This window comes from Amblyomma mixtum, chromosome 5, assembly GCF_055824585.1.
Source record: "Amblyomma mixtum isolate Tamu chromosome 5, ASM5582458v1, whole genome shotgun sequence".
Taxonomy (NCBI): domain Eukaryota; kingdom Metazoa; phylum Arthropoda; class Arachnida; order Ixodida; family Ixodidae; genus Amblyomma; species Amblyomma mixtum.
This window is the reverse complement of record NC_143016.1, coordinates 163,833,982-164,078,867: the sequence shown is the minus strand read 5'-3', so window position 1 is coordinate 164,078,867 and position 244,886 is coordinate 163,833,982. Positions and strand designations below refer to the sequence as shown.

At 49.2% G+C, this 244,886-nt stretch overlaps 15 protein-coding genes, 43 non-coding genes and 7 pseudogenes across 58 annotated transcripts; 63 read left to right on the top strand and 2 right to left on the bottom strand.

Annotated features, from left to right (window-relative positions):
* The first annotated feature begins 6,306 nt into the window (after nt 1-6,306).
* On the top strand, nt 6,307-7,998 carry LOC149344427 (uncharacterized; annotated as a pseudogene).
* Nucleotides 6,533-6,614, top strand: TRNAS-AGA (transfer RNA serine (anticodon AGA)). Its single transcript has one exon. It is a non-coding gene; the product is annotated as a tRNA-Ser (tRNA).
* TRNAS-AGA (transfer RNA serine (anticodon AGA)) lies at nt 6,691-6,772 on the top strand. Its single transcript has one exon. It is a non-coding gene; the product is annotated as a tRNA-Ser (tRNA).
* A 3,667-nt stretch (nt 7,999-11,665) lies between the features above and the next one.
* Nucleotides 11,666-11,747, top strand: TRNAS-UGA (transfer RNA serine (anticodon UGA)). The gene has a single exon. It is a non-coding gene; the product is annotated as a tRNA-Ser (tRNA).
* A 945-nt stretch (nt 11,748-12,692) lies between these two features.
* Nucleotides 12,693-12,774, top strand: TRNAS-UGA (transfer RNA serine (anticodon UGA)). Its single transcript has one exon. It is a non-coding gene; the product is annotated as a tRNA-Ser (tRNA).
* A 77-nt stretch (nt 12,775-12,851) lies between these two features.
* Nucleotides 12,852-12,933, top strand: TRNAS-UGA (transfer RNA serine (anticodon UGA)). The gene has a single exon. It is a non-coding gene; the product is annotated as a tRNA-Ser (tRNA).
* Nucleotides 12,934-13,010: 77 nt separating this feature from the next.
* TRNAS-UGA (transfer RNA serine (anticodon UGA)) lies at nt 13,011-13,092 on the top strand. The gene has a single exon. It is a non-coding gene; the product is annotated as a tRNA-Ser (tRNA).
* A 130-nt stretch (nt 13,093-13,222) lies between these two features.
* On the top strand, nt 13,223-14,410 carry LOC149344422 (uncharacterized). The gene has a single exon (XM_089547229.1). It carries the CDS (start codon nt 13,223-13,225, stop codon nt 14,408-14,410), a length of 1,188 nt encoding a protein of 395 aa, XP_089403355.1.
* Nucleotides 14,411-17,780: 3,370 nt separating this feature from the next.
* Nucleotides 17,781-19,190, top strand: LOC149344421 (uncharacterized). Its single transcript, XM_089542622.1, has one exon. It carries the CDS (start codon nt 18,048-18,050, stop codon nt 19,188-19,190), a length of 1,143 nt encoding a protein of 380 aa, XP_089398748.1. The 5' UTR covers nt 17,781-18,047.
* An 86-nt stretch (nt 19,191-19,276) lies between these two features.
* Nucleotides 19,277-19,358, top strand: TRNAS-UGA (transfer RNA serine (anticodon UGA)). Its single transcript has one exon. It is a non-coding gene; the product is annotated as a tRNA-Ser (tRNA).
* Nucleotides 19,359-19,435: 77 nt separating this feature from the next.
* On the top strand, nt 19,436-19,517 carry TRNAS-UGA (transfer RNA serine (anticodon UGA)). Its single transcript has one exon. It is a non-coding gene; the product is annotated as a tRNA-Ser (tRNA).
* A 144-nt stretch (nt 19,518-19,661) lies between these two features.
* LOC149344418 (uncharacterized) lies at nt 19,662-20,880 on the top strand. The gene has a single exon (XM_089542621.1). The coding sequence runs from the start codon at nt 19,662-19,664 to the stop codon at nt 20,853-20,855; it is 1,194 nt and encodes a 397-aa protein (XP_089398747.1). The 3' UTR covers nt 20,856-20,880.
* Nucleotides 20,881-24,529: 3,649 nt separating this feature from the next.
* On the top strand, nt 24,530-24,611 carry TRNAS-UGA (transfer RNA serine (anticodon UGA)). The gene has a single exon. It is a non-coding gene; the product is annotated as a tRNA-Ser (tRNA).
* Nucleotides 24,612-24,838: 227 nt separating this feature from the next.
* Nucleotides 24,839-25,993, top strand: LOC149344416 (uncharacterized). Its single transcript, XM_089547228.1, has one exon. It carries the CDS (start codon nt 24,839-24,841, stop codon nt 25,991-25,993), a length of 1,155 nt encoding a protein of 384 aa, XP_089403354.1.
* Nucleotides 25,994-29,549: 3,556 nt separating this feature from the next.
* On the top strand, nt 29,550-29,631 carry TRNAS-UGA (transfer RNA serine (anticodon UGA)). The gene has a single exon. It is a non-coding gene; the product is annotated as a tRNA-Ser (tRNA).
* Nucleotides 29,632-29,708: 77 nt separating this feature from the next.
* On the top strand, nt 29,709-29,790 carry TRNAS-UGA (transfer RNA serine (anticodon UGA)). The gene has a single exon. It is a non-coding gene; the product is annotated as a tRNA-Ser (tRNA).
* A 4,968-nt stretch (nt 29,791-34,758) lies between these two features.
* On the top strand, nt 34,759-34,840 carry TRNAS-UGA (transfer RNA serine (anticodon UGA)). The gene has a single exon. It is a non-coding gene; the product is annotated as a tRNA-Ser (tRNA).
* A 104-nt stretch (nt 34,841-34,944) lies between these two features.
* LOC149344407 (uncharacterized) lies at nt 34,945-44,956 on the top strand. Its single transcript, XM_089547227.1, has 3 exons — nt 34,945-36,088; nt 41,103-41,571; nt 44,940-44,956. The coding sequence occupies exons 1-3, from the start codon at nt 34,970-34,972 to the stop codon at nt 44,954-44,956; spliced, it is 1,605 nt and encodes a 534-aa protein (XP_089403353.1). The 5' UTR covers nt 34,945-34,969.
* Nucleotides 39,844-39,925, top strand: TRNAS-UGA (transfer RNA serine (anticodon UGA)). Its single transcript has one exon. It is a non-coding gene; the product is annotated as a tRNA-Ser (tRNA).
* On the top strand, nt 40,003-40,084 carry TRNAS-UGA (transfer RNA serine (anticodon UGA)). The gene has a single exon. It is a non-coding gene; the product is annotated as a tRNA-Ser (tRNA).
* TRNAS-UGA (transfer RNA serine (anticodon UGA)) lies at nt 40,162-40,243 on the top strand. Its single transcript has one exon. It is a non-coding gene; the product is annotated as a tRNA-Ser (tRNA).
* Nucleotides 40,321-40,402, top strand: TRNAS-UGA (transfer RNA serine (anticodon UGA)). The gene has a single exon. It is a non-coding gene; the product is annotated as a tRNA-Ser (tRNA).
* On the top strand, nt 40,480-40,561 carry TRNAS-UGA (transfer RNA serine (anticodon UGA)). The gene has a single exon. It is a non-coding gene; the product is annotated as a tRNA-Ser (tRNA).
* Nucleotides 44,957-45,363: 407 nt separating the features above from the next.
* On the top strand, nt 45,364-45,445 carry TRNAS-UGA (transfer RNA serine (anticodon UGA)). Its single transcript has one exon. It is a non-coding gene; the product is annotated as a tRNA-Ser (tRNA).
* A 134-nt stretch (nt 45,446-45,579) lies between these two features.
* Nucleotides 45,580-46,764, top strand: LOC149344405 (uncharacterized; annotated as a pseudogene).
* Nucleotides 46,765-50,495: 3,731 nt separating this feature from the next.
* On the top strand, nt 50,496-50,577 carry TRNAS-UGA (transfer RNA serine (anticodon UGA)). Its single transcript has one exon. It is a non-coding gene; the product is annotated as a tRNA-Ser (tRNA).
* A 3,604-nt stretch (nt 50,578-54,181) lies between these two features.
* On the top strand, nt 54,182-54,264 carry TRNAS-UGA (transfer RNA serine (anticodon UGA)). Its single transcript has one exon. It is a non-coding gene; the product is annotated as a tRNA-Ser (tRNA).
* Nucleotides 54,265-59,013: 4,749 nt separating this feature from the next.
* LOC149344402 (uncharacterized) lies at nt 59,014-60,397 on the top strand. Its single transcript, XM_089542620.1, has one exon. It carries the CDS (start codon nt 59,182-59,184, stop codon nt 60,343-60,345), a length of 1,164 nt encoding a protein of 387 aa, XP_089398746.1. The 5' UTR covers nt 59,014-59,181; the 3' UTR covers nt 60,346-60,397.
* A 38-nt stretch (nt 60,398-60,435) lies between these two features.
* TRNAS-UGA (transfer RNA serine (anticodon UGA)) lies at nt 60,436-60,517 on the top strand. The gene has a single exon. It is a non-coding gene; the product is annotated as a tRNA-Ser (tRNA).
* A 77-nt stretch (nt 60,518-60,594) lies between these two features.
* On the top strand, nt 60,595-60,676 carry TRNAS-UGA (transfer RNA serine (anticodon UGA)). The gene has a single exon. It is a non-coding gene; the product is annotated as a tRNA-Ser (tRNA).
* Nucleotides 60,677-64,690: 4,014 nt separating this feature from the next.
* Nucleotides 64,691-70,871, top strand: LOC149344396 (uncharacterized; annotated as a pseudogene).
* On the top strand, nt 65,542-65,623 carry TRNAS-AGA (transfer RNA serine (anticodon AGA)). The gene has a single exon. It is a non-coding gene; the product is annotated as a tRNA-Ser (tRNA).
* Nucleotides 65,700-65,781, top strand: TRNAS-AGA (transfer RNA serine (anticodon AGA)). The gene has a single exon. It is a non-coding gene; the product is annotated as a tRNA-Ser (tRNA).
* Nucleotides 70,671-70,752, top strand: TRNAS-UGA (transfer RNA serine (anticodon UGA)). Its single transcript has one exon. It is a non-coding gene; the product is annotated as a tRNA-Ser (tRNA).
* Nucleotides 70,872-71,908: 1,037 nt separating the features above from the next.
* On the top strand, nt 71,909-73,090 carry LOC149344395 (uncharacterized). Its single transcript, XM_089547226.1, has one exon. The coding sequence runs from the start codon at nt 71,909-71,911 to the stop codon at nt 73,088-73,090; it is 1,182 nt and encodes a 393-aa protein (XP_089403352.1).
* A 2,476-nt stretch (nt 73,091-75,566) lies between these two features.
* On the top strand, nt 75,567-76,706 carry LOC149344394 (uncharacterized). The gene has a single exon (XM_089542619.1). It carries the CDS (start codon nt 75,567-75,569, stop codon nt 76,704-76,706), a length of 1,140 nt encoding a protein of 379 aa, XP_089398745.1.
* An 81-nt stretch (nt 76,707-76,787) lies between these two features.
* Nucleotides 76,788-76,869, top strand: TRNAS-UGA (transfer RNA serine (anticodon UGA)). Its single transcript has one exon. It is a non-coding gene; the product is annotated as a tRNA-Ser (tRNA).
* Nucleotides 76,870-76,980: 111 nt separating this feature from the next.
* LOC149344392 (uncharacterized) lies at nt 76,981-78,271 on the top strand. Its single transcript, XM_089542618.1, has one exon. It carries the CDS (start codon nt 77,003-77,005, stop codon nt 78,239-78,241), a length of 1,239 nt encoding a protein of 412 aa, XP_089398744.1. The 5' UTR covers nt 76,981-77,002; the 3' UTR covers nt 78,242-78,271.
* Nucleotides 78,272-86,907: 8,636 nt separating this feature from the next.
* TRNAS-UGA (transfer RNA serine (anticodon UGA)) lies at nt 86,908-86,989 on the top strand. Its single transcript has one exon. It is a non-coding gene; the product is annotated as a tRNA-Ser (tRNA).
* A 134-nt stretch (nt 86,990-87,123) lies between these two features.
* On the top strand, nt 87,124-88,310 carry LOC149344390 (uncharacterized; annotated as a pseudogene).
* A 3,723-nt stretch (nt 88,311-92,033) lies between these two features.
* Nucleotides 92,034-92,115, top strand: TRNAS-UGA (transfer RNA serine (anticodon UGA)). The gene has a single exon. It is a non-coding gene; the product is annotated as a tRNA-Ser (tRNA).
* Nucleotides 92,116-92,266: 151 nt separating this feature from the next.
* Nucleotides 92,267-92,348, top strand: TRNAS-UGA (transfer RNA serine (anticodon UGA)). The gene has a single exon. It is a non-coding gene; the product is annotated as a tRNA-Ser (tRNA).
* A 126-nt stretch (nt 92,349-92,474) lies between these two features.
* LOC149344387 (uncharacterized) lies at nt 92,475-93,668 on the top strand. Its single transcript, XM_089547225.1, has one exon. It carries the CDS (start codon nt 92,475-92,477, stop codon nt 93,666-93,668), a length of 1,194 nt encoding a protein of 397 aa, XP_089403351.1.
* A 3,408-nt stretch (nt 93,669-97,076) lies between these two features.
* LOC149344386 (uncharacterized) lies at nt 97,077-98,588 on the top strand. Its single transcript, XM_089542617.1, has one exon. It carries the CDS (start codon nt 97,077-97,079, stop codon nt 98,586-98,588), a length of 1,512 nt encoding a protein of 503 aa, XP_089398743.1.
* A 99-nt stretch (nt 98,589-98,687) lies between these two features.
* TRNAS-UGA (transfer RNA serine (anticodon UGA)) lies at nt 98,688-98,769 on the top strand. The gene has a single exon. It is a non-coding gene; the product is annotated as a tRNA-Ser (tRNA).
* Nucleotides 98,770-98,845: 76 nt separating this feature from the next.
* Nucleotides 98,846-98,927, top strand: TRNAS-UGA (transfer RNA serine (anticodon UGA)). The gene has a single exon. It is a non-coding gene; the product is annotated as a tRNA-Ser (tRNA).
* A 738-nt stretch (nt 98,928-99,665) lies between these two features.
* On the top strand, nt 99,666-100,413 carry LOC149344383 (uncharacterized; annotated as a pseudogene).
* A 3,456-nt stretch (nt 100,414-103,869) lies between these two features.
* On the top strand, nt 103,870-103,951 carry TRNAS-UGA (transfer RNA serine (anticodon UGA)). Its single transcript has one exon. It is a non-coding gene; the product is annotated as a tRNA-Ser (tRNA).
* Nucleotides 103,952-104,029: 78 nt separating this feature from the next.
* TRNAS-UGA (transfer RNA serine (anticodon UGA)) lies at nt 104,030-104,111 on the top strand. Its single transcript has one exon. It is a non-coding gene; the product is annotated as a tRNA-Ser (tRNA).
* Nucleotides 104,112-105,227: 1,116 nt separating this feature from the next.
* Nucleotides 105,228-105,309, top strand: TRNAS-UGA (transfer RNA serine (anticodon UGA)). The gene has a single exon. It is a non-coding gene; the product is annotated as a tRNA-Ser (tRNA).
* Nucleotides 105,310-105,439: 130 nt separating this feature from the next.
* On the top strand, nt 105,440-106,633 carry LOC149344379 (uncharacterized). Its single transcript, XM_089547223.1, has one exon. It carries the CDS (start codon nt 105,440-105,442, stop codon nt 106,631-106,633), a length of 1,194 nt encoding a protein of 397 aa, XP_089403349.1.
* Nucleotides 106,634-110,568: 3,935 nt separating this feature from the next.
* TRNAS-UGA (transfer RNA serine (anticodon UGA)) lies at nt 110,569-110,650 on the top strand. Its single transcript has one exon. It is a non-coding gene; the product is annotated as a tRNA-Ser (tRNA).
* A 4,889-nt stretch (nt 110,651-115,539) lies between these two features.
* TRNAS-AGA (transfer RNA serine (anticodon AGA)) lies at nt 115,540-115,621 on the top strand. Its single transcript has one exon. It is a non-coding gene; the product is annotated as a tRNA-Ser (tRNA).
* A 76-nt stretch (nt 115,622-115,697) lies between these two features.
* On the top strand, nt 115,698-115,779 carry TRNAS-AGA (transfer RNA serine (anticodon AGA)). The gene has a single exon. It is a non-coding gene; the product is annotated as a tRNA-Ser (tRNA).
* Nucleotides 115,780-115,855: 76 nt separating this feature from the next.
* TRNAS-AGA (transfer RNA serine (anticodon AGA)) lies at nt 115,856-115,937 on the top strand. Its single transcript has one exon. It is a non-coding gene; the product is annotated as a tRNA-Ser (tRNA).
* A 128-nt stretch (nt 115,938-116,065) lies between these two features.
* Nucleotides 116,066-117,394, top strand: LOC149344374 (uncharacterized; annotated as a pseudogene).
* An 8,416-nt stretch (nt 117,395-125,810) lies between these two features.
* TRNAS-AGA (transfer RNA serine (anticodon AGA)) lies at nt 125,811-125,892 on the top strand. The gene has a single exon. It is a non-coding gene; the product is annotated as a tRNA-Ser (tRNA).
* Nucleotides 125,893-126,028: 136 nt separating this feature from the next.
* LOC149344372 (uncharacterized) lies at nt 126,029-127,213 on the top strand. Its single transcript, XM_089542616.1, has one exon. The coding sequence runs from the start codon at nt 126,029-126,031 to the stop codon at nt 127,211-127,213; it is 1,185 nt and encodes a 394-aa protein (XP_089398742.1).
* A 3,724-nt stretch (nt 127,214-130,937) lies between these two features.
* On the top strand, nt 130,938-131,019 carry TRNAS-AGA (transfer RNA serine (anticodon AGA)). Its single transcript has one exon. It is a non-coding gene; the product is annotated as a tRNA-Ser (tRNA).
* A 76-nt stretch (nt 131,020-131,095) lies between these two features.
* On the top strand, nt 131,096-131,177 carry TRNAS-AGA (transfer RNA serine (anticodon AGA)). The gene has a single exon. It is a non-coding gene; the product is annotated as a tRNA-Ser (tRNA).
* A 76-nt stretch (nt 131,178-131,253) lies between these two features.
* Nucleotides 131,254-131,335, top strand: TRNAS-AGA (transfer RNA serine (anticodon AGA)). The gene has a single exon. It is a non-coding gene; the product is annotated as a tRNA-Ser (tRNA).
* Nucleotides 131,336-134,434: 3,099 nt separating this feature from the next.
* LOC149344368 (uncharacterized) lies at nt 134,435-136,475 on the bottom strand (annotated as a pseudogene).
* A 27,470-nt stretch (nt 136,476-163,945) lies between these two features.
* On the bottom strand, nt 163,946-165,756 carry LOC149344367 (small subunit ribosomal RNA). Its single transcript, XR_016283368.1, has one exon. It is a non-coding gene; the product is annotated as a small subunit ribosomal RNA (ribosomal RNA).
* Nucleotides 165,757-216,756: 51,000 nt separating this feature from the next.
* LOC149344366 (complement inhibitor CirpT2-like) lies at nt 216,757-219,709 on the top strand. The gene is made up of 3 exons (XM_089542615.1): nt 216,757-216,896; nt 218,881-218,986; nt 219,488-219,709. Exons 1-3 carry the CDS (start codon nt 216,803-216,805, stop codon nt 219,588-219,590), a joined length of 303 nt encoding a protein of 100 aa, XP_089398741.1. The 5' UTR covers nt 216,757-216,802; the 3' UTR covers nt 219,591-219,709.
* Nucleotides 219,710-224,024: 4,315 nt separating this feature from the next.
* LOC149344365 (uncharacterized) lies at nt 224,025-232,237 on the top strand. The gene is made up of 3 exons (XM_089547222.1): nt 224,025-224,898; nt 229,410-229,857; nt 232,216-232,237. Exons 1-3 carry the CDS (start codon nt 224,025-224,027, stop codon nt 232,235-232,237), a joined length of 1,344 nt encoding a protein of 447 aa, XP_089403348.1.
* The last annotated feature ends 12,649 nt before the right edge of the window (nt 232,238-244,886 follow it).

Here is a 244,886-nt window from a genome sequence, read left to right as displayed (position 1 = left end):
GGTGAGGCAGGGATGCCCTCTTTGGCCCTTGCTGTTCGCGGCTTACCTTGAGCCGCTATGTTTGGCAACTGCAAACAATGAACGCATAACAGGATATAGAGTACGTGAGGCAGAAATAAAAATCTTGGCCTACGCGGATGATATCGCCGTATTATGCGCAAACAAAGAAAGCATTAAAGAAGACACAGCTGTTGTTGAACAATTTTGCGAATACACCGGAGCCCAGATAAATTGGGACAAAAGCTATGGATTTTGGCATGGAGACTGGGACGCCACGCCGGAGCAATTTTGTCGCCTTCATTGGTCAACAGCTCCTAAACCATACCTCGGTGCGCCCCTCGAGTGTTATCGTGATCCTGAACAATACTGGACCGATCAAACAACGAAGGCAAAAGAAAAGGCTGATGCATGGCAGGGAAGACAGCTGTCAATGTTTTCCCGTGCGACTGTCTCCAATGTCTTCCTAATTTCAAAAATATGGTATGTCATGAACGTGTTGTGTGCATCGCGAACGAGCATACAAAAAATCCATCGTGTCCTCGCTATTTTCATTTTGTCCTCGACCTGGGAGAGATCTAGCCGAACTAATTTGTTTATCTCAGTCAAGTGTGGTGGGCTAGGTCTGGTTCACTTGTTTTTGCGGCAAGTCGTGTCACGATTTCTTTTCTTAAGGGATCAAAATGACCCCTTTCTCCGCACCGTGATGCAGGTGAGGCTACGTAGACTTCTCCCAGGATTCATTGTGACGTCATGTGAGAACACATGTGGCGCTGTGACTGGTTATCTGCGCGAAGTACTGCTCGCGTTCAGGTTGTTAAACGTGCGGTTTTCACAAGACTACTTGTGCAGTGTTAGTAGGAAGAAACTGTATAAGGACCTTGTTCACACCATGCTACCTGTACCGTTATACCGTTTACCACACCGTGGACGCCCTGGACAAAACGTACTCAAAAGAGTAAAGAAAATGCCAATATTACCTTCAGTTAAAACCTTTTTCTTTAAGCTACATACCAACACACTTCCAGTTAAGACCTGGCTTCAGGAAAAAGGCATCTTCATACCGTGGTCAACAAACTGCTTTTTATGCAAAAAGCCCGAAATCATAGAGCACGTATTCCTAGACTGCTGGGACCCGATTTTCCATTGGGACGTACTCCAGCGCACATTAAAGAAACAGTTTCCTCTTGACCCATATGGAATACGATTCCTGCCGGTAGACGCTTCGGACGATATACCGTACGATCTTATCATGGTCCTGGGCCTCGTAGTGCCGGAGCTGCCATTTCGCTGGCGGGCCTGTCTAAACCAGCGCTGCGCACCCGCCGGCGCTCAAAGCAGGCCCAGACTCTCTCGGACATGTCGCGACGTGCAGCGTGACTCATCCCGACACCGCGGCGCCGACGCGGACCCTTCCTCCTTCCCTCCTCTCCGTCGGTGCGAACTCCTCCGACGCTCGCCGGCTCTCGACCATTGGTCTAATTTGAACGGTGGCCAGTGCCGTGACCTGATTGGAGGATTTGAACGGCTGGCTGCCGTAACCGTTTCCAGCGGCTTTAAAAGCGGAGCCGCGCTGAACCCGAGCAGCAGACGGGCAGCAGAAGAGCTTCCACATCACTGCAGCGTAAAGAAGACGAGCACAAAGGAAGAAAACACTTACGACACGGACAAACGCTGTGTCGTAAGTGTTTTCTTCCTTTGTGCTCGTCTTCTTTACGCTGCAGTGATGTGGAAGCAAAGTAACCAACTTGCCCAGAAGCTCGTTTTACTAAAGCAGAAGAGCCATCACGCCGGAGCTACGCCCGCCGCTGGGGCCGCCCTTCTTCTTTGTGCTAGCCCGTGGTGCTCTTGACCCTTGTATCATGTAAAAGCCCTTGTACATACTGTACATAAAAGTTATTTGACTCACCGTCGCCTCGACCGTTTCCTGGCTCGGACTACCAGTCCCAACATTGGATGGCAGCTGCGGGATCGACCGGCGTCAGCTACCTCGGCGCGGTGAGTGCCTGATGTTTTCTCCTCAATTCGCCAGACTGCTCTAGCACACGTGATTGTAGTTTAGAGTAGGGCTGTGTGTTGCACTGGAGAGAGCTTTGCTGTTTCGAGCCAAGTCGGAGCGCTTTGAAACGAAAGCTGGTGCAGAGGGAGTAAACGAGGCGTTTCTGGAAAGAATTACTTGCGCGTGTCATGCTAGTAGCGCTATAGTAGTGAACGGCAAGGGAATTCTAAGAAAAGGGCAAACTACAAGAGGCTATTGTGAGCGATGGAGAACTTCAAAGTGAAGGAACTCATCGAAATTTGTGAAGAGTTGGGCATTGATTTGGGCCCCGCAAAACAAAAGCATGCGATTCTTGAGGTCATGCGGAAGGAGGATGTAACGGCTGAGGAAGCCAATGAGGCCTGGGAAGAGATCACAGAACGCCGTGAGCGCGAAGAGGCAGAAAAACAGAAGCAGCTTGAGATAAAACGGCGTGCTCGCGTCAGGAAACTGAGGGGCCTCGAGCTTGAAGCGCATGAGATGAGTTTCGAGAGATATGAAACATTATCCGTTCTGAATGAGACTAATAGTCGGCAGCCGAGAGACAGGCCACGGCCCTTCGGGATCGCCGAGGATATGGCGAAATATCTGGCGGAGTTTGAGAGCGTCTGCGAGAGAAAGCGCGTTGAGCGGAATAGTTGGGCACAGATGTTAGTAGCCCTGCTTTCCAGCGAAGCGTATGACCTTGTCAAGCGCCTGTTGGACGGCGGCTTGGCAGACTACGATGAGCTGAAAAGCTTCTTACTGGCGAAATATAACGTGTCACCGTGGGACCTTCGCCAAAGGTACCTGCGAGAGAATAGCACCCCATCGTTTTACGATTTTCCCTACCAGTTTAAAGCCGACATTTTAGAGTGGATCGAAAATGCGGAAGGTTCGGGAGATCGGGACACAGAGGTAGAGTGCGTCGCTGTGGAGCAGCACTGCCAGTGCGGCACAGAGGAACGTAGTCCGTACTTAGCAGATGTAACTGCTGCTGTAACATTGGCAATTGCCCCGCATTCGCCAACCGAGGAAACCTCTCTACCATCGGATAACGTAGTCACACCATCGGACGATGCACTGACAGAGGTCTCGCCCATTGAATTTGTGGCGGAGTTACCGGAAAGCGGATCTCCTAGCGTGTCGAAAGCAGGAGCAGTTGCCGAACTGGGCAGAGAGGATGTTCGTCTGGACCTTAATGAAAGCGCTAGTGCCAACGGTAGAGAAGTAAACGAGGGTGACACACCGTGTTGTGCAGCGCATTCAACAGAAATGCAGAAACCTGAGACTTCCGATCAACGGATGCGGACGCATATAGAGTTTGCGGACGCTGAGTTGTGCGCTAGTGTTTGCAGCGAGCGATGCGAAACGAGTCCCGTGCTTTCGCACTGCTCTGAGCTTTGCGACATTCCAGAAAGCAGCTGCAGTAGCGGGAACACCGCGACTGAGTGCAGAGCCGACCCTCATCCGAAATTGGCTGAAACGCGTCAGGAGCACGACGAGAGCTGCGTGTCAGCAGTAAAGTCAGTAGAAAACACTGGTTCGTCTACGCCTGAAGGAACTAAGGTGCTGGACGACAGTGGAGAACAGAACGTTCCAGACGACATAGGGGCGGTAGACGTCAGCCCGTCCGAGAAATATGAGGACGAATGCGCACTCAGAGACACTGAGCAGGAAGAGCGCAGCTTTGAGGAACTTAGTGAAGGCGCCAAATACACGGTCTGATCTAGGTAGCACATATGAATCGGCTGACAATCAGAGTGATATTGTCAGAGAGCAGAAACCTAGGCGACGGAAGCAGAATGTGCTTCCACAGGCGAATATGAAAGAAAAGCACAAGAAAGAAAAGTGCGACCGGAAGGAAAGTAACAGCCAGTTCCGAAAAGTGAGCTATCACCACAAGGTGACCGAAAAACAGTGCTGCCGACGAAAGGACAGTAAAGGCAAGCTCGAGAGAGAGAGCTGTCACCGAAAGATGATGAAAGGCAGGCAAAAGAAAGAGTGGTGCCGCCGAAAGATGAAAGGCAGGCATAAGAAAGACGGGCGCTGCCGAAAAGAGAGAAAGGGCGAGCGCGCGGAGACGGGTTGCCACCATCGGAAGCGCCAACGTCGCCGGCAAAATGACCCTAGTAAAGTCAGTCACGTTGTTAGCCCTGAAACTAGAGTCAGAATCAGAGCTAAAGAAGTGTTCGAGGCGTCGCTATCGCGCAAAGCGAAGCGCATAAGTGTGTCGAGGCACATAGATCTGAGCAGTCGAATAAACTGCAAAAAGAAATCGTACAAACATTCGCGCGGAAAAGTGCACCAAGGCAGCAAACCGAGATTAAAGAGAGCGCTGCCCGTGAGGCGAAAAATTAAGGAGCGGGATAAGGGTGAATCTTGCCGCCAGCACAGAGAGAGCGAGACGCGCAAAGGCGCGTGTTCTCAGGACGGCTCTCTCTCTCCGCTGCAGTCACAGTCACGGGAGAAACCGCGCGCCCACAGAAAGCGGCACGCGCGCGCAGGGAAAACGCGAGTACGGCTCAAAGAGCGAAAGATTGTACGAGGCCGCAGTGACAGGGGCAAGAAAATTTGCAAGAAACCATCTAAGCGCCCGGCCAAGCGCGGTTATCGCGATGAAAAGCCGCGTGTCAGGATAACGCTATTCGGTAGGCGTGAAATCAAAAGGCCGTGTAGATACGAACCTCACGTTCAGCGGAGAGGCAAAAAGGTGCGCCAGAAATTAAAGACTCGTGGAATGTCTCACTTGCCACGAAGAACAAAGGAAAGGAAAGAAAGGTCCCACCGGAAGCTTTGCGCATTCGCAGTTGAACGCCGCAACTGGCGCGCGAAGCGCAAAGAAAGGGACCAGTCGCTAGTGAGTGAACGCGAATCACTCTCGTACTGTACCTCCCCTAGAAACTGGAAAGACAAGTACAGAGAGAGAGAAAAGCGCGTATACCGCGAAAGAGGCAGACACATTAGCTACCACGGTAGTAGAGAGAGAGAAAAGCGCAGCTACAGCGAAAGAGGCTGAGTCATTAGCTTCCGCGGTAACGGGTGTCGTTTAACCGAGTTAAACGCTGACGTGGACGCACTAAGCCGTGTGTTCTAAGCAAGGCTGCCTTCGCCTCTTCGTGACCTACATTTTGTCACTTCGCGAACAGCTGTTAAGTTCGCTCGTAGATCGGGGAAAAAAAAATTGATATCCTCATTTGTGGCCTCAGCTGAGTGTTTTCCTGGCCGAGTTATCTCAAGAGAGCGAATTTCTTTTGCATTCATTTCATTCCGAGTGTTTCCTGTGTTTGACACTTTGTTTGAATTAATTACTTTCAAGTTCTTGTATCCCACATGTGTCTCTTATTGAAGAGGGAGCGAAAAGGGGACAGAACTATTGCTAGCGGAGTTTTGTGACCTTTAAGTCTGGTGTATTGACGGGTGACAGAGGGCCCATGGCTCGTGTTTTGTGTTGCCTGTTGTCGGTCGGTTCTTCGCAACATGCAGAACGATCAACGACCGATGCTGAGAAGCAAGCTCTTCCGAAGGACCGAGCGAAGCTGATCCAGTCACCAGGGCGACAAAGCTGCGGAGCAGTGATCCTGTCCTGACGAGCGGGACCTGTTCACGGAAAGGAGCCTGGAGCTACCTGCTGCTGAACACGGGACGAGAACTTAGAGGTGCCTGGCATACGAGCGCGCCCCGCATCCGAGCCACGCGGAAGTAGCTCGTCTTCGTGGTGCAATGTCTGGCGGCGGTGGTGCTGTAGTGCCGGAGCTGCCATTTCGCTGGCGGGCCTGTCTAAACCAGCGCTGCGCACCCGCCGGCGCTCAAAGCAGGCCCAGACTCTCTCGGACATGTCGCGACGTGCAGCGTGACTCATCCCGACACCGCGGCGCCGACGCGGACCCTTCCTCCTTCCCTCCTCTCCGTCGGTGCGAACTCCTCCGACGCTCGCCGGCTCTCGACCATTGGTCTAATTTGAACGGTGGCCAGTGCCGTGACCTGATTGGAGGATTTGAACGGCTGGCTGCCGTAACCGTTTCCAGCGGCTTTAAAAGCGGAGCCGCGCTGAACCCGAGCAGCAGACGGGCAGCAGAAGAGCCATCACGCCGGAGCTACGCTCGCCGCCGGGGCCGCCCTTCTTCTTTGTGCTAGCCCGTGGTGCTCTTGACCCTTGTATCATGTAAAAGCCCTTGTACATACTGTACATAAAAGTTATTTGACTCACCGTCGCCTCGACGGTTTCCTGGCTCGGACTCCCAGTCCCAACAGCCTCCACGCGCTGTGGAAAACGAGAATGCAGTTCGAACATGCCGAACGTGTCGTGCGTTCTGTCAGAGACCACTTTATCGAAAGTATCGTATGTCTCAGAGAAGTTTATCGAGCGCTCCCTGATCCACCAGAATGGATTGCTTGTCTGGATGCATTGGTGTGTCTGAAAAAAATTTTAGTGTCATGTTAGCCCAAGTGTGGCTGATATTGATATGTTTTACTGTTTGTACCCTTTCATTTTGACTACAATCCTGGCAATAAAAAAAAGTCGTGGCCGAGTGGTTAAGGCGATGGACTAGAAATCCATTGGGGTCTCCCCGCACAGGTTCGAATCCTGTCGACTGCGGCAAAGGGTCTTTTTATTTATTTTGTCCCTTCCTAGATTGTTAAATAGAACATGCTCAATGCGTGCACGCTATCCAGCAGTCGTGGCTGAGTGGTTAAGGCGATGGACTAGAAATCCATTGGGGTCTCCCCGCACAGGTTCGAATCCTGTCGACTGCGCTAAAGAATCTTTTTATTTATTTTGCCCCTTCATGCACTGCCAGAGAGGGGTTGCTCAGTGAGTGCTCCATAGGCGGCAGTCGTGGCCGAGTGATTCTACTTCCGGCTACCGTTCGGTGCGGACGCTGATGAGCTCCGGCGGAGCGGCGATAGCGGCCCTGGCTGGCCGCGGAAACAGGATCACCGATAGCGATGACGGCGATTATCAGCTTATACTGCCCCAACTGCCAACAGGAAGCATCGTTAGGAACACCCTGTTTTTGCATGGCGACGTGCGAGCGCGACCCTAGAGGGTTGAAGATTTAAGAGACGCTCTCCTTCCGACTGGTTTGCTGCCGGACGTGGTGGCCCTGGGAGCATACCAGGTAAATCACGAGTGGGCAGTCACCCTTAATGGCGCGGAGGCTACAAAGCTGCTGCTGGGTTTTAAGGAAATAAACGTGAAGAAGCGTCGCTGCGTCATCATCGACCCACAGGATCAGCAGGTGAGGCTCAGGCTTCACTGGCTGTTGCACGGTGTGGCTGACGAAGACGTGAGGACCGCATTAGTGGCGTTTGGGACCGTCATGGACGTTAGTAGAGAGCGGTGGCGTGTGCAAGGTGTGAGCGACAAGGGTTCCACGACGAGGACCGTCGTTCTGAAGCTAAAGAGGGGCATGGCAGTTGAAGACTTGCCGCATCAAATACGGGTTGGAGGAGAGTTAGCCTTAATCGTCGCACCCGGTCGTCCGATGCAGTGCTTGCGCTGTCACGGCACTGGCCACGTCAGGAGAGAGTGCAAGGTGCCGCGCTGCTCGAGCTGCAGGCGTTTCGGACACGAGGACTCCCAGTGCATTCGCACGTATGCCTCGGCAATGGGACCGAGTGCAAGGGAGGAAGCCGAGCACTTAATGGACGCGACCGAAGCAGAGGACGCGTCGAAAGGAACGGGTGAGCCCGTGCCTATTGCAGTGGCAGAACTATCAGCCCTCGCTGGTGTACCTCAGGACACAAGTGCAGACCGTTCCAGTCAGCCGGTGGCTGGCCCACCACCGGTGCAGCAGGACTTTGATAAAAGCGGAGCGAGTCGTCGAGCTCAACTGCCTCTATCGTCCAAGGGACAGGAGCACCACTCAATGGCGCGTCCGTTACAACGGGTACCGGTACGGCAACGAAACGCCCCCACGAAGTCTCCGGATACCACGACGACAAGGTGCTTGCAAGCAGCGTTGACGAGCCGCCAGTGAAAGCGGCGCAAGGACGGCGGGCTATCATCAAGCCGCGACCAAACGTCAACGTGGACAGGAAGCCTGCCGACAAGCCTCCCCCGTCGAAAAGCGACAGCAGCCAACCGGACGGCCCCGGAGGCGTCTAGCGGTAGGCTAGATGCTAAAGGTAAGCACCATGCTCCGGGCCTCCCTCCTACTGCAAACCTAAATGACTCCTGAACCGTCTGTATGTGTAGCTACTTTAAATGTCAGAGGATTAGCATACAAACGAAAACAAAGTCAATTGTGTCGGCTAGTAACAGAAAACGACATTGACATTCTAGCTGTTCAGGAGACAAGAGGCGAGGGAGAAGGGGAGACTGCGAGCTTGGTGCTGCGTTTCACAGCGAGGTACTACGCCGTCGTTAGCCACGCTGTTGGGTTGTCAGCAGGATGTGTGCTCTTTGTGAAAAAGTTGCCCGGTCTTATTGTTTAAAGCATCATGGCATGCGCGTCTGGGAGATTAATAGTGTGTGACTTCCTTCTGTGTGAAGCGGAATATCGGGTGATTTGTGTGTATGTGCCTAATACAGTGGAGGAAAGATATAATTTTTTTGCCTATGTCAGACAGTACGTGATGCCTGAAAAACGCCTCTTTATTTTGTGGGACTTTAACTGCGTGCTTAGGTCTGCACACAAAACCAGCTGCACAGCTTTTCGAGACAGGAGTACAGATTTATTAGCTGAGGTCATTGCCGAAGCGGAATTAACAGATGTAGCTGAATGCCTGCAGAGCGCACGCGCTGTAAAGTACACTCATTTCCAGGGTGCTAGCCACTCACGCCTGGATCGCACCTACGTCTCTCTGGATGTGATCCCGAGGTGCCGTAGTTACGACGTTGTACCGATGTGTTTTACTGATCACTGCCTGGTTAAATGCGCAATAGGAACAAAGAAACAATTGAAACACTTTGTATGGGACATGCGGGAAATGAACTCTAAGCTACTTGGCAACGAACAATTCGTAGCAAAAGCATTAGAAAAAATTAACAGACTAAAACCCAACAGTAGCCTGAATCTCGGTCAGCAGTGGGAACTATGCAAGCAGAAGATTAAAGTGCCAGTGCGATTTGCTTCCACGAAAAAATGAAGGAAACCAAGCTGCGAACAACATTGCAGAAACTGATAGCAGAGGAGTGCAAAACGCCCGGTATTTTCAAAGATGACGTCAGGAATCTAAAGCAGAAACTGCAATTGATCGAAAAAGAGCGTTATCGGGGTGCGCTGGTGCGTGCGAGAACAAATTCACTGAAAGCAGGCGAGGTGCCTACGAATCGGGCTTTAGAATTTGAAAAGACAAACGCCCGACGAAGCCACATAGCAGAGATAGAGCGGAATAACGTCGTGGTGAATGATAATGAGGGCATTAGGCGAGAGTTCTCTGAGCATTATCGGGCGCTGTTTGCGTTCCATCCTGCCGACTTGGACGGGTTTAAAAAGACGTTTCTTGCCCACATGCCGAGATTGGACGATCAGATAAGAGAAATTTTGGAGCGACCAATAACTGAAGGTGAAGTGCGCCTTGCCATTGAAAACTTAAACAACGGAAAGTCGCCTGGGCCCGATGGCTTGTCCGCCTCCTTTTATAAGTTTTTCAAAGAAAAGCTGTCTGCAGTGCTCACGGAAGTGTTCAATGAGGCGTACCGAATGAAAGCTCTACCACAGTCCTATAGTACATCACACACTGTTCTTATCCCCAAGACTGATGATGAGGAAAAACTTAGACTTGTGACATATTACAGACCAATCTCTTTAACCAACGTGGACTACAAAATTTTAATGAAAGTTTTAGCGAGCAGACTCCAAACAGTGATTAAAGACCTAGTAGGATGCCACCAGGCATGTCGAATCAGTGGCAGGTCTATAGTCAGTAACATACATAAGATACGGTGCGTGCTTGGATGCTGTGACATCATGAAAGCTTGTGTCGCTGTGCTGCAATTCGACCTAGAGAAGGCCTTTGACTGCGTCCCACATGTTATTTTGTTCGCTGTTCTTGATCACATTAATGTCGGCTCGATTATCAAAGAGGGAGTGGTCATGGCGTACAGGAATTGCACCACGCAGCTAATCATAAACAAGTCAATGGGGGCCCCCATTGCCGTGCATCGTTCGGTACGCCAGGGCTGCCCCCTGAGCCCACTTTCATTTTGTCTGTACATTGAAACGCTATGCTTGGTTATCATACAGAATGATTCAATTCGTGGGTTTCAACTGCAAGCTTCTGAAGTAAAGCTCTTAGCATAGCCGACGATGTCGCCGTATGCTGCATCGACCAAGGAAGTATTACAGCAACGGTTGAAGTAGTGAAGTGTTTTCGGGATCTCACGGGCAGTTTAATTAGCTGGGGTAAATGCCTGGGATTCTGGCATAGAGAATGGGCGACAACCCCAGACACATTCGCTGGCGTGACGTGGGTGAACACCCCAGCGAAGTACCTGGGTGTCCCATTGGAATTCTACAAAAACAATGATGACCTCTGGCTGAGCCAGCTGCAGGAAACGCGAGAAAAAGCAGACAGGTGGAAGGGGGTTCCTCTATCGTTCTTCGCCAGGGCCACGGTGTGTAACCTTTTTTTTTGTAAGTAAGCTATGGTATCTGATGCAGGTACTGCACTGCTCGCGGCTGAATGTGCAAAGGCTGCACAGAGTGTTCGCCACCTTTATATGGGCATCACAATGGGAAAAGTGTAGTCGAACGAATTTGTTCAGAAGGGTGAAGGGTGAAGGAGGATCTCAGCCTGTCGCATCTCTATGTGCGACAACTTGCAAATAGGTTTGTTTTTTCGTGACACAAGCAATCCTTTTTTGCGCACAGTGTGCATGTGCGCTGCCTAGTTTTGTTGTTGGCACAAATGGGATGCCCGGACCCATTTCAGGTTTCTTCAAGGAGGCAGTAACTAGTGTACGATTTTTGTCGACGCGTTCTTCAAATGGTTATCTTCTTTCAGTGAAAAGAACAACACTGTACAAAGGTGTATGTGACAGCATTTTCCCAGAACCATTGTACAGAGCCGTGCATAGTGGACAGCCCGGTGAGGATGTTTTAAAAAGGGTAAAGAGAATGCAGGTGACACCTGGCATGAAGTCCTTTTTCTTCAAGCTACATACGGAAACACTGCCAGTAAAGAAATTTCTAGAGCAATGGGGTTTTTTCTTACCGTGGACTGTATGATATGCAAACAGCCCGAAACTATAGACCATGTTTTTCTGCATTGCTGGGAAGGGGCGTACATTTGAAATGTTCTGCAGAGGACGGTCAAAAAAGATTTCCCACTGGACCCTCACGGCATTAGATACCTAGCAGTAAATAATGAAGACGGGTTTCCATTTGACCTCATAATGCTGGCTGGCCTCCACTCTGTATGGCGTTCTCGCATGGCCGGTTTCCATGGTGATCCGGACGCGAGGCCCGCACAGATGTGTTTTCGCGAGAGTATATCCCGATTTGTCGAAGTTCAGTAATCGCTTAGCGTGTACCACAGTGGTTGCCGAGAGTAGAAGCCTTGACAGTGCTGAAGGAATTTTAATGCGACAATGTCAGTGCAAAGCTGACTGCTACTGCATCTTTTGTTTCTTTCTGTTTTTGTTTTAGTGTATCGTCCTGTACTAGTGCTCACTGTCGGAGACCGGCAATAAAGAAAAAAAAAGTCGTGGCCGAGTGGTTAAGGCGATGGTCTTGAAATCCATTGGGGTGTTCCCTCATAGGTTCGAATCCTGTCGACTGCGCGAAAGGGTATGGGATGGAGGACTCGGGATTGGACATTTATTTGCGAAGCAATTGGTCAATAGATACTTGTTTTTGCGCGATGTGAATGATCCTTTTCTGCGCACAGTGTGCCAAGTAAGGCTCGGTAGGGCTTTGCCAGACTTTGTGATTTCAACTGAGTGTGTGACGGGTGGCATTTTTGGGTTTTTCAAGGAGATAGTTGCCAGCGTCCGATTTTTGAATGCTAGATTTTCAAAACAATATTTGAGTGATGTGAGCCGGAAAGATTTGTACAAGGATTTGTGTGACATCCTCTTTCCGGTGCCCTTGTACAGGGCCATGTACTGTGGAGGGCCGGGCTACAACGTATTGAAAAGGGTAAAGAAAATGAAGGTGCCACCGGGAGTCAAGAGTTTCTTCTTTAAGTTACACTCTGGAACTTTACCTGTGAAAACTTGTCTTGAGGCAAAACAGTTATTTCTTCCTCGGGGGTCGCATTGTCTCATATGCAAACAGCCGGAGACAATTGATCACGTCTTTTTGCACTGTTGGGAAGGGGTCTATTTTTGGGACGTGCTGCAGAGGACTTTAAAGAAACAGCTTCCAATCCACTCATACGGAATAAGGTTTTTGCGAACCAAAAACGAGGATGGGGTTCCCTTAGACTTAGTCATGCTGGTGGACCTCCACAGTATATGGCGCTCCCGCATGGCAGAGTATCATTGTGACCCTGACGCACGGCCAGCCCGTATGTATTTTAGAGAAAGTATGCACAATGTTCTGGAAGAACAAAAGCTAATAGTAGAGGTTCCTGGGTAGTTACCAAGGCTGGAACCCCTCGTAACTTTAAGAGAATTTTAAACTAAGTCAGGCCCACTCTTTGGGATCCTGGCTAACTCTGTATAGTGTATGTACATTTTATTATGTTCTGTTTTGTAATGTCGAAGCCAAGCAATAAAGAAAAAAAAGTCGTGGCCGAGTGGCTAAGGCGATGGACTTGAAATCCATTGGGGTGTCCCCGCACAGGTTCGAATCCTGTCGACTGCGCGAAAGAGTGCTGTGTTTTATTTTGCGTCCTCTCGCTTCATTGAACTGGAGATGACGAGCGAGAGCGCCCTCGTGTCGCAGTCGTGGCCGAGTGGTTAAGGCGATGGACTTGAAATCCATTGGGGTGTCCCCGCACAGGTTCGAATCCTGTCGACTGCGCGAAAGAGTGCTGTATTTTATTTTGCGTCCTCTCGCTTCATTGAATTGGAGATGACAAGCGAGAGCGCCCTCGTGTTGCAGTCGTGGCCGAGTGGTTAAGGCGATGGACTTGAAATCCATTGGGGTGTCCCCGCACAGGTTCGAATCCTGTCGACTGCGCGAAAGAGTGCTGTATTTTATTTTGCGTCCTCTCGCTTCATTGAATTGGAGATGACAAGCGAGAGCGCCCTCGTGTTGCAGTCGTGGCCGGATTCTGCTTCCGGCTGCGCTAGTGAACGGACGCGTTATCATGAGCTCCGTCGGAGCGGTGTCAGCGGCCCAGCAGGGCCGCGGTAACAGGTTTTTTGCTGAAGAAAGCCAGGATTATCAAGTTGTTCTACCGCCACTGCCAACAGGTGCGTCTGTTATGAATACTGTTTTTCTTCACGGGGATTTGAAAGCCAGGCCTTACCGGGTGGAAGACTTTCGGGACATGTTAGTTCATCTCGGAGTGCTCCCTGAAGTGATAGATCTGGGGGCGTTCCAGATGAACCACGTTTGGGCCGTCACTTTTAAAAGTGCCGAAGCTGCTAAGCAGATGGTGCAAACCGGCGAAGTAAAGGTGAAAGAGAAACGGTGCCTTGTTGTCGACCCTGAAAACCAAGAAGTACGTGTCAAGCTTTACTGGGTGCTACATAACGTAGCGGAAGAAGTGCGCTCTGCGCTGGCACCGTACGGAGAAGTGACTGATGTCTACAAGGAACGCTGGCGAGTACAAGGAATTGCAGACAAAGGCTCGTCTACGCGCACGGTTGGCCTGAAGCTCAAGCCTGGTGTGACGATAGAAGATCTGCCCCATCAGCTGCGAGTCGCAGGAATCATGGCTCTTCTCGTCGTTCCTGGACGGCCCCCGCTGTGCTTGAGGTGCCATGCTACGGGTCATATTAGGCGTGACTGCCGAGTGCCACGTTGTACCAAGTGTCGGCGATATGGCCATGATGAAAGCACATGCGTGCGTACCTACGCAAACGTGGCAGGCCGGAAAGCAAACGAGGAACTGTCGACAGAGCATCTAATGGATGAGGCAGACGCGGCAGAAACTACGCCTGAGGCAGATACCTCGCTAACTCTTGGCGAAGGCAGGGCTGCACAGGCGCACGAAGTGGAAGAAGCTTCAAATGAGAAAGTGAATACCAACGCTTCGACCGATACCAAAGAGGCTCTACTGACGAGTAACCCAATGAACAGAGGCAATGCACCGTGTGAAGATGTCGAGGTAGTGCCTGAACTAACAGACGTGACCATGACTAATGCCAGCAATCTTGCGTCAAAACGACTGCATGAAGACGACAAAGACGGGCACAAGACCGGCCAGACTGCAACGGATGAGCCGCCGGTGAAGACCACGCCCACTCGAAGGCCAACCCTGAAGCCAGCGCCGAAAATACCGCTCGAGCTACGGCCCGAGCGGAAACCGCCGGCACCACCGGCGACGTGACGTGGCGTCTTTTTTCCAGCCGGACAGTGGCAACTCCGGAACCGACCAGAAAGACAGTGCGTCGAAGCCACAACGGCGAACTCGAAGTGTCAACCAAAATGGCTCGAGCGGGTGGAATATGCTCTAAAAATGTGAGTGTTTGGCTGTCTCGTGATAATCAAAGTGCTACCATGCGATTCGTATGTGGAAATTAAAACGGCAAAGAAATGGCAGTAACTCTCCAAACACCTCTGTATGTAGGCACGCTTAACGTGCGAGGCTTGTCGGCGCGCAGAAAACAGTATCAGCTGAGTCGGCTTTTTATGGAAAATGATTTGGATGTAATTGCCATACAGGAAACAAAGGTTGAAAGCGAGGAAGGAACGAACCGCATGGTTGAATCGTTCAGGACGTATTATAATGTGTGTGTTTCCCATGCAATTGGCACAGCTGGTGGTTGTGCTCTGTTTCTGAAGCATACCAGAGAAATAACTGTTGATAGTGTGTACGCGTGCCCTTCTGGAAGGCTCATTGTATGTGACATAACGCTGCATGCCCAGAAGTTTCGTATAGTTGACATATACGCTCCAAATGCAGCAAACGAGCGCAGAGTGTTTTTTGAAAGTGTTGAATGCTATCTGAACTGTGACAGGGTCATTATAATGATGGGAGTCTTCAACTGCGTATGCAGAGTTGAAGATAGAATGACAGGTTTACCGATACGAGACGCGAGCGTATCCGTGCTGAATTCGCTAACGGAAGACTACCTATTACAAGATGTAGGGTGTTTTCTGTCAAACGGTACAGTGCCTCGCTTTACGCACTACCAGCGAAACTGTCATGCTAGACTAGATCGAATATATGTTTCGGCCGGTCTGGCATCTCACTGCAGAAAATATGACGTCAAAAGCGTTTCTTTTAGTGACCATAGCTTGGTTACGTGTGCGCTAGGACCAAGGAAACCAGCCAAGTTCAGCTGGGAGCTGTAGAAATGCAACGCTAAGATCCTCGATGATGAACAGTATGTGAAGGAAATAAAAGAAAGAATTGGAGATCTACTAGCGAGTGAACCGCAGTGTTATGTTCAAGCATGGGAAGATTTTAAGCAAAATGCAAAAATAGCAGCCATTGAAAGAGCCAGTGAGCTGCGGAGAGTACGGAAAAAAGAAGAAACTGCACTGCAAAGTCAGCTTGACTTTTATTTAAGTGTAGAAACCATTGATCCGGGAAGGTTTGCGAAAGAAATAAAAGAAGTTAAAAGCAAACTAGAAATAATTGATACAGACAGATACAAAGGAGCTGTAGTACGCGCACGGGCGACTAAACACTAACACCGACTAAACGTGCCCTTTCAGACGAAAAAAGCTACGCGTCGGGCAATGAAATAAAAGCGATAAGATACAGAGATGAAGTTGTGCAAGACCAAGAACTGATTCGCCGCGCTTTTGTCGACTATTATCAAGAACTGCTTGGCCACGAACCACAGATACTAGAAGGGTTTGAAAGAGATTTCCTTAGGCTCATGCCAAAGCTTGAAGAAAAGGAAAAAGCAAATCTTGAAGTGCCCATTAGCGTTTCAGAAATAGAGTGGGCGATTGATGAATTAAGTGCAGGGAAGTCGCCAGGGCCTGATGGCTTTGGCTCAGAATTTTACAAAGCTTTTAAAACGGAGATAGCAGTAGTTCTTTATAACGTTTTCAAAGAAGCATACAGAGTTAAGAAATTACCGCCTTCTTTTAGGCAAAGCCACATTGTGTTGATCCCCAAAACAGATGACCAGGCTACGTTGTTGTCAGTGCGATCATATCGACCAATAAGCCTGACGAACACGGACTATAAGGTCTTTGCAAAAATTTTAGGCAGACGGCTTCAAAGTGTTATAGCTGAGCTTGTGGGACCGCACCAGACTTGTGGTATTAAAGGAAGATCCATCCTAACGAACATACACGTAGCTAGAACCGTCCTAGAGTGCTGCGATGCCTTATGCGGGAAGGTAGCGATGTTGCAACTAGATCTGGAGAAGGCCTTCGATAGAGTTGCGCATAATGTCCTTTTCAGCATTTTAGAACACATTAACGTCGGTACAGTCCTGCTGGAAGGTGTAGAAATGTGTTACGCAGATATTTTTAGCAGGATTATAATTAATAAAACATTAACAGTCATAGAGGATTCTGGTGTGGGCTAGTTGGTTCATGCTTAATAAACAGATTCCCAACAGCGCTACGGAACAAGGACAGAAGGAACACGAAAAACACAGGACGGGCGCTGACTACCAACTCTTTATTGCGTGAAAAACCAGCACAGATTTATACTATTTCCTGGACCACGTGATGCACTGTCAGCCACGGGACACAGCGAAGGAACGCTTCACACGTTTGGGGAGTCATCACACAGCTCGACAGAACTCATAAAACGTGCATGCACTATCAAAAAATATAGCATTACCAAGCTAATGATAAAGGGACTAACAGATACAAAGATGTGCATGGACCAGCTACAGCCAATGACAACTGCAGCTCAGATAGGCAAGAAAATGAGTACTTCAAAGCAAAGCGGAATCTTTGGGCTACGTAAAAAACATTCAAGAGAGCGAGAAGGCGTAAAAGCATGAGAAAAGCATGAGCAAAATGGCGTTGAAAAAAGTAAAAGTTGCTAGGCAATAGGCACAGTCAGCAGGCTAAAAGCGAAAACAAGAAACCGACACCAACAAATAACACGGTAAAAGTAACAATCGTTAAAAAGGGAAAACTAAAAGAAAGAACAAAAACATGAACCACCACCGGCCAAGCAATGAAGACGGTAAAACAACTAAAAGTCTTTAAAAGACAGAGGAGCAAAGTTCCGCATAAGGTCAACAAACAAAACAACGCAAAATAAAACACTATAAGGTGAGATGCAGGAAAAACCGTTTGTCAGGATGTCTAGCAGTTAAAACGCAAGAATCGCGTCCGTTCAAGAAAGGACCTTTCTTTCTCCTGTAAACAGACAGATGAGCTGCTGATGCACTCGTCCCCAGCCTTTTCAATCAAAAAACCTTCAATAATCTCCCTTTCTATTCTACTCCTTGCGGTCCCTTTATCATTAGCTTGGTAATGCTATATTTTTTGATAGTGCATGCACGTTTTATGAGTTCTGTCGAGCTGTGTGATGACTCCCCAAACGTGTGAAGCGTTCCTTCGCTGTGTCCCGTGGCTGACAGTGTATCACGTGGTCCAGGAAATAGTATAAATCTGTGCTGGTTTTTCACGCAATAAAGAGTTGGTAGTGAGCGCCCGTCCTGTGTTTTTCGTGTTCCTTCTGTCCTTGTTCTGTAGCGCTGTTGTGAATCTGTTTATTAACAGTCAGTTTTCAGATCAAGACCTCTGTCAGGCAAGGATGTCCTTTATCTCCATTGCTGTTCGCGCTCTACCTGGAGCCTTTCTGTTTGAAAATCATATCGTCCAGTGCAATAAAAGGTTTTCAGTTGAGCACAAGTGAAGTTAAACTGCTCTCGTACGCTGACGACATTGCGGTTTTCTGTTCTGACCAAGCAAGTATCAGTAAAGCTGTCAGCGTTGCGACTAATTTTTGCAAAGTGACAGGCAGCGTTATCAATTGGGACAAATCCTTAGGCTTTTGGCATGGAGAGTGGGACACTCCTCCTGCAGTCTTCGAAAGCATGCAGTGGAAATTGGTTCCAACGAAATATCTAGGAATACCTTTAAACCACTACAGAGACACAAATGACTATTGGAGAAATGAAGCAGAACTAATAAAGGAAAAATCTACGAAGTTTGGAGGGCGAAACCTTTCTATATTCGCAAGGTCTACTGTGTGCAATATCTTTCTGGTAGCGAAGATCTGGTACGTCCTCCAGGCATTGTGTGCGACGAGAGCAAGCATTCAAAGGCTGCATAGAGTGCTTGCAGTGTATATATGGGGATCAACATGGGAGCGTACGAGCCGTACAAATTTATTTCGCTCAGTGAAGAGTGGCGGACTGGGCTTGGCACACATGTTTTTAAAACAGGTAGTTTCTACATTTCTCTTTGTGCGAGACCAAATGAACGGTTTCCTTCGTACTGTGATCCAAACGCGACTTTGTAACATGATGCCAGGGTTCATAGTGTCTTCTGCCCAAGTCAGTGGACCGAGTGTGCGAGGCTTCCTACGAGAAGTGGTCTGGTCTTTCCAGTTCCTCGCCGCGCGTTTTTCATTAGAGTATCTGAGCACCGTGGCTCGAAAGCAATTGTATAAAGCTGTTGTTGATGTATCTATGCCAGAACCACTGTATCGCACCTTTTGCTCAGCAGGGCCTGGCAAAGACGTACTGAAAAGAGTGAAGCGGATGCCAGTGCGGCCTACTGCGAAAACTTTTTTCTTTCATTTGCACACCGGAACTCTCCCCGTTAAACCGTGGCTGGAGCAGAAGGGTATCTTTGTGCCATGGACGATAGACTGCTTACCGTGCAGGCAACCAGAAACTATTGACCATATTTTTCTTGATTGTGAAGATGCAACATTCTTATGGGACATATTGCAGCGCACTTTGAGAAAAGATTTGCCGGTAACGCCATATGGCATCCGCTTCCTTCCGACCTCAAACCACGAAGGGGTGCCGTACGATATGATTATGGTACTATGTCTTCATAGCATATGGAAAACAAGAATGGCAGTGCACCACGCAGACGTAAATCCCCAACCTGCCAGAGAATACTTCAAGGAAAGTGTTGTATTTCTTCGTGAGGCTTTCAAAGTGCGGGCTGAACCACCAGAGTGGTTGCCTGTGTTAGATGACCTTGTCAATATGAAACGGTTTTAAATGCTCACGCTCGCCGAAAGCTGGCAAGCGTTTTAAACTTGTGAATATTGTGTGTACTTGTGAAAAAGGAAATAAAGAAAAAAAAAGCAGTCGTGGCCGAGTGGTTAAGGCGATGCACTTGAAATCCATTGGGGTGTCCCCGCACAGGTTCGAATCCTGTCGACTGCGCGAAAGAGTGCTGTATTTTATTTTGCGTCCTCTCGCTTCATTGAATTGGAGATGACAAGCGAGAGCGTCCTCGTGTCGCAGTCGTGGCCGAGTGGTTAAGGCGATGGACTTGAAATCCATTGGGGTGTCCCCGCACAGGTTCGAATCCTGTCGACTGCGCGAAAGAGTGCTGTATTTTATTTTGCGTCCTCTCGCTTCATTGAATTGGAGATGACAAGCGAGAGCGTCCTCGTGTCGCAGTCGTGGACGAGTGGTTAAGGCGATGGCATTCCACTTCCGGCTTTCGAGCGAAGCGGTCGCGGGATGGATGGCTCCCACGGAGCGGTTTTTGCGGCGCAAGCCAGCCGCGGTAACAGGTTTTTTGCTTCTGGTGCTGATGATTATCAAGTTATTCTGCCGAATCTGCCTACCGGTCGCATCGTCGCCAACACCGTTTTTATGCACGGTGACCCAAGGGCCCGTCCGTACCGTGTCGAAGATTACCGGGACACTTTGGCCGAGCTCGGTGCGCTCCCCGACGTTTTAGCGTTGGGGGCGTACCAGATAAACCATGTGTGGGCGGTGACGCTGACAAGCGCCGATGCTGCCCAGAAGCTACTTTCTGCCTCCGATGTCAAGGTAAAAAATTGTCGTTGTTTGCTTATCGACCCAAATAACCGGGAGGTTCGCTTGAAGCTGCATTGGCTGTTGCACGGAGTTACAGATGAAGATGTCCGTGTGGCATTGGCGCCTTATGGGAAGGTGACGGAGGTGACGCGAGAAAAGTGGCGTGCCCTAGGCGTTACGGAGAAAGGTTCGACGACACGCACAGTGGCACTAAAATTGCACGCGGGAGTCAAGATAGACGACATCCCCCACCAGCTGAAGATAGCCGGAGAGTTGACCCTTGCCGTTGTGCCGGGCCGCGCTCCGCTTTGTTTGCGCTGTAAGAGCACTGGACACATACGTCGAGATTGCCAGGTGCCGCGATGCAGGCGTTGTCGCCGCTTCGGCCACGAGGACGACCAGTGCCCCAAGACGTACGCCAGCGTCGCGGGACCAGTGGATGCAATTGATTCCTCAGATCACCTCATGGACGAGGCAGACTCGGAAGAAGCAGCAAGGGCGAGCCTCAGTTCGGCGGCCGAGAAAGGCTCATCGGACACCGGAAAAGATAAGCACGCTGTCGTCGCAGACGAACCCGTCGCCGAGCTTCGACAAGATTGCCCAGATGATGGGGGTGAGAGAGCGCAGACCAGCAGTGCTGACAGCAGCCTTCTCAACGTACCCGCTGTGACTCACAGCGAACCGGAGCCAATGCAGGGGACCGATACGGACAGTGCCAACTCAAGTGGAAAACGAGCTCACGATGCAGTTGAAAAAGTGTCGGGCCCTGGTGCGGTCGGGACGGATGAACCACCAGCCAAGACGACTCCTGTGCGGCGCCCTCCCTATCGTCCTCGCCCGAATACTTCGGTGGAGCGGAAGAAGGCGGAGACACCGCCTTTGCCGCCTTGAGGGATTCTTTGTGCCAAGGCACTCAGCAACACAGCCCAGTTGTGAGGTAAGCGCCATGCCTCCGGTATTTACTCCGCCTTGGAAAAAAAAAAATTGTAAGGGATAAGTCAATTCGTGTCGCGACTCTAAACGTTCGCGGGCTTGCCTCTAGGAGGAAGCAGAGTCAATTGTACCGATTGGTAAGCGACTTTGACTTGGACTTTGTAGCAGTGCAGGAGACAAAGGTTGAGGGCGATGTGGAAACCGAAGGCATGGTGCACCGATTCCTAGCGCGATACTGCGCTGTTGTGAGCCATGCCGTGGGTACTTCTTCTGGGTGTGTGCTATTTGTGCGAGAGAGCCTTGGTCCAAAAATTGAATCTGTAATAACTTTCCCGTCAGGTCGCCTTATTATATGCGATGTTTCATTGTTTTCTTCAAAGTGGCGAGTCATTTGTTTGTACGCGCCAACTGTGGCCGAGGAAAGACGTCAATTTTTTGAGCAGCTGAAGCAATATATTCGCTGTGACAGGCTCCTCATTGTTATTGGTGATTTTAACTGCGTCCTTTCAGCCCATGATAAAACTAGCACCCGCCCATACAAAGACGCTAGCACCACTCTGCTAAGCGAGATAATAAGAGACTGCAATTTGGAAGATGTGGCCGATTGTCTTGGCGGTGGGAGAGCGGCACAGTATACCCATTTTCAGGCATCCAGTCACGCTCGGCTAGATAGAGCTTACATGAGCCTTGATGTAATACCACTTTGCAGGCAATATCAAGTGAGTGCTGTTTCATTTAGTGATCATTGCTTAGTCAGTTTTGTAATAGGTAGTGCAAAAGAAAGAAAAAACAGTTTCAAGTGGCAGTTGTGGAAATTAAATTCAAAGATACTCAACGACGAACAGTTCATGGCGGCTATAACTAATCAAATTCAAGAAATGAATGTGATGAATAACAAGACAATGAGCGAAAAATGGGAGAACTTCAAGCAGGCAGTCAAGATGAAAGCACTAGAGCGATCGAGCGCTATATTCAGAGAAAAGCGAGAGGAAGAAAAAGTGATGCGCAGGAACCTGGAAAAATTGATAAGTGAAGAGTGTCGAATGCCCGGCATTTTCATGGACGATATTCGGTCGCCAAAGCACAAACTAGAGCAGTTTGACGTCGAAAGATACCGTGGTGCTCTGGTCAGAGCAAGGGCTGATAGGCTGATAGCGGGAGAAGCACCTTCAAAGAGAGCGCTGAGCTCAGAGAAGTGGCATGCACGGCGCAACCAGATAACGGAAATTGAACATAATGGAAAAGTTAGCGATACGGCGGAAGACATCGAACGCGCCTTCTACGAGCACTACCGCGCTTTTTTTGCCAATTTTTCAGTCGACATAGATCGTTTCAACAACGATTTCCTGTCATTGATGCCAAGGTTAGACGACACAACGAGAGACATAATAGAGGCACCTATTTCAGCCGAAGAAGTGCGAAGCGCTATCGAAAGCATGCATCCGGGGAAATCTCCAGGACCAGATGGTCTGACTTCAGCCTTTTACAAATGTTTAAAAGGTGCTCTTTCTCCAGTGTTGGCGGACGTGTACAACGAGGCATTCGATAGAAATGTACTACCCCCTTCTTTCTCGTCTTCCCACACGGTCCTCATACCGAAGTCAGAAGACCCAGTTGTACTGCGCAGAGTGACGTCTTACCGACCCATTTGCCTCACGAATTGTGACTACAAGATAATGATGAAGGTATTGGCTAAGAGGCTGCAGGCAGTTATTCACGAATTAGTGGGGCCGCATCAAACATGCGGAATTAAAGGCCGGACGATTTCAACAAATATACACATAGCGCGAAGTATACTAGAGTGTTGCGACGCAATGGGTACGCGTGTAGCAATGCTCCAAATAGACTTGGAGAAAGCGTTTGATAGGGTGCCTCATGATGTTCTGTTGAGTGTTTTAGATTATGTAAATGTCGGTAGAATTATAAGAGACGGGGTTTCCATGGCGTACCGGAATTGCTCAACGCGGCTAATTATCAACAAGGTGGTGGGAGAGCGCATCCAAGTCCAGCGCTCGGTGCGCCAGGGTTGCCCCCTTTCGCCGCTGTTGTTTTGTTTGTACATTGAGCCCCTTTGTTTAAGTGCCATAAAGAGTGATTGTGTACGTGGTTTCAAACTGCAGGAAGCGGAAGTCCGTCTCTTGGCTTACGCAGATGATGTAGCGATGTTCTGCGCAGACACTGAGAGTGTCGCGCATGCTGTCCAATGTGTAAAAGGGTTTTGTACTGTTAGTGGTAGCGCTGTAAACTGGTCTAAGTGCCTGGGATTAGAACTCCAGTCAAATACTTGGGTGTGCCCCTTGACTGTTACAAGGATAATGAATCGTACTGGAGGAGAGAAGTGGACCAGCTTCGAGATAGAGCAAATAAGTGGAATGGGTGGAATTGGTCGATGTTTGCGAAAGCCACAATTTGCAACATTTTTTTAGTTAGCAAAATTTGGTACACCCTCCAAGTCTTGCATTGCTCAAGGGTAAACATACAAAAATTTCATCGCGTGTTCGCCGTTTTCATTTGGGCATCATCTTGGGAAAGAACAAGCCGCACTAATTTGTTTTTGCGAGTTCGGAATGGAGGACTTGGTTTGGCGCATTTGTTTTTGAGACAAGTGGTCAATCGCTTCTTTTTCTTCAGGGATGTGAACCATCCTTTCTTACGTACTATCTGTCAACTTCGCTTGGGGATGCAACTGCCTAATATGGTTGTGCCCGTCGGGAGTTTGCCTGGCGGCGTCCATGGCTTTCTGCGTGAAGTCGTGATTTCGTGCAGGTTTCTGTCAACACGGTTTTCACTTGAATATCTGAGCGAAGTCAATGGGAAAAAGCTCTATAAAGATCTCTGCGATGTGGTTCTGCCCGTACCGTTATATCGGTCTCTTTACAGAGCAGGCCTTGGGAAGAACGTTTTAAAGCGCGTGAAAGCAATGTAAACACCAGCTGGTGTAAAGTCCTTCTTTTTTAAACTCCATACGGGAACTCTCACTGTAAAACCGTGGATGGTCCAAAGGGGTTTTTTTGTTCCATGGGGTACACATTGTATAATATGCAGAAAAGAAGAAACAATTGAGCATGTGTTCCTGCAGTGTTGGGATGCTGTGTTCCTCTGGGATGTGCTCCAGCGTACCATCAAAAAAGAGTTTCCACTCGACGCCTATGGAATTCGTTACTTACCAATAGAAAGTGATGACGGAACCCCTTTTGACTTGATTATGTTAATGTGCTTGCATAGTATTTGGAAATGCAGAATGGCGGTTCGGCACGCTGATCCTGATGTAAGACCTGCACGACTGTATTTTAGAGAAAGCATCAGAAACTTTTTTGAGGAGCAAAAGTTGCAGGAATGTGTCCCAGAATGGCTGTCACGTTTGGAACCGTTATTGTCGATGAAGGACTTTTAAGTACGTCCGCCCAAGGTGTGCGGTCGTTTTTAACTTAGTTGGTGATTGCGGTTTGTTTTGTATGTACATGTGAATACCGGAAATAAAGAAAAAAAAATTAAGGTGATGGACTTGAAATCCATTGGGGTGTCCCCGCACAGGTTCGAATCCTGTCGACTGCGCGAAAGAGTGCTGTATTTTATTTTGCGTCCTCTCGCTTCATTGAATTGGAGATGACAAGCGAGAGCGTCCTCATGTCGCAGTCGTGGCCGAGTGGTTAAGGCGATGGACTTGAAATCCATTGGGGTGTCCCCGCACAGGTTCGAATCCTGTCGACTGCGCGAAAGAGTGCTGTGTTTTATTTTGCGTCCTCTCGCTTCATTGAACTGGAGATGACGAGCGAGAGCGCCCTCGTGTTGCAGTCGTGGCCGAGTCATTCTACTTCCGGCCACTGGCGTGTACGGACGCAGGATCATGAGCTCCCACGGAGCGGCGATAGCGGCCGTCGATGGCCGCGGAAACAGGATTGAAGATAAGGAAGGACAGGAGTACGAAATCGTTTTTGCCTATGTTGCCTACCGGTCGTGTTGTTCTAAACACCGTGTTTTTGCACGGCGACGTGCGAGTTAGGCCCTACAGGGTCGAGGATTTCCGCGACGCCCTCGCCAACGCTGGTGCGCTCCCCGACGTTGTGGCGTTGGGGGCGTATCAGGTAAACCACGTTTGGGCGGTTACGCTCAACAGTACCGAGGCAACGAAGAAGTTGGCAGCGATAAAGGAACTGGATGTCAAAGGACGGCGCTGCATTATCATCGATCCTGCCGACCAACAGGTGAAACTACGGCTGCACTGGATGCTGCACGGTGTAGCCGACGACGACATTCGGACGGCTCTTGCGGCTTTTGGGAATGTAACGGAGGTGACCCGGGAGCGTTGGCGTGTTTCAGGCGTCAAGGAGAAGGCGTCTACAACCAGGACTGTTCTCCTGAAGCTGAAACCTGGTATGAAGGTTAACGACCTGCCACACCAGTTACGCGTCGCCGGCGAGCTGGCCCTTGTTGTGGTGCCTGGGCGGCCTATGCAGTGCTTACGGTGCCGCGGCACGGGTCACGTTCGACGTGAATGCAAGGTACCCCGGTGCTCCAAATGCAGGCGTTATGGCCACGGTCACAGCGAGTGTGTTCGCACATACGCGGTGGCTACCGGTGCGGTATCGAGAGACGACACGGCAGAGCTTCTGATGGACGTCGTCGAGGCGGAGGAGGCGGCGAAAGGAGCCGTGGAAGTTGGCAAGGCTGCCGGGACGACCGACGCATCAGGGCCTCCCAGCGGAGACATTAGTGAACCCGGCAACCAAAGGAAGCCACTCGAAGAGGAAGAATTACCTTCGAGTCAGGCGAGCACGTCGGCAGACGGGGAGAACGTCTTGGCAACTAAGGACGCCGAGTCAATGATCAGCGAGGAACAGCAGGACCAGAGCTGCGCCCGTTCAGCGTGCGGCACCGCCCCAGCCAAGCGCCCTCATGGCCTGACCGACAACGAAGGGGACAAGGCGGCAGCTCTCAGTGGTGAGGAGCCGCCAGCAAAAACTGCTCAATCTCGACGGTCATATTTCAGACCGAAACCTAACGTTTTGGCGGACAAGCGTGCCGGCGATAAGGCAGCCCCGCGGCAAGGTCAGGGGCTTGCACCGGATGGCTCCGGTGGCAACGACGGCGTCTAGCCATGTGCTAGACGTGTTGGGTAAGCACCATGCTCTTGGCCTCATCACTATTTGCGACAATGCCTTCTGTAACCCCGTTGAAAGTAGCCACACTCAATGTTAGGGGCTTGGCAGGAAAGGAAAAGCAAAGCCAAGTTTACCGGCTTTTAACAGAGCACGATATTGACTTACTGGCCGTGCAGGAGACAAAAGTAGAAGGGGAAGAAGAGACCGGGAGCATGGTGCGACGTTTCACGTCTAGATTCTACGCTGTAGTGAGTCATGCGATAGGTACATCTGCTGGCAGCGTCCTTTTTGTAAAGAAGTTGACGGGTCTTGTCGTGCAAGCTCATTTCTCGTGTCCGTCAGGTCGCTGTGTCGCTATCGATTTTACATTGAAGAACATTGAGTGGCGAACTGTCTGTGTGTACGCACCAAATGTTACGGACGAAAGGGCTGCGTTTTTTCAAAGTGTTGAACAGCGTCTTTGTTCCGAGAAACAGCTTATCGTCATGGGCGACTTCAACTGCGTCCTAAGTGGCTGCGATAAGACCAGTGCAAGGGTGTTCAGGGACGCAAGCACGAAGATACTGTCGCAAATCATAGATAAATGGAACCTTGAGGATGTGGCAGAGTGTTTGCAAGGCGCGTGTGGCGTGAAGTACACACACTTTCAGAGGACAAGCCATGCTCGGCTGGACCGCATTTATGTATCGCTGGATGTGATTCCAAAATGTAACAGTTACCATGTAGTGCCGGTGGCTTTTTCGGACCACTGTTTAGTAGTATGTGGGATAGGATTGAAAAAACGGGGCAGTGCTTTTAGTTCGGATATGTGGAAAATAAATAACAAGCTAATTAAGGAGGATGAATTTAACTGTGCAGTAATTGAAGAAATAAGCAAAATAGAGCCTAGTAGTGAACTGAGAATATGGCAACAGTGGGAACTTTGCAAAGAACAGGTTAAAATTAAAGCAGTCGAACGATCTAGTGCCATTGCGTACGAAGAGAATCTAAACGAACGCAATCTAAGATGTATGCTTGCAAAACTGCTAGAAAAGGAAAGTGAAGCGCCTGGTAAATGGATCGATGACATTAGGAAAATAAAGCAGAAAATTCAACTAATAGAAGAGGACCGTTATCGTGGAGCGTTGGTGCGGGCCAGAGCGGAAGATATAGCAGCAGGGGAGACGCCGTCGAAACGAGCGTTGGGAATTGAAAAGGCTCATGCTCGGCGAAATCACATTGATAGCATAGAATGGGGTGGCATCTTATCAGACGAAAACGAACATATACAGCGTGCGTTTTCTGAGTACTATGAGGCGCTCTTCGCATTACAGGATGCAGACATAAATAAGTTTAAGAACAGGTTTCTTGGGGCACTGCCGCGACTCAGCGACGAGTGGAAAGACGTTTTAGAGCAGGCAATAACCGAATCAGAGGTAGAAATGGCAATAGACAATTTAAATTCTGGGAGATCACCAGGACCAGACGGGTTAAGCGCGGCGTTTTACAAATCATTTAAGAGCAGAATCGCGCCAGTGTTGAAGACGGTCTTTAATGAAGCTTACGACGTACGTGAATTGCCTCCGTCTTATGGTAAATCACATACTGTCCTAATTCCGAAAACGGATGAAGCTGACAAGTTACGACACGTAACAGGGTACTGGCCAATTGCTCTCACAAATGTCGATTATAAAATTTATATGAAGGTGTTGGCGCAAAGGTTACAGAGTGTAATCCAGGAAATTGTTGGCCCCCACCAAACGTGCGGGATAAAAGGCCGGTCTATTCTTTCTAACATACACAAGGCAAGATGTGTGCTCGAGTGCTGTGATTTTACAAATAGTCGCGTTGCCATCTTGCAGCTTGATCTCGAAAAGGCTTTCGACTGTGTCGCGCATAAAGTTTTGCTGTGCATACTTGATTATGTGAATGTTGGGTATGTTATCCGGGAGGGAGTTGCCTTGGCGTATCGGAACTGTACGACGAGATTGATTGTTAACCAGAGTCTGGGGGCCCCCATTCGTGTGCAGCGTTCGGTACGTCAAGGCTGCCCCCATCAGCCCTCTTCTGTTTGCTATCTACATCGAGACTTTGTGTTTGGACATCATCGAAAACGAGAGAATAACTGGTTTTCGGCTGCAAGCTGCGGAGGTGAAGCTGCTGGCATATGCGGATGATTTAGCGGTTTTTTCCGTTAATCGAGAAGGTGTAACAGAGGCCGTTGAATGTGTCGCTGAATTCTGCAAAACCTCAGGCAGCAGAGTGAACTGGTCTAAGTCAGTGGGGCTCTGGCACGGAGCATGGCAAACGACGATGGACCACTTTGCAAACGTACCCTGGGTGAAGACACCAACGAAGTACCTTGGAGTACCGCTGGAAAGCTATCGTGATAGCGAAACATATTGGAGAGTGCAGACCCAGGATGCGCGTGAGAAGGCGGAAAGATGGAAAGGAACAGGCTTATCAATTTTCGCTAGAGCCACCGTGTGCAACCTTTTCTTTATCAGTAAGGTGTGGTATGCGATGCAAGTGTTGCATTGTGGAAGAATGAGCATACAAAAGCTACATCGAATTTTTGCTGTTTTTGTGTGGGCTGCACAATGGGAAAGGTGCAGCCGGATGAATTTGTTTAGAAAAGTGAAGGATGGTGGAGTGGGTCTGGGACACCTTTTCTTGCGGCAGATTGTTAACAGATTTATGTTTCTGCGTGATGTCAGTGATCCGTTTTTGCGCACCGTGTGCCAAGTAAGGCTGGGGCGCTCGCTGCCTGACTTTGTTGTTGCAACCCAAACCCTATCGGGCGGAATTTTTGGGTACTTCAGAGAAGTTGTCGCAAGTGTCCGATTTCTCTCAACGAGGTTTTCCAACGAATATTTATCTACAGTGAACAAGCAAAAATTGTATAAGGATTTATGTGAAGTTGTCTTGCCGGAACCCATGTATAGGGCCTTGTACAGTGGAGGCCCTGGAAGGAATGGGTTAAAGAGGGTAAAGGGAATGCACGTCGATCCAGGGGTTAAAACTTTTTTTCAAGTTGCACACAGGAACGTTATCAGTCAAAATGTTTTTACAGGATAAGGGCTTATTTCTTCCGTGGGGTCATCACTGCCTTATCTGCAAGCAACCAGAAACGATAGATCACGTTTTTCTGCACTGTTGGGAAGGGGTTTACTTTTGGGACGTACTTCAAAGGACTATAAAGAAACAATTTCCACTTCACCCCCATGGAATACGGTATCTGCCCATTGAAAACGAGGACGGAGTACCTTTCGATCTGATAATGTTACTGGGCCTCCACAGTATTTGGCGCGCGAGAATGGCAGGATATTACTGTGATCCCGACGCGAGGCCAGCACGAATTTATTTTCGTGAAACTGTGCACCGGTTTGTTGAGAGTGTCAAATCTGTTGGCGAGGCTCCCGAGTGGCTGTCAAAGGTGGAGCCTTTGATGGCCCTAAAGGAATTTTTATGTGACGAAGCCAGCCCCTGGCAGGCTGACTATATCAACACCAAGTGTTCATTGTGTCCCGCCATTTTGTTGTGTAATGTCAAAGCCAGGCAATAAAAAAAAGCAGTCGTGGCCGAGTGGTTAAGGCGATGGACTTGAAATCCATTGGGGTGTCCCCGCACAGGTTCGAATCCTGTCGACTGCGCGAAAGAGTGCTGTATTTTATTTTGCGTCCTCTCGCTTCATTGAATTGGAGATGACAAGCGAGAGCGCCCTCGTGTTGCAGTCGTGGCCGAGTGGTTAAGGCGATGGACTTGAAATCCATTGGGGTGTCCCCGCACAGGTTCGAATCCTGTCGACTGCGCGAAAGAGTGCTGTATTTTATTTTGCGTCCTCTCGCTTCATTGAACTGGAGATGACGAGCGAGAGCGCCCTCGTGTCGCAGTCGTGGCCGAGGATTCTACTTCCGGCCACCGAGCGTGACGGACGTGTGTATCATGGGCTCCCAATTAGCGGATTTAGCGGCCCAGCCGGGCCGCGGTATCAGGAGTACGATCAAACCGAACGAGGACTACCAGCTGATTTTGCCGCATTTGCCAACAGGTTCGAGCGTTTTGCATACTGTTTTTTTGCATGGCGACGTCCAAGCCAGGCCATACCGTGTTGAAAACTTTCGTGACGCTCTTGATCGTCTGTCATTGCTGCCGGAAGTGGTTGCCCTCGGGGCATATCAGATGAATCATGTTTGGGCCGTGACATTCTGCAATGAAGAAGGAAAAAACAAAATGCTACAGCCGGAGGCGTTCAACGTCAAGGACCACCGCTGTGTGGTCATTGACCCATGCAACCAGGGCGTCAGGCTGAAGCTGTTCTGGCTGCTACACGGCGTGAAAGATGACGACGTGAAGGCAGCTCTGGCGGCTTTTGGAAAAGTGACCGACATAACTCGGGACAAGTGGAGAGTCAAAGGCTGCGTGGACAAGTCGTCTACTACGCGCTCAGTGACATTGAAGCTGAAGGTGGGCGTTACCATCGAGGACTTACCGCATCAGCTGCGTGTTGGAGAGGACGTCGCACTCGTCCACGTTCCTGGCAGAGCTCCGCTCTGCCTCCGGTGCCGCGGCACCGGACACATACGTCGGGAGTGCCGTGTGCCACGTTGCGGGCTCTGTCGTCGCTTCGGCCACGACGACGCCCAGTGCGTGCGAACATATGCTACCGTAGCTGGTCCTGGTCGTAGGGATACTACTGAGGAGCATATTATGGACGAAGTCGACGCAGTAGAGGCGACCCGTGAGAGTCGGGAAGACTCAGTACCGAAAAGCATAGCCTCAGAAAAAGCAACGCTTCCCACGGAACATGAGGCTGCCAACTCAGAAGAACCGCCTGTGCCTGACACCAGAACTGAGGCGGACGCGGGAAAAGCAGATGATGCTGCGGTAGGTGCAGCTGAGACGGTTTTGGAATCGACCGACGAGAAGGACGTTGACACGGAGATGCCCGCGGCGTCAACTTTGCCAGCGAAGAGGACGCACGACGAAGCTGATGACAAGGCGACGAGCTACGACGGGACGGACCATGAGGAACCTCTTCCCAAAGCGCCTCCTGTTCGACGTGCGGCCTACAAGCCCAAGCCGAACATCCCTCCTGATCGTAGGACTACGTCGGGTGTCCCTCCGCCTTAGCGGAGGTGCCTTGCAGGGTCTTCGTGTTGGTAACCCGGTCTTCGATCGGGTTCAGTGCTGACACCGCCGTACTTTGCAAGCTGGAAGGATTTTTGATGAGGTGAGCTGCAAACCGATGTCACTTTGAGAGCGGCGAATCCCAACCATTTAGATGGCGCCTCAACTAACATCTAGCTTGCGTATTGCCACACTGAACGTGAGAGGTCTTTCTGCGCGAAGAAGGCAAAATCAGCTTAAACGTCTCTTGTTCGAAAACGAAATCGATCTGTTGGCTGTTCAAGAGACAAAAATTGAAAGCGAAGAGTTGACAGATGCGATGGCAGAAATTTACCGTGCACAGTTCAGTGTTTGCATGTGCCATGCAAAAGGAAAGTCGGGAGGGTGTCTGATTTTAACTCGAAACGGCAAAGTCGCTGTGGAAACTGTATTTTCCTGTGAAAGTGGCCGGATTGTAGCATGCGATTTTTACTTTTCTGGTGTAGAGTGGAGAGCTGTGTGTGTATATGCACCTAATAGAATTCCCGAACGAGATGCCTTTTTTTCGCCGTGTTCAACCTTTCCTGCTGACAGAAAAGCGTGTACTATTGCTTGGAGATTTCAACTGCGTGTGTAGACCTGAAGATAGAACAAGCAACAAAACCCTGCAGGACACGAGTGCCGAGCTACTGTCTGAGATGATTAATGAAGCAGAATTGGAAGATATTGGCATTATAATGCAAGGTTCAGAACAAGCACAGTACACGCATTTCCAAGGCGTTAGTCACGCAAGGCTGGACAGAATTTATGTTCCTTCTGAAGTTGTGCCCTTGTGTTCCCAGTACCAGACTGTGCACGTCAGCTTCAGTGATCATTCTTTAGTCGTGATCACACTTGGGGAGAGGAAAAGGACTGTCAAGTTTAGTTGGGAATTATGGAAATTTAATGACTCATTGTTGGAGGATGACGAGTTTAGCAAGAAACTAAAAGACTCAGTCAAAAGCTTGTTAGAAAAAGAGACAGACTTTATACAAACATGGGAACAATTTAAATGCGACGTGAAAGTGGCCGCTATAGAAAGAGCATGTGTTTTAAAGCGTGAAGAAAAACAGCAAGAAAAGGAACTTCGTACCGAGCTTGATTTCATGCTCAGCATGGAAGGCGTCAAGCCGGGGTTGTACAGGCAAGAAATAAGAGACCAAAACTAAGCTTGAACTAATAGATGAAACGAAATATCGAGGTGCTGTGATAAGGGCACGCTGCGAAAGATTTTGGCTTGGGGAGACGCCCACAAAAAGGGCGCTCAGCGACGAAAAACAGTATGCAGTTTCGAAAGAGATAAAGGAAATTTGTTATCGCAATGACGTAACTTCCGAATCTGAGGTGATTGAAAGGGCGTTTCTGGAATATTACCAAAACTTGTTCAGCCTTAAAACGCCTGATGTTGAACATTACAAAACTGCATTCCTGTCGCTAATGCCAAGAGTCGAGGAGGACCTGGCGCAGGTACTTGAGGAGCCCATAACGGCAGCAGAAATCGAAGCTGCAATACAGCAGCTGAGCTTGAACAAGTCGCCTGGGCCGGACGGCCTCGGTGCCGCACTTTACAAGGCTTTGAAAACAGAAATGGCAATAGCATTACAGCGCGTAATAAGTGAGTGTTACGAAAGAAAGTTAACTCCGCCGTCTTTTCGAACTTCCAACGTGGTGTTGATCCCAAAATCGGACGACCCGAGTAGGTTGCAGTCAGTTGAGTGTTACCGCCCACTAAGCTTAACTAACGTAGACTACAAAATTTATATGAAAGTGCTAGCCGGACGACTCCAAACAGTAATTAAAACCCTTGTTGGCCCACACCAGACCTGTGGCATAAAAGAAAGATCCATTTTTACTAACATACACGTAGCTAGAAGTGTCCTTGAATGCTGTGATGCAACGGAGGGTCGTGTCACCATGATGCAACTGGACCTGCATAAGGCGTTTGATAAAGTTGTGCATGAAGTTTTGTTCGTGCTTTTGGAACATGTGAATGTAGGATGTATCATCACTGATGGCGTGAAAATGGTTTATGATGGCTGTACATCAAGGTTCATAATTAATAACCGCCTGAGTAATAGTATTCCTGTCTTGTTGTCAGTGAGGCAGGGTTGCCCTCTTTCTCCACTGCTTTTTGCACTTTACCTGGAGCCCTTTTGTTTAAAGCTGTTAACTACGCAAAACATTCGAGGTTACGCCTTTTGTCATAATGAAGTGAAGGTATTGGCATATGCAGATGATATAGCAGTGTTCTGCAGAGACCAGGAAAGCGTGCAAGAAGTGGTGAGAGAAGCCGTAAATTTTTGTGATGCAAGTGACTGCGCGATAAGCTGGCAGAAATGTTTTGGTTTTTGGCATGGAAAGTGGCAGGCCACGCCAGAAGTATTCTGTCGAATGAAGTGGGTAGACACGCCAGGAAAGTACCTCGGCGTGCCGCTAACCAACTACAGAGAAAGCAAAGAATATTGGGCTCATGAAACCGAACGAGTCAAAGCTCAGACAAGCAAATGGGGCGGTCACAACTTTTCCATGTTCGCAAGAGCTATACGGTGTGCAACATGTTTTTAGTAGCGAGGATTTTTTACGTTCTGCAAGCGTTAACTTTGCCAAGGACTTCAGTGCAAAGGTTGCACAGAGTGTTTGCAACATTTATTTGGGCGTCAACATGGGAACGTACCAGCCGATGCAATCTGTTCCACAAGGTGCGGAACGGGGGGCTAGGGTTGTCAAATTTATTTCTGAGACATATAGTCAATAGATTCTTTTTCTTGCGTCAAGATAATGATTTTCTGCGAACTGTTATACAAGTGCGATTGTCAGAATCACTGCCTGATAATGTTGTGTCAACTATGTCTGCAGGGCGGAGTGGGTTAAGTGCTTTTTTGCAAGAAGTTGTTGCAGCAGTCCGTATTCTTCGGTCAAAATTTTCCGATGAGTATCTAACCATTGTAACAAGGAAAAAGATGTACAGGGACGTGCTTGATGTGTTTCTGCCAGTGCCTGTTTATCGCAGTGCATATCTTCTGGGTCCCGAAAGGGATGTGCTAAAAAGAGTCAAAAGAATGCCGGTGAAGCCTTCAGTGCGTTCTTTCTTTTTTCAATTGCATACTGGAACCCTCGCAGTGAAGCCATGGTTGCAAAGCAAAGGCCTTTTTGTACCTTGGTCAGTAGAGTGTCTTGTTTGCAAGAAAGTGGAAACTATAGAACATATCTTTCTCGAGTGTCATGACGCTGTTTTTCTTTGGGATGTGTTGAAGCGCACACTGAAAAAAGATTTTCCCCTGACTCCTTTTGGAATACGCTTCCTACCATGTGCAGAGCCAGGTGAAGTGCCTTGCGACCTGCTAATGTTGCTCTGCATGCACAGCCTATGGCGTACGCGAATGGATGTCAGGCATGAACATGTTGTTGTGAATCCGGCTCATCAGTATTTCATTGAGAGCATCATGTATACTCAGGAAGTTTTCGGACAGCAAGCTCCTCAGCCTGAGTGGCTGCCTGTCCTCGACCAACTAAAATCATTTAACCCATTTTATCATCGTGCATTAGCTAGAAACTGACCTGTGCTTTTATTGTCATGTCATTGTATTTTTGTTTTGTTTGCCCGGCCAAGTCGGTACTAAAGAAAAAAAAAAGCAGTCGTGGCCGAGTGGTTAAGGCGATGGACTTGAAATCCATTGGGGTGTCCCCGCACAGGTTCGAATCCTGTCGACTGCGCGAAAGAGTGCTGTATTTTATTTTGCGTCCTCTCGCTTCATTGAATTGGAGATGACGAGCGAAAGCGCCCTCGTGTCGCAGTCGTGGGGATTCCACTTCCGGCCGCGATAGCGAACGGACGCGTGTGAAATGGGCTCCGTTGGAGCGGTATCAGCGGCCGTGTCCGGCCGCGGTAACAGGTTTTCTTCTGCATCGGATGATGAGTATCGTGTTGTTTTGCCTAGTCTGCCTTCAGGGCGTTTGGTTTTGAATACCGTTTTTATGCATGCGGACGTGAGAGCACGGCCCTACCGAGTAGAAGACTTCAGGGATACGCTGGTGAATTTGAATCTGCTCCCCGAGGTTACGGCCTTGGGGGCGTATCAAATGAATCACGTGTGGGCAGTTACCTTCAAGTGTGACGCAGGTGTGCAAAGACTGCTCGCCAACAACGAAGTGCAAGTGAAGAACCATCGCTGCGTTCTCATCGACCCGTCTCACCAGGACCTACGGTTGAAACTGCACTGGCTGCTGCCCACCGTCCCCGACGACGACGTGCGGGCGGCTTTGCTAGTGTACGGGAAAGCGACAGATGTGGTCAAGGAGCGTTGGAGGGTGAATGGTGTGTCTGACAAGAGCTCGACGACCCGGACAGTGACTTTGAAGCTCAAGGCCGGTGTGAAGCCGGAAGATATACCGCATCAGCTTAGGATTGCTGGTGAGCTGGCCCTTGTCGTGGTGCCGGGCAGGGCACCCCTCTGCTTGCGATGCCAGAGCACAGGCCACATACGGCGTGACTGCAAGGTACCGCGCTGTGTGCTATGTCGTCGCTTTGGCCACGACGAGACCGAGTGCGTGCGTACCTACGCCAGCGTCGCAGGGCCCGCGAGGAGTGACGATAACTCGGAGCTCCTAATGGATGAAGCTGATGGTGAAGCAGCAGCCAAGGCGGAGTCGGAAGACAAAGCTACGGCTGGAAATGAGCCGGCTGAGCAAGCCTCGGGCGAAACAGTACGCCAAGGCACTCCGAACCTCGAAGAAAATGGCACACCTGAGAGAACAGAAGACCCAACGACGGCGAGGTTGGTTCAGGACGAGAAGATAAACGCGACCTCGATGGGAAGCGCCAGCGAGGGGGAGCAGAACATGGACACATCAAACGAGGGCACCGCCGCCGCGGCGACTAAACGCTCGCACGAAGTCGTCGAGGAAGATGACACATCTTCTGGCCCGCCCGTTAACGGAGAGCCACCGTCTAAAGCAGCTCCCGTGCGTCGGTCGACGTTGCGACCTCGGCCGAACATCCCTCCAGACCGGAGGACGACGACGAGGGCGACGACGCCGCCGCCGACGCAGCCGCCGCCGACGCAGCCGCCGCCGCCGGCGGCCTCGTAGTTGTAAGTTTTGGGACTGGACGAGCGCTTGTTCTGGCGCTGAGGATGCTTCTTGTCAACGGTAAGCACCATCCTCTTGGTCTCCTTCCATACTACAATGGCGCTGCCAGATAGAGCTTTGCGATTCGCCACAATCAATGTCCGAGGGCTATGTGCGAGGGGGAGGCAACGGCAGTTATATAGGTTGTCAACGGAAAAAGATTTAGATATTATTGCCGTACAAGAGACGAAAATTGAAGGAGATGTTGAGACCGAGAGTATGGTGCTGCCTTTCATGTCACATTACTACGCGTGTGTGAGCCATGCGGTTGGGAGATCCGCAGGCTGTGTTCTTTTTGTGCGCCAACATTTGGGGCTTGAGGTGCAGGCCGTACGGTCGGATATTGCAGGACGTATGGTTCTTTGCGATTTTAGTTTTGGTTCAGTGCTATGGCGCGTGATATGCTTGTATGCTCCTAATGTACTCGAGGAAAGACGACAGATGTTTGAGGGACTCAAAAATTATTGCGATGTCGATCGGGAACTAGTACTGATGGGAGACTTTAATTGTGTTTTAGCGGCGCGAGATAAAGCGAACGATACACCGTACAGAGACGCCAGCACGGCAGAACTTCGAAGCTTAATCGATGAATTTGGGCTCGAAGACGTAGCGGAATGCTTGGACGACGACCACTGCGTTCGCTTTACGCATTTCCAAGGAGCCAGTCACGCCCGGCTTGATAGAATGTACGTTTCGGCCGAATTGACAGCGCTTTGCCGAGAGTACCATGTGCAGTCTGTGTCATTCAGCGACCACTGTCTTGTCTGGTTTGATATTAAGAACAAGAAAGAAAATAAAAATAAATTCACATGGGAGTTATGGAAGTTTAACGCGAAGATTTTAGATGACGACGTTTTCAAGGAACAAGTGTCAAGTATGCTTGAAGAAATTAAGGATGATACAGCCACAGTGGTTTGCGAACAATGGGAGACTTTCAAGCAAAAAACTAAAATGAAAGCGTTGGAACGAGCTAGCGCTATAAAGTACGAGAATGATAAGTATGAGACGAACTTACGAAAGAGCCTGCAAATGCTAATAAATCAAGAAAACTCAGCTCCAGGCACGTTCAAGGCTGACATCTGTTCGCTCAAACATAAGCTCGAACAGTTTGATATCGACCGATACCGCGGTGCGCTTGTACGAGCCAGAGCCGATAAAGAGATAACCGGTGAGGCACCAACTAAAAGAGCACTGGCAAGGGAAAGAAAATGGGCCCGCAAGAATGTGATTTCCGAAGTTGAACAAGACGGCATTATTTTGAACGAACAGAACGACATCGAAAATGCTTTCACCCTGTTTTACAAAGGTCTATTTGCGCTTAGAGCGGTAGACTTAGAAATCTTCAGGACAGAATTCCTGGCTTTAATGCCTAGGATTAATGACAACTCAAAAGAGGTGTTAGAGCGCCCGATTACTGTCGCTGAAATAGAGTTGGCTATCGATGACTTAAAACGAGGGAGGTCACCAGGACCAGATGGATTAGGCGCCGAATTCTACAAGACTTTCAAGAATGAATTAGCCCCTATAATAGCCCACCTTTTAGAAGACGCATATGAACGGAAGCGCCTACCGCCTTCTTTCCTGGCCACGCATACAGTTCTCATCCCCAAAACAGAGGATCCAATCGCTTTAAGGCAAGTAAAGTCCTATCGTCCAATCAGCTTAACGAACGTCGACTACAAGATCTATATGAAAGTACTGGCTAAAAGACTTCAAACGGTTATAAAAGAGATTGTTGGACCACACCAGACTTGCGGTATAAGGGATCGGTCAATATTCACTAACATTCACACGGCGAGATGCGTGCTGGAGTGCTGCGATGCACTAAACATGAACGTCGCAATGCTCCAGCTCGATTTGGAGAAAGCGTTCGATCGTGTACCACATGAAATCTTGTTTACACTTTTGCAACACGTCAACGTGGGAGCAGTTATCACAGAGGGTGTCGCGATGGCTTACAGGGGATGCACAACGCGCCTAGTAATCAACAAATCGGTAGGAGCACCGATCGAGGTGCAACGATCCGTGCGACAGGGTTGCCCCCTCTCACCATTACTTTTTGCCTTATATATCGAACCCTTCTGCCTTAGTATAATAGACACCAGCTACGTAAAAGGCTTTAAATTACAGCTAACCGAAGTGAAACTGTTGGCATACGCGGATGATGTGGCGGTTTTCTGCGTTGACAATGAGAGCATCTTGAAAACGGTGGAAATTTTTAAGCGTTTCTGTGATGCCAGCGGCAGCGCTGTTAACTGGGGCAAGTGCCTTGGATTTTGGCACGGTTCTTGGGCGACGAAACCAGGCACTTTCGCCAACATGCAATGGGCTGATACACCAGCGAGGTACCTAGGTGCTCCTTTAGAGTTTTACCGCGACAGTGAGCCCTACTGGCGGAGCCAAGTTGCAGAAGTGCGTGAAAGAACGGAGAAGGTTAAAGGAGGGGACTTGTCTATGTTTGCGCGCAGCACTGTGTGCAATGTGTTTTTTGTTACCAAACTGTGGTATGTGCTAAGTGTTTTGCACTGCTCACGCGCCAATGTACAAAAGTTGCACCGTGTATTGGCCATCTTTGTGTGGGGGTCGGTATGGGAGAGGACAAGCCGTACCAACCTCTTCCGGAGAGTTAGTCAAGGAGGCCTGGGCTTGTCGCATTTATTCCTGAGGCAAGTGGTCAACCGTTTTTGTTTCCTTCGAGATGTGAAGGACCCGTTTTTGCGTACTGTAGTACAGATCAGATTGAGCAGACTTTTACCGGATTTTGTGGTATCTACCGAGTGTATACCAGGAGGTGTTTTTGGATTCCTGAAGGAGGTTGCGGTTTCCTGTAACTTCCTCAGCGCACGATTTTCCTACCAATATCTTGCAAAAGTAAAACGCATACAGCTATACAAGGACCTTACAGACCTGGTTTTTCCTGTGCCACTGTATCGAACAATGTACAGCACCCATCCAGGCAGCGATGTTTTAAAGCGTGTGAAGCGAATGTATGTAGCTCCGGGAGCCAAGTCCTTTTTCTTCAGGCTGCACACCGGAACGTTGGAGGTAAAAACTTGGATGGCAGAGAAAGGATTGTATGTTCCATGGGGTGATCATTGCTTTATATGTAGAAAGCCAGAAACTATCGAGCATGTTTTTTTGGACTGCTGGGGAGGAGTGTTCTTTTGGGACATTCTTCAAAGAACATTGAAAAAAGATCTGCCCCTTGACCCCCGTGGGATTCGTTTCCTAGCAGTGGAAAATGAAGAAGGTGTACCGTTTGACGCAGTAATGCTCATGGGATTGCACTGTATTTGGAAGGCCTGCATGGCGGCCCGACATGCTGACATCGATGCAAGGCCGGCGCAGGAGTACTTTCGCGAGTCTGTAGGCAGATTCTTGGAAACCTACAAAACTTTGAAACAAGTGCCTGAATGGGTACCGAGAATTGAGCCTCTAGTCCATATGAAACGCTTTTAACGCCTTACGTCAGCCAAGGTGTGGTTGATGGTTTTAGCCCATACCGACGCCATGTACCATTAAGTGTGTGTATACTTCTCTTGTTGTGATGTATGTGTCTAAGCAGGCAATAAAAAAAAAAAAAAAAAGTCGCAGTCGTGGCCGAGTGGTTAAGGCGATGGACTTGAAATCGATTGGGGTGTCCCCGCACAGGTTCGAATCCTGTCGACTGCGCGAAAGAGTGCTGTATTTTATTTTGCGTCTTCTCGCTTCATTGAATTGGAGATGACGAGCGAAAGCGCCCTCGTGTCGCAGTCGTGGCCGAGTGGTTAAGGCGGTGGACTTGAAATCCATTGGGGTGTCCCCGCACAGGTTCGAATCCTGTCGACTGCGCGAAAGAGTGCTGCATTTTATTTTGCGTCCTCTCGCTTCATTGAATTCGAGATGACGAGCGAAAGCGCCCTCGTGTCGCAGTCGTGGCCGAGTGGTTAAGGCGATGGACTTGAAATCCATTGGGGTGTCCCCGCACAGGTTCGAATCCTGTCGACTGCGCGAAAGAGTGCTGTATTTTATTTTGCGTCCTCTCGCTTCATTGAATTGGAGATGACGAGCGAAAGCGCCCTCGTGTCGCAGTCGTGGCCGAGTGGTTAAGGCGATGTACTTGAAATCCATTGGGGTCTCCCCGCACAGGTTCGAATCCTGTCGACTGCGCGAAAGAGTGCTGTATTTTATTTTGCGTCCTCTCGCTTCATTGAATTGGAGATGACGAGCGAAAGCGCCCTCGTGTCGCAGTCGTGGCCGAGTGGTTAAGGCGATGGACTTGAAATCCGTTGGGGTGTCCCCGCACAGGTTCAAATCCTGTCGACTGCGCGAAAGAGTGCTGTATTTGATTTTGCGTCCTCTCGCTTCATTGAATTGGAGATGACGAGCGAAAGCGCCCTCGTGTCGCAGTCGTGGCCGAGTCATTCCACTTCCGGCTTCCGTGGGAGACGGTCGTGTGATGGGAAGCTCTGCGCACGCTTCGTTATCGGTCATGTCTGGCCGAGGTTTCGGTGAGCGACGCCCACCAGTGGGCTATCGCTTAGTTTTGCCTACGCTGCCTTCGGGAGACGCAATGAAGACAGCGGTTTTCCTTCATTGCGATATTGCCGGGCGGCCTTATCGCATACAGGATTTTCGTGAGCCTTTGGAAACTGCCGGTGTTCTACCTTTCGTGGCTGGCATTGGGGCCTTTCAAATGTCGCATGTGTGGATGTTGAAGCTGAAAACTGCGGAAGCGAAGGAACGACTGCTGAAAGAAGGAGCACTTGAAGTGAAAAAACGCTATTGTGCGGTCATAGACCCCAACAAACGTGAGTTGGCCTTCAGGGTGCACTGGGTGCCTTTCTACGTGTCGAATGAATCTGTGCAGAAGGCTTTTGAAGAATTTGGAGAGGTGACAGACGTCAACCGCGAGCAGTGGAACAGTCCCGGTTTCGAAGACGTCGAATCGACCACCCGTCTGGTGCGTATGGTTCTGAAGGAGGGGCTCTCTATCGATGATTTGCCCCACATGCTCAAGTTCTACGGAGGAAAAGTGTTGGTGGTGGTGCCTGGACGTCCACCAATATGCCTACGGTGCAAAAGGACGGGACATATTCGACGCGACTGCCGCACGCCAAGATGCAGTTTGTGTCACGCCTTCGGACACGAACGGGAAGGGTGCGTTCGCACGTATGCGCGTGTGGCCACGGGTACTGCTCCGCCGCAAGACGACGGCAGCGAGCTGCTCATGGACCAGGAGGAACTGGAGAACGCCGGAGCCCCGCCCCCTTCAGGACTCAGCGACGGCCCTGCTTCCCAGCAGCCGGAGTTGCCCGCTGGCGACGAGAAGACACAAGGTGACCCAGCTGCAGAAACGACTGGGAAGAAGGCGGATGCTGCTGCGGCGCCAGAAGAGCCAACGAGGGAGAGCACTTCAGGCGGCCACGACTCCGAGGCGCCGATGGATGCGACAGTCGCTTCCATTAAGCGACCTCGTGACTACGAAAAGGCACCGGCTACGGAACGAGAACTGCGTCGGCTAGAAAGGCATTGGAGAGGGGAGGGAGCCAAGAAAGGCAAGTTAGCCTTGTCGCGGTCCACGTCGCTAACTCGCGACGAGAGGCCGAAGCAGTGAGCCTTAGTCACTGTTGTTTGTTTGCTGTGTGCACGCTATGGCTTATTTGAAGAAACCGCTAAAAGTTGGCACTCTGAACGTACGAGGGCTTGCCTCGAAGCGTAAGCAAGTGCAGTTGAACCGACTGTTCGGGGAGTTAGATCTAGATATCGCGGCTATTCAAGAAACAAAAGTTGAGGATGAGCAGCAAACAGATAACATGGTGCTTGGTTTTCGTTCGCATTTCAATGTTTGTGTAAGCCATGCGGCTGGTTTGTCGGCGGGATGCTGTCTTTTCCTGAGGAAAAACATAGGCATAGTGGAGGAACAAATAATAACTTGTGCAAGGGGGCGGTTTATCGTGTGTGACTTCACATATGAAACATTCGCGTTGAGGGTTGTTGTCCTGTATGCTCCCACGATACAAAAGGAACGGCGCGGTTTTTTTGAACAGCTAGCCTCGTTCCTTGATTGCAGTCGAGTGCTCATACTATTGGGAGACTTCAATTGCGTTTTGGACCCTAAAGATCGTTCAAATGTAAAGGACGTAAAAGACCCGAGTGTTGATTTCTTGAAGAGTGTCCTCAACGAGTGCAGCTTGGAGGATGTAATAGGCCTGGCGAAGAGTCAGAATCACGTGCATTTTACGCATTTTCAAGGTAGTAGCCACGCACGACTGGACAGAATATATGTGTCGCCGGAGTTTTCACCTTCCCGTGAGCAGTATGAAGTGAAGCAAGTGTCATTTAGTGACCACTGCCTAGTTACGGTAACTTTGGGAGGAAGGAAGCAGCGTAAAGCAAAAATGAACTGGGATATGTGGAAACTAAACTCAAGGCTTATAGAAGACGACATATTTTTAAGAAAAGTTAAGGAAAGCATGGATATGTTTAATAATAGTAAAACAGGACGTATTGAATCTTGGGAATGCTTTAAGCAGGAGTTGAAAATGCATGCCATTGAGCGTTCAACCATAAGAAAATATGAGGAAAAAAAAGAGGAAAAGCATTTGCGTGAGCTTTTGGCGAATTTAGGGCACGAAGAGGAAAAAACGCCGGGCATGTTCATGCATGATATAAAAGGCGTCAAAGTTAGGCTAGAAGCTTTAGATGCTCAGAAGTACAGAGGAGCAGCGATAAGAGCACGCACGGAAAAATGGCTTACTGGTGAAATGCCTACAAAACGCGCGCTCACAGATGAAAAGCGATACGCGCGGTCAAACGAGATATCAGTTATCGAATACAAAGGACGAATCCTCAGTGAACAAAGTGAAATTTCGAGTGCATTCGTGGAACATTACCGTGAGCTGTTTTCACGCAAAGCACCAAGTGAAGAAGGGTTTCGGGAAAACTTTTTGCCACTTATGCCAATATTAGGAAATGAGATAACTGAAGAACTAGAGAGCGAAATAAGTATTAAGGAAATAGAGACAGCAATTTAGGTATTGAATGCCGGAAAGTCGCCGGGACCTGACGGTTTGACTGCTGCCTTTTATAAGAGCTTTAAATATGACATTGCTGCTATGCTACATAAGCTTTTCAAAGAGTGTTTTGAGGTCGGTAGGCTGCCACCTTCGTTTAGCAATGCTCATACGGTCTTAATTCCTAAGACAGATGACCCTACCAAGCTGGTAAAAGTAACAAGCTATAGACCGATCACGTTAACAAACGTTGATTATAAAATCCTGATGAAAGTGTTAGCTAAGCGATTGCAATACGTCATAAAGGATATTGTAGGGCCTCACCAAACGTGTGGCATAAAAACAAGAAGCATATTTAAAAATATTTATGTAGCACGCAGCGTGCTCGAGTGCTGCGATGCTTTAAATAAGAAAGTGGCTATGGTTCAAATTGACTTTGAAAAAGCATTTGATCGGGTGTCTCATGAAATACTCTATTGTTTGTTGGAACATATTGGTATTGGTTCGGTTGTTCTCAATGGGGTAAAAATGGCTTATGCATGTTGCTCGACACGACTTATGGTAAACAAAATATTATCTGAAAGAATTGATGTGAGGGCTTCTGTTCGACAAGGATGTCCACTGTCCCCTCTACTTTTTGCAATTTATTTGGAGCCTTTTTGTAGGATGATAACTGCGAGCGAGCACATCCGAGGTTTTAGGTTGGGAGCGTGTGAGGTGCGAATACTGGCATATGCAGATGATGTTGCCCTCTTTTGTGAAGATCGCAAAAGTATTGTAGAAGCGTTACAAGTAACCGAAAGGTTTTGCAGGCAAACTGGTAGCGCTGTTAATCTCGATAAATGTCTCGGAGTCTGGCATGGGCAATGGGACTTGGAACCAGAATTGTTCTGCGGGGTCCGATGGGCTACAACTCCCGGAGTTTATTTGGGAGTCCCGCTGGACAGATATGGGGAAAATACCAATTACTGGAATGAAAAAGCGGAAGAAATGCGGGACCGGACCAAGGGATGGATGGGCCGTAATCTTTCTATTTTCGCGCGCGCAACTGTATGTAACACCTTTCTTGTGGCAAGGATCATGTATTTACTTCAAGTATTATATTGTGCACGAACCAATATCCAAAGGTTTCATCGGGTTTTTGCGGTCTTCATTTGGGCGTCCAATTGGGAACGAATTCGCAGAGATAATCTCTTCCGGAGAGTAAAGGTCGGGAGACTGTCTCTAATGCATCTCTATGTACGGCAGGTTGTTTTAAGGTTTTGTTTCCTGCGTGACCAAAATGACCCCTTCCTGCGAACATTCATACAAACCATGTTATCCAGTGCACTTCCAGAATTCATTGTCTCTTCGTGCAATGCTCGGCGGTACACAGTGTCTCGCTTCCTGCGAGAGGTTCTCTGGTCATTCAGGTTTTTGCAAGTGCGGTTCTCGCTAGAGTATTTAGCGAATGTAACGCCGAAGCGCTTATACAAGGATCTTATTGAACAGTTGTTTCCAGCGCCACTGTACAGAACCTTATACTTTGAAGGCCCTAGGAAAGACGTTCTCAGGCGAGTTAAAAAGATGACTGTTGCACCTGGCGTCAAAACATTCTTTTTTAAATTACACACAGGAACGCTACCAGTAAAAACATGGCTAGAGGAAAAGGGCCTTTTTGTTCCTTGGGGCTCGAACTGTCTCCTGTGTAGAAAACCGGAGACGGTAGAACACGTGTTCCTCGACTGTTGGGATGCGGTGTTCTACTGGGATGTTTTGCAAAGAACCCTAAAAAAGGACTTGCCATTGACACCGCGCGGAATTCGGTACTTGACCACTGAAAGTGATGTTGCACAGTATGACCAGATTATGTTATTGGGCCTTCACAGCATTTGGAGGAGTAGAATGGCTGTAAGACATTGTGACTTGGATGCACGATCGGTATGTGGTTATTTTGTGGAACATGTATATAAGTTAAGAGAAGTCTTGAAGCAACAAGATTGCGCGGATGATGTATTGAGTCTGATGGACCAACTTGTGTTAATGAAAGTCCATTAGACACGGTTGTCTGCGAAGGGGCACGACAACTACGATATTTTATTGATGTATTCATTCATGCAATAAAGAAAAAAAAAAGCAGTCGTGGCCGAGTGGTTAAGGCGATGGACTTGAAATCCATTGGGGTCTCCCCGCACAGGTTCGAATCCTGTCGACTGCGCGAAAGAGTGCTGTATTTTATTTTGCGTCCTTTCGCTTCATTGAATTGGAGATGACGAGCGAGAGCGCCCTCCGTGTCGTAGTCGTGGCCGAGTGAGGATTCTGTTTCCGGCCACGCCAGTGAACGGACGCAGGATGCAGGGCTCCGATGGAGCGGCTTCAGCGGCCATGTCTGGCCTCGGTAACAGGGCTATGGAACAGGAAAACGACTATCAGGTTGTACTGCCAAGTCTCCCAACAGGGCGTTTTGTTTTAAATACAGTTTTTTTGCACGCGGATATTAGTGCCCGCCCGTACCGGGTGGAAGATTTCCGTGACGCGTTGGCTCAGCATTCACTGCTCCCAGACGTTATCGCCTTGGGGGCGTATCGCATTAGCCACGTTTGGGCCATCACATTGAAGGATGCGGACGCAGTGAAGAAGATTGAAGGCGTCGGCGAGCTGCTCGTGAAGAAACGCCGGTGCCTTGTGATTGACCCGGCAAACCAAGATGTGCGCCTCAAGCTTCACTGGCTGCTACATTGCGTGCCGGACGAGGACGTGCGGGTCGCACTTGCGCCGTATGGAAAGGTGTCCGAAGTTACCCGGGAGCGCTGGCGCGTGCACGGCGTGTCAGAGAGGGGCTCTACCACCAGGACTGTCACGCTGAAGTTGAAAGCTGGAGTCAAACGTGACGACTTGCCGCACCAACTGAATGTCGGTGGTGAGTTGGCCCTCGTCGTGGTTCCAGGAAGGCCTCCGTTGTGTCTTCGTTGCCGAAGTACAGGGCACATTCGTCGAGAGTGTAAGGTCCCGCGGTGCTGAACCTGCCGACGTTTTGGCCACGAAGACAGTCAGTGCTCCCGTTCTTACGCGAGCATCGCCGGTCCTGGAAGCAGTGAAGATGCTTCGGAGCACCTGATGGATGAGGCGGACGCGGAAGAGGCTGCGAAAACAACGGGGCAACCAGCGAGAAAAGATGGGCCTACGTTGACGCTTCTCGTAAAGAAGACGGCGTCCGTCACCACAGCGGCTACTCCACAAGTAGAGCAGGAGCCCCAGCAAGGTGGAGGTGATAGAACGATGGACACGCCACCACAAACTCTACAAGCCCCAGGCAGCGTGGAGTCGTGCAACGCCGACACCATGGAAGTCAGTGATGATGTGGCTGTCTTAACCGCTGCGAAACGGTCCCACGAGGAAAGCGTCGGCGACAAGCCGCAGGCCGGAGCTGGCAGCGACGAGCCACCATCAAAAACAACGGGGACCCGACGTCCGTCCTTGAAGCCGCGCCCGAACGTTGAGGCTGCGACACGGCAGGGGGAAAAACCGCCTCCGTAGTTTTGTTGTGTTTCGTTGGCGGGAGTGTTGGTTGTGCGTCGTCCGACGTAGTGCGCTCTCACCTGGAACTCTGCGTTTGTGTGCGCGGATTATGGAAGCTGCTGCGGGGAATGGGCTTATAGTGCCTCCAGACGCATCGTTGGGAGGCCGCACATGCGTGCAAACGCAACGGAACAAGGAGAGCCACACGCACGACTGAGGAGGTAGGCGCCATATGGAGCAGATTGCATTGTTTTGATTAATCGCATGGCTATTAAACTAGAAGCCCCATTGCGTGTCGCAACTTTGCATGTCAGAGGGCTGGGAGCACGAAGGCGGCAATGTCAACTTAATCGCTTGATGCTTGATAATGACCTAGACTTAACAGCTGTGCAAGAGTCAAAGATAGACTCTCAAGACCAGACCGACCGCATGGTGTCATCTTTCCGCGCAAACTTCGATGTGTGTGTGTGTCACTCTGTCGGTGCGTCAGGTGGATGCCTTCTTTTTATTCGTAATACACTAGGTATAAGTGTAGAGTCTGTACTTGCATGTGAAAGTGGTCGTCTCTTGGTTGTCGATTTTTCGTTTTCAAATTTATTTTGGCGCGCAGTTTGCGTTTATGCCCCCAATGTTGAAAGTGATCGTCAGGTGTTTTTTTCTTCCATTGAGCCTTACTTGAGTTGTGACAAAGTTTTGATCCTAATGGGAGACTTCAACTGTGTGTGTGCTGCTTCTGACCGCGTAAAGTGTAGACCAGTGATGGACAAAAGTGCCGAACTATTGAATGCCTTCGTGCACGACTATTCTTTGGAAGACATTGGAGATATGTTTTCAACCGGAACCCTGCCTGAATACACGCATTTTCAGCGCGATAGTCATGCAAGATTGGATAGGTTGTATGTATCGGTTGATATCGCGCCACTCTGCACTGGATACGCCGTAAAACCAGTGTCGTTTAGTGATCACTGCCTTGTGAGTGCGACTTTTGGAATGAAAGAAAGAAAGTCACGCTTTAACTGGCATCTGTGGAAACTGAACAAAAATCTTTTAGATGACGAAGAATTTGTCCAGGAAATTACAAAAGACTTTGACAGTGCGCTAGCTGCGCCTGTAGACAGCGTGTCAGTCGAATGGGAAAGTTTCAAAGAACGAGTGAAGATTAAAGCAATAGAAAGGAATAGCGTAATTCAGTATCAAGGGAAGGAAAGAGAAAAAACTTAACGGACAGCTCGAGTGCCTCTTGAGCATGGAAAGTAGTAAGCCAGGTTTTTTTCACTAAACAAATAAAATACGTAAAATGTCAGATCGAAAGAATCGATACTGAGAGGTACCGAGCGGGGGTCGTACGCTCAAGGAACGACAGATTATGGGCAGGCGAAGCACCTACGAAGCGAGCGCTATCAGATGAAAAGCGCTACGCTTGCCAGAAGGAAATCAGGCAAATAAGACACGAGGGGAACATTATAAACGACTCTAGAGGTATTCAGCGTGCTATTACGGAGCACTTTTCTGACCTTCTTAGTAATGAGCGCGAGCGCACTGAAGGATTTGAAGAGAATTTTTTACGACTGATGCCAATTCTAGAGGACGATGTTAAGGAGCGTATTGAGCTGCCTATTACTTTGGAAGAGATTGAGACGGCAATAGATGACCTTCCATCTGGGAAATCTCCTGGGCCAGATGGGCTGAATGCTGCCTTCTACAAATACTTTAAAAACCAAGCTGCTCAGTTTTTATTGAATGTCATAACTGAAGCCTATGATCGAAAAAAGGTCCCGACGTCGTTCACTACTTCACACATTGTATTTATTCCCAAGTCTGATGACAGAAAAACGAGTGTTGGTGGGTTCCTATAGACCTATCAGTCTTACCAACGTCGATTACAAGGTATACATGAAGGTTCTATCAAAAAGGCTGCAGAGCGTAATCGACAAGTTAGTTGGGCCACACCAGACCTGTGGCATCAGAGGACGCAGCATAGCCACAAATATACATGTGGCAAGAACAGTACTGGAATGTGTTGATGCGCTTGGAAGTCAGGTTGCTATGATACAGCTAGACTTGGCAAAAGCGTTCGATCGCGTTTCGCACGACATTCTTTTCAGCATCCTAGAGCATTCAAACCTTGCTGGTGTAATCGTAGATGGGCTGAAAATGGCCTACGCAAACTGTACGACGCGTATCATAGTTAATGACGAACTTACTGACAGCCTCATTGTCCGCTCGTCGGTGAGGCAAGGGTGCCCGCTCTCTCCGCTGCTTTTTGCAATGTACCTTGGCCGTTATGCCTGACCATTCTCAACAGTGATTATGTCACGGGTTTCAAGCTGCAATCCGCGCATGTCAAACTCCTTTCATACGCGGACGACATAGCAGCCTTTTGCTCGAACAGAGACAGCATTCTTGAAGTTCAGAGAGTTGTTGAAAAGCTGTGGTCAGACTGGATGTGAGGTCAACTGGGAGAAAAGCTCTGGATTTTGGCACGGTGATTGGGACGTTACACCGAATTCTTTTTCACGACTGCAGTGGTCTCGCTTGCCAACGCGCTACCTTGGTGTGCCCCTGAACTGTTATCGCGATCACAGCTCAGACTGGAGTGAAGAGACCTCAACGGCGAGAGAGAAAGCGGACGCGTGCCAAGGAAGGCAGCTGTCAGTATTTTCGCGCGCCTATGTCTGCAATGTGTTTCTGATCTCGAAGATACGGTATGTCATGAATGTGCTGTGTGCATCGAGAGCCGCTATTCAAAAAATTCCCCATGTGTTTGCTGTTTTTCTTTGGTCGTCTACCTGGGAGAAAACCAGGCGAACAATCCTGTTTCTTCCAGTCAAAAAAGGAGGCGTTGGACTGATTCATTTGTTTTTGCGACAAGTTGTATCACGCTTTATTTTCCTGCGCGACCAAAATGACATCTTTTTGCGAACTGTGATGCAAGCACGGCTGCAAAGACTGCTCCCCAGAATCGTAGTGTCGTCCAGCGGAAGCATGTGTGACGCTGTGACGGGATATTTGCGTGAGGTCGTGCTCTCTTACAAGTTGTTAGAAGTTCGATTTTCCCCGGACTACTTGTACAATGTATGCAAGAAAAAGCTGTACAGAGACCTGGCTGACACCATGATGCCGATACCTTTGTACCGTGCGCCTTACCGTGGAGGCCCAGGGCAGGATATTTTAAAACGTGTGAAGAAGATGCCAGTTAGGCCGGCAGTGAAAACGTTCTTTTTCAAGTTGCACAGTAATACACTGCCCGTAAAAACTTGGCTTCATGAAAAAGGACTCCTTGTCCCTTGGACAACCGACTGCTTGTTATGTAAGAAGCCAGAAACTCTCGAACAGGTGTTTTTTAGGTTGCTGAGACGCAGTATTTCATTGGGACGTCCTACAGAGAACTATTAAAAAAGAACTCCCACTGGACCCTTATGGCATCCGGTTTTTACCAGTGGATCACGCAGATGTACCTTATAACTTATTAATGCTCCTTGGCCCCCACAGCTTGTGGAAAACGCGAATGCAAGTAAGGCACGCGGATATTAATATTCTCAGTGTACGTGAAAACTTCATTGAAAGTGCTGTTTGCCTACGGGAATGTTTCAGGGAACAACCTGACCCACCTCATTGGGTAACACTTCTGGATGACTTCGTCAAGCTGAAGAAATTTTAACCTCACTCGCTTCAGCTGAAGTGCAGCAGAAGCGATATTTTAAATGAGCCTTTGTGTTGTGTCGTTTTCGGAAGTAAAGAAAAAAAAAACAGTCGTGGCCGAGTGGTTAATGCGATGGACTTGAAATTCATTGGGGTGTCCCCGCACAGGTTCGAATCCTGCCGACTGCGCGAAAGAGTGCTGTATTTTATTTTTCTCATCTTGCTTCATTGAACTGGAGATGACGAGCGAGAGCGCCCTCGTGTCGCAGTCGTGGCCGAGGATTCTGCTTCCGGCAGCCGAGCTGAACGGATCGCAGGGTCATGGGCTCCAGCGGAGCGGCGATAGCGGCCTTTGACGGCCGCGGAAACAGGATCGATGACTGCGGTGATAAGGATTACCAAATTATTTTGCCGACACTGCCAACAGGACGTGTTGTTTTCAACACCGTTTTTCTTCACGGCGACGTGCGAGCGAGGCCGTTCCGGGTCGAGGATTTCCGTGACGCCCTGGCCGAGACCGGTACGCTCCCCGACGTGGTCGCGTTGGGGGCGTACCAAATCAACCATGTGTGGGCGGTCACCCTGCGGAACACGGAGGCAGCAAAGAAGTTGCTCGCCTTCAACGAGGTGCAAGTTAAGAAACGCCGCTGCCTCATTATCGACCCGGAAGACCAGCAGGTAAAGCTGCGGCTACACTGGATGCTTCACGGTGTGGCCGACGACGACATCCTGACGGCATTCGCGGCGTTTGGCAAAGTGACCGACGTTACGCGTGAGCGGTGGCGGATACAAGGCGTCAATGACAAGAGCTCAACGACAAGAACGGTCCTACTGAAGTTGAAGCCCGGCTTGAAAGTGGATGACCTGCCACACCAGGTACGTGTCGCCGGAGAGTTGGCTCTTGTCGTGGCGCCTGGGCGTCCAATGCAGTGCTTGCGCTGCCATGGTACAGGCCACGTGCGGCGTGAATGCAAGGTTCCCCGCTGTACGAAATGCCGGCGGTACGGCCACGCGGATAATGAGTGTGTCCGCACTTACGCGGTGGCTACGGGCGGGGCGTCGAAAGACGACTCTGCGGAACTCCTGATGGATGTAGTCGAGGCCGAAGAATCTGCGAAAGGCATAGAGGAACCCGAAAAGCAAGCAGGATCGACGGGCTCTTCGGGACCCTCCAGCAGCGATGCCGTACGCAAGCCTGAAGGGGCAGAACCTACTAGAAAGGAGACGGAGGCGTCGAGCGGTGAAGTAAGCATGCCAGCGCTCCAAGAAACCGAGCCAGCGACTCTGACTGAGGAGAAGCTTGACCAGAGCGGCGCCCGCACGACCGGCGTCCCTGCCCCAGCGAAGCGGCCACACGCCCAGACCGGAACCGAAGACGACAAGGCGGAAGCCCCCAGCGTCGAAGAGCCGCCGGCAAAAACGACCCAAGGACGGCGGTCGTCCATCCGGCCACGACCAAATGTGTCGACGGAGAGGAGAGCCCTTGACAAGCCGCCCCCGCTGCCAGGCCTGGCACCAGCACCGGATGGCTCCGGTGTCAATGATGTCGTCTAGCCAAGCGCTAGACGTGAAGGGTAAGCACCATGTTCCCGGCCTCTTTCTTCTACATGAAAATGGCTCATGCATTCCCCATGAAAGTCGGTACACTTAATGTCAGGGGACTGGCAAGTAAGAAGAAGCAGAGCCAGGTGTACCGCCTTTTAACTGAGCACGACATTGACGTCCTGGCAGTGCAGGAAACGAAAATTGACGGGGAAGAGGAGACCGGGAGCATGGTGCGACGTTTCACGTCTAGGTTTTTTGCAGTTGTCGCCTACGCTGTAGGAACGTCTGCGGGTTGTGTCATCTTTGTAAAGAATGTACCGGGACTTGAGGTTCAGGCATATACGGCGTGTCCTTCGGGTCGATTTGTTTTGGTTGACTTCCTGTACGACAAGACATATTGGCGCATCATCTCTGTGTACGCCCCAAATGCGGTGGATGAGAGGACATTCTTTTTTCAAAACGTACAAAAGTACTTTAGTTGTGAGAGATCCCTGATCGTCATGGGTGACTTCAATTGCGTCCTTCGAGGCTGCGACAAAACCAGTGCAAGGGCATTTAGGGACAGAAGCACTGAAGTACTCTCAGAAATTATAGACACGTGCAACCTCGATGATGTGGCCGAATGTTTAGAAGGCGAGCGTTGTGTGAGACTCACACATTTTCAACGGTCAAGCCATGCACGGCTAGATCGCATTTATGTGTCATCGAACGTTATTTCAAAATGCAGTAGCTACAATGTAGTACCGGTATCATTTTCGGATCATTGTTTAGTGCTGTGTGGGATAGGGACAAAGAAACGAGGAAATCAGTTTTCTTGGGAGATGTGGAAATTAAATAATAAGCTCATTACAGACGACATCTTTAGCAGGAAAGTAAACGAAGAAATCAGTAAATTAAAGCCGAGCGGGGAACTGAAAGTATGGCAGCAGTGGGAACTTTGCAAACAGCAAATAAAAATAGCCGCAATCGAAAGGTCAAGCTGCAAACGACAAGAGGAGATGCGTGAGGAGGACAATTTAAGATCTTTACTAGCTAGACTTCTCGAAAAAGAAAGCGAAGAGCCTGGCAAATGGATGGACGACATTAGAAAAATAAAGCATAAGATTGAACTCTTTGAAGAAGAACGCTATCGCGGCGCACTTGTGCGGGCTAGGGCGCAAGATAGAGCTGTTGGGGAGACACCTTCAAAGCGAGCGCTAGGAATGGAAAAAACGCATGCTCAACGAAACCACATTGAACAGATTGAATGGGGCGGGGCGTTATCTGGGGACAGCGGGCATATCCAGCAGGCATTTCTTAAATATTATCAGGCGCTGTTTGCAAAGCAAGAAGTGGATGTGAGCGCATTCAAGGAAAAGTTTCTTGGTGCTTTGCCGCGATTAGATGACGAACAGAAAGAAAGGCTGGAGCTGTCGATAACTGCGTCGGAGGTCGAGCAAGCGATAGGAAATCTGAACCAGGGAAAATCTCCTGGACCTGATGGGTTAAGCGCCGCTTTTTACAAAGCATATAAACACGAAATAGTGCCAGTACTGACAGCAGTTTTCAACGAAGCCTACAAAGAAAATGAATTGCCCCCGTCTTATGGTAAATCCCATACAGTGCTAATCCCTAAATCCGATGACGCCGAAAAGTTACAACAGGTCACAGCATATATCGTCCTATCGCCCTCACAAACGTAGATTATAAAGTTTTCATGAAGATTTTAGCCCGTAGACTACAGTCAGTAATTCAAGATATAGTCGGTCCCCACCAGACGTGTGGGATCAAGGGACGCTCGATTGTTTCCAATATTCATAGAGCGAGGTGTGTGCTGGAATGTTGTGATAACACAAATAGCTGTGTAGCCATCCTTCAGCTAGATCTTGAGAAGGCATTTGATTGTGTTTCGCACGATATCTTGTTCTGCATACTCGACCATGTGAATGTAGGGTCCATTATTTGCGAGGGAGTGGCCTTGGCGTACCGGAGCTGCACGACAAGATTAATTGTAAATAAGAGTTTTGGGGCCCCCATTAGCCTGCAGCGTTCGGTGCGCCAGGGTTGTCCCCTCAGCCCTCTTCTATTCTGCATATACATTGAAGCGTTATGTTTGAAAATCATGGAAAGTGAGAAAATTCGTGGCTTCCAGCTACAGGCGGCAGAAGTTAAGCTGCTGGCTTATGCGGATGATGAGGGTGTTGCATTTTGTTTTGCCTCCCGTCGCTTCGTTGAAGGGGAGACGACGATAGAGGGCGCCCTCCGTGTCGCAGTCGTGGCCGAGTGGTTAAGGTGATGGACTTGAAATCCATTGGGGTCTCCCGCGCACAGGTTCGAATCATGTCGACTGCGCAAAAGGGTGTTGCATTTGGGTGTTGCATTTTGGGAGCAGTTATACGGGCACGGGCAGAAAAGCTTTGGGTTAGTGAAATGCCAACGAAGCGGGCACTAGCGGACGAAAAGAGCTACGCAGCGAAAAATGATATCCAAGAGATAAGATTCGAAAATGCCCTCACCCGAGACAAGGAAATGATTAAAAGGGCGTTCGTTGAACACTACGGAGAATTATTACGGAGAACACTACGGAGTCTGGGACACTTATTTCTGCGGCAGATTGTAAGCAGATTTTGTTTTGTGCGCGATGTAAGCGATCCATTTTTGCGTACTGTGTGCCAATTAAGGCTCGGAAATGCACTGCCGGACTTTGTTGTCTCAACCGAAAGTTTCTCGGGACGTATTTTTGGTTACTTTAGAGAGGTTGTCGCGAGTGTTCGATTCCTGTCTGTTCGATTTTCGTATGAATATTTATCTTCTGTTAGCAGGAAGAAGTTGTACAAGGATTTGTGCGATGTAGTTCTTCCACAACCTATGTACAGGGCCTTATACAATGGAGGCCTGGGACGCGACGTACTTAAGCGTGTGAAGGCGATGCAGGTGCCGCCAAGTGCAAAAACTTTTTTCTTTAAATTACATACCGGAACACTACCAGTAAAGGAATTCTTGGAAAGGAAGCATTTATTTCTACCTTGGGGATCACATTGTTTAATTTGTAAACAACCTGAAACAATAGACCATTTTTTTGCACTGTTGGGAGGGGGTATACTTCTGGGACATCTTACAAAGGACTTTAAAAAATGAATTACCGCTGGACTCTCATGGTATTCGGTACTTGCCTGTAGAGAGTGAGGATGGGACACCATTTGACCTTATTATGCTAATGGGCCTCCATTGTATTTGGCGCTCAAGAATGGCAGGATATCATCGCGACCCTGATGCACGGTCAGCACGGATCTATTTTCGGGAGTGCATGCATAAGTATATTGAAGTTCAGAAACTTGCTCCTGAAGCTCCCGATTGGCTCGAAAGAGTCGAGCCTTTGATGACACTTAAAGAGTTTTAACGTGACGAAGCCACGCCCCACCAGGCGGATAGTGTTGTTAATTATTGCTCATTGTTCTCTGTAAGTGTATTTGTGTACTGTGGTTCTTGCCGAAGTCGGGCAATAAAGAAAAAAAAAGCAGTCGTGGCCGAGTGGTTAAGGGGGATTCTGCTTCCGGCCACGCCAGTGAACGGACGCAGGATGCAGGGCTCCGATGGAGCGGCTTCAGCGGCCGTGTCAGGCCGCGGTGACAGGGCTAGTCAACAGGAAAATACTTACCAGGTTGTTTTGCCAGCACTGCCTACAGGTCGGTTCGTTTTGAATACGGTTTTTTTGCACGCCGATATCAGGGCCCGCCCGTACCGGGTGGAAGATTTCCGCGACGCTTTAGCAGAGCAGTCGCTGCTCCCCGATGTTATCGCAATGGGGGCGTATCGGATGAGCCACGTCTGGGCCGTCACTCTCAAGGATGCTGAAGCGGTGACCAAGATTATTAGTGTCGGTGAGCGGTAGTGAAAAAAGGCCGCTGCTTGGTGATTGACCCGGCCAACCAAGACGTGCGAATGAAACTTCACTGGCTGCTACACAACGTGCCAGACGAGGATGTTCGGGCTGCCTTTGCGCCGTACGGAAAAGTGACGGAAGTTGCCCGCGAGCGCTGGCGCGTGAGTGGTATGTCAGAAAAAGGCTCGACTACTAGACTCGTCACGTTGAAGTTGAGAGCTGGCGTGAAGCTGGACGACCTGCCGCACCAGCTGAATGTTAGCGGTGAGCTGGCGCTCGTTGCTGTGCCGGGCAGACCACCGTTGTGCCTACGCTGTCGGAGTACGGGGCACATCCGTAAGGAATGCCGAGTCCCGCGTTGCGGAACCTGCCGACGGTTCGGCCATGAAGACGGACAGTGTGCTCGCACTTACGCGAGCATTACCGGCCCCGGTACAGGAGTAGACAAGTCTGAGTTGCTGATGGACGAGGCTGATGCGGAAGATGCAGCCCGTGCAGACGGGCAACCAGCAGCGAGGGAAGGGCCGTCGCTTACGGTTTTGACGAAGCAGAAGGCGTCGTCAAGTGAGGTACCGGCGAGTGTAGTACAAGTTCAGAGTGCCTTTCAACAGGGTGGCGATGGCGCGCCGAAGAGCGCGCCAGAAGCCGCGGCCGAAGCTCTGGACAGCGCTGAACCTGCCAACACCGAAGGCATGGACTTCACTGAGGAGGCTGGCACCCTAACGGCTGGAAAACGCTCCCGCGAGGAAAGCGCCGGCGAAAAGACGCATCTTGATGGTGGCAGCGACGAACCGCCGTCGAAGGCCCCGGGAATCCGGCGTCCGATGTTCAAGCCGCGGCCGAACGTCATGGCCGAGACAAGGCAGGCGGGGAAACCGCCTCCGTAGTTCTGCAATGTGCATTTGTGCTGTTTTTTTTCTTGCTTTACTTTTTTTTCCTTGTTGTCTTTTTTTTTGGTGGGGAGTGGTACCCATCAGACTGTGTGCACGGATCTGGATCTGCTGGCGAAGGAATTACCCATGGGTTCCCGACGCCTGCACGCGGATATCTGGAAAGGCGACACCGTACATGCACAGTGAGTTTAAGAAGACTGCTCGGCTGACTATGAGGGGTACTGTGGGACTCAAGTCTCCTTTTCATGGGGCATGGCGATGAAACTAGACACAGCTTTACATGTAGCAACTTTGAATGTGAGAGGCCTTGGTGCACGACGGCGTCAGTGCCAGCTTAACCGCCTGCTTGCTGAAAACGCGCTTGACATAGTTGCAGTCCAAGAGACTAAGATCGAAAGTGAGGAATCCACTGATCGCATGGTGTCCACCTTTCGTGCAGCCTTTAACGTTTGTGTTTGCCATTCCGTTGGCACCTCGGGTGGGTGCGTATTATTTGTCCGAAATAATTTAGGCATCACTGTCGAGTCGGTTTTTTCTTGCCCTAGTGGACGGCTTATTGTTGTTGATTTTTCTTTTTCCAATTTATGTTGGCGCATTATATGTGTGTATGCTCCAAATGTTGAATCTGAGCGTTTTGATCTCTTTACCCGTTTGGAGCCCTACCTTGTTTGCGACCGAGTGTTGTTGCTGTTGGGAGATTTTAATTGTGTGTGTGCCGCTAATGATCGAGTGAAGGGTACGCCTGTGCGTGACAAGAGTGCTCAATTGCTTCAATCTCTGGCTTATGACAATAGCTTAGAGGATATTGGCAGTATATTTACCGAAGGGAATCAACCTCAGTTCACTCATTTTCAGCGTAATAGTCATGCCAGGTTGGATAGAATTTATGCATCCATTGATCTCGTGTCTCTTTGCACGAGTTGCAAAGTTATACCTGTAGCTTTTAGTGATCATTGCCTAGTGATCGCAAGTTTCGGCATAAAGCAAAGAAAAACAAAATTTAACTGGAATCTCTGGAAATTTAATGTAAAGCTTTTAGAGGACGAGGAATTCGTAACTGATATTGCGGATGAAATGCAGAAGCTGCTTGAGGAGCGACCCAGCGTTGTTGCGGTTCAGTGGGAAGATTTCAAGGAGTGGATAAAAAGAAGGGCCATTGAAAAAAGTTGCTTGAAGCGATACGAAGAAAAACAGGAAGAAAAAGCAGCTCGCGAGCAACTGCAATTTTTAATAGGCATGGAAAGCTCCGAGCCTGGGAAGTTTTCTAAGGACCTAAGGGAGGTGAAAAGCCTGCTCGAACGCTTAGACACTGAAAGGTATAAAGCTGCCGTTATACGCGCAAGGACACAGAAACTGTGGGCTGGTGAAACGCCGACGAAGCGAGCTTTGTGTGACGAAAAGCGTTATGCTTGCCAAAACGAAATCAGGCAGATAAGGAACGGAGATGAAGTCACGAATGACGCTTTTACAATCAAGCAGCTATTTGAAGAGCAGTACATTGAGCTTCTTGGACATACGCGTGACATGAATGAGGCCTTCCTGGTTGACTTTTTGCCTCTCCTGCCGAGACTTCAGGACGAAGTGAAGGAGCGTCTTGAGCAGCCCATAACTGCAAAAGAAATAGAGACTGCAATCGAAGACCTGCAAGCGGGAAAAGCTCCAGGACCTGATGGAATAGGGGCCGAATTTTACAAAGCATTTAAGCCCACAGTCGCTCAGTTACTGCTACGAGTTCTAGATGAAGCTTACGAAAGAAAACAAGTGCCACTCTCATTCACCACGTCGTACATAGTGCTGATTCCGAAATCAGATGTCCCAGAAAAGAAATTTTTGGTGGGAAATTATCGCCCGATAAGCCTCACCAACGTGGACTATAAATTGTACATGAAGGTTTTAGCAAAGAGATTGCAGAGCATAATTACGAAATTGGTTGGGCCGCACCAGACTTGCGGAATCAAAGGTAGGAGTATCGCCACAAATGTGCACGTCGCACGGACCGTGCTGGAATGTTGCGATGTGCTCGGGGACCGCATCGCTATGATGCAGCTAGATCTGGCGAAAGCCTTCGATCGCGTTTCCCATGATGTCATTTTCAGCATTTTGGAGCACGCTAATGTAGGCCGTATTATTGCAGAAGGTGTTAAGATGGCATATGCAAACTGCACCACGCGCATTATTGTTAATGGTGACCTCACAGACAGGATAGCAGTTCATTCGTCAGTAAGGCAGGGATGCCCGCTATCGCCTCTGCTGTTTGCGGCCTACTTGGAGCCACTGTGCTTAGCTATCATCAGAAGTGAGAGCATCACGGGCTTTCGATTGCAGTCGACTCACGTCAAAATCCTTGCTTATGCGGACGATATTGCGGTATTCTGTTCAGACAGAGGCAGCATTACTGAGGTGATCAGCACGGTGGATAAATTCTGCAAACAAACGGGGTGTCTCATAAACTGGGACAAAAGCTCTGGCTTTTGGCATGGCGACTGGGAAGCGATGCCTGAACACTTTTCCAGGATGCGATGGTCGTCTTTGCCGACGCAATATCTCGGCGTCCCCCTAGTGCATTATCGCGATGCAAGTGAACACTGGAATGAAGATACGTCAAGGGCGAGGGAGAAAGCAGATGCCTGGAAAGGGAGGCAGTTATCAATGTTTGCGCGAGCCTCCGTCTGCAATCTTTTCCTTGTATCCAAAATATGGTATTTGATGAATGTGCTGTGCGCATCTCGGGCCAGTATTCAAAAGATGCATCGAGTGTTTGCTGTTTTTATTTGGTCGTCAAACTGGGAGAGAACCAGCCGTACCAATTTGTTTCTTTCAGTGAAAAAAGGAGGCCTCGGCCTTGTGCATTTATTTCTGCGTCAAGTTGTTTCGCGTTTTTTCTTTCTCCGAAATCAAAGGGATAATTTTCTTATGACTGTTATCCAAGTGCGGTTGCAGAGACTTCTTCCTGAATTTGTCGTCTCATCTTGTGCGAATATGTGTGGCACTGTCAATGGGTACATGCGAGAAGTTGTACTCTCTTTTAGGCTGCTCCATGTGCGATTTTCCCTTGAGTACTTATCTAAAGTGTCAAAGCAAAAGCTGTATAAGGATCTGGTGGACACCATGTTACCGACCCCAATCTACCGGTTACCTTATCGTGGAGGCCCAGGGCACGATGTATTAAAGAGAGTTAAAAATATGCCTGTGAACCCATCTACGAAATCTTTTTTCTTTAAATTGCACTCGAATACACTTCCTGTTAAAATGTGGCTGCACGAAAAGGGGATTTTTGTCCCGTGGACCACAAACTGTCTCTTATGCAAAAAACCTGAGACAGTAGAACATGTATTTCTGGACTGTTGGGACCCCGTTTTCTATTGGGATGTGCTACAACGAACAGTCAAAAAAGATTTTCCCCTGGACCCCTACGGCATCAGATTCCTGCCAATTCAGAATGAAGCAGGAGTACCGTATGATTTAATCATGCTTCTGGGCCTCCACAGTCTCTGGAGGACACGGATGCAAGTGCGACACGCGGATGTTAACGTTCGCTCGGTGCGCGAAAACTTTATTGAAAGTGTTGCGAGCTTGAGAGAAATGTACCGAGCACAAGCTGACCCACCTGAATGGATTACTGTATTTGATGAACTGGTCGCATTGAGAAGATTTTAAGCCCTGATACGTCAGCCGAATTAGGCTGATGTTTTTATCATTTGTACATTTTTGTTATCATGTCACAGACGGCAATAAAGAAAAAAAAAAGCAGTCGTGGCCGAGTGGTTAAGGCGATGGACTTGAAATCCATTGGGGTCTCCCCGCACAGGTTCGAATCCTGTCGACTGCGCGAAAGAGTGCTGCATTTTATTTTGCGTCCTCTCGCTTCATTGAATTGGAGATGACGAGCGAGAGCGCCCTCGTGTCGCAGTCGTGGCCGAGTGGTTAAGGCGATGGACTTGAAATTCATTGGGGTGTCCCCGCACAGGTTCGAATCCTGTCGACTGCGCGAAAGAGTGCTGTATTTTATTTTTCTCATCTTGCTTCATTGAATTGGAGATGACGAGCGAGAGCGCCCTCGTGTCGCAGTCGTGGCCGAGTGGTCATTCTACTTCCGGCTACCGTTCGGTGCGGACGCAGAATCATGGGCTCCAACGGAGCAGCGACAGCGGCCCTTTCCGGCCGCGGTAACAGGATTGAACACGCTGAAGATGAGTATCAGATTATTTTGCCGACTTTCCCTACAGGACGTGTTGTTCTCAACACAGTTTTTTTGCACGCTGACGTGCGAATGCGACCGTACAAGGTCGAAGGTTTCGGGGATGCTCTCGCCAACGTTGGCGCGCTCCCCGACGTGGTAGCGTTGGGGGCGTACCATATCAACCACGTCTGGGCTGTGACGTTCGACTCTGCGGATGGTGCTAAGAAATTGGCTGCGCTGAAGGAGCTGAAGGTGAAAGAACGCCGCTGTCTGATCATCGACCCCGAGGACCACCAGCTCAAGTTGCGGCTCCACTGGTTGCTGCACGGCGTACCCGATGAAGATGTGCGAACGGCTTTCGCGGCGTACGGAAAGGTGACGGAGGTGACGCGGGAGCGTTGGCGCGTCGAAGGCGTCAAGGAGAAGGGCTCGACAACGAGGACCATTCTTCTGAAAATGAAACCTGGTATGAAAGTGGACGACCTGCCTCATCAGGTACGAGTCGGCGGCGAAGTGGCCCTCGTCGTCGCTCCTGGACGCCCAATGCAATGCCTACGTTGTCGCGGCACAGGACACGTCCGCCGCGAGTGCAAGGTGCCCCAGTGCTCGCAATGCCGGCGGTTCGGCCACAGTGACGTCGAGTGCGTTCGCACGTACGCGACAGCTACAGGGCCTGTACCAGCGGACGAGCCGGCTGATTTGACCATGGACGTCGTTGAGGCAGAGGATGCGGCGAAAGGCACTGAGTCAGCCGAAAAGGGCCAGCCAGTGACGGCCTCTTCAATACCTGGCAGCGGTGACGCCAAGGGCAACGACGCAACCAGAGAGGCGGAGGGCGCCGAGCCGTCAAGGAGCGCGGATAACCCAGACAAGGGCGGCGCACACACTGCTAGCGTCACCGCAGCAGCTAAGCGACCCCACGACCAGACTGGCGGCGATGGATACAAGGTGACAGCAACCAGCGTCGAGGAGCCGCCTGCGAAAACGGCCCAAGGGCGGCGGCCCAGTTTCAAGCCGCGGCCTAATGTCTCGTCGGAAAAGCGGGTCGACGACAAGGGGCCTGTGCAGCAGAGCCAGGCTCTTGCACCGGATGGTTCTGGTGGCGGCGACGGCGTCTAGCTGCGTGCTAGACGTGGGCGGTAAGCACCGATCTCTCGGTCTCTTCACTACCTATAAAAATGGCTACTGCGCTTACGCTCACGGTGGGTACGCTCAATGTGAGGGGTCTAGCCGGTAAAAAGAAGCAGAGCCAAGTTCACCGCCTCCTAACAGACCGTGGGATTGATGTTCTTGCTATCCAAGAAACAAAAAGTGGAAGGGGACGAAGAGACCGGGATTTTGTTGCAGCGTTTCACGGCCAGATATTACGCAGTCGTTAGCCACGGAAATGGCACATCGGCCGGATGTATTATTTTTGTTAAAAAACTGCCGAATCTTGAGGTGCAGGCGCATTTTTCATGTCCATCGGGTCGATGTGTAGTGGCGGACTTTCGTTAGCGAGTGTTGAATGGCGATTCATTTGCATTTATGCGCCCAATGTACTGGAGGATCAAGTTGTGTTTTTTTGAAAGCATCCAGCAATATCTAAGCACTGAAAAACAGGTAGTTCTACTGGGTGATTTTAACTGCGTTTTGAATGCTGCTGATAAAACCAGCACACGTTCCCACCGGGATGGAAGCACCGAAGTTTTGTGTCGATTAACTGTTCTTTTTGCCTTGGAGGACGTGGCTGAATGTGTGGAAGGTACGCGCAATGTTATGTTCACGCATTTTCAACGCAGTAGTCATGCTCGTCTCGATAGAGTGTATGTATCTTTAGATCTGGTGTCAAAACGCCATAGTTATGATGTTGTGCCCGTGATTTTCTCAGATCACTGCATGGTGCAGTGCAATATAGGAGTTAAAAGACGATCTAGTGTATTTCAGTGGGACTTCTGGAAATTAAATAACCAGCTTTTACCGGACAAAACATTCACTGAGATGGTAAAAGAAGAAGTAAATAAAGTAACGCGCGACGGCATACACTTATGGGGGATGCAATGGGAAATTTGCAAACAACAAATTAAAATAAAAGCCATCGACAGAACTAGCTGTATAAAATACCAAGAAAAGTTACACGAAGCACAATTAAAGTCCCTGCTTGACAAGTTATTTGCTGAGGAGTGCAAATCACCGGGTATGTTATTAGACGATATCAAAAAAATCAAGCAAAAGATAGAAGTGATCGAAGAAGACCGCTATCGAGGGGCGCTTGTACGCGGGAGAGCCGAAGAATTTGCTACTTGTGAGACGCCCACAAAATGAGCACTGGGAATAGAAAGAGCGCGCGCACGGCGAAATCACGTAGCAGAAATTGAGAGGGGAGGCCAAACGGTGAATGTGAACGACGGTATCGCGCAAGGCTTTTTTGATCATTATCAAATGCTTTTTGCCCAGCATCGAGTAGATGTGGCACGGTTCAAAGAAGATTTTTTGGAGGCTATGCCTCGTGTAGACGATGAAGACAAACAAAGATTGGAGCGAGCGATTAGTGAAGCCGAAGTAGAACTGGCCATAGATAAATGGAACGCGGGAAAGTCGCCGGGACCTGACGGGCTAAGCGCGGCGTAACGATTTAGCACCAATACTAACCGCTGTGTTCAATGAAGCTTATGAATTAGATTCACTTCCCGCATCGCACGCGTCATCTCACACCGTACTTATTCCGAAAACCGAGCAGGTAGAAAAATTAAGACAGGTGTCCTCTTACAGGCCGATCGCTTTGACAAATGTGGATTATAAGATATACATGAAGGTTATAGCGGCCAGGTTACAAACCGTAATACGGGTATTAGTTGGCTCACACCAAACATGCGGGATAAAAGGGCGTTCCATTGTTAATAACATCCACAAAGCAAAGTGCGTGCTGGAGTGCTGTGATGCCACGCATGACCGTGTGGCAGTCCTCCAGCTCGACCTCGAGAAAGCGTTTGATTGTGTTTCCCATGAACTTTTGTTTTGTGTTCTAGACCATATTAATGTCGGGTCCGTAATTAGTGAGGGAGTTGCCATGGCGTACCGTAACTGCAGTACAAGGTTAATTGTAAATAAGAAGCTGGGGGCCCCCATAAGCGTACAACGTTCGGTGCGCCAAGGCTGCCCCATCAGCCCCCTGTTGTTTTGTATATACATTGAAGCACTGTGTTCAAGAATTATTGAAAACGATTCAATTCATGGTTTCCGAGTGCAGGCAGCGGAAGTGAAGTTGCTTGCATACGCAGACGACATCGCTGTGTTTTGTTCCGATCAGAGGAGTATAACTCATACGGTCGACGTTGCAAAACGCTTTAGTGCAGTTACTGGAAGCTTGGTGAACTGGCAGAAGTGTCTTGGATTCAGGCACGGAGAGTGGCCATCAACTCCAGAAGCTTTCGCCAATGGCTCATGGGTGACAGCACCCGTTAAGTACCTGGGCGTTCCGCTGGAACTTTATCAAGATTCTGAGCCTTATTGGCGAGAGCAAGTGAAAGAAACGTGAGAAAGGCAGCAACATGGAAAAGCGCCCATTTGTCTATATTTTCGAGAGCAACAGTTTGCAATCTTTTTCTGATAAGTAAGCTGTGGTATGCAATGCAAGTGTTGCACTGTTCTCGGTTGAATGTGCAAAAGCTTCATCGTGTGTTCGCAGTTTTTATTTGGGCATCAAGTTGGGAGAGGTGTAGTCGGACGAATCTCTTCCTGAGCGTCAAAGTAGGCGGACTTGGACTCGGGCATTTGTTTTTGCGCCAAGTGGTAAATAGGTTCTTTTTTTTCCGGGATATTAAAGATCCCTTTCTTCGCACCATGTGCCAAGTAAGGCTCGGGTGCGCTTTGCCGGAGTTCGTTGTCTCAACACAACAAATGACTGGACGAACTTCAGGGTTTTTCAGAGAGATTGTCCTCAGTGTTCGATTTCTCACCGCCCGTTTTTCATTAGAATTTTTAAGCAATGTTAAGAGGAAAACGTTGTACAAGAGGCTATGTGAAACTGTTTTCGCAGAACCTATGTACAGAGCCTTATACACTGGAGGCCCAGGCAGCGATGTCCTTAAACGAGTTAAAAATATGCATTTGCTGTCAGGGATAAAAACTTTTTTTTCAAGCTGCACACGGGCACTTTGAGTGTGAAATCATTTCAACAGGCTAAGGGGCTTTTTCTTCCATGAGGATCACTTTGTCTAATATGCAATCAACCAGAAACCATAGATCACGTTTTTCTTCATTGTTGGGAGGGAGTTTATTTCTGGGACGTCCTGCAAAGGACCTTAAAGAAAGAATTACCGCTGCACCCTCAAGGAATCAGGTTTCTGCCTACAGAGAACGAAGGTGGCTTACCAGAAGATCTTATCATGCTTTTGGGCCTTCATAGTATATGGCGCTCTCGAACGGCGGGGTACCACTGTGACCCGGACGCGAGGCCGGCTCGAATGTATTTCCGGAAAAACATCCACAAGTTTTGTGAGATACTGCAAACAAGATCATGTGTTCCTGAGTGGTTGTCAAAGTTAGAACCTTTGACGCATCTCAGAGAATTTTAACCTGACAACGCCTATCCGAAGTGGGTTTTAGGCTACTATTGTACCAGATTTTGTGATTGTTTTTGGTGAATGTTCTTTGTTTGACCTCTGTCGAAGTCCGGCAATAAAGAAAAAAAAAAAGTCGTGGCCGAGTGGTTAAGGCGATCGACTAGAAATCCATTGGGGTCTCCCCGCACAGGTTCGAATCCTGTCGACTGCGGCAAAGGGTCTTTTTATTTATTTTGCCCCTTCCTAGATTGTTAAATAGAACATGCTCAATACGTGCACGCTATCCAGCAGTCGTGGCCGAGTGGTTAAGGCGATGGACTAGAAATCCATTGGGGTCTCCCCGCACAGGTTCGAATCCTGTCGACTGCGCTAAAGAATCTTTTTATTTATTTTGCCCCTTCGTGCACTGCCAGAGAGGGGTTGCTCAGTGAGTGCGCCATAGGCGGCAGTCGTGGCCGAGTGATTCTACTTCCGGCTACCGTTCGGTGCGGACGCTGATGACTCCGGCGGAGCGGCGATAGCGGCCCTGGCTGGCCGCGGAAACAGGATCACCGATAGCGATGACGGCGATTATCAGCTTATACTGCCCCAACTGCCAACAGGAAGCATCGTTAGGAACACCCTGTTTTTGCATGGCGACGTGCGAGCGCGACCCTAGAGGGTTGAAGATTTAAGAGACGCTCTCCCTCCGACTGGTTTGCTGCCGGACGTGGTGGCCCTGGGAGCCTACCAGGTAAATCACGAGTGGGCAGTCACCCTTAATGGCGCGGAGGCTACAAAGCTGCTGCTGGGTTTTAGGGAAATAAACGTGAAGAAGCGTCACTGCGTCATCATCGACCCACAGGATCAGCAGGTGAGGCTGAGGCTTCACTGGCTGTTGCACGGTGTGGCTGACGAAGACGTGAGGACCGCAGTAGTGGCGTTTGGGACCGTCATGGACGTTAGTAGAGAGCGGTGGCGTGTGCAAGGTGTGAGCGACAAGGGTTCCACGACGAGGACCGTCGTTCTGAAGCTAAAGAGGGGCATGGCAGTTGAAGACTTGCCGCATCAAATACGGGTTGGAGGAGAGTTAGCCTTAATCGTCGCACCCGGTCGTCCGATGCAGTGCTTGCGCTGTCACGGCACTGGCCACGTCAGGAGAGAGTGCAAGGTGCCGCGCTGCTCGAGCTGCAGGCGTTTCGGACACGAGGACTCCCAGTGCATTCGCACGTATGCCTCGGCAATGGGACCGAGTGCAAGGGAGGAAGCCGAGCACTTAATGGACGCGACCGAAGCAGAGGACGCGGCGAAAGGAACGGGTGAGCCCGTGCCTATTGCAGTGGCAGAACTATCAGCCCTCGCTGGTGCACCTCAGGACACAAGTGCAGACCGTTCCAGTCAGCCGGTGGCTGGCCCACCACCGGTGCAGCAGGACTTTGATAAAAGCGGAGCGAGTCGTCAAGCTCAACTGCCTCTATCGTCCAAGGGACAGGAGCACCACTCAATGGCGCGTCCGTTACAACGGTTACCGGTACGGCAACGAAACGCCCCCACGAAGTCTCCGGATACCACGACGACAAGGTGCTTGCAAGCAGCGTTGACGAGCCGCCAGTGAAAGCGGCGCAAAAACGGCGGGCTACCATCAAGCCGCGACCAAACGTCAACGTGGACAGGAAGCCTGCCGACAAGCCTTCCCCATCGAAAAGCGACAGCAGCCAACTAGACGGCCCCGGAGGCGTCTAGCGGTAGGCTAGATGCTAAAGGTGAGCACCATGCTCCGGGCCTCCCTCCTACTGCAAACCTAAATGGCTCCTGAACCGTCTGTATGTGTAGCTGCTTTAAATGTCAGAGGATTAGCATACAAACGAAAACAAAGTCAATTGTGTCGGCTAGTAACAGAAAACGACATTGACATTCTAGCTGTTCAGGAGACAAAAGGCGAGGGAGAGGGGGAGACTGCGAGCATGGTGCTGCGTTTCACAGCGAGGTACTACGCCGTCGTTAGCCACGCTGTTGGGTTGTGAGCAGGATGTGTGCTCTTTGTGAAAAAGTTGCCCGGTCTTATTGTTTAAAGCATCATGGCATGCGCGTCTGGGAGATTAATAGTGTGTGACTTCCTTCTGTGTGAAGCGGAATATAGGGTGATTTGTGTGTATGTGCCTAATACAGTGGAGGAAAGATATAATTTTTTTGCCTATGTCAGACAGTACGTGATGCCTGAAAAACGCCTCATTATTTTGTGGGACTTTAACTGCGTGCTTAGGTCTGCCGACAAAACCAGCTGCACAGCTTTTCAAGACAGGAGTACAGATTTATTAGCTGAGGTCATTGCCGAAGCGGAATTAACAGATGTAGCTGAATGCCTGCAGAGCGCACGCGCTGTAAAGTACACTCATTTCCAGGGTGCTAGCCACTCACGCCTGGATCGCACCTACGTCTCTCTGGATGTGATCCCGAGGTGCTGTAGTTACGACGTTGTACCGATGTGTTTTACTGATCACTGCCTGGTTAAATGCTCAATAGGAACAAAGAAACAATTGAAACACTTTGTATGGGACATGTGGGAAATGAATTCTAAGCTACTTGGCGACGAACAATTCGTAGCAAAAGCATTAGAAAAAATTAACAGACTAAAACCCAACAGTAGCCTGAATCTCGGTCAGCAGTGGGAACTATGCAAGCAGAAGATTAAAGTGCCAGTGCGATTTGCTTCCACGAAAAAATGAAGGAAACCGAGCTGCGAACAACATTGCAGAAACTGATAGCAGAGGAGTGCAAAACGCCCGGTATTTTCAAAGATGACGTCAGGAATCTAAAGCAGAAACTGCAGTTGATCGAGGAAGAGCGCTATCGGGGTGCGCTGGTGCGTGCGAGAACAAATTCACTGAAAGCAGGCGAGGTGCCTACGAATCGGGCTTTAGAATTTGAAAAGACAAACGCCCGACGAAGCCACATAGCAGAGATAGAGCGGAATAACGTCGTGGTGAATGATAATGAGGGCATTTGGCGAGAGTTCTCTGAGCATTATCAGGCGCTATTTGCGTTCCATCCTGCCGACTTGAACGGGTTTAAAGAGACGTTTCTTGCCCACATGCCGAGATTGGACGATCAGATAAGAGAAATTTTGGAGCGACCAATAACTGAAGGTGAAGTGCGCCTTGCCATTGAAAACTTAAACAACGGAAAGTCGCCGGGGCCCGATGGCTTGTCCGCCTCCTTTTATAAGTTTTTCAAAGAAAAGCTGTCTGCAGTGCTCACGGATGTGTTCAATGAGGCGTACCGAATGAAAGCTCTACCACAGTCCTATAGTAAATCACACACTGTTCTTATCCCTAAGACTGATGATGAGGAAAACCTTAGACTTGTGACATATTACAGACCAATCTCTTTAACCAACGTGGACTACAAAATTTTAATGAAAGTTTTAGCGAGCAGACTCCAAACAGTGATTAAAGACCTAGTAGGATGCCACCAGGCATGTCGAATCAGTGGCAGGTCTATAGTCAGTAACATACATAAGATACGGTACGTGCTTGAATGCTGTGACATCATGAAAGCTTGTGTCGCTGTGCTGCAATTCGACCTAGAGAAGGCCTTTGACTGCGTCCCACATGTTATTTTGTTCGCTTTTCTTGATCACATTAATGTCGGCTCGATTATCAAAGAGGGAGTGGTCATGGCGTACAGGAATTGCACCACGCAGCTAATCATAAACAAGTCAATGGGGGCCCCCATTGCCGTGCATCGTTCGGTAAGCCAGGGCTGCCCCCTCAGCCCACTTTTATTTTGTCTGTACATTGAAACGCTATGCTTGGTTATCATACAGAATGATTCAATTCGTGGGTTTCAACTGCAAGCTTCTGAAGTAAAGCTCTTAGCATAGCCGACGATGTCGCCGTATGCTGCATCGACCAAGGAAGTATTACAGCAACGGTTGAAGTAGTGAAGTGTTTTCGGGATCTCACGGGCAGTTTAATTAGCTGGGGTAAATGCCTGGGATTCTGGCATAGAGAATGGCCGACAACCCCAGACACATTCGCTGGCGTGACGTGGGTGAACACCCCAGCGAAGTACCTGGGTGTCCCATTGGAATTCTACAAAAACAATGACGACCTCTGGCTGAGCCAGCTGCAGGAAACGCGAGAAAAAGCAGACAGGTGGAAGGGGGTTCCTATATCGTTCTTCGCCAGGGCCACGGTGTGTAACCTTTTTTTTTTGTAAGTAAGCTATGGTATCTGATGCAAGTACTGCACTGCTCGCGGCTGAATGTGCATTAGCTGCACAGAGTGTTCGCCACCTTTATATGGGCATCACAATGGGAAAAGTGTAGTCGAACGAATTTGTTCAGAAGGGTGAAGGATGTTGGTCTCAGCCTGTCGCATCTCTATGTGCGACAACTTGTAAATAGGTTTGTTTTTTCGTGACACAAGCGATCCTTTTTTGCGCACAGTGTGCATGTGCGCTGCCTAGTTTTGTTGTTGGCACAAATGGGATGCCCGGACCCATTTCAGGTTTCTTCAAGGAGGCAGTAACTAGTGTACGATTTTTGTCGACGCGTTCTTCAAATGGTTATCTTCTTTCAGTGAAAAGAACAACACTGTACAAAGGTGTATGTGACAGCATTTTCCCAGAACCATTGTACAGAGCCTTGCATAGTGGACAGCCCGGAGAGGATGTTTTAAAAAGGGTAAAGAGAATGCAGGTGACACCTGGCATGAAGTCCTTTTTCTTCAAGCTACATACGGAAACACTGCCAGTAAAGAAATTTCTAGAGCAATGGGGTTTTTTCTTACCGTGGACTGTATGATATGCAAACAGCCCGAAACTATAGACCATGTTTTTCTGCATTGCTGGGAAGGGGCGTACATTTGAAATGTTCTGCAGAGGACGGTCAAAAAAGATTTCCCACTGGACCCTCACGGCATTAGATACCTAGCAGTAAATAATGAAGACGGGTTTCCATTTGACCTCATAATGCTGGCTGGCCTCCACTCTGTATGGCGTTATCGCATGGCCGGTTTCCATGGTGATCCGGACGCGAGGCCCCCACGGATGTATTTTCGCGAGAGTATATCCAGATTTGTCGAAGTTCAGTAATCGCTTAGCGTGTACCACAGTGGTTGCCGAGAGTAGAAGCCTTGACAGTGCTGAAGGAATTTTAATGCGACAATGTCAGTGCAAAGCTGACTGCTACTGCATCTTTTGTTTCTCTCTGTTTTTGTTTTAGTGTATCGTCCTGTACTAGTGCTCACTGTCGGAGACCGGCAATAAAGAAAAAAGAAGTCGTGGCCGAGTGGTTAAGGCGATGGTCTTGAAATCCATTGGGGTGTTCCCTCATAGGTTCGAATCCTGTCGACTGCGCGAAAGGGTATGGGATGGAGTACTCGGGCTTGGACATTTATTTGCGAAGCAATTGGTCAATAGATACTTGTTTTTGCGCGATGTGAATGATCTTTTTCTGCGCACAGTGTGCCAAGTAAGGCTCGGTAGGGCTTTGCCAGACTTTGTGATTTCAACTGAGTGTGTGACGGGTGGCATTTTTGGGTTTTTCAAGGAGATAGTTGCCAGCGTCCGATTTTTGAATGCTAGATTTTCAAAACAATATTTGAGTGATGTGAGCCGGAAAGATTTGTACAAGGATTTGTGTGACATCCTCTTTCCGGTGCCCTTGTACAGGGCCATGTACTGTGGAGGGCCGGGCTACAACGTATCGAAAAGGGTGAAGAAAATGAAGGTGCCACCGGGAGTCAAGAGTTTCTTCTTTAAGTTACACTCTGGAACTTTACCTGTGAAAACTTGTCTTGAGGCAAAACAGTTATTTCTTCCATGGGGGTCGCATTGTCTCATATGCAAACAGCCGGAGACGATTGATCACGTCTTTTTGCACTGTTGGGAAGGGGTCTATTTTTGGGACGTGCTGCAGAGGACTTTAAAGAAACAGCTTCCAATCCACTCATACGGAATAAGGTTTTTCCCAACCAAAAAGGAGGATGGGGTTCCCTTAGACTTAGTCATGCTGGTGGGCCTCCACAGTATATGGCGCTCCCGCATGGCAGAGTATCTTTGTGACCCTGACGCACGGCCAGCCCGTACGTAGTTTAGAGAAAGTATGCACAATGTTCTGGAAGAACAAAAGCTAATAGTGGAGGTTCCTGAGTAGTTACCAAGGCTGGAACCCCTCGTAACTTTAAGAGAATTTTAAACTAAGTCAGGCCCACTCTTTGGGATCCTGGCTAACTCTGTATAGTGTATGTACATTTTATTATGTTCTGTTTTGTAATGTCGAAGCCCAGCAATAAAGAAAAAAAATGTCGTGGCCGAGTGGTTAAGGCGATGGACTTGAAATCCGTTGGGGTCTCCCCGCACAGCTTCGAATCCTGTCGACTGCGCGAAAGAGTGCTGTATTTTATTTTGCGTCCTCTCGCTTCATTGTATTGGAGATGACGAGCGAAAGCGCCTTCGTGTCGCAGTCGTGGCCGGGATTCGGCTTCCGGCCACCGAGCGTGACGGACGTGCGATGACGGGCTCCGTTGGAGCGGCTACAGCGGCCATGTCTGGCCGCGGAAACAGGATTTTTGCCTCGGAAGATGAATATCAGGTGATTCTGCCTACCCTTCCTACAGGAAATATTGTGTTAAACACAGTTTTTTTGCACGCTGACGTGCGGGCCCGCCCTTATCGGGTCGAAGATTTCAGGGATGCGCTGGCTCAGCAGATGCTGCTCCCCGAGGTTATCGCCTTGAGGGCGTATCGCATGAGCCATGTGTGGGCTATTACCTTCACCAGTGCTGATGGGGTGAAGAAAATTCTTTCTGCCCGGGAAGTGAAAGTGAAGGACCGCCGCTGTCTAGTCATCGACCCGGCAAACCAAGACGTCCGCGTCAAGCTGCACTGGTTGCTGCAGAACGTGCCCGACGAAGACGTGAGGGTAGCCTTCGCCCCGTACGGCAAGGTGAGCGAAGTCACCAAGGAACGGTGGCGCGTCCAGGGTGTCGCCAGCAAGGGGTCAACGACGCGCCTGGTTTCATTGAAAATGAATCCTGGCGTGAAATTGGAAGACCTCCCTCACGAAGTCAGGGTTGGCGGTGAGCTGGCTCTCGTGGTTGTACCGGGCAGAGCTCCGCTATGTCTGCGCTGCCACGGTACTGGACACATTCGCCGTGAGTGCAAAGTCCCAAGGTGCGGCGCCTGTCGCCGTTACGGACATGAGGATAGCAGCTGTGTACGTACGTACGCGAGCGCTGCCGTCCCAGTCAACAATGACGTCTCGTCCGAGCTTGTCATGGACGAGGCTGACGCTGAAGACGCTGCAGCAGAGGCAGGCGACGGAGCGGAGAAGGAAAAATCCCCGGCTGTGTCGACTCCTGGAACATCCGCAACCGCGGAGACGCTCAGCAGTAAACTGCAGCAACAGGAAGCGCCGCCTGCAGAAGTTAAGGCGTCAAAGAACGAAGTCTTCTCGGGGAGTGGGGCGTCAGCTCCCGGCGTTCCCCAACATGCTGAAAGCATGGAAGTGACGGATGCGTCAACCAGCAACCAGGGAGGAAAGCGACCGCACGAGCACAGCGCGAATGGAGAGCCTAAAGCGAGCGAGGGCGACGAGCCACCGCCGAAGACTGTTGGTGTGAGGCGAGCGACGCTGAAACCGCGGCCGAATATACCGGCCGATCAACGAGCGGCGGCTAAGCCGCCGCCTTAGTTGAGTGAGTGCGTTGTGTGTGGCTTCTGTGGACGCGAGATGGCCTTTTTCGGTGACGGACACCATGGGCTGGGTTTCCAGTCCGTACGCATGAGGCAGAGGTGCAAGAGACGTTGGAATACCGGCACTGTACCCATCGAGCTCCATGGACTAGGCAAGTCGCCCTCCACCGTCGCCTTGTGTCCTGAGGTACGCACCATACGGCTCCTGTACTTAAACTAGATGGCTTCAACACCTGTTAGAGCGTTGCGCATTGCAACAATTAATGTTAGGGGACTGGCTTCTAAAAAACGTCAGTACCAACTAAGCCGGTTGTTCCTCGATAATGACCTAGACATAATAGCCGTTCAGGAGACCAAAGTCGAAGGACAGGAACAGAGGGACCGTATGGTGCAGCCTTTTACGACACGGTACAATATTTGTGTGTGCCATTCGTCTGGCACATCGGGGGGCTGTGCTGTCTTTATTAGGAATTCCATGGGGATTGTCGAACAGAATTTAACTGTGTGTCAAACTGGCCGTTTGCTCGTAGTTGATTTTCTTTATTCCAATTTACTATGGAGGATCATATGTGTGTATGCCCCTAACAAAGAGAACGAGCGAGAGGAATTTTTTGAGCGTCTTGAACAATACGTATGCTGTGAGCGTTTAATTGTGCTTTTGGGTGACTTTAACTGCGTATGTAAAGCAGAGGACAGAACTACAAAAAGACTTGTCCGCGACAAAAGTGCGGAATCGTTGAATGCGCTTGTACACGAAAATGGTTTAGATGATGTTACCGAAGTTCTTTCGGTAGCATCGCATTTTACTCACTTTCAGGGTGAAAGTCACGCGAGATTGGACAGAGCGTATGTTTCCCTTGATCTTGTTCCTTTGTGCAACAGCTACGAGGTGAAAAACATGTCTTTTACTGACCACAGCTTAGTTACGTTTACCCTGGGGAAAAAAGAAGAAATCTAGTTTCTCGTGGGACCTTTGGAAGTTTAACGCACAGCTAGTCGAGGATGAACGTTTTGGTAATAAGGTTAATGAATGTATTAAAGCATTGCTATCAGCAGAGCCTGGGAACTGGGTAATTAGATGGGAAGACTTCAAGCAGCAAGTGAAGATGAACGCGATTGAAAGAGCAAGCGTTATTTGCCATGATAAACGTGCTGAAGAAAAAGAACTACATTGCCAACTTGACTTGCTCGTAAGCCTGGAAAGTTCCCAGCCGGGAAGATATAAGAAAGAGATAAGAGAAACAAAAAGTAAACTTGAGATTATCGAAAAAAACAAGTATACAGCTGCCGTGATAAGGGCGCGTGCTGAACGTCTATGGCTTGACCAAGTGCCTACTAAACGCTCGCTTAGTGATGAAAAGAAGTACGCGACTCAAAATGAAATAAAACAAATCAGGTATAGAAACGAGGCAACGAATGATAGTAAGTTGATTCAGTTAGCTTTTGTTGAGCAGTATAGGGAATTGTTTGGGCGCCGTCAGCTTGAAGAAGAGGGCTTTACAGAGACGTTCTTGTCTCGTATGCCAAAGCTTGGAGATGAAATAAAAATAGGGCTGGAGGTACCAATCAGCGTAAGCGAAGTGGGAAGAGCAATCGAAGAGCTGAGTGCCGGAAAATCTCCTGGTCCTGATGGCTTAGGCAGTGATTTTTATAAGAGTTTCAAAGCCGAACTCACCCATGCTCTGCACTGCGTCTTCACCGAAATTTATGAAACAAAGAAAATGCCTCCGTCATTTAAAACAGCACACGTGGTTTTAGTGCCCGAGAGTGAAGACCAGGCTAAACTGCTGTCCGTTGGGGCTTATCGGCCGATAAGCCTGACCAACGTCGACTATAAAGTGTTTATGAAGATTCTTGCCAATAGACTGCAAAAGGTTATAGAGGACTTTGTAGGGCCGCACCAAACGTGCGGTATTAAAGGTCGCACCATAGGAACGAATGTGCACATTGCTAGAACTGTTCTTGAATGTTGCGATGCGTTCGTGGGACGAGTTGCCATGATGCAGCTTGACCTGGCGAAAGCCTTCGATCGCGTGTCACACGAAATTCTTTTCGCCGTTCTAGAATATGCCAACGTCGGCTCTGTAATATTACAAGGTGTACAGATAGCGTACGAAAACTGTGTTACGCGTATCATAGTCAACAAACAGCTTACTGAACCTGTGCCTGTCTGTTCCTCGGTCAGGCAGGGCTGCCCGCTCTCGCCCCTGCTCTTTGCGATCTATCTTGAGCCTTTTCTGTTATCGCTGTTACACAATGATGGGATCTGCGGATTCACTCTTCAGTCAGTGCAAGTAAAAGTGCTTGCTTACGCTGATGATATCGCTGTTTTTTGCGCGGACCAAGAAAGCGTTAAAGAAGTTGTGAAAGTTGCGGGGGCCTATTGCAAAAAGACCGGGTGCGAAGTTAACTGGGATAAGTGCATTGGGTTTTGGCACGGTGATTGGGAGAGCCCACCACCAGTGTTTGCCAACATGCAATGGACGACCTCCCCTGCGAAGTATTTGGGGGTACCCTTAGAGCACTATAAGAACAGTACAGAGTTGTGGGGTGAGGTAACGCAGAGTGCAAGGAAAAAAGCGGATGGATGGAAAGGACGTGACCTGTCTGTTTTCGCGCGTGCAAGTGTGTGCAATGTATTTTTGATAGCCAGAATTTGGTATTTTTTGCAGTTTTTGCTCATCACCAGAGCAAACGTGCAGAAGCTGCATAGAGTGTTTGCTGTTTTTATTTGGAGCTCGAATTGGGAGCGAACTAGTCGAGCTAATTTGTTCCTACCGGTCAAAAGAGGTGGCCTTGGACTATCCAACTTGTTTCTGAAACAAGTTGTCTCAAGATTTTTGTTTCTACGTGATCAAACCGATCCTTTGTTGCGCACAATGTTGCAGGTGCGCTTAGGAAATGTGTTACCGGAATTTGTTGTGTCCAGTTTCCCAGCCACGAATCGTGCTGTAACTGGTTTTTTACGTGAAGTTGTGGCTGCCTTTCAAATTTTGAGCTCTCATTTTTCGACAGAGTATCTGACTTCTGTACCCAGGAAAAAATTGTACAAGGATTTGCTAGATATCTTTATACCTGTACCCTTATACCGATCCTTTTACTGCGGAGGCCCAGGCAAAGATGTGCTAAATCGAGTTAAGAAGATGCCGGTAAGACCGAACGTCAAATCCTTTTTCTTTAAACTACGCACTGGTACCCTTCCGGTGAAAACATGGCTAAACGATAAGGGCATTTTCGTACCATGGAACGTCGACTGCACACTGTGCAAAAAACCCGAGACCATCGAACATGTCTTTATCGACTGCTGGGACCCGGTTTTCCACTGGGATATCTTGCAAAGAACATTAAAGAAAGAGCTACCTGTTACTCCATATGGCATCCGGTTCCTACCTATAGAAAATGACGAAGTGCCATACGATATGTTTATGCTACTGGGCCTCCACAGCATCTCGAAAACTAGGATGGCGGCTAGGCACGCAGACGCAAATGTGCGACCTGTCAGGGAAAACTTCATAGAAAGTGTAGTCTCTCTGAGAGATGTTCTCCGCAGTCAACCTCAACCACCGGACTGGGTGGCAGTTATGGACAAATTGATCGAAATGAAAATGTTTTAATCCGTCGCCTGAGCCAAAGTCTGGCTAGCGACTTTTTACGCCTGCGCATGTATTGTTTTCCGGCAATAAAGAAAAAAAAAAGCAGTCGTGGCCGAGTGGTTAAGGCGATTGACTTGAAATCCATTGGGGTCTCCCCGCACAGGTTCGAATCCTGTCGACTGCGCGAAAGAGTGCTGTATTTTATTTTGCGTCCTCTCGCTTCATTGAATTGGAGATGACGAGCTAAAGCGCCCTCGTGTCGCAGTCGTGGCCGAGGATTCCACTTCCGGCCGCGATAGCGAACGGACGCGTGTGAAATGGGCTCCGTTGGAGCGGTATCAGCGGCCGTGTCCGGCCGCGGTAACAGGTTTTCTTCTGCATCGGATGATGAGTATCGTGTTGTTTTGCCTAGTCTGCCTTCAGGGCGTTTGGTTTTGAATACCGTTTTTATGCATGCGGACGTGAGAGCACGGCCCTACCGAGTAGAAGACTTCAGGGATACGCTGGTGAATTTGAATCTGCTCCCCGAGGTTACGGCCTTGGGGGCGTATCAAATGAATCACGTGTGGGCAGTTACCTTCAAGTGTGACGCAGGTGTGCAAAGACTGCTCGCCAACAACGAAGTGCAAGTGAAGAACCATCGCTGCGTTCTCATCGACCCGTCTCACCAGGACCTACGGTTGAAACTGCACTGGCTGCTGCCCACCGTCCCCGACGACGACGTGCGGGCGGCTTTGCTAGTGTACGGGAAAGCGACAGATGTGGTCAAGGAGCGTTGGAGGGTGAATGGTGTGTCTGACAAGAGCTCGACGACCCGGACAGTGACTTTGAAGCTCAAGGCCGGTGTGAAGCCGGAAGATATACCGCATCAGCTTAGGATTGCTGGTGAGCTGGCCCTTGTCGTGGTGCCGGGCAGGGCACCCCTCTGCTTGCGATGCCAGAGCACAGGCCACATACGGCGTGACTGCAAGGTACCGCGCTGTGTGCTATGTCGTCGCTTTGGCCACGACGAGACCGAGTGCGTGCGTACCTACGCCAGCGTCGCAGGGCCCGCGAGGAGTGACGATAACTCGGAGCTCCTAATGGATGAAGCTGATGCTGAAGCAGCAGCCAAGGCGGAGTCGGAAGACAAAGCTACGGCTGGAAATGAGCCGGCTGAGCAAGCCTCGGGCGAAACAGTACGCCAAGGCACTCCGAACCTCGAAGAAAATGGCACACCTGAGAGAACAGAAGACCCATCGACGGCGAGGTTGGTTCAGGACGAGAAGATAAACGCGACCTCGATGGGAAGCGCCAGCGAGGGGGAGCAGAACATGGACACATCAAACGAGGGCACCGCCGCCGCGGCGACTAAACGCTCGCACGAAGTCGTCGAGGAAGATGACACATCTTCTGGCCCGCCCGTCAACGGAGAGCCACCGTCAAAAGCAGCTCCCGTGCGTCGGTCGACGTTGCGACCTCGGCCGAACATCCCTCCAGACCGGAGGACGACGACGAGGGCGACGACGCCGCCGCCGACGCCGCCGACGCAGCCGCCGCCGCCGGCGGCCTCGTAGTTGTAAGTTTTGGGACTGGACGAGCGCTTGTTCTGGCGCTGAGGATGCTTCTTGTCAACGGTAAGCACCATCCTCTTGGTCTCCTTCCATACTACAATGGCGCTGCCAGATAGAGCTTTGCGATTCGCCACAATCAATGTCCGAGGGCTATGTGCGAGGAGGAGGCAACGGCAGTTATATAGGTTGTCAACGGAAAAAGATTTAGATATTATTGCCGTACAAGAGACGAAAATTGAAGGAGATGTTGAGACCGAGAGTATGGTGCTGCCTTTCATGTCACATTACTACGCGTGTGTGAGCCATGCGGTTGGGAGATCCGCAGGCTGTGTTCTTTTTGTGCGCCAACATTTGGGGCTTGAGGTGCAGGCCGTACGGTCGGATATTGCAGGACGTATGGTTCTTTGCGATTTTAGTTTTGGTTCAGTGCTATGGCGCGTGATATGCTTGTATGCTCCTAATGTACTCGAGGAAAGACGACAGATGTTTGAGGGACTCAAAAATTATTGCGATGTCGATCGGAAACTAGTACTGATGGGAGACTTTAATTGTGTTTTAGCGGCGCGAGATAAAGCGAACGATACACCGTACAGAGACGCCAGCACGGCAGAACTTCGAAGCTTAATCGATGAATTTGGGCTCGAAGACGTAGCGGAATGCTTGGACGACGACCACTGCGTTCGCTTTACGCATTTCCAAGGAGCCAGTCACGCCCGGCTTGATAGAATGTACGTTTCGGCCGAATTGACAGCGCTTTGCCGAGAGTACCATGTGCAGTCTGTGTCATTCAGCGACCACTGTCTTGTCTGGTTTGATATTAAGAACAAGAAAGAAAATAAAAATAAATTCACATGGGAGTTATGGAAGTTTAACGCGAAGATTTTAGATGACGACGTTTTCAAGGAACAAGTGTCAAGTATGCTTGAAGAAATTAAGGATGATACAGCCACAGTGGTTTGCGAACAATGGGAGACTTTCAAGCAAAAAACTAAAATGAAAGCGTTGGAACGAGCTAGCGCTATAAAGTACGAGAATGATAAGTATGAGACGAACTTACGAAAGAGCCTGAAAATGCTAATAAATCAAGAAAACTCAGCTCCAGGCACGTTCAAGGCTGACATCTGTTCGCTCAAACATAAGCTCGAACAGTTTGATATCGACCGATACCGCGGTGCGCTTGTACGAGCCAGAGCCGATAAAGAGATAACCGGTGAGGCACCAACTAAAAGAGCACTGGCAAGGGAAAGAAAATGGGCCCGCAAGAATGTGATTTCCGAAGTTGAACAAGACGGCATTATTTTGAACGAACAGAACGACATCGAAAATGCTTTCACCCTGTTTTACAAAGGTCTATTTGCGCTTAGAGCGGTAGACTTAGAAATCTTCAGGACAGAATTCCTGGCTTTAATGCCTAGGATTAATGACAACTCAAAAGAGGTGTTAGAGCGCCCGATTACTGTCGCTGAAATAGAGTTGGCTATCGATGACTTAAAACGAGGGAGGTCACCAGGACCAGATGGATTAGGCGCCGAATTCTACAAGACTTTCAAGAATGAATTAGCCCCTATAATAGCCCACCTTTTAGAAGACGCATATGAACGGAAGCGCCTACCGCCTTCTTTCCTGGCCACGCATACAGTTCTCATCCCCAAAACAGAGGATCCAATCGCTTTAAGGCAAGTAAAGTCCTATCGTCCAATCAGCTTAACGAACGTCGACTACAAGATCTATATGAAAGTACTGGCTAAAAGACTTCAAACGGTTATAAAAGAGATTGTTGGACCACACCAGACTTGCGGTATAAGGGATCGGTCAATATTCACTAACATTCACACGGCGAGATGCGTGCTGGAGTGCTGCGATGCACTAAACATGAACGTCGCAATGCTCCAGCTCGATTTGGAGAAAGCGTTCGATCGTGTACCACATGAAATCTTGTTTACACTTTTGCAACACGTCAACGTGGGAGCAGTTATCACAGAGGGTGTCGCGATGGCTTACAGGGGATGCACAACGCGCCTAGTAATCAACAAATCGGTAGGAGCACCGATCGAGGTGCAACGATCCGTGCGACAGGGTTGCCCCCTCTCACCATTACTTTTTGCCTTATATATCGAACCCTTCTGCCTTAGTATAATAGACACCAGCTACGTAAAAGGCTTTAAATTACAGCTAACCGAAGTGAAACTGTTGGCATACGCGGATGATGTGGCGGTTTTCTGCGTTGACAATGAGAGCATCTTGAAAACGGTGGAAATTGTTAAGCGTTTCTGTGATGCCAGCGGCAGCGCTGTTAACTGGGGCAAGTGCCTTGGATTTTGGCACGGTTCTTGGGCGACGAAACCAGGCACTTTCGCCAACATGCAATGGGCTGATACACCAGCGAGGTACCTAGGTGCTCCTTTAGAGTTTTACCGCGACAGTGAGCCCTACTGGCGGAGCCAAGTTGCAGAAGTGCGTGAAAGAACGGAGAAGGTTAAAGGAGGGGACTTGTCTATGTTTGCGCGCAGCACTGTGTGCAATGTGTTTTTTGTTACCAAACTGTGGTATGTGCTAAGTGTTTTGCACTGCTCACGCGCCAATGTACAAAAGTTGCACCGTGTATTGGCCATCTTTGTGTGGGGGTCGGTATGGGAGAGGACAAGCCGTACCAACCTCTTCCGGAGAGTTAGTCAAGGAGGCCTGGGCTTGTCGCATTTATTCCTGAGGCAAGTGGTCAACCGTTTTTGTTTCCTTCGAGATGTGAAGGACCCTTTTTTGCGTACTGTAGTACAGATCAGATTGAGCAGACTTTTACCGGATTTTGTGGTATCTACCGAGTGTATACCAGGAGGTGTTTTTGGATTCCTGAAGGAGGTTGCGGTTTCCTGTAACTTCCTCAGCGCACGATTTTCCTACCAATATCTTGCAAAAGTAAAACGCATACAGCTATACAAGGACCTTACAGACCTGGTTTTTCCTGTGCCACTGTATCGAACAATGTACAGCACCCATCCAGGCAGCGATGTTTTAAAGCGTGTGAAGCGAATGTATGTAGCTCCGGGAGCCAAGTCCTTTTTCTTCAGGCTGCACACCGGAACGTTGGAGGTAAAAACTTGGATGGCAGAGAAAGGATTGTATGTTCCATGGGGTGATCATTGCTTTATATGTAGAAAGCCAGAAACTATCGAGCATGTTTTTTTGGACTGCTGGGGAGGAGTGTTCTTTTGGGACATTCTTCAAAGAACATTGAAAAAAGATCTGCCCCTTGACCCCCGTGGGATTCGTTTCCTAGCAGTGGAAAATGAAGAAGGTGTACCGTTTGACGCAGTAATGCTCATGGGATTGCACTGTATTTGGAAGGCCTGCATGGCGGCCCGACATGCTGACATCGATGCAAGGCCGGCGCAGGAGTACTTTCGCGAGTCTGTAGGCAGATTCTTGGAAACCTACAAAACTTTGAAACAAGTGCCTGAATGGGTACCGAGAATTGAGCCTCTAGTCCATATGAAACGCTTTTAGCGCCTTACGTCAGCCAAGGTGTGGTTGATGGTTTTAGCCCATACCGACGCCATGTACCATTAAGTGTGTGTATACTTCTCTTGTTTTCTTGTGATGTATGTGTCTAAGCAGGCAATAAACAAAAAAAAAAAAAGGCGATGGACTTGAAATCCATTGGGGTCTCCCCGCACAGGTTCGAATCCTGTCGACTGCGCGAAAGAGTGCTGTATTTTATTTTGCGTCCTTTCGCTTCATTGAATTGGAGATGACGAGCGAAAGCGCCCTCGCGTCGCAGTCGTGGCCGATCATTCTACTTCCGGCCACTGGCGTGTACGGACGCAGGATCATGAGCTCCCACGGAGCGGCGACGGCGGCCATCGATGGCCGCGGAAACAGGTTCAGCGCCGAAGACAAGGAGTATGAGATCTTTTTGCCTACCCTGCCCACCGGACGTGTTGTTCTAAACACAGTTTTTTTGCACGGAGATGTGCGTGTGAGACCTTACAGGGTCGAAGACTTCAGGGACGCCCTCGCCAACACTGGTGCGCTCCCCGACGTCGTGGCGTTGGGGGCGTACCAGGTAAACCACGTGTGGGCGGTAACCTTCAGCAGCCAAGAAGCCGCGAAGAAATTAGCCGCCTTGAAGGAGCTTGAGGTAAAGGGACGCCGGTGCATTGTTTTCGACCCGGAGGATCAGCAGGTAAAGCTGCGCCTGCATTGGATGCTGTACGGCGTCGCCGATGACGACATCCGGACTGCTTTCGCGGCGTTCGGAAACGTGACCGAGGTGACGCGGGAGCGTTGGCGCGTTCAAGGAATGAAAGAGAAGGGATCCACCACGAGAACAGTGCTGCTCAAGTTGAAGCCAGGTATGAAGGTGGACGACCTGCCCCACCAGGTTCGAGTCGCCGGCGAGTTAGCTCTCGTGGTGGTGCCCGGGCGGCCGATGCAGTGCCTGCGTTGCCACGGCGCGGGTCACGTTCGTCGCGACTGCAAGGTTCCCAGGTGCTCCAAGTGCAGGCGCTACGGACACGCGGACGAGGACTGCGTCCGTACCTACGCGTCTGCGACCGGGCTCGGAGGTAAAGGAGACAGCGCGGAGCTGATGGATGTCGCGGAGGCTGAGGACGCAGCGAGGGGTACCGACGAGTTGGGCAACCTCCCTGTGTCGCTGGACACGTCGGCGACTTCAAGCGGCGACGCCCCCCTTGCCAGTGCACCAGGACTCCAGCCACCAACGGGAGACTCGCCTCAGTCAAAGGAGGCGACTTCGGGGGATGCAAAAAGCCTACCAGTGCCCATGGACTTTGTAGCGAAGGAGCCTACCGAGGGTCATCGGCAGAACACCGGTGGCCGTGCGACCACTGTGGCTACGCCTGGGAAGCGTCCCCATGGAGACACCAGCCCCGACGGCGACAAGGAGGCGGCGCCCAGCGTAGAGGAACCACCAGCAAAGACGCCTCAAGCAAGGCGGGCCAGTTTTCGGCCGCGCCCTAACCTTGCGAGCGAGAAGCGCGCCGGCGACAAGGCGCCTCCCGAGCTGGGCCAGGTGCACGCTCAGGATGACGCCGGCGGCGATGGCGGCGGTGGCGTCTAGCCATGTGCTGGACGCGAGAGGTAAGCACCACGCTTTCGGTCTCTTCTTCTTATGTAGAAATGGCTCCTGCATCTCCGCTGAAAGTCGCCTCCCTGAATGTTAGAGGTCTGGCAGGAAAGAGAAAGCAAGGCCAGCTCTTTCGGCTTTTAACGGAGCACGGCATAGATGTACTGGCTGTGCAGGAGACGAAAGTAGACGGCGAAGAAGAGACCGGGAGCATGGTGCAACGTTTCACGTCCTCGTTTTTTGCTGTAGTCAGCCACGCTGTAGGCACATCGGCTGGCTGTGTTCTTTTTCTAAAGAAGTTGCCGGGGCTAGAAGTGCAAGCTCATTTCTCTTGTATGTCGGGCCGGTGTGTTTTCCTTGACTTTCGATTGAATAACGTCGAGTGGCGGATTATTTGTCTGTACGCGCCTAATGAAGCAGAAGAAAGGGCGCAGTTTTTTTATAGCATCGAAGAGCGCCTTCGTAGTGACAGACAGCTGATCGTCCTGGGCGATTTTAATTGTGTTCTTAGTGCGCGAGATAAGACAAGCCCTCGACCCTTTAGAGATGCCAGCACACAAGTGTTATCGCTAATGGTTGAGAAATGGAACATGGAAGATGTGGCAGAGTGTCTTGAGGGAACGCGTGCAGTAAAGCTCACACACTTTCAGGGTTCTAGCCATGCACGGCTGGACCGCATTTATGCATCCGTCGATGTCTTACCTGAATGTCATAGTTACGATGTTGTGCCAGTATCTTTTTCAGACCATTGTTTAGTTAAATGTTGTTTTGGGATGGTAAAGAGAGGGAATTCTTTTTCGTGGGAAATGTGGAAATTCAATAATAAACTCTTGCAGGACGAACTGTATACCAGCATAGTAAAAGATGAAATAGCAAAAATAGGCCCCGGTAAAAATATGCACATATGGCAACAGTGGGAGCTGTGTAAAGAAACTATAAAAATTAAAGCAATAGAGAGGGCTTCCTGTATACGGTTTCAAGAAAAACAGAAAGAGACAGAGTTAAAGAAGCTGCTCCAAGGCTGCTTCAACAGGAATCTCTAGCGCCGGGGAAATGGACTGAAGATGTAAGGAAAACAAAGCAAAAACTAGAATTGATGGAAGAAGAACGGTATCGGGGAGCGTTAGTAAGGGCAAGGGCAGAAGACATAGCTGCAGGGGAGACGCCATCAAAACGAGCGCTAGGGTTGGAAAAGGCAAACGCTGAAAGAAACCACATCGACAAAATAGAATGGGGCGGTGTCTTGTCGGCGGACAACGACCACATAAAAGCAGCTTTCAACGAGCATTACCAAGCGCTCTTCGCTTCCCACGTGGTAGACACTATCACGTTTAAAGATAAGTTTCTGGCGGCGATGCCGCGTCTCGGTGATGACGTAAAAGAGAGATTAGAAATGGCTATCAGTGAAGCCGAAGTGGAGCATGCAATCGCCAGTTTAAACCCCGGTAAATCGCCGGGACCAGATGGGCTCAGCGCGCGTTTTTACAAAGAATTCAAGCACGAAATTGCCCCTATTTTGAACGTGATATTTAACGCAGCCTACACAGTAAATGCACTGCCTCCGTCATATGGGTCATCCCATACGGTGCTCATTCCTAAAACGGATCAAATAGATAAATTGCGACTGGTTACAGCCTACAGACCCATAGCACTTACGAACGTTGAATATAAAATTTTTATGAAGGTTTTGGCTCGGAGGTTGCAGACGGTGATTAAGGATATAGTTGGGCCACACCAGACGTGTGGGATAAAAGGGAGGTCAATAATGTCCAATATTCATAAGATGCGAAGTGTGCTTGAGTGTTGTGATGACTCGAATGGTCGGGTGGCCATTCTCCAGGTCGACCTTGAGAAAGCTTTTGACTGTGTCGATCACGAAATTTTGTTTTCTATTTTGGACCATGCGAATGTTGGGTCAGTTATCCGCAAGGGCGTGGCCCTGGCGTACCGAAACTGCACGACGAGATTGATCGTAAATAAGAGTCTGGGGGCCCCCATTAGCGTGCAGCGTTCGGTGCGACAGGGCTGCCCTCTCAGCCCTCTTTTGTTTTGTATATATATTGAGACATTGTGTATTAAAATATTGAACAATGATAACGTAAAAGGGTTTAAGTTACAAGCAGCCGAGGTGAAGCTGCTGGCGTACGCGGACGATGTTGCACTTTGTACGGTTGACCATGAGAGTATAACCGAGGCTGTCAAATGTGTCCGTGAGTTCTCTCAGGTTACCGGAAGCGGGGTGAACTGGGCCAAGTGCCTTGGGTTCTGGCATGGACGGTGGCCATCGCAGCCTGACCACTTTGCAAATGTGACGTGGGCGAAAACCCCAACCAAGTACTTAGGTGTCGAGCTTGATGGTTACCGCCAAAGTGAGCAATATTGGCAAGAGCAGACGAAAGCGCTACGGGAGAAAGCGGAGAAGTGGAAAGGTGCCAACTTATCGATTTTCGCCAGGGCTACTGTATGTAACCTTTTTTTTATCAGTAAACTTTGGTTTGTTATGCAAGTTTTGCATTGTTCGCGTGTAAACATACAGAAGCTCCACAGGATTTTCGCTGTCTTTGTTTGGGCTGCAGAATGGGAACGCTGCAGCAGAACAAATTTATTCCGTCGGGTAAAAGACGGCGGCTTGGGACTTGGACACCTCTTTTTGCGGCAAGTGGTCAATCGGTTTTTGTTTTTCCGCGACGTTTCTGACCCTTTCTTGCGCACTGTCTGCCAAGTTAGGCTGCGGCGCCTACTGCCGGAGTTTGTTGTCTCCACCGAAGAAGTTACGTGTGGTATTTTCGGCTATTACAGAGAGGTCGTCGCAAGTCTTAGATTTCTTTCAGTGCGTTTTTCTAATGAATATTTGTCCTGTGTAAAACGGAAAAAGCTGTACCACGATTTATGTGACACTGTTTTACCACAACCTTTGTATAGAGTCTTATACAGTGGAGGCCCAGGCTCGGACGTCTTAAAGAGGGTAAAGAAAATGCAGGTGCCGCCAGGAGCTAAGACCTTTTTCTTTAAATTACACACCGGAACGTTGCCAGTAAAGAAATTTTTTGAGGAAAAGGATTTATTTTTACCTTGGGGTTCGCGTTGTTTAATCTGTAAGCAGCCGGAAACAGTAGACCATGTTTTTTTACATTGTTGGGAAGGGGTTTATTTTTGGGATGTTTAGCAACGGACTATGAAGAAAGATTTCCCCCTAGATTCGCATGGCATTCGATATTTAAGCATTGATAATGACGACGGGGTTCCATTTGATTTAATTATGCTCCTGGGTCTCCACTGTATATGGCGCTCAAGAATGGCAGGCTATCACTGTGACAGGGAAGCACGCCCTGCCCGAATTTATTTCCGAGAGTGTATGGACTGGTTTGTCGCTATACAAAAAGCGGCTGCGGAACCTCCCGAGTGGCTCTCAAGGGTAGAGCCTTTGTTGTCCTTGCGGGAGTTTTAATGTGACGAAGCCAGCCTGATGCTGGCTGAGTATGACTTTCAGTGTGTTCATTGTCTTGTATTATTGCTTTTGTGATTTGTCTGTTCTTTTTCGTGCAGTGTTGTTTTCCAAAGCCAGGAAATAAAGAAAAAAAAAAAAGCAGTCGTGGCCGAGTGGTTAAGGCGATGGACTTGAAATCCATTGGGGTCTCCCCGCACAGGTTCGAATCCTGTCGACTGCGCGAAAGAGTGCTGTATTTTATTTTGCGTCCTTTCGCTTCATTGAATTGGAGATGACGAGCGAGAGCGCCCTCCGTGGCGTAGTCGTGGCCGAGTGAGGATTCTGTTTCCGGCCACGCCAGTGAACGGACGCAGGATGCAGGGCTCCGCAGGAGCGGCTTCAGCGGCCATGTCTGGCCTCGGTAACAGGGCTATGGAACAGGAAAACGACTATCAGGTTGTACTGCCAAGTCTCCCAACAGGGTGTTTTGTTTTAAATACAGTTTTTTTGCACGCGGATATTAGTGCCCGGCCGTACCGGGTGGAAGATTTCCGTGACGCGTTGGCTCAGCATTCACTGCTCCCAGACGTTATCGCCTTGGGGGCGTATCGCATTAGCCACGTTTGGGCCATCACATTGAAGGATGCGGACGCAGTGAAGAAGATTGAAGGCGTCGGTGAGCTGCTCGTGAAGAAACGCCGGTGCCTTGTGATTGACCCGGCAAACCAAGATGTGCGCCTCAAGCTTCTCACTGGCTGCTGCATTGCGTGCCGGACGAGGACGTGCGGGTCGCACTTGCGCCGTATGGAAAGGTGCCCGAAGTTACCCGGGAGCGCTGGCGCGTGCACGGCGTGTCAGAGAGGGGCTCTACCACCAGGATTGTCACGCTGAAGTTGAAAGCTGGCGTCAAACTTGACGACTTGCCGCACCAACTGAATGTCGGTGGTGAGTTGGCCCTCGTCGTGGTTCCAGGAAGGCCTCCGTTGTGTCTTCGTTGCCGAAGTACGGGGCACATTCGTCGGGAGTGTAAGGTCCCGCGGTGCTGAACCTGCCGACGTTTTGGCCACGAAGACAGTCAGTGCTCCCGTTCTTACGCGAGCATCGCCGGTCCTGGAAGCAGTGAAGATGCTTCGGAGCACCTGATGGATGAGGCGGACGCGGAAGAGGCTGCGAAAACAACGGGGCAACCAGCGAGAAAAGATGGGCCTACGTTGACGCTTCTTGTAAAGAAGACGGCGTCCGTCACCGCAGCGGCTACTCCACAAGTAGAGCAGGAGCCCCAGCAAGGTGGAGGTGATAGAACGGTGGACACGCCACCACAAACTCTACAAGCCCCAGGCAGCTTGGAGTCGTGCAACGCCGACACCATGGAAGTCAGCGATGATGTGGCTGTCTTAACCGCTGCGAAACGGTCCCACGAGGAAAGCGTCGGCGACAAGCCGCAGGCCGGAGCTGGCAGCGACGAGCCACCATCAAAAACAACGGGGACCCGACGTCCGTCCTTGAAGCCGCGCCCGAACATTGAGGCTGCGACACGGCAGGCGGAAAAACCGCCTCCGTAGTTTTGTTGTTTCGTTGGCGGGAGTGTTGGTTGTGCGTCGTCCGACGTAGTGCGCTCTCACCTGGAACTCCGCGTTTGTGTGCGCGGATTATGGAAGCTGCTGCGGGGAATGGGCTTATAGTGCCTCCAGACGCATCGTTGGGAGGCCGCACATGCGTGCAAACGCAGCGGAACAAGGAGAGTCACACGCACGACTGAGGACGTAGGCGCCATATGGAGCAGATTGGATTGTTTTGATTAATCGCATGGCTATTAAACTAGAAGCCCCATTGCGTGTCGCAACTTTGAATGTCAGAGGGCTGGGAGCGCGAAGGCGGCAATGTCAACTTAATCGCTTGAAGCTTGATAATGACCTAGACTTAACAGCTGTGCAAGAGTCAAAGATAGACTCTCAATACCAGACCGACCGCATGGTGTCATCTTTCCGCGCAAACTTCGATGTGTGTGTGTGTCACTCTGTCGGTGCGTCAGGTGGATGCCTTCTTTTTATTCGTAATACACTAGGTATAAGTGTAGAGTCTGTACTTGCATGTGAAAGTGGTCGTCTCTTGGTTGTAGATTTTTCGTTTTCAAATTTATTTTGGCGCGCAGTTTGCGTTTATGCCCCCAATGTTGAAAGTGATCGTCAGGTGTTTTTTTCTTCCATTGAGCCTTACTTGAGTTGTGACAAAGTTTTGATCCTAATGGGAGACTTCAACTGTGTGTGTGCTGCTTCTGACCGCGTAAAGTGTAGACCAGTGAAGGACAAAAGTGCCGAACTATTGAATGCCTTCGTGCACGACTATTCTTTGGAAGACATTGGAGATATGTTTTCAGCCGGAACCCTGCCTGAATACACGCATTTTCAGCGCGATAGTCATGCAAGATTGGATAGGTTGTATGTATCGCTTGATATCGTGCCGCTCTGCACTGGATACGCCGTAAAACCAGTGTCGTTTAGTGATCACTGCCTTGTGAGTGCGACTTTTGGAATGAAAAAAAGAAAGTCACGCTTTAACTGGCATCTGTGGAAGCTGAACAAAAATCTTTTAGATGACGAAGAATTTGTCCAGGAAATTACAAAAGACTTTGACAGTGCGCTAGCTGCGCCTGTAGACAGCGTGTCAGTCGAATGGGAAAGTTTCAAAGAAAGAGTGAAGATTAAAGCAATAAAAAGGAGTAGCGTAATTCAGTATCAACGGAAGGAAAGAGAAAAAACTTAACGGACAGCTCGAGTGCCTCTTGAGCATGGAAAGTAGTAAGCCAGGCTTTTTTCACTAAACAAATAAAATACGTAAAATGTCAGTTCGAAAGAATCGATACTGAGAGGTACCGAGCGGCGGTCGTACGCTCAAGGAACGACAGATTATGGGCAGGTGAAGCACCTACGAAGCGAGCGCTATCAGGTGAAAAGCGCTACGCTTGCCAGAAGTAAATCAGGCAAATAAGACACGAGGGGAACATTATAAACGACTCTAGAGGTATTCAGCGTGCTATTATGGAGCACTTTTCTGACCTTCTTAGTAATGAGCGCGAGCGCACTGAAGGATTTGAAGAGAATTTTTTACGACTGATGCCAATTCTAGAGGACGATGTTAAGGGGCGTCTTGAGCTGCCTATTACTTTGGAAGAGATTGAGACGGCAATAGATGACCTTCCATCTGGGAAATCTCCTGGGCCAGATGGACTGAATGCTGCCTTCTACAAATACTTTAAAAACCAAGCTGCTCAGTTTTTATTGAATGTCATAACTGAAGCCTATCATCGAAAAAAGGTCCCGACGTCGTTCACTACTTCACACATTGTACTTATTCCCAAGTCTGATGACAGAAAAACGAGTGTTGGTGGGTTCCTATAGACCTATCAGTCTTACCAACGTCGATTACAAGGTATACATGAAGGTTCTATCAAAAAGGCTGCAGAGCGTAATCGACAAGTTAGTTGGGCCACACCAGACCTGTGGCATCAGAGGACGCAGCATAGCCACAAATATACATGTGGGAAGAACAGTACTGGAATGTGTTGACGCGCTTGGAAGTCAGGTTGCTATGACACAGCTAGACTTGGCAAAAGCGTTCGATCGCGTTTCGCACGATTGTTTTCAGCATCCTAGAGCATTCAAACCTTGGTAGTGTAATCGTAGATGGGGTGAAAATGGCCTACGCAAACTGTACGACGCGTATCATAGTTAATGACGAACTTACTGACAGCCTCATGTCTGCTCGTCGGTGAGGCAAGGGTGCCCGCTCTCTCCGCTGCTTTTTGCAATGTACCTTGGCCGTTATGCCTGACCATTCTCAACAGTGATTATGTCACGGGTTTCAAGCTGCAATCCGCGCATGTCAAACTCCTTTCATACGCGGACGACATAGCAGCCTTTTGCACGAACAGAGACAGCATTCTTGAAGTTCAGAGAGTTGTTGAAAAGCTGTGGTCAGACTGGATGTGAGGTCAACTGGGAGAAAAGCTCTGGATTTTGGCACGGTGATTGGGACGTTACACCGAATTCTTTTTCACGACTGCAGTGGTCTCGCTTGCCAACGCGCTACCTTGGTGTGCCCCTGAACTGTTATCGCGATCACAGCTCAGACTGGAGTGAAGAGACCTCAACGGCGAGAGAGAAAGCGGACGCGTGCCAAGGAAGGCAGGTGTCAGTCTTTTCGCGCGCCTATGTCTGCAATGTGTTTCTGATCTGAAGATACGGTATGTCATGAATGTGCTGTGTGCATCGAGAGCCGCTATTCAAAAAATTCACCATGTGTTTGCTGTTTTTCTTTGGTCGTCGACCTGGGAGAAAACCAGGCGAACAAACCTGTTTCTTCCAGTCAAAAAAGGAGGCGTTGGACTGATTCATTTGTTTTTGCGACAAGTTGTATCACGCTTTATTTTCCTGCGCGACCAAAATGACATCTTTTTGCGAACTGTGATGCAAGCACGGCTGCAAAGACTGCTCCCCAGAATCGTAGTGTCGTCCGGCGAAAGCATGTGTGGCGCTGTGACGGGATATTTGCGTGAGGTCGTGCTCTCTTACAAGTTGTTAGAAGTTCGATTTTCCCCGGACTACTTGTACAATGTATGCAAGAAAAAGCTGTACAGAGACCTGGTTGACACCATGATGCCGATACCTTTGTACCGTGCGCCTTACCGTGGAGGCCCAGGGCAGGATATTTTAAAACGTGTGAAGAAGATGCCAGTTAGGCCGGCAGTGAAAACGTTCTTTTTCAAGTTGCACAGTAATACACTGCCCGTAAAAACTTGGCTTCATGAAAAAGGACTCTTTGTCCCTTGGACAACCGACTGCTTGTTATGTAAGTAGCCCGAAACTATCGAACACGTGTTTTTTAGGGTGCTGGGACGCAGTATTTCATTGGGACGTTCTACAGAGAACTATTAAAAAAGAACTCCCACTGGACCCTTATGGCATCCGGTTTTTACCAGTGGATCACGCAGATGTACCTTATGACTTATTCATGCTCCTTGGCCCCCACAGCTTGTGGAAAACGCGAATGCAAGTAAGGCACGCGATATTAATATTCTCAGTGTACGTGAAAACTTCATTGAAAGTGCTGTTTGCCTACGGGAATGTTTCAGGGAACAACCTGACCCACCTCATTGGGTAACACTTCTGGATGACTTGGTCAAGCTGAAGAAATTTTAACCTCACTCGCTTCAGCTGAAGTGCAGCAGAAGCGATATTTTAAATGAGCCTTTGTGTTGTGTCGTTTTCGGAAATAAAGAAAAAAAAGCAGTCGTGGCCGAGTGGTTAAGGCGATGGACTTGAAATTCATTGGGGTGTCCCCGCACAGGTTCGAATCCTGTCGACTGCGCGAAAGAGTGCTGTATTTTATTTTTCTCATCTTGCTTCATTGAACTGGAGATAACGAGCGAGAGCGCCCTCGTGTCGCAGTCGTGGCCGAGCATATGTATATATATGCTTTGTATACAAAATCATGTAAATAAATACCATGAAAGAAAAAAAAAGTCGTGGCCGAGTGGTTAAGGCGATGGACTTGAAATCCATTGGGGTGTCCCCGCACAGGTTCGAATCCTGTCGACTGCGCGAAAGAGTGGTGTATTTTATTTTTCTCATCTTGCTTCATTGAATTGGAGATGACGAGCGAGAGCGCCCTCGTGTCGCAGTCGTGGCCGGATTCTGCTTCCGGCCACGCTAGTGAACGGACGCAGGATGCAGGGCTCCGTAGGAGCGGCTTCAGCGGCCCAGCAGGGCCGCGGTAACAGGATTTTTGATACTGAAGACCCGGAATATCAAGTGTTGCTGCCTCAACTGCCAACAGGCCGTATTGTTTTAAATACGTTGTTTTTGCATGCTGATGTGCGGGCCAGGCCGTATCGCGTGGAGCACTTCCGCGATGCGCTGGCGGGCTTAGGCCTACTGCCCGATGTTATCGCCCTTGGGGCGTATCAGATGAGCCACGTTTGGGCAATCACCTTCAAGAGCGACGAAGGCGTCAAGAGGCTCGCAAGCGTCAAGAACATGAAAGTGAAGGAGCATCGCTGTATTGTGGTCGACCCAGCCAACCAGGCGGTGCAATTGAAGCTGCATTGGATGCTGTACAACATGCCTGACGACGACATACGGACAGTCCTCTCACCTTACGGAAAGGTGATTGACGTTTGCCGGGAGAAATGGCGTGTTCACGGCGTGCAAGAAAAATCATCGTCAACGCGAGTGGTGTCCTTGGTTCTGCGGACGGGTCTCACCGTGGAAGACCTGCCCCACCAACTTCGTATCGCCGGTGAGCAGACCTTGGTTGTTGTCCCTGGCAGAGCACCGTTGTGCTTGAAATGCCGAAACACCGGTCATGTTCGACGTGACTGCCGCGTCCCGAAATGTACGCTTTGTCGTCGCTACGGCCATGACGAAGCGCAGTGTGAAAGGACGTACGCGTCGGTAACAGGACCGGCGCCCAAGGAAGACGTGGCGGACCTTTTCATGGACGAGGCTGACGTCGCTGAGGCCTCCCGCACGGAGAGTCGGCCGTCGGACACGGCCGTAATGCCGTCTGAGCATAGCGCTGGCCTACCGAACGCGGCTACAGTGCAACTTACTCAGCAGAAAACTGAAGAGGAAAAGCCAAGCGATGAAAATGTGAAGGAGTTGGCCACCGAACCAGCCGCTACCGAGGTGGATGCAGCAAAACACGCACCTGGAAGCGATTTGATGGACGTCGCAGAATCGGGTGTAAGCAACGCGGCGAGAAAAAGGTCACGGGACTCAGCCAACAACCAGCACGAGAACCTTGGCAACGAGAGCAACGATGAACCCCCGCCGAAAGCACCGGTGGGCCGTCGGGCGCCCTTCCGTCCGAAACCGAACATTCCGCCGGACAGACGGCCGGCGGCAACACCGCCTCCGTAGGACGTGGCGCCTACTGGGGCGTCCAGGCCAGCGTCGTCAAAAGATGGACGCCTTTTCAGAAGTAGCCGCTGCGTACACCGCAAATGTACGCGTGGGAATTGTGCTGCCAATTGCTTACTTGTTGCAAAGCGCTAACATCAGTACTTCTGAAGGAACCAGCGCACAAAACACAACGGACAAGAAAAAGGTGGTACACGACCGACAGGAGCGCTGAACTTACAACTTTATTTCGGAAGTAAAGATGCAACGTATATATACAGCCATGTCAGGGAGGCGTGTCACACAGGGAAAGCAAGAACAAGTGAAATCTACAAGGTCATGATGAGACAAGCGGCACAAGCAAACCAAAAACCTTAACTAATATAACATGTGAAGGTGACCAGTTTCAAAGGAGGCAAGAAAAACAACAGGGGAAAAAAAAAACAAGGAAAAAAACGCCAGACCTCGTGAAGATGAAAATTGATACTGATAACAAAAACCGATAAAAACAAAAAGGCAAAAGCCAATAAAAGCGATAAAAGCAATAAAGTTAACAGGGCAATGGAAATGAAAAAGATAAGATGCCAACAAGTAACACAGCAAAAAATACTAACAGCTAAAATTAAGAAAACATCGCGGAAAAAACTAACAGCTAAAAGGTAAAACCCACTGAAACATAAGGTTAAGTCTTGTGTAAACAAATAGCGGAATAAAGTTGGCGGGAAAAAGACGGTTGCATAAGGTCGGAAGTTAAAATGCTAGTGCCTCTAATTTTGTGCCAGATAGACGAGTTCTTTCTCAGATAGCGACACTGAAGGCTGGCTAATGCACTTTTCTTTTAACGACGCTATCGTCATTGCCTCAACTATTTCACGGGGCCTCGTGTTTCTGATTGTGGCTATTACCCGAGTTTTTTCGAAGTGTGGCAAACATCCTGTTTCTACATCTTTGCAATCCCGACAACGGATACCAATGTGACGGCACTTTTGAAGATTTGCGTTGTAATCATGTTCTTTTAGTCTTTCATTTAAACAACGCCCTGTCCATTTCCATTGCCCTGTTAACTTTATTGCTTTTATCGCTTTTATTGGCTTTTGCCTTTTTGTTTTTATCGGTTTTTGTTATCAGTATCAATTTTCATCTTCACGAGGTCTGGCGTTTTTTTCCTTTTTTTTTCCCCTGTTGTTTTTCTTGCCTCCATTGAAACTGGTCACCTTCACATGTTATATTAGTTAAGGTTTTTGGTTTTCTTGTGCCGCTTGTCTCATCATGACCTTGTAGATTTCACTTGTTCTTGCTTTCCCTGTGTGACACGCCTCCCTGACATGGCTGTATATATACGTTGCATCTTTACTTCCGAAATAAAGTTGTAAGTTCAGCGCTCCTGTCCGTCGTGTACCACCTTTTTCTTGTCCGTTGTGTTTTGTGCGCTGGTTCCTTCAGAAGTATGTATTACCAACTAGCCCAACAACAAGTGTTGCTCTAATATCAGTAGTTACCCAGAGGTACTGTGCGAACGGTGTGCTCTATAAGATAAATGGCTCTGAGACTAGAGACAGCATTAAGAGTTGCCACCTTGAATGTTCGTGGCCTTGGAGCACGTAGGCGACAGTATCAACTTAGTCGCCTCTGTATGGAGAAGGAACTCGATGTCATCGCGATACAAGAAACTAAGGTCGAGACTCAAGAGCAGACCGATCGCATGGTGATGCCTTTTACCGCGCATTATAATGTGTGTGTATGCCATGCTAATGGCATGTCAGGCGGGTGCGCACTGATGATACGGAAGAGTGCTGGCATTATTGAAGACAGTATGACTGTTTGCCAAACTGGCCGCATGCTTATTGTAGATTTTTCTTTTTCTGAATCCTTGTGGCGGATCATATGCGTTTATGCTCCTAACAATGTGAATGACCGAATGGTATTTTTTGAGTACATTGAGCCTTGTTAAAGTGTGATCGCTTTGTCATATTTCTCGGTGATTTTAACTGTGTGTGTTTTGCGGAGGATCGATTCAGAGGTGCACATGTTCGTGACAAAAGTGCTCTCCTCTTGAGCTCACTAATTGAGGAGCACAACCTAGAAGATGTGGGCCGAGTCTTCACTGGCGGTATGCTTCCGCAGTACACACACAATCAGAGAGAGAGCCGAGCAAGGTTGGACAGAGTGTATATTTCACTGGACTTGATGCCCCTATGTAACAGTTACAGTGTCACACCACTATCATTCACAGATCATAGCTTGGTGAGCTTCGCACTCGGGAAAAAAACTAAGACGACACGATTTAACTGGGACATGTGGAAATTCAATGAAAAGCTTCTTGATGATGAACTGTTCTCAAGCAGAGTTAAGGGAAAATTAACAGAGATGCTGACAATGAAGCATGAAAACTTTCGGACTGCATGAGAGGAATTTAAGAGCCAAGTTAAGCTCATTGCAATCGAAAGAGGAAGCAGCCGGAAGCACGAAGAACTGCAGAAGCAAAAAGAGCTGCAAAGGGAACTGGAATTTCTTTTAAACGTACAAAACTTTGACCACGATCAATTGGCTGAGAGCGTGAAGAAAGTGAGACATGAACTAGAAGTTATCGATACAGAGCGATACAAGGCTGCAGTCATACGTTCTCGCAGTGAAAGGTTATGAATGGGTGAGGTGCCAAACAAGCACGCAATGAGCGGTGAAAAACGGCAGGCGTCAAGAAACGAGATCAAGCAGATACGTTTCCAAAATGAAGTGACGTCAGATCCCGCGGTGATCGAGAATGCTTTTGTTGACCATTATCGCGATGTGTTCGGCAATGTCACACGCCTCGAGCCAGGCTTCGACAGCGATTTCATGATCGGAATGCCAAGACTGGATGACGATGTTAAGGACAGCCTAGAAATGCCAATAAGTGTGAGCGAGATCAAAACAGCGATAGAGAAGCTGCCGTCGCGCAAATCGCCTGGGCCGGACGGCCTAGGCGCAGCTTTTTACAAAGCTTTCAGTGAAGAATTGGCGTGCATTTTGCATAAACTTCTGTCAGAAGCGTATGAATTTAAAAAAGTCCCTCCTTCATTCCGGACATCACACAGAGTGCTGATTCCAAAAACCGATGATCCGGAAAAGCTCCTTCTTGTAGGCTCATATAGACCGATATCTCTCACCAATACAGACTACAAAATTTTTATGAAAGTCTTAGCTGGACGATTACAAGTGGTAATTAAAGAGCTAGTAGGGCCACATCAGACGTGCGGCATTAGAGAGCGCACAATTTCAACGAACACCCACATCGCAAGAAGTGTACTAGAATGTTGTGATGCCCTTGAGGGTCGAGTGGCCATGTTACAGCTTGACCTTGCGAAGGCCTTTGACCGCGTCTCGCATGAGGTGCTTTTCAGTATACTACAGCACTGTAATGTTGGGAGCATAATTTTAGACGGTGTCAAAATGGCTTATGAAGAATGTTCAATGCAGATTATCATCAACAAGTGCCTTAGTTCAAGGGTGCTAGTCCGCTCCTCTGTGAGGCAAGGATGTCCCTTGTCTCCTCTCCTTTTTGCCATATACCTCGAACCTTTCTGTAGGGCAGTCATCCTTGATGCAAACATACGTGGTTTTAGGCTGCACGCCGCTGAAGTTAAAATGCTGGCTTATGCAGATGACGTTGCAGTCTTCTGCGAGGACAGAGAAAGCGTGCTAGAGGCTGTGCGCATTGCCAGAAATTTCTGTTGCTATACTGGGGCCCAGATTAACTTTGAAAAAAGTGTGGGAATATGGCATGGGAGCTGGAATACGACACCCGCCAATTTCGCGGGTATAGAGTGGACTTCAGTGCCTGCACGGTATCTCGGGGTGCCCCTTCAGCACTATAGGGACTCGACGCAGTTCTGGAGTGAACAAACAGAAGATTTGAGGGAAAAAACAAAAGGATGGCAGGGTCGCGGATTATCGGTGTTCGCGCGTGCGGCAGCGTGCAATGTTTTTTTGATTGCCAAAGTGTGGTATATGATGCAAGTGTTGTTCATGCCTCGTATAAATGTGCAAAAGATGCACCGAGTGTTTGCCGTCTTTATCTGGAACTCCACTTGGGAGCGGACCAGCCGTACAAACCTTTTTCGCAAAGTTCGCGATGGTGGACTAGGGCTCTCACACTTGTTTATACGACAGATCGTATCGCGATTCTTCTTCCTGCGAGATGAAAGTAACGATTTTCTCCGTACAGTCATCCAGGTGAGATTGGCGAAAACACTGCCTGAGTTTGTTGTTTCCACATCCAATGTTGCCAGTATAAGAGTGACCGGCTACTACCGAGAAGTAGTTGCTTCCTTTAGAATACTTTGTGCACGTTTTTCTTTGGAGCATTTGTCCTCAGTGACAAACAAACAACTGTACGCGGACTTAGTTGACAGCATGCTGCCCACCCCATTGTATAGGACGGTGTACTCTGGAGGCTCAGGTAAAGATGTACTGAAGCGAGTCAGAAGGATGCCTTTAAGACCGGCGGCCAAAACGTTTTTCTTCCAGTTGCACACAAACACACTCCCCGTTAAAGTATGGCTGGAACAGAAAGGAATATTCGTGCCTTGGACAACCGATTGCTTACTGCGTAAAAAGCCGGAAACAATTGAACATGCCTTCATTGAATGCTGGGACGCAGTATTCCACTGGGATATTTTGCAGCGCACTCTAAAAAAAGATCTCCCCATAACACCCTATGGAATACGATTTCTGCCAGTTGAAAGTGATCAAGGGATACCTTTCGATATGTTCATGGTCCTGGGCCTCCACAGCTTGTGGAGGACGAGAATGGCTTTTCGGCACGCAGATGCCAATGTGCGATCTACGCGCGATAACCTAATCGAAAGTGTTTCATATATTAGAGAAGTGTATCGTGCACAAAATGAACCCCCTGAGTGGGTTACCATCCTTGATGACTTGGCGTGTCTGAATAAATTTTGAAATACCCGCATCGCATGCTAACGTGCTTATTCAGTATATATGTATGTATTCCTTTGTGTGACCTGTCACTGTATTAGCAGGCAATAAAGAAAAAAAAAAGCAGTCGTGGCCGAGTGGTTAAGGCGATGGACTTGAAATTCATTGGGGTCTCCCCGCACAGGTTCGAATCCTGTCGACTGCGCGAAAGAGTGCTGTATTTTATTTTTCTCATCTTGCTTCATTGAATTGGAGATGACGAGCGAGAGCACCCTCGTGTCGCAGTCGTGGCCGAGTGGTTAAGGCGATGGACTTGAAATCCATTGGGGTGTCCCCGCACAGGTTCGAGTCCTGTCGACTGCGCGAAAGAGTGCTGTATTTTATTTTTCTCATCTTGCTTCATTGGATTGTAGATGACGAGCGAGAGCGCCCTCGTGTCGCAGTCGTGGCCGAGTGGTCATTCTACTTCCGGCCACTGGCGTGTACGGACGCAGGATCATGAGCTCCCACGGAGCGGCGATAGCGGCCGTCGATGGCCGCGGAAACAGGATTGAAGATAAGGAAGGACAGGAGTACGAAATCGTTTTGCCTACGTTGCCTACCGGTCGTGTTGTTCTAAACATCGTGTTTTTGCACGGCGACGTGCGAGTTAGGCCCTAGAGGGTCGAGGATTTCCGCGACGCCCTCGCCAACGCTGGTGCGCTCCCCGACGTTGTGGCGTTGGGGGCGTATCAGGTAAACCACGTTTGGGCGGTTACGCTCAACAGCACCGAGGCAACGAAGAAGTTGGCAGCGTTAAAGGAACTGGATGTCAAAGGACGGCGCAGCATTATCATCGATCCTGCCGACCAACAGGTGATACTACGGCTGCACTGGATGCTGCACGGTGTAGCCGACGACGACATTCGGACGGCTCTTGCGGCTTTTGGGAATGTAACGGAGGTGACCCGGGAGCGTTGGCGTGTTTCAGGCGTCAAGGAGAAGGGGTCTACAACATGGACTGTTCTCCTGAAGCTGAAACCCGGTATGAAGGTTGACGACCTGCCACACCAGTTACGCGTCGCCGGCGAGTTGGCCCTTGTTGTGGTGCCTGGGCGGCCTATGCAGTGCTTACGGTGCCGCGGCACGGGTCACGTTCGACGTGAATGCAAAGTACCCCGGTGCTCCAAATGCAGGCGTTATGGCCATGGTGACAGCGAGTGTGTTCGCACATACGCGGTGGCTACCGGTGCGGTATCGAGAGACGACACGGCAGAGCTTCTGATGGACGTCGTCGAGGCGGAGGAGGCGGCGAAAGGAGCTGTGGAAGTTGGCAAGGCTGCCGGGACGACCGACGCATCAGGGCCTCCCAGCGGAGACATTAGTGGACGCGGCAACCAAAGGAAGCCACTAGAAGAGGAAGAATTACCTTCGAGTCAGGCGAGCACGTCGGCAGACGGGGAGAACGTCGTGGCAACTAAGGACGCCGAGCCAATGATCAGCGAGGAACAGCAGGACCAGAGCTGCGCCCGTTCAGCGAGCGGCACCGCCCCAGCCAAGCGCCCTCATGGCCTGACCGACAACGAAGGGGACAAGGCGGCAGCTCTCAGTGGTGAGGAGCCGCCAGCAAAAACTGCTCAATCCCGACGGTCATCTTTCAGACCGAAACCCAACGTTTTGGCGGACAAGCGTGCCGGCGATAAGGCAGCCCCGCGGCAAGGTCAGGGGCCTGCACCGGATGGCTCCGGTGGCAACGACGGCGTCTAGCCATGTGCTAGACGGGTGGGGTAAGCACCATGCTCTTGGCCTCTTCACTATTTGCGACAATGGCTTCTGTAACCCCGTTGAAAGTAGCCACACTCAATGTTAGGGGCTTGGCAGGAAAGAAAAAGCAAAGCAAAGTTTACCGGCTTTTAACAGAGCACGATATTGACTTACTGGCCGTGCAGGAGACAAAAGTAGAAGGGGAAGAAGAGACCGGGAGCATGGTGCGACGTTTCACGTCTAGATTCTACGCTGTAGTGAGTCATGCGATAGGTACATCTGCTGGCAGCGTCCTTTTTGTAAAGAAGTTGCCGGGTCTTGTCGTGCAAGCTCATTTCTCGTGTCCGTCAGGTCGCTGTGTCGCTATCGATTTTACATTGAAGAACATTGAGTGGCGAATTGTCTGTGTGTACGCACCAAATGTTACGGACGAAAGGGCTGCGTTTTTTCAAAGTGTTGAACAGCGTCTTTGTTCCGAGAAACAGCTTATCATCATGGGCGACTTCAACTGCGTCCTAAGTGGCTGCGATAAGACCAGTGCAAGGGTGTTCAGGGACGCGAGTACGAAGATACTGTCGCAAATCATAGATAAATGGAACCTTGAGGATGTGGCAGAGTGTTTGCAAGGCGCGCGCGGCGTGAAGTACACACACTTTCAGAGGACAAGCCATGCTCGGCTTGACCGCATTTATGTATCGCTGGATGTGATTCCAAAATGTAACAGTTACCATGTAGTGCCGGTGGCTTTTTCGGACCACTGTTTAGTAGTATGTGGGATAGGATTGAAAAAACGGGGCAGTGCTTTTAGTTGGGATATGTGGAAAATAAATAACAAGCTAATTAAGGACGATGAATTTAGCTGTGCAGTAATTGAAGAAATAAACAAAATAGAGCCTAGTAGTGAACTGAGAATATGGCAACAGTGGGAACTTTGCAAAGAACAGGTTAAAATTAAAGCAGTCGAACGATCTAGTGTCATTGCGTACGAAGAGAATCTAAACGAACGCAATCTAAGATGTATGCTTGCAAAACTGCTAGAAAAGGAAAGTGAGGCGCCAGGTAAATGGATCGATGACATTAGGAAAATAAAGCAGAAAATTCAACTAATAGAAGAGGACCGTTATCGTGGAGCATTGGTGCGGGCCAGAGCGGAAGATATAGCAGCAGGGGAGACGCCGTCGAAACGAGCGTTGGGAATTGAAAAGGCTCATGCTCGGCGAAATCACATTGATAGCATAGAATGGGGTGGCATCTTATCAGACGAAAGCGAACATATACAGCGTGCGTTTTTTGAGTACTATGAGGCGCTCTTCGCATTACAGGATGCAGACATAAATACGTTTAAGAACAGGTTTCTTGGGGCACTGCCGCGACTCAGCGACGAGCAGAAAGACGTTTTAGAGCTGGCAATAACCGAATCAGAGGTAGAAATGGCAATAGACAATTTAAATTCTGGGAGGTCACCAGGACCAGACGGGTTGAGCGCGGCGTTTTACAAATCGTTTAAGAGCAGAATCGCGCCAGTGTTGAAGACGGTCTTTAATGAAGCTTACGACGTACGTGAATTGCCTCCGTCTTATGGTAAATCACATACTGTCCTAATTCCGAAAACGGATGAAGCTGACAAGTTACGACACGTAACAGGGTACAGGCCAATTGCTCTCACAAATGTCGATTATAAAATTTATATGAAGGTGTTGGTGCAAAGGTTACAGAGTGTAATCCAGGAAATTGTTGGCCCCCACCAAACGTGCGGGATAAAAGGCCGATCTATTCTTTCTAACATACACAAGGCAAGATGTGTGCTCGAGTGCTGTGATTTTACAAATAGTCGCGTTGCCATCTTGCAGCTTGATCTCGAAAAGGCGTTCGACTGTGTCGCGCATAAAATTTTGCTGTGCATACTTGATTATGTGAATGTTGGGTATGTTATCCGGGAGGGAGTCGCCTTGGCGTATCGGAACTGTACGACGAGATTGATTGTTAACCAGAGTCTGGGGGCCCCCATTCGTGTGCAGCGTTCGGTACGTCAAGGCTGCCCCCTCAGCCCTCTTCTGTTTGCTATCTACATCGAGACTTTGTGTTTAGACATCATCGAAAACGAGAGAATAACTGGTTTTCGGCTGCAAGCTGCGGAGGTGAAGCTGCTGGCATATGCGGATGATTTAGCGGTTTTTTCCGTTAATCGAGAAGGTGTAACAGAGGCCGTTGAATGTGTCGCTGAATTCTGCAAAACCTCTGGCAGCAGAGTGAACTGGTCTAAGTCAGTGGGGCTCTGGCACGGAGCATGGCAAACGACGATGGACCACTTTGCAAACGTACCCTGGGTGAAGACCCCAACGAAGTACCTTGGAGTACCGCTAGAAAGCTATCGCGATAGCGAAACATATTGGAGAGTGCAGACCCAGGATGCGCGTGAGAAGGCGGAAAGATGGAAAGGAACAGGCTTATCAATTTTCGCTAGAGCCACCGTGTGCAACCTTTTCTTTATCAGTAAGGTGTGGCATGCGATGCAAGTGTTGCATTGTGGAAGAATGAGCATACAAAAGCTACATCGAATTTTTGCTGTTTTTGTGTGGGCTGCACAATGGGAAAGGTGCAACCGGACGAATTTGTTTAGAAAAGTGAAGGATGGTGGAGTGGGTCTGGGACACCTTTTCTTGCGGCAGATTGTTAACAGATTTATGTTTCTGCGTGATGTCAGTGATCCGTTTTTGCGCACCGTGTGCCAAGTAAGGCTGGGGCGCGCGCTGCCTGACTTTGTAGTTGCAACCGAAACCCTATCGGGCGGAATTTTTGGGTATTTCAGAGAAGTTGTCGCAAGTGTCCGATTTCTCTCAACGAGGTTTTCCAACGAATATTTATCTACAGTGAACAAGCAAAAATTGTATAAGGATTTATGTGAAGTTGTCTTGCCGGAACCCATGTATAGGGCCTTGTACAGTGGAGGCCCTGGAAGGAATGTGTTAAAGAGGGTAAAGAGAATGCAGGTTGACCCAGGGGTTAAAACTTTTTTTTTCAAGTTGCACACTGGAACGTTATCAGTCAAAATGTTTTTACAGGATAAGGGCTTATTTCTTCCCTGGGGTCATCACTGCCTTATCTGCAAGCAACCAGAAACGATAGATCACGTTTTTCTGCATTGTTGGGAAGGGGTTTACTTTTGGGACGTACTTCAAAGGACTATAAAGAAACAATTTCCACTTCACCCCCATGGAATACGGTATCTGCCCATTGAAAACGAGGACGGAGTACCTTTCGATCTGATAATGTTACTGGGCCTCCACAGTATTTGGCGCGCGAGAATGGCAGGATATTACTGTGATCCCGACGCGAGGCCAGCACGAATTTATTTTCGTCAAACTGTGCACCGGTTTGTTGAGAGTGTCAAATCTGCTGGCGAGGCTCCCGAGTGGCTGTCAAGGGTGGAGCCTTTGATGGCCCTAAAGGAATTTTAATGTGACGAAGCCAGCCCCTGGCAGGCTGACTATATCAACCCCAAGTGTTCATTGTGTCCCGCCATTTTGTTGTGTAATGTCAAAGCCAGGCAATAAAGGAAAAAAAAGTCGTGGCCGAGTGGTTAAGGCGATGGACTTGAAATCCATTGGGGTGTCCCCGCACAGGTTCGAATCCTGTCGACTGCGCGAAAGGGTGTTGTATTTTATTTTGCCTCATCTCGCTTGGTTGAAAGGGAGATGATGAGCGAGAGCGCCCTCCGTGTCGCAGTCGTGGCCGAGTGGTTAAGGCGATGGACTTGAAATCCATTGGGGTCTCCCCGCACAGGTTCGAATCCTGTCGACTGCGCGAAAGAGTGCTGTATTTTATTTTTCTCATCTTGCTTCATTGAATTGGAGATAACGAGCGAGAGTGCCCTCGTGTCGCAGTCGTGGCCGAGCATATGTATACACGAGGGGGTACCCAAAAGAAACCGCACTTATTTTGTTTGAACTTATTTGTTCACATTTTAAGCACAGACCTACAATCTCCTTCAAAGTATTCCCCACTTGCAATGATACGTTTGTCGAATCTTTCATTCCATTTTTCAAAACATTGTTTAAATCCATCTTTTGTGATGCTTGACAGTGCCTCCGTCGTTTTTTCCTTCACCTCAAAAACATCAGCGAAACGCTTTCCATTCACCAATTTTTGCTTCTAGGAAACGAAGAAAGTAGCACGGGGCAAGGTCGGGAGAGTATGAGGGTTGAGGAATAGGGGTAATGCAATTTTTCGTCCAAAATTCTCGTAGAGACAGGGCTGTGTGAGCAGGGGCATTGCCATGATGAAAAAACCAGTCACCCGACCGCCACAAATGTGGCCGCTTCCACCGCACACTGTTGCCCAATCTTTTCAAAACATCCAAGTAAAAGCCTGGCTAACTGTCTGACCCTGCGGAACAAATTCTCAATGGACGACTCCTCTCACGTCGAAAAAAACAAATCAGCATTGTTTTGAAGTTTGGTTTCACCTGACGAGCTTTCTTGAGGCGAGGTGAATTTGAAGTTTTCCATTGGCATGATTGTTGCTTTGATTCAGGATTCGATTCAGGAACACTTGAGTTGTCCCCATAGTATCGTCCTTGTATGTTTTTCTTAATATTTCAGGAGTTTCCATTCGACTTTTTCCCAGCAAAAATCAGAATTTCACCGGCGCACGCTGTTCACGAAAATCAGCACTTGCAAAAACGACATTCACACAAAACAGTCGTCACTCTAAAACTCTGCCTAAACTAGTCTGACCTCCTTCAACGACGGCACTCGGCTTACTGACTCTGGAAGGTTCGTTCTATGCGCTCCTAGTGGAAAAACGCCGTACCACAGAAGCTTTGCCGACCAAAAAATTTAGTCCGGTTTCTTTTGGGTACCCCCTCGTATATGCTTTGTATACAAAATCATGTAAATAAATACCATGAAAGAAAAAAAAAAAGTCGTGGCCGAGTGGTTAAGGCGATGGACTTGAAATCCATTGGGGTGTCCCCGCACAGGTTCGAATCCTGTCGACTGCGCGAAAGAGTGCTGTATTTTATTTTTCTCATCTTGCTTCATTGAATTGGAGATGACGAGCGAGAGCGCCCTCGTGTCGCAGTCGTGGCCGAGTGAATTCTGCTTCCGGCCACGCTAGTGAACGGACGCAGGATGCAGGGCTCCGTAGGAGCGGCTTCAGCGGCCCAGCAGGGCCGCGGTAACAGGATTTTTGATACTGAAGACCCGGAATATCAAGTGTTGCTGCCTCAACTGCCGACAGGCCGTATTGTTTTAAATACGTTGTTTTTGCATGCTGATGTGCGGGCCAGGCCGTATCGCGTGGAGCAATTCCGCGATGCGCTGGCGGGCTTAGGCCTACTGCCCGATGTTATCGCCCGTGGGGCGTATCAGATGAGCCACGTTTGGGCAATCACCTTCAAGAGCGACGAATGCGTCAAGAGGCTCGCAAGCGTCAAAAACATGAAAGTGAAGGAGCATCGCTGTATTGTGGTCGACCCAGCCAACCAGGCGGTGCAATTGAAGCTGCATTGGATGCTGTACAACATGCCTGACGACGACATACGGACAGGCCTCTCACCTTACAGAAAGGTGATTGACGTTTGCCGGGAGAAATGGCGTGTTCACGGCGTGCAAGAAAAATCATCGTCAACGCGAGTGGTGTCCTTGGTTCTGCGGACGGGTCTCACCGTGGAAGACCTGCCCCACCAACTTCGTATCGCCGGTGAGCAGACCTTGGTTGTTGTCCCTGGCAGAGCACCGTTGTGCTTGAAATGCCGAAACACCGGTCATGTTCGACGTGACTGCCGCGTCCCGAAATGTACGCTTTGTCGTCGCTACGGCCATGACGAAGCGCAGTGTGAAAGGACGTACGCGTCGGTAACAGGACCGGCGCCCAAGGAAGACGTGGCGGACCTTTTCATGGACGAGGCTGACGTCGCTGAGGCCTCCCGCACGGAGAGTCGGCCGTCGGACACGGCCGTAATGCCGTCTGAGCATAGCGCTGGCCTACCGAACGCGGCTACAGTGCAACTTACTCAGCAGAAAACTGAAGAGGAAAAGCCAAGCGATGAAAATGTGAAGGAGTTGGCCATCGAACCAGCCGCTACCGAGGTGGATGCAGCAAAACACGCACCTGGAAGCGATTTGATGGACGTCGCAGAATCGGGTGTAAGCAACGCGGCGACAAAGAGGTCACGGGACTCAGCCAACAACCAGCACGATAACCTTGGCAACGAGAGCAACGATGAACCCCCGCCGAAAGCACCGGTGGGCCGTCGGGCGCCCTTCCGTCCGAAACCGAACATTCCGCCGGACAGACGGCCGGCGGCAACACCGCCTCCGTAGGACGTAGCGCCTACTGGGGCGCCCAGGCCAGCGTCGTCAAAAGATGGACGCCTTTTCAGAAGTAGCCGCTGCGTACACCGCAAAGGTACGCGTGGGAATTGTGCTGCCAATTGCTTACTTGTTGCAAAGCGCTAATATCAGTAGTTACCCAGAGGTACTGTGCGAACGGTGTGCTCTATAAGATAAATGGCTCTGAGACTAGAGACAGCATTAAGAGTTGCCACCTTGAATGTTCGTGGCCTTGGAGCACGTAGGCGACAGTATCAACTTAGTGGAGAAGGAACTCGAGTGGAGAAGGAACTCGATGTCATCGCGATACAAGAAACTAAGGTCGAGACTCAAGAGCAGACCGATCGCATGGTGATGCCTTTTACCGCGCATTATAATGTGTGTGTATGCCATGCTAATGGCATGTCAGGCGGGTGCGCACTGATGATACGGAAGAGTGCTGGCATTATTGAAGAGAGTATGACTGTTTGCCAAACTGGCCGCAAGCTTATTGTAGATTTTTCTTTTTCTGAATTCTTGTGGCGGATCATATGCGTTTATGCTCCTAACAATGTGAATGACCGAATGGTATTTTTTGAGTACATTGAGCAGTACTTAAAGTGTGATCGCTTTGTCATATTTCTCGGTGATTTTAACTGTGTGTGTTTTGCGGAGGATCGATTCAGAGGTGCACATGTTCGTGACAAAAGTGCTCTCCTCTTGAGCTCACTAATTGAGGAGCACAACCTAGAAGATGTGGGCCGAGTCTTCACTGGCGGTATGCTTCCGCAGTACACACACAATCAGAGAGAGAGCCGAGCAAGGTTGGACAGAGTGTATATTTCACTGGACTTGATGCCCCTATGTAACAGTTACAGTGTCACACCACTATCATTCACAGATCATAGCTTGGTGAGCTTCGCACTCGGGAAAAAAACTAAGACGACACGATTTAACTGGGACATGTGGAAATTCAATGAAAAGCTTCTTGATGATGAACTGTTCTCAAGCAGAGTTAAGGGAAAATTAACAGAGATGCTGACAATGAAGCATGAAAACTTTCGGACTGCATGGGAGGAATTTAAGAGCCAAGTTAAGCTCATTGCAATCGAAGGAGGAAGCAGCCGGAAGCACGAAGAACTGCAGAAGCAAAAAGAGCTGCAAAGGGAACTGGAATTTCTTTTAAACGTACAAAACTTTGACCACGATCAATTGGCGGAGAACGTGAAGAAAGTGAGACATGAACTAGAAGTTATCGATACAGAGCGATAAAAGGCTGCAGTCATACGTTCTCGTAGTGAAAGGTTATGGATGGGTGAGGTGCCAAACAAGCGCGCAATGAGCGATGAAAAACGGCAGGCGTCAAGAAACGAGATCAAGCAGATACGTTTCCAAAATGAAGTGACGTCAGATCCCGCGGTGATCGAGAATGCTTTTGTTGACCATTATCGCGATGTGTTCGGCAATGTCACACGCCTCGAGCCAGGCTTCGACAGCGATTTCATGATCGGAATGCCAAGACTGGATGACGATGTTAAGGACAGCCTAGAAATGCCAATAAGTGTGAACGAGATGAAAACAGCGATAGAGAAGCTGCCGTCGGGCAAATCGCCAGGGCCGGACGGCCTAGGCGCATCTTTTTACAAAGCTTTCAGTGAAGAATTGGCGTGCATTTTGCATAAACTTCTGTAAGAAGCGTATGAATTTAAAAAAGTCCCTCCTTCATTCCGGACATCACATACAGTGCTGATTCCAAAAACCGATGATCCGGAAAAGCTCCTTCTTGTAGGCTCATATAGACCGATATCTCTCACCAATACAGACTACAAAATTTTTATGAAAATCTTAGCTGGACGATTACAAGTGGTAATTAAAGAGCTAGTAGGGCCACATCAGACGTGCGGTATTAGAGAGCGCACAATTTCAACGAACACCCACATCGCAAGAAGTGTACTAGAATGTTGTGATGCCCTTGAGGGTCGAGTGGCCATGTTACAGCTTGACCTTGCGAAGGCCTTTGACCGGGTCTCGCATGAGGTGCTTTTCAGTATACTACAGCACTGTAATGTTGGGAGCATAATTTTAGACGGTGTCAAAATGGCTTATGAAGAATGTTCAATGCAGATTATCATCAACAAGTGCCTTAGTTCAAGGGTGCTAGTCCGCTCCTCTGTGAGGCAAGGATGTCCCTTGTCTCCTCTCCTTTTTGCCATAGCCGCCGCGGTGGCTATGCGGTTATGGTGCTCGGCTGCTGACCCGAAAGACGCGGGTTCGATCCCGGACGCGGCGGCTAGAATTTCTTTGGAGGAGAAATTCTAGAGGCCCGTGTGCTGTGCGATGTCAGTGCACGTTAAAGAACCCCAGGTGGTCGAAATTTCCGGAGCCCTTCACTACGGCGTCTCTCATAGCCTTAGTCGCTTTGGGACGTTAAACCCCATAAACCAAACCAAACCTTTTTGCCATATACCTCGAACCTTTCTGTAGGGCAGTCATCCTTGATGCAAACATACGTGGTTTTAGGCTGCACGCCGCTGATGTTAAAATGCTGGCTTATGCAGATGACGTTGCAGTCTTCTGCGAGGACAGAGAAAGCGTGCTAGAGGCTGTGCGCATTGCCAGAAATTTCTGTTGCTATACTGGGGCCCAGATTAACTTTGAAAAAAGTGTGGGAATATGGCATGGGAGCTGGAATACGACACCCGCCAATTTCGCGGGTATAGAGTGGACTTCAGTGCCTGCACGGTATCTCGGGGTGCCCCTTCAGCACTATAGGGACTCGACGCAGTTCTGGAGTGAACAAACAGAAGATTTGAGGGAAAAAACAAAAGGATGGCAGGGTCGCGGATTATCGGTGTTCGCGCGTGCGGCAGCGTGCAATGTTTTTTTGATTGCCAAAGTGTGGTATATGATGCAAGTGTTGTTCATGCCTCGTATAAATGTGCAAAAGATGCACCGAGTGTTTGCCGTCTTTATCTGGAACTCCACTTGGGAGCGGACCAGCCGTACAAACCTTTTTCGCAAAGTTCGCGATGGTGGACTAGGGCTCTCACACTTGTTTATACGACCGATCGTATCGCGATTCTTCTTCCTGCGAGGTGAAAGTAACGATTTTCTCCGTACAGTCATCCAGGTGAGATTGGCAAAAACACTGCCTGAGTTTGTTGTTTCCACATCCAATGTTGCCAGTATAAGAGTGACCGGCTACTACCGAGAAGTAGTTGCTTCCTTTAGAATACTTTGTGCACGTTTTTCTTTGGAGCATTTGTCCTCAGTGACAAAGAAACAACTGTACGCGGACTTAGTTGACAGCATGCTGCCCACCCCATTGTATAGGTCGGTGTACTCTGGAGGCTCAGGTAAAGATGTACTGAAGCGAGTCAGAAGGATGCCTTTAAGACCGGCGGCCAAAACGTTTTTCTTCCAGTTGCACACAAACACACTCCCCGTTAAAGTATGGCTGGAACACAAAGGAATATTCGTGCCTTGGACAACCGATTGCTTACTGTGTAAAAAGCCGGAAACAACTGAACATGCCTTCATTGAATCCTGGGACGCAGTCTTCCACTGGGATATTTTGCAGCGCACTCTAAAAAAAGATCTCCCCATAACACCCTATGGAATACGATTTCTGCCAGTTGAAAGCGATCAAGGGATACCTTTTGATATGTTCATGGTCCTGGGCCTCCACAGCTTGTGGAGGACGAGAATGGCTTTTCGGCACGCAGATGCCAATGTGCGATCTACGCGCGATAACCTAATCGAAAGTGTTTCATATATTAGAGCGTGCACAAAATGAACCCCCTGAGTGGGTTACCATCCTTGATGACTTGGTGTGTCTGAAGAAATTTTGAAATACCCGCATCGCATGCTAACGTGCTTATTCAGTATATATCTATGTATTCATTTGTGTGACCTGTCACTGTATTAGCAGACAATAAAGAAAAAAAAAAGTCGTGGCCGAGTGGTTAAGGCGATGGACTTGAAATCCATTGGGGTGTCCCCGCACAGGTTCGAGTCCTGTCGACTGCGCGAAAGAGTGCTGTATTTTATTTTTCTCATCTTGCTTCATTGGTTTGGAGATGACGAGCGAGAGTGCCCTCGTGTCGCTGTCGTGGCCGAGTGGTCATTCTACTTCCGGCTACCGTTCGGTGCGGACGCAGAATCATGGGCTCCAACGGAGCAGCGACAGCGGCCCTTTCCGGCCGCGGTAACAGGATTGAACACGCTGAAGATGAGTATCAGATTATTTTGCCGACTTTCCCTACAGGACGTGTTGTTCTCAACACCGTTTTTTTGCACGCTGACGTGCGAATGCGACCGTACAAGGTCGAAGGTTTCGGGGATGCTCTCGCCAACGTTGGCGCGCTCCCCGACGTGGTAGCGTTGGGGGCGTACCATATCAACCACGTCTGGGCTGTGACGTTCGACTCTGCGGATGGTGCGGAGAAATTGGCTGCGCTGAAGGAGCTGAAGGTGAAAGACCGCCGCTGTCTGATCATTGACCCCGAGGACCAGCCGCTCAAGTTGCGGCTCCACTGGTTGCTGCACGGCGTACCCGCTGAAGATGTGCGAACGGCTTTCGCGGCGTACGGAAAGGTGACGGAGGTAACGCGGGAGCGTTGGCGCTTCGAAGGCGTCAAGGAGAAGGGCTCGACAACGAGGACCATTCTTCTGAAAATGAAACCTGGTATGAAAGTGGACGACCTGCCTCATCAGGTACGAGTCGGCGGCGAATTGGCCCTCGTCGTCGCTCCTGGACGCCCAATGCAATGCCTGCGTTGTCGCGGCACAGGACACGTCCGCCGCGAGTGCAAGGTGCCCCAGTGCTCGAAATGCCGGCGGTTCGGCCACAGTGACGTCGAGTGCGTTCGCACGTACGCGACAGCTACAGGGCGTGTACCAGCGGACGAGCCGGCTGATTTGACCATGGACGTCGTTGAGACAGAGGATGCGGCAAAAGGCACTGAGTCAGCCGAAAAGGGCCAGCCAGTGACGGCCTCTTCAATACCTGGCAGCTGTGACGCCAAGGGCAACGACGCAACCAGAGAGGCGGAGGGCGCCGAGCCGTCAAGGAGCGCGGATAACCCAGACAAGGGCGGCGCACACACTGCTAGCGTCACCGCAGCAGCTAAGCGACCCCACGACCAGACTGGCGGCGATGGAGACAAGGTGACAGCAACCAGCGTCGAGAAGCCGCCTGCGAAAACGGCCCAAGGGCGGCGGCCCAGTTTCAAGCCGCGGCCTAATGTCTCGTCGGAAAAGCGGGTCGACGACAAGGGGCCTGTTCTGCAGAGCCAGGCTCTTGCACCGGATGGTTCTGGTGGCGGCGACGGCGTCTAGCTGCGTGCTAGACGTGGGCGGTAAGCACCGATCTCTCGGTCTCTTCACTACCTATAAAAATGGCTACTGCGCTTGCGCTCACGGTGGGTACGCTCAATGTGAGGGGTCTAGCCGGTAAAAAGAAGCAGAGCCAAGTTTACCGCCTCCTAACAGACCGTGGGATTGATGTTCTTGCTATCCAAGAAACAAAAGTGGAAGGGGACGAAGAGACCGGGATTTTGGTGCAGCGTTTCACGGCCAGATATTACGCAGTCGTTAGCCACGCAAATGGCACATCGGCCGGATGTATTATTTTTGTTAAAAAACTTCCGATTCTTGAGGTGCAGGCGCATTTTTCATGTCCATCGGGTCGATGTGTAGTGGTGGACTCTCGTTTCGCGAGTGTTGAATGGCGATTCATTTGCATTTATGCGCCCAATGTACTGGAGAATCGAGTTGTGTTTTTTTGAAAGTATCCAGCAATATCTATGCACTGAAAAACAGGTAGTTCTACTGGGTGATTTTAACTGCGTTTTGAATGCTGCTGATAAAACCAGCACACGTTCCCACCGGGATGGAAGCACCGAAGTTTTGTGTCGATTAACTGATCTTTTTGCCTTTTAGGACGTGGCTGAATGTGTGGAAGGTACGCGCAATGTTATGTTCACGCATTTTCAACGCAGTAGTCATGCTCGTCTCGACAGAGTGTATGTATCTTTAGATCTGGTGCCAAAACGCCATAGTTATGATGTTGTGCCCGTGATTTTCTCAGATCACTGCATGGTGCAGTGCAATATAGGAGTTAAAAAACGATCTAGTGCATTTCAGTTGGACTTATGGAAATTAAATAACCAGCTTTTACCGGACAAAACATTCACTGAGATGGTAAAAGAAGAAGTAAATAAAGTAACGCGCGACGGCATACACGTATGGGGGATGCAATGGGAAATTTGCAAACAACAAATTAAAATAAAAGCCATCGACAGAGCTAGCTGTATAAAATACCAAGAAAAGTTACACGAAGCACAATTAAAGTCCCTGCTTGACAAGTTATTTGCTGAGGAGTGCAAATCACCGGGTATGTTATTAGACGATATCAAAAAAATCAAGCAAAAAATAGAAGTGATCGAAGAAGACCGCTATCGAGGGGCGCTTGTACGCGCGAGAGCCGAAGAATTTGCTACTTGTGAGACGCCCACAAAACGAGCACTGGGAATTGAAGGAGCGCGCGCACGGCGAAATCACGTAGCAGAAGTTGAGAGGGGAGGCCAAACGGTGAATGACAACGATGGTATCGCGCAAGGCTTTTTTGATCATTATCAAATGCTTTTTGCCCAGCATCGAGGAGATGTGGCACGGTTCAAAGAAGATTTTTTGGAGGCTATGCCTCGTGTAGACGATGAAGACAAACAAAGAATGGAGCGGGCGATTAGTGAAGCCGAAGTAGAACTGGCCATAGATAAATGGAACGCGGGAAAGCCGCCGGGACCTGACGGGCTAAGCGCGGCGTTTTACAAAACGTTTAAGAACGATTTAGCACCAATACTAACCGCTGTGTTCAATGAAGCTTATGAATTAGATTCACTTCCCGCATCGTACGCGTCATCTCACACCGTACTTATTCCGAAAACCAAGCAGGTAGAAAAATTAAGACAGGTGTCCTCTTACAGGCCGATCGCTTTGACAAATGTGGATTATAAGATATACATGAAGGTTCTAGCGGCCAGGTTACAAACCGTAATACGGGTATTGGTTGGCTCACACCAAACATGCGGGATAAAAAGGCGTTCCATTGTTAATAACATCCACAAAGCAAAGTGCGTGCTGGAGTGCTGTGATGTCACGCATGACTGTGTGGCAGTCCTCCAGCTCGACCTCGAGAAAGCGTTTGATTGTGTTTCCCATGAACTTTTGTTTTGTGTTCTAGACCATATTAATGTCGGGTCCGTAATTAGTGATGGAGTTGCCATGGCGTACCGTAACTGCAGTACAAGGTTAATTGTAAATAAGAAGCTGGGGGCCCCCATAAGCGTACAACGTTCGGTGCGCCAAGGCTGCCCCATCAGCCCCCTGTTGTTTTGTATATACATTGAACCACTGTGTTCAAGAATTATTGAAAACGATTCAATTCATGGTTTCCGAGTGCAGGCAGCGGAAGTGAAGTTGCTTGCATACGCAGACGACATCGCTGTGTTTTGTTGCGATCAGAGGAGTATAACTCATACGGTCGACGTTGCAAAACGCTTTAGTGCAGTTACTCGAAGCTTGGTGAACTGGCAGAAGTGTCTTGGATTCTGGCACGGAGATTGGCCATCAACCCCAGAAGCTTTCGCCAATGGCTCATGGGTGACAGCACCCGTTAAGTACCTGGGCTTTCCGCTGGAATTTTATCAAGATTCTGAGCCTTATTGGCGAGAGCAAGTGAAAGAAACGCGAGAGAAGGCAGCAACATTGAAAAGCGCCCATTTGTCTATATTTTCGAGAGCAACAGTTTGCAATCTTTTTCTGATAAGTAAGCTGTGGTATGCAATGCAAGTGTTGCACTGTTCTCGGTTGAATGTGCAAAAGCTTTATCGTGTGTTCGCAGTTTTTATTTGGGCCTCAAGTTGGGAGAGGTGTAGTCGGACGAATCTCTTCCTGAGCGTCAAAGTAGAGCGGACTTGGACTCGGGCATTTGTTTTTGCGCCAAGTGGTAAATAGGTTCTTTTTTTTTTTTCCGGGATATTAAAGATCCCTTTCTTCGCACCATGTGCCAAGTAAGGCTCGGGTGCGCTTTGCCGGAGTTCGTTGTCTCAACACAACAAATGACTGGACGAACTTCAGGGTTTTTCAGAGAGATTGTCCTCAGTGTTAGATTTCTCACCGCCCGTTTTTCATTAGAATTTTTAAGAAATGTTAAGAGGAAAACGTTGTACAAGAGGCTATATGAAACTGTTCTCGCAGAACCTATGTACAGAGCCTTATACACTGGAGGCCCAGGAAGCGATGTCCTTAAACGAGTTAAAAATATGCATTTGCTGTCAGGGATAAAAACTTTTTTTTTTCAAGCTGCACACAGGCACTTTGAGTGTGAAATCATTTCAACAGGCTAAGGGGCTTTTTCTTCCATGGGGATCACTTTGTCTAATATGCAAGCAACCAGAAACCATAGATCACGTTTTTCTTCATTGTTGGGAGGGAGTTTATTTCTGGGACATCCTGCAAAGGACCTTGAAGAAAGAACTACCGCTGCACCCTCAAGGAATCAGGTTTCTGCCTACAGAGAACGAAGGTGGCTTACCAGAAGATCTTATCATGCTTTTGGGCCTTCATAGTATATGGCGCTCTCGAACGGCGGGGTACCACTGTGACCCGGACGCGAGGCCGGCTCGAATGTATTTCCGGGAAAACATCCACAAGTTTTGTGAGATACTGCAAACAAGATCATGTGTTCCTGAGTGGTTGTCAAAGTTAGAACCTTTGACGCATCTCAGAGAATTTTAACCTGACAACGCCTAACCGAAGTGGGTTTTAGGCTACAATTGTACCAGATTTTGTGATTGTTTTTGGTGAATGTTCTTTGTTTGACCTCTGTCGAAGTCCGGCAATAAAGAAAAAAAAAAGTCGTGGCTGAGTGGTTAAGGCGATGGACTAGAAATCCATTGCGGACTCCCCGCGCAGGTTCAAATCCTGTCGACTGCGGCAAAGGGTCTTTTTATTTATTTTGCCCCTTCCTAGATTGTTAAATAGAACATGCTCAATGCGTGCACGCTATCCAGCAGTCGTGGCCGAGTGGTTAAGGCGATGGACTAGAAATCCATTGGGGTCTCCCCGCACAGGTTCGAATCCTGTCGACTGCGGCAAAGGGTCTTTTTATTTATTTTGCCCCTTCCTAGATTGTTAAATAGAACATGCTCAATGCGTGCACGCTATCCAGCAGTCGTGGCCGAGTGGTTAAGGCGATGGACTAGAAATCCATTGGGATCTCCCTGCACAGGTTCGAATCCTGTCGACTGCGGCAAAGGGTTTTTTTATTTATTTTGCCCCTTCCTAGATTGTTAAATAGAACATGCTCAATGCGTGCACGCTATCCAGCAGCCGTGGCCGAGGATTCTGCTTCCGGCCACGCTAGTGAACGGACGCAGGATGCAGGGCTCCTTAGGAGCGGCTTCAGCGGCCCAGCAGGGCCGCGGTAACAGGATTTTTGATACTGAAGACCCGGAATATCAAGTGTTGCTGCCTCAACTGCCGACAGGCCGTATTGTTTTAAATACGTTGTTTTTGCATGCTGATGTGCGGGCCAGGCCGTATCGCGTGGAGCACTTCCGCGATGCGCTGGCGGGCTTAGGCCTACTGCCCGATGTTATCGCCCTTGGGGCGTATCAGATGAGCCACGTTTGGGCAATCACCTTCAAGAGCGACGAAGGCGTCAAGAGGCTCGCAAGCGTCAAGAACATGAAAGTGAAGGAGCATCGCTGTATTGTGGTCGACCCAGCCAACTAGGCGGTGCAATTGAAGCTGCATTGGATGCTGTACAACATGCCTGACGACGACATACGGACAGCCCTCTCACCTTACGGAAAGGTGATTGACGTTTGCCGGGAGAAATGGCGTGTTCACGGCGTGCAAGAAAAATCATCGTCAACGCGAGTGGTGTCCTTGGTTCTGCGGACGGGTCTCACCGTGGAAGACCTGCCCCACCAACTTCGTATCGCCGGTGAGCAGACCTTGGTTGTTGTCCCTGGCAGAGCACCGTTGTGCTTGAAATGCCGAAACACCGGTCATGTTCGACGTGACTGCCGCGTCCCGAAATGTACGCTTTGTCGTCGCTACGGCCATGACGAAGCGCAGTGTGAAAGGACGTACGCGTCGGTAACAGGACCGGCGCCCAAGGAAGACGTGGCGGACCTTTTCATGGACGAAGCTGACGTCGCTGAGGCCTCCCGCACGGAGAGTCGGCCGTCGGACACGGCCGTAATGCCGTCTGAGCATAGCGCTGGCCTACCGAACGCGGCTACAGTGCAACTTACTCAGCAGAAAACTGAAGAGGAAAAGCCAAGCGATGAAAATGTGAAGGAGTTGGCCACCGAACCAGCCGCTACCGAGGTGGATGCAGCAAAACACGCACCTGGAAGAGATTTGATGGACGTCGCAGAATCGGGTGTAAGCAATGCGGCGACAAAAAGGTCACGGGACTCAGCCAACAACCAGCACGAGAACCTTGGCAACGAGAGCAACGATGAACCCCCGCCGAAAGCACCGGTGGGCCGTCGGGCGCCCTTCCGTCCGAAACCGAACATTCCGCCGGACAGACGGCCGGCGGCAACACCGCCTCCGTACGACGTGGCGCCTACTGGGGCGTCCAGGCCAGCGTCGTCAAAAGATGGACGCCTTTTCAGAAGAAGCCGCTGCGTACACCGCAAAGGTACGCGTGGGAATTGTGCTGCCAATTGCTTACTTGTTGCAAAGCGCTAATATCAGTAGTTACCCAGAGGTACTGTGCGAACGGTGTGCTCTATAAGATAAATGGCTCTGAGACTAGAGACAGCATTAAGAGTTGCCACCTTGAATGTTCGTGGCCTTGGAGCACGTAGGCGACAGTATCAACTTAGTGGAGAAGGAACTCGAGTGGAGAAGGAACTCGATGTCATCGCGATACAAGAAACTAAAGTCGAGACTCAAGAGCAGACCGATCGCATGGTGATGCCTTTTACCGCGCATTATAATGTGTGTGTATGCCATGCTAATGGCATGTCAGGCGGGTGCGCACTGATGATACGGAAGAGTGCTGGCATTATTGAAGAGAGTATGACTGTTTGCCAAACTGGCCGCATGCTTATTGTAGATTTTTCTTTTTCTGAATCCTTGTGGCGGATCATATGCGTTTATGCTCCTAACAATGTGAATGACCGAATGGTATTTTTTGAGTACATTGAGCAGTACTTAAAGTGTGATCGCTTTGTCATATTTCTCGGTGATTTTAACTGTGTGTGTTTTGCGGAGGATCGATTCAGAGGTGCACATGTTCGTGACAAAAGTGCTCTCCTTTCGAGCTCACTAATTGAGGAGCACAACCTAGAAGATGTGGGCCGAGTCTTCACTGGCGGTATGCTTCCGCAGTACACACACAATCAGAGAGAGAGCCGAGCAAGGTTGGACAGAGTGTATATTTCACTGGACTTGATGCCCCTATGTAACAGTTACAGTGTCACACCACTATCATTCACAGATCATAGCTTGGTGAGCTTCGCACTCGGGAAAAAAACTAAGACGACACGATTTAACTGGGACATGTGGAAATTCAATGAAAAGCTTCCTGATGATGAACTGTTCTCAAGCAGAGTTAAGGGAAAATTAACAGAGATGCTGACAATGAAGCATGAAAACTTTCGGACTGCATGAGAGGAATTTAAGAGCCAAGTTAAGCTCATTGCAATCGAAAGAGGAAGCAGCCGGAAGCACGAAGAACTGCAGAAGCAAAAAGAGCTGCAAAGGGAACTGGAATTTCTTTTAAACGTACAAAACTTTGACCACGATCAATTGGCTGAGAACGTGAAGAAAGTGAGACATGAACTAGAAGTTATCGATACAGAGCGATACAAGCCTGCAGTCATACGTTCTCGTAGTGAAAGGTTATGGATGGGTGAGGTGCCAAACAAGCGCGCAATGAGCGATGAAAAACGGCAGGTGTCAAGAAACGAGATCAAGCAGATACGTTTCCAAAATGAAGTGACGTCAGATCCCGCGGTGATCGAGAATGCTTTTGTTGACCATTATCGCGATGTGTTCGGCAATGTCACACGCCTCGAGCCAGGCTTCGACAGCGATTTCATGATCGGAATGCCAAGACTGGATGACGATGTTAAGGACAGCCTAGAAATGCCAATAAGTGTGAGCGAGATCAAAACAGCGATAGAGAAGCTGCCGTCGGGCAAATCGCCAGGGCCGGACGGCCTAGGCGCAGCTTTTTACAAAGCTTTCAGTGAAGAATTGGCGTGCATTTTGCATAAACTTCTGTCAGAAGCGTATGAATTTAAAAAAGTCCCTCCTTCATTCCGGACATCACACACAGTGCTGATTCCAAAAACCGATGATCCGGAAAAGCTCCTTCTTGTAGGCTCATATAGACCGATATCTCTCACCAATACAGACTACAAAATTTTTATGAAAGTCTTAGCTGGACGATTACAAGTGGTAATTAAAGAGCTAGTAGGGCCACATCAGACGTGCGGCATTAGAGAGCGCACAATTTCAACGAACACCCACATCGCAAGAAGTGTACTAGAATGTTGTGATGCCCTTGAGGGTCGAGTGGCCATGTTACAGCTTGACCTTGCGAAGGCCTTTGACCGCGTCTCGCATGAGGTGCTTTTCAGTATACTACAGCACTGTAATGTTGGGAGCATAATTTTAGACGGTGTCAAAATGGCTTATGAAGAATGTTCAATGCAGATTATCATCAACAAGTGCCTTAGTTCAAGGGTGCTAGTCCGCTCCTCTGTGAGGCAAGGATGTCCCTTGTCTCCTCTCCTTTTTGCCATATACCTCGAACCTTTCTGTAGGGCAGTCATCCTTGATGCAAACATACGTGGTTTTAGGCTGCACGCCGCTGAAGTTAAAATGCTGGCTTATGCAGATGACGTTGCAGTCTTCTGCGAGGACAGAGAAAGCGTGCTAGAGGCTGTGCGCATTGCCAGAAATTTCTGTTGCTATACTGGGGCCCAGATTAACTTTGAAAAAAGTGTGGGAATATGGCATGGGAGCTGGAATACGACACCCGCCAATTTCGCGGGTATAGAGTGGACTTCAGTGCCTGCACGGTATCTCGGGGTGCCCCTTCAGCACTATAGGGACTCGACGCAGTTCTGGAGTGAACAAACAGAAGATTTGAGGGAAAAAACAAAAGGATGGCAGGGTCGCGGATTATCGGTGTTCGCGCGTGCGGCAGCGTGCAATGTTTTTTTGATTGCCAAAGTGTGGTATATGATGCAAGTGTTGTTCATGCCTCGTATAAATGTGCAAAAGATGCACCGAGTGTTTGCCGTCTTTATCTGGAACTCCACTTGGGAGCGGACCAGCCGTACAAACCTTTTTCGCAAAGTTCGCGATGGTGGACTAGGGCTCTCACACTTGTTTATACGACAGATCGTATCGCGATTCTTCTTCCTGCGAGATGAAAGTAACGATTTTCTCCGTACAGTCATCCAGGTGAGATTGGCGAAAACACTGCCTGAGTTTGTTGTTTCCACATCCAATGTTGCCAGTATAAGAGTGACCGGCTACTACCGAGAAGTAGTTGCTTCCTTTAGAATACTTTGTGCACGTTTTTCTTTGGAGCATTTGTCCTCAGTGACAAAGAAACAACTGTACGCGGACTTAGTTGACAGCATGCTGCCCACCCCATTGTATAGGACGGTGTACTCTGGAGGCTCAGGTAAAGATGTACTGAAGCGAGTCAGAAGGATGCCTTTAAGACCGGCGGCCAAAACGTTTTTCTTCCAGTTGCACACACACACTCCCCGTTAAAGTATGGCTGGAACAGAAAGGAATATTCGTGCCTTGGACAACCGATTGCTTACTGTGTAAAAAGCCGGAAACAATTGAACATGCCTTCATTGAATGCTGGGACGCAGTCTTCCACTGGGATATTTTGCAGCGCACTCTAAAAGAAGATCTCCCCATAACACCCTATGGAATACGATTTCTGCCAGTTGAAAGCGATCAAGGGATACCTTTTGATATGTTCATGGTCCTGGGCCTCCACAGCTTGTGGAGGACGAGAATGGCTTTTCGGCACGCAGATGCCAATGTGCGATCTACGCGCGATAACCTAATCGAAAGTGTTTCATATATTAGAGAAGTGTATCGTGCGCAAAATGAACCCCCTGAGTGGGTTACCATCCTTGATGACTTGGTGTGTCTGAAGAAGTTTTGAAATACCCGCATCGCATGCTAACGCGCTTATTCAGTATATATGTATGTATTCATTTGTGTGACCTGTCACTGTATTAGCTGGCAATAAAGAAAAAAAAAAGCAGTCGTGGCCGAGTCATTCCACTTCCCGCTTTTTCGAGCGATACGGTCGCGGGATGTCTTCTCGTCACGAACGGTATCAGCGGCCCAGCCGGGCCGCGGGTACAGGTTTTTTGATGCCTCGGCCGACAAGTATCAGGTTATTCTACGAAGTTTGCCAACCGGGCGTATCGCGCTGAATACTGTTTTCATGCATGGTGATGTGAGGGCTCGGCCGTACCGAGTCGAAGATTTCAGGGACGCTTTGGTGCAGCTTGGTGTGCTCCAAGATGTGGTTGCGCTTGGGGGCGTAACAAATGAATCACGTTTGGGCGGTGACGTTGAAGGACACCGAGGCGACACTGAAGCTACTGGCTTTCAACGAGGCGAAGGTAAAGGATCGCCGGTGCCTAATTGTCTACCCGAATAACCAGGCTGTCCGTTTGAAGATGAACTGGTTGCTTTATGGCGTGGACGATGAAGATATACGTGCAGTGCTGTTGCCGTTCGGGAAAGTGACGAACATCACCAGAGAAAGGTGGCGTGCACCGGGCGTAAGTGAAAAGGGCTCGACCACACGCACCGTGTCCCTGAATCTTAAGGCCGGTGTGAAGCTTGACGATATCCCTCATCAGCTAAAGGTAGCAGGTGAGCTTGCTCTTCTCGTCGTGCCTGGCAGGGCGCCGCTCTGTCTCCGCTGCAAGACCACTGGGCACATCCGTAAGGATTGTCAGGTGCCGCGTTGCGCTCTTTGCCGCAGGTACGGTCACGACGAGACGCAGTGCGTCAAGACGTACGCGAATGTAACCGGGCCTGCGACGAGTGACATTTCGGAGCTCCTAATGGATGAGGCGGATGCCGAAGAAGCAGCTGGCCAGAAAAGCGACAAGGCTGCAGTAAAAGGGTCTCTTACGCCTCTGACCCCTTCATCTGAGACTAAAGCCACCGGAGAAATTGGCAAGGAGCCACAAGTTCCTGTGGCTGGTGTGGCTACGCCAAGCGGGTACAGAATCAGCGACGCAGCTGCAGGCGCAGGTGACACCCTCAACACACTTTGGCAGCCTCTGAGGTAGCAGCCATGGAGGACGTCGAGGCAGCGAGCAGCGGTGCTGCATCAAAGCGTGCTCATGAGGACAGTGCGGACGGAACTGAGGCTCCCGAGACAGTGGCCGACGAGGAACCACCCACAAAAGCGGCTTTTCCGACGCGGCGGGCGCCCTTTCGGCCTCGGCCGAACGTGCTCTCAGAGAACCGGGTGGCGGGGGCGCCACCCCCTTCTCAGTCCTGAGGCGGCTGTGACGGCGTGGTGCCAAGCCACTGCCTCGGCTAAAGGTATGACCATGCTCCCGGGTTTTCTCCCCTAAGCGATGATACGGCTCGAAAGAGCAGTTCGATTCGCGACTATTAATGTTCGAGGGCTGGCTGCGAAAAGGAAGCAAAATCAGTTGTTTCGTTTGTTTAGCGAGCTGGAGTTAGACATAGTCGCTGTACAGGAAACAAAAGTTGATGGTGAGGAGGAAGCCGGGAGAATGGTTAGTCAGTTTACAACGAGGTACAATGCTGTTGTTAGCCACGCTGTCGGAGCGTCAGCAGGATGTGTTCTCTTTGTGCGCCAGTGTCTTGATGCCGTGATTCAGTCCGTCATGACATGTGGGTCGGGTCCTCTTGTGGTTTGCGATGTATCGTTGGGATCTTGTGAATGGCGTGTAATCTGTGTGTACGCGCCAAATAACATGAATGATAGACGCGAGTTTTTTGAAAGCCTTCGCCTATGTTGCAACTGCCAGAGGCTTGTTGTTATGATTGGAGATTTCAACTGTGTGCTTTCAGCGGATGACAAAACAAGTAGCCGATCGTTCAGTGATGCTAGCACAACTGTTCTTGCTGATCTGATAAATGAGTGTGGTCTGGAAGACGTGGCCGAATGCTTGGGGGCTGGACGCACTGTTCAGTTCACACATTTCCAGGCATCTAGTCATGCTCGCTTAGATAGGGCATATGTATCCCTTGACCTTGTACCTTTGTGTCTGGAGTATCAGGTACGCCCAGTGTCATTTAGTGATCACTGTTTGGTCACGTTCACGATCGGTAATAAGGAAAACAATGGAAAGAAATTCAACTGGCAAATGTGGAAACTAAACTCGAAATTATTGGAGGATGACGGCTTCATGACTGATGTAGAAAGACTTGTTGCGAATATGAATCAGGAGAGGGTAACAAAACTTGCAGCGAAGTGGGAGGGTTTTAACCAAGAATTTAAGCTAATGGAAGTGGAACGAGGAAGCGCAGTGGCAAGTGAAAAACGAGCTGAAGAAAATGCATTGCGCGCAAACCTGCAACGCCTAATGCAAGAAGAGTGCAAGAGACCGGGTTTGTTCATCACAGATATTCGAGCGCTCAAACACAATCTTGAGATGTTAGATGCGGAGCGATATCGTGGTGCACTTGTCAGAGCGAGATCTGAACACCTGATAAGGGGAGAAGCGCCTACAAAAAGAGCGTTAAGCACAGAAAAGTGGCACGCTCGTAGAAATCACATTGCAGAAGTGGAATGGAAAGGGCGTGTCACGAGCGACTCGAAGGAAATAGAACAGGCTTTTTTTTAATATTATGCAGAGCTGTTCTCTCGAAGTACAGTTGACGTTGAGCGCTTCAAAGCAGAGTATATGCCCTTATTGCCGCGGCTCGATGAGACGACGAAAGAATTGTTGGAACAGCCTATTACGCTGCAAGACGTGAACAGTGCAATCGAAAACCTAAATCCCGGGAAGTCGCCGGGGCCAGACGGGATTAGCGCAGCCTTTTACAAAGCGTGTAAAGGACTTCTGTCACCAGTTCTCCAAGCGGTCTTTAACGAAGCGTATGATCTGAAAACGCTGCCTCCATCCTTTGCTTCATCCCACACAGTTTTAATTCCAAAGACAGATGACATAAATAATTACGTAGTGTCAAATCGTACCGACCAATAAGTCTCACCAATGTTGATTATAAGATTTTGATGAAAGTACTAGCTAAAAGACTACAAACCGTGATAAAAGATATTGTGGGAGACCACCAAACATGTGGAATTAAAAGCAGATCTATTTTCACCAACATTCACGTCGCCCGTAGTATTCTAGAATGTTGCGATGCTGCAGGAGATGGAGTAGCAATGCTCCAGATTTATTTTGAGAAGGCATTCGATAAAGTGCCCCAGGATGTTCTTCTCTGTATACTAGACCATGCTAATGTCGGGAACGTTATTAAAGAGGGAGTGGCCATGGCTTACGAGGCCTGCACAACCTGGCTAATAGTAAACAAGTCCGTGGGGGAGAGAATTGAAGTACAGCGCTCAGTACGCCAGGGCTGGCCCCTCTCTCCCCTCCTATTTTGTTTATTTTTAGAATCGTTTTGTCTGAGCATCATAAATCACGAGCAAATACGAGGTTTCAAACTACAGCAAGCAGTAGTGAAAGTGCTTGCTTATGCAGATGATGTCGCGGTTTTTTGTACTGATTACAACAGCATCACACAAGCTGTAAAAACTGCAGATTTTTGTGCTGCAAGCGGGAGCTCAGTTAACTGGGCAAAGTGCTTGGGTTTCTGGCATGGCGACTGGTCTGTGACCCCCGGTACTTTCGCCAGTATTAGCTTTGTGACGACCCCCGTCAGTTACCTCGGAGCTCCACTTGGATTCTACCGAGACAGTGACCCATACTGGAGAAGTCAATCGACTGAACTTCAGGAGAGAGTGGGAAAATGGAAAGGGTGGAACTGGTCAATATTTTCTAGAGCAACTACTTGCAACTTATTTTTCATCAGCAAAATTTGGTACGTACTGCAAGTACTACACTGCTCGAGAGTCAATGCTCAGAAGTTGCAACGTGTGTTCGCTGTTTATGTGTGGGGGTCCTCTTGGGAGAGGACAAGTAGGACAAACCTGTTTCGGCGAGTCAGTTCAGGAGGCCTTGGGCTTGCTCACATTTTTCTGCGCCAAATCGTCCATCGTTTTATGTTTCTCAGAGAAACAAAGGACCCGTTTCTCCGTACCGTCTGTGAGTTGCGCTTGGGACGAGCTCTACCGAATCTCGTTGTCTCGACTGACTACATACCAGGAGGCATTTATGGCTTCCTAAAGGAAGTTGTTTTGGCTGGCAGATTTTTGACTGTCCGTTTTTCGTTAGAATAGTTGTGTGGTGTCAGTCGGAAAAAGCTGTACAAAAATTTGTGTGATGTGCTTCCTGAGCCATTGTATAGGACGATGTTTTCTTTCCCAAAAGGGAAAAATGTTTTGAAAAGAGTGAAGAGGATGCTGGTGCCGGCTGGGGCTTAGACGTTCTTTTTTAAGCTCCACACCAGTACGCTAACGGTCAAAAAGTGGATGGACCAGAAAGGACTTTTTGTGCCTTGGGGGGGTGCACTGCATCATATGCCGAAAGGACGAAACCATCGAGCATGTGTTTCCGGAGTGCTGGGACGCCATTTTTCTTTGGGATGTTCTCCAGCGGACACTCAAAAAAGAACTCCCCCTGAACCCACATGGCATCCGGTTCCTCCCTGTAGAGAGTGATGATGGCACACCTTTCGATCTTATCATGTTATTTGCCTTGCATAGCATATGGAAAAGCAGATTGTCTGTTGAGAATGGTGACATTGATGCTCGTCCAGCACGACAGTTCTTTAGGGAAAGTATTAGAAGCTATGTAAATGAGCAAAAAGTGCAGAAATGTATACCTGAATGGCTGGAACGCGTGGAAGGGCTGATAAATCTCAGACTTTTAATCGCACAAATTCAGCGGAAGGAGGGCTGAAGAATATTGATTGTGATATGAAAGCTTGTCCTTCCTTTCTGTGATCTTGTTTGGGGTTTGGATGAAAAATTCAGGCAATAAGGAAAGAAAAAGTCGTGGCCGAGTGGTTAAGGCGATGGACTAGAAATCCATTGGGGTCTCCCCGCACAGGTTCGAATCTTGTCGACTGCGGCAAAGGGTCTTTTTTTTTTATTTTGCCCCTTCCTAGATTGTTAAATAGAACATGCTCAATGCGTGCACGCTATCCTGCAGTCGTGGCCGAGTGCGATTCCATTTCCGGCCACCGAGCGTGACGGACGTGTGTGTCATGGGCTCCGTAGGAGCGGCTTCAGCGGCCCAGCAGGGCCGCGGTAACAGGAATATTGCTTCAGACAATGATTACCAAGTTGTTTTGCCTAGTTTGCCAACAGGGCGTTTTGTTTTGAACTCCGTTTTTCTACACTGTGATGTTAGGGCCCGCCCGTATCGGGCAGAAGATTTTCGCGATGCGCTCGCCGAGTTATCGCTCCTGCCGGAAGTGATTGCCCTCGGAGCCTACCGCATGAGCCATGTGTGGGCGGTGACTTTCAAGGACGAAGATGCGGTGAAAAAGATTGTCGGCATGGGTGAGCTGCTGGTGAAAAAGTGCCGCTGTATCGTAATTGATCCTGCCAACCAGGACATTCGCATGAAAGTGCATTGGTTGCTGCACAGCGTGCCCGACGACGACGTACGGTTTGCCTTCGAGCCGTACGGGAAGGTCACAGACGTCGGCCGAGAGCGGTGGCGGGTGCATGGCCTAGCAGATAAGGGCTCAACTACCAGACTGGTCAGCTTGAAGTTGAAGCCGGGCGTAAAGCTGGACGACCTGCCGCACCAGGTGAGCGTCGCCGGAGAGTTGGCCCTCGTGGTCGTGCCAGGCAGGGCTCCGCTCTGCCTTCGGTGCCGTGGCACGGGCCACATTCGTCGCGACTGTCGCATCCCTAAGTGCAGTGCGTGCCGACGCTTTGGTCATGAGAGCAGCCAGTGCGAGCGGACGTATGCCAGCGTAACAGGACTGACAACCACCGACGACGCCTCAAATCTGCTCATGGACGAGGCGGACATGGAGGATGCAGCATCGGTGGCAAGTGCAAGAACGGAGGTAGCCGAAAATACGGTGATTCCACTGCCGCAGCAGGAGCAACCCGGAACCGAAGCGGTTACTGCAGAGCAGCAACAACCGCCTTCGCAGGATTCTTCGACAGCTCCGAGCGCTGAGCTGAAAACCTCAGTTGATTATGAAGCGGCTCCCAGCACCTCAGAACCCGAGGTTATGGAGATCCTTAGCGCTTCAGCCAGCCTGCTGGCGGGGAAACGACCACACGACAAGACCCTTAGCGTTGGGACGAAGGAGGACGGCGGGGGTGGAGACGAGCCACCCACCAAAGCCCCAGGCATGCGGAGGTCTACCTTGAAGCCGCGACCGAACATTCCGGTCGATTCGCGGCAGGCGGGTAAACCGCCCCCGTAAATTTAGTTTGTCTAGCTAAGGTGGGTTGGGAGGGGTTTCCGTAAACGCCATGGCCCTCATCCTGAGCGGTTCGTTTTTCGTGTTCGGGCTTGGAAAGAGGTGCCAAGTTTACTTGGACTGTCCTTTTTTGTTGGTTAGAGTTTTATTTTTTTTTCCTGGCTTTCGACGCGCTTATCGCCACAGTATCATGAGCACAGACCCTTGGGCTATTGTAATGGACACCATTCTACCGTGTATCCATGGCGGTTAATATCGAAAGAGCGCTACGGGTAGCGACGTTAAACGTACGGGGCCTTGGAGCAAGACGGCGACAATGTCAGCTTAGTCGCCTTCTCTTAGATAATGACTTACATATAGTGGGAATCCAAGAGACAAAAATTGAGAGCCAGGAGCTCACCGACCGAATGGTGTCCAATTTTCGTGCTTATTTCGATGTGTGTATTTCTCACGCGATTGGTGGATCACGTGGTTGCGCCATATTCATACGCAACAACTTTGGAATCTGCGTGCAGTCAGTATTTTCATGTGACAGTGGACGCCTCTTAATCGCAGATATCGTCTTTGGCGAATTAGAGTGTCGCGTCATCTGTGTATACGCGCCGAATATTGACATGGAACGGCGGGCATTCTTTGAAAGCCTTGAGGCGTTCCTAAATTGTCAGAAAGTGATAATACTGCTAGGTGATTTTAACTGTGTTTGCAATGTTGATGACCGCGCAAAACATTCGCGTGTTCGTGACAAGAGTGCAGAATTTCTTAATACACTTGTGCACGAATATGACCTTGAAGACATTGGCAGCGTTTTCGCCAGCGGTACTCGTCCGCAGTTTACACACTTCCAGCAAGACAGCCATGCAAGGTTAGACAGATTATATGTCTCTGCCGAATTGATACCCATGTGTAGCGAGTACGAAGTGAAACCCATCGCATACAGCGATCACTACTTGGTAACGGCCGCCTTTGGAAAGACGCAGAGAAAACGAATCTTTAGCTGGGACTTGTGGAAAATGAATGCGCAGCTGTTGGATGACGAAGCTTTTGTCGACGGTGTAACGAAAGCACTGAAAAATTTGACTGCAAGCGAGCCAGAAAGCTACGCCATTCGTTGGGAAGATTTTAAGCAGAAAGTAAAAACAATGGCTATTGAAAGAAGTAGTGTCATTCGACGCAATCAGAAAGAAGCAGAGACAAAGCTTCGCCAGCAACTGCAGTTTTTTGTTAGTATGGAGAATGTCGAACCTGGTCTGTGTGTTAGAGGAATAAAGGAAGTGAAAACTGAACTTGAACGGATAGATTCGGAGAAGTACAAGGCGGCAGTAGTGAGATCAAGGTCCGAGAAGCTGTGGGCGGGAGAAATGCCAACCAAGCGGGCTCTCTCAGATGAAAAAGATACGCATGTCAAAAAGAAATCCGCCAACTAGCTATAGGTGAAAACGTCACGTCTAACAGAAATGAAATTAAGCAAGCGATTGCCGAGCACTTTAAAGAAATTCTAAGCCATCCACGAGACCTTAAAGATTGTTTCCAAAAAGAATTCCTTCCGTTGATGCCAAAGCTTGACGAAGAAGTAAGGACACAGCTAGAACAACCAATCACTCCAAGTGAGATAGAATGCGCAATAAATGAGCTGGCAGTCGGGAAAGCACCTGGACCGGATGGCTTAGGGGCCATTTTCTATAAAACCTTCCGGTCTGAGGTTGCCCAAGGTCTTTATCACGTTGTTAGCGAAGCGTATGACCAGAAAAGACTACCCTTGTCCTTCACAACCTCGCATATCGTGCTAATCCCGAAGAGTGATGATGCTCAGAAACGTTTGTTGCCAGGCTCATATCGCCCAATAACTCTTGCTAACGTCGACTATAAAATATTCACCAAAGTTCTAGCAAAGCGACTGCAAGGCGTTATTAAGAAGTTGGTTGGACCACACCAGACTTGTGGCATTAAAGGCCGCACAATCGCGACGAATGTGCACGTGGCTCGAAGCGTGCTCGAGTGTTGCGATGCGCTGGGCGATCACGTTGCGATGATGCAGCTTGACCTGGCAAAAGCCTTCGACCGTGTCTCACACAAGGCATTGCTCTGCATACTTGAACACACGAATGTGGGCAGTGTGATTACGGAAGGCGTCACGATGGCGTACAAAAAATGTACAACGCGTATTATTGTTAACGGTGAGCTCACTGATAGCTTGTGCGTGCTCTCGTCGGTGAGGCAGGGATGCCCGCTTTCACCACTGCTGTTTGCCGCTTATCTTGAGCCACTCTGTCTGGCGATGGAACATAATGCGCGCACAACAGGTTACAGACTACAGGCTGCCGAAGTCAAAATTCTGGCGTACGCGGATGACATCGCGGTGTTCTGCGCCAGCAAAGATAGCATTAGAGAGGCAACTAATGTCGAAAAGTTTTGTGATGCGACTGGAGCACAGATAAACTGGGATAAAAGTCATGGCTTCTGGCATGGCGATTGGGTAGACACACCAGAAGCCTTTTGTCGGCTCACCTGGTCAATGGTGCCAACGCAGTACCTTGGTGTGCCTCTCGGAAATTATCGCGACCCTGAACCGTACTGGAGGGATCAAGCCTTGATGGCTAAAGAAAAGGCGAACGGGTGGCAAGGCAAGCAACTGTCGATGCTTTCTAGAGCCACTGTCTGCAACCTTTTTTTGATATCAAAAATCTGGTACGCCATGAATGTGTTGTGTGCGGCGAGGATGAGCATTCAAAAAATGCACCGGGTTTTTGCTCTTTTTATTTGGGCCTCGACTTGGGAGCGGTCCAGTCGAACGAATTTGTTTTTGCCTGTAAAGAAAGAAGGTCTTGGCCTGGCTCACTTGTTTCTGCGACAAATTGTGGCACGCTTTGTTTTTTTACGGGATCAGAATATCTTCCTGCGCACAGTTATACAAGTAAGACTGTATAGACTTCTGCCTGGATTCGTAGTCTCGTCTGTTCAAAATATGTGCGGAGGGGTGACTGGATACCTGCATGAAGTTGTTTTATCATATAGGCTGTTGAATGTACGTTTTTCCCAGCAGTACCTGTCAACCGTTACAAAGAAAAAACTCTACAGAGACCTTGTAGATGTCATGCTCCCTGTACCTTTGTACCGTTCTCCACATCGCGGTGGCCCAGGACAGGACGTCCTGAAAAGAGTGAAGAAAATGCCTATACTACCCTCCGCCAAATCGTTCTTTTTCAAGTTACATACAAACACCCTCCCAGTTAAGACCTGGCTTCACGATAAAGGAGACTTCATTCCCTGGAACACTGACTGCTTTTTATTCAAGAAACCCGAAACAATAGAACACGTATTTCTAGACTGCTGGGACCCGATCTTTCATTGGGATGTACTCCAAAGAACTTTACAAAAACAGTTACCTCTGGATCCGTACGGCATACGTTTCTTGCCTGTGAATCCCTCAGAGGAAATACCTTATGACCTCATTATGGTCCTGGGCCTCCACGCGGTGTGGAAAACACGAATGCAGTTTGAACACGCGGACTTGGTTGTTCGCCCGGTTCGCGAACATTTCATTGAGAGCGTTGTGCTCTTAAGAAATGTGTACAACGCACTGCCTGATCCACCACAATGGATAACTGCACTAGATGGATTAATGTCGCTCAAAAAATTTTAAAGTCGTGTCGGCCGAAGTGTGGCCGCCATGTTTTATTTCTTGTAACCTCTTGATTTGTACGTCAAAATCGGCAATAATAAAAGAAAAGCAGTCGTGGCCGAGTGGTTAAGGCGATGGACTAGAAATCCATTGGGGTCTCCCCGCACAGGTTCGAATCCTGTCGACTGCGGCAAAGGGTCTTTTTATTTATTTTGCCCCTTCCTAGATTGTTAAATAGAACATGCTCAATGCGTGCACGCTATCCAGCAGTCGTGGCCGAGTGGTTAAGGCGATGGACTAGAAATCCATTGGGGTCTCCCCGCACAGGTTCGAATCCTGTCGACTGCGGCAAAGGGTCTTTTTATTTATTTTGCCCCTTCATAGATTGTTAAATAGAACATGCTCAATGCGTGCACGCTATCCAGCAGTCGTGGCCGAGTGGTTAAGGCGATGGACTAGAAATCCATTGGGGTCTCCCCGCACAGGTTCGAATCCTGTCGACTGCGCTGAAGAATCTTTTTATTTATTTTGCCCCTTCGTGCACTGCCAGAGAGGGGTTGCGCAGTGAGTGCGCCATAGGCGGCAGTCGTGGCCGAGTGATTCTACTTCCGGCTACCGTTCGGTGCGGACGCTGATGAGCTCCGGCGGAGCGGCGATAGCGGTCCTGGCTGGCCGTGGAAACAGGATCACCGATAGCGATGACGGCGATTATCAGCTTATACTGCCCCAACTGCCAACAGGAAGCATCGTTCTGAACACCCTGTTTTTGCATGGCGACGTGCGAGCGCGACCCTAGAGGGTTGAAGATTTAAGAGACGCTCTCCTTCCGACTGGCTTGCTGCCGGACGTGGTGGCCCTGGGAGCCTACCAGGTAAATCACGAGTGGGCAGTCACCCTTAATGGCGCGGAGGCTACAAAGCGGCTGCTGGGCTTTAAGGAAATAAACGTGAAAAAGCGTCGCTGCGTCATCATCGACCCACAGGACCAGCAGGTGAGGCTTAGGCTTCACTGGCTGTTGCACTGTGTGGCTGACGAAGACGTGAGGACCGCATTAGTGGCGTTTGGGACCGTCATGGACGTTAGTAGAGAGCCGTGGCGTGTGAAAGGTGTGAGCGACAAGGGTTCCACGACGAGGACCGTCGTTCTGAAGCTAAAGAGGGGCATGGCAGTTGAAGACTTGCCGCGTCAAATACAGGTTGGAGGAGAGTTAGCCTTAGTCGTCGCACCCGGTCGTCCGATGCAGTGCTTGCGCTGTCACGTCACTGGCCACGTTAGGAGAGAGTGCAAGGTGCCGCGCTGCTCGAGCTGCAGGCGTTTCGGACACGAGGACTCCCAGTGCATCCGCACGTATGCCTCTCAATGGGACAGAGTGCAAGGGGAGAAGCCGAGCACTTAATGGACGCGACCGCAGCAGAGGACGCGGCGAAAGGAACGGGTGAGCCCGTGCCTATTGCAGTGGCAGAACTATCAGCCCTCGCTGGTGCACCTCAGGACACAAGTGCAGACCGTTCCAGTCAGCCGGTGGCTGGCCCACCACCGGTGCAGCAGGACTTTGATAAAAGCGGAGCAAGTCGTCGAGCTCAACTGCCTCTATCGTCCAAGGGACAGGAGCACCACTCAATGGCGCGTCCGTTACAACGGGTACCGGTACGGCAACGAAACGCCCCCACGAAGTCTCCGGATACCACGACGACAAGGTGCTTGCAAGCAGCGTTGACGAGCCGCCAGTGAAAGCGGCGCAAGGACGGCGGGCTATCATCAAGCCGCGACCAAACGTCAACGTGGACAGGAAGCCTGCCGACAAGCCTCCCCCGTCGAAAAGCGACAGCAGCCAACCGGACGGCCCCGGAGGCGTCTAGCGGTAGGCTAGATGCTAAAGGTAAGCACCATGCTCCGGGCCTCCCTCCTACTGCAAACCTAAATGGCTCCTGAACCGTCTCTATGTGTAGCTACTTTAAATGTCAGAGGATTAGCACACAAACGAAAACAAAGTCAATTGTGTCGGCTAGTAACAGAAAACGACATTGACATTCTAGCTGTTCAGGAGACAAAAGGCGAGGGAGAGGGGGAGACTGCGAGCATGGTGCTGCGTTTCACAGCGAGGTACTACGCCGTCGTTAGCCACGCTGTTGGGTTGTCAGCAGGATGTGTACTCTTTGTGAAAAAGTTGCCCGGTCTTACTGTTTAAAGCATCATGTCATGCCCATCTGGGAGATTAATAGTGTGTGACTTCCTTCTGTGTGAAGCGGAATATCGGGTGATTTGTGTGTATGTGCCTAATACAGTGGAGGAAAGATATAATTTTTTTGCCTATGTCAGGCAGTACCTGATGCCTGAAAAACGCCTCATTATTTTCTGGGACTTTAACTGCGTGCTTAGGTCTGCAGACAAAACCAGCTGCACAGCTTTTCGAGACAGGAGTACAGATTTGTTAGCTGAGGTCATTGCCGAAGCGGAATTAACAGATGTAGCTGAATGCCTGCAGAGCGCACGCGCTGTAAAGTACACTCATTTCCAGGGTGCTAGCCACTCACGCCTGGATCGCACCTACGTCTCTCTGGATGTGATCCCGAGGTGATGTAGTTACGACGTTGTACCGATGTGTTTTACTGATCACTGCCTGGTTAAATGCGCAATAGGAACAAAGAAACAATTGAAACACTTTGTATGGGACATGCGGGAAATGAACTCTAAGCTACTTGGCAACGAACAATTCGTAGCAAAAGCATTAGAAAAAATTAACAGACTAAAACCCAACAGTAGCCTGAATCTCGGTCAGCAGTGGGAACTATGCAAGCAGAAGATTAAAGTGCCAGTGCGATTTGCTTCCACGAAAAAATGAAGGAAACCGAGCTGCGAACAACATTGCAGAAACTCATAGCAGAGGAGTGCATAACGCCCAGTATTTTCAAAGATGACGTCAGGAATCTAAAGCAGAAACTGCAGTTGATCGAGGAAGAGCGTTATCGGGATGCGCTGGTGCGTGCGAGAACAAATTCACTGAAAGCAGGCGAGGTGCCTACGAATCGGGCTTTTGAATTTGAAAAGACAAACGCCCGACGAAGCCACATAGCAGAGATAGAGCGAAATGGCGTCGTGGTGAATGATAATGAGGGCATTAGGCGTGAGTTCTCTGAGCATTATCAGGCGCTATTTGCGTTCCATCCTGCCGACTTGAACGGGGTTGAACGGGTAACCACGGCGCGGCGTGGTTACCCTGGGACCGCGCCGAAGAGCCGAGCTGGTCTCCGGTTTTCTCTCCGGTGGGTGTGACATCACCACAGCGAGCGCCTCCTCGCGGCTGCGGCGCGCAGCAGGTGCGCGGCGCGCCGTGGTTACCCTGGGACCGCGCCGACGAGCCGAGCGCTGGTCTCCAGTTTTTCCTCTGCTCGGTGTGACGTCACTACAGGGGTCGTCTAAAGGTCAAACGTGGTTACCGCCGGGACCACGCTGACGGCTCAAAACTCAGCGTAGTATTGCTTTCGCAATCAAAAGTTGCGTAAAGAAATCAGGATCTGGCAACCTATCAAAAAAATTCTGGGGGCACTTCGACTGTTTAAAGTACGTAGAGGCGAAAGCGTATTCCGCACCACTTTGACTGCATCATCATCATCAAAACGTTTATTTCCACCGAAATGAGACTCCTTTTTGGACCCCCCGGCACGCAGGCCTAAGGGAGCCCTACTTAGGAGCCTCGCAAACTAAGGTCTGGTGAAGACACATTGTCTCTTCACGGCCTCAGCCGCCAGGCGGATGGCTTGTTGCTGCTTAGCGGGGTCCTCGCTCCGCAGCAAGGTCTCCCAGGCTTCTCTATCTTCTATCTTTTGCTCGGCGCCCGGGCTTCCAGCACATTCCCATATGACATGGTCGAGAGTGCCCCTCTCCCCGCACGTTATACAATATTGGTCTTTCTCCTCTTTGGAGATTGTTATGTATACCCAGAAGGGGCTTATATGATTCCCCCCCTTGCAATCTTCTCCACGCAATTGCCTCCTCTTTTGCGAGGGAACGGTCGGGCGGCGGATAGACCCTCCTGCTCAGCTTATAATGTTCCGTGATCTCGTGGTATGAAATTAGGCTATCTTTCATGTCTATGCGGGAGGGCTGCTCTGCGGCCGCCCGGTGATAGAGAGCTCGGGCAAGCTCGTGTGCAGCCTCATTTCGTGCAATAGACTCATGCGCTGGGATCCATATTATCTCTATGTTACGTTCTATCGGCCTCGTCTCGAGGACGTGTTTGGCCTCTTCCGAGATTCTTCCTTTCGCGAAGTTTCTTACTGCAGTTTTGCTGTCACTTAAAATCGTCGTGGCCTTGGTACCGACGCAAGCGAGCGCTATCGCCAACTCTTCCGCCGCATTGGCATCTCTCGTGCGGCTCGAAGCCGCTACCGTTGGTACTCCTGCCCCGTCGACCACAGCGGATACAGCCGCCCCGTGCTGTCCGCACGCCGCGTCTACGTACGCCACCTGGTCTGCCGGTCGCTCCTTCATCTTCCTCTCGTAGGCCTTAGCCCTATGTTCTCGCCTTTCCTTGTTATACACGGGGTGCATGTTCCGCGGCATAGGTGGGACGCATATCTTGGCTCTGATTCCTGCCGGGATGTTTACCATCTTGTGCGTGCTACTTTCTGGCCGGATTCCTACCCATTCGAGTATTGTCCTGCCCGTTTCAGACTGGCCGAGCCGTTCTAACTGGGATATCCTCACCCCCTCTGCCAGCTCAACCCATCTGTTGTGTACCCCCATTTTTTCAAGCCGCTCCGTCGACGTAGATATCGGAAGTCCCAGAGCTCGCTTGGCGCATTTCCTCAATATTCTATCTACCTTCCCTATTTCTGCCTTGTTCATGTTTAGGTACGGCGTCGCGTAGCAGATCCGACTTATTACGTAAGCCTGCGACATTCTCAGGAGATTCCTTTCTTTTAGTCCTCGCCCTTTTACCGCTACCCTCCTGAATATGCCTACCACTTGGTCTGCATATGTGGCTAATTTCTTTATGGTATTGGTGTTGTTGCCTTTCTTGTTGATAAACATGCCTAGGATCCTCATTTCCTCGACCCTGGGCACCTCCAGGCCTCCCACCACCACTTTAATTTCTACGTCTCTCTTGTTCCTGCTGTCGCTATTGTACACGAAGAGCTCCGACTTCTGCGGTGAGCACGCCAGGCCTCTTTCGGCCGCGTACTTCACCACTACGTCTGCTGCCCTTTGAAGACTCCACTCAATTTCCGCGTCGCTTCCGTTATTCATCCACATGTTTATGTCGTCCGCGTACATGCTGAATTTTAGATCAGGGATCTTGTTCAGCATGGCCGGGAGACCTCTCATCGCTATGTTGAATAAGAAGGGGGACAGTACGGCGCCTTGCGGGGTACCTTTGCTGCCCAGCCTTATGCCGGGGGACTCTGCGTCGTGGAATTTAATCACCGCCTTCCTCCCTTGGAGAAAGTCCTTGATGTAGTCGTATGTTCTCTTGCCCACGTTTACCTCCTCCAGACCTCTGAGCACCGCCTCGTGTCGGACGTTGTCGAAGGCCTTCGTGAGGTCAAGACCTAGGATCACCTTGGCATCTAATCCTTTCTTGTATACAATGTCATGTTTGAATCTGAGCATTACATCCTGCGTGCTGAGCTTAGGTCTAAAGCCCACCATCTCGTGCGGCCATAGGTTTCCATCTTCCATGTATCTCGTTAACCTCGCTTGCACTACGTGCTCCATGAGTTTCCCCACGCAAGACGTTAGCGAGATCGGTCTTAGGTTTTCCAATTTTGGTTCTTTTCCCGGCTTGGGGATGAGAACAACCTCTGCCTGCGTCCATTCCTCTGGCAATTTACCTTCCGTCCATACTTTGTTCATGTACCGCGCAATTGCATCTATCGAGTCGTTGTCTAGATTCCTGAGCATGACATTGGATATTTTATCCGGGCCAGGGGCCGAGCGATTTTTTAGCTCAGCGATAGCTGCTCTGATCTCCGCTACCGTAATGTCCGCGTCTAGATCTTCATTTTCCGCTCCTCCATATTCTGCCTGTCGTACTTCTGTCGCGTCCCCTATGTAAATGTCCCTAAGCCTGTCCATCAGCTGTTTGTCCGTCCCCTGGAAAGCGTGTCTCGCTTTCACTTGGTTAGCGCTCGCTGCCTGTTTAGATTTTCCCGGGTCGAGGAGATGCCGCAATATATTCCACGTCTCTGCTAGGCTCATGCCCCTTTCCATTTCGTCGCACCTGGCGTACCAATTTTGCTCGTTTAGTTTAATAGCATACGTTTCCATTTCCTTGGTGTGTCTGGCTAACGAACGCCTTAAATTTCGGTTCCATTTTTGAGACTTGAGTCTCTTCTCGAGCCTTTCCTTCTCCTTCCACATGCTCATTAGTTTGCTATCCATTATCTCCGGTGCATCTTCCCCTTCAGCTACTGCTTCCGCGTGCCTGGCATCTTCCCTCAGCTGTTTTGTCCAGTCTCCTATGTCTCCAATTTCCTTAGCTTTGTGGCTTCTGCGAATCTCCCGGAATTTGTCCCATTCCACTATTCTCGCCTGTTTGAGTTTCCGTAGCTTGATTCCTTCTCCCAGCTTCGTAGCTACGATGAAGTGGTCACTACCCAGATTTTCTCTGGTGTTTGCCCATTCTACCCTGCCTGCATTTTTACTGAAGGTCAGGTCCGGCGCGGTGTCTCTACTTACACTGCTACCTATTCTAGTGGGCGCACATGGGTCGGTATGCAAGGTAAGTCCGAGATTTTGGGACTCCTCAAGGAGATGTCTGCCCTTCGGATCTTGCCTCGCGTACCCCCAATCCTGGTGTGCCGCGTTAAAGTCCCCCACGATCACCAACGGGCTCTGGCCGGCCAGTTTGATGGCTTTTCTAAATATCGTTCCGAATTTCATTTTCTTCTGCTTCGGGTTGCTGTAGATGTTAAGCAGAAATATGCTTTTTGCTCTCTTGCGTCCCGTAATCATTTCTAGCATTACCGCTACTATGTCCCCCGTACTCACTTCGTGCTCTAGGGTTGCTATATTCCTTTTACAAAGCGTGGCCACCCTGCATTTTTCACCCCTATCGCTATAGAAACTTTGGTATCCGGCCAGTTTTACCTGATTTCCCCGTTTCTTGCAGCGCTATAGCAATTGGTTTGTCTTCTACATGTTGCACGTGGTGCTGTAATAGCGCTCGCTTCCGTCGGTACCCTCGGCAATTCCATTGCCAAATGGTGGCGTTCTCTTTGTTACTTTGATTCCTGTCCATTGTTGGAAAAAACTACACTCTCCGTATTCGCCACCCTCTCAGTGAGGCCGTTTAATGCCGCTAGGATCTTGTCCATTGAACCCTTAATGTCCCCTAGAGCGTTTAACCTTACATTCACTTCCTGCATCTGCGTTTCCAGCCTATCAATGTTGCTTCCAAATTTACTCGTTAGCTTCCTCTCCAGCGTCACAAGGGGGTCGGTCTCGGGCGCCTTTCGCTTTATCGAAGTGGGTCTAAGCACCTCCGTATCCATTTTCTCGTCTGCTTCTTCTATCTCCGGTTTCGCCTCCGGCAATTTTCGCGCTGTCGCTTGCGTGGGAGGCGCCACCGACCTCGGCTTATTGTTTACTAATTCTGCTATCATTTTCCTCAGCTCCGCAATTTCCGTTCCTTGCCTCTTTAATTCTGCCTCTTGTTTCCCTATCTTCGCCTTCAACTGTGCATTTTCCTTCCTCAGCGCTACTGTTTCTGGGTTAGCCTGGGTGACCTTGCTCGCGAAGCTTACCGTTTCCTCGGGCCCCGTCTTGGGTAGTCTCGGGTCCTCCCTGGACGGCAGGCTCGGGAACTCCTTCTTGTCCGTGAGTCTCGCCCCGGGCTCGGATCTCGAGGGCGTCCCGGATCTGGACCTTCCCTTGGGCCCGTCCTTGGCCTGCGCTGCTCCGTCTTTCCCATCTTCTCGTCTAGTTGCGTCTTTCGTCGCCACGACCGGCTTCCTATACATCTTCCTACACTTGCTGTCGCCCAGCATGTGGGCTCCCCCGCACAGCTGACATACGGGGATGCCTCTGTGGCACTGGTGACGTCACCACTGGATGAAGTCACACATAATGAATGACTAATTACTAAGCAACGAGAAATTACTATTTAATGGCTAATTACTGATTAAAGACTAAGTACTAATTAACTGCTAATTAATGACGCTTAAGCTTCGCATTCAGGAGTGGAACGCGACAGCGTGATGTAGCGCTGCCAGGCAATCCACGGAACGCCACCACCCGTTCGGCGCGATGCCTTGCCCTTTGAGCGCAACGCTTTTTGAGGAAAGGAAATGGCGCAGTAATTCTCTCTCATCTCGGTGGACACCTGAACTGCACCGTACAGGAAGAGAGGAACAAGGGAGTGAAAGAAGAAAGAAAATGAAGAGCCGCAATGAAGAAAATGAAAATTGTATTTGAGGAAAGGAAATTACGCAGTAACTGTCTCACATATCTCAGTGGACACCCGTCATAACCTTGACACCTCTGCTGACAAGCTACTGGTTGGAAGGATGGAAACAACTTTATTACAAACAAAAAAAATCTTCCAGGGTGGTCCCCTACTGGTCCAGGAGTCCACGGGCTTTCGCTTCACGTAAAGCCCGATCCACTAGCCATTTCTGGCCGGCGGGCTGAGCGGTCCGTAAAGCAGCCTCCCAGGAAGAGTGAGTGAGATTGGGGATGGGGTACTGCCTTTGGGGAAGGACATTCCCAAATGTAGTGGAAAAGTGTGGATCTGGGCACGCCACAGGTGGTACAATCAGGAGGAAAGGTGGGGTGAAAGCATGAGAGACGGTGGGGGGAAATAAAACAGCCTGTCTGCAATTGTCACCATGTGGCGCTGGATAAGGGCGACAAGGTACTGTGGGGTGGTGGCAGTGTCATGCGGCTGAGTTTGTAAAATGTGGTGATTTGTTGATATGTAGAGAGGACTGATGGGGCCTCTTGCGCAGGGTTGGGTGCCTGATTATCAGGGTCGGGAGGAGAGTTCTCGGGCCAGCGCATGAACGCGCTCATTACCGGGATCGAGGCATGTCCAGGGACCCACGACAAAGTAACCGTTCGGTCGAGAGAGGTGGCCGTGGTAAGAATACGGTGTCTTGCCGGCGTCGCCACGCCCTTTAGGTAGTGGCGATACGCGGCCTGGGAATCTGTGCAAATTTCGGTTACGTTTTTTTCAATGGTGGAGTGGGCCAGAGCAAGTGCGATGGCGGCTCCTTCCGCCTCTGCAGGCGAATGGATAGTGGCGGCGGCCCCCACTGTGCAGTCTTCATAGGCGGCGACAGCCGTGAAATATCCTGCTTGAGAATTTTGTGCCTCGTCGATATAAAGGATATCGGAGCGGTTGCTGTATGTTTTCGTGTAATAGCTCGCTCGTGCCTGCCGCCTACCCCGATGGAGACTAGCACTCATATTGCGTGGTAGGGGCTTGCGATATATGTGATCCTGCGTGCGCAGAGAAATCATGTAAGGTGTAGGACTTGTTGAGGTGGGAATTGGTGGACTGAGACGTAGCTGTCGCAGTAGCCATTGTCCTGTTTCCGCGCGGCTCAGGCGTACTAATTGGTTGGTGCGTTGAGCCGCTATTAATTCGATCACTGTATTGTGGGTAGCAGTGGCCAGGAGACGTTTCGTGCTAACCGTCCGTGGAAGACGTAGGGCGGAGGTGACAGCCGTGCGTATTAGGATGTGTGCCTGTTGTCTTTGCCTCTGAGTGAGTATACGGTATGGAATGTGGTAAGAAATGCGGCTATTGATTACTGCATTTGTCATATTGAGGGTCTCGCGTTCAGACAGCCCATGATTGCGTGCTGCCACCCGCCTGATAAGTGCAGCGACCTGTTTGGTCTGTCTTTGCAAGAGCTGAAGGGTGGCGGTTGCATCGCTGACAACTTTCTGTCGACAACGAAGGGGCATTAAATGCTTTCGCCTTAACCCTTTCACTGCCAGGTTTTTTTACTCACATCTGCACACACCCTGCCGGGTTTTTTCGCATGTTAGTTTCCTGGAAATTTTTTTGCTAGTAAGGCACTAAAATGCTCTGCAGGACATGCAGACATGTTTATTCAGGATAATCTTATAGATATTAGTTGTAATGAATCAAATCTTCCAGCACCAATCGTGCCTGTCGTATTTCCTCTTCTTACGCGGATTTTTCGGTGGCAGGGGGACTTCATCGCTGTCATCACTCGACAAGGCACTTAGGTGGGCTCCTTCCTCGTTCTCATTATCATTGGACACCGAATTCACAAGTAAATTTGAATTTCTTCGTCCGTCAAAGCGCGGACGAGTGTGGCACACAGCCTCAAGGCTGCTGTGCAAAAACCGAAACGAAGTGACTCGGATGTGGAAACATGCGCGCCATCTGTTGTTTAAAATTTACCCTACAAAATCTATGAATTTATGGAGTCTCTCCATAGATGGCGGTACAAGTTTGCATAGTTTTTTTTTTTACACGAGTATTATCGGGAGCGGCAGGGGGCACGGTGGAAGAATATGCTAGGTTAGAGTACACTCTAGCTAGGTGTCTGAACGACAGCGCCTTTCCAGCAGGCGATGTTGACGACCGCCGGCTCGTGTTTTCTGGGAGCGTCGTGAGATGGCGCTAGCAGATTAGGGGGTCAGCGGGCGTGTGGGCGGCGTGTGTGCCGGCCACTGCATTTGGAGGAGAGGTAGTGATCGCTGCGCTTGTTTTTGTGCCACGTGTCTTTTTTTGCCCATTATATTTTCCGTCATACACCCCCGTGTATCGTGTGATAGGTAAAAGCTGTTTCGTTCCTCCCTGTTGATGACAAGCGTAGCATATTTGTCTTTTCGGATGCTCTGCATCTTATGAAGTGTGTGCGCAACCGTCTGCATTCCCAAAAGGTTCTACACTTTTCTAGTGGCCGTGTCCGATGGGCACACTAAGATAAGCTTTTGGTTCACGACCAAAAGCAGCCTGGACACTTGCGTATTTGCCACAAGCTCACATATGCCCATATTAATCCGTCGAACACGCGGAGAAGATGCGCGTAAAACTAGCTACGCAGCTGTTCAGTCGAAGTGTGGCCAGCGGGCTGGAGTTTTACTCGCAAAGGAAAACAGTGGGACTGGAGAATGTTAAAGACACGGTAAAATTCACCTTGCAATTTAACGACCTGTTTGAGGCACTCAATCGCAATCATCCCAAAGAAGGCATCAGTGCAGGCAGTTCTCGTCTCCTTCTTGTACTGGCTCAACAAGTGGGAGGGGGAAGTGGTGGCCGGAAGGATATCTCGCGATCATTTTCTGACAGAGCAGACTGTAGCAGGCTTGCGTGTCAAATATCTTGTCAGCTTCAGGGCTGACAAGATATTTGCTCAAACAGTGTGGCTTAAAGTACGTACTGACTGGAAAATTTAACCTGGATGTATTATAGCGTTTTTTTGGGACAATCCGCCAAGCAGGCGATCAGAATGGCCATCCCTCCTTACCCACATTTCTTCAGCTATACAACATGCTTTCAGTGTATAGCCTGATCAAACCACCCAAGCTTGGGAACTGCGAGGTAGAGCAAGCTCGGGAAACACATATGCTTACGTTGGCTGATCTAAAGCTTGAGCTCCAAATGGACGGAAAACAAGAGACTCGTCTTCAGCAGCTAAAATGCAAACTGGATGGATTGGTTGCCGCGGAAGTTGAGTGTGATGAAGCGTTTGGTGAGGTATGTGCAGAACCACAGGCCGCTGACTGCATTGTGTATTACCTGGCTGGGTTTATGTGCAGAAAAATGTTGAAGGGCTCAACCAGCCCCGCATGCCGACAAAGCCAATTGTTGAAGAAACTGAGGTCCATGCTCAGCCTGGAAGCACACTTGTGCAATGTAAGACAAGAGGTGGGCTCCTGCACCCAAGTCTCAGGATTTTTTCATTGCTGCAGATCGCTGAAAAAGAATTTCAGCAAAATGCCACACACATGAATGCGTATGAGGTAACAATTGAAGCTATGCCAGCAAAGCATACATTCTCGTTCCCATGTGAGGAGCATAAAGAAGATATGATGGCAAATTTGTTGCACTATTGCATTGCTATGCGAGTGACGCAGGTCTGCAAACAGACAAAAATGACTCGAAAGCGAAAATGCAAACATCTTAGGAAGCCTTCAAAGCTTGTCTAGAATGCCAAACATCTTGAAAAGCACTGCAGTCCTGAATTTAGGTTTGGTTTGGTTTATTGGAGTTTAACGTCCCAAAGCAATTCAGGCTATGAGAGACGCCGTAGTGAAGGGCTCCGGAAACTTGGACCACCTGGGGTTCTTTAACGTGCACTGACATCGCTCAGCACACGGGCCTCTAGAATTTCGCCTTCATCGAATTTCGGCCGCCGATGTGATATTTGAAATATTATAGCGCAAACAAAGACACGGACAAAAAAGAGAGGAAACACACACACGAGCGCTAACTGTCAACTGAATTTATTCGGTGAAAGCCACACCTTTTTATAGGCCGAAGGATCGTGAGAAAAATGACAAAAAACAAAACAAGGGTTGAGTCAGAACCATCAAATCGCGAGCGCATGCGCGGGTAGACAAGGGCATCACACTTCGGTTTATCTTCCATCTAAGTAGCTGCATTAAAATAGTCAATCTCAGCCTGGAACAGAGATAAGGAAGGTTCGCTGATGCACTCGCTGCGAAGTTTATGTATGTGGTAGGCTTCTAGGCTTATCCGTGCTGTCCCTTGTTTTGTTTTTTGTCATTTTTTTCTCACGATCCTTCGGCCTATAAAAAGGTGTGGCTTTCACCGAATAAATTCAGTTGACAGTTAGCGCTCGTGTGTGTGTTTCCTCTCTTTTTTGTCCGTGTCTTTGTTTGCGCTATAATATTTCTAATTCAATATGAACGACCAACTCGCCCAACAGGAAGTTTTAACGATGTGATATTGTGTTGGCGACGTCTGCATGAATGTGAAAAATAAAATCCGTCTTGTTGTGTAGCCGGTTGTTTTATGAGACATTTCGAGAGCACGGCCTTCAAACTTTACTTCGCGTGCCTGTACGCTTGTGGCGGCAAAGCAGAGGTGGAGACAGTGCATATCGAGAACACGCGGCAGCCCGCAGTTTGCGTGGGGCCACTATTTTCGCGCAGATATGGAATTGGAAAGCGAGCACTTACGTGAGCAATAATGCCCGACACAAAACCAAGCGGGAACCAACGATGACCTTCCGTTATCGCGAGCTATAGCGTATTTGACATGCGTGACTAGGATTTCTTGACATCCTAATAGCGCGTATTTGGAAATTTCTTTCTAAGAATTCTGCATTCCGCACAAGCCAGATTGTTTTGCGTTTGTACAAGCTGAGCACAAGTGAACACGCGGGCGATTCCACTGTGGTCGATGTATTGGACGTTTACGAGTATCAAAGCACGCTTAGGTATGAATAGCACTTCTAAGCTGAAATAATCATGAGCATATACCTAAGCTTGCTTCCAAAGGCTTGCCGGACGTTTAGTATAGTGTACAGACATATATTTGGCAATTAACTTGTCATTCTTACGCGCGTGCGAATGTTTGTGGAGGTCCTCGCGCCGCGTCGGGTGCTACGGTTGACCCCCCAACGATCCACGCCATCTGCCGACAGAGGCGTAAACTACGATAAAAAAAGTCGCCGGCGCGGCAGCCGCGTTCAGACACCTAGTCTGTTTCTTCCACCGTGGCAGGGGGTGAGGTAAAAAGCCAAAGCGAGTTAACTCGGTAGAGGCAGGGGGTGTGCATATGTGGTAGCCCGAGTTATCTCGGGAGTGGCAGATTAAGGGTTAATAACGCACTGACTGTAGCGCAGACCTCTACACATCACCGTCATGAAACGGGTGCTTGATTATATGATTTGGTTTACTGGGGTTTAATGTCCCAAATCGACTGAGGCTATGAGGATCGCCATACTGAAGGGCTCCGGAAATTTCGACCGCCTGGGGTTCTTCAACGTGCACTGACATCGCATAGTACACGGGCCTCCAGAATTTCGCGTCCATCGAAATTCGACCACCGTGACCGGGATCGAACCCACGTCTTTCAGGTCAGCAGTCGAGCGCCATAAGCAGTGAGCCAACCGCGGCGGCTTGATTAGAGGAAGATGCCACAGCTGTAGGTGCATGCGCGGTCTGGCTACGCTGGTCAAGCTTGCTGAGTGTGCATGGGTGAAATTCGCATGTTAGGTTGCTTGACACTTCATTCGTTTGCTCCCAAACGTGGACTTGTTGCAAAGTAATCTGTTGGAGCTGTAAAGTGATCAGTTGGAATCAGACGGCCTGAAGCGTTTTCAGAACACTGTTGCACGTACTGACTAGTTTGGAAAGGCGTCCCTCTTTCCCAATAAAGTATCTACATTGTCCAATATTTTCAGTCTTTCATCACCGCAGATATCGAATGTAAGAATCCTCAAAAAATAAAGCTATAAGCGCCTTAGTTTTTATACGTAGGGTGTATTGCTTCACAAAGACAAACGAACGCGCACAAGATATATGCGGGCGCGATCGCACAGCATTATAAGAAAACAGTGCGTGGGATCTTGCAACAACCGCATTATCCAGAGCGCTTGCTAGCCTTTCTAAAATAAATTGAACACGGGAAAATCTTAACTGAACACGTAGCAAACTAAGCAGTAATCGGCATGTGGTTATTCGTCGAGTGCACTTAGTTCGCCACGGCACGAGCTATTGAGGTTTGTAGATGGAGCGCACTGTGTGCCCATGTCCACGAATTGCCTGCACACTGATGAACGCGCTTCTTCGCGACTGGAATACACGCTTGAGGAACACACACGTAGGCCTGGTAAAAAATTTGCCTTCTCTGTTAGTTCTATTGTAGAAAAACCAGCGCTTACGAATACGGACAGAGGACAAGGGAAACAGACTGACGGCGCTGTCCTCCGTCCGTGTTCGTAAGCGCTGGTTTTTCTACAATGGATCACCACCAACTCGCCCAATCCTCAGTTATTCTGTTAGTTCAAGTATGCGTCTTTATATATTCTCGTTCGACCGAATATGTGCTATCGGAGAGTTAATAAACTCACAAATCGGATTCTAATTTTTATCACAGACAGCAAAATCTGTGGTCCTTATCTTAATTTAAATGCAAATCGCTTAGAAAGCTTTCTGAAAAATCAGTGCAGAAAGCGAAACCTCAGCACTCATCAGCGTGCTGACACATGACACCTCGATCACATGGCATTCGCCGAACTTTGGGATAAAGTGAAAACAAAATAGAAAAGCGAAAAGCTGGAACGCACCTGGTTCTGGCACGCATCGTATTTTCTCTGCATAGTGGACAGCGTAGCGCAAGAGTGGATCGGTATTTCATTTTTCAAACGAAACGCAACCGTTTTAACCCAACGCTGAGCCGCGGTTTCGTTTACCTGTACCGAACTAATATGAAGGAGAGATGGCGCTGCGCACGGCGCATATTTCGCATTGGTTAGGCCGGACAGCCGGAGCTGATCGCAGAGGACACGGTTAGGCACGCATTGTTACAACAAGTTCCCAAAGATGGCGCGTGCTACTTCAGCGACTGAATGAAGCGACTATGTACCCTGTGCATACAGCAACGCTCTAGGCGGCCTAGAACACAGTCGTGTGACCGAACTATCTAACGCACAGTTACAGACGCTCCATTCTTGTGGCCTTCTGGAGAAATTGTCAGTAACAGCTGTCGTTGAGAAACGGCAATTGTCAAGCCTAAAGGGGCTCCTGAAGTAATACAGCTCATCGACCTCCGAGGAGCCGAATATGATTTCGTTTAAAATTTCGCAACAAATTCGCGCATTTTTGGCGATGATGGCATTTTCGTTTGAGAGATTGAAAAAGTTGATGCGCAGTCGGAATTGATGAGCAAAGTCGCAGGTATTGAAAGATTGGTGCAAAAACCTTCCTAAGGATTACGACAGTCTGCTTACAAGGCGTGAACAAGCAGTAAAGCTACTCCAACGCGGGGAGTTACCGGTTGAGGTATCTGTTACAGCCGGCGTCGTCGCTTCGGCAGACGCGGTTGCTGCGACGCGCGTCTGTTCTTCAATGTTTGCTTTAACGTCTTTCAACTCTCCTCTGTCTGCACGTGGCACCGGTTGTGGCTCAGCCAGACCCAATGGGCAGGCCCGTGCACTCTCCCTTTCGTCCTTCTTACAGCCGCAACAACAACAGCCGCAACAACAACAGCTGCAACGCTGAAGGTACAGTTTGCAGGCATCGAACCCGGCACACTGTCGGAAGCAAGGCAGGCGCTGCTGCTGCTGCTAAATAACGTTAAGCAATGCAGCCGGCGCCAAAATACGGAAATTCATGATCCGATGGATTAGGAAAAAGAGAAATTACTTGAAATACTATACGATCTAGCAAAAGGCTAGTCGTTTCCTAGCTGGTTGACTGCGATCTTGAAGGACCGCAACGACTGCCAACACCGGCTAAATATGATGCCATTGTGGGAAAACGATTTACTTCATGCTGCCTGAAAAAGAAATCAATGAAATTCTTGTCTGAAAATCAGGACAAAAAGAGGTCGTTTGTTTGTTAACATCAGTCTTTTCAACAGGCGACTGCTTTTGCAAGCCGGAAATGCAGCAGCTGAGAAACGTTATCTCTTTGTGTCTGGCGGAGTGACTGACACGTGTTCGTAAGAAAGGCAGACGTCGATAATGCGCTTCGCATCCACGAAGAAAGGGATCTAGAGGGACGTCACTGCTTCGGTCTATAGCTTCGGTCTACTCGAACGTCCATAGCGTACGGAAATAATGAACCATATATGCTTCTCAGAGACTTTGTAAAGCAGATCCGCAAACATTCCAGCGTCTGCAAACTTTTTGCAGATGATTGCATACTGTACCGTGAAATTAAAAACACTAATGATGTCAACTTATTGCAAGCTGATCTTAACTGTATTACAGACTGGTGCATTAAATGGAAAATGGTTTTAAACACATCAAAATGCAAAACCATGCGCTTTTCACGTCAAGGCGTCTCGCCACCAGCCTCTTACAGTATCAACAGTGCTTCTTTAGCCCCGGTTACCTCGTATAAATACCTCGGTGTACATCTGACATCAAACTTATCCTGGAACCAGCATATCACCTACATTACTGGAAACGCTAACCGCATGCTTGGTTACATAAAAAGAAACTTTTCTAATGCACCCACTTCAGTCAAACTCCTTCTGTATAAAACACTGGTTCTTTCGAAGCTTGAATACGCCGCGTCGATATGGGATCCTCATACTAAGTCACTTATATCTGTTTTGGAAGCTGTTCAGAACCGTGCCGCTCGTTTTATTCTTCACGACTATGGCCGTACATCAAGTGTCACACAAATGAAAAGCACATTGTCACTACCATTACTTTCACTGCGCCGAAAAATTTCACGACTCTGTCTTTTTTTTAAGATCTACAATTTCAATCATGTTTTGAAAAACGCTTTGCTCATTCCACCCACGTATGTTTCATCGCGCATTGACCATCCACGCAAAGTGGGCGTTCCACCTTGTCACACTACTGCTCGCCAAAATTCTTTCATTCCAACTACATCATCCGAGTGGAATCACTTGCCAGCAGATGTGGCACTCACCGACGATCTCGAGCATTTTAAGAAAAAGTTGAGTGCCTGCTTTTCTTGCTCATGACATGTGTGCCCTTAGGTTAGTAGTGCGACATGAACTCTGTGTTCTTGATTTGTAGTTTTGTTTTTGTTGGGTTTTGTTCTCTTTTCTCGTTTTTTTTTTCCTTCTTCGTCTAGGCTTCCATGGATTGTTGAAATTTGTAATAACTCAGTGCAGTGAACAATATGTAGTCCTGTAACCCGTGATCGTATTCATTTTTGTTATCTGTGCTTGTTCCACTCCCCTCAATAATGCCCTCAGGGCCATGAGGGTATTTGAAATAAATAAATAAATAAATAAATAAATAAATAATTTAAGGCATTCCATTTCAATTCAATATTGTTGAGTAACAAACACGCAATCTTACGCTGTTCTTACGCTGAACAGTACTGTTCAATAGTGAGGTAGCCTTCTTCGATAAGATGATATAAGTTGAGGCTTTGGTGTGCTACTGATTGCCACATGATATATCCTTTCGCTGCGCATGCTCAAAGTGCATTCTTTTTTCCTTCAAATATGTGCTGTGTCCTTGCGATAAAATCAGTTGTAAGTTTGCGCTCGTCCCGTACCCTGTCTTGTGTGTGTGTGTTTCGCGCAACTGCCCTGTCTGAAGCATTGAACCACTAGCCCGACAACACGTTCTACTTACGCTGTACGCCGTACGGTTCAAAGAAACATCGTCTGCTGACATTCAAACTGTTTTCTGCCTGCAGTTGTATTGCACAATTTAAATTATTGGCACTGCCTATAGTGGTGGTGGTGTATGCATGTTGCTGTAGACGGTTTATAAGGGTGAATTATTTATTTTGTGTTTAATCCTTACTGGTGACTGTCATTACATGTAATTTAGTTCACAGAACACATTAATCACTGTTACCGGCTCTTTGGGGGTCCCGCCGCCCTTTATTAGAGGAAATCGAAAAAATGTTGTCCTTGGTCACTAGAAAATGCCACAATTCCGGCCGAGGTGCAAATACGAGGGGGTACCCAAAAGAAACCGAACTTATTTTTGTTTGAACTTATTTGTTCACATTTTAAGCACAGACCTTCAATCTCCTTCAAAGTATTCTCCATTTGCAATGATACGCTTGTCGAATCTTTCATTCTATTTTTCAAAACATTGTTTGAATTCATCTTTTGTGATGCTTGACAGTGCCTCCGTCGTTCTTTTCTTCACCTCAGCAACATCAGCGAAACGCTTTCCATTCATCTGTCTTTTCATTCTAGGAAACAAAGAAAGTAGCACGGGGCAAGGTCGGATGGTGAGTATGAGGGTTGAGGAACAGGGGTCATGCCATTTTTGGTCCAAAATTGTCGTAGAGACAGGGCTGTGTGAGCAGGGGCATTGCCATGATGGAAAAACCAGTCACTCGACTGCCACAAATCAGGCCGCTTCCACCGCACACTATTGCCCAATCTTTTCAAAATATCCAAGTAGAAAGCCAGATTAACTGTCTGACCCTGCGGAACAAATTCTGAATGGACGACTCCGCTCACGTCGAAAAACAAATGAGCATTGTTTTGAGGTTTGGCTTCACCTGACGAGATTTCTTGAGGCGAGGTGAATTTGAAGTTTTCCATTGGCATGATTGTTGCTTTGATTCAGGATTTGATTCAGGAACACTTGAGTTGTCCCCATAGCATCGTCCTTGTACGTCTTTCTGAATATTTTAAGAGTTTCAGTTCCACTTTTTCCGAGCAAAAATCAGAATGTCACCGGCGCACGCTGTTCACAAAATCAGCCATTGCAAAAACGACATTCACACAAAACAGTCGTCACTCTAAAACTCTGCCTAAACTAGTCTGACCTCCTTCAGCGACTGCACTGGGCTTACTGACTCTGGAATGTTCGTTCTATGCGCTCTTAGTGGCAAAACGCGGTACCACAGAAGCTTTGCCGACCAAAAAAATCAGTTCGGATTCTTTTGGGTACCCCCTCGTATTAATATGCTGAGCGATGATTCAGCTAGACATCAACCGTATATTAATGCGAAAGTATTATATCGCTCATGGTAAACGAAACCCGACGTTGTTCACCGCAAAAGTGGTTACGAAAATCCGAAATGACGTCACCGTAGTATCAAAGAAAAATAAAATTTCTCCCAAAGCTGCGGGAACCTGAACATAGCAGTTGCTGCTTGCGACGCGAACACGCAACCCGAAGGTCAAAAAACCGTTTTTTCCACAAACACGGTATGTATTACACTGAAAATATGTTCTATTTCCGTGAACTTTTTGCAGAGATTCAGGAAACTCTGCGAATGACACCTCGAAAAGAGTCGCAGAGCAGTAGACTGGATGTAAGGCTGAGCACGTCAAGAGGGAGTGCCATTCCAGTACAAAGTCGGTCTAGCTGCCGCGGTTGCTCAGTAGTTACAGCGCTCGGCTGTTGACCCGAAAGACGCGGGTTAGATCCTGGCCACAGCGGTCGAATTTTGATGGAGGCGAAATTCTAGAGGCCCGTGTACAGTGCAATGTCACTGCCCGTTAAAAAGCCCCAGGTGGTCAAAATATTCAGAGCTCTTAACTACGGCGTCTCTAATAGCCTGGGTCGCTTTTAGACCACCACAAACCAAACCAAAGTCGGTCTGTTCATACCCTTCCCTCAGGTGAACAGTCATTTGGCAGAGATGCGATTTCGTCGAAACAGCTGATTCACAGTGCCGGTTCTAGTTCTCCTTAAGCTGTGTATTTCAATCAAAACCGTATTGCTTCTTGGCGACCAAAGATGAACCTAGCATATGTGTTGCCTTACGACTGTATGGTATGTTTTTAACGAACACCATCTGGGAGAATATTAAGCCACGTGTTAGCTCATTTGATCAAAGCGATCACCTGCCTGTATTCCTTTGGTGTAAATTGCGTGTTAAACATAGGGAGCCACCAATGACAGTTAGTAAAAGAAAATCGCAGAACACAGCTTATCAGTCTCTTGCAGCCATATTGCCCTGGCCATCTGGCGTAATGTGTACAAAATAGTAATGCTGATAGCACGGATAAGAAATTTATTTTTATTCTAAAAAATTTATGTGAATCCACTTCTCCATTCCGAGCCACTAAGCAGAAAATATACGTAAACTCTGAGTGCACTCCGAGATTACCACAACAATAGAAAAGAGGAAAAATTATGTAGCATTTTGGTACCTTGCAAGGACGAGGCATTTTTTAGCGAATACAGAAAGTGTCGCAATCATTCGGATAAGAGCGTTAAGAAGGCGAGACGAGAATATCTTGGAAACACGTTTACCACAGCTGCCGGGCATTCCGATGTCCTCTGGAGCAGGCTAAACTTGATATTGAAATGTCTTTGCCATGCAGAAGTAAATAATCTGAAAATAGACAACTCTGACCCTAGAGAAGAAAAAATTAGTGTTTCTTTTAATAAGCCCCTGATAACCATTACTGATAACGAATACGTCATTGATAAGTATGGGGCTTTGCATATAATGAGGTTAACATCACTTCGAAGCCTCTAAATGAAAGCGAAGTATTTTCATTTTATGAAGTCGCCGCTATAGTGCCGCGAAGAATATTAACAGGATTCAGAACAAAACAAATTAACGATGTATCATACCTTCTCGCACCGTGTGCTGCCAATAATTTTATCCTGCGTGAGCCATGCAATTTTCCAAATTAAATGGAGGCTGCTCGCGTTACTGTACTTCAAAATAAAATTAAAAAAAATGACATCAACTACCGCCTCACATCTCTACTTCCTGTAATACCAAAATTGTTCGAAAGGCCGTTCTGAGTAGATTTATGGAATTAAAACAAAAATATGAACGGACAATTCGATCTTAATTTTGCTTCCGTAAAGAGGGAAGAAGACTGGCTTTTCAAGCGCAGAAAGAACTTACCCTCGCTCTAGAAGAAGAGGGGAAGCTACTACTGGGAGCATTTGTAGATTTTTGAAAGGCATTAGACCACATAAACCTCAAACACGCGATGCTAAAACTTTAGCACTAGGGCTTTCACGGAAACGCAGATTCTCTTTTGACGTCCTTCTTGACAATCGTATCAAAATAGTAGCTATAGATTTTTGCCTTTCGGATGCATTTCAGGTGTCTAGTACCTACAGCAGTGCAGCAGTCTGGGTAATTTTGTCATCGTAGTATATGCAAATGACACATTAAATATGAGCTCTTACGTTATGTACATTATTTATGGAGATAATACGAGCATACCTGTTACCGTCACAAAAGGCAATGAGCTCGTTTACGTTAGAGGCATTGCCGGAGGAATTAAATCGAGGGGCTCGTAAAAGTAGTCGAAAAAAGCGCTAGGTCAATAAAAAGCAGCACTATTCCCAAGAAAAAATAAAATGTCATAACCGATAATAGAGCTATTTTCTAAGTTAATGAGTAGGCCTACTCAATAACGATTAGGTTCACCAAGCGGATACGACGCCTAAAAAAATTTTTCACGCAAGTTATGATAGACTAAAATGGAAGCCGATCAATGACGTGCAAGGCGAGAACACAGCCAGAAGCAAGGGAAAATCCATTCTGGGATACTTTTCGAGCAATGTTGTAACTGTTGTGCAAGTGTTTAAATTATTTTTCTCGTGTTGCTGGAGTAGCTGTGCAACATCCAAAGTCAGGTTGCTTACAATATTTTTTGGCCGACTCTGCATACATGCCTTTTATTGCCGAACTATCGAAATACTGGCCCTAATGAAAACCGCCAACATTATTCCATGTTTTAACATCGGGGCATAATACGATAGAAAATGAAAGTCCAATTTCAATTCTGACAGGACGGTCGGAAATGCTCAAAACACATTTATTTCTGAATATGCAGGGACTCCTTGGAATAGCATGATATTTCTGCTCCCCTCTACTGAGTCTTGCCGGGCAAAGGCACGCAGGCTCTTCTCGAAGATTTCGCTAACGCCCTGAATTTGCCTTTGAATCTAACCTGGCCACATGTGTGCTATTTCTTGGTATGAGCAAAGCGTTTGACAGTGTTTGCCACAGCCTATTTTTAACAAAACTTTATATATTGTGATTTATAGGCTCTTTTTCGCTACTACTAATCACAGAACCGGCGGCAGCTAGTCCCAGTCACTAATTTTCGCTGCAGCTTTACTAATTTTTATGCTGATGTTCCTCAAGGTTTCATTCTTAACCCTTTGGTATTTAACATCTTTGTTAATGATATACTTAACTCCGTACCTGGTCATTTATTTCCTTATGCTGACGATACGGTTATCATTTGCTATGAAAAGCACTTCTCTGATGCCATTAATGATCTCCGAAGTACTTCAATAAATTTTATGGGCTGGTTTAGACACAACTTTATCAGCGCTAATGTATCCGAAGCTCCGCTGAGACGCTTCTGTAACCCATTAAACTAACTGACGCTTGACCGTTCTATACGTTTACGTACATCTGACTGTGCCCCCTGCTCCTTTGCACCCCTGGTTTTTGCCTGCCATCTAAGATACCCTGGTTTGCAGCTTGACAGTGACTTAGCTTGGACTTCTTACCTTAACACGTCTGTCAGAAATTAAGTACTCTTTCCTATATGTGTTCAATGTTAGGTACTACATGCAATTTTCTGTTCAGAAAGCAATCAGATACTCCTTGTTTTAGGGTGTTTTAAAATATGGCGTTACAGTTTATGGGCACTCGATCAAAATTTTTGTATGGGCTAGTCGGTGGTTCATCTTAAGGAAGGTAACAGCAGCGAAAAAAGACGGGGACACAAGAGACACACAACCAACAGGACTGGCGCTGAACTAACGATTGAAATTTTATTGGAAACGGCAGAGCTTTAAATACGAACAGGCCATCACAATTCGAAGAAGAAATGACTCGCCAAAAGATTATATAATGCAAGCATCAAAACCACTCAAATGAATATCACACAACCCGATAATCACTAGAAGCATGTGCAACTAGTTAAAAAACCGGATGAATCATGAAAAACAACAGAACAGGATGAAATCTCGTGTCAAAGACTGATACACGGAAGTCAGTAGCGTGGCAAACGCCGAGTCAAACGCGTGAAAATAAAACAACGAAATAACACCCCAGGGGCCCCCGGCAACAACAGAAGTGAAACAAAAAAAACAAAAAACAAAAAACGTAGCGAAAACAGCGACAAGGAAGTGAGAGAAAGCAGTAAGGAAAAACAAGGCACCCTGCGAAGAGAAAACCTAAATGCACAAAGGTGGCTAACCAATGCTACCGTCCAGAAACCTGATTTCTTTCTTCGATAAGGCAATCGATGGCTTGCTCACGCACCAGTCACCTCCTCTGGATATGAGCCAGGCCTCGATCACCTCCCTCTGGCATTGGTCCCTCGCTTTAGCCCTAATTTCGGACTCCCCAAGCATAGGCTCACACCTGAACGCCAGAGGGAGGTGATCGAGGCCTGGCTCATATCCATAGGAGGTGACTGGTGCGTGAGCAAGCCATCGATTGCCTTATCGAAGAAAGTAATCAGGTTTCTGGACGATAGCATTGGTTAGCCACCTTTGTGCATCTAGGTTTTCTCTTCGCAGGGTGCCTTGTTTTTCCTTACTGCTTTCTCTCACTTTCTTGTCGCTGTTTTCACTACGTTTTTTGTTTTTTGTTTTGGTTTCACTTCTGTTGTTGCCGGGGGCCCCTGGGGTGTTATTTCGTTGTTTTATTTTGACGCATTTGACTCGGCGTTTGCCACGCTACTGACTTCCGTGTATCAGTCTTTGACACGAGATTTCATCCTGACCTGTTGTTTTTCATGATTCATGCGGCTTCTTAACTAGTTGCACATGCCTTCTAGTGATTATCGGGTTGTGTGATATCCATTTGAGTGGTTTTGATGCTTGCATTATATAATCTTTTGGCGAGTCATTTCTTCTTCGAATTGTGATGGCCTGTTCCTATTTAAAGCTCTGCCGTTTTCAATAAAATTTCAGTCTTTAGTTCAGCGCCAGTCCTGTTGGTTGTGTGTCTCTTGTGTCCCCGTATTTTTGCGCTCCTGTTACCTTCCTTAACATTGTGGGCACTGTCCACTTCTTTGGCAAAAAAGACAACCCCTTCTTGCAACCAATCTTAAAAATGGAGGTTTTCATATACAACTTCAAAGGAACGTGACGCTTTTAATTTTCTAAGACTAAGAAAGTTTAATTCTCTCGTATTGGAGACAGTTGCGCTAGAAAATTTTTGGTCAAGTGCGTACAAAGCTGTGTATATTCCGAGTAGATGCCTGCGGTCGAGTGAAAGATACATCAATCCGCGCTCTTCCACTCGTTATGGGAAAAGAACTCGAGCATTCTAAGTGCCGTCATTTTGAAATGCTTCGCACGCAAATGAATCCACTCTGAATTCAAATTATGAACAAAGCAAACTATTGCGTTAATCTGTTTTTCTCCTGACCTTTCAGTTTTATGATGCAAACATTTGCTATGCAGTAATTTATCGCCTTTCTCGTCTTGTCGGCCCTTTCATGGTCACGTTTTCCTTTAGGTGTTGACACACTGATGGTGTTCATACGGCTCTTTTTCTAAGGAGCAATTAACTTTGGCGAGTTCAATTTTCTGGTTTACGTTCAATGGTGATTACTTTCATTATTTCGTTATTTATCCGTCTTTATGTGTATACAGCACTGCACGCAGACTTTTCGCTCTCTGCTGGGCGCTGCCATACAAGCCCAATTAAGATTAAGCAGGCCTGAACATGTAACGTGCATTCTTTAGTGCACTATAATCTGATTGACTCATTGATTGATGTGAGAGGTTTTACAGCAGGGTCATAGCATGCTACCGCGGTGGATGAGTGGTTATGGTGTTTGGCTCCTGACCCGAAAGACGCGGGTTCGGTCCTGGCCTCGGCGGTCGAATTTCGATATAGGCAAAATTCTAGAGAACCATGTACAGTACGATGTCAGTGCACGTAAAAGAACCCCAGGTGGTCGAAATTTCCGGAGCCCTTCACTACGGCGTCCGTCATAGCCTGCGTCGTTTTGCGACATAAAACCTCAATAAACCATAAAGAAGGATCATAGCAAACTTACGAGCCTTAACACACTAACGAAAGTGAGAAAAGTGCTTTCTTCTGCGTGCGTTCAGCTCTGTACGGGGTGCTAAGTCTGACGGTATAAAAAAAAATAAACATAGCTTTAAACTTTCGTCAGCACTCAGCGGAACGTATTCGCTCTCGTAAACGTGTCCTGTGCTCCCGATCTGGTCATGACAAGTGTAAAATCACCGAAAAAAGATGAAAAATTTCGGATACCATCAAAAGTACACCCTGTTATAGTTAAAGAGGAAGAAGACCAGGACTCGAGAAATGTTTTAAGTGGAGGAAGAAGAAGAATAAGAAGAAGAGAGATGATGGACGGCAGCCGCCAAACCAGGAGCACCATTGGGGACCCAACAGCACCAACTGTTCTCCGAAGAAACGACGGAAGGCATGGCTTGTTTCTCACGTCAGCCTTCGCGGCTGCGGTGTTGACCGCTGGCGCCATTGCAACTACCGGTGTCTACCTTTGGAGCTACCACAAGCGCGAGGATGGACCCCCATTTTGCTGCCCGCATATTATGCAAGAACTGGCCTCGTACGCAAACACCAGCATAAACCCCTGCAAGGATTTCTTTGCCTTCGTTTGCAGCAGTTACATCAGCGAAAAAGAAGCGGAGGGAAGCGGCGGGAACATTGACCTCGCGCAGGCCTTGATTACCGGTGCCACATCTGCGGACATACCAATGGGTAAGGCCGGACACTTCCTCACGTCTTACTACAGGACCTGCGTGGAGACTCTTCCGAACACTGAAGCGCTCTTGCGCTCCCTCGCTAGCGCTCTTGTCCGCCATTCGTGGAAGAGTTTGGAAGCACTGGACCCCAAGACGGCTCTTGTGTACATTTTCACTGCGTCTATTAAGTACCATTTGCCGTCAGCAATTGAGGCGATCTTCAAGCAAACCACTTCGACGATATCCTTAAGAATTATTGCAGTTTGTGAAAACGACGGCTACTTTCTCGATGCGATGGCCGCAGTGACAGGCACCCTAAATGGACGTGCAAACACTTCGGTAGCACCTGATGTCGCTTTTGCCTTTCGCAGCAAAATTTGCGAGGAACTCTCGGCCTTAAATCGTGAGAGGCGGAGTTATGTGACAAAAAGTGATAAACCGGCCTTTGACAAAGAAGTGTGGAGTGCTGAAGGCCTAGATGCCGGCCTGAAGGAGTGCGGCTACTCACTGCAGGACGCAAGATTCATCGACGTCGCAGGAGTCCGCCAAATTCGTCACATTCACGACCAGTTTGCCTTGGCAAAAGCAAACAGCACGGCTCTCGTAACAGAAGTCGCCTTTCTTGTGTGGCACAGCGTCATCCGCGGGACACGTGCATTCCAATTTGAGCCTAAGAATTCTATGCCGCACATTTTCGGCACCTGCCTGAACAGCGTGTCTTTATTTTATGAAGTCTGGTACACATTTGCCGCTGAATCTTTCACCAGCCGCGAAAAGGACGCTGTGGCAAGGACTCTATTCACCGCCGTGAAACCCGTCGTGCACGCGGACTGTCAGGCAAGCCGCATCTTTGATGATCAAGATTCGGAACGCCTGCACAGTTTCTTCAACAACATGGTCCTGGTCACACCCATTGAGGCGAGCCAAACTTCAATCACGGTTCCAGATGCCACGAGTGACTTTGGCGAAGGTCTGCTTAGAGCTGTTTTGTACGACTTTGATGTTGTCAAGCAACGTGAGACGACCCTTACGAAGGCGGGAGAGACACAGTACCACGATATTATATTTTTGGGAGACAGGCATTTACACGTATCGGCCTCTGCTTACGCTTTCATTAATGCTAGTTCGGGTAACCATGAGCTGACTAACAACGCTCTTTTGGGCCGTTTGTTGGCAGAAAGTATGTGGTACATGGCTTTCACCGGTGTTCAATGGAGTGCTGAAACGCAAAACAACATCAACCGCTTTAGAACTTGCCTTGCAGAGAACTACCCGGGCGACCAGAAAATCGAGGCCAGTGACGATGTGGCTGTCGCTGTTCTGGGCCTATCCTCAGTTCTGAAAGTTCTCAGCAAGTCCCAGTGGTACATTGTTCGGCCTGCGTGGAGCCTGTGGCGTATTTCAGACGCTCAGTTTTTCTTCATGCTGAGTGCCTTCTACCAGTGCCCAAGTGACTGGTGGCCCGAGACTGCGGTCCTCATCAACTCATCATTGCTCTACAGTGAGGACTTCAGAAATGCATTCAGTTGTCCACAGAGTGATCCTATGGTGAGGACTCGTGATTGCTTCCTCCGAACGCTGCATCGTGGCTGAGCAGTGGCGCACTGTGGAACTGCTTTCGCGAAGGCAGCAGCGGCAATCCGTAGTGCGCTGATGACTGCCGATTTTCTTACAAGTCATTCTACCTGTTTATTTTTGTAGCTCATGTTTTACGGAAACAGAGCATGAGTTAGAAATTTTCGGACAAAGTTATAGCATGGTAGATATAGTTCTTTGCAAGCAGCTAACACACTGGATGGTTTTTGAACTAACGGCTATACTTGTGTGAAAAGACCTCGCTACATATTCGTTTTCTCTTTTTTTAGAAGCACTTCAAAGCGCTAGCGCTAAACGCTTTGAATGTAATAGTCATGACTTAGTGGCTATTCGAGAGAATATTACTCGCTGATTTTTGTTTTTGAAGGGAAAGCATGAGTTCTGATATTTTTTTGAGCGCCTTGCAGAAACATTTATTTCGCTTTTCTACTAGAAACCAAGTAAACCGGCAGCATACATAGTCAAGAAAATTTCGTGTCAGTTCTGTGATGTTCACATTGGCCTAAAGGCTAAAGCTAACAAAATAACAATAATGTGTTTGTTATGGGTTTCCACCTTTGAATTTGTTTGTGGGGGAGAGGGAGGGGGCTAGTGAGTGGTTTGTGTGTGGGCATGAAGACGGCGTCTGTATTCAAAGACCAGCGTCTCCCTGCTTGTGTTAATAACGTACTTTGAAACTACGCGTGCCTAGGATGAGATATTAGTCAGTGTTTGCTCCTTAATGCCCTCAAAAAGCGCAGATTGCGTGCTAGAGATATGTCAGGAGGCCATACGAAAATATGAGTCCAAAAATTTAAGAAGAACTTATAATTTTAACCGGTAACGGAAACAGGCTTGGATTATTCCTGAACAAATCACCGCCGAATTTTGAAAATTAGAATGAAATGAACCCCTTCAGATGCCATTGACCATTTCGATTTAAAACATACTTTTTGGCCTTTTCGTAATGCACAGGTTCCAAAAAAGCCATTGACAAGATTTCCAACCGGGCAGACCCGTGATTAATTACTTACACGCATGTGCAAAATATTTTACAAACTCTCAAAATAGCTGGAAGCTGGAAGGACATGTTGAATGAGCAGTGTACTTAGAATAGAATCAAATACATCTAGGATTGCCTGGACATAACTCCGCGTAATTACGGGAAAAAGCGTCGAATAAGCGCTGGCGTAGCACATACACTTATCCTCGCTTGTTTCGCCGCTCCTCGCCGTGATAAGGCATCGTCAAGCTGGTTGGTTGATGGTCGCGCGAGACAGCTAAAAAAATGGCCGGCTCTACACGCGGATTGCGAGCATGGACGGTGAAAGTCTTAGAATTGGCACTCCTTGGTTGCGGGATACGTTCTTTGACTCTTTCCACAGAGTAGTCGGCGTACCAATTTTAGTTCGGCTTGCAAACCATGCTCTTCGGAGATTCGCGTCGCGAGCGTCGCCAGTAACGACGCTGTCTTTTGTCCATAACCGTGTTCGATTCAGTCTCAGCCCTTTCCTGTGTGCGTTAATTTCTGTTGTGCATTGAAGGGGAGTCCACCGGCTTTGCGCTGTACCGAGACGTCACGACGCCTTGTTTGTGGACTTCAGGTAGGTGATGAACAGTAGAACGCAACCACTTGTGCAGAGTTGGTGGTAGTATATCCTCTTCATGTCCGGAGGTACGAATGTGATGATATCTGCCGGCGCTCTCGTAGTTTGTTTTGAAGCCCACCTGTAGGATCGCTCGCCAAGGGTCCGTACGATGTTCTGTCCACCAGAACAGTCTCAAATGTTTTCGTCAGTTTCTTTTTTTCTGTCTAGCTGCACCATTGCATTATTCTTGTCGAGAGGTGTAACAACACCACCTCTGTTCCAGCGCAGAGTCCTGATGACTTGTTTTTCTAGAACAGTAAACATTGTCTCTACGCCACTTTGGAACCACCCCAACGGCACTGGCGCATGTTTAGTTCCGGGTTGACGACGGCAACAGGTTCGCATCTTGTTTTTCAGAACAGATCGCCAGCCGTCTGTCCGGTGCACGATCGGTGTTGAAATTCAGGGCGCAAAAGGGTACGCCTGCTTCGGCGCTTGCGAGCTGATGAGAGGCAAAGTTGACCAGGTCTTGGTGGACGTTTTTCGCTCCATCCTGCCGTAAAGCTTGAAGCTTCCTTTCCTGATACGTCCTACATCGGCGCTCAGTGAAGGTGTCGGCAAAGTCAGTGAAACCACATTGAACAGTGTGCTCCAGCTGTCGCCGGGCAAAAAATTCTTCAGTGTCTAAAGTCTTTATTTTTTTAATGCCATTGTGAAGCACGGGATTGCGAGAGCTCCCACTCCGGTCGCAAAACGTACTGATGTCCCCAGAGCGTCCGTACCGGTGATTGTAATCGAAGAGACTCGGGCCCTAGGTTTTCTTTCGTACAAGTCAAGTGGAAGTAATGACAGAACTTGAAAGCAGCGGTCCTTGACGTGAGTAAAACGAAGAGCACTACGGCGAACAAATTCGAGACCTGCTGCAGTATGAAGCAAAGTATGACTCCTTGCCGTGCTGTCCGACGGACGGGATTCAAAAGAAACTGCGAGTCCTCTCGAAGATATCCCCCAATTCGTGCCTCCAGAGAGGAAAGGGCTATTTTACCACCCAATATCCACAAGTAGCTTTGCTCCTGTAATTTATGGCCTAAGCAAGGTCCGCAAACTAGGCGTCCCGTTCTGGCCCTTCGTGGATTTCAGGAAGTCTTCACGAGCTTTACACTTAATTGCACACTTTAATAACTGCCACGCATGTCTCCAAATCCTAAAACTTTGTTCAAAAGGCACGCAACGTACAGGTGAACGCAGAGCATGCAATGGTGTCCGTCCTTTGGTGCCACGTTATTGTTCACCATTGTACTGGTCAACCCGGCCGTCTTTACCTGTGAAGAGCTTTTGCAAAGAGGCACCAATCTCGAAAACCACACGCCATTTTATATCCACAGCCTCTGTCGTTTGCTGGGATTATGCCTTCGGATTGCATGTTTTAGGTATTGCTCCAAGTACGTACAGTCATGAAATTTATGAGCGTGAACACGGCAGAGCGTGGCAGATAGCCTCGAGCTCTACTTGTGGCGATATGCGGCGGCCCCTTTCATAAACAAAGTGGAAAGGGAGATGTGTCCTTCAGTTTGCCGGAAGCAGGCAAGGCAGCATAACCCTTTCCACTTCTTCGCAGCGAGCTGTGAAGATCAGCCTCCTCCAGAAGAAAAGGCTCCGAGAAGCACGCGCACAAAATTCTCAGCACGGGCCGTTCGAGATGTTCTATCTGCTACAGCTTTGATTGGTTCAGCTGCATCACGTGCGGAGCACGCGTTAATAAAACGCCCAATGAGACATCCAGCAATAAAAATGAGAAATGCAAGTACATGGAAGATAAAGAAAAAAAATTGGCGGGGGCTTAGCGTTGGTTAAGCCTAGTAGGTTGCGAAAGCAAAAGCGCAGCGCCTCCAACTGAAGGAACGCAGTGCGCCGCGTAATCAGGTCACGCGTGGCTACCGGCCGCCGCTGCGCGACGACTCAAAGCGTCTTCGGTAATTTTTTTATATTTTGTTTTATGTGAAGCATACTAAAATAGCCCAACCCAGCTCCTCGAGCGCGGCGGTGTCGTTACCATTGAGCTTTCGTGACTTCCATGTCATACCACGTGATGCGTGACGTCACAGCAGATGAGAAACGGGGGCCCAGCTCGCGCCGTCGCGCGAGGCGTCGCGACCAAGGAGGACCACGTGATGCGTGACGTAACGACATAGGAGAAACGAGGCCCCAGCTCGCGCCGTCGCGCGAGGCGTCGCGACCAATGTGTTTCCTGCTTCTGCCGCTAGGTGCGCTGTAGTGAACACGTGATGCTGGAGCGGCGGTATACAAGGGGTGCGCCTGCCTCTGCTAGGCGAGGCATTTGGCAACCACTAAGGCAGAAGTGCTGAGCCGACGCGTGGCGCTCGAATTCCGGTCTTCATCAGAGGTGGGTCTTCTTGTGCCTTCTTGGGCACGCCCGCTCCGCTCGCACGGGCCTGACCGCAGAACACCTCGAAGCACCGGCGTTTGCTAAAAATATATATTCTTGGAGCTCTGTGCCACCGTCCTCACGCACCTTTCTGCGATCTGCAGCGACGCTACCCCGGACTCCAGCAGCGGTTTTTTTGTTGCTGTTCACACTCAACTGCTGTTCACATCTTTCAAGGCGAGTCATCACCGCCTACCGCTGCTGCACCCTTTTGTAGGGGAGGGGGTTTCCCCAACGCCCCCCGGTCCGTTCGCATACGGGTGCGCCATCGTGCTGCTCCCTACTCGACCATTTCGCCACATCATTGCTTCGCAAGGAGACAGGCACCGCCTAGCCGTGGCTACGCAGCGCGTACTTGGAACAAGCCGCAAAGCGGACGTTCATCAGTCTACTCCCGCAATAGGAGCCCTCCGGCCACAGTGCCATGGACGGCGTTTCGGTAGCGCACCGACAGACTACTCGAAGGCTGGGAAGGACGAAGCAGCAAGAGAACCCGGCTGCCGCGAATGCGTTCAAAGTGCGGGATTATAATCCCTCGTCCTTTTCGGTCCCGGTGCCTCCTTTCGCGCCGTCGGCGCGGCGTCAGACTCCGCGCCCGCAGTGCGAGACCTTTCGCGCGCGGCCGTTCCCTGGGCCGCGCGCGTCCCGCCGCGTGCGCGTCGCGCAGAAGCGCAGTTTCCCAGCCAGCGAGCCGCGGTTCCTCTCGTACTTCGCAGCAGCCGCCGCCGCCGTTCCCTTGGCAGCGGGCAGGCCTTTCCCTCGGCCCGCCTACCGACTGGTGGTCGCAACACGACAAAGCCAGCGAGCCGCGGTTCCTCTCGTACTTCGCAGCAGCCGCCGCCGTTCCCTTGGCAGCGGGCAGGCCTTTCCCTCGGCCCGCCTACCGACTCGTGGTCGCAACACGACAAAGCCAGCGAGCAGCGTTTCCTTTCGTACTTCGCAGCAGCCGCCGCCGTTCCCTTGGCAGCGGGCAGGCCTTTCCCTCGGCCTGCCTACCGGCTCTGTTTGCGCCTCTTCGACGGTTGTCGACAACCGAAAGCCCACCATGAGTTGTGCGTTACGCCGTTCAAACCTGCGGATACAGCCCGTCCGACTTTCCCTTGGTGACGGAGCTCCGCTGGGCGCAACAGTTTGTGCAGAGAAGCGGCTTCAGAATCTCGCAACTCCGCGGTTGAGGCCTTCCCCCGCTTATAAGTGGGGGCGGCGCCGGGTGTGACAAGCACAATCCGGTAATGATCCTTCCGCAGGTTCACCTACGGAAACCTTGTTACGACTTTTACTTCCTCTAAATGATCAAGTTTGGTCATCTTTCCAACAGACCGGCGCAACCGAAAGGCCGCGCCGGACATCGGTCCGAAGACCTCACTAAATCATTCAATCGGTAGTAGCGACGGGCGGTGTGTACAAAGGGCAGGGACGTAATCAACGCGAGCGACTCGCGCTTACTGGGAATTCCTCGTTCAAGGGGAACAATTGCAAGCCCCTATCCCAATCACGAAAGAAGTTCCACGGGTTACCCAGTCTTTTCAGACAGGGATAAAGACACGCTGCTTCCTTCAGTGTAGCGCGCGTGCGGCCCCGGACATCTAAGGGCATCACAGACCTGTTATTGCTCTGTTTCGTGCGGCTAGGAGCCGCTTGTCCCTCTAAGAAGGTTGTAAGGTGCTGGGAACCCCGCACCTATTTAATAGGCTAGAGTCTCGTTCGTTATCGAAATTAACCAGACAAATCGCTCCACCAACTAAGAACGGCCATGCACCACCATCCACCGAATCAAGAAAGAGCTCTCAATCTGTCAATCCTCCCAGTGTCCGGGCCGGGTAAGTTTTCCCGTGTTGAGTCAAATTAGGCCCCAGGCTCCACCCCTGGTGGTGCCCTTCCGTCAATTCCTTTAAGTTTCAGCTTTGCAACCATACTTCCCCCGGAACCCAAATACTTTGGTTTCCCGGAAGCTGCCCGCCGAGTCATTTGAGTAACTCAGGCGGATCGCTGGTTGGCATCGTTTATGGTCAGAACTAGGGCGGTGTCTGATCGCCTTCGAACCTCTGACTTTCGTTCTTGATCAAAGAAAACATTCTTGGCAAATGCTTTCGCAGTAGTTCGTCTTGCGACGGTCCAAGAATTTCACCTCTAGCGCCGCAATACGAATGCCCCCGTCTGTCCCTCTTAATCATTACCCCGTATTCCAAAAACCAACAGAACAGAAACGGGGTCTTGTTCTATTATTCCATGCAAGTTTATTCAGGCGACTCGCCTGCGTTGAGCACTCTAATTTTTTCAAAGTAAAAGCGCAGGCCACCTCGAGACGCACCAATGAAGGGCACCAAGAGAGGACCGGCATGATGTTCAGTCCGAGCCGTCGCATCGGGTAGATGCACTACTCGTCTGGAACTGAGATCCAACTACGAGCTTTTTAACCGCAGCAGCTTTAGTATACGCTATTGGAGCTGGAATTACCGCGGCTGCTGGCACCAGACTTGCCCTCCAATTGATCCTCGTTAAAGGATTTAGAGTGCACTCATTTCAATTACGGGGCCTCAAAAGAGTCCCGTATTGTTATTTTTCGTCACTACCTCCCCGTGCCGGGAGTGGGTAATTTGCGCACCTGCTGCCTTCCTTGGATGTGGTAGCCGTTTCTCAGGCTCCCTCTCCGGAATCGAACCCTGATTCTCCGTTACCCGTAACAACCATGGTAGGCAAGTAACCTACCATCGAAAGTTGATAAGGCAGACACTTGAAAGAAACGTCGCCGGCTCATGGCCATGCGATCAGCACAAAGTTATCCAGAGTCACCACAGAGTACGGGCAGAGCCCGATGGGTCTTGGTCTAATAAAAGCGCCCGTCAGCCAAAGGCCTTCAGGCTCAATGCATGTATTAGCTCTAGAATTGCCACAGTTGTCCAAGTAGAAAGAAACGATCTAAGGAACCATAACTGATTTAATGAGCCATTTGCGGTTTCGCCTTATTTCGGCATGTACTTAGACATGCATGGCTTAATCTTTGAGACAAGCATATGATTACTGGCAGGATCAACCAGGTATGATGCATAGGCATTCCCTTTTCGCTCCAGAAGGGTGCCTCGTCGCCGCCGATAGGGCCGCCATAAACCCCCAGCGCGCGACGCATCTTTTTCGCGGCAGCTTGCGCTGCCCGTGCATCGTTCGAGCTCGCTGCGGCATCCGACCCGTAGGTACGGCAATCGCCACGCGGCAAGAGAGCACGTGTGCCTTTAGGCAAAGCATTTGTAACGCGCCCACCAGTACGCACATCGGCCTCTAGGGCCGCAGCATTAGGCAACTGGACGGCGCTTGCTGCGTAGCCGAGACGGCCAAGCCGCCAGACGACGGGACACGCCCGCGTCTTCGGCGCGCTCGCACGGAATCGAGTCCGGGTAGCACGGAACACACCTCGTAAAACGTGGAAACAGCGTCGTCCGACAACCAGCCCCTATCGCAGACGCGGATGAGGCTGCAGACGAATGCCGTGGGGTCCGAGGGACGGGGACACGCTGGGCACGAGGCCGCATATCAGACCCGGTCACGGCGCGCACACGCGGGCGCGCGCCGCCGACTGCTCCACTGGGACCCCCATTCCAGAAAAGAGGATCTGTTCTCGCTTCGGCGAGCGCGGCTTCGGCCGCTTCTTTTTGAGCAGCGTCCGCTCCGGCGGACGCAGTTGTTGCTGCGACGCGCGTCTTTTCTTTTCTTTTTCTCTTTCCTCTGATCTTTTAACTCTCCTCTATCTGCACGTGGCAGCGGTGGTGGCTTGGCTCGAGCCAGTAGCAGGCCCGTGCAATTTCCTCTTCATCCTTCTCTCAGTCACAACAACAACACAACACTGCTAGGCGTACACGGGATAGAGATGCCTCCTGGAGACAGGGCTGCTCGTTGGAATGAGAAGCAAAAGTTGCGGCGTGCTACAGAGACTGATGAAGAGCGTGAAGAACGTCTAGCCAAGCGGCGTGCTCGATATGCAACAAGGCGACAATATGCTTCGCATCTGACTAGGCTTAACCTAAGCTAAGCCTCAGCCATTTTTATGATGTTGTTGCGACTGAGAGAAAGAAAACATAATCTACAGCTGGTATGACGTCACAGCGGCAGTAGCGCCACAGGTGCGCAGCGCGGCAAACACACACCGTAACTGCAGCCGGGCTATCTGAAGCAGCGAGTTGGTCGCCCATATTCACTCCGCTAAAAGTCAAACGTAATTGCGGCCGGGACACGCGAAGGCTTGAAAGTGCGAGTAGTATTGCTTTCGCAATAAAATTGGCTGTGGTTTGTCCAATTTTTGACCGTGGTTTGACCAATGGTTTGACCGTGTAGAATTGTAAAAGCAACTGCGTGGCAATCGCAGCGGCGGCGGCATCTCAGGGGGCACTTCGTGTAAAGTCCGTAGAGGCGAAAGCGTTTTCCGCACCACTTTGTGTGCCTCTGAGGCACTGGTGACGTCACCACTGGATGGCGTCACACATAATTAAGGAATAATTACTAAGTAATTCGAAATGACTAATTAATGGCTAATTACTGATTAATGACTAAATACTTATTAATTGCTGATCAATGACACTTAAGCTTCGCCTTTAGGAGTGGAACACGACAGCGTGTTTTAGCACTGCCATGGAGTCTACGGCACGCCACCACCCGTTCGGCACGATGCCTAGCCCTTTGAACGCAACGCCTTTTGAGGAAATGAAATGGCGCAGTAATTCGCTGTAATCTCGGTGGACACCTGAAGCGCACCGTACAGGAAGGGAGGAAGTGGGAGTGGAAGAAGAAAGAGAAAGAGGGGCCGTAATGTAGAAAATGAAAATTGTATTTGAGGAAAGGAAATTACGCGGTAATTGTCTCGCATATCTCGTCGACCCCCGTCATCCGTTTGTAGAGGAAGGGAGGAAGTGGCAGTGAAACAAGAAAGAGAAAGAGGGGCCGTAATGAAGAAAATGATAATTGTATTTGAGGAATGGAAATTACGCAATAACTGGTTCACACTCGCTCCTAGCGCATGCGCATTTGGGGCTCTCCGGAGTTTCGCGAAATCGTTGATACCTAATAGCGTAGTGTTGCTTCCGAAACAAAAGGCGAAGACTTCTCACGAGATCTCACTGCAATTTCGACCGCATCTCACGAGCAGGGCTAAATTTTATGCCCCACGAAGTTAAATGTACAAGTCTATTGGCAACAGAGGAAAAGCTGCGGGCTCTAATCACTTCTGGACTTTTTATGCGGATTATATAGCCGCCCGGTCTCGCTTAATATTCTTCTGTTAAAATGTGCCATCTTGGCCATATTCGTCATTTAATGGATACTTCTAACATAACTACCAGCAATAAACTCGCGGGTCAAGCCAAAACCCGTTTAATCACTGAAAGCAATTGGTTAGGCCGGGCTGCCAGAGCTGATCGCGGAGGACATGGTTAGGCACGCATTGTTACAACAAGTCTCCATAGATGGCGCGTGCTACTTCAGCGATTGATTGACGCGACTGTGTGCCCTGTGCATTGAGCAACCCCCAGGCGGCCTAGAACACAGTCGTGTGACCGAACTATCTAACGGAATTGCACAGTTACGGACGCCATTCTTGCGGCCTTCTGAAGTAATTGTCAAGAAAAGCGGTCTCTGAGTAATAGCAATTATCAAGCCTTAAGGGGGGCCTGAAGTAATGCAGCTCCTCGACCTCCGAGGAGCCGAAGATGACTGCGTTTAAAGTTTGGCAATAAATTCGCGCATTTTTGGCGATGATGGCATTTTCGTTTGACAGGTTTACGCACCTGCTCCCGCTCGTTGCAAAAGTTGATGGCCCGGTCGGAACTGGTGAGTAAAATCGTAGGTATTAACCTATCAGTCAAAAACCTTCCTAAGGATTACGACAGTCTGGTTACAAGGCTTGAACAAGCAGTAAACCTACTCTAACGCAGGGAGTTAGCGGTTGGGGCATCTGTTACAGCCGGCGTCGTCGCTTTTAGGACGCGGTTGTTGCGACGCGCTTCCGTTCTTTCAATCTCTCCTCCCACATCTTCCAAGTCTCCTGTGTCTGCACGTGGCAGCGATTGCGGCTCAGCTGGACCCAATGGGCAGGCCCGTGCACTCTCCCTTTCGTCCTTCTTACAGCCGCAACAACAACAGCTGCAACGCTGAAGATACAGTTTGCAGGCATCGAATCCGGCAGGCTATCGGAAGCAAGGCAGGCGCTGCTGCGGCTAAATAACGTTAAGCAATGCAGCCGGCGCCAAAATACGGAAATTGTAATTGTAATAAGGAAAAAGAGAAATTACTTGAACTACTATACGATCTAGCAAAAGGCTAGTCGTTTCCTAGCTGGTGGACCGCGATCTTGAAGGACCGCAACGACTGCCAACACCGGATAAATAAGATGCGATTGTAGCAAAACGATTTACTTCATGTTTCCTGAAAAAGAAATCAATGAAATTCTTGCCTGAAAATCAAGACAAAGAGAGGTCGCTTGTTTGTTAACATCATTGTTTTCAACAGGCTACTGCTTTTGCAAGCAGGAAATGCAGCAGCCTTGAAACGTTATCCCTTTGTGCCTGGCGGAGTGACGGACACGTGTTCGTAAGACAGGCAGACGTCGATAATGCGCTTCGCATCCAGGAAGAAAGGCATCTAGAGTGACGTCACTGCTGCGGTCTATAGCTTCGCTGTATATGGACGTCTATAGCGTGCGGTAATAATGAACCGCATATGTTTTTCAGCGGCTTTGTGAAGTATATCAGCAAAGATTTCAGCAATTTAAGCCATTACCTTTGAACTCAGTATTTTTAAATAATAAAGACGCAACCTTACGCTGTTCTTTGGTCAAGTAGAGCCACCTATGGGCGCCGTACTGTAAATAGAAACATTGTCTGCTGATGCTAAAACTGTTATAACGTCTGCATATTGCACCTTTTATGTCATTGGCACTGCGGAATGCGGTGGTGGTGTATGTATGTTGGTAAAGAAGGTTTACAATGCTGTATTATTAATTTTGTGCTTAATCCTTGCTGCTGACTGTGATGAGCTGTCATTTAGATCACAGAACACAATAATCACTGTTACCTGCTCTGTGGTGGTCCCGCCGCCGTTTTTTAGAGCAAATCGAGACAATGTTTTCCTTGGTCACTAGGAAATGCCGTAATTCCGCTGGAGATGGAAATACTCATATCCTGAGCGATGATTCAGTTGGACTACAACTGTATAATAATGCGAAAGTATAATATTGTCACGTAGTGGTGACTGCAGTCCGGCGAAAAGGAAAACTACGCGGATGTCTTCGAAACGGAAGTCTTTATTCGGGCTGAGTTGCGCCCGCAAAGAACTGAATCACTCGGCGGCGGCGTATAGCAACAAGCGTGCTCGGCGGTCGTCGAACAGAATGACCGCCGCTGTCGGCCGTGCTCTTTTTAAAGTTGATAGCGAACCTTCGAGATAAAGGTTTAGAAGTTACTAGAACATTCTGGCGCAAACTAGAATCTGCTCTGTCCGGATGCGATCAATCCAGATAATTCTAGGCGCGTCTTGCGTCACAAACGAAGTGATAAAGCGGCGTGCCGGCAGCCTTGAAGCATGAACAAATAAATACAACAAACAAACGCTAAAAAGATTCGCGGCATTAATCTCCTCTCAAAGAAGCATAGACCCGATGCTTTAGAACATAATGCGGCTATCAGCAATCAAAAACGGATTGTGCAAAAATAAACACCGAATGTGGAAACACTGCGTCCTTTAGCGTGCATGTTAGAGCTTTAGGCGTACGACATGGACTACTTCGGGTCGTACGCGGCGTCGCTGGGATGCAGTCATTTGGTCAGGGACTACTTCATAGTCCAATTCACCTAGCCCACGAAGAACCTTGTACGGGCCGAAATAGCGTCGCAAAAGCTTTTCGCTCAATCCTCGGCGGCGAATGGGCGTCCAAACCCAGACTCGGTCTCCTGGCTTCTATTCCACGTTGCGTGTTCGTAGGTTGTAGCGTGTGGCGTCGGTCCGCTGCTGGTCTTTGATCCTTAATCGGGCAAGTCTTCGGGATTCTTCTGCGCATGGTAGGTAGGTGGCGACGTCGACGTTATCTTCTTCGGTAACGTTCGGCAGCATGGCGTCCAGCGTGGTCGTGGCCTCTCTGCCATGGACGAGCCTAAAAGGCGTCATCTGGGTGGACTCCTGCACTGCGGTGTTGTAGGCGAAGACTACGTAAGGCAAGATGACGTCCCAGGTCTTGTGTTCGGCATCGACATACATGGCGAGCATATCGGCGATGGTTTTGTTGAGGCGCTCGGTCAGTCCGTTCGTCTGTGGGTGGTATGCAGTCGTTCTCCGGTGGCTGGTTTGGCTGTAATGGAGGATGGCTTGCGTCAGTTCCGCCGTGAATGCTGTTCCTCTGTCAGTGAGGAGCGCATCGGGGGCACCGTGTCGCAGAAGAATGTTCTCCACGAAAAATTTGGCGACTTCTGCTGCTGTTCCGGTCGGTAGGGCTTTTGCCTCGGCGTAGCGGGTCAGGTAGTCGGTCGCTATAATGATCCACTTATTTCCAGATGTTGATTTCGGGAACGGGCCAAGCAAGTTCATGCCGATCTGCTGAAGGGACCTTGAGGGTGGTTCAATGGGGTTCAGAAATCCTGCTGGTCGGGTTGGAGGTGTCTTTCGTCGCTGACAATCTCGGCAGGTTTTCACATAATGTGCGACATCGGCAGACGGTTGGGGCCAGTAATACTTGTCTTGAATGCGGCGGATGGTGCGAGAAAACCCGAGATGTCCAGCTGTCGGCTCGTCGTGTGAGGCCTGAAGAACGTCTCCGCGCAGACTTACAGGTACAACAAGGAGGTAGGCTGTCTTGTTCGCTGCAAAGTTCTTCTTCACGAGGACATCGTTCTGTAAACAGAACGAAGACAATCCTCTCTTGAACGAGGCGGGGGGGTGAGAAACCTTGCCTTCCAAGTATTCGATGAGGCATTTTATGTCGGGGTCCGCGCGTTGCTGTTGTACGAAAGAGCTGGAGCTGATGGGTCCCAGGAAGGCGTCCTCATCGTCGTCCGGCGGCGGTGCATCTACAGGGGCTCGTGACAGGCAGTCGGCGTCAGAGTTCTTGCGTCCAGACTTGTAAACGACGGTTACATCAAACTCCTGGAGCCGTAGGCTCCATCGAGCGAGGTGACCGGAGGGGTCCTTCAAACTGGCGAGCCAGCACAGTGCGTGGTGATCGATGACCACCTAGAACGGTCGTCCGTACAGGTAGGGGCGGAATTTCGACGTAGCCCTGATGATGGCAAGGCACTCCTTCTCAGTTGTCGAATAATTAGCTTCGGCTTTGGAAAGGGAACGGCTAGATTACGCGATGACCTTCTCCACTCCGTCAATTTTCTGAACGAGGATAGCGCCTAGGCCCACACTACTTGCGTCGGTATGAATTTCAGTCTCGGCATTTTCATCAAAGTGCGCGAGGATCGGTGGGGTCTGTAAACGTCGCTGAAGTTCCTTGAAGGCTTCTATTTGCGGCGCTTCCCATTTAAATGGCACATCTGCCTTTGTCAGGTGGGTTGGGTCAGTGGCTCGGCGATGCGCGAAAAGTTTTTGACGAAACGTCGGTAATACGCGCACAGTCCGAGGAATCTGCGCACAGCTTTCTTATCGGCCGGTGGAGGAAACATTGCGATAGCAGCTGCTTCCTGCGGGTCTGGGCGTACTCTCTCCTTGCTAACAATGTGGCCTAAAAACAGCAGTTCTTCATAGGCAAATTGGCACTTCTCTGCTTTCAAGGTTAGCCCCGACGATTTGATTGCATCTAGTACAGTTCGAAGCCTTTTCAGGTGCTCCTCAAAGCTCGAAGCGAATACAACGACGTCATCTAAATATATCAGAAAAATCTGCCACTTCAGGCCTGCCAGCACTGTATCCATTACTCGTTGAAATGTCGCTGGTGCGGAACAGAGACCAAACGGCATCACCTTCAACTCGAAGAGGCCATCTGGAGTGATGAATGCGGTCTTCTCGCGATCTCTTTCATCGACCTCAATTTGCCAGTAGCCGCTCTTGAGGTCCATCGACGAGAAATATCTGGCGTTGCAGAGCCGGTCCAGTGTGTCGTCGATGCGAGGGAAGGGGTACACGTCCTTCTTTGTGATGTTGTTCAAGCGCCGGTAATCAACGCAGAATCGAAGTGCACCGTCTTTCTTTCTCACTAGAACAACAGGTGCCGCCCAGCGGCTCTTTGAAGGCTGAATAACGTCGTCGCGCAGCATTTCTTCCACTTGGTTCCGGATGGCTTGTCGTTCTCGCGGCGACACCCGGTAGGGGCTCTGGCGGAGAGGTCGGGCGTGCTGGTCGGTTATAATGCGATGCTTGGCAATCGGCGTTTGTCGGACCTTCGGCGATGACGAGAAGCACTCGCTGTAGCTTCGAAGGAGAGTGCGGATCTGGTCTTGTCTGTTCTGGGGCAGGGCTGGGTTTATGTCGAAAGTGGGCGAGTTCTCTTGGTCAGGTGAATCTTCTACAGGTGGGTCGGAGAGCGCGAAGTCTCGTACGACGGATATTTCGTCGAGGAATGCAATCGTCGTTCCTCTGTTAACGTGCCGGTATTCTTCGCTGAAGTTAGTCAGCAGTACTTCGGCTTGTCCTTTGCGGAAATGTGCGATGCCTCTTGCGATGCTGATTCCTCGGTCGAGAAGCAACTGCATGTTCCCCTCGATAATGGCTTCAGTGTTATGCGCTTCCGTGGCGCCTGCGGTGATCATAACGCTTGAGCGGGGTGGGACACTCACTTGTTCCTCCAGGACACTAAGCGCAACGTGATGTTCCGGAGTTCTCATCGATGGGATGGCCTCGTCCGTTGAAAGTGTGATCATCTTGGATCGCAAGTCGATGATCGCCTGATGCTCATTAAGGAAATCCATGCCCAAGATAACTTCGCGGGAACATTGCCGTAGCACTACGAAGGTCGCGGGATAGGTATGTCCCTTGAGAGTCACTCGCGCTGTGCATCGTCCTGATGACGTAATGAGGTGGCCCCCTGCGGTGCGAATTTGTGGGCGGTACCAAGCGGTCGTTACTTTCCTGAGCTGCGCAGCGAATGGTCCGCTCATCACCGAATAATCGGCTCCTGTGTCGACTAGAGCGGTGATTTTCCGGCCGTCGATAACCACTTCTAAATCGAATGTCCTGGCTCTGGAGTTGCATGTCGTTCAGGGCGTTGGGTTACGGCTTCGTCGGGTATTTGAATCGTGGGTGGGGCGTGTGGTCGGAGCTTTTCTTGATGGCGGCGTAGTTTTGAAGGCGGTTCGCGTCGTGGTCGAGGTTGTTGTATGCGTCGTCAGCATAGTAGGTGCGGCGTCTTCATACGGCGTGGTCGCTGGAGGATCTTCGTCGTTTCCTCGGCAAGCAACCTGACCTCCACAGATTGCTTTGTTTAGTTTCCCCTACGGGGGCTAGGGGACCTTCCTCTTACCGCCGCGGCGTAGCTGCGGCCCGGTGATGAAAAACGTGCGGTGGACGGCGAAGGGGAGCGGAAAAGACGGCTTGGCGACCCGTACTCCCCTCTACGCAGGTAGTCATCGATTTCCCGTGGTCGCTGTTCCAGGGAGCGGTCGTGCGGCGTCGATGGCAAAACCTCGCAGGCCGATGCGCTTGTAAGGGCAGTGGCGAAGTACATGACCGGCTTTGACGCAATGGAAGCACAGCGGGCGGTTGTTGGAAGTCCTCCAGGCGTCGCACTCCCTGGGGCTTGGGCGTCGTTCGTAGACTGGGTGGGCGGGGGCAGGGAGGCGGCGTTCGGGAACAGCTGATTCACGTCGAAGAGGCGGACTTCAGCTCCCGCGTTGGGGCTGAGGACTGCGTAGTGCAGCGGCGTAGGTTAATGCTGGAGCTTCAGCAGGAGGCGAAGATGACGCGGTGCCAAGCGCCTGCTGCACTTCTTTGCGTACGATTTCCTCAAGGGTCGCTACTTGACGCTGGTTGGGAGATGGTAGCAGGCGACGCAGCTCTTCCCGTACAATTTCGCGGGTAACATCCCGCAGGTGACCTCCGAATGCTGTGCCATCCGAGAGGGCAGACGAGGTCACTTGGGGCTGTCGAGGAAAATGACGGGCTCGTGCTTACTAGGTTTTCTCAATGGCGGCTACTTCAGTGGTGAATTCCGCGACTGTCGTCGGTGGATTGCGGGTGAGACCGCCTAAAAGTGCCTCTTTAGCACCACGCATCAGAAGCTCCACCTTCTTCTCCTCCGCCATGTCAGGATCGACTCGTCGTAAAAGGCGCTTCATATCTTCTACATATGCGGTCACTGACTCATTCGGGTGTTGGATGCGTGACTGTAGGATCAGCTGAGCTCTTTCTTTCCTGATGATGCTCGTGAAGGGCTTCAGGAACTCCCGTTTGAATAATTCCCACGTCGCTAGAGAAGCTTCGTTGTTTTCGAACGAGATTCTTGCTGGTCCTTCCAAGGCGAAGAAAACATGGCTCAGCTTAGTCTGGTCGTCCCAACTGTTCAACACGGCGACACGCTCAAACTGTTCCAACCATTCCTCGGAATCCTCGCCCGGTGAAGCGTTGAACGTGGGCGGCAGTCGGGGCTCGTCTAAAATAATGGGGGCTGGTGTCGTATAGCCATGGCTGAAGTCGAAATAGAGGGGTCCTTCTTCGTCCGCGTGCGGTCCGGTAGCAGTCCGAATTCTGGTGGACACCTCTGGAGACGACGGCTGCTTCGCCCAACTGCGGCTTTCGCGGGATCTTCTTCGAGACGGCTCGGGCTGCTCTGACGGCTCCCAAGGTGTGAGGGCGACAGGGACATAAACAGGACCTCTACCAGATGTCACGTAGTGGTGACTGCAGTCCGGCGAAAAGGAAAACTACGAGGATGTCTTCGAAACAGAAGTCTTTATTCGGGCTGACTTGCGCCCGCAAAGAACTGAATCACTCGGCGGCGGCGTAGCAACAAGCGTGCTCGGCGGTCGTCGAACAGAATGACCGCCGCTGTCGGCCGTGCTCTTTTTAAAGCTGATAGCGAATCTTCGAGATAAAGCTTTAGAAGTTACTAGAACATTCTGGTGCAAACTAGAATCGGCTCTGTCGGGATGCGATCAATCGAGAGAATTCTAGGCGCGTCTTGCGTCACAAAAGAAGTGATAAAGCGGCGTGCCGGCAGCCTTGAAGCATGAACAAATAAATACAACAAACAAACGCTACAAAGATTCGCGGCAATATGGCTCACGGCAAACGGAACCCGGCGTTGTTCAGCGCAGAAGTGGTTACGAAAAATCCGAAATGACGTCAGCGTGGTATCAAATAAGAATAAAATTTCTGCCAGAACTGCGGGAAATTGAACACCGGAGTTGCTGCTTGCGACGCGAACGCGCAACCCGAAGGCCAAAAAGCCGTTTTTCCATAAAAACTGTATTTATTACTCTGAAAATATGTTTTGTTTCCCTGAACTTTTTGCACGTAGGTAGAGGAAACACTAGGAAACACATCTCAAAAAGAGCCACATAGCACTAGACTGGAGGTAAGGCTCAGCACATTAAGAGGGAGTGCCACTCCGGTGCAAAGTCGGTCTAGCTGCCGCGGCTGCTCAGTGGTTATGGCGCTCGTCTGCTGACCCGAAAGACGCGGGTTTGATCCTGGCCGCAGCGGTCGAATTTCGATGGAGGCGGAATTCTAGAGGTCAGTGTACTCTGCGGTGTCAGTGCACGTTAAAGAGCCCCACGTGGTCGAAATTTTCAGTGTCCTTCACTACGGCGTCTCTCATAGCCTGAGTCGCTTTGGGACTTTAAACCCTCATAAATCAAACCAAAGTCGGTCTGTTCGTACGCTTCCCTCAGGTGAACAATCATTTGGCAGAGATGCGATTTCGTCGAAACAACTGATTCACAGTGCCGGTTCTAATTATCCATAAGCTGTATAGTCCAATTAAAACCGTATTGCTTCTTGGCGAACAAAGGGGAACTTACTATATGTGTTGCTTTACGACTGTGCGCTAATGAGTAGGCGTGTCATTAGGAAGAAAATGTGAAATACAAAAGAAATTAAAAGGTAATAGAAGTTAGAAATTGATTTCGCATTCAAAGAAAGTGTGAATTCTTAAGGGTTCCCGTAATTGTTATTAAATGACTATGGCCTAAAATAGAGCGTGTTGTCGGGCTAGTTCGTTCAATGCTTCAGACATCATAGTTTCGCGAAACACACACACACACACAAGACAGGGTACGGGACGAGTTGTAAGTCTGCGCTCGTCCCGTACCCTGTCTCGAGTCTGTGTGTGTTTCGCGCAACTACCATGTCTGAAGGAAAATGGCCTAATTTTGTAATTATATTATCTACAAGAGTTCGGAAAACTGAGCATCCTCGACTGGCGGGTTTTTAACAAACACAACTTGTGAGAATATTAAGCCACGTGTTAGCGCATGTGGCCTAAGCGAACACCTGCCTATATTCATGTGCTGTAAAAGGCATGTTACAAATAGGGTGCAGCAAATGACAGGACAAAAAAATCGCAGACCACAGCTTGTCAGTCTTTTGTAGCCATACTGCCCTCGCCTTCAGACGAAGTTTACAGTATAGTGATGCAGATAGCCCGTATAAGGAGTTTGTTAAAAAAATTATCTGAATCCACTTTCCCATTCCAAGCCACTAAGCAGAAAATATACGTAAACTCTGAGTGCACTCCGAGATTCTCAAAATAATAGAAAAGAGGAAAAAATTATGTAAGCATTTTGGTATCTTGCAAGGACGCGGCATTTTTTATCGAATACAAAAAGTGTCGCAATCGCCTCGATAATTACTAAGGCCAGGCGAGAATATTTTGGAAACGTGTTTGCCACAGCTGCCGGACATTCCGGTGTCCTCTGGAGCAGGCTAAACACTTGATATTGAAACGTCTTTGCCGTGAAGAAATAAATAATCTGAAAATAGACAACTCTGAGCCAGGAGGAGAAAAGTGCTTTTAATAAGCACTTGATAACCATTACTGATAAGGCATATGTCATTGATAAGTATGGGGCTTTGCATATGATGTGAGTAACATCACTTTGAAGCCTGTAAATGAAAGCGAAGTATTTCCATTTTATGAAGTCGCCGGACTAGTGCCGCTACGAATATGAAGAGAACTGAGAAAAAAAGAATTAACGGTGTCATATCTTCTTGCACCATGTATTGTCAATAACTTTAACTTTTGTCTGAACAATGCAATTTTTAAAATTAAATGGAGGCGGCTAGCGTTACTGTAATTCAAAATAAAGGAGATAAAAATAGCATGAACTACTGATTCGTATCTCTACTTCCTGTAATACCAAAATTGTTCGAAAGGCCGTTCTGAGTAGATTTATGGAATTAAAACAAAAATATGAACGGACAATCCGATCTTAATTTTGCTTCCGTAAAGAGGGAAGAAGACTGGTTTTTCAAGCGAAGAAAGAACTTATGCTCGCTCGAGAAGAAGACGGGAAGCTACTACTGGGAGCACTCGTAGATTTTTGAGACGCATTAGACCACATAATCATCAAACACGTGATGCTGAAACTTGAGCACTAGGGCTTTCGCGAAGCTGCAGATTCTCTTATCACTTCCCTCCTGCAACATCGTATCGAGATAGCAGCTGTAGATTTTTGCCTTTCGGATGCATTTCCGATGTATAGTACCAACCACAGTGTAGCAGTCTGGGCCCTTTTGTCGTCGTAGTGTATGTAAATGACATTCCAAAATATGAGCTCTGAGGTTAAGTAGATTATCTATGCAGATTATACGAGCATACCTGTAACCGTCACAACAGGCAATGAGCTCATCAGAGGTATTTCGGGAGAAATTAAATCGAGGGGCTCGTAAAAGTAATCTAAAAAAGAGCTCGGTCAATAAAAAGCAGCAGTATTCCAAAGCAAAAATAAAATGCCATAATCTATAATATAACTATTATCTAAGTTAATGATTAGGCTTAATGAATAATGTTTAGGTTCGTCAAGCGGATACACCGCCGAAAAAATTTTTATCACACAAGTGTTCATAGACTAATATGGAAGCCGATAAAAGACGTGCGAGGCGAGAACATAGCCAGAAGCAAGGGAAGATCCATTCTGGGACATTTTTGCAGCAATGTTGTAACTGTTGTGCAAGTGTTTAAGTTATTTTTCTCGTGGTTCAGGCGTAGGTGTACGACACCCGAATGCAGGTTCCTTACAACATTCTCTGGCCGACTCTGCATAAATGCCTTTTATATCCGAACTACCAAAATACCGGCCCTCATAGAAACCGCCGTTATTATTCCACGTTTTAATATTGGGGCACGTGATACAATAAAAAATGAAAGTCTAATTTAAATTCTGCCAACACTGTCAAAAATACCCCCAAATATTTATTCCTTGATATGCAGGGACTCTTTGGATAAGCATGGTGTCATTTCTGCTCCCCTGTACTGATTCATGCAGGGCAGAGGCACACAGGTTCTTATTACAGATTTCGCTAATGTCCTGAATTTTGCTTTTGAATCTAACCAGGCCAGATGTGCGCTCTTCTTTGGTATGATCAAAGCGTTTGACAGTGTTTGCCACAGCCTACTTTTAACTGAACTTTATATATTATGATTTATAGGCTTTTTTTTTTGTTACTACTAGATAGTTACAGAACCGGCGGCAGCTAGTCCCAGTCGCTAATTTTCGCTGCAGCTTTACTGATCATTATGGGGATGTTCCTGAAGGCTTCATTGTTAGCCCTTTGGTATTTAACATCTTTGTTAATGACATACTTAACTCCGTACCTGGTCATTTATTTCAATATGCTGACGATGCGGTTATCATTTGCTATGCAAAGCACTTCTGTGATGCCTTATGTGTTCAATGTTAGATACTACAAGCAATTTTCTGTTCAGAATGCAGTCATACACTACTTATTTTAGGCCGCCGAGGTGGCTCAGTGGCTATGGTGCTCGGCTGCTGACCCAAAAGACGCGGGTTCGATCCCGGCCGCGGCGGCTAGAATTTATTTGGAGGAGAAATTCTAGAGGCCCGTGTACTGTGCGATGTCAGTGCACGTTAAAGAACCCCAGGTGGTCGAAATTTCCGGAGCCCTTCACTACGGCGTCTCTCATAGCCTTAGTCGCTTTGGGACGTTAAACCCCACAAAACCAAAACCAACTACTTATTTTAGGGTGTTTTAAGATATGGTGTTACAGTTTATGGGCACTGTCCACTTCTTTGGCAAAAGACAACAAATTCTTCTTGCATTCACTCTTAAAAAATGGTGGTTATCATATACAACTTTTAAAGGAACGTGATGCTTTTAGTTTTCTATGACTTCCAAACTTTCTCTCTTATTGAAAACAGTTGCGCTAAAACATTATTGGAGAGAGAGAGAGAGATAACTTTTATTTTTCAGCTCAAGTCCGAGCCTTCTTAGTTGCCCGTTTGGTGGGCGCTATTTATCGGCGGTGGCAGAGTAGGGCCACGTGTCCCTTGGATGCGTCGGATGTGGGCGGCGAGGAGCGGCCAGAGGGTGGGCTGCAGAGAGGTTGGTGGAGCGGTCCATCGGGCCCACGTGAGGTGAAAGGGGGGAGGCAAGGTATGCGAGGAAGGTATGGTGGGAGAGTTAGTTGCGCGGGGGCATAACCAATATGTATGAATGTTGGAGGGATGCTCTCCGCACACGAGACAGGCGGGTTTGCCCGGTTTATGAAGGATATAGTGGGAATACAGTTCGCAGGGAAGGGAGTTAGTCTGTGCCTGTCGAATTAGAGTGGCGTCAGCACGGCAAAGGAAATGGGAGGGTGACGGAAGGGTTCGTCGCATGTGCCGCAAATTGCGAAGGTGTTCGCGGCGGTCCTGTCGGTGTGTAGCGCGGTCTGCCTTGGGATTATAATGGGCTGGCCAGGCAGTCGGAGGGCCCGGTGGTATTTTTTCACGGGCCAGAGCATGAGCAAGCTCATTCTCCGGTATACCTTGATGACCAGGAATCCATTCAAGACGGACATGGAGCGTAGGGTGGGCTGTTAGGTATTGCAGCAAAGTGTCTAGGATATGGGGAGGGAGTTTTTGAGATTCGAATGAGCGTATGGCAGCCTGAGAGTCTGCACGTATGGTGATGGTGGAGGACAGGTGGTCGTGAAGCGTAATCGCCTCTGCTATGGCCAGAGTTTCTGCGTCGGTTGAGGAGGGCACTCCTGTGTGGAGATGTGTGGAGGTGCTTCGAGGGCCGACTACTGCAGTAACTACTTGGTGCTCGAGGATATGGGCATCGGTATAGTAAGTGTCGTGGCCCAGTACGGGTAAATGGTTCGCCAGTGCTTCACGCCGCCCGGGATTTATCGTTGGAGACATGTGGCGTGGAATGGGTTTTACAGTAAGACGCGGGAGGCTTTTCCACGGGGGAGCAGATGGTTGAAGCGGGGGTAGTTGGGAAATGGTGTGTCCGAAAAGGCTGAGGAGGTCTCTGCCTTGCTCGGAGGTAGAGAGACGGTGTATCTGGGCTCGGTGGTGTGCTGCTGCGCGTTCTTCGAGGGAGTTGAAAATGGCGGCGTCTGCGATCAGAGCATTTGCGGCGTAGATGGGAACTCCCATGGCTAATCGAGTGAAGCGACGCAGAGAGGCTTCCAGTTTGCTTACTTGAGAGGATGTGAGGCGTTGATAGGGGTAGGCGTACATGACCCTCGAATAAACGAGTGCTTCTATAACTCGACGGAGTTCGTGTTCTCTGAGTCCATGCTTTTGACGAGATATACGGGACAGCATGTGGCGAATTTGGTTCAGCTGTTGCAGGAGTTGGCTAAGCCACACGTTGCACTTGCCATCTTGTTGAAAAGTGAAGCCAAGGATCTTGATGTGGCTCCGTCGGGGAATAGGGGTTTGCGCGATAGACAGTTGAATGAGTTCGCGGTAGGAAGAAGCGGTTTTTTGAGGAGCGTTAGAAACCACGATGTATTCCGACTTTTCGGCGGAACAACTCACACCTATGCGGCGTGCATGCTCCTGAACGACGTCGAGGCCTTGCTGCAAAGTGGATTCTAGTTCCCCGGCGTTTCCTGTGGTAGACCAGAGAGAGATATCATCCGCATATATAGCGTGGCGTAGGCCAGGAATTTCAGCGAGTTTTCGGGGCAGTTCTTTCATTGCCAAGTTGAAAAGCATAGGTGAAAGAATGGATCCCTGTGGTGTACCTGCGGTGAGGGGAAAGGGGGCGGAAGGTGTGCCGTCGGGGCCAATGATTCGGAGGGTCCTGTCTGTAAGAAAGTCTTTGATGTAGTTGAACATGCGGACCCCAGGGCGAGTGTCTGCCAGGTTGGTGAGAATTGCGGAGTGGGCGACATTATCAAAAGCCTTTTTGATATCCACGCCGGTCAGAACTCGAAGCTGTGCGCTGCTTGGGAAGGCGTACAAATCCTCATAGATTTGCCGTCCAATGTCTTGTGTGCATACGTGGGCGCGGAATCCGACCATAGTGGGAGCAAGACAGCGATTGGTATGCAGGTGCCATTCGAGGCGGGTAAGGGCCATCTTCTCCATCAGCTTCCCTAGGCAAGAAGTCATGGATATAGGTCGGAGGTTAGTGATGAGCGCAGAGGATTTTCCTGGTTTCGGAATCATAATTACGTGTGCCTCTTTCCATGCAGCGGGAATTTTCCCGGAGCGCCAAACAGTATTAATAATCTGAATAAGTTCGTCTAGTTTTGAATCGGGGAGATTACGGAGTATACCATAGGTAATTTTATCTGGGCCGGGTGCTGTGTTTCGCTTAAGGGAGCGTAGAGCAGCCTGAAGTTCGGCGAATGTAAAGTCGGAATTCATTCCTTGTTCGTCTGCTTCTTCTTCGGTGTAAGGGTATGACGGGGAGCTGGCAGGAGAAGTAGAGGATGGGTAAAATTGATTTCGGATTTGCTCAACCAGCTCTTCTTGTGAGACGGAGAGGGCCAACTGTAGCTTTTGAAGTGTGTTACGAGGTTTACCCTGTCCAAGTAGGGTGCGCATAATGTGCCAGACTTTTGGAGTGTGGAGTCTCTCGACCATGTCATCACAGAGCTGAAGCCAGTTGTTCGTGGCTAGTTGGTCAGCGTATTCTTGGGCTGCTTGCGTTAGTTCAGCAACTTTTCTTTTCAATGCGTGGCTAGATCTACAGTTGCGCCAAGCTTTTATGGCCCGGCGACGTTGTTTCCATAGCCCAAGTAGGTGTGTGTCAATGTATGGATAGTCGGGAGATCGGTGGATATGTTTGGTGTGTTGGGAGACGGTCTCCATAATGGCGCTACACCATTTTTCGGGGTCCTCGAGTGAGACTGATAAGGAGTCGAGGGCCGGCCGAGCCTTTGGCCAGTCTACGAGCATAGTGGGAGGTAGATGTGTTCCGGGTGGTCTGGAGGGTCGCTGGGACGTGAGCGTTATCTGAAGAATACAGTGATCACTCCCCATCGTGTCACCCGTATTACTCCAAGAAGCGCGGAGATCGCTGCGAATCCATGCGAGGTCGGGGTTTGTGTCGGATTGTGCTCCACATCCTAGACGTGTAGGCATGAACGTGTCATTCAGGAGGGTGAGGTGATGAATACTAGCGAAGCGGTCGAGTTTTCGTCCGGAGGCTGAAGTACGGTCGTATCCCCATGCAGGGTGTGGGCAGTTGAAGTCACCAAGAAGGACGAAAGTAGTAGGGACATTAGAGGCAGGAAGGACCGTATGCAAAGGTGGGATGCTGGTTTTGGAGTCGGAGGGAGTCCAGTAGCAGTTTAAAATCGTGATACGGTGACCCTCATCGGTGGAGTCCGTCAGGACATGCTCTTTCGTCCCGGAGTTGAGGTGGGATGTATCTTCCTGAATGGTGGGTATCGTGCGCCGTATGTATGTAACCGTCAAAATCGGCGGAGGAGGGGGCGTTTGATGTCCTTTTCTCTTCATGACTATACTTGGCTGAGTAAAATGGTCGCAACCTGGCAGAGAAAAGGCACCGTGCGTTTCCTGCAGTGTGATGACGTCTGGGTTAACGCCAGTAATCCGCATGTGTTGCAAGAGGGCATTTTTCTTGCGACGAAAACCGCGGCAGTTCCACTGCCAAATAATTAGAGGGTTTTGGGGTGGGGATGTGTGTCGCATGATATCACTCATCATGCCGGTCTTCCTCCATTGTGTCGAGGTTAGGCACTAGAGGGGCGCTTGCGCGCTTTCGAGGGGGAGCATTGGAGTCTGCGTCGGGAGAGGGTGGGGCAGAGGACGCGAGGGAGAGGAGATGGTGCTCTAGTTGCTCGACGCGAGCCGTCAGTTGTTGTAAGGCCAATAGGACGGGAGCAAGGGATTGCTGTATGAGAGCAATAGCGTTGTCGGTAGGGAGGGGTGAAAGTGGAGTAGGTGTGGAGGGACGTGAGTAAAACCGGTTTTGGAAGGACGGGGGAGGGGGTGCGATGGATGTGGGAGATGGACCGCTCACCTGGTGACTTGGTGGAGTCTGTGACTGCATCACGGAAGCTTGCGGTTTAGTAGAGGAGGTGGAGGTGCTGGTTGCCGCACCAGAAGTGGTGGACGGTGGCCGCTTGGCAGAGGGCTTGGTTCGAGATTGACTTCTTTGCGCGGTCTCGTGCCCCGGGCTGTTGCTGCTGCTGCTGCAGGAGAGCTGAAGGACCTCGTAGCGGTTCGAGGTAGGCAGGGGCGGCCAGTTGGTCGCGTCGGCTTTAGGGGGTGGAGGGGCGGCGCGGGCGCGATGGCGTCGTTGGGCGCGGTGCCACTTTAGGACTGCAGCGTCAGCGTCTTTCCTTGCGGGGCATTCAGGATGAGACGGTGTGTGGTCGCCCTTGCAGTTCCAGCAGTGTGGTTCACATTCGTGTGGGGTAGTCGTTGGGTCTTGGTCAGGAGGAAACGGTTGGCTGCAAATCGAGCACCGAACAAGGCTAGGCTTGTTAGGACAGACGTCGGCACGGTGTCCTATGGCGTGACAATGCGTGCATTGTTTGCTGTGCGGCTTTTGCGGGTAGACGCGGTACACTCCGCTGTAGAAGACGGCGTAGCGTGGTAGACGGGGCCCTTCGACGGTGAGCAGAAGTGTGTTGGTACGTCCGAGACGGCGGACGCTTAGGAGTCGGGTGCCGTCAACACGAAGGTTAGCGGCAAAGTCGTCTTCGGTAAAGTCCATGGTGATGCTGTGTATAACACCACGGGCGTTAAGGGGGTCGTTAGCTACGTACGAGGTGACTTCGTACTGTGTGTTGTTCAGTGAAACTTGCTTGAGTTGGAGCAGCTTGTCAGCAGCGGCTGGGCGGTGGGTATCGATGGCCAGGATGTTTTGCGAGGTGCGGAGTTTGATGTAGGTATTGTCACGTTCAGTCTTGGTTAGGCGGGCGGAATCCATGACGGACCGACAGAGCACAGGGAATAAAGTGTTGCCGAGGTTGAGGTGGTTCGCAAATTTCATGACGATCGTGGCTGCGGTGGCTTGTCGGGGCGCCGCGGGAGCACAGTGCTTGTGATTCAGCGCCTGGGCTGCTGACTGGCTAGGCGAGCTCCCCGCCGTTCCGGCTGCGAGCATGCTGGCGAGCGCGGGGGGCGTTGCCCCGGCGGTGCAGATGTAGGCTTGGCTTAGCGCGCCCGGCGTGGGCGGCCAGCCAGATGATGATGTGCCAAAAAACGGCGCAGAACGCTTGGAATTTTGATGACCAGGCGTACAGGCGATGAAGTAGCGCTCCTGTAGACCGGTTGGTGGCGATCCGAGGTCAGGAACCTGGACGTAGACGTGATTTTGCTGGAGCTCGGTGTGCGCACAGCCGATCACGGTGGCGCTGGTGGCGCCCTGCCCCATTATTGGACAGGTGTGTACAAACATGAGTACATTCCGAGTAGATGCCACCGGCCGAGCAAAAGATACATCATTCCACGCTGTTCCACTCGTTATGGAAAAAAACTCGAGCATTCTACGTGCCGTCATTCTTAAATGCTTCGCCCGCAAATGCATGCAGTCTAAATACAATTTATGAACTAAGGAAACAGTAAATTTCACAGGTTCTCTCCTTTCCTTGCACCAGAGGTGCCCCGCCAGAGGCGGTTTGTTCACTTGAAGACTGAAGCTTGATCTTCGCACCAGGGGTGCTCCGTCAGAAACGGTCTTGCGATGAGTTGAGACGCAGGGGTAAGGCGAATACTTGAAGTTTATGTACAGATATATTTACATTGCATACAAGTTCAGGCACTAGAGACAAATTAAACAGCAAAGAGATACACAACAACAAGAAGGTGGAACTGGCTAACACTAGGGGAGGCCCCTACTCGGCATAGCCGAAGATGCATAGCACCTAACCTTAGCGCAGAACCCCGCTTCTGGCTCCGGGGCCCGGTTTTAAAGCCCTAAAGGCCCGGCCCACATTTGGTAGCTTCCAATCATGTTGCCCTCTTAACATGATTAGCTCTTCAAGAGCATGGCCAGCCCTCCGGCTTCTACAAGGTAAACCACCCTCTATATCACAAAATAAAAAGAAAAACAAACACAAATACACATTCGTGCCAGTACGTGCGCGAATCGGTAACGCGGGGCGGGGGGACACCCGTAGTTCCCGGCGCGTTCGCGAGCGGCCGCGTTCCAAGAAAGGAGACGCTTCGCTTTGAGCGCCCCCAGCCGCGTTCCGATGACCCCGCGTACGCTACCGATCCCTTACAGAAACTATTGCGTTAATCTGTTTTTCTCCTAACCTTTCAGTTTTGTGTTGCAAATATCTGCTATGCAGTAATTTGTTGCCTTTCACCGTTTTGTCGGCCCTCTCATGGTCACGTTCTCCTTTAGGTGTTGGCACACTGACGGTGTTCATATGATTTGATGAATCCGGCACTTTTCAAATGAGCATTTAACTTAGGTGAGTTATATTTTCTCGTTTCCGTCCATTGATCATTTCGTTCCTTATTTCCTTATTTATCCTTCTTTATGTGTGTACAGCACTGCACGCTGACTTTTCGCTGTCTGCCGGGCGCTGCCATACAAACCCAATGAGGATTAAGCAGGCCTGAACGTGTAAGGCGCTTTCCTTAGTGCAATATAAGCTAATTCATTGATTGATGTGAAAGGTTTTACAGAAGGATCATAGCATGTCACCACGGTGGCTGAGTACTTATGGTGCTCGGCTGTTGACCCGAAAGACGCGGGTTCGGTCCTGGCCTCGAGGGTCGAATTTAGATATAGGCGAAATTCTAGAGAACCATGTACAGTGCGATGTCAGTGCACGTAAAAGAACTCCAGGTGGTCAAATTTCCGGAGCCCTTCACTACGGCGTCCCTCACAGGCTGTTTCGCTTTGGGACGTAAAACCCCCATAAACCTTAAAGAAGGATCATAGCAAACTTACGAGCCTTAACACACTAACATAAGTCAGCGAACTACTTTCATCTCCGCGCGTTCAAGCTCTGTACGGGGTGCTATGTCTGACGGCTTAAAAAAATTGATCATAGTTTTAAACTTTGGTCAGCACTCAGCGAAGCTGATTGGCTGTTGTAAACGTGTCTTGTGCTCATGATCTGTTCATAGCAAGTGTAAAATCTCTGAAAAAGGATGAAACAGTTCGAATACCACCAAAAGTAGACCTTGGTATAGTTAAAGAGGAAGAAGACCAAGACTCGAGAGATGTTTTAAGCGGAAGAAGAAGAAGAATAAGAAGAAGAGAGATGATGGACGGCAGCCGCCAAACCAGGAGCACCGTTGGGGCCCCAACAGCACCAAGTGTTCTCCGAAGAAACGACGGAAAGCATGGCTTGTTTCTCGCCTCAGCCTTCGCCGCTGCAGTGTTGGCCGCTGGCGCCATTGCAACTACCGGTGTCTACCTTTGGAGCTACCACAGACGCGAGGACGGACCACCATTTTGCTGCCCGCATATTATGCAAGAACTGGCCTCGTACGCAAACACCAGCATAAACCCCTGCAAGGATTTCTTTGCCTTCGTTTGCAGCAGTTTCATCAGCGAAAAAGAAGCGGAGGGAAGCGGCGGGAACATTGACCTCGCGCAGGCCTTGATTACCGGTGCCACATCTGCGGACATACCAATGGGTAAGGCCGGACACTTCCTCACGTCTTACTACAGGACCTGCGTGGAGACCCTTCCGAACACTGAAGCGCTCTTGCGCTCTCTCGCTAGCGCTCTTGTCCGCCATTCGTGGAAGAGTTTGGAAGCACTGGACCCCAAGACGGCTCTTGTGTACATTTTCACTGTGTCCATTAAGTACCATTTGCAATCAGCAATTCAGGCGAACTTCAAGCAAACTACTTCGACGATATTCTTAAGAATTAGTGCTGTTTGTGAAAACGACGGCTACTTTCTCGATGCGATGGCTGCAGTGACAGGCACCCTGAACGAACGTGCTAATTCTTCGGTAGCACCGAGTGTCGCTTTTGCCTTTCGCAGCAAAATTTGCAAGGAACTCTCGGCCTTAAAGCGTGAGAAGAGGCGGTATGTGACAAAAAGTGATAAACCGGCCTTTGACAAAGAAGTGTGGAGCGCTGAAGGCCTAGATGCCGGCCTGAAGGAGTGCGGTTACTCACTGCAGGACGCAAGATTCATCGACGTCGCAGGAATCCGCGAAATTCGTCTCATTCACGACCGGTTTTCCTTGGCAAAAGCAAACAGCACGGCTCTCGTGACAGAAGCCGCCTTTCTTGTGTGGCACAGCGTCATCCGCGGGATACGTACATTACGTATTGAGCCTACGAGTTCTATGCCGCACATTTTCGGCACCTGCCTGAACAGCGTGTCTCTATTTTATGAAGTCTGGTACACGTTTGCCGCTGAATCGTTCACCATCCGCGAAAAGGACGCTGTGGCAAGGATGCTATTCACCGCCGTGAAACGTGTCGTGCACGCGGACTGTCAGGCAAGCCTCCTGTTTGATGCTCAAGATTCGGAACGCCTGCACAGCTTCTTCAACAACATGGTCCTGGTCACACCCATTGAGGCGAGCCAAATTTCCGTCACGGTTCCAGATGCCACGAGTGACTTTGGCGAAGGTCTGCTCAGAGCGGTTTTGTATGACTTTGATGTTGTCAAGCAGCGCGAGGCGACCCTCACGAACGCGGGACAGACAGAGTACCACGATGTTGTATTTTTTGGAGACAGGCAATTATACCTATCGGCCTCTGTTTACGCGTTCATTAATGCCAGTTCGGGTAACCATGAGTTGACTAACAACGCTCTTTTGGGCCGTTTGTTGGCAGAAAGCATGTGGTACATGGCTCTCACCGGTATTCAGTGGAGCGCTGAAACGCAAAACAACATCAACCGCTTTAGAACTTGTCTTGCGGAAAACTACCCGGGCGACAACAAAATCGAAGCCAGTGACGATGTGCTTGTCGCGGTTCTGGGCCTATCCTCAGTTCTGAACGTTCTCAGCAAGTCCGAGTGGTACACTGTCCGGCCCGCGTGGAGCTTGTGGCGTATTTCAGACGCTCAGTTTTTCTTCATGCTGAGTGCCTTCTACCAGTGCCCAAGTGAATGGTGGTCCGAGAATGCCTTCGTCGTCAACACATCATTGCTCTACAGTGCGGACTTTAGAAATGCATTTAATTGCCCAAAGAGTGATCCTATGGTGAGGACTCGTGATTGCTTTCTCCGAACACTGCATCGAGGTTGAGCTGTGGCGCACTGTGAACTGCTTTCGCGACGGCAGCAGCGGGAAATCCGTAGTGCGCTGATGAGTGCCGATTTTCTTAGCAGTCATTCTTCCTGTTTATTTTTATAGCTCATGTTTTACGGAAATCTGAGCATGAATTAGAAATTTTACGACAAAGTTATAGCAGGGTAGATATTTGTAGTTCTTCGCAAGCAGCTAACACAGTAGATGGTTCTTAAACAGACGGTTATTCTTGTGTGAAAAGACTTGGCTACATATTCATTTTCTCTTTTTTAGAACAACTTCAAAGCTCTAGCGCTAAACGCCCTGCAGGTAATCGCCATGACTTAGTGCCTATTGCAGAAAATATTATTCGTGGGTTTTTGTTTTCCAAGGTAGAGCATGAGTTGTGATAATTTTTTAGTGCCCTGCAGAAACATGCTTATTTTGCTTTTGTACTAGAAAGCCAGTAAACCGGTAGTATCTATTGTCGAGAAAATTCGTGTCAGTTCTTTCATGTTTACATTGACCTAAAGCTAACACAATAACATTAATGTATTTTTTGTGGCTTTCCACCGTTGAATTTGTTTGTGCGGGAGGAGGGGGCTAGGTATTGGTTTCCGTGTGGACATGAAGACGACGTCTGTACTCAGAGATCAGCGTCTGTCTGCTTGCGGTAATAACGTACTTTGAAATTACGCGTGCTTAGGAGGTGACATCATGCAGTGTTTTCTCCTTAATGCCCTCGAAAAGCGCAGATTGCGCGCTAGAGATATGTCAGGAGACCATACGAAAATTGGAATCTGAAAATTTCGGATGAACTTATTATTTTAACAGGTAACAGAAAAAGGCTTGCATTATTCCTCAAGAAATCGCCACAGAATTTTGAAAATTGGAATGAAATGGACCCCTTCACACGACATTGCACATTTTCATTTAAAAAAATTTTTTTTGGCCTTTTAGATATACCCAGGTCTTGAAAAAGCCATTGACTAGATTTCCAACCGGGCATACCCATAATTATTTACACGCATGTGAAAAATATTTTACAAACTCTCAAAATAGCTGGAAAGCTGGAAGACGCTGCGGAATTAGCACTGTACGGATAATGGAATCAAATATATCCAGGATCGCCAGGACATGACTCTGTGAAATTAGGAGAGAAAGCGTCGAATAAGCGCTGCCGTAGCACATGCACTTATCCTCTCTCGTTTCACTGCTCCGCGCCGTGATAAGGCGTCGTCAGGCCGGTTGATTGATGGTCGCGCGAGACTGTTAAAAATCGTCCGGCGCTACAGGCGGGTTGCGAGCAGTGACGATGAAAGCCTTAGAATTGGTAATCCTTGGTTGTTGAGTACCTTTTTTACTCTTTCCGCAGAGTAGTCGGCGTGCCAATTGCAGCTCGGCTCGCAATTCGTGCTCTTCGGAGATTCGTGTCGCGCGCGTCGCCAGTAACGATGCTATCTTGTGTTCATAACTGTGTTGTTCGAATCAATCGCAGCCATTTTATGCGTGCGTTAATGTCTGATGTGCATTGAAGAATCGTCCATCGCCTTTGGGCTGTACCCAGACCTCGGGACGCCTTGTTTGTGGACTTCGGGTAGGTCATGAACAGTAGAACGCAGCCACTTGTTCAGAGTTGGTGGTAGTATACGAGGTCTGTTAGAAAAGTATCTGACTTTATTTTTTTTTGCGAACACCTGATGGATATGAAACAAGCGCGCTTACAGCAGCCGACCTAGAACCCTAGTGCGCATGCACGAATTTTTTCCCGCCTGCCGATAGTGTCAGTCGCTGGGAAGCAGCGTTTGAGTGAGGCAGTGCGCAGTGCTCTCGTCGGTTTTTTATTGCAAGGAAAATGGTGAAGCGAGAGGCGCAGCGCTACTACCTCAAATTCTGCCAGAAACTTGGCGATAGCCAAGTGGAAACCATTCGGAATGTTCAGACGGCTTTCAGTGATGATGCTATGAGCAGCACACAGATTAAACAGTGGTGCAACTGGTTTAAAGACGGCCGCACATCTGTGGAGAGAGAGCCACGCTCCGGTAGGCCATCAACATGCCGAAATGTCCACGTAATTGCCGAAGTGAACGCTGTGGTGATGCGGGACTGTTGTGTGACTATCCGAGAAATTGCGGAAGAGGTGGACATCAGCAATTTTTATGCACATTCCATGATCACCGAAGATTTGGCCATTGAGAGAGTGCGGCGAAATTCGTGCCGAAGCTGCTGACGGTGGAGAAAAAGCAGCTTCGAGTTGAAGTCTCACAGGAGATGCTGGATTCCACAAACAGTTACCCTGACTTCACCGACGCCGTAATCACTAGTGACGAGTCTTGGGTTTACGGGTACGACCCGGAAACCAAATCCCAGTCGTCACAAAGGACGCATTCCACGTCACCAAGACCAAAGAAGGCCCGCCAAGTGCGCAGCAATGTCAATGTGATGCTGACTGCTTTTTTGACTCCCTCTGTGTGGCACACCACGAGTACGCACCCCACAGGATCAAAGAATGACTAAAGAGTACTACAGGGATGTCCTCCATCGCCTACGTGGTACTGTGCGGCGCAAGAGACCGGAATTGAGGTCAGCAAGAAATAGGCGCATCCCTCGCGGCATTGCTCCTGCACATTCCTGGCATTTGATTCAGACTTTTCTGGAGAAAAACCAGACTCCTGTAGTTCAACAGGCTCCTTACTCTCCGGATATGTCCCCCTCGACTTCTGGCTGTTTACCAAAATCAAGAGGCCATTGAAAGGAGCGCGATTTCAGGAAAGAAAGGACATTATGGCTGCTACGACAGCAGAGCTAAATTCCATTCCGAAAAGGGCCTTTTCGGAATACTTCCAACAATGGCAGCACGGCTGGGAGATGTATATGGAGCCCCAAGGTGGCTACTTTGAAGGTTATTAGGTTTCTAACGCTCCAGTTATGCCAGTTTTTTTTCTTCGGCCAAAGGTCGGATACTTTTCTAACAGACCTCGTATTCTCTTCATGTCCGGAGACACGATTGTGATATCTGCCGGCGCTCTCGTAGTTTGTTTTGAAGCCAACCTGTAGAATCGCGTGCCAATGGGTCGTACAATGTTCTTTATTCTTTATTCAAGAATTACCCCGCATTTGCCCGAAGGCGTTATAGCAGGGGGGTTACAGATTGGCAAAAAATACATCTTCACTTGCAGAGCACGCTTGCATTTCGGAAAGCCGGTTCCACTGTTGCACTGTTTTAACAAAAAATGAATTTGCAAACAAGTTCGTCCTGCTACGGTACTCTGTAATTCTGCGGGAATGGTCATGTCGTTGAGAAACGTAAAAGGGCTGTGTTAAATAACTTTCAAAATCAATCCCCGTTTTTCCGTGAAGAACAGCAATTTTAGCCTCAATTTTCTTCTACGGGAAGCGAGTGGTTCCCATTGCAATTCTTTTTTCATTGCTGTACAACTATCCCTTCGCCCGTACCTGCTCAAGACGAACCTTGCTGCTCTGTTGTGAATTTTCTCAAGTTTTTCAATTAACACCTGATGTGCAGGGTCCCATACAATACACGCATATTCCATGATAGGTCGAACACAAGAGAGAAAACGAGTCTTCTTGAGGTTTGGCTGCGAAAACCTTAAACTACACTGTATGAAATTTAGCGCCCTACCGACTTTGGTAACCACATGATACACGTGAGCATTCCAGGAACAGTAATCTGTTAGTATAACGCCTAAGTATCAGTAAGTACATTTCAGTGTGATGAATTCATTACTTATGCGATACTGAACTTGCACTTTGATTTTTTTTTGTGTGAAAAACAAAGATGAGCGCATTTTTTTTTGTATTCAAAGACATTTTCCATTTCAGACAGCAATCGTGGATAAGTGTCAAGTCAGTTTGGAGTTGACATCATTGGCATTGTTAATTTTTCTGTACAAAACGCAGTCATCTGCAAACAGACGTATACTTGAGGAGATACCGAGTGAAATATCATTGATATAAATTAAGAACAGAAGTGACCCCAGGACCGACCCCTGTGGGACCCCTGATGTCACATCAACGTAATCTGAACATATACCGTTCAGGACTACACGTTGGCGGCGGCCTGTCTTCGAGAACGGTCTCAAATTTTTTCGTCAGTGTCTTCTTTTTTGTCTAGCTGTATGATTGCATTATTCTCGTCGAGAGGTGTAACGACACTACCTCTGTTCCAGCGCAGAGTCCTGATGGCTTGTTTTTCTAGAACAGAAAACATTATATATCTACACCACTTCGGAACCACGCCAACGGCACGGGCGCGTGTTTAGTTCCGGACTGACTAAGGCAACCGGTTCGCATTTTGTTTTTCATAACAGATCGCCATCCGTCTGTCCGGTGTATGATCGGTGTTGAAATTTAGGGCGCGGAAGGGCACGGATGCTTCGGCGCTTATGAAAGAGCACTAAGGCGAAAAAATTTGAGACCAGCTGCAGTGCGAAGCAAAGTATGACTCATTGCCGTGCCGTTCGACGGACGGGCTTCAAAAGAAACCACGACTCCTCTGGAAGATATCCCCAAATTCTTGCCTCCGGACAGGAAGAGGCTATATTACCACCTGCTATCCACAATTATCTCCGCTCCTGCAATTTATGGCCTACCCAAGGTCCACAAACTAGGCATCCCGTTCTGACCCTTCGTAGATTTCAGGAAGTCTTCAGTTTTTCCACTTAATTACACACTTCAATAACTCCCTTGGAAGTCTGCCACGCGTGTCTTCAATTACTACAACTTTGTTTAAAAGGCACGCAACGTACAGATGAACGCAGAACATGCAGTGGTGTCCTTCGGTGCCACGTTATGGTTCACCAGTGTGCTAGTGAACCCAGCCGTCTTTACGTGTGAAGAGCTTCTGCAAAGAGGAATCGCTCTCGAGAACCGCACGCCACTTTATGCCCATAGTCTCTGTCGTTTGCGGAAATTATGCCTTCGGATTTCATGCTTTAGGTATTGCTCTAAGTACGTACTATTCGCACGGAAACGATACTGCCATAGACACCTCTACAGGGTGTTTCACGTAACATGAACGAAGAATAAAAAAAAAGTGGTAAACTACAGCCCGCTGAAACCAATGATACATTGTTCGCCACCATGTGGCGCTCCTCGGAATATTTTTTCATTGCGCTTAGTTAGTTATTAAGCTATGATGAATTATGCAAATTTTCAAATATTCATTTTAGTGCCAAGGCCTTTACGTTAGTTTGTAGAGCCGGTTTATAAACAGCTGATACAGTTTATTGTAGCATCGTATCTCCTACGGAGTCCTTTAATCCGGCATCTAGGCCATTCGTCTGGTGATGGGAGGGTCTTGTCTTCCTATGTGTAGCGCCACTCACTGGAATGACCGATTCCAAGAGTTTGGCAGTGAAAGCGGTACCTCTATCCGTAATAAGTGACGGTGAGCCATGTCTCAGGACGATTTGTTCCACAGATAATTTCACAGCCTCGACTATTGTGCCGTGCTGCAGGGACTTTATTTCAGCGCAGTGAGTAAGGTAGTCAGTGGCGACGATGATCCACCGGTTTCCCGAAGATGAAGTTTCGAAAGGGCCGAGAAGGTCCATGCCAACTATCTGAAACAGGACTCTGGGAACTTGTACGGGATGTAAAAGTCCAGCTGGCTTGACAAGGGGTCTTTCCCGTCAGTGACAATTGCAGCACGTGCACACGTAATGTCGCACTGTAGCCGCAAACTTGGGCCAGTAATAGCTCTATTGGATGCGAGCCAAAGTGTAGGCGTAGACGAGGTGACCGGCGGTGGCTCTTCATGACATGCCTGCAAGGTTTCTTCACGGAGAGGCGCTGGGACGGCGTGGAGACAGCAGCTACCGGTTGGAGGAAAATTGGCTTTGTACAGCACGTTATTGCGGTTACAAAAGGAGGGCTGAGTTCGTGCGAAGGGCTGGGGAACTCCCGTGGTACGTGCTTCCAGGTAATCGATGAGAGGTTTCAGGGACGGCTCCTTACGTCGCTCATTGCAAATAGTAGCGGCATCCACAGCTGCGATGAGAAGAAAGTACGGTTCGTTGTCTTCGCGCGCAGCCTCGACTGGCAACCTGGACAAGCAGTCGACCTCGTTATGCTGGTTCCCTGATTTGTACACGATCCTGATGTGGAACTCATGAAGATGTAAACGCCAACCTGAAAGGTGGCCAAAGGGATCGCGCAAGTACATCAACCAGCAGAGAGAGCGGTGGTCGCTTATAACTTGAAAATGTCGGCCGTACAGGTAGGATCGAAATTTCATTACCGCGCATACAATGACGAGACATTCTTTTTCTGTTGTGGAATAATTACCTTCAGCACGCGACAGAGTGCTACTGGCGTATGCTATCACGCGCTCAGCGCCGTCCTTCCATTGGACGAGTACAGCACCGAGGCATACGTTGCTGGCATCTGTGTGAACCAGAGCCCCGGCACGAGAATAAAAATGTCCAAGGACAGGCGTGGTTTGCAAGTGGCGCCCTAAACCATCGAATGCCTGTTGCTTATATTCTGTCCACGTGAAGAGGTCGTCCTCTCTTGTCAGACGCATCAACGGTGCAGCCTGTCGGGAAAAGTTGGTGGTGCACCGCTGCTAATAAGCGCAGAGGTCCAGAAAACACCGGACCGTTTTCTTGTCCGAAGGAGTGGGAAGTTTGGCGATGGCAGCGGTTTTAGCAGGATACGGTCGGACTCCACAATGCTTGACGATATGGCTTAGTTAAAGGAATTCCTAATGACGGAAATGGGAATTTTTCAGGCCTTAACATCAGCCAGCAGTTCATATAGCTCGTAGCGTGGTAAAGAGGCGCTGGAGGTGTTCTTCGAACGTTGGCGAAAATACAATGTCGTCCAGGCATACTAAGCACGTTTGCTATTTCAGGCCTCATAAAGCAGCATCCATCACTGTTCAATTTTTTTGGAGTAGAACATAAACCGAATGGGAGGACCTGGAACTCATAAAGGCCGTCCGGCGTCACGAACGCTGTCTTCTAGAGATACCGCTCATCAACTTCGATTTGGCAACGGGGACATTTTAAGTCCAACGAAGAACACTCCGCTTGCGCTCTCTCATGGGGTCTGCGTCGCGAGACCCCATGAGAGAGCGCAAACGGAGTGTTCTGTTCCGCAACGCCGTCAGCACTGCACCGATCGTCACATAGCAAGTACAAAAATTATTTTTTATTGATAACGACAGAAAACAAACTAGAACCACAACTAAAGGCATCAGAGGGACGAAAGCATATATGAGCCATGACCACCGAGGCTGCTGAGCTTGACTAAGCCTTGCCGCGCCATCCAGTCTTGGAGGCCATGCATGAGCATTACGAACGCCAGGCGACTTTGTGTGGGTTTGGATAGCTGTTCGTCGCCGCGGGCTTTCGGAAAAGTCGCCGCTCAGATACTTCGTCCCTTACGAAGTAGTGCGCCGCATCAGTGATGCGACTTATGCAGTTGCTCCCGCCCGAACAGCTTGTTCACCACGCCGGTCGCATCGAACTGAAGTCGTGTACGTTGTTCGCAAGAAGTCTTACCACGACCGGCTACCTGACTGAACTGAGGTTTACAGCAGCTGTGTCCGACCCTTTCGCAGAGTTTTCTATCCTAGCCGCATCGTGTCGATGCTGCAGAAGAGGGAGGCAGTGATATATGCCTTCGAAGAAATAGAAGTAGTGCATGCACTAGTACACGAAGAAGTTGGTTGCCTCTCGCTTGCGCGCTCGGACCACTGAGGGACCGCTGCAGTTTTTCGTCTCTGCTCCGATGTTCTACTTCGCGTTGCCCGCTTTTGTTTCTAAGAAATGAAGCTATATGGAGCTAGGACCAAAATTTGCAATAAAATATGCATGAGCACTTCTTTTACCTTACGATAAATAAAATAAGCCAGCTCATTTTTCTTGGTTGTGGGGAGAGGAAGGACACAGAAAGAGGGTCTGAGTACTTCGTTTACCTAACGATAAAATAAGCCAGCTCATTTTTCTTGGTGGGGGGGGGGGGGAAGAGGAGAGGAAGGACTCACTAAGATGGTCGAGTCGGACACATAAGTAGATTTTACAGTGCTTGTTCCCGGTAATATCATGCTGTGATTGCTTAAAATCTGTAGTAATTATTTTCTCTGCTTGTAGAACATTGAAACACGCACACATGACTGTCTCCTCCATCCTTGCTGCATTGGACACATCTCTTACCAACCCATCCATTCCCCTGCGCTCAAAAACCCTACTTATCAAAGCTCTGCCCTGCAATGTCTGAATATAACATTCAGTTCATACCCGTCTTCTCTTTCAAACACAACACAGCGACACGGCGCATAACTGATAGCAGCGGGCGGCAAGAGATAACATCTAAGCGGTCTTTGCTTACTGCTACAGATAAGCCGAGGAAACAACGCAGTCTGGCCGTGCCTTGAGTCATCTACACGTGCAACGCACAGACTGAAGCCACGACGCGCCTTCACCACAGCACCGCCCCCTCTGCAATCGACTACCGCCAGGAGCAGCTCGCCGCATATATAAATTGAGCGCTGCTTGGACCCGGATCACTTGGCAGCAGCGGGCAGCAAGGGACAACATCTAAACGCTGTTTGCATACTGCTACAGGTTAGCATTTCAGCCTTACTTTGTTAATACATTTTCTTTCCTCTTAATTGCCTTGCTGCTGCCAACTGTTCCAACTTTTTCCTGTGTCGCCTATTCGTATCACTGAACTGCTGTTCAAGCTACGGCTACTAATGCACGGGAAGAGTTTAAGGAAGAACTTAAAAGGGAAAGAAAAGAGTTTAAGAGCAAGATTTAACGCGATTTAACGCATGAATTGAGAGAAATGAAGGATAGTTTGGACTTCATTAACAAAGAGTACGAAGCTGCTAAAAGTAAGAATGAGCAGCTCGAAAGAGAAAATGAAGCGCTGAAAAAAGCAAATGAAACGCTTGTAGGTGAGAGGAACAAGGCAAAAAAGCAACTTGAGGAGCACAAAACAAGAATAACAGCGAGTGAGCAATACTCAAGAAATCTAAATGTTGAAATAAAGGCAGTGAAAAAGGAGGATAGTGAAGACTTGGTGAAAATCGTCAGTCTGATTGGAAATGCCTTGGAAGAACCAGTCACATCAGATGACACTGAAGTGTGTCACAGGACGAAGACTCGCAACGAGTGGTCTCATAACATTGTGGTACAATTTAAGACCAGATCAAAGAGGGATTCCTTGCTTCTCAAAGCAAGGAAAACAAGGCTTTCAATGAAAAACCTGGACGAGAACAACGAGGAGAGTCCCATTTATGTAAATGAGCACTCATGTCCCATAATGAAGAAACTGAGGGAATCACTGTTGCAAGGAAGAAGGAATGTAAATGGAAGTTTGTGTGGACCAGGGACGGAAGGATCTTTGCTCGCAGAGATGAAACTTCGGATGTCATTAATGTTCGAAGCGAACGGGACGTTCAGTTGATTGTCTAATGTACACCTAAAGCTGTATAGTGTCGACTCTTTTGTCCAAAATGGCATTGCTGCCGCTGGATATCAATAACATTTTTCATTCAGAAGCAGTAAACGGCTTGAAATGATTCCATATGAATATTAGATCTGCACTGAAGAAAGAGGATCAGTTGCGCGTCCTTCTAGACAATTTCATTTAGTTTTGGCATAATGATGTTAACAGAAACTTGCTATTGGTGCGACAGCGATGTGATGGCGGACAAAAACTACAATACCTATTTTTTAAACAGATACAATAAGAGACGAGGTGGCGTACTGCTAAACGTGGAGAAGAGCCTGAATTGCAACTTGCATGAAGAGTTTTCTTTTGTGAATGAACACATTGAATGTTTAGCTGCTGCTAGCTCTAAAGACTTTTTGCTGTCATCTGCCGCCCTGCTGATGGCAATATAAATAGCTTCTTTTCTTGCTAAGAAAGGCTCCCTTGTTATACAAATGAAAATGGTCTGACACTGGTTTTGGGAGGGGACTTTAATATTGATTTGTTAAGCCAATCACCAGTGCAACGTCACTTCCAAACTATACTCTCGTCAAATGGGTTTTACAATTTAATAGAAACGGCAACCCGCATAACAATAAGCACGAGCACATTGATCGACCTTTTTATAACAAATCTTCCAACCCATGAGACTTTAGCACGCGTATGCGCTGAAACCATAAGCGATCACCTACCCATTTTTATGTACACTAGGCTACCTGTAATGAACTGTGATAGAAAAGATGATGTTCGGTTTACAAAGCAGAACATCAACAAAAGAACGTTAGACAATTTTCGGGGGAAAATAATGGAGCTAGACTGGAATCTTGTTTACAGACTAAACTCGGCAAATGAAGCCTACAATGATTTTCTGAAGCTCTTTACGTTCGCCTACTATCAGTCCTTCCCGGTGGTTCCAATTAAGAAAGCTACGAAGTCTCGCAAGCCTTGCATTACAAATTAGTGCTTAGCAATAATAAAAAAGAAAAGAAAATTATATAAAAAGTTGCTGAACACCCGTGAACCAAATGAATGGAAGAAATTTAAGCAACACAGGAACAAAACAAACGCACTGCTAAGAAATACAAAACGTAATTACCTGGACAATACTTTCGAACCTGGTAGCAATAGAAATACCCAAATAATATGGAGAAATCTAAATGAACTCTTAGATCGTTTTCCCCAAAACAAAGGCCCCACCGAAATAACAGTAAACAATGATGTACTACGTGATAAAGAATTAGCTGAAGCCTTTAACCATTTTTTCATAAACGTGGTTTAAAATTCTTGCTCGCTCTCAAGTTCTTGCCCTTCAGCGACGAATGCTGTAGTCAGGAACCCTAACACACTTTTTTTAGATCCAACTTCTGAAAGTGAACTCTACACAGTGTTTGTTTCACTTAGTAACAGCCATGCCACTGACATAGATAATATTCAAATAACCCCTGTTAAATATGCTCTTGACCTAATTTTATCACAGCTCAATCACGTATATAATCTTGCCCTCTCAACAGGCATCTTTCCTGACAGAATGCAGTTATTTAAAGTTATTGCGGGGTTTAAATCTGGTAACAAAAATTCTTTATCTAACTACCGCCCGATTTCTATTTTTCCGGTTTTTTCAAAAGGCTTAGAAAAGATAATACATCTCCGAAGAACAAAGTTCGCCAATAAGTTTAATCTTATCAGTACCTCTCAGTTTGGCTTTCGTAAAGGCCGTTCTACCGAGACTGCTCTTTTAGCGCAAAAAGAAATAACCCTAAAAGCATTTGAAGAAAGAGAAATAGCTGCTGGCCTGTATATTGATTTTTCTAAGGCATTCGACTGCCTCCACCACTCAACACTACTAAAAAAATTAGAACTGTACGGCATACGAGGGACTGCACTACAATTCATAACGTCATACATGCAAAAACGGAAGCAATGCGTAACAATCGGAAGTTACATGTCCACCTACAAAAATATTAATGCAGGCGCACCCAAAGGGAGCATCCTGGGACCCTTGTTATTTAATTTCTATATCAATGAAATAACAAGCATCCCTACAGCTGCCAAATTTATAATCTATGCTGATGACGCTACTTTGTTGTTTCGAGGCAATAGTTATGACTACCTGGAAAATAATATTAGGAACTCTCTGAATCATTTACATTCTTGGAGTGTCGCAAATTTGCTGCAGATTAATAGCAAGAAAACAAAGTCGTTATCTTCACTCCAAGGCAGTCATCAGCGCATTTAACCCTCGGTGACACAACTATAGAAGTCGCGGGGATAAAATAAAAATACTTGGTGTACATTTTCATAAACACATGTTATGGGACACTCACTTTAACAATATTGTTTACCGAATTGCCAAAAGCGTCGGCTTACTAGCGAAATTCAAATATTTTCAACCAACCACAGTTAAGTTACGTTTGTTCAATGCATTGTTTCAGTCACATGTAAACTATTGTTTTCTGGTACGGGGAAGCACAACATTTGCAAATTTACAACAGATTCACATGCCACAAAAAAAGCAGTACGCCTTATCGCCGGGGTAGATCCTTATGACACAACTAGAAGCCTGTTTATGCAATTCAAAATACTTTCTGTGCATAGGCTCTACTCTTATATTTTAGCCAAAAGATATAAACAGGATGTCCAAAATAATGAGGTCCTCGTTCAAATCATCTCAAATCTAAGTTTAAGAGAAGGTAGATCTACATCACGGTCACCTGAAACTTGGAAAATTCCATTCATGCGCAGAACCATCAGCCGTCAAATGCTTGAATATTCACTTCTAACCTTGTTAAATTATCTCCATAAACATCATATAAATAACGAAAGACTTAGCGCCCAAACTCTGAAGAATTTTTTTACACAACAAGAGTGATGGTTGCTCGCTATAATTGTATAATGCTTTTTTTTCTCACGGGTATTATGCTGGTCTTGATGTGATGGGAATATCTTATTATTGTGTAAAATGGGAATTTTTCTTTTCAGACAAGAAGGTCTTGACTCACTTGCTATGTGTGCATGTTCTCGTGACTATGCTGCTATACATGTAAATGTGAAACTGCTGTATGCCTTGTAAATGGGGTCTCGAACCACGTCAAATGATATGTTTTCTCTTTTGTTCGAGTCCCTTTCTGCCTCCACAGAATAAAGTTCAATTTCAATTTCAACTTGAATTTACAACTGTGTGCCGCATTTCTTGCTGATTAAGAAGGACGACCACTTTTCAGAAGCATTGCTTAGATGTTTGCCTGTATAGTTAGGCTGTGCAACTAACTAGAGTTTATTGGACGAAAAGCGCACTGCAGTGAAGAAGAACTGTGCTCACGGGGCGCGCGAAATGACTGGAGTGGAAACACTAAAATGTTACGGCAGCAAGTGTGTTTCAAAACCGAATGTAGGCGCTCCCTATACAATGCTGCATTGTCTGCGTTCTCACTGATATTCTTTCTGACGCCTGCGCGATACATTCTGATATATTCCGTGTCACACCGCGCAGTATTAGGGCTTTCAAATTCCTGACTTTTTTTTGTGTTATTCTATAAGTATGTAATTATCGCTGTAGAAATTGAAGTGGAAGCTAGGGTAGCCAGCGGGGGTTCTGGTAAGCCGTGCTAGGAAAGACAGGATCCTCACAGGAAACACCACGACATGAATGAATCAAAGATGAGGTAAAGCATTGAAAGAGGTAAATTAGTTTTGAAAGTGGACGGAAATATCTATAAATAGGCCAAAAAATTCAGGGGGGCACTTGGTAGACATAAAGTGCTTTGAGGCGAAAGCGTTTAGCGCGGTCTTGCTGCTTGTGTTACTGATGTGTGGTTGAGATTTTAATTAAGTACACAATTGTTCGTGAATCTTAAGTGCCGGAGACAGTGGAGGGCGTTTTGGAGGCATCCGTCTGATTTCACGCCTTTCTGGAAACACTCTCTAGCGTCAAAGACAAGGAGAACTACATATGCGTTGGCAGCAAGTAGCGTAGCCTTTAGCACGCTCGGCTGCGGAATAGAACGATGGTGGTTCGAATCCCATCGTGCACCAAGACTTTTTTTCTGGTCTCACGAGAAAAGCGCGACACCTCTGCTGACAACCTTCTGTCGACAAAGATGAAGCATTAAAGTCTTTCGCCTTAATATGAAGAGAACTGAGCAGAGACTGAAGCTTGGTAGGAGGTGGACAAAAGTAAAAAGAATATTATAACAAAAAGGCAAAAATGTCGTTAGCATCTCAAATAAGCCAATTGCGTTAGCAAAACATTGCTGTCAGAATCGTAGCGGCAATTATTCTCGTCACAAATAATTAACAGTGTCTCCACAGTGGATCCTGCCGGAGCAACATCTCCGTTTAAGGCATTGGAGCTGATGGCTCCACTAAAGACGCAAGCGAACGAACTACGCCGAGACATGAAAACTTTCTATACGAAGCCTTCAAGAACTGAGAGGGTGCAGGCGATTTTGTCTTTTGGCTAAGATAAATAAGGTTCGGCCGAGAGGCGAAATTCCACAAGGCTGAAAACAGTCGTCGTCCCGATACTGAACGCTGAAAAACTTCCCACCAGCATACAATCATTGCGGCGTATATCATCAACGCCCACAATTTAGCGTATGTTATGCGATGATGTTTGCCACGCGCTTATCGTGGTGTTTTAAAAAGGAACAAAAGTACAAACGGCGACAAATTGGGATCAGGCGAAACTTCGGCACGGAAATAGGATTAGCTACACTGGCTGAAGACGTCATACTTGCGTTGCCCCATAGCCACCTTGTAGGCACGGTGATGGCTACAGATGTTGCGAAAGCATATGGTATCGTGTCGCACGCGAAGAGCGTTGAGAACATTGAAGATTTTGGCATTTCCTTGCAGACTGCGAGAGTAGTGCACAGTATTTATTAGGGCAGGAAATTATATATTCGGCTCGATAGAGAAAAACTCGTTAAGCACACTTCAAATAGTAGAGCGCCACAAGGCTCAGTGTTAGCCCCTCTGCTATTTAATATAGTGTAGAGTGGTTTATTGGCACGTTGAAGCGCTGGCGACGAAGACCCGGGAGCAAGTCGTCTAGGAACCAGCGAGGCGAGAGCCCGGCACACAAGCGGCAGTTCTCCAGCACGAGCCTTCCACGGGCGGCGCTAGCGCTTCGTCGTCGTTGGTGGCGGTGCTGAGTAATCTTCTTCATTCCAACTGCCCCGGCGGAAAGAGGGAGCCATCCTGGCGACTCAAGGCGAGGAGACGACGAGGGGGCTGTAGTAAGGCTTCAAGCGGCTGACATGAACGACGTCGCGACCACGGGGGCGATGGTCCAAAGGTGTGACCGGTTCGATGATATAATTCACAGATGATGTAAGCTCTAAAATGCGGTACGGACCAATGTGCTTGGCCGAAAATTTGGACCCAGCCGGAACAGAGAGCCAGACCAATGATCCAGTGGAGAAGTGTGTAGCGGGCGTGTCTTGAACCGACTCATGTTTCCGGAGCCCTTCACGTTCGGCGGTGAAGGAGCGAGCCAACTGGCGGCACTGCTCAGCATGGCGGGTAATGTCAGAAAGGGAAGTATATTCTGAGCTGTCGGGGTTTTAGGGAAGGATTGTGTCCATAAGACAGGAAGGCTCGCGCGCAAATAAAAGAAAGAATGGGGAAAAGCCGGTGGTTGCTTGAGATGAGGTGTTATATGCATAGGTCAAGAAGTGAAGGACTTGATCCCAATTACAGCTGTCGGAGCTAATGTACAGGGCGATCATGTCCCCAAGAGTACGGTTGAATCGTTCGGTGAGGCCGTTGGTTTGGGGGTGGTAAGCGGTAGTGGTACGGTGGACTGAGTGGCACGCATCGAGAAGCTCGCGAACAACTTCAGACAAGAAAACACGGCCGTGATCATAGAGAAGTTCTCGCGGAGCGCCGTGACGCAGGACGAAGTGATGAAGAAGGAAGAAGGCGACGTCGCGAGCAGTAGCCGCAGGTAGGACAGCGGTCTCAGCATACCTAGTGAGGTGGTCCACGGAGGCTATAATCCATCGATTCCCGGCGGTCGCGAATGGGGAGCGGCCCATATAGGTCGATGCCCACACGATCGAAAGGGCGAGCCGGGCACGCTAATGGCTGTAACGGGGCAGTCGAGGGCCGAGGTGGCGACTTCCGCTGCTGACAGGCTGTGCAGGAGCGAACGTAGCGACGAACGAAGTTGTACATGCCCCGCCAGTAGTACCTCTGGCGTAGTCGCTCGTAGGTTTTTAGCGATCCAGCTTGAGCGCTTTGAGGGTCGGCATGGTAGTGCGCACAGATCTCAGACCGAAGATGTCGGGGAATCACGAGGAGCCACTTTCGGCCGTCCGGACGATAGTTGCGGCGGTACAGGAGATCGTCGCTGATGGCAAAACGAGAAGCTTGGCGACGAAGGGCCCGAGGGAAGGAGGAATTAGAGTGTGCACGAAGGGCATCGAGCAAGGAAGAAATCCATGGATCCTGGCGTTGTTGATTGGGCATGTCTATAGTAGTGAGCGCTGCGAGTAGGGGATCAGATACGAGGGAAGAGGGCGCAGGAGAGGGCAGTGGCGAGCGTGACAAGGCGTCTGCGCCAGAGTGCTTGCGGGCCGACCGGTAGACTACGGTAATATCGAATTCCTGAAGACGGAGTGCCCAGCGGCCAAGGCGTCCTGAGGGATCTTTGAGGGAGGCCAACCAACACAAGGCGTGGTGATCAGTAACGACGGTAAACGGGCGGCCATATAAGTATGGGCGGAATTTCGTGAGAGCCCACACTACGGCCAGACGCTCCTTTTCAGACACGGTGTAGTTCGACTCTGCTTTGGTGAGAGCACGGCTGGCCTACGCAACAACGTATTCAGAAAATTCAGGCTTGCGCTGGGTCAGGACAGCACCGAGGCCGATTCCGCTTGCGTCGATGTGCACCTCAGTAGGAGCACTGGGGTCATAGTGCCGAAGAATAGGAGGTGAAGTAAGAAGACGACGGAGCGCAGCAAAAGCTTCATCGCATGCAGTCCCACGTAGACAGGTCGGCGGGACCATTGAGGAGTTTCGTAAGGGGCGCGACGATAGAGGCGAAATTAGGGACAGAGCGCCGAAAATAGGAGCAGAGGCCCACAAATCGGCGGACCTGTTTCGTAGAGGTCGGTTTAGGGAAGTCAGCCACAGCACGGAGTTTGTCAGGATCGGGTAGGACGCCATCTTTGGATACAAGGTGGCCGAGTATTGCCAGTTTCCGGGCGGGAAAGTGACATTTCTTGAGGTTAAGTTGAAGGCTAGCACGGCTGAGGTAGCTCAAAATCTGGCGCAAGCGCTGGAGATGCGTCAGAAAGTCGGGAGAAAACACAACAACATCATCCAAGTAGCAGAGACAAATGTTCCACTTGAAGCCGCGCAAGATGTTGTCCATCATTCGTTCGAACGGTGCGGGAGCGTTAATGAGACCGAATGGCATTACGGTGAATTCATATAGGCCGTCAGGGGTAACGAATGCCGTTTTAGGACGGTTGGCCAATAGCCGGAACGGAAATCCAGAGAGGAGAAGAATTCGGCTCCTTGCAAGCAGTCAAGGGCGTCGTCAATACGGGGTAGCGGGTAGCCGTCTTCGCGCGTAATTTTGCTGAGCCGGCGATAGTCCACGTACAATCGTATCGAGCCATCCTTCTTCTTCACCAGGACAACGGGGGATGACCAAGGACTGGCAGATGGCTGAATAATGCCGCGTTGTAGCATGTCGTCCACTTGCTCAGCGATGAGGCGGCGCTCGGGAAGTGACACACGGTAGGGGCGCTGGCGGAGAGGAGTATGGGTACCGGTTTCAATGTGGTGCTCGACAGATATTAGTGTGGGCTGAAAAATAAATAAGAAAAAAGTGCCCTGCCCGCACCGTCTTGCGACACAACGGTGCTCGACAGTGGTCGCACGGCCCAAAGAAGAGGACTGGTGGTCAAGCGATGAGCGAAACTGGTTGAGCAGGGCAAGAAGCTGCGCGTGTTGAGCCGTGTCGAGGGCGGGGCAATAGAGCGGTCGAAAATGTCCGAAGGCAGTGGGCGATCGGTAGTATATAGGACCATGTGGGGTGAGGGCAGCGATGTCGGGACTGGAGGAGGTAACATCGGTGTCCAAGGAAGTGATCAAGTTAGCGGTTTCAAAATGGCCAAGGCACTCGCCACGGAGCAGGGAGAACGCAGAGAAGGAGGTGTTAGAGACGAGGATGGCGGCAGCACCGTGTTGAATGTCGATGACGGCGAAGGGAACAGAGAGGCGTCGGCGAGAAGCAAGGATGGGGGAAGGCGTGAAGAGAACGGTGGCGTCAGAAACAGAGGCGGCGCAAACAGGGACAAGCACAGCACTGTCAGGGGGAATGTGAGTGTCCTCGGCGACAACAAACTTAGCATAACGGCGAATCGAAGGCTCGTCGAAGGGCGCATCACAGAGCGTAGAAAAGACGACATGCGCACGGGCGCAGTCAATGACGGCGCTGTGGCGGGATAGAAAATCCCAGCCAAGGATGACGTCATGGGAGCTTGCACGGAGAACTAAAAATTCGACAACATATAAAACATCGGCGATGACTACGCGTGCTGTGCAAGCGGCAGAATGATGAACGGGCTCGGCGCTAGCTGTACGGAGGGAGAGTCCAGAAGATGGGGTGGTAACTTTTCGAAGCGAACGGCAGAAGTTTTCGTTAATGACAGAAACGGTGGCCCCAGTGTCCACAAGCGCAAGTGTCTTGACGCCGTCTACGAACACGTCAAGAAGATTCGGCGGTGAAAGGCGAGGACTTAAGCAGGGCCATGATAGCGCAGTTCGTGCCCCAGGAACTGCGGCTGCGAGTTTTCCGAATCGGCGGGGACGGGGCGACGCCTCATGGGCGACAAGGAGCCGCGTCGAGGGGAGGGCGAGCGGAGGGAAACGTAGAGCTGGAGGCCAAGAGCGCGGTCAGGTGAGGTCCCCTGAAGGGGTGGTTCGAAAGGTGGGCGAAAGGTGCGATCCGTATCGCGGTAGTCCGGCGGGGGTGGAGAGGCGCAGCCAGAGTACGTCGACAGAGGCGAGCGACATGGCCTGGAAAACCGCAGGCGTTTTCTGGAGAATCTGGAGATACATGGCGTGCCGCTAACTGACCAGGAAAACATCCTCCAGAAAGTCGATGAGGTGGCTAAACTAGTTGGTTTAGCAGAGGTCGAGGAGAGCGATGTTGAGGCTTGTCATAGGCTCCCATCTAAGCCAAGTAAAGTGCCTGCTATTTTAGTGCGGTTTGAAAGGCAAACACTCAAAGATGAGTGGATGAAAAAGCGAGCTTTGCTCCGAGAGAAGGACAGTAATCTGTACATCGGTTACAACCTGACACGCCGAGCAAAGCTTCTTCTCTCAACAACTAAAGAATGAGCCAAAAGCAATAGCTACCGATTTGTTTGGCATTCAAACGGCAAAGTCCTCATCCGCAAAAAGGAAGGCGACTCCGTGCAGGTGGTCACCGATGCATGCGATCTGGCTAACTTTGTCAACTGATAATTTCCTGTTCAGTGCAATGCCATATCACTACTTCTGTCATGGCTGCAAGCGTACGTTACCTGTCACCCAGTGCTATAAGCCGCACGTTGCTCCCACAGTGGCTGTGTTCGTCTGTATTGAAATGCTTCCATCTCAATGTGCGATCCTTAAACAACAAACTAGATGAGTTTCAAATTTTACTCCAGAGTTTTGGCTTTTCGTTGGACTTTGTTATGATTTCAGAATCATGGCTGAATACGAATAACTTCCATTTGCCGTCATTTTCAACGTTCTCTATGAACCGTGATTGTCGTCGAGGTGAAGGAGTGTGTATTCTTGTTAACAACCGAATTGAGTGTGACATGGTGGAAGACCTATGTTATATATCTTCAGATGTGGAAGTTGTTTCTGTAATAACCAATAATACTGTGTTTTCTGTGTTTTATAGACCACCGAGCGGTGACATTTCTTTGTTCTTTGAATACATCGAGTCCTTTCTTACTTTTATAAGCGAACATAATTATGAGTTAGTCATAAGCGGTGATTTTAACATAGACATGTTATCCAACGCAGCAAATAGCGTCAACTTCGGTAAAATTCTGCGCAGCTTCGGTTTGGCGATTACTACCAAAGAGCTGACACGTATAACCTCGAGTTCCGAAACACTTCTTGATCTATTTATCACCAATATCAATCCTTCATCCATAATGTCCGGGGTAACTTGTTGTGATTTGAGTGACCACATGGGAATATATTTATTCTGCCAGACTGTTAAACCCAAATTCAGAAAGCAGAATGCATCTTTAATCCAAGTCATAACAACAGCATCCCTTGACGCTTTTCGTGCGGAGATTTGCAGTGTAAACTAGAGCGATGTATATAACAAAAGCAACGCGAATGACACTTATCAAGCCTTTGCAGAAAAGTTTAACTCTATATGGCAAGCATTTCCCTCTTAAAAACAAACGAAAAGGTAGGAACGTGCGGAAACCATGGATATCACTACAGCTACTTGCACGTATAAAATAGAAGAACTGTACAGTTCGTTTGTTGCATCAAAAAACATTTCTATTCTTGAACAATTGAAAAAATATGGAAATAAGTTAAACAATGACATCCGCAATGCAAGGATACATTATTACGAGAATTACTTTGGCTCAGTCGACCGTCCTGACATACTTTGGAAAAAGCTGCGATATCTTGATGCCAAGTATGTCAACGCTGCCATTGATAAGGTGACTCATGACGGAAAAGATTATGCAGGAGAAAACTTAGCCGAAGCATTTAACACTCATTTCACACAATATGTTCAACCTGCATCTGAACTGCACCGTAGACGTATCTCTAGGTGCCCTGCCACTTTTTTTCTTGCACCTTTTGATAAAAGGGAAATTATACGAACATTCCATGAATTATCAAACTCTACTTCTTGTGACGTTAACAACATCCAGATTCGCCCCGTGAAATATATCATTGAATACATCGATCTACTCCACTTGCTTATATATACAACCTATGTCTAGAAACCGCAACCTTTCCCTCAGATATGCAAATAGCAAAGGTGACTGTCCTGTATAAAAAGGGTAATAAGAATGACTTTGGTAATTACAGACGAATTAGTATTCTTCCAGTATTTTCTAAAGGTCTAGAAAAAATCGTGCTAATACGAATGGAAAAATTTCTGCAATCTCATAACATAAAACTAGTTCACAGTATGGATTCAGACAGAATAAATCAACAGAGCTTGCCCTTCTTCACGAAAAGGAATATATATTAGAACATTTTGAAAACAAAATGTTAGTGCTAGGCATATTTCTGGATTTCACGAAGGCGTTCGACAGGATTAGTCACAGTATTCTTTTAGAAAAGCTTGAACTATACGGGATACGAGGACAAGCTTTGCAGCTCTGGAAATCTTATTTATCATCTCGAAAACAATACGTTCAGATTAGAAACTTCAGATCATCACAACGCTCAGTTAATACCGGTGTCCCTCAGGGCAGCATCCTTGGCCCTCTGCTGTTCAATCTCTACATTAATGACATTGTAACTATTGACACTTCCGCCCGCTTATCATTTATGCCGATGCCACTACTATCCTTATACCTGGTGATACCTGTGACGATCTGAACATGCATGCTAATCGCATATTAAAGAATCTAGAGCAATGGTCAGACTCAAATTTTCTTTCAATAAATGTGTCAAAATCTAAAGCTGTAATTTTCCGTCCGAAGAATAAAACTTGTAGTGCAGAACTAGCTCTATCTTATAAATCGCAAGAAATTGAAACAGTAAAGTCATTCAAATCACTTGGTGTTTACTTTCACGAAAATATGCTGTGGGATGACCATGTCAGTCATGTCATGTTGAAGACATCCAAGGTTATAGGTTTTCTATCACGCCACAGACATATTTTACCACAGACAGTCAAACTTGTCTTATATAATTCCGTATTCTGTTCACACCTAAATTACTGCACATTAGTGTGGGCAACAACAACACATACTAACTTACACAAGATATTAGTACTTCAGAAAAAAATCCTTCGTATAGTTTATGACTTGCCCGTTAGGCACACAACTCAGGATTTGATAATTAACCTCAACATTATTACCATATTAAACCTCCATGCTTACACACTGCTGCGCGTGTATACAGTTGAGCAAAAGCGCCATATTGACACTATTTCCTCTATGGCTCTCTTGCATCAGTCCGATTCACCATATCTGCATCGCCACAAACCACAATGGGTTTTACCATTCACAAGAACTAGCTACGGTCGTCAAAGAATTAATTACCAACTACCGTATTTGCAAAACCAGTTAATTGAAGCAGGCGTAAACCTCCGTGAAATCACCATCTCCTCTTTGCGTAGTATGATTGTTCATTTGGTTAAATGCTAATATATCAACTCCTGTTTTATGAATTGTTCTCCACCCTTTTTGTTATTTGATGACTGGTCGTCTACTGTGCTGATACCCCTTTTTCGTTGATGATACCCCTTGTTGATTTCTGCGTATTCTGTTCGGTTACAGACATTGCTTATATTGATGTTTTTATTCATGTATGACTTGATGTTCAATTTAGTTCCTCGTTGATGTTCTTAATGACTTGATGTTCAATTTAGTTCCCCTTTTTTGTCACTGCCGTCTGAACAGGAGAGGAGAACTCCGTCAAGCGGATAGCCGCTTTTTTTCTCCTCTCCTCCATCAAATTGTATTTGATTTGGTGGAAATAAAGTATTATTATTATCCTGGTCGCTGTGGCCGCTGAAAACAGCGGGGTCGCGCTGCCGGACAGCACCGGAGCAGATGACTGGCTGCGGCGGGGGGGCGGGCTGTTGACTGGTCTTGGACATCGGGATGGTGCGACTGCGAAGGTCCACGGTGATGGGGAACGGTGAACGCAGCAACCTCCACCAAATGTAGAGTGGTTTATTGGCACGTTCAAGCGCCGGCGACGAAGACCCGGGCGCAAGTCGTCTAGGAACCAGCGAGGCGAGAGCCCGGCACACAAGCGGCAGTTCTCCAGCGCGAGCCTTCCACGGGCGGCGCTACGGCTTCATTGTTGTTGTTGTTGTTGCCTTGGTGGCATGGCACATACCCACGACGGGGGATTGGCCAGGGTTCAGTGAGGAGAGCCCAAAGAAGGTAATTTAGTGCCAAGCTAATGGCGGTGCTGAGTCATCTTCTTCATTCCAATAGCTTTAATTCCATTGGCTTCGAAATAAGGAGAAATACCACATACAAATGAAAAATATACAAATTAAACTAATAACCCTTGGCCTCTTCATAGACTTTAGTAAGGCTTTTGATTCCCTTGATCATAGTATCCTAACTCATAAGCTCTCAGTCTGGTATTCGTGGCAACCCTTTATCTTTAATAAAATCTTACTTAGCTGACAGGCAACAGTGTGTATGTATTCGAAACCACCAATCATCTCTACTACCTATAATCAGAGGCGTACCTCAGGGAAGTGTAGTAGGCCCTCTGCTATTTAATGTCTACATAAACAGTATTGTGAACATTGACCAAGGTTTAAAATTCATTATTTACGCTGATGACTGCACGATTTTGTTCTCTGGTCCTGATGTGAATGAACTAGTCACCAAGTGCAATCAACTTCTTAATCGGCTTCATGAATGGTCTGATATTAATCTACTAAAAATTAATCCTGCAAAAACAAAAGTTATGTTATTTTGTGCAAGAAACAAAAATTTTCGTCTAGAAAAAAAGATCACTTGTGGTGGTGAAGAAATTGAAATTGTTTACGAACACACCATACTAGGTGTAACTTTTTCTTCACACCTTACATGGGATTCGCATGTTAAGAAGATAATAAAAGACCTCTCGTTGGTAACAGGTGCAATTGCTCGTTGCCGCGCGTTCCTTCCTGGTAGAATAAAGCTACAAATATATAATGCATTATTTGTCTCGCAAATAAGCTATTGCTCATTAGTCTGGTTGACAACAACTAAGGCCAAACTAGAAAAAATTTACCTTCTGCAAAAGAAAGCTATACGTTACATTGCCAATCTTGATTACCTAAGCCACACACGGCAAGCTTTTGAAACATTCAGTGTGTTAAAAATTCAAAGTATGTATGAATTCCGAATATTGCTTTCATTTCATCTGTCGTCATCCTTTAGGTCTATGATTGAAGGCACTGCGCTATTGAAACAGAACGATCACACAGTTAATTCTCGCAACACAGACACTTGGTTTGTTCCCCATTTTCGCACTGACTATAAGTTCCAAGCATTACAGCACAATCTTCCAGTAATTTTAAATAGATATATAGACATAAATAACCCTACTAAGAAATCATTGCGTGAATTATTTCTTCAAAAATAATTCCTGACGTATAATTCGCGCCCAAGTACAGCTGCTCCCTTGTACCTTATGCAAATATGTTTTCTGTATTTCCCTATTGTAATTTATTGATGATTTTGTGCTTTCTGGATGTCCTGTTTTTGTGAAAACTGTAACCTGACTATGTGTTCGTTTTTATTTTTTTTTTGTGTGTATGTCAATGTTCTCAACAAATTCTGCTCCTATGCCTTGTAACGGCTGCCTGGGCCTCGTCAAGCTGTATACCTACAGCTTTTAGTCCAGGCAGCTGCCAGAATTTTCTGGAAAATAAATGAAATTGAAATTGAAAATATACAGGTCATGTCTCGATATCGTCGACTCATGAATATATTGAGTACAGCTTCCTTCTTGCATTTGGCTTAAGCCATAAATTTAATGTTATAGGACATAATCAGATATCAGGCTACTGCTCTCTTTTGCCGTATATGAAATTTTGGAGTCTACTTTATATCTATTTAACAGATATTGATTGAAACTGCAGCAAACATATTCAGCTTAGTTCTATAATATCGGGTTTTCGAGCGAGAACATTTTAAAATATGAGCTATGCACACTGATCCACGACTTAGCCTGCTCCCAGTTTTTATACGCTCCCGTGATCTATCTCTTTCTTTGCTCCTATTTTTTTTTTGTATGCAGATATCGTGCGAGACTACAAAAGGCGGCAACGATACTGACGTTATACCTTTGTAAGCAGCAACCGAGAAATGTTCCCTCGTGGCGTTCACGCGAAAAAAATGACGAGTTACCCCATATATATTAATGGCAAAGCCATTCCCTATGAGAAAAACCATCGCTTCCTTGGTGTTGTTATCGATAGGAACCTCTCGTGGAGTCCCCATCTTTACGGCATGCGAAAGAAACTGACAGCGATTGTTCATATTCTCTCCTTCCTCAGGGGAAGTCCTGGGGCGCATCTGTACGCTCGTTGCTTCAACTGTACCGTTCGCTGTTCCTGGGATACATGCGGTATAGCTTTCCCGTTTTAAACAATGTCAGAAAGACAAACCTTCAGACATTTCAAAGTGTTCAAGCGCAAGCTCTACGAATCTGCCTTGGGCTACCTAAATGTGCCTCAACGGCAGCCACTATTCTTGTCGCTGGGGAGCATCCTATTACTTCATACATTGCTGTTGAAACCATGAGAACACACATTCGGCACCTCACGCGAGTTCCGAGTCATCATCTTGCAGCTATTCCCGTACTGAGACCACATACTGCATTTGCAAATGTAATTCAAGCTCACCGTGCCTATCTTCCTTCGCAGTTCGCCCATCCATCAAGACCATGCTCACCCATATGGAGTCTCCATGAACCCCGGGTGCACCTATCTATTCCGGGAATTAATAAGAAATCTGATTTATCATTGCCTGCTCTCAAGCAACTGATACTGCATAATTTGCATTTTAACCATAAACACCGCATACATGTCTACACAGATGGCTCAGTGACTTCAACAAACTCTGCTGGGTCTGTGGTGATACCGGCCAGGTCTATTTTAATGAAGGTGAGGACTACCTATCTCACCTCTTCAACTGGTGCAGAACTAGCTGCCTTACGGGCTGCAGTTCAGTTCATCAGTCAGGAATCTGCACATGACTGGACAGTTTTCACCGACTCTAAAGCAGCCCTTCAAGGCCTGCAAACTGCACTACGCCGTGGGTCACACGAACAACTCGTTGCCGAAATCCGCAAGCTGTACCATGACCCCACATTCAAAGGACATGACATAATTTTCCAGTGGCTGCCAGGCCACTGCGGCATTCATGGCAATCACCAGGCTGACGAAGCTGCCCGTTCTGCCCACAATGACGGAATCCCCTTTAATATCCCCGTAACGAGAGCTGACGCAGCGTGTGGGCTTCGTTCCTTGAGGCTGGAGCTCACACTTTCAGCGTGGAACACTGGAGAGTTGTGAAACCGTCGCCTCAGGACATTGGACCCTGGACTGCGCCTTCGTCTTCCGTGTGGTGTAGCGCGTCGTGAAGCAACATTACTGTGTCGTCTATGGCTCGGTGTTGCCTTCAGGAATAAGTAAGCTTTCCGGATCGCGATGGCCGACAGCCCTTCTTGTGTGAACTGCGCCTATGAAGAGACAATCACTCATCTCTTGTGTCAGTGCCCTGCCTTTGTGGCCGAAAGACATAAGCTGCGCTGTGCTCTGAACCGCCTGGATCCTCGCCCTTTCACAGAGGCCAAGATCCTCGGTCCGTGGCCGCAACAGTCAACTGCCATCAAGGCTTACAAGGCACTCTTTTGTTTTGTGAGAGCCACTCCCTTGATTGACAGATTGCGACTGTTTCCAGTTCCTTCTCTCTTTCCTCTTTAATTCCCCTCATTCCCTTCCCCTGTGCAGGGTAGCCAACCGGAATCCTTTCTGGTTAACATCCCTGCCTTTCCCTCTCTCTGTATCTATCTATCTTTACAGCTATTAATTTCTTTCGAGTCACACAAAACAAAATGAAAGATAAGTTTCGATTTCTTGCCCTTTATTCAGCTTCTCCGATTGTTTTACCAAAAATGCCAACGTTCAGCGCCTCAGTAATGCATTCGACAACTTTTCTAATACTGCCATTCAAAATTTTTCCGTAGCCGCGAGTACCTAATAAGTTTTTTCGCGCATAATGCTCAGCCACTGAATTTCCATTACTTGCCGAGACTAGGGCTTCTTTACAGGAAAGGCGCTCCGATAAACCTCCACTTTTCATAGCCTACTTTAGTTACTAACCTTGAGTTGTTAGAAAGCCGCGATTGCAAATAAGCGCTTGGATGTAACTCTAAACCTTCTTCCACCCTTTAAGCCCTTCAGTGGTTCTATTTTTCAGCTCGTCTAATTGAGCTTTGGTTATTGTTTGGCCTCTAGTTGGTAAAGGATCGGCAAAAGACTATGCAGTGTGAACGTCACAGCTGTGAAATAGAGTTCTGAATTTCTTGCTTTTACCCTTCACAGTCAGTGCCTTAATATCGTGAGAGAGCGGGGATATCTGTACTTACGCCGTAAGCGCCGCTGATGTTTTTCAGGTTGTTTGTGACTATACGAGTAGTTAATAAACTGCGTATTTTAGTGGGCTCTAACATTTCCCCTAATTGCTGCACTGAATTCATCGCCTGACAGATGGAATAAATTTTGTTATTACACCGCAGCCACTCTGAGCCGTTTTCATGCACCGATAATTTGCAATCAGGCAAAGAAAGATGTCTTTATTGTTCTTGCGGTCAATGTACTGGCTGATTTTGAGGAGAGAATTAGGCAAGAGCATCTACGCTTGCCTGTCTCGCTCCCCAGATGGTACCTACTGAGAGCCAGCGCTCATTTTATCAGGACGGCTGCGCCCGATAGCTTGTCTTCGATAGCTTGCCAAAATTCATCATGTCTATGAAGGCGCTGCATTATCAATGTTATTGCAGGTTGGCTTCCCAAGGTCACGGAAAGAGACCGGTGAAGGGGTTCCAACGTTATAACGATACAAGAGTGGAAAGGTCTGAGATAAGCCTATGCGATCTCGTCAAACACTCGAAGAACGTGTCGCTCATGCAGTGCAAAAAAAAACAGAAAAAAAAACAACGTTCGGCTCGCGTACTCTATCTACTTGCCTTATCCGCTGTCTGGGAAAATGCGTATATGATGGGAACAAGTAAATCTGCTGGGGAAAAAGTAAAGCTGTTCAGGAACATATATAAGAAACATCCCCTGTTTTATAATGCTAGAAACTGGCGTGCGTCCGTATCCGTCCCAGGTTTCCGAGAACTTGAAAGCCAAGAGAGAAATGAAGACTCTAGTTGCTGCGTCCTTCACTTTTGTGATTTTTGGTGCTATACATTGTGACGCGATGAGAAGCTGGAGAGGAACAGTGCCCTCAGGTTTGTAGAAAACAACTCCGCTTTTCGAATGTCCGTAGTTTGAAGAGCGAGGGCAAATTAACCAACTAAACTTATCTAGGAGCAACCTGTCTTGTAATGTTTCAGAGAAAATTCGTGCTTATACAGACATTCTTGCATTCTGTCTAAAAGAAAACCTTTGTTCAAGTATTTGAATTACAACTGAAATTTGGGTATTTAGGCACGTTTCTTTTCTTTGAAAGGGGAGTTGTTGGAAAGAAAACTTCGTTTCCTATCCTTTAACACTTTTTAAATCACTTTCACTTCTGCTTTTCTTATTTTTCCGCTCCATTACGCTTCCCTTGAAGAACAGCATTCACTGGCATTTGGCCTCAAGGCAGAGTAAACCCAGTCCAAGGTTATTCACTTTTTTATGGAGTGGAATGGAGCTTGCTTCTTTTTGCGAGGTTCAAGGTCCATTAAAGTGTAAATGTTACAAATACTATTGCTCAAATGATGGAATGGTGAAGATCTCATGCATTCCTGTTCGCCCCTCACTGCGTTTGATTTAAAATGGTGCCCAACCTTAGACTTGTGTTGTCTTTATCTTCTTATGTGAAAGCTGTGAGGAAGGGGGAATAGCACGCGCAGATCGTATAATTTCCGTTCTGCTATGTTCCTATTTAGGGCTTCTGCACTTTTCTCTTCGCTAAAAGTAAGTGACATTTACCCCAGCCAATTTGCCCACTAATTACTAACGACTTGTACATTTGCTTGCGTCTGGCTTGAGGACTCATTCTTTGATATTGGTTGAAGCTGTTATGCTGTAACATCCGCACAGGAAAAAGTTTATTTGAAAATCGCGCCCGTCTTCTCGCACAGCCCGTTCTTGCATATTTAGTCCTTAATTGTGATTCTACATAATTTTGCTTACAGTTGCCCCGTGTATTTCGTCAACGGCCCCTTCAAAACGCGCATTTTATAAGGGGCACAGTACGGATAAAATGGCTTCGTATATGTCGTTCCCAGTAACTGCCGCGCCTACACACAGCTGAAATCGTGTTGCGCCATAAGCCCTTAGCCTAAAGGGGCCTACGAGTGACATAGTGGCAGCTGTCTCGGATATGGCAAACGAGATTAAACAGTCAAGGTCTCGCTTAAGAACGCTGAACTCACTCGTAGTACATTGTGAGGTATGTAGCTATACTTCGCCCAGAAGGACACTGAGGAGACTGAAAACATTTTTTTTTTTAAGTGATGTACCCAATTGCAACAGTTCCCTGCGCATTTTTGGCCGATTCTAAGTCTTGGTGTGCGTGTTATCACTTCAAGGATAATGTAATAACGATAACTAACACTGTGTTCCTTTTAGTAAGGCGGTTGTGTCTCTGGCTGCCGGCATATGAGAGGTTCGAGTAGGCTATCTTCGAAAGAACGAACCTCGGCGCGCTTTAACCTGCGGCAACTTTAAAGCAAAGGTTATGGTTCAAACAAGCCAACCACGCTTTGTCATGCGATATTATCGAATTCTGACGCAATGCCGCAGTGAAAAATCTCATTGCGGGGTAAATAAATAAAGCACACATAAATAAACTTTCAGGCTCGCTCTTCTTCCTTCCCTGGCCAAAGAACAATTCTGAGTGTTCTAACACAGTATGCACAGGTTGGATTCAAAATTATAGAGCGAATCGTGAAACGTAAATTGACTTAGTTTTTCATCTAGTTCCTAGTGCTTTTGAAGCTTTTTATGTTTAAAATAAATTCAAAATTATAGAAACATCCAGCTCATAGTCTCAATTTTTTTTCGAGGATTTTGGGATTTCTGAATATAACGTGTGGAAAAAATTTACTGTAATATTTTGTTTCTACTACCGCCAGTCAGAAATATCTCTAAAGCAGAATCAGAGGCAATGTAGGAGCCATTTCTTCGAACGAATGAGAATATGTTCACTGCTATGGCGCTGATTCTGAGCGCTTAGAATACAATGTCCTCTAACAGTTTTTTCGCGCGCAACTCTCTGTACAGGAGACTGCCACTACGAAGGGCATGCGATCCGAAACGGGGAGTCCAAACCACTGCTGCGGCCCTGCGTCCAAGCTACCTGTACATATGGCAGGGTGAAGGTTGAGCAGTAAGTAACAACGCTGAGCTGCAGATAGGCGTCCTGAAGTCACGCGTGCACTTTTGGGACCAACTTCCTATTCGCAGTTTATAGAAGTCTTTATCTTCTGCGTGCCTTATAAATGCGAAGATCTTTTTTCTTCTAGCAACCATTTAAGGTGCTAATTCGGCCTTCGTTTTTCCTTCGTTTGCTTTCTGAACAATACAATCCGTAAACTGCCGTTTTTTGCGGCCGTTAACTATCCCAAGGAAAGAGAAGATGGCATTACATCTCCCAGATTCCTGAAGGGGATACGATGATATCGCATATAATAACCGTTTGGTGCTCCATCCGCTTCTTTATAAGACATTATCAACAAAGACATCCACTCGTTACTGAAGATATGTTAACATTGTTGTGCTTTTATTTTCCTGCTTTCTTAAACCCATCTTTGACATCTGTTTTTCAAATATATTTATCAAAGTAGCAACCTACTGGTAGGGTTTACAGTCTGATTTCTTCTTCCTCTAGCTGCGAGTCACGACCAAGTTTAACCACGGACAAGCGCTGCTTCGAGTATCCAGGACTCGCTGCTGCTTACCCATCTTGTTGCCCAACCTTTGCCTGCATCTAGCATGTCGCCTCAAATGGCTATTTGCGCGACTTAGACGGACGAGGGTGGAAAATGAATTCAAGGAGGATGCAGCCAACGTGTAGTGCATTACTAGATACAATAAAAACTCAGCCAAAGTATCCTGTTCATTCGTTCTGATTTTTAAGTTTCGATTCTGACTGTCACGTTGAAATTTAGAGTAAAATGCCTTCCTTAGCAAAAAACAACCATGGCCATGCGAAGTGCTGGTGTCAGCTAAGTACAGCCGGCCAAATCTTTAGCTGCCGTGCGTTATGGCCGCTTTTTCTGCGCTCCTGCTCTTACGACGAAGCAAACTTTCGGAAATCTCCTTATTAAGCACGGGCTTAGTGAGCCTGTGCTTAGGTTTGATATTTTCGCAAGTTTGCTTCATCATAAGCTGCAGGAGCACGGAAAACGCGGCCGTCATGCACGCCAGCTAAAGGTTTGGCCGGCTGTACATGATTATCTTTTATATTTTTTTGCTTAGAACAGAGTGACTAGATTTGAAATAAGAGCGACCCAGTTAAATACTTTAGATATCAACGGAAGACATTAGCAGCAAAGATATGAACAAATTACAAGAGAACCGACGGAGGTAATTTTCAGATTTTCAGTCAACAGATAAACATCGGGAGGGTGCTGCCAACACTGTTCATAGGTAATTTAGTCCACTCGCTTTTACGATTCAATGCAATGAAATTTAAGCACATCATGTAGAGTGCGATACTCAAGGGCCATTTTTTCCTTTCTAAACGAGCTTGTATACCGGATTCGGAGTGTAATTTGACAGTTAACGTGAAAAACCATAAAGTATCCGCAGAAGACAGGTTTACAAGACATATACAAGACATATACAAGACCGATATGAAAAAAAAAATACGACCACAAAGAACCTTTTCTTCAAGGACATTTCTCTGAACGACTGCCATGAAAATATTCCAGCTCTCTTTCCTTTTCTTGTACCCGACACACCGCACATTCTGCTAGTAAGAGAGTCGCTTAATGGCGAAGCCATAATCCCAACGGATATCATACTTTTACACTTGACGTCGCCGCTTTGTGCTATCAGTAAGAAATGAAACGCGAACGACACAAGTGAGTTATGGACCGCAAAATAAGAAGCTCTTAGCCAAGGTAAGTACAATACTAGTGGCAGCTAATTTCACTTCGAAGATGCGAGGACTCTCCTTCAGGAGTTTTAATGAACCTCCCCTGTATACCCTCTCCAAAAGCTATGTTGTAATTTTTGTTGCCACCTCTGTTTTCTTGGTGGCGTTTCATTGGTGGCGGATAGTACATAAATATTTCCATAAATCAAGGGATTCACACGCTCTCGAACGCTCTAACTCAAAATTCATACCCGCCCGAAACTCAAGTGTGACTCCACCTATTTCAATTGGTACTCACGCTCAACTATTTTGAGTTCTGTTCTTATAATATTGCAATATTTGGATCAATCATGGTCATTCTTTCCAACCACTTACGCCGACACTGTTGTGGAGTTAGTGAAGTGTAAACTTCAAAATTCATTTGATAAAAACCGCTCACATATCTGCGCACATACACATTTTTATGTAATGAGAACAAGGATCTGAGAGCCCAAATGCCTTCGGCCTACACCTTAATTTTTAGCACTATAGAACTCGGTTTACGTTTCACTACTCTAAAACGAGTCAGTTTTCTCGACACTACCGTGTATGTTTAGAAAATAGCGAACTAAAAACCACACTCTACAGGAAGCCAGGAGACCAAAAGCAACCCTCAGATTTCACTAGCCTTCACCCAAGACATTTTCAGCAGGCACATTTGTAAGACAGGCGACGAGCGTGAGAAGAATGCGTAGTGATGACGACGACTATTTTAAACGCCTCCACTCACCAAATAACACGCTAACTGATAGCAACCATCCCAACACTTCCCTTAAAATCTTTCCATCGAGGAACCAATCTAAAATGAGGCGGTCTATTTGAAAAAGAAGCAAAATTAACAATGAGCGGCCTGCTGCACTTATAACGAAATGCACGAATGCCCTTCCGAACACAAACAATATTCTGCGGAAATACCACCCTATTTTAATTATCAATGATCATCTCAAGAAAATATTTCTCAGCGCACCAAGGATAACATACAGGCGCCTTACAAACCGAAGTGATATCGTAGTACACGCTTGGCTCGATAAGGAGCCTTGGCCGAGAGTAAGCTTATGCTCTCTACCTAAACGCAAGACATGCACGCGTTTTCAAAGCGACATTACTGTTAGAACTGAAGTAAGCGACTTCACCCTCGATATAAAGACTATCGTTAACAGCGCGTCGTCTAATGTTATCTGCATACTTCAGTGCTTCTCTTGTAATAAACAATATATCATAGAAACGGGCCAATCATTAAGCTTCCGATTAAATGGCCATTGAGCTGACACAGCAAGGAACGTACAGAGGGCAGTGTCCGAACATTTTATTGAACCATGTCAAAACTTCAATGAACTTAAACTGTCCGTTTTTCAGTCAGGTTTCAAATCAGAAAAGGATAGAAAATACAGAGGGACATTCCTAATGCACAATATTAAAACCTTATAGCAAGCAGGGATCAGCATACTCAGAGGAAGCATAGACTCTCTCAGATTCATTCCGGCACTGACGTGATTCTTTAAGAAAAGGTCTTGCAGTGTGTCAGGGCATTTTGCAGTACCTCATATCGCAGCTTTCAAAGTTAATGCATTATTTCTTTATAGCCATGTGGCTAGTAAAAAATTCGCTGTGGCTTAGCTTGGTTAACCCCCGTAAATGCGAAAGCAATATCCGTACCTACGCCATGGTACAGCTGGTAGTGTAGCTGGTGGTGGTGCTTGTGGTTAGACTTGTGGTGATGCATCGGTTATACAATCCAATCCAAACCAATCCAATCCAAACCAATCCAATCCAATCCAATCCAACCCAATTTAATCTAATCTAATCTAATCTAATATAATCCAATCCAATCCAGTCCAGTCCAATCCAATCCAATCCAATCCAGTCCAGTCCAATCCAGTCCAATCTAATCTAATCCAATCTAATCCAATCTAATGCAATCAAGGTCAATGGTGGTCACCGCCGCGGCACGATGGTGGTCACCGCCGCGGCACGGCAAAGGCGTGAAAGTGGAAGTACTATATTGCTTTCGCAAATGAAGGTCAATGGTGGTCACCGCCGCCGCACGGCAAAGGCGTGAAAGTGCAAGTAGTATTGCTTTCGCAATAAAAGGTCCAGTGCAGAATAAGATGCACCAGGCAGAAGATATTAGCAAAAAATTCGCTGTGGCATAGCTTGGTTAAGCCCGGTAATTGCGAAAGCAATATTCATACGTACGCCATGGTACAGCTGGCAGAGTAGCTGGCGGTGGTGCTTGTGGTTAGACTTGTGGTGATGCATCGGTTATATAATCCAAACCAATCCAACCCCATGCAATCCAATCCAATCTATTCCAATCCACTCTAATGTAATCTAATGTAATTAATCTAATGTAATCTATTCTAATGTAATCCAATCAAATACAATCCAATATAATCCAATCCAATGCAGTCCATTGCAATGCAATCCAATCCACTTCAATCCACTCCTATCCAATGCAATCTAATCTAATCCAATCCAGTCCAGTCCTATCCAGTCCAATCTAATCCAATGTAATGCAATCAAGGTGAAATGAAGGTCAATGGTGGTCACCGCCGTGGCGCCATGGTGGCCACCGGCCGCGGCACGATGGTGGTCACCGGCCGCGGCACGCAACGGCGTGAAAGTGCAAGTAGTATTGCTTTCGCAATAAAAATTGGCGGGAGCTTAGCTTTGGTTAAGCCTGGTAGGTTGCGAAAGCGCGCAGCGCCTCCAACTGAAGGAACGCACTGCGCCGCGTCTACAGGTCACGCGTGGCTACCGGCCGGCGCTGCGCGACGACTGACAGCGTCTTTGAAGCAGTGCGCCTCGTCTACAGGTCACGCGTGGCTACAGGCTTTTTGAGGAAAGGAAATGGCGCAGTAGTTCTCTGTCATCTCGGTGGACACCCTAACAGCATCGTAAAGGAAGGGAGGTTAGCCACCACCCGTTCGGCGCGATGCCTTGTTGTTGCAACTGAAAGAAAGAGAACTTGTAGAACGCCGCCGGGCTCGCCATTCAGCGGCATAGGCGCGTTGCTTAGCCAACCGCTCTTGCCTTTCTTCATCTGTCTCCTCGGCGACGGCGTTTGCGCGCAGCACGTCGCTCCAGCGACGCCTTGTAGTACTCCTCAGACATGACTAACCGGAGCGCGCCTGCGGCGCCCCGTTTATCCTCTCCTAGCGAGCGCCCTCACGCGGCGGGCCGAGGAGGCCGTCACGTGGTAGCCGTCGCACCTAGCAAAGGAACCAAACCTAGCAAAGGAACCAAGCCCGTGCCAAACTTCATCTCGGTGCTGGGTCACCGCGCCATGCGTGATTATCGTGGCGTGCGGAAAGTGTGCTCGCGCTGCGGGCAGGAGGGCCACGTTGGCGCGACGTGCCGCACGCCGCGGTGCTCGCGCTGCGAGGCGTTTGGCCACGATACGGCCGGATGCCAAGCGGCGTGCCGGCGATGCGGCGGCCCCCACGCTGCAGCCGATTGCCTGCGGCCGCGTTCCTACGCAGACGCGGCTGCCGCCAGGAAACCAGCGACCTCCCGGCCCGAGCTGCCCAAGGGAGCTGCCGACGACCAGCAGCAGCCCACCGCTGCGCACCACCCTGCCGACGGCCCCCAGGTGGACCGGGTGGAGACCACCCCGGTCGAGACCCCCAAGGAGGCCCAGGCCGAACAGCATCTGGCCGAGACCCCTGAGGAGGACCCAGCCGCAGTGCCTGCTGCAGGCATCCCGACCACCTCGGCTGCCGGCGCGCAGGCGGAGGGCTCCCTGGAGCTCTTCGCGTTCGGCTCGCCCTCGTCCCCGACCGTCTCCGACACAACGGGGGCGTTCTCTCCCGAGTCGCTCGCACCTTTCGGTTCGGCTGACGAGGTGAGCCGGGACTCCGAGTCCTCCACCTCCGCGACCGAGGAGGGTGGGCCCATCGACAGCGGCTCTGTGCTGCGCCTCACGGGGGACCTCACCTGTGAGCAGCGCGCGGCCGTCACCACGTCGACCGACCAGGGCCTGCCCCGTCGTACGCCCCGTCGACCGCCGCCCGGGGAGGAGGACGGGCGACGAACCACCAGCCTGGCCGCCTCGCACGCCCCCGACGCGTCGAAGTCGGCATCCGGAACACCGCTCGCTTCAGTGTCGATGAGCCAGCCACTTGACCTGCGCGCGCCCCCCGTTGAGGATATGGACACGGGTGGTGGTGAAAAACATTTATAATACAATAAATATTTACAGAGAGGTGATTGGGGTAGGCCCTATTGGCCCTTACCCCTAACAATACTAGGTGGAGCCCCTATTCCGGGGCCCCATTGGCAAGCAACGCCGCCCGCGTCCGGTGAACCAAGGCCTTTTGGGTCTTTAGGTCCTGACAGCCGAGCAGGGCCGCCTCCCAGTCCTCTCTGGTGGGGTTGGGGTTGGGGGGGATAGATGGGTTTGACTGACACGCCCAAACCATGTGGAAGGTGTCAGCCACCTCCCCACAGAACTGGCACGCGCCATCAAAGGATGTATTGAAATGTTTAAGCACCGCCGGGCACAGTACAGTGTTAGTAAGAATTTTGATGAGGAGGCGCTCGTCAGCGCGATCCAGACCCTTACAAGGGGCCGGGTAGCGCCGGTGCTTCTCCTTGTAGTAATCGGTGATTTGTTTGAATGTAATGGCCAGATTGTCTGATTGGGAGTACCCTTCCAAGGACAGGGAGATAGCCCGGGGAGAGAGTGCGCGGGCGGCCTGATCGGCCTGTTCGTTTCCCTGGAGTCCCTGGTGACCGGGGGCCCAAATCAGGTTGCGTGGAGTTGGATCTTCAGATCGACAGCTGTATTCCAGTATGCGCCAGGCAAGCGGGGGAGCCCAGCCCAACTCGTAGTTCCGACAGGCCCCTCGCGAGTCGGTGATGTGTTTCGACTTGGGAGTAGTGAAAGCAAGAGCAATGGCAATTTCCTCCGCGTGTGTTGCGCTGTAGGCTTTGAAAGTGAGCCCGTTGACTGTGTTTGTGTTGTGTACGACTGCGGCCGTGTACCACACCCCGTGGTGTGGGCCGGCAACGTCTACGTAATACACATGTTCTTGGTTACCATAGTATCGCGCCAACGCTTCCGCGCGCGCCTGGCGACGACCGCTATGATCTTCTCTGGACATGTTGCGGGGAAGGGGTCGGACCCGGAGGGCGCGTCTACAGGGTTCTGGCACTCTCTCCCTTTCCTCAATATGGTAGTCATGTTTGATGTGTAGCCGGTCCAAGAGGCGGCGACCGGACGTGGTCTGTGCAAGACGCGTGGATTGGTTGACTAAGCGGGCCTCTCGAAGCTCCCGAAATGTGTTCACCACGCCCAAGGCCAGAAATCGCTGGTTGGACGTGGTGACCGGGAGGTCGAGAGCCCGCTTGATGACTTTCCGATGGATGACCTCCAGTTGGTCATCATCATGTTTGCGCAGGTGCAAGTAGGGGGTTGAGTAGAGGATTCTACTCGTTACGAAAGCATGGGCAAGCCGCAGTGCATCCTTGCTTCGTAATCCGCCCCGCTTGTTGGAGACCCGGCGGACCATGCGGCCCACCTGGTCTCCCACCGTGCGAAGTTTGGCTAGGGTGGTGTCGACTCTGCGTTGCTGGTGTATGAAGAGACCAAGGACGCGGATCTCCTTGGACTCCCGGATCCGTCCCGAGGGGAGACTGATGCAAAGCGGAGTTGTGTCCCGAGGGGAGGGACGTATGTGCACAAATTCTGATTTAGACGGGGCGCACTGGAGTCCGCAGTAGGCCGCGTAGTCGTCGACTAGGGTCGCCGCTGCTTGCAGGCAGGATTCCATGTGGCCCAGGTTATCTTGCACGGGTAAGCTCGCGGGGAAGCACGCCAGGCAGGATAGCTCTGATGATAACTTAGATGGCGCTGCCTCGCCCCACGCAAAAAAGTCCGCACCAAGCTCCGCTCATGGCGGGGCTACTTAGACGTATCACCACTACGTCGGCACCCTGTCTCACTATCATGGCGTTAGTGCATCTCCTCTCCCTGAATGTTCAGGGATTTCGATCGCCGGACAACCAGAGAGAGGTGATGCACTTCGCCCGCGCACAGGGCGTCGACATCCTATTTTTGCAAGAGTGTAACTTACGCTGCCCACGCGAGGTCACTGATTTTAAGTCTCGTTTTTGTGTTGAAGCTTTTTTTCCGTTAACCTGTTCTGTTTCGTGCGGTGTTGGCGTCGTTTTTGTCAACAGTTCCCTTCGCTCTGGCGCGCATTGCACCTACGGCGTGGACGGCCGCACCCTCGCGGTCGACTTCTTCCTCGGTGGAATGCGCGTCAGAGCGTTGGTGGTTTACGCGCCGGCCCGCCATTCCGACTCATCTAGCTTCTTTGATTCGCTAGATTCTTTTGTGTTAGATTGTTACCCTTGCTTTCTCGTTGGCGATTTTAACTGTGTTCTGGATCCCGTACGAGACGTTCGCGGTCGAGGCCAGGGGCGACCCTACGCCGGGGCCCGGTATCTGCGGGATATTTGTAATCAGTTTGGTTTGACCGACGCGTGGGTTAAGCTTCACGATGGTTGTTTTGGTGGAACTTGGGAGCGGGGCAGCTCAGCGAGCAGAATTGACAAGTTCTTGTTCCCTCGAGAGCTCGAGTGTTTATTGGTGGCCTGCAATGTGCTCGCGTTCCACCCGGGTACACCGCGCATTAGCGACCATCGACCACTGTCAGCAGTACTGGACATAGACGAGCGCGCCCCACGTTTGGAAGCGTGGCGTATAGACCCATGTCTGCTGACAGATTGGTCGAGCGTGATAGCCCTTGAACATGCGCTGGGAAACCCGGGTGGACGCGACGCGACGCGCATTACCTGGGACGAGCGAAAAGCGGCATGGCGCGCGCTCCTTATCACCGAAGGGCGCCAACGCCGTAAGCGAATAACGGGCGAAATTAACATCACCCTCGCTCGTATACGCGCCGTGCAGCGCGGCGCGCCGCTTACTTTCGCCATGCGCGATTACTTGAACATCTTGAAGGCGCGCTACCACACACTCCTGCGTCAGTCATCGCGGACAGCAAGTAGGGCGCTCGTACAGGGCCGACCGGTTTCCGATCCGACCGTATTACGCCAAGTACGGGCAGGTAGCCTTGACGAGGAGCGACAGGCCCGCGTGGAGGGGGTAGTTTTGCCGGACGGTACCAGGAGCAGCAGCGCGGCTGACATCTCTGACGCATTTACGCGTCACTTTTCGCAGCTGTTTGCTTCCGAGGCCGAAAGGCGGGACGACGCCTCTTTCACGGACTCCCTCCGTAGTTTCTGCGCTACGCTACCGCAGGTCCCGAGCGATCTCGGCGCGCAGCTGAGCGCTCCCGTAGGCGCGGAAGAGCTCTTCGCCACCGTTAAGGGCATGAACGCCGCCTCAGCTCCAGGCCCTGACGGCATTCCCATCAGCTTTTATGCTAGGTTTTACACCGTCCTGGAGAATCACCTCCTCCAGATGGTGAACGCCTTCGTCAGGGACGGCGAGAGGCCGGAGTCTTTTCGAGAGAGCCGCGTAGTGCTCATCCTGAAGCCCGCCGGGTGTCGATCTGACCCGCAGGCGTGGCGCCCGATCACTCTGCTAAACGCAGACTACAAGATCGTGGCGTCACTGCTGGCTAAAAGGTTGAGTAAGGTTTTATCGGTGCTCGTAAGCCCTGCGCAGACCTGCAGCGTGCCTGGACGCTCGGTGTTCTCGTGTCTCGCACTAACGCGTGACTTGTTCACGTTCACCTCGAGAACAGGAATTCCGGGTTGTTTTGTCTCTCTCGATCAGGCTAAAGCCTTCGATCGGGTCGAGCACCGATACCTTTTTGGAGTTCTCGGGGCTTTCGGCTTTCCGCCGGAGTTCGTAGAGCGGTTGGAGCGGCTGTACTCCGATCTTAGAGCTTGCTTGCTCTTCAACGGGGCGTTGACCACACGTTTCAGGATAGAGCGCGGTATTCGCCAGGGTTGTCCCCTGTCACCTATGCTCTTCGTGTTATGTTTAGACCCGCTCTTGCGTCGCGTAGCAGAGTCTCCATCGATTCGCGGTTTCCCTTTGGCTGGCCATGGGCCAGGTGAAGGTGTCAGCGTACGCAGACGACGTGTCCTTGTTTCTGAGGGACGCGGACAGCTTCGTAGCGTTTGTACGGCTTTTTTCCAGTTACAGCGAGCTGTCCGGCGCCCTCCTCAACAGGGGCAAGAGCAAGGCTCTGCGTTTCGGGGCCTTCGCGTCGGACCTGCTGGGCGAGGTGGAGTGGGTCCCGGCTTGTAAGGTGCTAGGAGTCGTGTTCCTCTCCTCGGGGGAGGTAGCCCGCGACTCGTGGACCGAGTTGAGAGCGACCGCTGAGCGACGCCTGACAGTAGCAGCGCGTTTCCGCCTGTCGCTGTCGGAACGCGCGTTTATCATCAGGTCATCGGTGTGCGCGCCGCTCTATTATATAGCTCGCGTCGCTTGTCCGCCGCGCACCTTTACGCGCCGCTTGGCCACTCTGTGGCAGTTTTTTCTGGGCGGGAAAAACGGAGACCGTAGCTCGCGCGCTCCTCCGTCTTCCCACGCGCATGGGCGGGTTCAGCCTGCCCAACCTGCGCACAATGTGCAGCGTGCTTGCTGTTCAAGGCGTCCGCGACCTGGTCGACGCCACCGACTACCCGGGAAGAGGGCTCCTCGCCTACCTTCTCGGGACTTCGCGGCGCCTCTTTTTTGGTGAACTCGTAGGTCCTTCAGCCGAACGGCAGCCGGCGTTCTTCCGGTATGTCTGTCGGACGGCCGAGTCTCTCACCGCCACCTTGCCCGAGGTCGACGTCTCTCAGACGCAGGCCTCCCGCGTTTGCGAGCTCCTTGCCATCCAGGAGGCTACACCTGAACAGCTAGAGCGGAGCAGGCGGGTACGGTGGCGAGACTTGACGTCGCACTGGGTACCACCAGACGTCCGCGACTTCGGCTGGCTGCGAGGCTGGAGAGTCCTCCCAACGGGGGTCCGCATCGCCGCGTGGGGCATCGCTCCTTCTTCTCGGTGTCCCCAGTGCGGTGCGACAGAGACCCTCGAACACGCGCTTTTTGAGTGCGTCGTAGCGCGCACTTTTTGGAGGCTGATGTCGCGCATGTTTTTTGTTAGCCTCGACTCGCACACCAGGCCGCGCGACGCATTTGAGCGGCTCTTGCTGTCTGTTGGGGCCTTTGTTTTGTGGCGGCAGAGAGGCGTCGCTTCCTTGCAGGGCCGGCCTCAACGCGCCCTGTTCCCCATGCTGCAGAGGGTTCGGGCGCGCCTGTTTCAACAGGCGTGTTTAGATCATGTGACCCTCCCAGAAGACGAGTTCCTGCGGCGGTGGAGCACCGCTTCATCGCCGCCAGCGGGGGCCGCGTGACGGTGCGGCTCCTGCCGTATTGAGTGTGTGGTGCGCGGTGTCGGTGCGCGTTCATCGCATTTAGTGAGCGTGCTTCCCCGCGATGCCTGGACATTATGGACCCTTTGAACATTTTGTGCTGTGAATGATTTTGTGTGAACGGCGGCAGCAGTCGCCGTCGTGTTCTTGTTTCATAGCTTGTTTGTACCGAGCGACACTAGTCGCTGCCTTGGTGTTTTTGTCTTTGTGAGGGACTATGGTCCCTTTGTATGAATAATCAGTCCAATAAACTTCTCTTCAAGGAACGACTACAGCCGAAACGACGAGTTGGGGCCCCTGCTCTCGTCTGGTCGTGACGTCACGCTGTCACGTGGTCGTGCCACATGACAGCGAAGGAACGACCTCCGCCAACGGCAGCAAAGTGCTAGCAATATTGCTTTCGCAATAAAAGAAAAAAGAAAGCAGCAGGAATAAAATAAGTGCGGAACAAAATACCCACTTGAAGCAACAATACATAGCTGACCAACTAAAAAAAGAAATAATGAACAACAGAATATTAAGGAGCAGCATAGAAGAGGTCACAAATCTCAATAAGCCATAAAAATTCTGGGAGGTCAGGGCCTTGCGTGCTTGCTAATAAAGAATAACTTGCAGCAGAGCTTAAATTTATTGGCAAGCTTGACAATAATAGGCGCTGTGTTCCAAGCTTTTCCGTCCGAAAATTGAACTGAGCGTTCCCCGTGTCCTTGGAACATGCAGACAAATTGAAATATCCATTTAATGCATATCTTGTTTTACGGTACGGCAATAAGCAAAGACTGAGTGGTAGAGGAGCATTTGAATTCTAATATTTGCCAATACACACTGTTTGTAATTGGGCATGGATGCAAATGACAGTACGCGATGCTTCGGACGTTTTCAATTGTAGGTATTATATAAGACACATGGCCTATTGCCCGCAATACTCTCTTCGGTTGTCTATGCTTAGGAACTAAATAGGTTCTGTACGTTTGGGGCTGCGACAGACAGCAGTAGCTAACGTGACTGTGAAGCAGCAAAAAAAAAAATTTCCACCACCTGGGGTTCTTTAACGTGCACTGACATCGCACAGCACACGGGCCTCTAGAATTTCGCCTCCATCGAAATTCAGCCGCCGCAGCCGGATTCGCACCCGCGTCTTTCGGGCCAGCAGCCGAGTGCCGCAACCACTGTGCCACCGCGGCGGGGCGCAAAGAGGAGGTCTGCGCAAGTATTTCGCGAGGTTGCCACAGCTGTGGGAACCGTTAAGAGCGAGAGGAACGGGATGTTCTCCCGCATAAGTGGTAAGAAATTCCCGCTTGTCTTTATATCTACATTGAAGTCCCAGTGGCAGTGTTTCTGGCACAACGTTGTCAATGCCAAAGCATGCAGGGCACATCTGTCACTACCGCCAAGTAGCTGAAAGCACGATTGAGGTGTCCACTGTTCCAAGAGGGCAGTTATGCGCCTTCCCTCTGGTTCAGGTGTCCACCTAGATCTGTGAGAGAGATACTCCGCATTTACTTTCCTCAAAAACCAATTTGAAAATTTTACCCTCTGCTTTCCGAGCCCCCGCTCTGTTGGTTTCGCAGCTGTGTGAGACAGATACTGCGCATTTCCTTTCCTCAAAAAAAAAAAAATACCGAAGAAACTTTGGAAATTCTAAAGTCTGCTTGGCGAAAGCGTTGTGGTCAACCCACTGCCGCTTCCTCGAACCGCTTGGCGCGGAATCACTGGGCCGCTTTGGAGCCACGCGTCTCCCTCACTCGACTGCAACGAGACGTTTGGCGAGGGAGCGGCGGTGTAGCTGCCACCGACGACGCGCGCGCGCGCGCGCTCGTTCTACCTGTACTGTGTGACGTCACGGTTCCCAGCTGCGCCCTCCACTGATGCGCCGGTTGCAAAGGAGGGGAGGAGGTTGCGCTTTTACTTTCTCCTTTCCAAGCTCCCGCTCCCTTGCTTTCGCAGCTTAAAGGATGTCCACTGCTGCTTACAACAGACAAGGGCGATGGCGACGTCGCGAAACGTAGAAAGGGGCGCCTAAGAGCTGCGCTATGAAATTCAAGGAACAGGGTACATTGTGCGGAAAATACTGCCTGTCCTTAATAAGTTCGTACGAGCTGAAAGCTATTTTTCACACCTTTGGTGTGTTCTTGCAGTGCGAGCGTTGGTCAACGATAACGCCAAAGTATAATCAAGAAGACATCATTTAAAAAGAGGTTATTGGAAAACTGACTTTCCTTTGTGCCGCAGATATTTCGGGTTTGGTTTGGTTTATGAGGCTTAACGTCCCAAAGCGACTCAGGCTATGAGAGACGCCGTAGTGAAGGGCTCCGGAAATTTCGACCACCTTGGGTTCTTTAACGTGCACTGACATTGCACAGTACACGGGCCTCCAGAATTTCTCCTCCAAAGAAATTCTAGCCGCCGCGGCCGGGATCGAACCCGCCCCTTTTGGGTCAGCAGCCGAGCACCATAACCACTGAGCCACCGCGGCGGCTAAAGAAAAATTCGTCCTGGTCTGGGGTCGAATTTTTCTTTAGTCGCCGCGGTGGCTCAGTGGTTATGGTGCTCGACTGCTGACCCAAAAGACGCTGGTTCGATCCCGGCCGCGGCGGCTAGAATTTCTTTGGAGGAGAAATTCTAGAGGTCCGTGTACTGTGCGTTATCACTGCAGACATTTCGCTTTTGACTGTCATTACAATTTTGATTGAGGATTCGTTATGGCGCATTTATCGTAAATATTCGCATAACCAGAAAAACAAATTTCCAATTAATTTTGTTCACCGCCATCATTCCTTGCGACCAGAATTACTTGTGACATTTTACGGGTCGCAGGTGACTTTGAACACGCTGTCACCCAACCTCGCGCACTTTTAGCGTGGCGTTCCCAGACACCCTTAGAGCGAGTGGCAGTAGCGGTCTCGGACTCAAAGGAGGTGCCCTCGACTCAGCGTGGCAAGCTCAGCAGAGACCAGCTGCCAAGTGACACGAGGTTTTTGGTTGTTTGGTGCCCAGCTTTCGCCGGTCGCAAGCCAGAGAATGGGTCGGAGCCAAAGGTTCACAAACAAAACAAAGTTTATACAGCAAAGAGGTGATAGAGAGAATTACACAATCACTATTACAAGCACATACAAAGTGATTAACAAAACAATGCAACTCGTGCAAAGTTAAACTGGGGAAAGATTACAATACAAAGGAAATATTGCACCTAAAGTGCACTAATACTAGAGAGAGACAAACAAACGAAAATTGGCTGTGGCTTAGCTAAGGTTAAGCCTGGGTAAGCGAAAAGCTCTCGCTGCTTTTCAGCCAACTCCCAAGCTACCACTTCTTGATCGGTGTTTCTGCGCCGTCCGACTGTTGCTTCTTCTCCTTCCATGTCGAGTGTCTGCGCCTGTTCTATGGGCAAGCGCGCCTTATATACCCGTCCTTTCAAATGTGCACTGCGCAGGGCTGCGGCGAAAGGTCAAACGGTGGCGAGGATGGCCGCCTCTTCTATGGCCGCCGCCGCCGTTCAAGCGTTCTCGCAACGCCTTGCGAAAGAACCTTCGCCTCTTGGGACGGCGGCGGCGATCGTGCGGCAGCGGCGAAGGGTAGGGGTGTGCGAATATCAAATTTTTCGAATACGAATCGAGTACGAATACTTGGTTCCGAATATCGAATCGAATATCGAATAATCAAGTACAGACGCATTTAACCACTACAAAACATTTATTTCAGCACCCAAGAACATCACAGTTCAACTACCAGATATGAAATGAGCACAAACGGTGTGTGTGGCTGCACAAAAAGTATCAAAGTCTCGAACATTGTTCTTATAAGAGTGGAAATATCAGAGAAGATGGCTAGTACACAGCATTGATAAAGGCTAGCTTGCCATAAGCACAGAAGTGCGTTGCTGGGATGAACATAAAAGGTTGTCCTGAAGGAAAACCGGCTGCTACACATGGTCAGCAGAAGTAGTTCCCTTCTAGCTGAAACGACTTCGCCAGCCACAGAAAATGCCCTCTCAATCGGCACTGAACTGGCTCATATTGCGAGCTATTTCGTGCACAGCTCTGACTACACCAGCTTGGCAGGTATAGCCACAAAGAAGCTCACCAGTGCTGTCAGCTACTGCATGGCCCAACGTTACGCATTGCTCTGGGCGCCTCCATGTTGTTATGTCTCTGTCGATACGACTTGCGGACCGAAATGAACGCCGGTGCTCGCAATACAATAATCGGCTAGATACGAATATTCGCGTGGTGTCGAATATTCGAAACAGCACGAATACTTGGATTTCGAATCGAATACAAATACTAAAAATATAATATTCGAATTATATTCGAAAATTTCGAATATTCGCACACCCCTAGCGAAGGGTAAAGCGGTGGCGAGGAGGAGAAGCGGCGACGCGGCGACGACGGCTGCGGTAGCAGCGGCCACCTGCGCTCCGCGTGGCGTCGCTCGGTTTCGCGCATGCGCAGCTGTGGCTAAAATTGATCACGGCGCACGCCAGACCCGGAGTAGACGAGCCTAGTGAAGCTTTTCGCTTCAAAAAAGAATTTGTTCACCGGGCACTGCGACAGTACGACGACCAAAGGTCCACGACGATGTCGTCCCGCAGACTGCCGCACGTTGCTTCGTTGGTCCGTTGCTGGACGAGTGGTATTCTCCCGGGAGTGGAACGGGCGCGCCTCTCTTAAGCTTATATGGCGGATCGGAGTAAACTGAGAGAGAAACAACTTTATTGCCATAGATTGGCGGGATTTACGGCAGGTGGGCTTGGTGTGGCCCCCAGGTGGGGGCGACTTCCTGGGCCCACGAAATGAGTGCCAGTTGGATGCTCTTGTCTGGCCTTCTGAAGAGTTGGTTCCATCCGTCTTCGGAGGGAGCTGGCAGTAAGGTTCGAGGGGGCGGATTTCCCGCGCAACCCCAGAGGATGTGAGCCTGGGTGGCGATTTCTCCCTGGTAACAATTTTGGCAGACGGGGTCGTATTCCCCGTCTGTGATGAATGAAAGTCTAGAATGGCTAAGGATGGAGTGTGTCTGCAACCTGCGGAGCAAGGTGGCTTGCGCTCGATTCAAGTCGGGGTGTGGAGGCGGGAACTGGCGTCTCATCTCTCTGTAGAGGTCGGTAATTTCGGCAAAGGTCTGGGGAGCCTCGGCAAGAGCGTCTGGGTCCGTGGGGCCGGCCGCCCGGTTGGCTAGTCCTCGGGCTAGTCGGTCGACCCCTTCGTTTCCAGAGTATCCCGCGTGGGCGGGTACCCAGACCAGGTTGATCTTATGGTCGGGAGTGCAGCCGCGAAGGATGCGTGCAGCGGGGTGGCAGATAAAACCTGCCGAGTAATTTTGTATCGCTCTTTTGGAGTCGCTGAGGACTGTGCGCGTACGTGGGTCAGCGATGGCCAGCGCGATGGCGGTTTCTTCTGCCGCTGTCGGAGAGTGAGCTACTACTGTGGCGGCGGTGACGAGAGTAGATTGTGGCGTGGTTGCACAAGCCACGTATGTGTCTGCACTTTGCCGTGCAGCATCTACGTATATTGCGTGTTCGTCGGCAAGGTATGCGGCATCTAGTGCTTGGGCTTTCAGCTGACGGCGCGTATCATGGCGGCCAGGTAGCATGTTTTTGGGGATTGGTTTTATAACTAGGTGGCTGTAGACCCCTATCGGAATGGGCGTCGTGGGGTGGACGTCGCCTATGGGGTTGATGTTGAGACGGTCAAGTATGAGCCACCCGTGTTTAGTGCGGGAGAGGCGGTGGATTGGGGCGTTCTTGTGTGCCTCTATGAATTCTGTGAGCGTGTTGTAGATGCCGAGTTGGAGGAGGTGCTGTGTGCTGGCGTACTGAGGTAGCCCCAGTGCCGCTTTGTACGCTGAACGCATAATGCTGTTCACAGCTTCCTCGTCCTTCTGGCGGAGGTGATAGTAGGGGTAGGAGTAGACTATCCTGCTAATGAGGAAAGCTTGCGTGAGCCGACAGAGGTCATCCTCCTTCATACCTCTGCGGCGGGTGCTGATGCGGCGGATAAGGCCGTTGATCTGATTGGCTGTGGTGCGGAGGCGCTGAATGGCCTCCGAGTTTTGCGTGTTGTTCTGTATTAGCATACCCAGAACGAGGATGGTGCGGACCGGAGGTATGGGATGTGTGTCGACTTGAAGCACAATAGGTTCTTGCGGGTCGGGTACGGGCAGGCGAGCTCGTCTGTCCCTGATGACTAGTAATTCGGACTTCGTGGAGGAGCATGTGAGCCCGTTCGCCTGTACAAAGGAGTGTACTTTATCGATTGCTGTTTGGAGGGAGTTTTGGATTTCCCCGTCAGAGCCGGAGTTGGTCCACAGGGTAATGTCATCGGCATATATTGAGTGTTTAATGTGAGGTATCTCTTCCAGGAGCGGAGGAAGGCCTCTCATTGTAGTGTTGAAAAGGAACGGAGATAGGACTGCTCCTTGTTGTGTTCCTCGGGTGCCTAGTGTGATCTTCTCGCTGTGGAGGTCTGCAATGTGAAGTTCTGCTGTACGGTTATGAAGAAAGTCGGCGATGTAGTTGTAAGTGCGAGTTTCACCATGCAATACTCGCCGCCTTTGCCAGTCTTGGCCTTGGAGGAAAGTATACAAATGGATTGGGCATTATTTGAAAGAACGGCAAATTTTTATGACCACTCCAAACGGTCCAACACGCTTTCACGCAGTAGAGAGGGACGTACCACAGGGAGCTGTGCTCAGCCCTCTCCTGTTCAATATTGCCCTTATACACATAAGAAGAAACCTTCCGCGAGGGGTCCGTATAACAATTTATGCTGATGACATCTGCATCTGGACCGCATCACGTTCGCGCTATATCACCCAGCAACGTCTACAGAGAGCGCTATTGCACATTTCGATGTACCTGGCTTCCAGAGGTCTTCGTCTCTCGCCAGAAAACAGTGTTGCAATGGCGTTTACAAGAAAAACGATGACCCGATATCCGCTGCTCCTAGGCGGACGATCGCTACCATATGTACAATCTCAGCGATTCCTGGGTGTTGTAATCGACTATAATCTGTCATGGACACCTCAGATCAAAAACCTCCGCGAGATGATCACTGCAGCATCGCAAGTGTTTAGGTTCATGGCGGGAACAAGGTGGGGTAGCAACTGCCGATCAATGCTTCTGCTTGAAAAAGCCTACGTTGAAGGAACCTTGCGCTACTGTCTACCAGTGTTTCAAAGATTATCTACATCAAGCAATAAGTCTCTCGTTGCCGCACGGAACAACTGCCTGCGAATATGCCTTGGCCTCCCAAAGGGTTCCTCTGCATCAGGAACAGTAGCGGAGGCAGGATGTCTCCCACTAGAGGTGATTGCCGCCCAGGAAACTATGCGTACCCATCTCCGCCATGTTCTTCAAGGGAAGAAGCACTTCCTGCACCGTGTCCACCTAACTCACAGCAACTCTAGCTTTGGCCAGGCAGTGCAGCTCCTGCCCATCCCTACTATTAATCAGCCACAGAAACTACTACCTCTGACCTTTCCTCCATGGACACTCTCTCCTCTAAAGGTGAAGAAGTTTGTTCCAGGTGTGAATGCAAAGAGCCGCATGCCACAGGCAGCTCTTCTGCAAACTACTCTCGCCTACTTAACGGAGGAATATAGGCAGCACACCCATATCTTCACCGATGGTTCAACTACTAAAGAAACGTCTTCATGTGGCCTTTATGTGCCCTCAATAGGCCATGCCCTTTCTTACCGGCTGCAGCGGAGGACATCCTCTACGACAGCTGAGCTTCACGGCATTAAGGAAGCTGTTTCTTACATCCTGCGCCGAACGGCCGACCGTTGGGTTATCTTCACCGATTCGATAGCATCTCTTCAGATCCTGGTCAACCTGCTGAAGAAAACGAATCACCAGCCAGTTTCCCTGGACATCGGATATCTACATCATTTAGCTATTGCCGCAGGCCACTGCATAACATTTCAGTGGGTACCTGCTCACTGTGGCATTCAGGCTAATGAAAAAGCAGATGAAGCGGCCTGTAAGGGCCACCAACATCGGAGATACATTAGAACTTTTTTTACGAAATCTGATGCGTCCCAGGTGGCCAAAAGTTTTGCTTCCGAAGAAATGTATCGGCTTTGGAGTTTGCCGACATATCAGTACCAATTTCTTCACTCAATCGACCCACATCTTAGATCAAGACTCTCACCCAGAATTCCTCGACATCTGGAAACACTTTATCATCGACTTCGTCTTAATGCTGCATATACAAACGGCTTACGATACCGTTTTAGACAAATGGACAGTCCGCACTGTACAACTGTGCCGCGATGGAAACTGTGGAGCATATCTTGCTTGAGTGCCCTGCATATGCCAACGAGCGTGCGTACTATGAACATTGCATGCAGAAGCTCTGCTCAGTGCCCCTTACAATGGACAAAGTTCTAGGTCCCTTAGCCTGCCTTAGGCAACAGAGACTTGCAATGACTTTTCTATTCACATATTTAAAAGACATTGGACATCTTGATAAGCTTTAACTCACTTGCACGTCACCTTCATGCATTCTTCATGCAGTGAACTTCGTCAGCCCATTTGACAGACTATGCACTCCATCACTCCATAGGTTACATCAATTCTCGCCATTGCATCCTTAGTACCCATTTCATGGCCGCATTTTCTCTTCGTTTTTTTTTACCTCTTCCACTCTGCTCTCCTTCTGTCTTTATCTCCCAAATTCCCCTCCCTACGCAGAGTAGCATGCCAGCGATTTTTAAGCGCCGGCTAAATTCTCTGCTCCTCATTAAAGAGTCTCTCTCTCTCTCCTACATTCATTTGTGAGAGAGAGAGAGAGAGAGAACTTTTATTTTTCAGCTCAAGTCCGAGCCTTCTTAGTTGCCCGTTTGGTGGGCGCTATTTATCAGCGGTGGCAGAGTAGGGCCACGTGTCCCTTGGATGCGTCGGATGTGGGCGGCGAGGAGCGGCCAGAGGGTGGGCTGCAGAGAGGTTGGTGGAGCGGTCCATCGGGCCCACGTGAGGTGAAAGGGGGGAGGCAAGGTATGCGAGGAAGGTATGGTGGGAGAGTTAGTTGCGCGGGGGCATAACCAATATGTATGAATGTTGGAGGGATGCTCTCCGCACACGAGACAGGCGGGTTTGCCCGGTTTATGAAGGATATAGTGGGAATACAGTTCGCAGGGAAGGGAGTTAGTCTGTGCCTGTCGAATTAGAGTGGCGTCAGCACGGCAAAGGAAATGGGAGGGTGACGGAAGGGTTCGTCGCATGTGCCGCAAATTGCGAAGGTGTTCGCGGCGGTCCTGTCGGTGTGTAGCGCGGTCTGCCTTGGGATTATAATGGGCTGGCCAGGCAGTCGGAGGGCCCGGTGGTATTTTTTCACGGGCCAGAGCATGAGCAAGCTCATTTTCCGGTATACCTTGATGACCAGGAATCCATTCAAGGCGGACATGGAGCGTAGGGTGGGCTGTTAGGTATTGCAGCAAAGTGTCTAGGATATGAGGAGGGAGTTTTTGAGATTCGAATGAGCGTATGGCAGCCTGAGAGTCTGCACGTATGGTGATGGTGGAGGACAGGTGGTCGTGAAGCGTAATCGCCTCTGCTATGGCCAGAGTTTCTGCGTCGGTTGAGGAGGGCACTCCTGTGTGGAGATGTGTGGAGGTGCTTCGAGGGCCGACTACTGCAGTAACTACTTGGTGCTCGAGGATATGGGCATCGGTATAGTAAGTGTCGTGGCCCAGTACGGGTAAATGGCTCGCCAGTGCTTCACGCCGCCCGGGATTTATCGTTGGAGACATGTGGCGTGGAATGGATTTTACCGTAAGACGCGGGAGGCTTTTCCACGGGGGAGCAGATGGTTGAAGCGGGGGTAGTTGGGAAATGGTGTGTCCGAAAAGGCTGAGGAGGTCTCTGCCTTGCTCGGAGGTAGAGAGACGGTGTATCTGGGCTCGGTGGTGTGCTGCTGCGCGTTCTTCGAGGGAGTTGAAAATGGCGGCGTCTGCGATCAGAGCATTTGCGGCGTAGATGGGAACTCCCATGGCTAACCGAGTGAAGCGACGCAGAGAGGCTTCCAGTTTGCTTACTTGAGAGGATGTGAGGCGTTGATAGGGGTAGGCGTACATGACCCTCGAATAAACGAGTGCTTCTATAACTCGACGGAGTTCGTGTTCTCTGAGTCCATGCTTTTGACGAGATATGCGGGACAGCATGTGGCGAATTTGGTTCAGTTGTTGCAGGAGTTGGCTAAGCCACACGTTGCACTTGCCATCTTGTTGAAAAGTGAAGCCAAGGATCTTGATGTGGCTCCGTCGGGGAATAGGGGTTTGCGCGAGAGAGAGTTGAATGAGTTCGCGGTAGGAAGAAGCGTTTTTTTGAGGAGCGTTAGAAACCACGATGTATTCCGACTTTTCGGCGGAACAACTCATACCTATGCGGCGTGCATGCTCCTGAACGACGTCGAGGCCTTGCTGCAAAGTGGATTCTAGTTCCCCGGCGTTTCCTGTGGTAGACCAGAGAGAGATATCATCCGCATATATAGCGTGGCGTAGGCCAGGAATTTCAGCGAGTTTTCGGGGCAGTTCTTTCATTGCCAAGTTGAAAAGCATAGGTGAAAGAATGGATCCCTGTGGTGTACCTGCGGTGAGGGGAAAGGGGGCGGAAGGTGTGCCGTCGGGGCCAATGATTCAGAGGGTCCTGTCTGTAAGAAAGTCTTTGATGTAGTTGAACATGCGGACCCCAGGGCGAGTGTCTGCCAGGTTGGTGAGAATTGCGGAGTGGGCGACATTATCAAAAGCCTTTTTGATATCCACGCCGGTCAAAATTCGAAGCTGTGCGCTGCTTGGGAAGGCGTACAAATCCTCATAGATTTGCCGTCCAATGTCTTGTGTGCATACGTGGGCGCGGAATCCGACCATAGTGGGAGCAAGACAGCGATTGGTATGCAGGTGCCATTCGAGGCGGGTAAGGGCCATCTTCTCCATCAGCTTCCCTAGGCAAGAAGTCATGGATATAGTTCGGAGGTTAGTGATGAGCGCAGAGGATTTTCCTGGTTTCGGAATCATAATTACGTGTGCCTCTTTCCATGCAGCGGGAATTTTCCCGGAGCGCCAAACAGTATTAATAATCTGAATAAGTTCGTCTAGTTTTGAATCGGGGAGATTACGGAGTATACCATAGGTAATTTTATCTGGGCCGGGTGCTGTGTTTCGCTTAAGGGAGCGTAGAGCAGCCTGAAGTTCGGCGAATGTAAAGTCGGAATTCATTCCTTGTTCGTCTGCTTCTTCTTCGGTGTAAGGGTATGACGGGGAGCTGGCAGGAGAAGTAGAGGATGGGTAAAATTGATTTCGGATTTGCTCAACCAGCTCTTCTTGTGAGACGGAGAGGGCCAACTGTAGCTTTTGAAGTGTGTTACGAGGTTTACCCTGTCCAAGTAGGGTGCGCATAATGTGCCAGACTTTTGGAGTGTGGAGTCTCTCGACCATGTCATCACAGAGCTGAAGCCAGTTGTTCGTGGCTAGTTGGTCAGCGTATTCTTGGGCTGCTTGCGTTAGTTCAGCAACTTTTCTTTTCAATGCGTGGCTAGATCTACAGTTGCGCCAAGCTTTTATGGCCCGGCGACGTTGTTTCCATAGCCCAAGTAGGTGTGTGTCAATGTATGGATAGTCGGGAGATCGGTGGATATGTTTGGTGTGTTGGGAGACGGTCTCCATAATGGCGCTACACCATTTTTCGGGGTCCTCGAGTGAGACTGATAAGGAGTCGAGGGCCGGCCGAGCCTTTGGCCAGTCTACGAGCATAGTGGGAGGTAGATGTGTTCCGGGTGGTCTGGAGGGTCGCTGGGACGTGAGCGTTATCTGAAGAATACAGTGATCACTCCCCATCGTGTCACCCGTATTACTCCAAGAAGCGCGGAGGTCGCTGCGAATCCATGCGAGGTCGGGGTTTGTGTCGGATTGTGCTCCACATCCTAGACGTGTAGGCATGAACGTGTCATTCAGGAGGGTGAGGTGATGAATACTGGCGAAGCGGTCGAGTTTTCGTCCGGAGGCTGAAGTACGGTCGTATCCCCATGCAGGGTGTGGGCAGTTGAAGTCACCAAGAAGGACGAAAGTAGTAGGGACATTAGAGGCAGGAAGGGCCGTATGCAAAGGTGGGATGCTGGTTTTGGAGTCGGAGGGAGTCCAGTAGCAGTTTAAAATCGTGATACGGTGACCCTGATAGGTGGAGTGTGTCAGGACATGCTCTTTCGTCCCGGAGTTGAGGTGGGATGTATCTTCCTGAATGGTGGGTATCGTGCGCCGTATGTATGTAACCGTCAAAATCGGCGGAGGAGGGGGCGTTTGATGTCCTTTTCTCTTCATGACTATACTAGGCTGAGTAAAATGGTCGTAACCTGGCAGAGAAAAGGCACCGTGCGTTTCCTGCAGTGCGATGACGTCTGGGTTAACGCCAGTAATCCGCATGTGTTGCAAGAGGGCATTTTTCTTGCGACGAAAACCGCGGCAGTTCCACTGCCAAATAATTAGAGGGTTTTGGGGTGGGGATGTGTGTCGCATGATATCACTCATCATGCCGGTCTTCCTCCATTGTGTCGAGGTTAGGCACTAGAGGGGCGCTTGCGCGCTTTCGAGGGGGAGCATTGGAGTCTGCGTCGGGAGAGGGTGGGGCAGAGGACGCGAGGGAGAGGAGATGGTGCTCTAGTTGCTCGACGCGAGCCGTCAGTTGTTGTAAGGCCAATAGGACGGGAGCAAGGGATTGCTGTATGAGAGCAATAGCGTTGTCGGTAGGGAGGGGTGAAAGTGGAGTAGGTGTGGAGGGACGTGAGTAAAACCGGTTTTGGAAGGACGGGGGAGGGGGTGCGATGGATGTGGGAGATGGACCGCTCACCTGGTGACTTGGTGGAGTCTGTGACTGCATCACGGAAGCTTGCGGTTTAGTAGAGGAGGTGGAGGTGCTGGGTGCCGCACCAGAAGTGGTGGACGGTGGCAGCTTGGCAGAGGGCTTGGTTCGAGATTGACTTCTTTGCGCGGTCTCGTGCCCCGGGCTGTTGCTGCTGCTGCTGCAGGAGAGCTGAAGGGCCTCGTAGCGGTTCGAGGTAGGCAGGGGCGGCCAGATGGTCGCGTCGGCTTTAGGGGGTGGAGGGGCGGCGCGGGCGCGATGGCGTCGTTGGGCGCGGTGCCACTTTAGGACTGCAGCGTCGGCGTCTTTCCTTGCGGGGCATTCAGGATGAGACGGTGTGTGGTCGCCCTTGCAGTTCCAGCAGTGTGGTTCACATTCGTGTGGGGTAGTCGTTGGGTCTTGGTCAGGAGGAAACGGTTGGCTGCAAATCGAGCACCGAACAAGGCTGGGCTTGTTAGGACAGACGTCGGCACGGTGTCCTATGGCGTGACAATGCGTGCATTGTTTGCTGTGCGGCTTTTGCGGGTAGACGCGGTACACTCCGCTGTAGAAGACGGCATAGCGTGGTAGACGGGGCCCTTCGACGGTGAGCAGAAGTGTGTTGGTACGTCCGAGACGGCGGGCGCTTAGGAGTCGGGTGCCGTCAACACGAAGGTTAGCGGCAAAGTCTTCTTCGGTAAAGTCCATGGTGATGCCGTGTATAACACCACGGGCGTTAAGGGGGTCGTTAGCTACGTACGAGGTGACTTCGTACTGTGTGTTGTTCAGTGAAACTTGCTTGAGTTGGAGCAGCTTGTCAGCAGCGGCTGGGCGGTGGGTATCGATGGCCAGGATGTTTTGCGAGGTGCGGAGTTTGATGTAGGTATTGTCACGTTCAGTCTTGGTTAGGCGGGCGGAATCCATGACGGACCGACAGAGCACAGGGAATAAAGTGTTGCCGAGGTTGAGGTGGTTCGCAAATTTCATGACGATCGTGGCTGCGGTGGCTTGCCGGGGCGCCGCGGGAGCACAGTGCTTGTGATTCAGCGCCTGGGCTGCTGACTGGCTAGGCGAGCTCCCCGCCGTTCCGGCTGCGAGCATGCTGGCGAGCGCGGGGGGCGTTGCCCCGGCGGTGCAGATGTAGGCTTGGCTTAGCGCGCCCGGCGTGGGCGGCCAGCCAGATGCTGATGTGCCAAAAAACGGCGCAGAACGCTTGGAATTTTGATTACCAGGCGTACAGGCGATGAAGTAGCGCTCCTGTAGAACGGTTGGTGGCGATCCGAGGTCAGGAACCTGGACGTAGGCGTGATTTTGCTGGAGCTCGGTGTGCGCACAGCCGATCACGGTGGCGCTGGTGGCGCCCTCTCCCATTTGTGAGAGGTTTGCCAGGATGGAAGCATGTGACACGTTGTCGAAAGCCTTGCTGACAAATAGGCTTAGGATGGTTCGTGTAGCTCGGATGGGTCTCGGATCGAGGATGTCGTGTTGGATTTGCCACATAATGTCTTGAGTGGAGAGGCCGGTCCTGATGCCGATCATAGTGGGGGGGGGGGGGGGAAGGTCCTCTTGGTCTACGTGAGTGTGGAGTCTATTGAGTATGACGTGTTCCATGACCTTTCCCAGGCAGGACGTGAGCGCGATGGGCCGAAGGTTGCCCAGCTCGAGTCGTTTGCCTGGCTTAGGTATGAAAATCACTGTGGCATGCTTCCACGTGTCTGGAAGGCGACCTTCATGCCAGTGTTGGTTGAAGAGGACCGTGAGTGCCTCGACGGACTAATCTTCGAGGTTACGAAGCATCTTGTTGGTTATGTGGTCGTCGCCAGCGGCCGCGGTGGTTTTAATCTGGTTGAGGGCGGCGCGGACTTCTCCTGCCGTGATGTCGGCGTCCATGTTGGTGTTCTGAGCACCCGTGTATCCTGAAGGGATGGGAATTTCAGTTGAAGTATTGATGTATTTGTCTTTCAGGGTAGCGAGGAGTTC

Bases quoted from the DNA above. Each gene is read 5' to 3' on its own strand.
- LOC149344422 (XM_089547229.1), top strand. From the start codon at position 13,223: ATGAGCTCCGTCGGAGCGGTGTCAGCGGCCCAGCAGGGCCGCGGTAAC.
- LOC149344421 (XM_089542622.1), top strand. From the start codon at position 18,048: ATGCAGTGGAAATTGGTTCCAACGAAATATCTAGGAATACCTTTAAAC.
- LOC149344418 (XM_089542621.1), top strand. From the start codon at position 19,662: ATGGATGGCTCCCACGGAGCGGTTTTTGCGGCGCAAGCCAGCCGCGGT.
- LOC149344416 (XM_089547228.1), top strand. From the start codon at position 24,839: ATGTTGCCTACCGGTCGTGTTGTTCTAAACACCGTGTTTTTGCACGGC.
- LOC149344407 (XM_089547227.1), top strand. From the start codon at position 34,970: ATGGGCTCCGTTGGAGCGGTATCAGCGGCCGTGTCCGGCCGCGGTAAC. The intron at 36,089-41,102 runs GTGCGTCGGTCG...GAATCTGTGCAG, and splicing joins CACCGTCTAAAGCAGCTCCC to AAGGCTTTTGAAGAATTTGG.
- LOC149344402 (XM_089542620.1), top strand. From the start codon at position 59,182: ATGCCTGAACACTTTTCCAGGATGCGATGGTCGTCTTTGCCGACGCAA.
- LOC149344395 (XM_089547226.1), top strand. From the start codon at position 71,909: ATGACGGGCTCCGTTGGAGCGGCTACAGCGGCCATGTCTGGCCGCGGA.
- LOC149344394 (XM_089542619.1), top strand. From the start codon at position 75,567: ATGCAATGGACGACCTCCCCTGCGAAGTATTTGGGGGTACCCTTAGAG.
- LOC149344392 (XM_089542618.1), top strand. From the start codon at position 77,003: ATGGGCTCCGTTGGAGCGGTATCAGCGGCCGTGTCCGGCCGCGGTAAC.
- LOC149344387 (XM_089547225.1), top strand. From the start codon at position 92,475: ATGCAGGGCTCCGTAGGAGCGGCTTCAGCGGCCCAGCAGGGCCGCGGT.
- LOC149344386 (XM_089542617.1), top strand. From the start codon at position 97,077: ATGGCTTATGAAGAATGTTCAATGCAGATTATCATCAACAAGTGCCTT.
- LOC149344379 (XM_089547223.1), top strand. From the start codon at position 105,440: ATGCAGGGCTCCGTAGGAGCGGCTTCAGCGGCCCAGCAGGGCCGCGGT.
- LOC149344372 (XM_089542616.1), top strand. From the start codon at position 126,029: ATGGGCTCCGTAGGAGCGGCTTCAGCGGCCCAGCAGGGCCGCGGTAAC.
- LOC149344366 (XM_089542615.1), top strand. From the start codon at position 216,803: ATGAAGACTCTAGTTGCTGCGTCCTTCACTTTTGTGATTTTTGGTGCT. The intron at 216,897-218,880 runs GTTTGTAGAAAA...CTCTCTGTACAG, and splicing joins GAGAGGAACAGTGCCCTCAG to GAGACTGCCACTACGAAGGG. The intron at 218,987-219,487 runs GTAAGTAACAAC...TTCTTCCTCTAG, and splicing joins GGCAGGGTGAAGGTTGAGCA to CTGCGAGTCACGACCAAGTT.
- LOC149344365 (XM_089547222.1), top strand. From the start codon at position 224,025: ATGCGTGATTATCGTGGCGTGCGGAAAGTGTGCTCGCGCTGCGGGCAG. The intron at 224,899-229,409 runs GTGGTGGTGAAA...GTGAACTCGTAG, and splicing joins CGTTGAGGATATGGACACGG to GTCCTTCAGCCGAACGGCAG. The intron at 229,858-232,215 runs GTCTGTTGGGGC...GTGTTCTTGCAG, and splicing joins GCATTTGAGCGGCTCTTGCT to TGCGAGCGTTGGTCAACGAT.